At 38.0% G+C, this 288,358-nt stretch overlaps 1 protein-coding gene across 1 annotated transcript; it reads left to right on the top strand.

Annotated features, from left to right (window-relative positions):
• The first annotated feature begins 75,474 nt into the window (after positions 1-75,474).
• Positions 75,475-259,554, top strand: tmem132c (transmembrane protein 132C). Its single transcript, XM_018090977.2, has 8 exons — positions 75,475-76,415; positions 135,660-135,806; positions 180,392-180,575; positions 217,082-217,225; positions 240,179-240,384; positions 240,920-241,193; positions 244,902-245,093; positions 258,015-259,554. Exons 1-8 carry the CDS (start codon positions 75,475-75,477, stop codon positions 259,191-259,193), a joined length of 3,267 nt encoding a protein of 1,088 aa, XP_017946466.2. The 3' UTR covers positions 259,194-259,554.
• The last annotated feature ends 28,804 nt before the right edge of the window (positions 259,555-288,358 follow it).

Here is a 288,358-nt window from a genome sequence, read left to right as displayed (position 1 = left end):
TGATATCCCTACTTACGGGTGGGCAATATCGGGCCAAACAATAGAATAAGAACGACGGGTATTAGCATCTGTCGGTTCGGGGACCACATCAACAAGCCGATGCTGTCCCCGATCCGACTAATTTGTTAATGAGGGCCAGTGCTTAGGATTTCTACTTACAGTTCCCAAATTCAGGGGAAAGTTCCTGTCACTGACACAATTATGCAGGCATTAGATACAGGGCACCATTGCCCCATACTAATGGAGTATCTAAATTTTACTGGGACCGACAGCAAATTCCATTTTGCACCCCAAAACTTTAGTATGTTGACCTGTTATACCAATGTATATCGAAGTTGCTCATTAATTAGGACTTTACTGGGCCCCTTACAATCCTGGGCCCCCTTGCAACCGCATGGTCTGCTTCCTCTGCCCCTGCTGCAATAGCGCTGCAATTTGTATCTTGCACTGGATTTTTACTAATGTGCACCAGATTTCTATTCTGCTTATAATACAGATTTAAACAGGTTTATGTTACGTTTAACCCTATGCATAAGCCAGCAGGAGAGCAGAAAGTGCTGGTGGTTTATTCAGTAAGCGAAACATTAATTTGTAAACAAATCCTTAAATGTCTTTTTTCCCACTCTCTGACAGTTCTTATGGCACTGGCAACTGGTAGCTGGGACAGTTAAAATCACATTCTTATTCATAGACTGTAGCTGTATTATTCTAAACGTCAGTACAATTTAATAAAAAAAGGTCTAAAGTATAATGATAAAGTTCAAATTTGAATAAATCTTATAAGGCTACTTTGGAAAAACAGAAGTATGCCTATCAAAAAATGTCACTTTGATGTATGCAGGTATGTGATATTTAGCATTTTGTCCTTGCTTGCTACAGAAGTTGTGCTTTAACCATTTGCCTTGCAGGTTGCTCTGCCTGTGAAGAGTTTAAAACACAGAGGTTCTAGCAGTTGCTTAGTGATGCTGAGGCATAGACTGGAATATTATTAACTGCCATCAAACTTGGGCAAGTGGGTGGAATGTTATATAAAAATAAATAAATAAACAAATGGAAGTGTAAGTACAGGTTTTTAAAAGCATCACATGGCTATAACTATGGATTTGCAGTGCAGTGAGGTTGTAATGGTTTGCTCTCCACTGAAACTCACTAATGTCAGACTGAGATGCCATAAGTAGTTATTAGAGGAAAGCCTGATAGTGGCCAAAATAATAGTGTTCGTTTTATTCCACTCCACACATTTTTTCCCCATAAATCAAATTTCAAATATGCATTTATTAAAAATTATCCTTGGTTTGAATGCAAATTAAATCCGTATTTGCTTGTCTGGACTTCTGCACTGTTGCTTCTGACTCTCAAAATAATGTAGCTAGCTGATTAACAGGCTTATTAAGAATATGTATGTGGGGTAATATAATAAAAGTAGCAATGTCTGTAACCATGTCTTGTAACCCATAGCAATCATTCAGCAGGTTAAATTTACTAATCACATGAAAGTAAATATCTGATTGTTTGCTATGGGTTACTTAACCTGATGCAAACTTTCAACTTGTGTTACATTACCTTGATCCTTGGCCAAACGAGAGTCTGTGTGGCGACAACTCCATTGATTCCACAAGCTTACAGTAGCAAGCAATCCCATAGCGGTCAATTACATGTATAAGGTACTTAGCTGCTTAGTGCATTATGAACTTATGAGACTGGTAAGCCATCAGTTCATTAATAGATTTATACAACTCTATTGCACTACTCAATCATCAACCAATTCCACATTCATATAATGTACTAGTAATTCACATCTCAACATCTATTGAACGTAAAAGCTTTCTGCATTTCCATCCTATTACCATGCCAGTCCCTGTGACTATACTACGCTGCCTGTACTGAATCATAATGTATTTATAGATGCAAATGACTAATATTTCTTAGCAGAATAGGTGTTTCAATTTAATTTTCACTAGACCATTAAAAGCTAACTGGCCATTTTATATTATGGATGAAAGAACACAAACCACCTGTCTCTGCCTAACTACCTTTCCAAGGGGTATAGGGTGTAAACCCTTACCCATAATTGGAAGACTGAAAAGGTGTTGTTTCAGATTTTTCCCTCCAGTAGCCTCTGTAGAAAACAGTGAGTATCACAGGTCCTCTCTGTTTATAAGGATCACATATGTATTTGACAGTTACACAAATACAGTATAGCAACTTCCCTTACTAGAGGGAACTGGCTTAGATACTTGGATATGAATGTATCCATGCAAAGTAGCTTCAGTTTAGCAAATAAGAAGCCAAGTTGGATTTCACACACACTTTTCAAAGAGACCATGAAAACATCTGCCCTGGCCAACTACTTCTTTAACCCCTTACACATGAGCATTTCACCCTGCGTTCTCCTGCAGTACATTTCTCCTGCGCTCCATTGGAGCAGAGTGCAGGACGAAATAGAGACCATTCTTTTCCCCACAGGTGGGGAGCACAAATAAAAATGCCTTCCATTCTTTTTAATGTGGCTGTACTCACACAGGCGCATGCATTCCATCTACGTTCAGCATTTACATGCACCTGTGGGAGTACAGCCACATTAAGAAGAATGGGGTGTATTTTTTCTGCACTCCCCTATGGTTCAAAGCAGGAGAATGCCACCGCAAGAGAGTGCAAAAAGAAACGCTGTTGCATACAAGCCGATTTGGCAGTACTCGATTAAAGTAAGGCAGAAGGGAGGAGGCAAGAAGTACCTGGGGGCACAAATTAGCCCCCTGGGTCGCAAATCAACCATAAGATCAATGGACCACATGAACCCCTCAGCAACCGCCCTACAGTAGGCTGTGAGCACTTTTTAAAGTACAGGTATAGGACTCCTTAACTGGAAACCCATTATCCAGAAAGTTCTGAATTACGTAAAGGCCATCTCCAATAGACTCCATTTTAAAAATGATTTTCCTTTTCTCTATAATAATAAAACAGTAACTTCTACTTAATCCAAATCAAGATTATATGATTTTTAGTAGATTTAAGGTGTGGAGATCTAACCCCTTATCCAGAAAACCTCAGGTCCCGGGAATTCTGGATAACAGGTCCCATACCTGTAATAGTTCAACAACACTTGTTCTACACACAGACAAAATTCCTTAGATCAGTGAAAGAACTGGGCATCTGTAAATATTCTTCAATGTAGTGATGAATGTGTTCTGTTTGCACGGATAATGGGCATCTCCAGCAATTTCTAATTAGGGAAAATATGCTGGCTGGAATTTTACTAGTGTCGTCACCTGGGAGAATCTCATTCTTCAGAAACATTTAATCCTACAGTTTAACAGACAAAAGCCAGGGAGGGATTGTGAGCCAATTGAGGGGGGCAGAATCACTTAATTAAAGCTCTCTTGGAATTGAAGCCCACTGACATTGTGATAAGTTTGCACAGCATGCATAGCACCTGATTCGCACAGCAATCCCAGCTGGAAATTCATATTTTAGCTTGTTATGGGGAACTAAGACATTTTGTCCAAACTGAAACTGACTGTACCTAACCAGATTAGATTGGACAGTTTTGGGCATATCAAAGTGCTGTGAGAAAATGAGAGTTTTCAATTAGCAATATTTGAAGGGAAATTAAGGAGCAGAAAAAATGTTTTTAAAATTATATTCTTTAAATTATTTAGATAAGGACTAGTGATGGGTGAAATGTTTCGCCAGGCATGGATTCGCGGCGAATTTACGCGTTTCGCCATTGGCGGATTGTTTCGCGAAACGGATGAAAAAATTTGCCACGGAAAAATTCGCCGCACGTCCAAAAATTGTCACCGGCGTCAAAAAAGAATTGTCGCAGGCGTCAAAAGAATAGCCGTGCGACGAAATAATAGCCGCGCGACGAAATAATAGCCACATGCGACGAAACAATAGCCGGGCGATGAAACAATAGCCGCGCGACAAAATAATAGCCGCGGGCGACGAAACAATAGCCGCGCGACAAAATAATAGCCGCGGGCGACGAAACAATAGCCGTGCGACAAAATAATAGCCGCGGGCGACAAATTTTTTTTGTCGCACGACATTTTTGCCGTTTCGCGGATCTTTTTAAAGATTCGCGAATTTTTCGGCGAAGCGAAACGGAACAGATTCGCTCATCACTAATAAGGACATGATATTTCTGGTAAATGTAACAAGCCAATACACTGCCTTACTATTGACCATTGCTTAAAGAGAAACCATAACACAAGGCAAGTCACTGTTCTTTGTAATAGTGAATCCTTCCTACAACCTCATGGGGTTTATATGACATTTGTCCACTCTCAGCAGCCTAGTGTGTACTCTATGCAGAATGTAATTATCTCCATCACATACAGTATGTAGCTCTTGCATAAGACTTTGGCACATGAGACAATGTCAGTCACTTTGAATGCCATGTCTTTAAGAAGCCCAAGCATGAAGTGCCAAGTCACCCGAAACCATCCCCATTGACTTCTATTTGAATTGCATTCAAACCTTTGTGCAGGCATTTGTCAGCTAATTGTTGCAAGCCCCCAGCGTTTACTCCACCTTGCCTCCTTGCAGCCACAATGGAAAGGGAACACTGGTGCTTGCAGTCATTGATGGGTAGGAGCGGGCCTGGGTCGGCATGGGTCGTAGGGTCCACTGGGTTTTTACAGGTGCCCCCAAGCTCAGTACAACGTTGTGTGCCATTAAGGTAGCTTAATTTCAAAGACCACTGATTTTTTTTTCTAGCTGCAAATTCCTTTTAGGCTGATACCAGACAGGGATTATTCTCAGCCGAGCCGCAGGCCGAGAATCAAACCCCAATACTGGCATCAACTTTTCCCTGGTCCTGCACCCAGAAGCAGCTTGGGTGAATTTTCTTGATGAATTTTGGTGAAGTTGTTGAATTTTCTTCTGCAGTTCTTTAGTTTGGACAGCCCTAGCAATGTCAATGTATGGAGTGATCTCTGAGAGAGGATAATTATACCATTTATAGAAGTTATGGTCATGTCCACATTGATTAAAAAATTAACCTTACTTTTACAAAACTTACACACTCCCTAAGTAGTCGATACTGCTTATTGATTCACTGCTAAATAAGCCCCATAGATACCTACTGAATGGCAGTGGATTATTCTTTATAATCTGGATACAGCATATAAATGATGAAAGACAGATTGTTGTGTGAAAACATGTGGGCAGTTGATTCAACCTTAATAAGTGTGAATTTGTAAAACTTGAATGTGTGTTTTCTCATTGATTTCTGCATGTTTATTTATGTATATAATATTTCCTTCTGCAGTTGTTCAGTTTAATAAAGTGCCAATGCATGGAGTGATCTCTGGCAAAGTGTAATTATACCAGTTATAGATGTTATAATTTTAAAAATCAATCTATGTTTGAAAAAGTCGCCTACTCCCAACTTATCCCTTATTGAAGAACTTGGAAGGCAGGGAACCCTCTGTAGGAATTGGACAGGCTTCTCCTTGCAAAAGTGGAGTTACAGCTAGTAGCAGAACTTTGTGTAGATGCTCTAAACCTGTAAGATCTTTAAGGGAATCAGAAGTATATACTGGATATACGCTGGGTCTACAATAACATTGTATATGCACCACCTACTTCCTGTTGTTTCTTCGGTAAATACATTTGCAACTAGATTTATTGTTTTCCCCTTTTAGGAGGTGTCCTGAACAATGACTAGAAGCAAGAACTAAAGGGGAGCTTTATGACCATTAGTGCAGTGTGCAATATGTAATTTGGGACACATTTTATCATGTTCATGGTCTCTAGCTTTGTTCAAGTAGGATTGCATCCTGGGGACTGGGTGCTTGTGAGAAGTACTCAGTTGAGGGATAAGATGATTTTCCACTGGGAGCCTAACCCTAATCCTCTGTGGTGGCTGAGCAGTCACATGAAAATGTTCCATTATATGCAGGGGATGTGGCGCAAGACTAGGCCAAGTCTAGGAAGCTACAATGGGAAAGTATTTATACTTTCAATTTGAATTTGCTCTCTATTTTTTATTCATCAGTCAACCCTTCTCCTGATTAATTCATGAACTGAAAATCCCATCTTACTGTCACCCAGTTCTGCCAGTAAAGCAACCCTATATATATATATATATATATACACTGTACATGCCCCTCTGGCCCTGAATGAATTAACATAGTGATTTAACAACGTATGACTAGTTTAGTAGTTTTAAAGTTAAATAGAAATGGAAATGTTAGCAGTATCCCTCTGTCCTTTACTATTGTCAGTACTGTTGGTTCTGACACTCTGTCAGCTCTCATTGAGCCAGTATTGCTATTTCTGCAATGTTCTGCATGTCTGTTAATCAGTTGGCTTCTGCTACATTGTTTCCCGAGACCAGCAGTATACAGAATTCAAAGGGACAGACAAATACTGCTCTCAGCAGCAATTACATTTGCAAATTATGTTAAAGCTACTCCTCTGTCAACAAAAAAATGGAAGGATTTCCCAAGTTAGTCCATCATAACCCTTTTTACATTAGTATATAGAAATTATATCTTCAGTCTGTTTCTAATAAACATGTAAGGATCTCCAAAAACCATGGCAAGAAGACTTACAAATACAGTATATACCAATATGCAGCCTCAAATCTATTATCCCCCCGTGGTCACTAAAACCAATAGAAGCTTGCCAACAAGAGTGAATCCTTTAATAAATGCTTGTCTTGTGAGTTAGCTCTGATAAAGTTCATCATTTCCAACAGACGAATATATACACTTTTGCAATTGCATCCTAAGGCTGATGGCCCACGGGGAGATTAGTTGCCCTCGGTTAAATCTCAGCTACGGTGGGTGACTAATCTTCCAAAATTCCTACCTACAACAAAGTGGATCGCTGGTGGGAAGGCATACGTGTTGCATCACTTTTCTGAAGCGAAACTGCAGGAACTAGCAGAATCCAATACGGAGCAGCACTCCAAATCTTTGTTACAAATGTTTATTTTGCCAACAAAACAGGCAATGTTTCGGGCTCTAGCCCTGTCTCAAGCATGACGTGAGCAATGTCGGATCTTGACCCGCCTTTCTCCCAACCTTAACCCCTTTACCTCTTTTACTTACCAACCCCAATAAACACACGGACACCAATTCTTGGGATAAAAATGGCCGCAGAACATTTATTAATAATCAGAGTTTTAATTTAAAACATATCATAAGAACAAATAAGATACAAAACAACTCATGAACACAATACAAATGTTTGTATAACAAACAACCAACTTTGAATAAACATACACCATAACAAGCCAATAACTGCGCAGCGCAACTGGCGCAACTGGCGCTGCCAGCTGCCCTTCCAGCCCGGAACCCCCTACCCAACAAAACTCACCTCCTAATCCACTTACTTACCCCTGAGGTTCCAGGCATGCCATCCCCAAACAATTATCAAACTCCCTTCCTAACCCCAACCATTGTTTTCCCCCAACTCAATCACCCCGCCAACACCACTCGTTGCCTCCACCTCTATAGGGAGGGAGGGTGGGCGTTTTCCTATGCTGCCTAAAATAGATGAGGATCGGGAACGTTTTCTGCTATTTATACCCCTAATACAAAACAACCAATCAGATAAAAACTGGGAGTGGCTATGTCTGCCCTACTGCTACATCATGCCCCTGCTTCCCTACGTTTCCCTACGGGTCATTGGGCTACTGGAAACTTTGTGTGACTTCAAAAAATGATTTACTTTACTGCCGGTGGAAAGACATTTTGGGGGCATTAGTCACCCGTGGTAGCTGAGATTAACCGCGGGCAACTAATCTCCTGTGGACTATCAAACTTAAACTAAATATTCAGGAGATTTGACAAGTGTACAAAGTCCACCCCCCCCAACCCAATTACAACTCAGTAGTAGTCACTATACAGTATCTGCAACTTCCTTGGGCTTTTACATTTATTGGGCAGGGACCTCTTGTCTCATGTCACTTAGCTCAATGGAATCTTTAATGCAACTGCACTTTTCATTTATTTGTTCTCATTGTTGTACTGTGTATTTGTCTGTTATTGTAACGACCCCCTGTTTGTTTATTAATTCATTATTCTGCTGTACAGAGCAGCATATATAAGTAGTGCTATACAAATATACATACATACAAATATACAGTTACCTCTTACACCAGTATTGAGTGAAATTAGCCCTCTGGCAGCAGAGGGAGCTCTGCGTTGAGGAGATGATAGGTGTTACATGTTAGGTGCCCATAGAATGTTGTATGTTAGGTTGCTGTTAGCATGCACAATGGCTAAGAAAAAAGAGCACAGCAATTTATGTACAAAACCATGATATACACTAATTAATATCTGCACTGGGAATTCAAGAACACGCTTTAAAGGTGCCCATTTTAATGCCCATGTGCTGGGAGAAACATGTTATTGTGGGTAACACATAGCATAGCACATTTGACCCTGTTCAGTACCCATAGCTTCTCCTACCTGTGGGCTCAAATCCTGAGCAACACAGGTTTGTGACTACCTATTTTATCATGATTTATATTCTAAATAAGGCATTATTTTTTTTTCTTACAACTATGTGAGACATGAGACAAATGGGGATACAAGTACATTGCTTCACACAAAGTTGGCTATCACATTATCACAACAGGACCCGTTTTATCAGCAGTCAATTCAACTGCTTGTGTGTGTTTGCTGTGTGTCTTAGGAAACTGGAATAATCAGTGGAAACCCTTGCGGACATGAGGTGAACATGAACAAAATAGGATGGACTTCCCTTTTACTCTTTTTAAAAGGGAGTCTTTTGAGAGTATAACAAGGAGAGTTATAACAAGGATGGTTACAGGAGACAGGCAGATTTCTAACAAGTCTGCTGGGCACAACACATAATATCAGTAACATCACAATTTATGTAACTAGGTACAGCGAGACTCTCGTCAGCCAGCTGAGCCCACTTCACGAATGATAGATCCTGGGGGAAATATATAATCTGGGCATTCCCAACAGAACTTCAGCTTGTTTATCCTTGCAAAAATGTGCAGAAGTTGTGAACAGGCAGTCAGTGATAATAAGAGAAATGCCAGCTTGACTTACCTTGGCACAATAACACGCCAAGCAGCATTTTCAATGTCTCAAAATGCCCATTTCTGTGGTACTCCTCCACATGGGACCAGAACGGGAGAAAAACTGTTCAATGCAGAAACCTTGAGTCCCAGTTTACTTTATAAACAAATAGGTATAAAAGGCATATAAACAAATAGAAACTCTAAACTGGTACTGAAAATTATTTGTACACAGGTCACATGTGCATTCAGCCTATTGTGTAAAGTTCGGAGACACCATGAAACATGCCAGGATGTTTGTGGGTTTTTTGTCTTTCTAACAATAATATTATAACCTGCCTATCTTATATGTCATCAGAGGGGCAGAGCAGGCATGATACTATAAAATAGATAGTCAGATTATCATCATATGCTTTGGGGCACAGAGAAAAACCAGAGGGACTGGGTCAGGGGTTGTGAGGTAACTGGTTGGAAGGGACCTAGGCAGAGTTAGGATTGTGAACCACTGACTATTTGGTTCAACCCAACTGTTTTGGACTGGTTAACACAACACTAAGACCTCGTACAGATGGGCATTTCGCCCTGCATTCCCCTGCAGTGGCGTTCTTCTGCATTTCACCACAGGGGAGCACAGGAAGAAACACATCCCATTCTTCCTAATAGGGTTGTACTAACACAGATGCATGTAAGTGTCAAATGTAGGTGGAATGCAGCATGTTTTGTTACCCCTGTGTTAGGCGCTTACATGCGCCTTTGTCATTACAGCAGAAAAGGGAGAAATAAGCAGCGTTTGTTCCTGCGTTCCCCTGCGGTGTAACACAGGAAGGATCCACCACAGGAACAGATGTACAAGCCCTTATGAGAATTACTAGTCTAGGCACCCATAGTATACTAGTAGTATATTGGATAATTAGCCCACTATATGGAAACAATTAGGAATCTCTAACACAGACAAGCACTGCCAATGCGTGTATAGTAATACAAAGGGTCAGGGTTGCACACCTATAGCAAACAAGCCCCACTGTAGGGCCAATTTCTAAAGGGCTGGGTGCAAGATCATGGCTAAACTCTTAGAACTGGCCCTCTCAGGGCTGCATTGGCAAACAGCACCTTGTGACAGATTAAAAATAATAAAATAAACCCTGCACTGCATTAAAAATATTTATATCCCATCCACCCACAGAGAGTGCTACATACAGAGCGAGGCTTAAATGAGTTGCGCACCATGGTTCACAGTCGTATGTGGTTACTGATGTACAAAGGCACACATTTATGGACACACATAAGTGCAAATGTTGATTGAATATAGGCAACAAGAAGAACTTGTGTAAGGTTTTCAAAACATTTGAAGGCAAAAATTGTTTATAATTCATCAGCCATCACCGCTGCAAATTTTTCTTTTGCTCCCATGTTTACTAATGTGCGATGTACTGAATTTGTTGTGCTGTAGCTGGTGCTGTTTACATCTAATTTTAGCCTATTTATAGCCAATTTATATCAGTAAACAATATTTTTTATTTCATATACTGATCAATAAGTTCCCTAATAATACCTTTACAGGTATGGGACCTGTTATCCAGCATGCTGGGAACCTGTGGTTTTTGTAATTTGGTTTTCCATACATTAAGTCTACCAAAAAATCATTTAAACATTACGTAAACCCAATAGCATTGTTTTGCCTCCAATAAGGATTAATTATATCTTAGTTGGGATAAAGTACAATGTACTGTTTTATTATTACAAAGGAAAAGGAAATCACTTTAAAGAGTTTCAATTATTTTCTTAAAATGGAGTCTATGGGAGATCACCCTCTCGTAATTTGGAACTTTCTGGATTACAGGTTTCCGGATAACAGATCCCATACCTGTATAAGTAGCCTTTTTCCCCTATTGCTTTCTGTTGCCTAAATCTTTCTTCATGGTAAACATTGTAGCCATGTTTAATATAACAATAACGTAGCAAAATGTTCATTTTCTGACAAATATTATCATTGTAACAATGACTTTAAAGGACAAGGAAATCTTGATTCACTGGAGTGTTGACGATCTGTCGTCTAATGTACAGAAGAGGAAAATGAAAAGGACATTTCAGCAATTCCAAATGGTCACTGACAATTTTTTTTTCCTTTTTTTGATACTGAGTCCCCCCAGTATAGAAATACATAAAACTAAAATGTGCTTTTCTGTGGCTAACTTAAAACAGCACAAGCTCTTCATGTGGGTTTATTCCCTAGGCTTCTGTAACCTGAATATTTGTACCAGTCTGCAGTGGAATACCACAGGCTAAATATCGCAGCTGAGACGATCCTAGAAAGCTGAATTGGTAAGAAGGCTATTGAGTTATCTAGCAGCGCAGCTCCATACAGGATGCTTTTCAATAGATTTCACAGCAGTGAGGAGCAAAGCTTTGCCTGTGATCACTGAACTGTTTGAATGAACTCATCCCCAAGTATATGCTAGCTGACGAGCCCAGGGTAGGAGGGGCCAGTGCCAGTTCTGGGATTCTATTTGTTTACATGTCTGTCCATAAAGGGAGCCCCCGCCTCACATTCTTTTTTATGATGAAAGAGGGAGAGTTGTAGGGTTTGGAAAGGATAGATGAGGAGCAGGCAGGGGAGGGATGTGGTGCAGGGGCCACCAGCGTAGGAACAAAACAACTTCACCCTTCTTGTCCCTTTCCAGCTGAGCTCTGTACAAGCCTTTATTCTGCAGGAAAGTTGTGTGATCTGGGGCAGCAGGGAGATCTCAGCCACTCACTCACTGCTTTTACTCTGTGCTTCTGTAAGGCTGGGGGATAGCAAGACTCATGCTTGGAAGTAAGGAACACTTGCTTGCGGATAAGAAATACAGGGGGAAAATGAGAAGGAGCAGCTCTCAGCCCTGTACAGATTCCCTGTGTGACTCTGCTCTGGAGTGAACCCAAAAGTCAGCGCTCACTAGCAGCCCCGCACATACCAATGCCTGGGCACTGAGCTCTCCAGCCTGTGTCTGCTGGGTACCACCAGTGCCCCTTTATGCATCTGCCCCCCACTCTAGCAGCCTCATCGCCCATGTGAAGGAGTGCACACAGAAATGGGCACTTCAGGGCACTGGAAATGGACAACTTTCCTATATGTCCCTTGGGTGGTGTGTCTGCTTCTCAGCATGTTATTTTGCAAAGGTAAGTCAGAGGCAAACTAGCGCTTCTCTGATTAACTAATCCCTTGTGTTTGCAACTTTGCCTGTTTTGTTTTAAGAAAGGGAAAGAAAAAGTTTTTTTTCTGGGAATGTCCTGCTAATATATACCCCCCCCCCCTCCCAGCACACTATCTATCATTCATTAGGGCTTGGCTGATTGATGGGAGTCTTGTTGTGCCTTATTGCATAAATAGTGGATTAAATGTACCTGATACCATGTGCTGTGCCCAGTGGATTCAATAGGAGACGATAGGAACCTGCTTTGTCCAGTGTCCTTTTAGCCAACTCACTGTAACTGCATTAGTCTTGCAGTCAAAGGGCTCTCTTTTAAACAGTTAACTGTGATCTTGCCAGAGGGGTAATTTAATCCACCCTTCTGCAGCTTCATGGCTTTTCACTTATTAACTCCATTGCTTCCAGAGAGCTTATTTCATTAATGAACCCCTCTGCTGCTTGATGGCTTTTGACGTTATTAAAACTCCTGCTGCCAGCTAATTGTATTCATTAACCCATCTACTGCCATAAAGAATCATAGTATTCTTCCATTCAGTCCCTTCATACGTTCAGTAAGGGAATGCTGTAGTATACACTTATTGATCAGTGGGCAGTGGGTTCTTGCCAGTGGCACTACCCTGATCTCTGCCAGTGTAAAACCTTAAGGAAATTGCAGGTACTGTATAGTGGCTACCCTTGAGTTGTAACTGAGAGGGTATTTGTACACCTGCCAAGTCTCCTGAATGTTCAGTTTAATGATGTAGTTGCAATTTATATATTAAGCTGTTGGAAATGCTGAAGCTCATTATAGGTAGTGCGCAAGACAAGTGTTTATTAATGTTTTAGTGTGTGTTTGGCACCGCTCTTGTTGGCAGGCTTCGATGGGTTTCAGTGACCTCGGGGGATAACAGATAAGAGGCTGCTTATTGTTGCATATTTGTAAGTCTCCTGCCAGCCTTTTCCCATGGTACTTGGAGATACTCTCTTTACATGCTGATTTCTGTTAGACACTTGAAGATACCATTCCTACATGCCAATGTATGCCCAGGGAAACCAGTTGGCACATTAAAAGCCAGAATGAATGAATTGTGAAGCCAACTAATTGTAAAAGTCTCAAGAAACCAGTCAAAGTCAAAGAGAGTTAATTCACTATGTTAATCCATTCAGTGTCAGAGGGGCATGTATGGCATATACATTTAGGGCTGCTTCGGTGACCGAAATATGGGATGTGTAGTACTGCTCCAAAAAATAACCAAATTAAATAAAAATGTAGTTAAATCTGCCTTTAAAAGCACTTTCATACAGAATATAAGAAATAATGTTTGTGAAAGCCACATATATAATGCTTATCAGTTAACAAATATTATATTTCTAAGAAAGTCAATTTGCTTTAGTAATTTTGATTGAATATGTTAACCCTTGATAAGAGGCAGGTCAACCTAGGGCATATAAGATATTTAAAGTTCCCCAAAATCCACATCCCCCAGAAAGATATTTTAATTACTGCCAATGGCCAATGGCATTTGGATTGAAGAGCAGTTCACTGGTGTGTGAAGTTTTTCCAGTTTAATAACCACCATCCCCTGACAAAGATGCACACAGATCAACAATAAGATTCACTAGAAATACTAGGTCCCTTTAACTTTGTAGGAATCACTCCCCCTTTCTTGTATACTTAATATTACTTTAAACTGCCACCCACGGGCAGACCTCTCCAGATTAATACAATAAAAATTCACTTATCTCTTGGTATAATAAACAAACAAGGAGTTGTAACTGGTCCTTATGAGCACTGCTAGGCTCAGCGCAGAAGAATGCTTTAGAACAAGTTTCCCTTCATGCCTTAATACATTATTTGAGAAGATTCCCTGAGAAACAATTCTTCATTGTGAGTCCACGTTGCTGTGCAGGAATTAAGATCAGCTTGAGCTCAGCTATGCTGTTTGGAAGCCAGCGATTGTGTCACAATTCACCAACACCAACAGCAGCTGCCGGGAGCTCCTGAGATAAAAGGGTAAAATATTAATTTCCTGCAGTGAGCTGGGAATTCCGTGTGAATCGGGCGCTATGGATTTCATACCACATGCGTTGTTCTGAAAGGCTGTGCAAACTTATCACAATGTCAGTGGCCTTGAATTCCAAGAGAGCTTTAATTGAGTGATTCTGACCCCCTCGGTTGGCTCACAATCCCTCCCTGGCTTTTGTCTGTTGAACTGTAGGATTAAAGGTTTCTGAAGGATGAGATTCTCCCAAGCAATGACCCTAGCAGAATTCCAGCCAAACATTTTTTTCCCCTTTCATTACAAATTGCTGGAGATGCTCATTATCAGTGCAAACAGAAAACATGTTGTGTTTTTTTCTAATTGCACACCGCTACAATGCAGAATAGTCAGATTTACAGTTATTGTTATGACCCAGACATATCCAAGTCATTTGTTGTAGTTGTAGTTCAACAAGTGCAGGTAGGATAAGGGAATCATTTCTCCTGTGGGACTTAAAGCAAGCAAGACTGCCCATTATAGGTGCACTAAGTATGCTGGAACACCAGGAGATTAAGTGACTTGGCTCTCCTCCCAGTGCCATAGTATTAACACTCTGTGATGCTTGTGGCACTATATTATATTATTGCCAACACTGCAGCCTACTCAGGGGCAATTCTCTGAACTGCCCAAGCTGCGCAGTGCTGTTAATCATCAAACTGCCAAGTTGTGCCAATAGTGGATTAAAAATATGATAATTGTGGTGCCACCCACTAAAGAATACAAAATCCTCTGTGGACACAGCACACAACACCTTTAGTTGCAGCACTTAAGAGGCACTGTTTTACATATTTAAAAATATACTGAAAATGTCAGAATGATTGATTCATTTTTAGCTCTTTAAATTGACACATGTATTCTGTCGCAACAAAGTCCCCAGTTCCCTTCACCCTAGAATTTCCTCAGGTTGTATGCACAAAGGCATTATGGTTTGAGTGTGCTGTCTGCTGCCCAGTGTTGCATCTCTGTACACCTGTACAACTAGCTTTAACTGGGACCCCTTTTGCCATACAGAATAGTACTAAAAAGGGTTTTCCATGCTCCAGAAAAGACTGCCCCCATGCAACTGTGCTTCAGGTTTCTTACCCCAATTACTGTCTTGCAAACAACAGAAAACTTAATTTTCATGGCATATGGTAGTGAGGTCAGGGCGAGAAAATATCTGTGTCACCAATCAACCTGCAGTAAAAACCAAACCATACATAAAATTATACTTACTAGAGAGACTTTCTTACAAGTTGGTGTATTGGGCTCCTAAACTTCCCTTTCTGGCTTTTTTGTGAGCTTTGGTTTCTCTTTAAGCCGTATACAAGAACCACCCCCTGACCCCTGCAGAGACATCTTCCAGATTCCTTATTTATATTAACATTCGTTCACCCCAGCCTAGCATAGACGTTCTTCGCTTTCTTGAGAGAGTGAAATTGGGGCACGTTACATAAAAAAACACAAATGGAATAAGATGACACCTTTCATTATAATAATAAAGGGGATGTGGAAAAATGTTCTTCTTTTTCCATATTGTTATTTCGCCAAATCATAGATAATATGCCTGGCAGAAAGAAGGAATGAAGAGATGATGAATACCTCTCCTGCCTTGCGGGCATCTGAAATACCTCTTCTTTTTATTCACTTGTAGCTAGAAGTATTGCTTTTATGAGGCTTTCATCACTTTCTTATTCATTTGTCTAGTAGCAGTACTTGGATTTATTGACATGAGCTGCCCTCTTCCAGCTAATATTCAAGTGTGTTTAGAAATGCGAGAGCTCTTTTTCACTTCCATCTTGAAGGAAACCCTTAATTGGACAAGTGAAGCCTCCTGGATTGGCACTCTCGCTGCTGTCCTCTGGTTTAAATCTCTCCAGCGCTGTCACTTGCACAAGTCGTTGCAGATTTAGAGGTTTTCCCTATTATGATTAGTTTGCTTGTTTTCCACTAATATGGCATTTAGATTTATTTAAATCATCATTTGTAAATCTTCTCATTTTTCTATCTTGATCATGCACTTGTTCTTTAGACCTTTATCTTACTGATATTCTCCACTGAAATGTTTTACATTATCTGGCTAAGGCATGTGCTATTAATATTCCCAGGTGTAGCTATAAGAAATGCTCTAACATTTTAACTGTGCCAAATAAGGCATATGTGATGGAATTCTGAATGTTGTGTAGGACCCTTGGGGGAAAACAAGAAGCCATCAGATTGTGGATTCAGTGACCTTGTCCCAGTCAGATGAAAGGGCCACTTCCAGGTTGTTCCGCAGTGTAGAAACTCTTAACTCTTGGAAGGAGCAAAGTCAGCTCCTTTGCTGAGTATTTGCCTTGAACTTGCAGAATAAAATCAGCAGCAGTTACCCTCTACCTGACATCTTAAGTCAACAGCACTTAATGTTACAGAATTACATCAGTTTCTTCTAACTCTGACAAATACACCCACATGTACTTAAACCTGCCACTCGCGACTAATGCCTCTGTGAATCTTTCATAATTCAGGCCTTCAAGCTGAAATGGAAATAGCACAGAACCTGTGACATGTGTCTGCGTGTGACTCTCTCGATTCAATTTAATACAGATAAGCTTTATTGGCCTATAAGAAATATGTTATCAGTTCATGGCAAATGTGCAAATTCTATTTTCCATGGTATTTAATAACCATTCTTCTTTGCGTTTGCTTTTTCTCTGTAATAATAAGTAATTAAGAAAGAATTAAGGCATGGTGCACTACATCACAAAAATCGTATCCGATTAACCCCAGGACCCTAAGACTTCAGAATAGTGGATCCTTTACCCATAACAAAGCAATGTTTTTAGGAAAAAACATATTTAAGATTTCTTTAGATTTTATTCATTTACTATAAACCCTTACTAACTAGTCTTCCCATCACCACCCTATCATCCCCAAATGTTTCAGGAAAACTATCATGCTGCTAAGATTCTTGCAGTATCTGTTTTTTTCCTTTAAACTTGATACTTTTGCTATTTAAATTATTATTCTGCTCTTAGTGGTTTCTGCGATTCTGAGAAGTTTTAGACTGCTAATATCAGACTTTTGGTTCAGCAGCCCTCTTTGGAAGTCATTGTGTCAGGGACCCTAAGTGACAATGTACTGCTTGCATAGGCAGTTAACTAATGCAGTTGCAAGCTTTATATGCTCTAAGCTGGATATGCTATTGTCTTGACACCAAAAAAAGTGTTTTAAAGTAGTTAAAATATAATGTACTTTTGCCCTGCACTGGTAACACCGGTGCACTGGTGTTTGCTTCAGAAACTCTACTTTAGTTTATATAAACAAGCTGCTGTGAAGCAATAGAGGCACGTTAAATAAAAGTCACATGTTAAATAACAGATAAGCTCTGTAGAACACCATTATATTATACAAAGCTTATCTGCTATGTAACCTAATCTCTTTTGAATGACTGCCTTCATGGCTACACAGCCGCTGGTTTTTATACTACTATATAACTATAGCAAACACAACAGAGTGCAGAGCAGCAGTTTATTGTATTTTAATTACTTTAAAGGACAAGGAAAGGCAAAGTCACTTGGGGGGTGCCAAAATGTTAGGCACCCCCAAGTGACTTTAATCGCTTACCTTCTCCTAGCTGCAGCGCTTCCTCCTTCCTGACCGATCGCGCGCGCATGCGCAGTAGAGTGAATAGTGGAACTTTAACAGAGAAGTCGGCTTTTCACTCTACTGCGCATGCGCCTATCATTTAGTCGTTGCAAAACGAAGCAGGAAGAAGGAAGTGCTCGCTTCAGGTACCCCGGGCTGGTGCTGTTTTCTCCTAACAGGGGCACCAGGGGTACAAGGTAAGCGATTATAGTCACTTGGGGGTGCCTAACATTTTGGCACCCCCAAGTGACTTAGCCTTTCCTTGTCCTTTAAAACACATTTTTTGGTGTTACTGTTACTGTATTGTGGTTACATGAGAATGTAGAATTTAACTTTTAGCCAGGAAAAGGTTAATATCTACCTCATAGCCACTGTTCTACATCAATAAATATTACTCTGCTTATATTTTCTACTAACAAGGTGAAACTGTATTCCTGGTAATTGTTCTCCAATGGCAGAATCTAACAGCCTTATGTCTATTCCAAGGTAAAACAGTATTGGTCTTCCAAGCTCACGGAAATTTAGCTTGAGATACGTCACGGCCTTGAATTTAATCCCCCTGCCTTAGATTAGATTCGATGCTCTGCTTTACCGGCTTCGCTGCAAATTTTGTTTTGGAATCACGTTCACATTATACAAATTTAGCAGACTAAATAAACAACCACTGTGCTAGAGATAATATGATATTGACTTCTTGGGCTCTGTTAATTTCCATTGATCAGCACAGCATGGAAAATTCATGCAGAATCTTCTAGACCCCCTACTGACAGCAGAAATAGCACTGGCGAGTAATAAAAGTTTGTTAACACAGAAGGCATTCTCATTGGGACTAGATTTATCTAAATTCCTGGTCAGATTATTGTATTTACAATTTTGGAATACTCCTAAATAATTTAAGGTTGCCAGTGGGGCTTTGCAAGCTTTTAGATGTTTCACTTGAATAACAAATACTGGACTTTTTGCTCTGTGTTTTATCTGCTTCTTCATCCTGATCCTAGTGTGATAAGACGTAAGGCCTTCTCTAGCTGATCACTATCCATTCCTCAGTACCCCAGTCAGGATGGAACTTGTGTTTCGGTGCATAGACAATTCTTTTTGATTGCCAGTATTGTAGGGGATTTTAATTGGAATGTTGGTGAATTTTGCATCTGAGTGTAGCAATGAATTCCCAATTCTTAAAAAATATATTGCTTGCAGAAATATATATGCTTTGTATCAGCTCTTTCTTTTTGGTGATGTGAATTGGACAAACTGTCGTGTATCCTGCATTTATTGGGGCCTCCTAGAGAAGCAGTTGTAAGTAAAAAGTGTGGCAGCAGATAGAGAAGGGCAAAATAGTCACAGTAGGGCAAGAAGTCATTATAACTTAAAGGACAATGAAAGGTTAATATAAATTAAAAGTAAGTCTAAATGCATTCTTTTTAAGTACTTACTGCATATCTAAATTCCCAGATCCCTGCTTGCTTCTCTGAGATATGGTGCTGGCAGCCTACAGCAGTGTGAAGCCTACAGTGACATCACTGAAATCTCTCTCCCCTTCCTGTAGGTGCCAGCGGTAGCCTTCCTATTCTCTGAGCATGTGTGTAACTTGATTCTGTCTCCTGTTCTGAGCTACACATGCCCACCAGCCAATCAGAAGCGGATCTGGCAGAGGGGAGGGGGGGAGGGAATGAAACACATGTGCAGTATGAAGCAAGGAGGGAAAGGAAGGGAGAATACCTATTTAGAGATGGCTGCCTGTTCTAGAAAATGTGAAGTAAGTGTGCGTGAGTAAATATTTGATTAGGTGAGCCTACTGACATCAGTAGTAGGAAAACTTTTGGAAGGGGTAATAAGGGATAGGGTACTTGAATACATTGCAGTTCACAATACTATTAGTTTGTGCCAGCATGGTTTTATGCGTAACAGATCTTGCCAGACTAATTTAGTTGCCTTTTATGAGGAGGTGAGTAGGAACCTTGATGCTGGAATGGCAGTTGATGTCATCTACTTGGACTTTGCTAAAGCGTTTGATACAGTACCTCACAGAAGGTTAATGATCAAATTAAGGAATATTGGCCTAGAACATAATATTTGTAATTGGATAGAGAACTGGCTGAAGGATAGAGTACAAAGAGTGGTGGTAAATGGAACATTTTCTAATTGGACCAGTGTGGTTAGTGGAGTACCGCAGGGGTCAGTCCTTGGGCCTTTGCTGTTTAACTTGTTTATTAATGACCTGGAGGTGGGCATAGAGAGTAATGTTTCTATTTTTGCTGATGACACTAAATTGTGCAAAACTATAAGTTCCATGCAGGATGCTGCCGCTTTGCAGAGCGATTTGACAAAATTGGAAAACTGGGCAGCAAACTGGAAAATGAGGTTCAATGTTGATAAGTGCAAAGTTATGCACTTTGGTAGAAATAATATAAACGCAAACTATCTACTGAATGGTAGTGTGTTGGGGGTATCCTTAATGGAGAAGGATCTAGTTGATAACAAGTTGTCTAATTCCAGGCAGTGTCATTCTGTGGCTACTAAAGCAAATAAAGTGCTGTCTTGTATAAAAAAGGGCATTGACTCAAGGGATGAGAACATCATTTTGCCCCTTTATAGGTCCCTGGTAAGGCCTCACCTTGAGTATGCAGTGCAGTTTTGGGCTCCAGTCCTTAAGAAGGATATTAATGAGCTGGAGAGAGTGCAGCGACGTGCAACTAAACTGGTTAAGGGGATGGAAGATTTAAACTATGAGGTGAGACTGTCGAGGTTGGGGTTGTTTTCTCTGGAAAAGAGGCGCTTGCGAGGGGACATGATTACTCTGTACAAGTACATTAGAGGGGATTATAGGCAGTTGGGGGATGTTCTTTTTTCCCATAAAAACAATCAACGCACCAGAGGTCACCCCTTTAGATTAGAGGAAAGGAGTTTCCATTTGAAGCAGCGTAGGTGGTTTTTCACGGTGAGGGCAGTGAGGTTGTGGAATGTCCTTCCTAGTGATGTGGTAATGGCAGATTCTGTTAATGCCTTTAAGAGGGGCCTGGATGAGTTCTTGATCAATCAGAATATCCAAGGCTATTGTGATACTAATATCTACAGTTAGTACTAGTGGTTGTATATATAGTGTATGTATGTGAGTGTATAGATTGGTAGGTGTGGGTTAGGTGTGCTGGGTTTACTTGGATGGGTTGAACTTGATGGACACAGGTCTTTTTTCAACCCTATGTAACTATGTAACTAACTATGTAACTATGTTTTTACTAAACAATAGGAGGACTATTGGGCAGTATGCTTTTTAAATTTTGACTTGCATTCTCCTTTAAGGTAAACTGCAAAACACCATGTTTTACCCACAATCATGGTTGCTACCTAGTATATGCAATGACGATGTAAGGCATTGACCTAAAGGGGTGGTGCAGCGATGTTAATAGGTGGAGATTAGGTGCATTTCAATTGTTATGCTTGTAGGCAAATCACACAGAGGAAGCCTTAGAACTGACACTTCCTTAAAGGGATTCTGTCATGGGAAAACATGTTTTTCTCAATATGCATCAGTTAATAGTGCTCTTTCAACAGAATCCTGCATTAAAAATCAATTTTTCAAAAGAGCAAACATATTCTTTTGTATTTAATTTTGAAATGTAATGTGGGGCTAGACATATTCTTAGTTTCCTGTGTGCCCCCAGTCATGTGACTTTTGCTATGATAAACTTTAGTCACTCTTTACTGCTGCACTGCAAGGGAAGGTAGCAAGATAGCAGCTTCCTGACACCTGTATTGCTAAAAATGATCCCCCCACCCCATCTAGCATTCAATAGTAAAAATCCAAGTCTGGCTTCGGACTCCTCCAGTTACATAGGAGTAGGAGAAACAATAGCTTGATTCTAATGTGATTCTAAGCTTGATTCTAAAGCTCAGAATTGGGCACAATGCACTAAAATGGCTGATTACCACCAATATCACAACTAAAAAAAAAATAAATTTATTGTTTCAAGAATAAAATTTGAAATGGTAGAATAAATTGTTTGCAATGTGAACAGTGTAATAAAAGCTTTAACATGTGTTCCACGTACATTCTTACCATCGGATCTTCTTGTAGCACAGGTATGGGATCCGTTATTCAGAAACCTGATATCCAGAAAGCTTCAAATTACGGAAAGCCTGTCTCCCATAGACTCCATTTTAATCAAATAATTTTGTAATATTTCCTTTTTCTCTGTAAAAATAAAGCAGTGCTTTGTATTTGATCCCAACTATAAAATAAATCCTTACTGGATGTAAAATAATCCTATTGGGATTTAATTAATGTTTTATTGATTTCTTAGTAGACAAGTTATGAAGATCCAAATTACAGAAAGACCCCTTATCTGGAATACCATTGGTCCTGAGCATTCTGGATAATGGGTCCTATACCTGTACACTGGATGGCCACAGTGGGCCCTACTGGGGAGGTGGGAACAGGGTAGTCATACCTGGTAGTTATGCCACTGGAGCATGCATAGGTGCACTGCAGGTCCTTGCTATTTTATTGATACTGTATAGCAGTAAGAGCGCCCAGGATGTTTAGCTTTTGAAAATAAGGAGAAATCAAGTTTAAACTGGAATTACTGGGCACATTGATGCTCAATTTTTGCAAGAAATCAGATGCTCTACAGTATATTTCTAAACATATTGTATTTTCTGTGCAAAAATGGAGCAGATTCTGTACCCTGTACTGTAAAACAAGAAGTTGGGGGGAATTTTCAGATAGATGGCAAAAAGCTGTCCAGTTAAATTGCTGTCACTCAGATGAATATGTGTTGTCAGTCCCTGGAGGGGACATGCAAGTCATTGTCATTTTATTATTCTTGTATTTGGTTGTAAACTGCTGAGTCACTGCACATACAACAAACAGCACCTCATTTACAAAAAAAGGGGCAAGCTGCATAATGCCACTCACAGATGCAGAACAGATGCCCTGTTTTGCACTTTGGTCCTTGTTTAGTATGTTATGCCCTGAAAGACAATTCTTTCACTACTATAGGGAAACCCAGTACAGTCTATAATGCTAACTATTTTTATAAAATAAAACCAAAATAAGTATAAATAAAAATACTTTTTTTTAATAGGAACAACTCAAGTGGATCAGTCCACTAGGATGGAAAGCGTTCAAAGTGTACATTTGTACCCTAAAATATGAGTCTGTAAGATATGTATGCATATATACAGTATGTATTTGCAAATGAGAAGCAGAGATCACAAATGCTTTGGTTTTCAGTCTAATTGGGGACCTTGTAGTCAGCCCCATAGAGGGTTGGTATAAAAGGATTCACACATATTGCAAAGAGCCCAGTTTCCTTGCAAGTGAAATGCAGTAACGCTGGGAATAATTGGAAAGGATTCACTACTGAGCAGAATATAGGTCATCGCTTGCATGTCAGCACATAACAGAACAAGGTGTGAGCAGCGCAAGTGAAAACGTGCAGGTTTATTATCTCCTGCGCTATTTCCAAAAAGGGTGGCAAGACCGCCGGCATGAGAAAACTCTGGAAACCTTTTCAAAAAGCCTATCTGATTAACCCTTCAATGGAATGGTAACCTTAATAATAGTTTAATATTGTAATGATAAATGGTCATTTTATTAAACCTTGCCAGAAATGTGCATCAATGTGGCCTGGTGCTTACTCCTTGGGGGATTGGCACCCTATTAACTTCAATGTAGTTGCAAAATTGACTGGCTGGTCTTGTTGTATGGGTCAGTCTTGTGACTATATTCATTTAGAACCTGCACAGAGTTGGGCTTGGAGGATTGGAGGGTATGTAATGATCCGTGCTTGATGCTATACACCTGAACAGGTTCCATCATTTTAGACAAGACTGTTATGTTATGTTGCTGGATGTGGGATATATATGTAACCTCTATTTTGGCTCAACTACTGCAACAGCTGTTATATTTTAATATAGCAGCAAAACTGATGTTTTTCTCATTTTCATCATAATATTAATTTTTTAGCCCTACACCAACTATCTATACTGGTACAGGTATAAACAGCTGCACAGAAGCACCTGATAGGCAGCTGCATGTCCTCATTTCCACCAAGAATCCAACTTCTCCCTGTAAAAAAGTGATTCCCCATTCTCCTGTTTTTTTCCATATGAGTTACTATAGGGGGTATAAAAAGGCAAAATACTCACAACTACCATATGTTGGTTTACTAGGGCTTAACATTAAGGTTTCCTAATTCTTTTCCCTTTTAAGTGCCACAGTACTGGTTAGGATAATAAGAGTAGGTGTAGTTTTATCTATCTCACTATTGTGATTCATCTTTGATCTTTGCTTTTTATGGAAGTGTCTCCTATATGGATGTTCCTTGTGCAGGAACATTGACAGAGGGACTTTTGAGGCTTGTACAAGACCATTTACAAGACAAGAGACCTTTAAAGCTCCTATTGCCCAACAGTATACAGAATATGCATGTATTGTATGTATGTAACTTTACAAAAAGCCTTGTTCTGAACAGAGCAAGAGGTGCTTACAGAAGCAGAACACAAATTACATTACAAGAAGGTGATAAATGCTGCTTTCTTAAACTGAATATTAGCAAATAATTCCTTTCCTACCAAGAGCTTCTAATCAATTTGAAAGCAAAACAAACAATGGTGGAATATGCAGTAATGACCTCTTGGTGAGGCACTGAAGAATTGCAATAACTTTCAATGGTTTAACTTTAGAACATTTTTTGTTTCTAACAATCATGCAGTGCTTTGCATAACTCATATGCTTTATCCATTACTGATGTCTTTGGATTCAGTCCTTGATTATAAGAAGTAACAGATACATAATAAATCACGGGGCTTTGTAGCTTAATAATAGAGAGTCACTGAGAGTCACTGAGAGTCTGCTAGACTGTAAGACCTTTTTAACAATGTACGTTACATTGGGGTGCTGCTCCATCCCTTTATACCAAATGTAGAGACCTGACAGTGAGCCCTGTATATCAGCTTTTAGTATGCTCTGTATATTGGTGTAACTGACTAGGCCAGCCTACATAGTGGGGATAGGTTAGTTTAAGTAAAGCAAAGGGTACCATTTACAGCTGGTGGAGGAAATATAGGTGTTTGTTTGTTGTTTTGTTAGTTGTTGCATGGCAAGAAGTACATTAGTTCTAGTTAGTATACTTAGGGATTGGGTAAGTGGCAAAGCAACTGATCAGGTTGCTGATTTTAGATAGCCAAGTCACAAGTACCACATTGATGTGATGTCAAGCCAGGAAGGGCTCGGTCCCTGTGGGTCGCTTCCATTGGTTAACCCCTAAGGTGTCTCAAATCAACATTGTTTGCCATGTTCACTAAGCTAGGGCCTGCTGCAAGTAGACATTGCTTTACTAGAAGAGCAAACTGACAGGGGCAGGGTTGTTCATTATAAATGTCATGTTTAATTGTTGCAATGCAATGTTAAAGCTGTCCAATCTGTTTACAAAATACATGTAATACTGTATTTTGTTACTGATATATGACTAGTGTATTGTGAATTATTAAAACGGTGGCCAGTATCATTTGATTGCCATAGTAAGAGAAAGGGTTAGGCTGTGCCTAGGCCATTCATAAGGAAATCATCTAGAAAAACATCATTCTTACAGCAATCTTGAAAAGCTGCATTAACTTTTAGAGAATATAATGCTTTTAAAGTGTCTTTTTCATAAACACAGTTCGTTAAAAAAAATGAAATTGTAAAAGTGCTCAGGGGAGATCTTTCTGCATATTTAATTTTTCCATAAGCCTTTAGTTTCCTTTTAAATGGCTAAAACTATGCAACAGTTATATTATTTAAAATGATTTGTCATTCATGCAAAACAATTTTCATTGATTCACATTGTGTGATATAGAATGTATCCCAATTAGCTGGCTTTTCAGATCATAGCTGATTTGCTCAAATGGATGTTTTATGAGGTTCCTGATTACCATGACCCAGGCACAGTTCAACCTTTGCTCAATAACTTAACTACCTGTCAATAATAACATGTGTGACAGTATCACTTGATTATCATGGCCACATTTTCACAATTGGTTCAAAATATAATAGTCATACACAAATACAGCTTTATTCATAAAGCTGCAGATTTAAACTGCAGACGCCCCTAGGCCTGAGCCACTCGTGTAGGCCCTGTGTGTGCAGCACTATTTCTATTATATTTTTGTTTTTTGACCTGCACCAAGGGCATTTGGACTTGTATAGGGTGTGCTCCTCCCTGTATACTATATATATACATATATATATATATCAATCCAAATGGTGTCCGCACTCCAAGGCTCAATATTCTGCGGGGTGCTTAGCCAAAATTATGTATGTATAGAAAATAATCATCTGTGGCCAGTACACCCTTCAATGTTTCATCAAAAATTTTTTTATTGCAGATATATTGTTAAAACCAACGTTTATCCTTGAGAAAGGTCCTAACAAGGACCGAAACGTTGGTTTTAACAATATATCTGCAATAAAAAATTTTTTGATGAAACATTGAAGGGTGTGCTGGCCACAGATGATTATTTTCTATACATATATATATATATATATATATATATATATATATATATATATATCTTATAGAACTTTAAACTTGCACAGCAACGTAGCATTTTATACCAATTCTAACATTTAATGAACAAACGTGTGCTCCTGTTTGTCTTCCCTTCCAATAAACTGTCCATATGCTGCCAGTGTAATGGTATAGTCCATTCCTCCATAGGGACTTGCCCATTATAAATTATGTCACATTCATGAGTTTTTTCTGTGGTTACCCAACGTAGGGATTAACCATACATTTCCATATCTTCCATACAAGGAGAAGGCCGTTGAGTCAGACACCACTTGCCACGTACTCACCTCATAAATGCAAAAAAATACCTAAAAATTACTAGCATGAGACCTTTTGATTTTATATGTGAAGTACACTGTAACTTAAGTTCTCCTTACTGGATTTCAAGTCACATGGTAAAGCAGATTTCCAGCAAAAGGAATTTCCAGGTAAGGCTAATGTCCCATGGAGCAGTTAGTAGCCACCTATAGATCTCTACCAGGGGCGACTAACTGCTCCGAAATGCCTTTCCACCAGTAAAAAGGCCTATCGCTTTGGCTTTCCGCAGTTGCATAAAGTTGCTTCCAGTAGCAGAGATCCCTTGGACATAAGCCTAAAAGTTTCCCCGTGGGAAGCAACATTGTTATTCTGAAAATGATCCCATATGTGAAGGTGATAACATGCCCCATATGTGAAGCTAAATGGTTTCATTAATGTCAGGATGAAGTGAAACACCTTCCATGGCACAAGATTTCAACATCACTAAACCTTTAAGCGAAGTTCTGCAAATTAGATTTTCACCTATATCACCTCTCAGTGAACTTGATTATTCCCTTCTTAAAGAATGAACCCATGTCTCATTAGATACAGATTACTATATTTTATTTCCTAAATAAGGAATGTGCTTAATATTGGCCTTGTGGCATTGACCATGTTCAATAATGGCGTACAATAAAGGATAAGCTCACGTCATGCAGCCACATGCAATAATTCTAATGGTATTTTTATTGATCATGTGCTACTTTTGTAGATAACATGCCCAGCAATCATATGCTTATTTTGCAGACATTGTTAATCAAAAAGCACAGAAGTCCTTTTGAATCTAATTGTTCGGTAAATGAACTGCTAACATGGTAATTGATACCTGTGTATGTTTTCAAATGAGAGAAGATGATTGGAAATGGGCTGATTAAAGAAAAATGGACTAAGGTATTTGTATGCTGAATGCTTTCCCCACATATTTATACTCAAGGAGGTCACTTGAAAGGCTAAAGTAGCAGACAAGAGTCACATATTTTTTATATACCTTTTTGAGCTTTCTCACATATCACAACCGCTATGAAAGCATTTTATCTATATCCTGAAGCTGGAGAGATTTCAAGAGTCACAGTGTTTCAAACTAAGAGCTCTCTGGGGGATATAAAGCTCCAGGCAAACCGTGAACTCCTGAGCTTGAGCCCTTTATGGAATTTGTTAAAATCAGATTATTTGGACTGTCAAAAACCCCTTAGACTTCCAAGAATCATGACCTGACATTTCCATTTCAGATGAACTTCTGCCTACCTGCAGTATCAACCCAGTGCAAGTCAAAAATGCAGTGCACAAGCGCATACCGTGATTATTCATTAAATATGTAAATAATTAAACCTTCTCCACCTCCGCTAAACAGATTTCTTAAGCAATAAATCAGTGATTTACACTGACTGAATTTAGAACAGCTGCTATTGATTCCTATAGTAAAAATATACATGTAATATTGATGGATCCAAATAATCAATGGCTTTTTTTTTGCTGAATTTATGAACTGCGGCATCATAAGTGTCAACTATTATTTGCATAGAAAACGGGCCTTGATCAAACCTTCACAGCTGTACATTTGTCTTTATACAATGCTGTTTAAGTATTATCTACATTAAATTCTGTTACAGTGATAACTAATAAAGTTAAAGGGGACCTTGTCAAACAAATAGACATGAGAATTTGCTAAATGTAACCATTTCTTTCTTTCCTTTTCTCTTTTTGTCTTCCTTTCCTTTTCTTTTGCTGCCTTCAGTTAATGAGAAGTGAGAAAACTTCTGATCACAAACACAGTTTTATTGCTGTTAATAGGGATGAACTGAATCCAGGATCAATCGGATTATTACCTTTCTTCAAAACCAAATCTCAACCCTTAGGGGCAGATTTATCAAAATGTGAGTTTAGAGCTTAATACAAAAAAACTCAACCATGTTCTATGTATTCCTATGGGATTTTTAGAAGCATATTTATTTATAGGTAAAAATTATAGTTCACCATTTGATAAATGCATTTCTAAAAATCCCATAGTAATTAACAGAATGTGGGTGAGTCTTTATGTATTAAGCTTTGATAAATCTAGTCCTAAAAGTAACATGACTTTGAAGAACTGGATAACTGAAGGCAACACATTTTAAGCGCATTTCCTCAAACTTGGATCCAGATTCAGTTTGTTATCAAGCACTTCATCCAGTTAACTGATATCTAATTGGTATAGCGGGGGATAAAAGACCATAAATGTTAAATTGAAAAGATTATATTATGCCAAGGTGTTCCAAGGTGTTCCAATTAATTCATAATGTCTAGTACCAAAGTGAATGATGATGGTGACTGGGACTGTGGGAGAAGTTGGGCAGGAACAGTATTTGAGAAAATGTGCTTTTTAGTTGTACTGACTAGTGATGAGCGAATCTGTTCCGTTTCGCTTCGCCGAAAAATTTGCGAATCTTTGAAAAGATCCGCGAAACGGTGAAAAATTCGCGAAACGGCGAAAATGTCGTGCGACAAAAAAAATTGTCGCCCGCGGCTATTGTTTCGTCTCCCGCGGCTATTGTTTCGTCTCCCGCGGCTATTGTTTCGTCTCCCGCGGCTATTGTTTCGTAGCGCGGCTATTATTTCGTTGCGCGCGGCTCTTGTTTCGTCGCCCGCGGCTATTGTTTCGTCGCGCGGCTATTATTTCGTTGCGCGCGGCTATTATTTCGTCGCCCGCAGCTATTATTTTGTCGCACGGCTATTGTTTCGTCGCGCGCGGCTCTTGTTTCGTCGCGCGGCTCTTGTTTCATCGCCCACCACTCTTGTTTCGTCGCCCATGGCTATTATTTTGTCGCGCGCTATTGTTTCGTCGCCCGCCGCTATTATTTTGTCGCCCGCGACTATTCTTTTTTGACGCCGGCGACAATTTTTGGACGTGCGGCGAATTTTTCCGCGGCGAAATTTTTCATCCGTTTCGCGAAACTATCCGCCAATGGCGAAACGCGGAAATTCGCCGCGAATCCATGCCTGGCGAAACTTTTCGCCCATCACTAGTACTGACCAATAACATTATGGAAGGGGTTAATATTTAGGCTTGGGTAAGTTCCTTACTCATCACATTCTTCACTGGGGCACTGGTTGACTTTACTTGCCCGCCATGATTGTGGTGGTTGGTATTTGGGTATTTTTATGTTATGTTTTGTTATGGCATGGAAAGGGCACATTTTCCTGGTTTAACAAATATATCAATAAAGTTTCATTGTTGTCTTTTCACTGTAGCTCTAATTGGTACAACATTTTGGTTACTGTAAAATTCATCATTTGCATATTTCACGCCTGCCTCCCCACAGTCTTAATATGTTTTGACTCAAATTTTCATGAATTCCATAGGGAAAAAAACTAAGAGGGATAATAAAACAGAATTGATAGAATCATGGGTGTAACAAAGACTGTGTACCAAGGACTGTGTAACAAGGCACACAAAAAATAAAGAGAAAAACAGACCCTGAATTTCAGAAAAGCAAATTTTAACTAATGATATTAAATCAGGACTGTTCTCGACTTATTCCTTTAGGAAGTAAATGTAGAAACATTAAGAACCAACCTTTGTGGCTTAATTTGGAAGTAAAGAAGTTTGTAGGGTATAAAAAGGAAAGTCAGAGGGTACAGAAGCTGCATTTAATAAATATATAAACATTATAACCTGTTGTAAAAACAGCAATTCAGAAGGTAAAGATAGCAAATGAGGAGCGCATTGCAGCAGAGGCTAAAACTAACCACAAAAACTCCCAGGTTGAGAATTTGGCTCCATGGAATTATGGTAACAGTATGGTTATAATGGATACATAAAGGGAAATGTGCTAAACCAGTTCTTTTTTTCAGCGTATATATAGGAGTCAGAGTGCCAAGCTCAGCTCAGTCTAGTCATTGGTTTACTCAAAACAAGGTAAATAAAAGGTTTACACAAACTTAATGTGAACAAGGCACCAGGGCCAGATTGTAATACACCCACTGGTGGTACCTATGGATTGAAGGAAAGCTAAGGGATCACATTCAAAATTATGTTCTGGAGAATGGCATTATGAGCAGTAATAAGTATGGCTTTATGAAGGGCAGGTCATGTCAGACAAATGTCTGGACAGTGGGGTTGCAGTAAATGTGATCTATTTGGATTTTGCCAAAGCCTTTGATACCATGCCCCACAAATGACTGCTTTCTAAACTAAGGTCTGTTAGCCCTAGGGAAGTCATTGGCTCATGTATAGAAAACTGGCTACAGGATCGGGTACAGAGGGTGGTTGTTAATAGTATATTCTCTACTTGGAGTAGGGTTTTTAGTGGGGTCCCTCAGGGTTCTGTATTGGGTCCAATCTGGGCAACTTAGTGGCAGATGAGATTTAAGGGCATATTTATTATGCTGTGTAAAACTAATTCACCAAAAAAACGGAGTTTAAAGCTGTGTAAAATAAATGGAAAAGATCGCTGTCTGAACACCGCATATTACGCCGTTTTTTTCTGTAAGTTCCGTTTGAAGAAACAACACTTTAAAAATTATGCTGATTTTACGCCATTTTTACATGGCGCAGCCTGGCAATGTGTGGCGAATTTTCTCGCCGTTTTTTACACAGCATAATAAATATGCCCCTTTATGTCAATGAATGCAAGGTCATGCACCTGGGATGTAAAAATATGCAAGCCAAGTAAACCGATAATGGGACTGCACTAGGCAAATCCATACTGAAGAAGGACCTTGGAGTCCTTGTAGATAATAAACTTGGCTGTAGCAAGCAATGCCAGGCAGCAGCTGCAAGGGCAAACAAGGTTTTGAGCTTTATTAGGATGAAGACACACTGAGCTACTAGTAGCAGCTACTTTTTCATGGATACTAAACTCCAGAAAATACCCTGACAATACTGAGAATTGCCTCTGCTAAAACAGATATAGAGACAATTATCAATAGATGATCAGCATTGACTATTTTAGTAGCCACAACAAGTAGCTGCTACTGGTCGCTCTGTGTGCCTTCTCCCTTGAGCTTCAGAAGGGGTTGGATGGCTTTTTAGCAAGTGAGGGAATACAGATTTATGGAAGAAAGCTCATAGAAGAAGTTAATCCAGGGATTGATCCAATCGCCAACTTGGAGTAAGGAAGAAATTTTTTTCCCCTCTGTGCCAAATTAGAAGCAAATTAGAGAGGTTGAACTTGATGAACGTGTGTCTTTTTTTGATGGACGTGTGTCTTTTTTGGGAGCAAAAGAGATGAAGGAAAAGACAAAATGAAAGGAAGACAGGAAATTGAGAAAAATTTAAGTCAAGTAGTTTAAGGACTGATTATGAGAAGGATAAAGGGAAATGATGGAAAGGTGGGGAATGATTTGAAAATGTATTGATGTGCAGGAAATGTTGCCCACGACAGGGGCAGCTAGCAGTGGAGCAGAGAAATATAATTATAATGCAGGGTCATAATGAGGGGCAGGAAGAAGAGGCACTTACCTAGGATGCAATAGAGGGAGTGTGCCTTGGCACATAGCTCTTCTGCCAAGCCCAGTTTGGTTTTCTCTAAATTGAAGCTGGCCCAGCGGTGTGATGCACAATGTACAGTATATTATGCCCCCGCCCCCCCGTCGTCGTCATCATTGTGCATTGCATTCATTACAAAGCCCCTACCCTCTGCAAGGCACTGCATTGCACCCCACTCCTCAGCATCCCCCCAACCCACTTTCACTTCACTGGTGAGGGGCAATCAAGGGTAGGGTGCTTGCCTTGGATGCCACACACACACTGGGTGTGGCACTGTTATATTGTATAAACTTCTTCTGTATATAATGTTTTTGAGGAAACATTACTGATATAAAAATTGCATTCATAGTTACAGGAGACTGGGATTCTAGCTTTCATGAAAACCTTCTGAGGCCTAGGGGGTACATATGCTATACAGCTGCAATGCTGTTATAATCACTGTAATGTATTATATGATATGTTAGTATGAGTGAGTTTTAAAATGATTTGCCATTGTCATTTTCTGCAGAACACAGGAGGCATAACATAAATATTTAATAGCATGCAAGATTTATCGTCAGTAAGAAATTAGCATATTACCAAACGAACCAAATGATCGGGAATGCAATGAGTTTTAACAGCTATAACAGATTTTTTTTTCATTATATTCCTGAAAGACAAACAGATATTACAGAAATCTCATGCCGTTACACAGTAAAAGACCGAACTATACCCATATGTAGATTGTTTATACGCATAGTTAACCTGTTCTGTTTGAATCTCTAATCTGAAGGCTATCTTATTGCCTGCACATATTCTTATTCAAACAATTATTTAATAATTATAAATATACATAAGCTATACATTATATACCATTAAAATGCTTAAAAAGTCAGCAATACCAAAAAAATAAATAAATATATAGATTTAAATGAGTTCCTACAAATTAAGTCAGAAGCTGTTATATAGTTTATATAAAGTTCGTTTAGCCTTGATGGCTGAAGGGCTTAATTTGTATAACATATAATGATAAGCAATAAGTAATACAACAGGCCTCGGTTATAAAGAGCAGGCATTGCACTAGGTGCAAAAAGCCATAGAACTGCACCTATTCTATTAATCTACAGCACCTAGCTCCCTTCAAACATATAGCCACATAATAAAAAGCATAACATAATTGTACAGTCCTGCAGAAAATATTCATGATTTTTAAATAATAATTAATGATGATTTTTTTCACCAGGCATGGATTCGCTGTGAAATTCCACATTTCGCCATTGTCAATTTTTTTTGCAATAATGCACTGCGACTAAAATTTGCAGAGTGAGGAAAAAGTTGTGGTCGTGTAAAAGTTGCCCACGTCAAAAACACGGGACAGATTCACTCATAACTAATAATAATGGTTTGACAAGCTCTTTCAGAAGCCAGACATTCTCAATTGTTACTGTTCGTACATTCTAAAAAGAGTTTATATGTCTAGATATATGAATATCGCCCCATAATGAAGGAACTTCATACCCTTTATTTCTGCATAAGTGTGTTTGTGTAAATGCATGTGTGTGAATGGAAAATTATCAGCCACAATTATTCCTGCCTACCTCAGTCACACAGTATGGGGCATATTTATTAGTGTGTAAGCCAACATCACTGGTGATCAGCAATTACAATTGAACAGTCGCCTAAAAAGAAAAGTTAGAAAACAAATAATAATAATAATAATAATAAATATGCCCCAAATGGAGCAGTTGTAAAGCAGGCAACATACAACACATACAAGGACAATGGACAACAGACAGAGACAGGTTTATTTGTCCATGATGGGAAAAAATAATGGCTCAGAAAACAATAGCCATTGTACAGTAGATTCATGCATCATATAAGAGGCAATGGCAAAACGTTCAATACACCACAAAGTCAGCACAAGAAGTCACTGCAAACTTCTGCTGACAGTTCCAGAGACAATTTCCTGCGTAGCCTTTATATAAAACTAGAAAGCTCTGAGTTCAGGCCTAGGCAAATCACTATTCATAATTCCAGTGAGGAGAGGTGGAATATTTTTCATCTTTTAAGACTAACCAACTGTTTTCAAATGCTCTCTCCATAATAATATAAAATGTTAATTTAAAGCTTGATCATTATATTACATTCTAAAATGACTATAATTACTTGCCTTATTTAGAATCAAAGTAAGGCAAGGGAATTAAACATCTCTTTGTAATCCCCTATAATTTGACACGACCTGTCAAACTCCTGGACGGAAACATAATTACATGATGTGTTACAATTCAGTTATCAGGGAGATTGCTGGCAGCATTACACAAGGAGCCCCGGCTTGGCTGCTGCCAGTACTGTTCCCGGAAAGGTGTCACTTTCCTCAGATGTCATCGCCTTCACTCTGATTCACTGCTCTCTCTACCCTCTGCAGGCCCCCCACGTATCTCATAAAATTGTGCGAAATCATGTAAGAACTCATATAGTCCTCAGGCAAACGGAAAGCAGGACGCGTTTGGTGTGCTAGTGAGAATTCATTTTATTGATGAGAAAGGGGAGCTGTAGTGGTAATAATATTTTCTTTGAACTGGAAAACTAGTTTCTGTTGGCTATGATAAGTGACTTTGATGCAGGCAGAATTATATTATTTGTAATTTATTTGCACTGCAAGTTACCAGCATCAGAAACTGTTTTGTGCAATGAATAAAATTCTAGACAGAACATAAATGTGGCTTGTTTTGTCCACCGTTGTGCCATCCAGCCTGCTCTTATCTAATCTACATTCCGTTATTAGAATCTATTACTATACATTAGCTTTTTATTATGGAAAAATCTATGGACCTAGCAACAGTAAAAAAAGGTGGATTGCTTAGCAGCAAAAGAAGAGGTGTCAGAATTAATTCACATGCTGCTATAGATACAGGGTTGTCTTGTTTCAGTATAAACATAAACTTTAAAGATACTGTAGGTCAGAAAGACTGGTTTGGAAAACTTTTGCTTGTTTAGATTGCTTAGTTGCTCTGTATTGATCCTAATGGTTTTCTAGGACATTGTCCACCAGGACATAGGCTGGGTAGGCACCTGCCTTGGTGCCGTTGTGTTTGGGGATCTCCTGTGCTGATTGTATTGTAACTGCCCAGTGCTCCCTTTTCTGTTGAGAGAAAGAGCCTTAGGTCTGGAGTATGGGAGGATGGTGCGATTAAGTAAAACATGAGATTATACATCACTCACATCAGTTCCTGTTATTAATTAAATAATATATATGTGGTATTTAATTTCTTTTGAAGAAACTGATATCCAGTTGGGATAGATTCATATTTTGCAGCTTTTTGCAATACTTTGCCCCATTTGTGCATGTATTGGGTTTGAAGTTATATAGTATGTTTTTAACTTTGTACTGACCAAATATGCGGAGATGGGATAGATTCAAAGTCTGTTCCAGTCCAGTCCTGTTCCCATGGCAACTTATTAGATGCTTGAGTAATGATTTGTCTCTTCTAAATCAGTCAAAACTAATTACTGGTTATTTGCAGTGGGGAACTGGATTCGGGCAAACATTTTCCATTACTTCATAAGCCTAAAACATTTTAAAGTGGTAATCACTGTAAGGTATAGTTTGTTAAATGTACTGTAAGAAGGGGTGATTGCATATTGTTTTCGTATTGCATATTAAAAACAGCTGTATATATTTTCAGTAGAGTGTGTTCTCTTGGTAGTTTGGTTACTGTATGTTTGTATTGGAGTGAAGGCTTTTGTTTTTGAATTACTGGAATAACTGGTAAATGTCAGGTTCCATAAGGGCTAGTACTGATGTTTGGGGATCGGGGGAAATCCTATCCCGACCAGATATTCAACTTCTAGTACACAGCATGTATGGCCTGTTAAGTCATCTAATTTATTACTCTTTCTATAAAATACATTCATATACATATATTCTCACATCATTTATTTTCTATTTCCAATAACAATGCAAAACCTGGCTGCATATTTAAAGTAGTGCAATAAAACAGAGATTATGTTCTTGCAGTGTTGAGGCCCTCATGGTTCCATGGTAGATTGTTACAGGAAAGATGTGCAAGATTACTACCCTTTACTCAAGTGAATGCACACAGGAGGGCTGATTAACGAATGTAAATTTCTAATAGCACCTGATCTAATCTTAGTTTTCATTTTACAACTTGCAGTAGACTGTTTAATACTAAATTGGATTTTATTGGAAACGGTGCAGTTTAGCACCTATGTCTGTAAATCAGTCCCAAGATATTCTTACTGGTGTTAGAAAATAAATTGTAGTTCTATCTTGTTGAATCTCTGTAGTTACAAAATATACATGTGCACACGTATACACATAAACCCATTGCCAAATGCATTGTCTATCGTTCCAGGAAGCGCTGAAGTGAAATCCAGGGGCACAAACTTTTATCCCCAAGGGCTAATAATACTATAGCTGTGCCTTTTCCTAGCCTGTCTGTCTTAGACCTACGCAGCCATAGCCTGAGTTGGCCCTCGCCCAGCTCCACATCTTCTTTCCGTAAACCTCCCGGGATTATCTTACTCCGACTCACCAATTCGCTAATCCTAAATGCCCCAAAGAAGGCTAACACAAATGCTACGTGAAGCAACCGCACCTCATATTGGTCAAAACATACCTGGCCCAAGACCCCTAACAGGTCCCCCAGTAGCTGCGTGGATACCGGCCTCCGTTGGTCAGCCCCCCGATGTCCCTTCTTTAAACCCTTCACCGCCTGGCGTACCACAAATGATTTTGTCCAATCCTCCAGCCCTTGCAATTTGAACGAAAATGCGAGGGCTGCCATACCTTTTTCTATCTGCGCCACCGACTTCCCCCGCTCTGCTGACCAATACACCCACCATAACATAATATCTTTACCATCATCGGGTGACCTAATTCCCCCTGCCCACTCCACCAGTTGGTCCCAATCACACCAGACCTTACCGTATGCAGCCCAGGTTGATTCAGCCACTGAAGCTCTTACCAGGCCGCCAATCCTTTGACTTTGAGCTGCCACAAGATTGGCGGGCATGGATGGCCTATCCCATCCGCCCTCGGGGCCAGCTGCCTGAAACGTTCCCACTGAAAGCGAGATAAGGCGTCAGCAATCTCGTTCTTCACGCCTGGTAGGTGCCTTGCTCTAAACCCCAAATTGATGTTCAGACAGCGGAGAACCAATACTCTCAAAAGACGCACAACTTCGGCTGAAGTTGCAGTCTGCCTGTTGATTACCTGTACCACTCCCATGTTATCCGACACAAAAACCACCTGTTTGTTCCGGAGTTTGTCACCCCATATAAAAACAGACACCACAATGGGAAACAGTTCCAAAAAACATAAATTTTTGACCAAACCCAAGCTAAACCACTCATCGGGCCACCTATCTGCGCACCAGCTTCCTCCTAGATAGGCACCGAAGCCAAAGCTTCCCGCAGCGTCTGTAAACAATTGCAGTTCCGTGCTCGACACCTCCCTTTCTGGGAAAATCACCTTCCCGTTGAATGACTCCAGGAATCTCTGCCATACCTCCAAATCGTCCCGTACCCCTTGAGGAAGCCGTATGTGGTGATGAGGGGCCCTAGCTCCTGCCAGTAAACCGCCTAGCCTGCGACAGAACACCCTACCCATCACGATCACCCTGCATGCAAAGTTCAGTTTGCCCAGCATGGATTGTATCTCCCTTACAGTCATCTTGGCCTTTTCCCTAGCCCAAGCTACCGACTTTCTCAAATCGTGTAACTTGTCCTCTGGCAATCTACTTTCCCCCCTCACCGAGTCGATTTCGAGGCCGAGGAAACTAAGGCATGTAACTGGGCCCACTGTTTTATCCGGAGCAAGGGGGACCCCGAAATCCTCCGCTACCTCTTGCAGGGTGGTTAAGATATGGAAACATTCCTCCGATCCCGCAGGCCCTACGCATAAGAAGTCATCTAAATAGTGCACAATGCCTGTTGTATGGGCTCTCTGTCGTACCACCCACTCCATAAACGAACTGAAAGTCTCGAAATAGGAGCAGGAAATTGAGCACCCCATGGGCAGGCACAGGTCTACATAGATGCTTCCTTCAAAGGCGCACCCCAGCAGGTGGTGGCACTCGGGGTGGATGGGCAGGAGGCGAAATGCTGATTCAATATCGGCCTTAGCTAACAGGGCACCCTTCCCTGCCTTCCTAACGAGTGCCACCGCCTGGTCAAAGGAGATGTACGTGACCGAACACAGTTCTGGATTAATGTCATCATTTACCGACTCCCCATGGGGATACGATAAGTGGTGAATTAGACGGAATTTTCCCGGCTCTTTTTTGGGAACCACCCCCATTGGCGAAACCCGTAGGTCTGCCAGCGGGGAGGTTGTGAAGGGGCCCGCCATCCGGCCCATTTCAACCTCCTTCTGTAGCTTCAGCCGGACTACGTCCGGGTTCTGGAGTACTGATTTCAAATTACCATGAACCACCCCCCCTACCCTGGGTACAAATGGGATCCGGAACCCCAACTCAAACCCTGTCTGCAATAGCTCTGCTGCCTCCTTTCTACCGTAGCGCTCTAACCACGGTCGCATCGCGCCGAGCCTCACTGGCGTCTTCCCCTTTGGGAGTCTCGGCTGTCTTTGTTCCTGCCTTCCCTTTCTTAAAGCACCTGGCGTAAGAATGTGCCCCTCCGCACCCCAAGCACTCATGCTTGTATTTGCATGATGTGCTCCACTTACAGTGCCCTTCATTATACTGCCAGCAGTAACCTGGTTTGTTGACAGCCGGTGAAGATCCAGGTTGGGCTCCGCCGGCGCCCCTCTGAAAGGGCTGCGCTTTCTGTGCTGTCATGAGCCGTAACCAGAGGGGCATGTCCATCTGGTCCCACCTCATGCCCGGGTTGGCTGCCAGCCGCTGACGGAACTGTTCATCATAGCGCCACCATGCCAAACCCCCATACACCCTGAAAGCGTCCCATATGCCCTCTACATAACAGAATAGTGCGGAACACCGCTCAGGGTGTTTCTCGCCTATTATGCTCGCCAGGGTACAGAAGGCCCGTAGCCAATTACCAAAAGTTTTTGGTAGCCTTCTATATCGCTTGCTCCGCTCCGCCTCCTCTTTCTTGCTATCTTTTTTGTCCTCATCCTTCATCTCTAGCGCCTCCTCCAGTGGGAGGAGAGAAAATAGCTCCACATACTCCCCCTTCCAAATCTTCTCTTTGGTTTCCCCTTTCACGTGGGAGCCTAAAGGGCCCGCAAAGGAGACATACGCTCCCTGCCGCGCGGCATCCGGGATGCCCCCCGTAAGGGCCTGCTTTTCTGCATCCCTTGCCCCCTGCTCTGTTTCCCCTTTTTCTTGGGCTTTTTCCCCTGTCCCTAGTGCCACTGGCTGCTCCGCCGCTGCCACTCCTGCTGTCCTCCCAGCCGCGTGTGCACTGCCCCCGCTGGTAACTGGCCACGCAGCCGCCACCCCCTTTTGGCCGCCCTGCTTGTCCCACCTGCCCATTAGCTCCCTCAGCCCTTCCAATAGGCCTAGCTCCCCTTGCCTCCCAGTTAACCCACTGGGGCACTCACCGACAGAAGTCCCCGCTGGCCGATGGTCCTGAGGCAGGCTTCCTCACACTGCTCCCTCTCGCCCGGGTGGGTCTGGGCTTGCTGGTCCTGTGCGGTGCGTTAGGGCAGGTGGTCCCCCGTGGCTCTGCGCCGGGTCTGTTGCTCCTCCTGCCCTGGGGACAGACACATTGCGCGCGACAGTGGACCGCCTGGGGCTGCTGGTGCGCCTAGCCCTGCTATGCCGGGTTCCTCCCCTCTGGCCGTGTCCCCTTCCTCTCCTGCTGTCCCCGCTCGATGACCCGCTACTCCCCGACCTGCTGCGCCCCGAGGGTCTCCGGCTGCTGCCTCTCCTGCCTAGCCGGGCCCTCTCTCCTGCCCTGCTGCCTGAAGGAGATCTCTCCCAGCGCCTCCCCCTGCTGGGTGTCCGGTGTCTGGGTGTCCGGTGTCTGCTGAGTCCCCGGTCCCTGCTCCTCCTGCTCCCGGGTTGCTCTCCCCTGGTGGGCTCCTCGGGCTGCTGTCTTGCCCCCCTCCTCTGGGCTGTAAGCTCCGGTTCCCATTCCCTCCCACCTCTGCTTGTCGCGGGCTCCTCCCCCTCAGTGCCCTCGCCTCCCGGAGCGCTTCCCTGCGGGCCCCTCCTGTGCTCACCTGCCGGGTCCTGCCGTTCCCCGCTCCCTGAATGCCGTGGGCTGCCCGGGGTCCCCCTAGCCGCCTGGCTCCGCCCCCTTCCGCTTACTTCCGCCGGGGCGCTGCCTGCCGCGGCGCCTCGCACTCTCCTGGTAGGCCTCGGTGTGGCTGCATGTGTCCCGCTCCTCCTCACGTCGCGACCTCGTCCCTGGGGGTCCCTGGGCGGTGATGGGCTCCTCCTTCTCCTCCTGCCGCCCCCTGGACTAGGGCTGAGCCGATCCGGTGGCCTTGCGCGCCTCCTGGGACGTCCCTCCGGTTCGCCTGCAACCGCTGTCTCCTCTGCCGTGGAGCTCCCAGGTGCCAGGATCGCCAGTAGGTCCCTCCTGATCCTGTCGCCGTCCTGCCTTTCCAACGCCTGTCGGATTGTTCGCAGCACCTCTTCCACTGACTCTTCTGCCATCACTGGGAACGCTGTCCAACGCTGTCCTCACTCTTCAGCTGCCACGAGGTAGTGATCCCCCTTTCTTCCTGTCTCTTTTATTTGTGCTGCCTCTCTCTCCTCCCACTTGCTCTTTCTGCACTACAACTCCCATCATCCCATCCTATAACTTCCTGGGATCCTATTCACCCCCATTGTCATGGCCTCGTGCCGCTCTACCTGTCCCAGGCTCGCTTTTTCGGGCTACTTGAAGAATAATTTGCTTCTAGTATGGGTGGCCAGAAAAGCTGCCTGACCTTGTTTTATGGATGAAACACTCCTAATAAAGTATTATATTTGGCAAGTTGTATTTCTAAGATATGTCAATCATCCTTATTAAGTGTCTGCCAGGTTACTGGGTTAAATCCTTGCAATGCATTTTTGCCACAAAATGTTTTCCTTTTCTTATATGACTAAACATTATTTTGGCTTTAGTTTTACTTTTATTGATTTGTTCTGCCATAATTATATTTGGATACCAACACTGAACCCTTGCGGAAGTCATTATGTAAAGACAACTTCTTTTTCTGTATATAAATCAAAATGAGTAAAATTTCCCTAACGCTGCTCCAGTTTTACTGTACATGACAACACCATTCTTCTTTGTCTTTTTAACTTCTTGGAAATGCTGAAATAAGCTAATTTAACCTAAAAGTTGAGAAACTTGAGAAAAATAGGCAAATGTTTATTTGCTAATTTTGCACAAAGTTCCATGAAATCTTTTAGGTCTGATTGAATATGAATGAATAGAAATGTATTGTTTCTGTACCTTTATTGATGATTTTATCTATCTTTTAAAAGTGTTTTAGTTTTATTCTTAAACTTGTTGTGATTTCCAGAGTGAGCTATCTATTTATGTATCTATCTGTCTATCATCTATCTATATGGGTGCTTAGGCAAACAAGGCAATGGTTCTCTAACTAAATTTGTCAATAACTTTGAAATTATAACTATGTTGTTTCCTAAATAGCCCCGTGTATGCCCTCCATCACCAAGAATATTGTGGGTTTTAGAGAGCAGTATGTTCTATGTGCCATTGTTCATTTTAAAATATTTTACTAAAGCAGTGCTTTAGAATTCGTATAGTTATATAGAAAATCAGTTTTCTTTTTCTCAGCTAAGACTCCTTGGGGCATTTGAAAGTACAGTTCTAAAATGCTGAAGAACGTTCTCCTCTAGTGAACTGTGGTGAACTCCATTTTCACCTTTTAATAAATATTCCCCTTTATCTCTTTGATGGTCATTGTCACAAGCATTTGAAACAGCAGTGCAGTAAATGTTAATGAGTCATTCAGATAAAGGGTAATTGATTGTGTTTTTTCTTGTGGAACACTGGCTCTGATCATGAGTGTACGGTATATCTAGATTTCCTGCCATAAAGCGAGACTTTTGCTGTTTGGCAGAACGGAAACAGGAATTTGTTAGTACCAAGAAATATATTTTGTACCATGCAATCCTAACAAGTGCCAATAAAAAGCTTCCTTTGGTCAAGTTGAACATTTTACTTTACTTTAATGCTGAAAAAATATTTTTGTTGCAAAGCTATTTCACTATACACAGAATTGCACATTGTTTGTTGGCACAAACAAACATATTTCACTCTAATGACAATATCCCTTGTACAAACATAATTACAGCACAATTCTTTCTGTAAATATCACTATACCATTTAAATTGTCAGCGGTGGGTGTGACTGCACCCAGGCCTGTTGGAGTCATCAAGCATGACACAAGATGGTCCAATGGTAAGAGCATGCATGCGGTGTATGTCCCAGCGAGTGGGGGTCCTAGTAGTGGGGGGCAGACTGAAGGGGGTGGGAGCAGTTTTTGCACCAGGGACTGTGGTCCTCTAGTTACACCACTGTAAATTCTAATCAGTACCTTTTCACATTTTTACACATTAAACCATTTTCTTGTTGAGATTCACAAGGCAGCACAAGGGAAGGATTATATAGGCATTTTAGAGAATTATAATACTCTTTAAATCGTCAACATTAAAGTAAGTCCTTTCAGCTGGGAATTTGATATGTTATTAAAAAAAATTCATTGGCTTTAGGAATCTGTTGGAGGTAGGCAGAACAATAGTGTCTTATTGGATCCAGAATTTCTTAGATGTTAATACCACTTTTATTAGCTTCTCAAGGATCATGTCTTTCTATGCAAGAGAGTTTTGTTCTGGGGCATGGCTTAGCCGTGGGGCCTTTTTAGTTCTTTGACTTCAGTGACAGGTTCTAGCTGAAAATTATTGGAGTGCTGATGGATGCTTTTTGATATAGAGACACAGGCCTCCCTGTGATGGGAAAATCAAACTGTATTCTTATAGCTTCATACTGTTTCTGTAATAGCCCAGACAAAGCTGACATTTGTGCAAAAAAACCCTGTATGAACCTTAAATCTTGCTGAGCTGAGATCCAAAGGCCATTAAGCGATCCCACAGGGTGTCTTACATCTAATATTAACAAGAACAATATTTTCAAGCTTTGCTGAGCGCATATATTACTTGGTAAGTTATTTTTATGTTTTAAAGGCATATTGGTTTGTCTTGTCGAAAACAAAGATTCCCATTACATGAGCATCCTCATCCAAACAGGATATAAATTGTTGAAAAGTTAAAACCTAATATCCAGCACCAGGCGGTCAAATTTATGATATTCTATTTGTGTCATAAACGCCTACACATTACAATTGTGAACCTTTTTATTGCATGCTTGGTGCCTATAGACCAGAGGAGTGAGTTACAAGCTTTTAAAACTGAGTTATCGCAGGCACTTAATAACATCAAAGATGCTGGACAAAAAGAGTATAAAAATAATTGCTGCAGGTGAGATTATTGGGAAAAATATACACATAAGCTCAGCCTTTATTTATTCACTTGATAAAACATTAGTTTTTTTAGACAGAACAGTCTAATTGGTTTTATTTAATTTGTGAAACTCAAAGTTATACCATCAAGTTCTTGTCCACAATAAGTGTCACATCAACGTCACTAACTAATAAATGTAAGTTATTTTGGGGGCAGGGTCCTATTTACCTCTGGTATTGGTTGCATTGCATGTGAATCTGTATATTTAATGCATACACCATTTACTGCAGATTGCTGCAGAATATGTTGGTACTTTATAAATACATGTTATAATACATTACCAGGAATGGCATGTTGCTAGCTTAGTAACCTGATGGGCACTTCATGGCAGAAGCACCCAGAGTACAGTTGTAAACAGTGGTTTATGGGAGGGTCACACCCCACAGCCTAGCATGACAGATTTGTTTATCTATGGCCTGCACAATTAGGTTTGAACTGGGAGACAAAATAGATCCTGGCAACCCAAGTACAAAATGGCCCAAACAGCCCCCCACCAGCCCAATAAATAGTGTCTGCCTGTGGCACCTTACAGCAGCCCCTCTGGCATTTGCCAGAACCCACAGTTTGTCAGTCCAGCCTGTGCACAATCCATAGAGTTGCTACATCTCCCAACACATCATAGCAACCCATACATGAATGGGAGGGACAATAATGTCACATGGGTGGGGCTGGTGAATTGGTTTTGGATACTAAATGGCACAGGGGTGTAACTTAGTGGGCCAGGGGTGGAAGATGGTTAATTACTAAACATAGGCAAAAATTGCTTATTCTTTCTTATTAAATATTGTTTTGAGTAGTGATGAGCGAATCCCATTTCATTTCGCCATAAAATTTGTGAATCGGCAAGAAGATTTGCGAAATGGCGAAAAATTAACAAAACACATTTCTGGCGCAATTATTTTTTTGTTGCTCGTGTCTTTTTTTTTTTGGCGCCCGCGTCTTTTTTTGTTGCCTGTGCTTTTTTTACGCGACCGTGCCCTTTTTTATGCGACCGTGCCTAATTTGACACGACTGTGCCTAATTTGACGTGACTGTGCCCTTTTTTTACGTGCTGCGCCCAATTTGACGCGCAAAATTTTCACAGAAGTTTCGCAAAACAATTCGCCAGTGCCGAAATGCGGAAATTCGCTGCAAATCCATGCCTACCTAAAAAATTCGCTCATCACTAGTTTTGAGCATTTCTATTGTGACAAAAATATTAAATTTGAGATTGTTTTCAATTGGGACCATATGACTGAAAGTAATATGTTTGTATATGTTAGGCAAACCAGCAAAAATGAACATTTTTGATGTTTCGGTGCATGTAGAAACTGCATCAACACCTGCACAATGTGCATCACAAAAGGGGCATATTTAGCTCATGGAAGGTAATGCAAATACCATGTAATTATTAAATGCGTTACTCATGTTCTATACTAAATGACATTGTGAAATTGAACTTGTAATAGAAATTCTTCACAAAGCAAAAAGGACGCTGGAGCTCATTATAAAAACAATGTACAATGATTTCCAATATGGTCTAATCATTTTTTAGTTTTAATCTTAAATTTACTTTAAACCTTGCAAATTGAAAATAATTGACCCAGTGGAATTAATAGCAGCCCAGAAAGGCAAGCGCTGTCCATAAAATAAGAATCTGCCATGCTCATTCCTATGAAATTTAGTTGTACAGAAATATCAGCGTTCTTTGAGCTTGTGTAAATGGGTTTTCTCCTGCAGTTGTCTGAGCGTGAGAACAAAGTGCCTCATCATCCTTTCAGGTCTTGTGTTTGAAATAACAATGTGCTTTAAAAGAGATAGACTTATCAGATAAACCTTTGTATAGTGTAAGTGATATACTATTTAAATTTGCACATTATAGAATTAGATTATAGAATCGCACACACACACAGGAGCAGAACAAGACGAAAAAAACCACTAAAACACTATAAGCACCAGAAGACACCACAAAGGCCACTGGTATGAATAACAATTCTCCGTGGGTATATTTCAGCCAGATATCTCTTCATTCCTTCTTTAATTTAAATGAATGGTAACCTGCTGTCACTACTTGTTTTCCCAAAATGTGCACCTGCAGTGACAGGCTGATTCCATTTCTCTAAATAAAAGGCAGCACAGAGGGGTATGGAGCATTTGGCCTCAAGTTGCTGGGCCCTGGGGTTTTCCAGATAAGGAATCTTTCAAATACCTTAAGTCTACAAAAAAATATTCAAATGAATTAAACCCAATAGGATTGTTTTGCTTTTATAAGGATTAATTATACCTTAGTTGGGCTCAAGTACAAGCTACTGTTTTATTATTACAGAGAAAAAGGACATCTTTAAAAATTATAGTTATTTGTTTATAATGGAGTCTATGGGAAAACGCTTTCCCTAAATTTGGAACTTTCTGGATAGCGAATCCCATACCTGTATTGGAAATTTAAGCATATGAACCCATATATACTTAGCCACAAAATTAAATTTTGTACAGTTATACTGTAGCTAGTCTATGATATAAGTAGCAGGAATGGTACAGTCACTGTTTCCTCTATGATATAGGTACCTTTACATCAATAAACTTTTTTTATACTGGCATTAGCTCCTTTAAAAGTAGATCTTCTTAATTTAAATCAGAGGCTCAGTTCACTGCATTTCATGCTCTGGTCACAAATTGCAAGTCAAATCAGTTTTGTGTGATTCTCAGTGCAACCTGATTCAGAACTAAAGTGTACCTTTCCAATTGGCAAATTGGCCTGTACACCCAGTCAGTGTCTCAGTACTCAAAATCAACGCTGGACAGAGGGGTGAAGATGGAAGACTGACCCAGTCTCTATTACACTGTGCGTTTTTTATTCTGGAGAATAGTTTTGTGATTTGATTAACTTGCAGTGTTTAAAATTGACAATTACTGTATTTTAATGACTGTGTTTGGTAAAAAATAGTAAAGCCTGCAGAAAGAAGCATAGTTCTATTTTATTGGTGTTTGAACACAAGTTATTGAAACCTGAGCCAAAGGAAAGGAGACCGCTCTGTCTTCAAGCATCATCTCAAACAGTCTGTTATGGGCAAATAGTACAGGCCTAAAGAACATATACTATTCTGAGAGAAAAAAAGCAATTAAAGTTATTTCTAATACAGGTAATAGGTCTGTTATACAGAATGCTCAGGACATAAGGGTTTTCTAGATAAGGGATCTTTCAATAATTTGGATCACCAGGCCTTACATCTGCTAAAAATAATTTAAACATTAAATACACACAGTAACAATGTTTTGCTTAGTTAGAATCAAGTGAACGGCTCTGTTCTATTACAGATAAAAAGAAAATCATTTTTAAAAATTAGAACTATTTAACAGGTTAACAGGTTTACATAAAATGCATCCTTTACCTGTATATACAACATGGGGCTGTAGTAAAGAAAAGCAAAAGGTACATTATACAGCACAGCTACAGGAGAATCATCCCTAGTTGGAAGTGTCAATTGAATTATTTCTACCACTTTATTCAATGTTGAGATGTGGGTAATCAAAAGGCAATTGTAAGCCCCCCTCTGATATACTGTAGGTAGACTCTTTGTACTGAGTCTGAGCCCCCAAAACCTTGGTGATGGTGGGAAGGGATGAAGTGCATGGGGAAATCTCTCTACTTACACCAGTTACTCACACAATTTTAGCATGGCCTACATAATGTTGTGATTTTCTATTTCACAAAAACAAAAAAAGGGGCTCTGCTACCTTGACAGACCACTTCTTTACTCAAATTTTCCATATTCAAATTTATTTTAATATCTGCACCAGTGGTTTTCTGAAAAATAAATCAAACCCAAAGTGGTGATGTACAGTACATGTTGATAAATTTGCCCAAGTGTTACATTGACATTTGCTTATCCAGAGCAATTTCTGTAGAGCTTCACTGATATTCATTTGCTTCTGGATAGCCTCTTTGTCGCTCACAGTAGATGTTCCGACACATAGGCCTGTTGGATTATATAATACTGTATGAATAGGACTGTAAGATGTATATAAGAACAAGGGATGTGTATTCCATGCTGCCTGACAAAAAAGGCTTTGCTTAATTCTTTATCCTACTATGATGATCAGTCCGGCTTAGAAAATCAGTGGCAGGTCTTTGAAAGGAACTTAAATCCTGAATGAACGCTGCTTAGGACACGGACTGGAAGTATCTATGTTTCACACAGAGCTGTTTTCTTTGCAAGAGTTTCAATATCATATTGCAGACTTGTAATCCTCGTCTCTTTCTCTCATGCTAATACCTATAAAGACAGCAGACACATTTTATTTCTAGTTTCAAACAGTGCTTCTCGTTGAATATATCAGCATTTGGAGCCTGACAGTTTTTGTCTTATTCTTCTAATAGAAAAAGGTTTATGTTTTTGTTCTCTGTGTTTTTGGTTTACTGTATAATCATTGGAATAGGATTGATTTTTTTTTTTTTTTTGTTAGTTTACCATTATCTAGCGATTAATTGTTATAGATTTTTTTCCTAGCATCATTGAATGCTTAGCTCATTCAGCCTTGCCTCCATTATCCTTGAGACTATCCATATACCTCCCATAGTATTTTAATCTCTAGTGAAAGAAGCCAGTATGATGAGTACTGTAGTTGCTTGGATCTGATATGGTCCAGGGATGTAACCAGACAATAGTCAAAAACCCCAGGTGTAGAATTTCCCAGAACATGCATCTAAATGTAACAGAAACCTGGTATCCAACCATATGAAAAATATTAAAATACAATTCACAAAAACTCACAGGCATTATACCCCTCACTGACTAATGCATTTTGCGCATGACATTACAATATATCATGGGCTCTAAAGATATTTTTGGTGTATTACATGACAAAAACACCCATTGACACCAATGCATTTGACACAAGAAATAACACCTATACATGACATGAGAAAAACATGACCAAAAAAATGCCCATTGACTGTAATGCATTTGCCAAAATTTGACTCTTTCCCAAATTTTTTAGTGATTTTGTGAATTTTTTTTGGTGAAGTTAAATGGGCAGTTTTGTTCATCACCAGTGAACAATCAACTGTCTGACTCCAACTGCTGCAGATTGAGCATTTTCCACTGATTATATTTATAAAATTCCTTATATCTATGAGCTATATTGCATTTTCATTTTCATATTGCATTTTCATTTTTACTGTAGTTCCCCTTTCAGGTATATTGTTCAAATCTAGGAGCTGTTATCTAGAATGCTCGGGACCTGGGGTTTTATGGAAAGGAATCTTTCTGTAACTCAGAAACTATACTTTGTCTATTACAAATCATTTGAACATTAAATAAACCCAATAGTATTGTTTTGCCTCAAATAAGGTTTAAGTGTATCTTAGCTGGCATCAAGTACAAGGTACTGTTTTGTTATTACAGAGAAAAGGGAAATCATTTATTTTTAATTTAAATTATTTGATGAAAATAGAACCAAAGTGAGTTGGTCCTCCTGTAATTTGAAGCTTTCTGGATAATGTGTTTTCGAATAATGTATCCTGTACCAATACACGTTTCCTATTAATTGTATACAGTAGAAGCTGCTCCCTGTTCTAATTATATAACTATGCACACTACTGTGCACGGTTAAACATTGCTGGATCTTGTGATATTGATAGAAAGACAGAGTAATATATAAATAATACAACAGAGTAATACATAATAGAAACAATAATAAAGTTTATAAAAGGTTAGTACCAGAAGGTAAATACAAACAATAACAAGGATAAAGGTATAAAAATACCAAGCTTGCTTACAATGAATATGAATTCAATCTGTTTATAGAAAGAAATATGTCAGAAGGGGCTCTGGATTCAGTGTATTAGTGCTGGAGTGAAATAAAGCATTTTTGAAGAAGCTGGCATTGAATACATGGCTAGGTAACTAGTAGAGTGTGAAGATAACTGTGCCGATCATGTGTTTGAAGCAACCTGGTTAATTCTTGGTACTGATAGGGCATTAGGTAGGGACATGGAATGACTTGATAAGCAGTGAGTTAAGCAAAAGAACTGACCTTGAAGTGTAGGGATAGAAAAGCTATGGGACAAAAATGTGTCTTCATAAGGACATTTAAACAGAACAAAAATGCACTTTGTTGTAGATGATGTTTGAACAACAGGTCTATGCTGCCTGATTATTATGCAGATAGTCTTGTCAACAGAATTTATATCTGTGTTTTACCCCATCATACTCCATACTCTACCTTGCCAATTGAAAGCTTTGAACTTTGAGTTGCAGCCAACTCTATAGCTTTTCATTATTGACATTAATGTTTACAGATGTTTGACATTTAATCAAGTTCCATTTTGTTTCCTACAACTGTAATTTATGTTCTTTTACATTCACTGGAAAATGAGCTGAGCCTTAACCAGGCCTAATTTTAATAGAGAAAAGGGACAAGGGCTGGTTCTGATTAACTCAACCATGCTCTGATTCTAATTCTGCAGTCTTCAAACTCCTTAAGGTTTTGAGGACTGTGTCTGACTTTGTAATGAATCTCATAGTCATTTTGTTCACTCCACAGGGAGGCTTTTGTGATGGGAGAATTTTATAGGTCTGCAGGAAGAACTGGTGGACAACATTAGTTAAACTGAAGTCAGACATTTTCAGCTTGACTTGAACTCTGTTCGGTGACATTTAATGACAACAGGTGTCTAAAATACAATACAGCTACAGAGCACACTGGTCAACAAAAAATGTCTGTGTTTTTTCTACAAACAAGTTACAAAAAAAGTAAAGCAGAAGCTTTGTGATGGTGAATAGACACTGCACATAAAATAACATTGTGCTAGAATTGTACAGAAATGTTGCTGCACCTATTGACGCTGGGCGCAAAGGGTACCCTGGAACTAACACTTGGTCAGGAGGTGGTTCCAGGGTTCCTCTGCATGAATAAGTGCAGCTCAGTGCGCATGATTCAGAACAGAAGGCAGGGGGGACTGAGCAGCAGTGTGCACAAAATAAGGAGGAGTAAGGAGTACATTTTAACACAGGCAACTTTAATGCAAGTGGTTTGCACTTGGGGACATAGAGGAATCCTAACCTGTGTTGGCCAAATGCAATTGCTGAAAATATTACTACCATGTAATACTAAGTCATAAATATACTTTTTTTTGCACAAAAAGAAAATGAAAACTTATGACTGTGCAGTAGGAAAAGAAAAAAAGGGAACAAAATGGCATATTTTTAAACCCAAAATGCTAGTAGTGTCCCCCAAATTTGCATTTTACACATTGAGGTACAACTCTTTGTTCTCCTTCAATAGAGAGAAATGTGTTGCAGGACATGGTGGCACATGTTATTTAGTGCAGGCCAGAAGTGCAGAGGCAGTAAAGGCATTAGGTAGCCTGGTACTTACAGCCTATTTATGGCAGGCATTATTTAAAGTGTTCTGCTTCCACATACCAGCACTGCACTCTTGCCTTTGAATTTCAGTTGGGTGCTAGGTACAATCTGCTTTTAGCAGACTGCTCCATGCTTATTGGTTGTGATGTGTTACTGCCCAGGTGCAGATAATTAATTGAAATGAGTACAATCTTAAAGCAAACTGTTATTTTATTATCCATGAATTAAACATGATTTCATACATATTTTGCTGAGAGAATCAGCGTTACAGTTAGAAGAGTAAACCCTGTTAGACAAATGGTGCAATGCTTCTCCATATAATCTCTCTATGAGGTTGGTTACATTTCTGTTTTGTTGAGTACCAAGAAAATATGGAGCTGTGACATGCAGACAGCAAATTAACAAACGAAACCCCAAATTAGTTGCACATGTATTCTTTATCCATAAGACTTCTCATGATTAGCATAACGGTTGCTTTGGAGAGTATGTTTGCATTCCATGGCGCCCCAGTCAGAGAATTAATTACTCTGTGCAGGAATGGGGCTTCTTTTAAAGAGTTTCACAACTTTAGCTTTTAATGGATGTCTGTCCCCCACTGAGGCTGTGCACCAACTTGTCAAAGCATTTGCGCAGGGTGTATGGGTCACTGCTCTCAAATTGTCAGACAGAACTCCTAAAACCACAAATTATAAAGCCCCGATTTGCTTCAAGTTGGGGAACAAGAAATTGAACTATGTGCCCAGTCTCTTGGTTTTGTCATTGAAATGCAGAGAGAGAGAGAGAGAGAGAGGAATTCAGTTAAATTCTACATAGCTCTGAGGGCAGTGATCTAATAAATGTAGGATTAATTTATAACCATTGGGATGTGCGTTGCGGTCTAAACAACAGCATGAAACCTGTACATAACAGTTCCTATTTTATTAGACTAAATGCAGAAATATGATTCAGTATGATGATGATGATTCAGTTCAAATGTAACTATGTCTCTGAGGGGCAATCAAGTTTTTCCAATTTGTAAATATGCTAAAACCTGCCACACTTCTGTAGCAGTCAATAAAAGGTATAATTTCAAAATTCAAGCAATTTTATTTTTCTAGTTTTATTTTTTTTAACAGCTGCATTCATAAAAATTAATGGAACAATGTATTGTGATCAAGTCATTTTTCAGCAAATGAACCAAACTGAGTTTATTCCAACTCCAAATTTTTTGTGAAAGCAATGCCAGCAATCAGGTAATAAAGCAATTGCAAAACAACTCGAAATGTGTATAAAGAGTGTTTTTATGCCTTTTTATTTTATTCACTTTTTATATCTGTATTCATTTTTGTACATATGCTCTTGTCTTATTTGTCCTTCATTCTCTACACGAATCCATAGCCTCTGTGCAACTGTGCCTGAACTCTCTCTGTGCAGGAAGGAAAAGTTTTTCCATCAAAATGCTAACTAACCATTTGACTGCTGGCAGTGAGAAATTGTATATATGTAGATTAATCCTGTGCAGCTGGAGTTCTTGGTGGAGTGTTTGGCTCATTTGTGAAGAGTGACACTCTACCTGCTGTAAAAAGCAGAGAACTTTAGCTTTTTTTGAAAGTTAAATGGTGACAGCATGTCTAGTTGGGGCTGTTTTTGGGTTGCCTCTCCATAACACGTTTCTGCCCTATGTTGTGAATGTGGAGCGAGACAGTTTTCTTTTAGACATTATCAAATGAGCCTTAACAGATAAAAAGCTGACATTGTACATTTTTAAACATTACAAATTGCTTTTCTTGAAAGAATCTTACAAAGATATTCCTCACTGTCCTTTGCTGTTATCTATACCACCACCCATAATTCCCCATTCCCTTCCTATTTTCCATTTCTGATTTTATTTTGTATCCCTGTAGGGTTCTTACAAATAATGTTTCTGACCATGTTCCCCTGTGGCGCATCTTTCATGCAGGGGAATGCAGAAGGAAAATCAGCCCTTTTTTTCAAATTACTTTGGACTCATTGTGGCACAGCAAGTGCCAAATGCAGAAGGAACACACGCTGAATGCAGGAGTAATGCATCAAAATGTGTCCCCCTGTGTTTGGCGCTTGTCTATGCTCCAGTAAATACAAAGGGATTGTTTTCTTCCTGCGTTCCCTTGCTGTAGAATGCATAAAAGATCCACCACAGGGGGAACATAAGTTTGCCCAGGAGCAATAACCTATAGCAACCAATCAGAAGAAAGAATTTCCTGGTCACCTGTTTAAAATCTTATTGGTTGCTCTGGGTTACTGCTCCTGGGCACACTTAGTGCCTTTTATTACATATCAGCTAGTAGTAAGCACAAAATATGCTGCAATTTTTTAAATAAACTTACTATCAAAGCCTTTAGGCAATCATCTTTCAGACACAAAAAGATTGTGATCGGCATGCCCAATATTAGGCAAAAAATGAGTTGCACTGATACTGCTGATAACTGTATTAAACTGGCATTATATTGTGCCTGAGGGATATTTTAGGAGAACATTGCATATTGCAGATAAATAGTTGCATGTATGTTTATAAGTTTGTGGGGGACAAAACATTTACTTTATAGAATCTTAGGGAACTTTATCATTTATTTTCATTATTTTTCAAATTTGCTGTTGATATTACAGCAAGTTGAATAGCTTTCTACAGCCCTAAGTGCTTTTCTGGGCTCATTAGGCTTGCTGCACAGTGGAGTACTGTGATTTGCCCTTCAGGTGTTCTTCTAAATGGGTCTTCACAGGGGGGAATTTTTCTATTTTGTACCTATTGTTAGTTTTATGCTTCAACTGTTCAGTGCTTTTTCATATGCTACGGGTTGTTTATAAAGCAGCAATTGAGCTTCATTCACGTATATGAGGTGCTAGTCAGTGGCCTGTAAAGCAGAGGTTTGTCTCTAGATAAAGGAAAATATACTCCTTTTTTTGACATGAGCTCATTTAGTTGGGTTATGATGAAAAAGTACATTGATATTTTCTGCACTGCATTACATATATTTACAGACATGATTACATTAACTGAAAGGAAACCATGATAGTCTTAAACTCACATGGACCATTCCAACCCCCCTTAGGTTCAGAGTTACTATAACCCCTCCCTAATCTGGGCATATTTGCTTGAGTACTGTACAGTAAATTATCAGTTCACAGTAGGTAGAATAGTGAAGTACAACTACCTGACTGTTTAAAGGAGAACAAAAGCTTAACTATAGAAGTTATACATTATGTTTCTACCAGCCCAAGGCAAACACAGCCCTCAGTAGATTCAGTGCCCCCTTCAGTAAGATCTGTGCCTCAAAAGATGCCCCAGTAGCTCCCCATTTTCTTTTCTGCTGATTCACTGCACATGCTCTGTGCTGCTGTCACTTACTGAGCTTAGGGACCCACCCACAATATACTGTATATATAGAATATAAATGTCACAATATAAGGCTGATTAGTAAATAACTCATAACAGCTTTGAAACCAGTGCAATTAGCATCAGAATGTAATAATCAGACCTGTAGCATCAGTTTATATTACAGAGGAACCTCATTTTCTGCTTGATAATTTGCAAGGACCCCTAAGCTTAGCTTCTCAGCAGCTGCCCAAAGCACACTGAGCATGTGAGTGTCACTGACACTTCTAACAAAATCCAAGATGGAGAGCTCATGTAACAACTGTGAAGGCCTGGATCATTACTACTATATTGATGCTGAAACTTTTTAGTTTTGTACCGTAAGTTCAATATATAAGATTTAGCATTTCTAGCCATATTCATTTTTAAGGTTTAGTTCTCCTTTAACTGTGCCATGGCCAAGTTACCCTGCAGTGAGTCTTAAATAGTCAGAAGTGAGTTTACTTTAAGGGGTGAAACATTTCTGGAGAAGGTATATATCTCAAATCAATTTGAAGCTTCAAGTACAACGAGGACACTGAAGAACTGAAAGAGCTGGTCTGTAATGCCACTATAAATTATGTCACTCTTGTTTGATCAGTCTACATCTGTTTTATTCATCTCATTTCAATTACAATGAGACTGGGAAGAAGAATCATAAGCAGTGCAGCACACCGGCCTAAATAGGGTCCAGTTACAGTTTACATAAGGAACAAAAGACCTAGACCATTTAGGGCTGTACTATTGTTATGCACACATCATTTCCAGTTCCCTCACTGAGCTGTAATGAATGTAAATATTGAACTCAATGCAGCGCTCTGTATATATTACGTAGCTGGATTTTATTTTAAACTGTTGCCGTGCTGATTGCTTGTGTATCCATCCTTACTTGTATGACGGATAATTGGATACAAAATGTACTGTTTTATGCAGTAGTTTGTTGCTTCGTACATGCATTCTTATATGTGTTAACTTTGCAATTTAAAGAGACAATGTCACATTTATTTAAGCCATGTATGTTGTATCCTTCATTTAACATGTGAAAACTGTAGATCATTTTATAATTACAGATTCAAAAAAGATGTAATAAAATAAATTTTCATGAAAGAGATGGAGATCCCTTTTTCTTTATAGAGTTAACGTTGATATTGGGCAGTCTTTTCCTTTACAAGCTGCAAGTGGGGGAAGATTAAGCTTGCAGGACCAATGCTGTGGTCTTGGCAATCTCTCTCCTATAAAAGCTAATTGCATTGCGGTGGACTGAGCTCTGTGACTGGAACCAATGCCCTGGTGAGGAGACACCTGTCCCAAGAACTGCTATCATGCAGGGAGATGCCAGCCTTTAAAAAATATGTGAATAGTTAAGACCACCATATGGGGTTTAAATTGACGTGGTTACCAATTTTATGATCATCATTTTGTAACTAACCCCTCCCCCATTTTTTTTAAATACGCACACTTGCATAGATACAAGTAGGGCCAGAACTAGGGTTAGGCAGAAGAGGCACCTGCCTAGGGCGCAACAGTAGGTGGGCACCAGGCAGGTACCTCTTCTTTCACTTACCCGTATTTCCGTGCCATTTGCCCCCGCTGCCCCCCTCTCGTGTGCAGACATAAGTGCGCTCACTTGTGCATGCGTGTAAACCCACGGGTGGGGGGGGATGGATCAAGCCGGCTGGGTTGTCTAGGGCACCCAGCCGGCTTGGCCCAGCACTTATACTGAATTACCCATGAAACAGGGGACCAGGGAATATGCTTTGATCAATCCCACTCTCTCTTAACTTTGCTGTTGCTCTAAAGCTTAAACTACTTCCCAGACACACTGTAGCTTTCAGTGTATATTTCTCATGATGAACACATTTTTAAAAATAGATTTCTTACCCCTGGATAACAAATACTCTATGTAAAATTGTCCTGTAATAGGTTTTTTTGCAGCAGGCTTCTTATCAGTGTAGCTCTACTGGCTTTATAACAGAGGGACAAATTGGTTTTATACATCCCCTGGTGTAGTGCCATTTATAAAAGTGATACACAGAGTTTGCACTGAACTTTACCCACTTAGAGAATAAGGAAAATAATCCATGTGTAGATATAAAGGGCAAGTCAGTGCAAAATCTATATACAGTACTATACGTTATAATAAAGCTTAACATAAGCTAAGCTAAAATATATATATATATATATATATGTTGTTACTTAATTTGGAATGCTCTCTAGCATCCTTTACAAAGGGATTTGCAGTGCTGTGAGGAGAGTTTGTCATATAATAGTAATTGTCTAATATTGTTAAAAATAAGTTGTCATGCCTTTTAATCTAAATGGGACTGTATTGTGGCTTTTGACAGTCCTGTCTTTTCCCAATAAGTGCAAATACGCCCTGTAATGTTGTTCCATCCATCCCTGTATGAATGTTAACTATTCCTTTTAATATGCATTAGCAGCTTAGCACTGGGTGGAGGAATGAGAAAGGTTGTGACACAGGAAGGGGAAGCGAAGGGGAGGGGACACACTGTGTGGAGAGAGCAGCCATGAATAAAGCTGAATTCTACACTGCTATCTAAGATCTCCCTGTGGGTTTTCTAGTTCTGCTACACCCGTGTACCAGGTTATCACACGCCCTAAAACACAGACACATACATGCATGCAAATGTACAAGTAAAAGGGGTCAGTTGTTTCCCATTCATTAAAGGTACTTTAATTGCATTTCCGCATAGCTGTACTAGCAATGATGCTGCCTTCCTCCAGTCTCCTGGTTCAAATTAACAAAGGCCACTATGGAAACCATTAAGGGCTCTGGCACACGGGGAGATTAGTCGCCCGCAATTAGCCGCGGAAGTTTCCTCTCAAGGCAACTTCCGCGATTTCACTGAAATCGCGCCGCCACGTATGCCATCCCACCGGCGATTTATATTTTTGCCAGTGGGATGGCATTTCGGGGAGATTAGTTGCCTGCGAACAGGGAGATTTGTCGCGGGTGACTAATCTCCCCTTGTGCCAGAGCCCTAAGCTACCCCTACCTCTGAACCAGGTAGTAACTCAAGGAATCCCATGGCAGCCTGAGTCGGTCGCCAGAGCGCAGTTGCACCAAAAGGGTCAGAACATACATCATTCTCATGCCAAACTCTAGGAATAATGGCAACTGGATTTTCAGCACATTTGCATCTAATTCATATTAAAGTGCAAGTGCATTAATTTTAACACATCCACCACAATTGCATGAGGCTAATCTCCTCCATTCTGTGCTGTGCGAATTTAATAAATGAACCCCAATGTCTGATTGACTTCCAGAGCCAAAAATCGCTTTAATATTACTAGCAAGACAGTACTCACAGGGCTGCAAAAATAGCATCAAAAGTAGATAAACTTGGATTCAAATAGGTGTATAAGTAGAGCATTACAGCTCACTAAAACCTTATTTCTTAATGAAATCTTGCAGAATAAAATGAAATTTTGAAATCAGAAGGACAATTTCTATTTATAGTTTAGTGACTCAGGGCATTGCTTTTCCAAAAATGATGATTAAATCCAAAATTGCACTCTAAACACTGTGATGTGTTAAGTAAATGACCCTTTGTGTGTTTTAACGAACCATTATTGGTACATTTTTTTTAATTTCTGGAGGTTCAGATTGTATTTATGTATCTTTACTACATAAGCCCAACTGAATATGCACATGTCAAAAGGGGGTTATATTTTCCCATGTAACATGAGCACATATTTGTGAATTGTGTTCACCCTTGCCAGACCCTTATCTGCTAAGCATGTGTAACTCTGATGTGTCCAAGTGTGAATGATCTGAAGCAAGTGGTTATAGTCTTGTTATCCGCTGTTTGAGCATCTTCTGTTCTAGAAAAAAAGCTCTGCTGCGTGTGATTAATGGCCTTTCTCTGAGATTAGTACTCTGGCAAGTTTATCTTTGATCAGACTGCCTTTAGTAGTATTTCCAGAACTTTATTAGTTTGAACATTGTTTTTCCTAATATTTATTTAAAATGTACAAAGATTTACATTTGGGTAGGATACTCGGCAAGTTCTACTTAACTTAATATAGTGAACAAATGGCAAAAAACATAGGGATCGGTGTATAAATAAATTACAGCAATCGCAAACTTCCTCTATGCCAGGGGTGTCAAACTCAATCACAGGGGGAAATCTAAAACACGGGCTAAATCGTGGGATTCATTTCTTTATTAAGATACTTAGGGGCAGATTTACTAATCCACGAATACGAATCACGAATGGAAAAAATTCGGATTGGAAACGAAAATTTCTGAAGATCGCAAATATCCCGAAAATGCTTACGAAAAAATCGTATTACTCACGATAATATCGTATTGGCAATCCGAAAGTCACAAAATTTTCGTACTGACCATTGTAAACAGCGGCAGAGCCTTTCCGAATTTTTCGCGTGGGCGCGAAAAAAACGGCAAGAATACGCTCGGAGTGTTCGTATGAATGAAAGCTTTTTTCCCAGTCTTTTGTGATAACCACCAAACAGCCCCCATACCTTGTTGTATTGACTTGTGGCCACAAATATACCTGTATATATTCAAGGGATCCAGTAATATTATAAACCAAATTATATGGAAAACAGATTGTAATAGTACTGGTTCTTTTTACAGTAGTGTCAAATATCTGACACACAAGGCATGGGCCATTGTGGCCCTATAATGGCCTACTGGAAAGGACCTGCAGCCCAATAGCCTTACAATAATTATAACATTGTTTGATAGCTTAGGTTTAAACATTAGTGATGAGCTTTTGTTTTTGAACTTTTAAAAACAAAACTTTTGTTTTTGCCAGGTTTCACTGCAAAACCTTACCCATACACTCCAATAGCCACAAAAGACCCTGCACAGTATGGAAAAAGTCCCTATGAAAAAAGGCCCATTGACTCCAATGCATGTCACAAATTTTTACTGTTTTGCATATTCAGGACAGATTCACTCATTACTAATAAACATGTATAATTTCTAATTTACTAATGCAGAACTCAACCTTAAGTGATTATTGGGTTTAATTTATGAAAAGGGCACAATACACACACACACACATATATATATATATATATATATATATCTTCAAGGTTACCTCAATTTGGAGTTTCCTTAATTTACTCTTCATTGTTCCGAAAAGGATATATAATTTTTTTTGCCTTTGTTAATGTGCTGTACTGTACTGAACAACATCCAGGTGTTTATGCATTGTATTGCTGAGTTGTCAGCAGTAAAATAATGTAAAGATCCCTAACTATCCCATGTACTGTGTGCCGTGATGTATTGCACTTTTACAATAATTTCAAATCATATTAGATTATGCAAAATTACTTTCAGATGTTTAAGAAAAAAATGATCAGAAGTTGGAATATGTTTCTCTGTATTTTATGTTCAAGCAATTAAAAAAATAGTTTCCACCTTCCCTAGCTGCAGAAATTGAAATCATTCTTGTAGAAACTTCATCCACTAGCATAGTTTACAGTAAGCATAATTCAAAGTAGCAGTATACACCTATATCTGCTTTTTTAAAACATGAGAAACAAGATAGAACTTAGGGGTCAAAATACAAAAAAAAAAATGCGTATGTTGCGTATGTTTGTTTTGTTTTCACACTTACTATCTCTCATAATATAAACTGAGCTATGACGTGGCGGATTGTCGGCCTGTGGATAAATTCAGGTTGAGAATCCGCCACATGCACGGAGACATTGCATGGACCTGGGTTGAAGCACAGGGAGTGGTGCAAAACTGCTCGAGTATGTACTTTGTAATAATTTTTTGAATTATTCTGTAAAGGAACTCTTTTTATAATACCACTGTGCTTGACGATATTTGTGTTCAAGCCCATATTTATATAAAGTGTATAGATTTAGTTACCCTACATTGGGGTGCTTTTGGGCTTTTTGCACCCAACCTTGATCTATATATATTTTGATATTGCTAACTAGAATTGATGAATATTATTTGTACATTTTTATATTTTCCTATGAATTTTTATGGACTTACAAACAAAAAAACCCTGAAAATCTCCAAAGCCACAAATTAAATAAAGATTGTTAATTTGGCAAAGTTTTGTAGTGGTAATTTTTTTTGTGGTTTTGAGACATAATAAATGGTGAAAAAAGTTTGCTTTTTTTTTACACTAAAAAATAGATTACAAACCTTAGTAAATGACCCCCTTGGAGTTTGCATTTGCTTTGGATAAATGCTTAGAAGAAGTTACATCTTTCAAAAAATGTTGGAATTTGACTGTAGGTAGCAATTTATAATGCAATTCGGCATTGAACATGCTCCTCTAGCTACCTACATATTCCAGGTCACACAAGCCCTAAATCCAAGCAGAAGTCTTTTACAACTAGACTAAAAATGTTGGATTTCTGCATGGGAAGCCTTTTTCACATACCATTGTCTCCCAGTCTGTAGGTAAAGCACGTATCACTCTTTCTCTTCTTAATATTGCAACTAATATATTTCCCATTGAATTTGTTGGGAATTTCAAAATTTTTTGCTTAGTGTCTTGAGAAGCATATCTGCAGTAAATACTACAGTTAGCGCCATCTAAAAAAAATCAGATTTATTGTGTAGCTGCCAATCTTTGGTATATTATACAACTCATTTCAGCACAATGGAACAAATGGTCATATTGTTTCTACTTAATATTCATGCTGATCAATATATTGACAAATAAAATGTTATTTTTTTCTTATTTCCCCCAGAGATTACTTACATTAGTGTCATCTCTACACTAGACCCTCAGTTCATGAATAATTGCTAAATCAAGTAGGATTAGATTATGAATGCATATTATACCCTTGAGAAATGGCTTGCATTGAATATAGGAGGTACTGGCAACAATAATAACAAACAATCCTGTCTTAATTATGAGCAGTGGAATTCTGGGAATAACTACTTGGATAGATAGAAGGAATTAATAGAACAGCATGATGGTGTGAAAAAATTGTGAATAAAATAGTAGCAGCATAAAAAAAACCCAGTGTATAATAAAAAAAAAAAAATAAAAAAAATATTTATTGAAGATAAAGATAAAATATTTAACAGGCATACAGGAACACCTGCTTCTGTTTTCTGTTTTTTTGCAGAATTATCTTTTTAGATTTTTATAATAAAGCTTTCGTGTACACTAATACGTAATATACAGAGTGCCGTATGATGAAGTCTAAACCCCGGGTGCATAGAACCATATATTTACAATGCCACTTTAATATACAGAGCAGTAGGGAGTAGCTAGGGCTGCCACCTTACCGAATAATTTTTACCAACTGGTAGGGGTGGGAACAAAAGGGAATGGGCTGTGACATAAAAGGGTGGAGTTATGAAGTTGGACTGCCAAATGGTGGATAATGAATCAATCCAGCAAGGGAATAAAGGGTGGTCCAGGGGCTTATCCTGAAGGTATTAGAAATTTACTGGCAACTACATTGCCGGTAAATTTTTTAATACTGGCCCCGGCAGGTGTTCTACTGGCTAGCCCAGTAAAATACCAGCCGGGTGGCAACCTTAGATGTAGCCAAAACCCAGTGTGCACAGGATGGTATATTTACAACTGCCTCTATTTAGCAGTAAATACAGAACCATTAAACTCTTCTGCAGTGGCGTAACTAAATGTTATGGGGCCCCACAGCAAATTCAATGTAAGGCGCCAAAACCTTGGTAATTTGATTGATTCTACCAAGATATATTGAAATTGCTTATTAATTAGGGCCTTATTGGGCCCCTTATACTCCTGGAACTCCCTGCAACTGCAGGGTCTGCTTCCTCTGTAGTTGCACCCCAGCTCTCCTGTATCCCTTCCCATTCCACCCTCCTCTGTCCATTTGCTCTCAGTTCACACTTTAGTTCACCCTGCAAAACACAGCAAGTAGAGGCTTTGTTAAATTTATTTGTACAGCTTGTTCATAGCAAAGTGCAGTATGAGAAAAGAGTATGGGAATGAAAAAGACAGCAGTTAGTGTCCAAGGTTATGCTATTGCTCCTTTCTTTATCAGAAGTACATAAAGCAAATGATTTTTTTTGTTCACATTACAATCCCCCTCCACTTATTCATGTTCATGTTGTCAGTATAAAACATCTCATACTGTACATTCTAAAAGGAGAATTAAAGCTCCACAAAGAATTAGGCTAGAAATACAACATCTTACAGTATGTTTAAGGTTTCTGTGCCAGTCCTAGGCTACACCTCTTAAGATGCAGTCACACTCCTCTGTTTTTTAGCTGATTCACATCATAAGTTCAGGGCTGCTGTAAGTTTTATGAGTCTACAGACCAATATAAAATTCATCATAGAAGGCTGATTGAAAATGTATTCAGATTACATGGCATCATATACGTCACTGAATTATATGACAGATGCAACCTGACAATCCGCCAATATCTCCAACCAATCCAATGTGAAACTTCTCAGTTCAGTCTAAGCACGTACAGTGTCACTGCCACTAAGAAAATAGCTTAAAGGGGACCTGTCACCCACAAATAACATTTTCTTTTAAAAAGTCATTTACATGTTAAAGGTAAAAACTAAGTAAGCTTTATCAGAAAGGTCTATGTAAATACAGCCATAAGCACTCACAGAAACGCTGCACTCTATCAAAAGAAACACAGGATTTCTGGTCTCCTTTTTTGTAAACAGAAAAATCTTTCATTTCTGGGGCCAGAGTCTGGACAGCTCTCTCCCTTTTCCTGCTCCCCCCTCCCATAAAAATTCATAAAACTCACTCCCCCCACCCTTAGGAACATGTAATCTGAGCTATAACAGCAAAAGTTGTAGCAGGAAGCTATGAAGACCAAGCTAAAATGGCAGCTGCTATCTTAAAAAAACAGAGAATGCTTCTAGGGCTCTTTACTCAGGTATGGAAAAGCTTTCTGCAGAATAAATATAACTTTCTAGGTGGCAATAATGTGACAAATCCATTGGCAGTAAATTGACTATCCTTCTCCTTTAAGCATGAAACCCAAAAATAAATGTATTTAAAAATCTAAATTATTTACTTTAAAAACACATGATTTCTTGTCTCCTTTGTATGTTCTTAGGGTATCTGACTTCCTCTCCCAGAAAAATCCTTCATTACCAGGGTCTGTACAGGTCTCAGCTCTCTCTCTTCTCCCGCTCCCCCTTCCCATAAGAATTTAGAAGAATTCACCCCCCCTCCCATCAGAATGTGTGATCTATGCTACCAGCATCTAGAGCTGCAGCAGGAATCTACTGGAGAGCAAACTAAAATGGCAGCTGCTATATTAAACAAATGAAAGGAGCTCTTTAGTCAGGTGTGGTAAAGCTGTCTGCAGAATAAATATAGCGTTCTAGGTGGCACTAATGTGGCAAATCTACTGGCAGTAAAATGCCAAAATGACTTTCCTTCTCCTTTAACATAACCACTATCTTGGAGATATTATTATTTATAGAAAACATCAGTCATCAGTAAATCATGAGTTGGATTTTTGGTTGGAACTTCATCATGTGCAAAGGTTCTACCACTATTATTTCAAGATTGGCTAAATTCACAAGATATTGTCATATTAACCATGTGTCACTACCAAAATGTTCAAACCTGTTAGATTGCAGAAAGAATAGATATTTAAGGATACAATCTGCCCTAAAATTAATAATACAAATGTTTGGAATATATCTTGATTCTAAATATATTAAACATTTTGTTCTCTTTCCTTTAATGGAAGCATAAATAAAAATTAACATTCGTTTTAAAATTTCAAGAGGTATGTGTGTATTTACTGTATATATATATGGTTTCTCTGTAAGAACGAATATATTTTTCTTTGAAAGTAAATTAATGATGTCAATCTGATTCACAAAAAATGCTATAACTGATAAGAAAATTGTCTAATCTGCAGCCCTCCTTATTTCCAGCATCCTTCAGTTGCTAAAGTATTACAGCTAGATTTTCAATATATTGTATGAACAGTCGGAGATATGCTTTATCTAGACAACTATGCTACCATATGCCTACACAAGCCTATGGATATGATCTAAAGCAGACAATTAAAGTATTATACATTCGCACCTTTTCTTGCATGTTCAGCCTACATTATTGACTAAAGAAATTGCATATATTAACTTCTGAAATATTCATTACGTTCTTGCAAAATGCAGCAATCAACATTGATTTTATTATGTTCCATTTGTAAAGGTCTGAAATATATTCTTCACCACTGTGAATATGATTATATTGTAGAGTCTGTTGTATTATTATTATTCTACTAATTATATCACTGCATATGTGTATTTATTTCACGCTACCTTATGTTGCTAGACTGGTTAATAAAGCTGTATTATACTGAACAATAAATACAAATATGCAGACAAGAATCTCAGTGCAGAATAACCTAGTTGGAACCTGGTTAGGGGATTGAAAATCAAAAAATAAAAAATGACAGCTTCCCCTTTAAAAAAACACATTGAAATGTCATTACTATTTTTGAACTATTCAGTTCAGCAGTGATTGTTACTATTTATTTTGCAATTTTTCAAAATTACATGGTATTTTAAATAGTTTATACATTCTTTTTTTTGCCCAAATAGTCAGCCAATAATCAGCCAAGTTAATTGCGAATAATAAAGGCTTTGAAATTTGCATCCCTATACATCTCCACATATTTTGCTGCTGACCTCCTGGTTCCAAAAATTATTGTTTATGGTTTTGTTTATAACTGGACAATATTGGTATTGCCATAACGCCAATGGCCCCCCAGGACATCATAAAATGATGCTAGGATTTTTATTCCTTTTCTGTTTATTTAAATGAAATGAGCCGCATTCTTTTTAAAAATAAACTCTTTTGTAGACTACAGACATTGTTAGCATATCTTTATTTTAATCATCTGGAGTTTATTTAATTCCAAAGTCAATACATCTCTATGTATTCCCACATCAAACAAATGTTTATTTTTGACTCAATTGCATACATGCTGTTTAGTCTCTGCAATCAAGGCTTCCAGCCTGTCTTTTTTGGATCAAATGAATTATAATTTAAACAGGGCAAACCACTATACACTCTGCAAAGAAGTCACTCCTTCATACTGAGCTCAGCAATGGCCCCTTCCATAAAACTGGCTTTCTTATTTAGGAATCTAGTGAAAATCTTGACAGATCAGAAATTAAAATAGAAAATAATGCCCTTTATGGACAGAACACCAAACAACTTCCAATTTGTGCATGGAACGGAATGTTATTAAAGGGAAACTATCACAAAAATTAAAATGTAATATAAGCTTTGACTCATGAAAATATTAAACTTTCTAATTATGGTCAATTAAACATGCTGTACCTTTTTCACTATTCCACTTTCAGCAACCTGTCTTTCTTCATTTTCTCTTCATGCAGAAGTTGGGACGGATTTTGATAGGGAGGTCTAATATATCTTTTAGGGGGCTTTCTTTCTTAGATGATGTGTTAGATCTTATTCAGATAACCAACTCCAGCACAAATCCTATATGTAGAGAAACAGCCAAAGTCAGTTATTTTGAAAGAATGAGCTCTAATACCCCTTCCAGGCAAAGGGTGAAATCCAGCCCCCCAAAAGGATATAGTAGATCTAACTGTCAATCAAAACCCAACACTTACTGCACAAAGAGAGATAGATAATGAGAGGGGGAGGGTTAATTCAGAAATAGGAAAGAATTTTTAATTAATTATATATAGACAGTTTCTTATTTCATTTTCATTTAAAAAACACAAAAACGCAAAACTATAATTCTGACAAGCCACACCACCAAAATGCCAAAAACTGTACTAAATGCTCCAATAAAAAGCTGTGGAAGAGATTTATAAAATATAGAACTGGGAAAATGGTATTATATTGCTTAAGCAATGTGTAGCAGGTAAATGTATAACACAGTGAATCTAACATATTTATAGTTGATGATAACTGCTGCCTATATGTATTTTTAGGCAACTTTATAATTCTCTTGGGACAGGGCAGCCTTGTCCCCACTAGAGGCAAATGCCCTGTTATAATCCACCAAAGAGATGGGTTAGCTACAGTTAACCCATCTTCCAAACTTACCAATAGTTACCCATGGTTAAGCTGTCATGGCACTAAGTTCTCCCTTGGCATTTGGCTTGTTGCTGAGTTCCATAGTGTTCACCTATCCATAGTTGATGTGTCTGTAAAATTTGACAAAAGTGCTACCTGTTGACAAATGACATTAAATGCAACAAGAGGGCCACCATCAGGGGGGAGAGGGGGTACAGTTGAGCTGGACCCCTTGAAATCTTCTTCTGCAATGGGGTCCAGTCGCATCAGGATAGTTTCTAAATTGTATAAGTAAATTATTCCTAAATTGACACCATACGTCACTTGTGCAATTAATGTAACTGCAAAAACTGACTATAGAACGATGTAAGTCGCCTAGAAACGTAAGTAACTTATGTATCAAGCAAAATACAATGCAGAGATGTTTGCAGAGACAAACTTTACTGACCCCCAATGAATTAAAAATTTGAGGCAAATTCCCCTGCCTCCCAATGAACTAACTGACTTATTAGCACATTATTTATTCCTTTTAACTATTTTTATAAACTGCTTATTAAAGAGCAGGGGTCCCCAACCTTTCTTACCCGTGAGCCACAGTCAAATGTAAAAAGGCTTGGAGAGCAACACAAGCAGCATAAAAGTTCATGGAGGTGCCAAATAAGGGCTAAGATTGGCTATTAGGCAGTCTCTATGCACACTGTCAGCTTACCGGAGGCTTTATTTGGTAGTAAATCCTGTTTTTATTCAACCAAAACTTGCCCCCAGGTCAGGAATTCAAAAATAACTACTTGGTTTGGGGGCACTGAGAGCAACATCCAAGGGGTTGGTGAGCAACATGTTGCCCCCGAGCCACTGGTTGGGGATCACTGTTATAGAGTAATGTCAGTTTTTTATATTGGGATCTATTTACTGAATTATATCAGCGTCTTCTACATGAACTTTCCAACAGGAAAAGTTTCAAAGAAACTTATGTAACTTATGTGTAAACTCCACTGCCCCCCCCCCCCCCAAATTAAAATACTGACACATTCATTATTTTTTTGAACTACTACTGACTAGTTATTGAGCATCACAACAAGATTATTGGGGTCCCTAAGCTTACGCAGTTTACATAACTTGTGCAAAAACTTCAATATCAAGCAATGACAGCACAGAGCAGGGGCAGGTAGGTGGGAAAGGGTTAAACTTAGGGCAAACTCCACTGACCCTCAATAAACTGAATGATTTATTAGCACATTAATCAATTAAACTCTTTTTATGAACTTCTTGTTACTTCTTTTAACGTCAGCTTTTTATATTGCACACACAAGGGCAGTGGCCAAGATTTTGGTATTCGGTGCTTGTGTTCATGGGGGGCCCATATAAATAACTTGTGTGGGGCCCCAAAGTTTCTGATGGCAGCCTTGTCCAATATAATAGCTTTAAAGCTTGCAGACGTGCGATTACTTATCCATTCGCTCAGGTTTGTGCTTGGCTGTCCCACAAATGAAGTCCACAGGGACATTTAATTAGATAGATAACAAGGCAGCTCTGTCAGTTCACGTATTCTTTCACTTGTATTTCATAAAACACCTCATGGGTGGCTGAAATATGAATACAAGAGTATACAGCACATCACCTGGTTCATTGTTGGCACTAACAATGGATTCTAGTGAAAGACTGACATTTAGAAACAACATTTTTCAAATAAAATATTGCTTGAGAATGAAGACAATTATTAATGTTAAATTTCAGTACCAATGAGCTTATTATTTCCTAGGCCATGGTTTTTAGAAAAATAAATAAATAAAACCATGGATTAATTTACTATGGTAATTTGTGCCCCGAGTAATTTATGTTTTTATGCAGAAATAATTACACTTCTTCATTTAATGTTTGCAATGCAGTGAGCATATTATTTTCATTCAGTCTGACACTTCTAAAATGCCCTACTCACTGATAAAAAGGTTACTGGAAGATACATTAGGCAGCAAATCTGCATACATTTGCAGTTTCCCATAAAAATTAATTTAGATTTAGTTAGTTACACTGCAATGACCATAGCACAAAAAAAATCTTTTTACACTGCCCAATAATATTGACAGATACATTAATTAAGGCACATGAAGAATCAGATTAAAGGAACAAGAGGTGTAGGTGGAATTCTGGCTCAATGCATTTGTCTCTGCAAAAAAGATGTGACATTTCTCATTTTCACAGGTACTACAGCAGGTCAAAATGAGCAAATAAAATACAATATAGCATTTCCTATCTTTGTCATATAATAATCTCCTTTCTAGACATCTAACCAGTCAAGTAAAGCGAATATTGTTTCATTAAGCACTACAGTCAGGAGGAGCAACTACGTATGACAGGGCATGGGCTTTCTCCAGATGCAGAAAGATTTTAGCAATCCCAAGTATTGCTTTTTTACTTTGATTGACTTGGAAGTTGTTTAAAAAGGTCCAAGGTGAACCAACCTTCACAAAACAAGTTTGTAATACCTGTATGTTGCAGAATGTATGCAGCATACTTACAGTAAATAGAACAGGACAACAGAATACAAATTTGTTTTTTCAATGTATATTTTCTTCCCACACCCTGACTATAACGTCCCTTCTGTGGGGGGAAGTAGAGCAGATCTTAAAGTTGCAAGAAAACCTGGTAGGGAGCACTAACTTTAAAAATGCAGTAAAAATTACATTAAAATGGCTTTAGTGGCTGATTCCTCAACAGAGGTCTAAAATGCCTATTGGTACAACCTGCTGTTGTAACCCTGGAATCACTGCCATGTCCACAGTGATGGTATCATGAAGGGTTCTCCATTAATAGGCACATAATTTATTAGAAAAGGCAAGACAGATGCGGTGGAGTTCAGCAAAATTAGAGCCTGTTTGATGCAAGTACTATTAGATAAGGTTAAAGCCCACAGATTAAATTCTCTTAATTCTGTAGACCCGACATTGAGGAAAGAAAAGAGTAACCCACAAGTAACACTCACACCCCACATGTAACACTCACATCCTAAAGCAAAACACAGGTGCTGAGGCACTCTCAGATTGGCCATTTGGCCAATAAATGATATATATCTACTATTCCTCATCTAACCCTCAGGTCTCTCCATCTAGTGATGAACCCCATTGACATTACTTATGGGGCTGAAGGCCATCCAGCTTGCTAGCTCTTTTGGGCTTGACCATATACTTGGTCCTTTTCTACATACAAACCACCTTTACTTGCTTAGTGCTGAAAAATAAAGGTAAACCCTACATGAACCACCATGGACAGATTTGTCTTTAAGATCTCTTAGGAACAGTTTTATTAAGAGGTAAAGAGAAAGAAATAAACAAAAAATGGTATTGTGTTGTTCTTTAAAGAGATTAAAAGCCATGTAACAGATTTCACCAGTTTGTATACTTCGATGAGCAGGGCTGATCTTTTGCTTTGCATATACAGGAGGCCAACATAACATGTTATACCCCCTTCCCCTGTTAGCTTAGAAAATGTCTTCTCTGTGCACCCCTTCAAGTGATATCACGAGCATAGAGTGGCTAGCCAGGGTTCAGTTGAGTAGGTGGGCTATAACAAGACTACAGATTTATGATATCCTGTTTATTTTGCGAACACTAAATAGAGGTTTATTGCTCCTGTAAATGACTACCTTTCAGTAAGAATGCAGTGCCAATTATAGTGTAAAAACACACAGAGCAGTCACACAGTTGCAAGGATAAATTAACATAGAGCACAAAATGTTGTTCAACTTTGCTGTTTCAGCAATCAGATATAATCCCAGCAGCAGGGAAGATGAACAAAAAAGATGAGGGTGGCGAATGTTTCCTTGTAAGAAGAACCTGCAGAATAAATTGCACAGTTTATACAATTCTCTAGTTCCTGGGATGTGGCATGCCCTTTTTATTAAACAAAACAAAATCTTCCTGATTGATGCAATGCTACATAAAAAAACATTATTTGCCCTTATCTTTTAACCTCTTAATTTTTTAATATAATGCTCCTTTAGTCTGACCTGCTCCAAATGAAAGACAGGGGGTATTTGGTCATTTGGACACCAAATCTTTACTTGATATTATTACAATACAAACAGTATTATTGGATGAGCAGAAACCATGTTGTGATCTGTGTTATTTGTACCTTCACAAACTTTAAATCACACGCACATAATTCTTGCAGCATAACTATCTATAATGAGACGCTTACACTATAGGGGTCAAAAACTTCCTGCTCACAAATGAGCCCTTATGTCTAATGTAGGACATAGGGGAACAGTTCCCCAGGAACTTATCTGGACTTAACAGATCATCAACATTAGTCTAAAATTTGCACAATAGCAAACTATACAGCTCACGTGTGTCCACAAGTGCAGTTTTGATCCATGAACTTTTCCCTCAGTGAGTTGCATGTCCACTTTTATTAAAGATACTTGTATAAAAATGCGCTCCTTGCACTTCTGTATTGTTGCCCTCAGTACTACTACTACTACTTTCACTAGCTTCTCCTACCTATTGGGTGGTATTCTTGGGAGTGAGTTCCCTATAGGGGTTATTTTGCCTTCTATTTACTGCATCCGGTGACTAGATATTGTAGAAGTCAGTTTTTACTCTTTTATTACGGATTAGGACATTGGTACAGTCACCCATTTATATTGAACTCACCATTTGTATTTCTAATAAGAACAATATCCCTCGATTATCTATATCCCTCCTTTTATGAATTTTTAGATCCTTATTCACTCTAGGGTTTAAAACTGTATAATATATCTTTGATTATTTTTTATATATTGATGTACTTTGTTTTTAATGTTAAGATGTATTCCTATATATGAATGTTTTTTATTCCAATTAATTAATAAATAATCATTTGTTTTATTTATCACATTTATTTGATTTGAGTGCCGCCTCTGTGTTTTAACTTCTGTATTGTTGCGCTTGGTGCTGCTTAGTCCTTCCTGCCTTCCATTCCAAAGGGAACCTTTAGAGCTACTGCCACCCCTGACCAGAGAGTAGCTTCAGGGTTCCCTCAGTGTCCTACATCAGTTGCTGCAGTTTAGTTGCAACAAAAAAATAGATCCAACAGATCACTTGCACAATAAACACCAAAAATCCAGTAGAAAATATACAACGCAACTATACCCAATCTTGGCAAATTACACACAATTGCTGTGGGCTCAGCAGAATTGTGTTAAAATCATTGCTGCTTTGTGACTATAATTCCTCTGGAATTCTCACAAAAATGCAGCATTGTGGGGGAAGACATTTGCCATTGTCTTCAATAATGTACTTTGCTTACTGCACTTGGAGATGTACGTGCTCTTTTTTCTCTCAGCTCTTTTTTGTTGGGCAAAAGCACACATTGCCAAACTGAACATTTATCTCCATTTTATACAGTGATTCCCAAATGAAGACAACAGGCTCTTTTTTGAGGCATGTTGGTAATTGTAGAGAGGCACAGATGGAAGCCTCACTCTCCCTACATTGCAGTATCATAATTCATAAAACATACATGTATTTATAAAGGGCCAAAATATACTGTAGTTCTATTCTTTAGTATTTCTATGTGATGTATTCCTATATATGTATTTTCATTTAAGAAATAATTCCAATTTTACTACAGAAGTTTTAAATAAGAACTTTTTGGTGTTAAAAGTTAATGTGACCCTAAACTAAACCTATACTAGTAATTGTTCCCAAGAAAAGAAATGTGTAACTTCTAACCTACAGTATGTACTATGTACATTGTACATGCCTAAAAATGACATCAATTTCATAAATGAATACTTTATTACAAAAGAACCTTTTCTGTGTGACCTTGTAATATCTGCTCTCTATCCTGACATGACATTTGATGAAGCTGGGATGATTTTGCATCTCATTGCACTCACATGTCAGTCTGCTGAAGCTGAGTAAATCAGACACGTCTGCCCTGTCAGTATTGATAAGGTGAATGATTCCTATGACCTTCACAGACCTTTACCATTGCAATGCCAGTATACAGATTCTTAAGGTCATAAACTGGCTGAAGGAAACACCTGAGATTTGATGTGTGCCACGTGTAGACTTAAGTAACGCTGACAATTTTACAGTGGAAGTTGTATTAGTTGTATACTCAATTGCTTTAAAAGCTTTCCAGTATTTTTTGTTGTTGACCTTTTAGGTCCTATAGAATATTTGACTGAATACACTGTGGGTCATTGATGGACACCCTGGATACAAGTTCAAGAGCAACAGTGCTCCCCTTAGTGCTGATCTAAAAAACATTTGTGCCTGGGTTCCATCTGCAGCATCTCATGCCAGAAAAGAAATCTGGATTGGGGTGCAAAGCAGCACTGTACAGGGTTCTGTTGCAGTAGGAAATGTAGCCAAACAGTTGTGGCTGGGTGGTGACCCTAGAGGTTAAAAAGTAAGTGTAACTAGAAAACAATGTTTAAAAAATACTGTTCCACTGTGCAGTCTTTGGTGTCATGTCACTGACTTTTCTAACTGCCTGTCATTGTCAAAACCTCATCTTGCTACATATTTAGGCAGCTTTGTTGCAGAGGAGTTGTCACTTTTCTTTTTTACATCTTTAAATGATCTTCTGCCAGCACAGGAAATTCTTTTATTAATATTCAGTTTATAAATATGTATATAAATATATATATTATGGTATTTCTTGCACTAAAGGCTGCAAATAGAAAAAAAAAATAGACCTTTCGTTTCCCGGCTTCCTGGTTCTTGGGAGCTACTGTAAGTGATGGAAATGGCAGTTAATCAATTTACCCTTACTATTATGCTTTATAAACTACACCTCAGATCATTAATGAATTGTTAGTGCTTTATGATAAATTAAAAGAAACTGAATGCATTTTTAACACAAGTCCTGTTTATTTATGTTGCTACTGTTCCACAATGGCATATATAGAAGTATATTACCCCTTTGAAAATTAGCTGAATCAAATAGATTTTAATAACAAACCTTTAACCTCCATTTGAACCAGGATAATCCAAAATGCATTTAGTAACAGCCCCTCTTCTGTATTATAACAGTCCATGGTCAAATTGTTAGACGCTCCTGCCCTGGAGACATTTTATCTAGGGGAAATCAATTCAGCTTCTGTACATGCAGAATAATCTGAGCAGCTTGTCTGCTTAGCAGAACAGCAGGGGGCCCATGCTGATCAGCCGTTCATTCCCAGGAAAGTGCCCTGTAGTTCACAGTTATTAATTACTCCAGAGGGAATCGCCAAATGTAGAGATAATCGAGAGAGATGGCAAAGTATAAAGCGTGTGGGAGGAGAGGATGCAGATCTAATAAACAGTGCCTGATACACTGTTAATGAGCGCTAGTGCCAAAGAGAATTTCATCCCATTAGTATCTATAAATAAATCCTCAAGCACTATGAGGATTATTAAATCTGAAATAATAATAATGGTAACAACAATAACTGGCATAGTATTGCAGATGCAGACTATCCTATGTGAAATCAAAAATAGCTAAGATTTAATAAACTATCTATACAAATAGTAGAAAGAAGACCCTGGTTCAATTCCCTGTAGCAGCTCCTTGTGAACCTGGACAAGGCACTCAATCTCCCAGTATACTTAGTGAAACTATAATGGTTGCCTAGCTTGCTGTGAAGCCCCATGGGAAAAAGAAATACATAAAAATAGTTTTCCTTCTCCCAACAGTAGGAGTATGTGCTGGCTTCATTTTATGTGTAATAGATACTGCCAGGCAAATGGAATGGCTTTCTATGAGAAGGTGAATAGAAACTTAGACCTTTGGTTGAAGTGGATTTGATTAACTTAGATTTTGTTAAAGCATTTGACACAGTACCACACTAATGATTACTGATTAAATTAAAGAATATTAGCTCAGATAGCACTGCTTGGAGAACTGGCTGAAAAGTAGATTACAAGAGCAACACCTCTAGCATGTGCAATAAATAAAATCAAAACACAGTTAAACATGTTATTGTCACTATTTTCAATTTTCATTGTCTCCTATTATGCTATGTCAGCAAATCTATCACCAAAATCACTACAAGTGTAACTACAGAAACCATTGTCCTGGAGACAAAATATTGGTTTAATGAATATTCTTTACATTCTAGGTAACCTAAAAACAACTAAATTTAGCAATACTTGATATTTATTGTTGTATTAAAATCATCAACAGTATACAAATTTAATTTAAAGGAACAGTAACACCAAACAATAAAAGTGTATAAAAATAATTAATATATTATATACTATTGCCCTGCACTGGTAAAATTTGTGTGTTTGCTTATAAACACTACTAGAGTTTATATAAATACCCTGCTGTGTAGCCATGGGGGCAGCCATTTAAATTGAAAAAAGGAGAAAAGGCACAGGTTACTAAGCAGATAACAGATAAGTAGCATAGATTCCCATTGTATTCTACACAGTGTATCTGTTATCTTCTTATGTAACCTGTGCCTTTTCTCCTTTTTTCAATTTAAATGGCTGCCCCAGGGTCTACACAACAGCTATTTCTATTAACTACAATAGTCTTTTTCTGAAGCAAACACACAACTTTTACCAGTGCAGGGCAACAGTACATTATATTTTAATTATTTTACAACATTTTATATTTTTTAGTGTTACTGTTCCTTTAAATCAAATGAGTATCTGACTCTAGGGCTGTTTTAAGCATCTTTAGTTTGATATTGTTTCTGCTTTAAAGGAACAGTAACAGCATTAAAGTATTACAGTATTAAAAGATTCCTTTTAATACATTCCAGTATAATGTATTGCTGCCCAGCACTGGTACAAATTGGTGTGTTTGCCTCATAAACACTGCTATAGTTGATATAGACAAAGCTGCTGTGTAGCCACTGGGGCAGCCATTCAAAGGAGAAAAAGCACAGGCACATAGTAGATAACAGATAAAACACTATTGTATTCTACAGAGTTTATCTGTTATCTGCTATGTAACCTGTGCCATTTCTCCTTTTTTCCAGCTTGAATGGCTGCCCCCGTGGCTACACAGCCACTTATTTATATAAACTACAGTATAGTGTTACTGTAGCAAAAACAACTTTTTTTTTAGTGCAGAGCAACAATGCATTACATTTCATTTAAATGCATTTTTTTGTGTTACTGTTCCTTTAAGAAAATATGTAAATACATCTCTGTATCAATGTATCAATGTTTTATATTTCTCTACATTTACTTATTTTTTTAATTGTTTTTTTTTTCTTAGTGTCAAAATCAAGAGGCATCCCTGACAATTTTCAGAGATTTTCGGCATTACAGACGTATCTACCTGTCAATTATCGAATTCTCAGTGCAGAAACCGCCTTTCTTTTAAAGGAGAACAACCAGGATTTCATGAGGAACTCTAGTTTGCAATCTAGGGTAGAATCCTTCTTTATTCACAAAGCACTGAAATCCCCTGTATTAAATGCTAGCTATGGACCTTTTTCTGTAGAACAAGACATAACAGAGGACATTCTGTTGAATACCCATTCCTTTGGACCCAACAAATTTACTTTTAATTGGAAAATCAAAGCATACATTATTAATGAGAAGGTGTATCCCAACAAACCTAAAGTCCAGGTCTTATTTTACATTGCAGGTAGAGACTGGGATAATTATAGTGCCACTGAAAAGCTTCCATGTTTAAGACTGTTTGCATTTCGGGAAACTAGAGAGGTTAAAGGCAGTTGCAGACTGCAAGGGATTTTGGGACTCTGTGTAGCAGAACTGGAATTCCAGCCCTCCTGGTTCACTTCACCTCCTGTAATCACAAGTCGAAAAAGAAATCAAGAACTTCCTGAGGGAATACCTGTGGACCTTTACTACACCATCCAATCTGAAGAAGAGAAAACTGAGTGTACAGCTGAGGAAGCCAGGAAAGGGAATGCGATTCGGCCAGGGAAAGACCCAGCAGAAGATGCACTGTCACATATACAGAGGATTGGAAATATAAGTCTCTATCGAACGCCAGAAAGTTCTCAGTTAACTGAGCTGAGGTTGGATAGCCATGTTGCTCTTTGGTTACCATCAAAACCCGCAAAGCAAGGAGAAGTTTTAATTGTCTATGTTACAGTTGCCAGCAATGCTACACTGGATCAGTTCATACTCAGGTAAAGTATACTTTTATGATGTTAAATGGTGTCTCTCTTTCAAGGAACACACCTTAAATTAATGTCACATGTAGAAATTTCTGCTCAGAGAATGTTAAAATGATTTTGTAGGGTACATTTATTTTCAGTTTGTAGCTATAAGACAACTTAAGAAAGGTTTCTTGTTTGTTTTATTAATTAAAGGAGAACTAAAGCTTAGATAAAGAACTAGGCTAGAAATGTTGTACATTATGTTTTGGGCTTCTGTACCAGCCCAAGGCAACCACAGCCCTTTAGCAGGGAAGATCTGTGTCCCCAAACATGCCCCAGTAGCTCCCCATTTTCTTTTCTGCTGATTCACTGCACATGTTCTGTGCTGCTGTCAGTTACCGAGCTTAGGGACCCACCCACAATATACTGTATATATAGAATATAAATATCACAATATAAGGCTGATTAGTAATTAATTACTACAGATACAGTAATACTGCATAATTTCAATTACTATGCATCAGTTTTCATACCTCCCAACTGTCCCAATTTTCGCGGGACAGTACCTCTTTTGACAGCTCAGCCCTCAGTCCCGGATTCTTACTGAAAAGTTTCTCATTTTCCTTTGATCTCCTGCATTGAACGCTAAAACGTAGCTTTTGGCAGAGAGCCCAGAAAGTTAAACAAGCTTCACCTGCACTTAGATACAAATGTTTCTCAAACTTAATTAAAAAGTATCTTTTGGCAGAGAGCCCAGAAATCTTAATGAACTTCAACTGCACTGAGATACAATTGTAATTAATAAACTAAACAGGTCTCTTGGGGGAACTGAGACTTGCAGCTTAAAGGGCAATGTCAGCTTTTTTAACAAAACTGACCCCAAAGACCCCAAAACCCCCAGAAATGTGCCAAATTTAGTCAAATGGGAGTGGTAGTTAGGGGGTGTGGTCAAAAAAATTCCATTTTCAAAATGTTTGGAGGTTGAGTTTTAAAACCAGTGCAACTAGCATTACAATTTAATAATCAGACCTGTAGCATCAACTTATACGACAGTCCAACTTGTAGTAACCAAACAGCAGGTAGCCTTTACTGGTCTGTTGCATAAAACATTGGTGTGATTGTTACCGTATATCTCGAGTATAAGCCGAGTTTTTCAGCACCCAAAATGTGCTGAAAAAGTCACCCTCGGTTTTTAGGACACACAAGGCGGATGGTTCTCCTCGCTGGAAGAAGCCAGCCGCTCTGTGCAAAACCCATCCCCTACCCCTAGCCCGCTTCTCTCCTGGGAAAGGGGGTCCCGCCGCTGGTTCCTGCTCCGCAAAGCCTTGCCAACCCCCGCCAACCCCACAGCCTGTTCGCGCTCCTCTGCGCGCAGCAGTAGTGCCTTGGGCGATAGTGACGTCACGTGCCCCTGCAGATAAACCCAGGCCTCGACTTCCATGGTCCTAGTGCTACTGGTATGTATAGATATGTATATATCCTAATTATAGTTGATCATAATTGATTGAAGTTAAACACATATCATGTGTGTTTAACTTCAATGAATAATTACCTATAATTAGTACAGTACTAAGTACAGTATTTAAAATATGTCTTTATTGGGTTTTTAAGTACAGTATTTACCAGTATTAGTGAATACTGTTAATTATTATTAATTTCCATAATTTAAAGTTACACACCTAGGGGCAGATTTATCAAAACACGAGTTTGAATCCCGAATGGGAAAAATTCGGATTAGGAAACGAAAATTTCTGAAGATTGCAAATATCACGAAAATGTTTATGAAAAAATCGTATTAATCACGATAATATCGTATTGGCGATCCGAAAGTCATGGAATTTTCATACCGAACCATTGCAAACAGCGGCAGAGCCTTTCTGAATTTTTGCGCATGGATGCTCGGAAAAATCGTGCGGGCGTGAAAAAATCGATGAGAATACGCTCGGGTCTTTGTAAATCTCCCCCCTAAAGTACAGTACGATATAGAATTTAAAAAATACTCACTACCACAGGCTTATACTCAAGTCAATAAATTTTTTCCAGTTTTCTTAGGTAAAATTAGGTACCTCGGCTCTTATTCGGATCGGCTTATACTCGAGTATATATGGTATGTGTTGCTAGACTTGGAGCAAGTGTTTTGTCTTTTTCTTTATTATTATGGATGTCTCTTTTCATTCAAGAGTAAATGCTAGTTGTATGGCAGAGATAAGGCTCTTAGGGGGGAATGTAATAAAATTTGGTAACAAAAAAACTATTTGCAATGCAAAAATGTATGCCTCTGTGTGAACACATTTGCCTTTGTATGAATTTTATGTGCTTTGTGAATGCGGAAGCTGTTTAGCAACCACTTCCAACAAGTTTGCAAATTTTATTGGTTATTATTATCCCCCCACTCATTTTGAAGTGTGTTTTGCTATAAAAATCTTTTATTCCACAGAGATTCATTGTCACTTTAAGAAAAAACTGTGTTTTTTTAAAAGTTGCAGTATGACAATTTAAAACAAGATGAGTGCAGTAATATTCATTGTCTTATTACATCCAATAGTTTAGATGGAATAGCTAGGATTTGTTACCCCGTATGACATAAGCAATGAAGATCATTTGCTCCAAGAAATGGCAAGCTGTCTCAGTTTGTAATGCCTTAGATGTGATGCAGTCATTTTTCTCCTCCTCACTTTGAATATAATTTTCTTCTTATGCACAAGCTGTGTGCTATTTCCATCAATTTCCTTTCCATAGATTCTACAAGTTGCATTACTGGATGCAAAAATACAGTATCATTTGCTTAAGGTCTCGAGGTGCTGAATCAGATTTCCAACCCTTAAGGTCCCCATACACTATAAGATCTGCTCGCTTGGCGATGTCGCCAAGCGAGCGGATCTTCACCCGATATCCCCACCTACGGGTGGGCGATATCGGGTAGCAAGGGACTTAAAAAAAAAAATAACCCTGGGGCCAAACGATCGGATTACATTTGAGGTTATGGGGCAGTCGGTTCGGGGACCGCATCAACGAGCCGATGCGGTCCCCGATCCGACTGGATTTTCTAACCTGCCCGATTGAGATCTGGCCAATTTCAGGCCAGATATCGGTCGGCCAGGCCGCTCTGTTCTGCCCATACACAGGCCGATTAGCTGCCGAATCGGTCCAAGGGACCGATATCGGCAGCTATAGTCGGCCCGTGTATGGGGGCCTTAAGTCAGATTGTTAATCACTGAGGCAGTCCTTCTTCCTACATAATCAGCTATTACAGAAAACTATAACTATGCGCTAGGCCAAAGGTACTTTTACCCTCCAAGACATAGAAGTGACTGGACTGGCCTACTAAGTAATCTGTTCTTTTCCATTTTCCTTGTCACTGCCCGCATTCTGGTAATAGCCTGAACCATTTTGATAGGATGTAATTTGTAACCACTTCATAATTTATTAGAGAACTTATTCTAATTCTGAACACATCATATTCTCCTTCCTGAAGTTCTCAGGTTTGGCTATGCAAAAAGTTAAGTGCCTGCAGTTCCTTCTTTGTCAGGGATATCAAGAGACACCAGAAAATGATGCCTGGGGAGCAAAAAGACCAGTCTAATAGGATTTTTGCGGCAGGGAAAGTGGTTAAACTTTTAAAAGGGTGATAGCTAAAAGTTTCTGATTTTGGAAAGAATGTGTGTTGAAGTGTACTTAAAGTATTGCATCCCCCCAGTAAGTGAGGTAATCTTGTTGTAAATCGGGGCACAATATGTGAGGGCAGGGTCCTGCAATTTATAAATTAGGCGTCATATTTGTGATGTTTTTTATGTCCAAATAATTGCACACAGTTTAGAGTGCTGTATGTATATTACACTATATCTTAACTGTTTATTTTTCATTTACTATGAAGCAAAATGTACAAGGCAGTCCAGAATAGTGAACCTCAAAAATGGTAAGGCTTACTGGAATATGAATGAGGTTTTAGGTGGATCCATCCATAACTTTTGATAAACCCATCACCAGAATAGAAAACATGTACTGTATAAAAAGAAAATCTAAATCCTTAATTCTTGGACTGAGTCATATAATTAGTTCATTGTAACCCTTTCCTGTTAAAGAGTATATGTCCTGGGGATGGCACTTAATTCTGGCCAAACTGCTATATTTTAAGAGCTGGAGCACCATTATTTGAGTTTCTCCCACTGAGAATAACAAGCAACCTACTAACTTTTGGTGCAGAGAACAAAGCTTCATCCATGAGCCCTGGGGATGGCAATTATGCATTAGAAATAAATTCCATATTGCCTTGTTAGAATCTCATTATTAGCAGGATTACACTCCAATATAAAGGCACAATGCCTTCAACTAATGGGGTTGCTTGGGCTAAAACTCACAATCAATAGAAAGAATGACAACTATATATATGATGGCACCAGTAAACTTTTATAAGCGTGTGCAAACAGGGATTTAATAAAACAATACAACACCAACACATGAGGTCTACCAGCACAGGCTTACTTGCCACAGTAACACAGATACAAATTAACAGTCAATTTAATAATTCAGGATAAGGAATATATAGGCATAGTTCAATATATTTAGAACAAATATCTCTTCCCAGGAAACCTTATTAACCCACAGGCAACACCTTATCCAAAGTACTTTTTTTTGGAACAAATTTGCTGTTTCTTTGAAGAAAGTACAAAAACAAAACCAGTCCTAGTAGCATTAACATGCATGGCTCACATGCTTGAAGTTCTGATAATGTCCTTTCAGTGCTAGCTTACTTACTGGGACACTCTAAGTGGCCATCTCACTGAAGGCATTCAACAGTGGCAATAGTCACTCATGGAGAATTAGCAGCATGGTAGGCTATAGATTATTCCCTTAACATGTTGTTAGAGCTCCTAGCCTCTCCTTCTGTCCAAGATAAGCAGAGGTACCGTTTTCATTGCATCACTGGATGACCTGCCTCTCTCTTGGGTCTGTCTAAATACCAAACTCAGGCTTCCCCTGTGTCTCTGGCTGCTTAGAAGGCCCAGCTTACTCCAGGTTGTTCTGCCATCCTCAGAATAATTGTATGTCTACCCTGCTTTGTACAAACTGTTGACACGTAACCTGTAGTAAGGAGTGCTTAGGAGAGGGGACTAGTGATGTGCGAATCTGTCCCATTTTGCTTTGCTGATAAATTTGTGAATCTTTTTCAAGATTTGCAAAATGTCAAAACATTTGTGAAATGATATGTTTTGACAATTTTTTTGACATGTGCAAAATAGTTTTTTACGCGGGTGACAATTTTTTAGCGCAATAAGTTTTGTCACCCCTTTCACCGTGAATCCATCACTGAAAATGATGAAAATTTCGCCCATCACTAGAGCAGACTGCTAAAGTGCAGTTAAAATGCAGTCTGCCCCACTACATCACCAGAAAACATTTGGCTGAATACCAAGCTACACAAAAATTATCAAATGACATGAAATGAAGGGTTTGGACTAGATGAATAAAAGAGCAAACAAATCCAAATATTGCAAAATGGGATGAGATTCGTCCAAATCCTTTGAACCTAATTCAAATTCAATAACACTCAGTGTCTCATTAATAAAATTATCACAAACTAAATAGCAATAACAAAAGCAATACAATTAAAGATTATTATATTAAAATGTGCGTTATATAGTAACATGGCCGTTTCACTGAAATATTATAACCTAGGGCAACCAAGTGCTAGTTACTAAGGGATAGCTGCAATGGGTTACATAGGCCCAGGCAAAAGTTTGCCAGTAGTGCTAAATAATCCTATACATAACTAAAACATTGATCGATAATAGAAATGTTGATAGCCCTTTTAATTTAAAATCACTTGGCTGCCCTTACGTTCTGTAACATTCAGCGTGCTTCCTTTGTATCTCTAAATCATTTCATTTTCTCCTGCATGTGCTACTTTATTTTTTAAATGGCAATTGAGCTGCATATTTTCATTATGATGCTTCCTTCCTGTTCACTGCCAGCTACCTTGTTTAATTAGGTGATATTAATTTGACTTTTTCCTGTGAAAAGAGTATCTTGTTAATGTTTTAAATCCTTAATGAGATTTCTTCACATGACTTGTAAGTTCTGAGAAATGTAAATAGGGTTTATCCACCGTAGAGTATAAATCTAATGGGACAAGTGCATTAGTTAGAAGATTTTACTTTTCCTCTTAAGCAATGGCTTTTCCCATAGGATTAAAGCAGTTAAAGTGTTTAGAACTCAGGGTAGGAGAAATTAGACTAATGGGCAATGATTTTAAGCAATTTGGACCTAAGAGATTTAACACATTTACACATTCACCCACAATAAAAAGACCAATTAGGTCTATTTAATTTTATTTAAATAATGTGTAATTTCATCTTATATTATGCCACTATCATTAAGTTCATATCTAAATTGAAATACACAACAGGGAGAGATATAATTACATTTAAGGAATGCAAAGGGTCAAATGTGACCCTTTTTGCCATGCAAAGCACCACAGGATAGGTATAATAAGCTCGGTGCCAACTGCCCTTTACATCCACCGTCTGTGTTCCCAGCGCAATCAATGTGAACCAGAAGTTTCTCCACAGAGAAAGAGTATGATGCAGCACTAATTGCACTGTACATGGTGGTCTGTGTGCCTTTGTAACCAAAAGAATAGAAATTTCTCACTTATTCTAGAAGGCAAAATTAATAGAAATAGGAGGGGCTTTAAAAAAAATTATAAGAATAACGCTTTCTTAGGGTTACCCCCTGGCCAGTATGTGAATGGCCCAGCCAGTAAATCACCAGCTAGGCCGGGGGCCAGAATTACAAATTTACCAGCAATTTACCCTACTAATCCTTCTCGTCCCTGGCCTTCTCCGCTAAAGGATTACTACTTATAAGTACAGAGAAACCTATACTGTGCCCATTTCCCTGTCCAACCCATCCACTCCGCCCATTTCCCTGCCCTGTGACATCATTGCCCTGCCTCATTTTAGCCTCCCACTTCCCTGATCCAACGGCTAGTATTTCAAGAAAAGGTGGCAAGCCTAGTCCTTACCTCCCTTCACAGCAGAATGAAGGCCCAGCACCACAACTCCTAAACTCACTTGCATAGACAAAATAGCAAAGGTCATCATAATCAACCTAAAAAATATATATGATTTACAGGATGTACTTTTTCTCTAAGACATAAACATATATGGCATCATGAAATGCATTAACTAAGCTGAAATGAGGATATATACAACCTCAGTAAAGACTATAGGTTGGGGTATAAAATGTCCCTTATGAATGGCTAATTAACATAAATCCCCAAACCTGTTTGTGCAAAGCATATCCATGTTACCTGCAGCAATGACCTTTTTATTCCAGAATAAGAAAATGACTGCCTTCCAAGTGAGTTGGGCAGGGACCTATGTGAATGATGAACAATCTCTGTAAAGGACACGCGTAAATGTGTCGGCATTAAATAAATAGCAGATTTTATATACAGGTATGGGACCCGTTATCCAGAATTCTCGGGACCAAGAGTATTCCATATAAGGGGTCTTTCTGTAATTTGGATTTCCATACCTTAAGTCTACTAAAAAACAATAAAACATTATTTAAACCCAATAGGATTGTTTTACGTCCAATAAGGATTTTTTATACTGTATCTTAGTTGGGATCAATTACAAGGTACTGTTTTATTACTACAGAGAATCCGTTTTAAAATTCTGAATTATTTGATTAAAATGGAGTCTGTGGGGGACAGGCTTTCGGTAATTTAGAGCTTTCTGGATAACGAGTTTCCAGATAAGGGATCCCATACCTGTATAACATTTTTTTAAACATGGTCTACAATTGTAGTCTACATTCCCTTAGTTTTAAACCAAAATTTGTAGTGTAAAAATGTGCATATTTATAAAGCTGTAATAATAAAGTTCACTATGGTTTAGCTGCGATAAAGAGTAAAAACTAGAATAACATTTACCATTGTTGAAAAACTTATGAAGAACTTTTCTGCTTTTTAAATAAGTGGTTTTATTAAACCTTTTGTCCCATTGTTATAAATTCCATTAGTGTAAAAATTTGTTGATTTTGAATAGGTACATTTATATGGAAATACACAGATGATTTACAGTATGTGCAAAGGAAACTGTATTCTTTCTTTTGTTGCCTTCTTTTTGTAAATAATTTAGCGCAGATTTTTTGGGTGTAATATTAATGTCCAGTTACAGGTCTCTGTATGATAATGTATTCTTTTTTTCTTCTTTTATTTAGAAGAAAAAGCTAATATTTTATATTTCCAGTTAGAAAATTACTGTAATACAGTAGAGCAATTTTTAAAAAAAGTAGCAGACTATTGAGATGGTGAAGTGAATTTGTTAGAGATCATACTTCTCTGATTTGTTCTTTTGGATAACTGGCCCACTAACTGGAAAACTTACTGTAGGTAGCACTAAACTAGTGTAATTGAAAAAGTGTAGTGCCTATCTAATAGATAGGAACCCTTGTTTAACCAGAACCAGAGCAGTCAATATAAATATGAGCAGATGCATGCCCTAATCATATAAATGCAATTCTTATTGCAGCATATTGTTTGCAATACAAACAACCAAGGCAGTGCATCTGAGCGTTATTACATCAATGGGATTGAGCTTTTTAGAGATTTCTGTTCCCAGTTACCAATGTTATATGTGCACTACAGGACCTCAAATGTAGGGATGTAGCGAACCTCAAAAAAAAGTTCACGAACGCGTTCGCGAACTTACGCCAAAAAGTGTGAATATTCGCGAACTTTGCGAACCCCATAGACTTCAATGGGAAGGCAAACTTTAAAACCTAGAAAAGCCATTTCTGGCCAGAAAACTGATTTTAAAGTTGTTTAAAGGGTGCCACGACCTGGACAGTGGCATGCAGGAGGGGGATCAAGGGCAAAAATTTCTCTGAAAAATACTTTGTTGACACATCGTTGCGTAAAACCGCAAAGGCAGCTGGCAGACCTAGCGGAAATACGCAACGTTTTTTGCTATTTCGCACTCTTAGCACCATGGAAACGGGATTTGCTGAAAAACGCCATGTGTGGCTTGTGCAGCGTTTTTAGGCCGAGAAAAAACGCAGCGGAAAAATGCCACGCGAACCCAAATTGCGAACATACGCGAAAAGTTCGCAAACTTGCGAACTCGCGAACACCCAATGTTCGCGCAAATTAGTTCGCCGGCGAACAGTTCGCTATATCTCTACTCAAATGCAGCTCCATGTAATAAGTAGCTCTGCGCCAGACTGAAGGCAAGGGAAGGCAGTATACCTTACATGTTTTCTGGGTAAATTACATAGTTTGCAATCAGACTTTGCTACAAAGCTGCTTTATGACTGTTTTTATTCCTAATACCATTCACAATTAGACCAAGTAGTGAAATATTATGGGTCTAAATAAAGACTCGGTGGTATATAGAGACCTATTATATCACCAAGAAAAGCATAGATTATTTTATTTAATAAACCTTTTTTCACTTACATATTTATATGGTAATTTTCACCCTGCACCTTGTGCTTGATGGCTTGCTTTTTAATATGTAAATTACAGTATATATTCATCATTATATTGAAATTTTGCAACCTAGCAACCCCAGAGTTCTCAGAACTCTGAATGTACAGCAAAAGCGCACATCCAAATTAGCTTTTCAAGGAGCCATTTGTTTGTTTTGAGCTGTATGATTTTGAAAAAAAAGAAGAGAAAATTTGAAAAGTGCTTGAAAAAAAAAACCTAATGTGCTGGCTAAATTATGCATATAAATGTGCCATTTTATATTTAGTGTGCAAAGTAAAAGGAAATGAGCTTGCTGGATGGTCTTTAAAAAAAAAAAAGCTGAAAGAAAAGTGAAATAAATGGTATTTAGCAGCTTTCCTACTTAAATGCAAGAAAAACAACCTTTGTCTATTGCTTATTATATAATAAATTATCTAATTCTAGCACCTGTTGAGTAGTGCTCTCCTAACTTACATATTTTGGATAAATGTAATCAGTGGCATAACAATAGAGGAAGAAGGTCATGGGGGGAGGGCAGCCTGGGGGGTCCGGACCATGTGGTCTGCTTCCTCCATTTTATATATAAATACCCACTCCACACCAGCTCCGAGGTAGGAGAGCAGGCGAGTAACAGGGATTTATATGTGAGGGGCAGGGGGGATGTGTCAGGGCAGAGGGCCCTTTGGAGATTTTTTTTTTGCAGTGGTGCCCAGAGCAGAGTAGTTACGTCCAAATTGTTGGGTGGATATTGTGTTGGGCTACTTATGACAGGATTATATATGTACAACCCTATAGGAGATCATGTATGATAGCTAGCCATATCATATTCTGAAAAGAATAGTCCGTAGAAGAAAATTCAAATTATAACAGAATTTTTTCCATTGTATCTGTAAATGACCCCTGTAATCTTTCAGATTGTCCAAAAATGCCAAAATGTTAGGCACCTCAAGTGACTTTAATAGCTTACCCTCTACCCCAGGCTGGTGCCCCTGTTAGGAGAGAACTGTACCAGTACTGGGTAGCTCTATTCTACTCATTCTACTGTGCATGCGCCAGCCTAGGGATTTTGCCGGCAGAAGAACAAGGAAGAAGGCGCTTGCTGCAGCTACCCAAGGCTGGTGCGGTTTTCTCCTAACAGGGGCACCAGCCTGGGGTAAAAGGTAAGCGATTAAAGTCACTTGAGGGTGCCTAATATTTTGGCACCCCCAAGTGACTTAGCCTTTCCTTCTCCTTTAAGGAATGGAGCCCAAAACTGCACTGCATACTCAAGGTGAAGCCTTACCAGAGACCAAAAGAGGCAAAATTATGTTTTCATCCCTTGAGTCAATGCCCTTTTTTATACAAGACAGCACTTTATCTGCTTTAGTAGCCACTAAATGACACTGCCTGGAATTAGACAACTTGCTATCTACAAAACCCCCGATCCTTTTCAAGTAAGGAACCCCCAACACACTCTCAGGGTCATTCGTATTTGAATTTGGAAATGTTGTACAGCCAGCACAGGGTCTGTAACCTGTTGAGGAGTACCTATTGATGGCTTAAGGAGCTATGACAGGACTTCATATATTTTTGAGGATACCCCCAACACACTACCATTTAGTGTATACCTCACATTTCTACTAAAGTGCATAAATTTGCACTTTTCAACATTGAACCTCATTTTCCATTTTGCTGCCCAGTTTTCCAATTTTGTCAAATTGCTCTGCAAAGTGGCAGCATCCTGCATTGAATTTATAGTTTTGCACAATTTAGTAGCAAAAATAGAAACATTACTTTCTATGTCCCCCTCCAGGTCATTAATAAACAAACAAGTCTCAGATAACATCCTTTTATAATGAGTAGGAAACAGCTTACAACACAAAACATTCCCTTTGTAAAACCCTGTTTTCACCTTGTAATTTGCAGAACATCGGTTCACTAACCTTCCAGAGATGTGCAAAACACAGTCCTGCATCAGCAATTACATGTTGATATAGAGCCCACTTTTATAAAAACAACAATTTTCACTTTGATCCCTTTTCTCCAGAGCTGTGGGTGACTGCTCAGGAGCCTGCACATTGTGGGTCAGAGAAACAGTTAAACATGGGAATGGTGGCCTGGTGAACAATAACAATAAGTCATGCAGTCTTAGGTTGGAAGAGTATTCAAGTTAAGAACCCATAGCAAAGAATGCATTCAACCTGCATTGTGATCTGCACTGATAAATGTGTAATTATGTTGGGTTGAAAAACCCAACTTGCTGTTCTTCGATTTCAGGTTATTCTTCCACTTTTTCTTCTTGGGTACAACACCCAAACTCAACAACCCCCTCCAAAAAAATCGCATGGTCCGACCCCCCCTTAAACAAAATGGTATGGTCCAACCCCCCCTCCTACAAAATGGTATGGCCCGACCCCCCCTCCGACAAAATGGTACGGTCTGACCCCCAATCCCTCAAAATGGTATGGTCCGACCCCCCTCCAACAAAATGGTATGGTCCGACCCCCCCTCCAAAAAAGATTGGTACGGTCTGACCCCCCCCCCAAAAAATGGTACGGTCCGGCCCCCCCTCCAACTAAATGGTATGGTCCGCCCCCCCCTCCAAAAATATGGTATGGTCCGACCCCCCTCTTCAACAAAATGGTACGGTCCAACCCCATCTCCGACAAAATGGTACGGTCCGACCCCCCACCCCTCCAACAAAATGGTATGGTCCGACCCCACCCCCAAAGAAATTGTACGGTCCGATCCCCCCTCCGACTAAATGGTATGGTCTGTCCCCCACTCCGACTAAATGGTCTGCCCCCCCTCCAAAAATATGGTATGGTCCGACCCCTTTCTCCAAAAAAAGGTACGGTCCGACCCCCCCAAGACAAAATGGTATGGTCCGACCCCCCTACAACAAAATGGTACAGTCCACCCCCTATCCAACAAAATGGTATGGTCTGACCCCCCTCCAAAAAATTGGTACGGTCCGTCCCCCCTTTCGATAAAATGGTATGGTCCGACCCTCCTCCAAAAAAATTGGTACGGTCCGACCCCCCTTTCGATAAAATGGTATGGTCCAACCCCCCCTCCGACAAAATGGTATGGTCCGACCCCCCCTCCTACAAAATGGTATGGTCCGACACCCCCCTTAAAAAATGGTATGGTCCGACCCCCCCCCTCAAAAAATGGTATGGTCCAACCCCCCCTCCAAAAATGGTATGGTCCGCCCCCCCCCCCCAAAAAAAATGGTATGGGCCCCCCCTCCAAAAAAAGGTATGGTCCGACCCCCCCTCCAAATATGGTATGGTCCAACCCCCCCTCCGACAAAATGGTATGGTCCGACCCCCCCCCCTTAAAAAATGGTATGGTCCGACCCCCCCCCTCAAAAAATGGTATGGTCCAACCCCCCCCTCCAAAAATGGTATGGTCCGCCCCCCCCCCAAAAAAATGGTATGGGCCCCCCCTCCAAAAAAAGGTATGGTCCGACCCCCCCTCCAAATATGGTATGGTCCAAACCCCCCCTCCAAAAAATGGTACGGTCCGTCCCCCCTCAACAAATGGTACGGTCTGTCCCCCCTCAACAAAATGGTATGGTCCGACCCCCCCTTCAACAAAATGGTACAGTCTGCCCCCCATCCAACAAAATGGTACGGTCCGACCCCCCCTCTGACAAAGTGGTATGGTCCGACCCCCACTCTCCAACAAAATGATACGGTCCATACCCGCCCCTCCCCCGTCTGCCAAAATGCTACGTCTGATCTTTTGTTACAGAGGCTGTCATGAAACCATATCATTATGTTGGGTTGAAAAACCCAACCTACTGTTCTTCTTCTTAGCACCCCCCATATTCTAAATGCTACTCCTCCTACAGTTTTAGAGATACAACACCCAAACTCTCCACACTTCTTCGACCTATAGCGGAGCAGGTTGCTTGTGCTTTTCTAAGCGATCCCGCCCCCCGTCTTTTTTGTGGCGCCGCTCCAAACACCCCCTTTTTTCCATTGACAGGGAAGATTTTCAAACTGCTGCCATACTTACAGCTTTGAAGCTACATCCCCCAAACTTGACTAACATAATAATGAGGCCACTCCGAATGAAACAGCGACATTTGTTGGATGACCCCAAAATGGGAGGGCCCAACAACAGCCAATCAAATTTCACCCCTTGACCCCTTTTATGGGGAAATTAAAACTGCTGCCAATGTTACAGCTTTGAGGCTACACTCCCCAAACTTGAATCACATAGTCATGGGGTCAGCTTGAATGAAAATATGATGATTGTTGGATGCCCAAAAATGGGCGGAGCTGTGAACAGCCAATCAGATTTTACCTATTGACTTGGCAGAAATTCAACCTGCTGCCATTCTCACAGAAATAACATCAGGGTCCCCAAACTTTGCAGAGTTAGGCACCAGGTAACTGTGGTTCAAGGTTAGAAGAAGTGGGTGGAGCCACCAACAGCCAATCAGATTTTACATATTGACTTTCAATGGGGAAATTCAACCTGCTGCCATTCTCACAGTATTAACCCCAGGGTCCCCAAACTTTTCACAGTTGGTCAATAGGGAACTGCAGTTTTACTTTTGAAAAGTGAGCAGAGCCACCAACAGCCAATCATATTTCACCTATATTTTCACCTATAATTTTATTGGTTTGATGCCAAGGTGAGTCTGGAGGGGAAAGTAAAGTGAATGGTACGATCTGATCTTTAGTTACAGGAGGTCATGAAACTGAATCATTATCACCCGCCTGTCCCCCTAAAGTGGTACGGTCCAACCCACCCTCAAACAAAATGGTACGGTCCAACCCCCCCATCAAACTGGCATGGTCCAACTCCCCCCTACAAAATGGAACGGTCCAACCCCCCCTCCAACAAAAATGTCATTCAGTGACTTCACGTTTTTCAACCCAACATGAAGTTTGTTCTCTAACTTCCCTTTCTATTTTATTAAAATATTCCTTTATTTCTTTATAGATCTGAAAATATTATTATTATTTTTAGATATATCTTTTGTAGTTTGTGTGTGGCAAATATAATCTCACTGACAAATATATTTTGCTGCTTTATTTTAGTTGAGAAAAGAACCAAATAGCTTTGTGCCTTAGAATCCATGCTGCAGAAAGATCTGTAGCATGAAAATAAAAGTGGGGTCATAACTTGCCTTCTGTGCCCCTTTTCCTACATGCTTTGGATGTTTGCATTGAATTCATTGTTTAATTTCAGTCTATACACTGACACCGCACCAAGAGCCTGGATTAAATCACCCCAATGTTGTCTTATTGTTTTTATCTGTTTAAAGAGATGTTCTTAAGAAAGTCTCAAAGCTGCAATGATTGTGTTTTTGAAACAGTATTGTTTAAAGAGGAATGTACAAGTCTATTTTTTTGTTTAGGTACTAGTGGCTTTGTCTTTGTGTTTTGTTTTTACAAGCAACGGAGGACAGAAATGAGTGAGTTGATTCAAATGAAAATATTACTTGAAAATGTGCTTAACTGAATCGTTAGAAATCACTTTGTCATTTCTGATGTCATCTATTTAGGAGTTCCATGAACCCCCGCACTCCTTCTGTTAGAAAAATATATTGCCTTTTGCCTTTAATAGTATATTGTCATTCTGTTATTGATCACTTGATAACACATAAGTGCACCCTAAATCATTACTGTCAGACACTGTATCCTTATGTTTTACCAATCCATTTATTGACAACTAATTTTTTTTTGTGAAACTTTATTTCTGAGAATTTCGAATATTGGCATATTCAATTAACAGTTTCAAGGTTGCCTTTTCAAAAAAAAAAAAGAGAAAATGATGAGGTTACTGATGTTATATTTCATAGTACATTGATCCTGGGACTGGTACAAGTTCCTCATTGTCAAGGAAAAATGTTCTTTCCTTTTCTGTGGCAAATTGGAAATACCTACTATTTATGTATGTACAGTATGTATTTTTGTCTTGATCTGGATCAACTATAAGTTATGTGGGAATTATTAGTTACTATAGAACTATGTATAAGAGTTTTAAACATGGTTATCATCATTTTGTAACAAATTAATTCTTGCAGCAGGAATCTTAGCACATTATATTGCATTTATATTATATTGCATTTTCTATAGAGACCTAGGAGCCCTAGTGACACCTGTTTTAGCTGTGCTTGCAGTTTTTAGGTAATATTATAAGGCTTTAGAGGAAATTCAATGCCCTCTAAGACACTAACTTAAGGGGACAGATTTATCTTAGCAGCACAACCATGAATTTCACTTTAAGGTTGATGGATCTAGTATTGCTCCTGAGCCTGCAACTGAGAAATCTAAGGGGCACTGTCCCCTTAATCACAAACTAAATAACAGCCCAACCCTAATTAATATTGTAGGGCAGTGCTGTCCAACTTCTGTTGTACCGAGGGCCGGAATTTTTCTGACCTGCATGGTGGAGGGCCGATAATGGAAGACAGTTTTTACCACTCCCCTTTTTGAAACCGCACCCACTTGAAACCACACCCATGTTATCACATGACCATACCCATATTAATGGTTGTAGTACAGCAAAAACCTGCCATACTCTGCCTGCCTGTGTGCCATACTTGGCTGGTTTGCGCCATACTTGGCCTGTGTGTGCCATACTCTGCCTGCCCTACCCTGCCTGTGTGTTCCATACTCTGCCTTCCCTACCCTGCCTGCGTGTGCCATACTTTCACTGTGTTTGCCATTCTTGGCTGGTTTGTGCCATACTTGGCCTGTGTGTGCCATACTCTGCCTGCCCTACCCTGCCTGTGTGTTCCATACTCTGCCTTCCCTACCCTGCCTGCGTGTGCCATACTTTCACTGTGTTTGCCATTCTTGGCTGGTTTGTGCCATACTTGGCCTGTGTGTGCCATACTCTGCCTGTGTGTGCCATACTCTGCCTGTGTGTGCCATACTCTGCCTTCCCTACCCTGCCTCTGTGTGCCATACTCTGCTTGCCCTATGATGCCTGTGTGTATGGCACACACAGGCAGCCTACAGTGACACAATGCTGGCACTGCTCCTACAGTCTGCACAATAACTATATATTAAAAAACTTTATAATTGCAGTACCACCTCAGTATATGTTCTTTTTGTAGTGTGCAGGGATTATTTGTGGGTTTCTACTGCTCCTGAGGTGTGAACAGGGGAACAATGGGGGTGATTACAGCCTGAGCCTGAGGTGTGAACACTGCAGGGGGTGAACAGTGCAGAAACTAAAAGGTGTGAACAACACAGGGGATTACATTTTTAAACATTTTTAAATTACAGCCTGAATCTGAGGTGAGAACCATGCAGGGGGAGCAGTTAATCACAGTACTGATACCATTTAAAGCTTACACAAGAGTAAGCCATCAAAGCAGCCAGACAGGTGGTTGGCCACACAGAGGGGGGGGGGGGGCCGCCAGTTGGACAGCACTGTTGTAGGGGATCAGAGAACTCTTTCCCCTGTTTCTCTGTGACAGTCTGAGAAACCCGATTGGCTGGATGCCCCAGTGCATTGTTTGGAGAGAAAGGTGTGCCTAGGTTTGGAGCCAAAAATCAGGGGCAGGCCCAGCAGCTTATAAAGGAAGCCCCTGTTGTTTTTCCAGAGTTGATACAAAGACCATCTTGCAAGCAGTGACTGTGACGGCTGATGGGATCTCTACTGAGTGCCAGCCTGTAAAGAGAGATCTCCTAGACTGCGCTTACATTCTTTTTCCCCTGCAGATCCCCAGTGAGTGATCCATGTGAGGAAAAGGTATAGAGTCTCCTGTGTGTGTCCCCTGTGTGAGGACAGGTGTTTCTCGGGGGCCTGCTATATGGGAGCAACTGCCTATTACAAAGGGAGAGGTACTTTGGGGCAGGTAGCGCTACCTGGGGAAACTGAAAGAGCTCTGGGGAAGGGAATTTGCCAGGACTGAACTGGGAAAGGGTATTTCCTCCAGGAGTGGAGTGTGGGACTGTGTCCTCAGAGAGACTGAGCCAGTAGTGGCTAAACCCACACAGGTTTCCAAAGCAGGGTTCAATACTGTTGCATGTTATAACTATTTTATCTTTACACCCAGTTATATAAAGTTGATATTTGCTGCAAACGTTGTGTGATTATTTTCCTAGTGGAAAACCCCTTGAGGTGTGCTCCTCAGTGTCCACTACGTGGAGGAACTGCGCTTAAATCCCATTTCCCAGTAGCTTTTATCTGAAAAGGGGACCAAATTTCCTGTTTAACCAAGTATACAGCCCAAAATAAGTGAGACTGCCAAGAAAGGGTTACAATATGTTACTAAAACATGCAAACCATACTAGTTGGCAATTACTACATAAGGAAATAGAGCAATTTAATATTAATTGGGCATGGTAAAATCTACTTTTGCTGGCTGTAGCTTTTGGCTCCTGTAATGCTACAACATCCCTTTGACTGATTTCCAACTCATATAATGACCAACTATTGCTACTTGCACCAACTGCAGTTGATGAAACATTTGAGGATTGATTCAGTGGTAGGATTGTTATTTTGTAGCCTCTTTTCTTCCAACAGAACATGGAGCTGCTATGCATTAAAACATCTTCCCAGACAATAGGGGTCTTAATCAAATTTGTTTCTTATATAAACATACATAGTTTTTCTTCTAGGTACATCCACTTAGGAACCCTGTCAACCCCCTTTCTGCTACTCTACACTCCACATGAGATGCTTCTCTGTTGGCAGCAGGCAAACCTGAGTCACTCTGGGGTGGTGTGGGGAGAGACCTCATCTAGTGGCATCTGGGAATGCACCTATTGGGGTTCAACTAGGAACAATAATAACACAGATACAGTCTTTGATAAACTTAATAACTATTTTTTTTTTTTTAAAATAAAAGAAGAGACTAATACAGTAAACACTCCTAGCAAACTTTCAATAATGGACTCTCTGCCTGACTCCATCAGTGCAAAAAGAATGAAATTCTTTCATTCTGTCCAGGAATGCAGCCTCTGTAAATAGTCAAGCACTCCTTTAGCCCACTCTCAAAAGATAATACTCACTCCAATACTCACTCCAAAGTTAATATAGTTTAATAGTCTACAATGAATCATAGGGTGAGTTCAGCACTTGCAGAAATGCAGTGTTACAACCAGCCCCTTTATATACCATAGGGGGTTCTCCTGCAGGTGGTTGTTACTCCAGTCAGGATTCTCTTTTTCTCTCTAAGTACAGGATATTCCTTCCCTATACCAGCCTGTTCGAAAGGATTGCTTCTGGTAGGGACTGTTATCTCTCTAGGCCCATATTCACCTACCTGATCTGGAACCTACTTTCCTGGCATTCACTGCCAGGCTTTTCAGCTCTTACTTCCTTCTGGAGGCTCCCAAGCTGCTTTGCAGCTTCCTGCAGCCCTGAGATTGGTATTCAGCTGGTTGCTAGGCAGCTGCTGACAATAAACATGTTGGCTCCCATAAGAAGACAAAGTTCTGCCACTGCGGGAGGGTGGGATGTATGGGGACCCAGCCCTACCTCCATACGGTTACTATAGTTTTTCTCACATTGTATTAAAAATACTATTCTGTGTGAAAATTCAGGTCAGATAATCACTACTATATACATGAAATTGATATACCAAAAATTCTTAATTAATACCATCCATCCTGACCATTAACAATATATCACCATTAATTAAGTGCAATGTTCATACCATCATTTAATGCTGCTGGCTGCTGTCGTTCAAGTGTTCTTGAATGTTCACAAATTATCTTTACATTAGGGGAAAGATATTTTTTCAATAGATACAGAGATTGTATTAATTAAGAATACCATGCTTTATTAAATGTTCTGAATTGTTAAGGATGAACTTTATTTATTGAGATTGTGTGTATATAAATACCATGTATGTATTGTTATTTTCCTGTCTGAATTTTTGCATGTAATCATGATTTTAATGATACCTGACAGTACATAAAGTAACTTTTTTAAATGATTTGTCCCAGTGCAGTGTGTGGGGCTTTTTCAATGAATATTTCCCTCATTTATATTTTTTGTGAATAGTTTTTGTCTCATATACAAATATTTTATGGTCTTTTAATGACAACATTTTTTTATGGCATGATTTATATTCATCCTCAGTATTTGATTCCCCCTCGGTGATGATGAAATTCTCATTTTGCTTGATTGTGTTGTCTGTGGTGCCTCAGCCAAAGACAAGAATGTAACTGAAGGAATTTCTTATCTGAGGAAAATTTATCCAAGGAGTTCTCAATATTTCTTAGGACACTGTTTAACACTACATTAAATATTTTTTTTGTTCTTTTAAATAGCCAATATAATTGTAAAAAGCCCCCCTAAATACTGGGTTATTGACTCTAACTTGTCAGGCTTTCCTTGACCCTGAACAACTATATATATGTATGTATGTATATAAACCCCCTAAGTACCGAGTTAGCGACTTTAACCTGTCAGGCTTTGTTTAATAACACATATATTCTATCAACCTGTGGTAACATATCAATGACTATCTTGTGAATGTAGAAGTTTAATTACTACGATTGGTTAGTACAATCACACAATATTATTACAGTTACTATGAATCCTATAGTAAGAGAAGCATCCAGCATACAATGCTTCTAATAAATATATTCTAACTATACTATCCTACTGTCTTTGTGTGCATGTATAAGGTGTGATGTCTGTGCAGCTATTCTTAAAGGAGAAAGGAAAGGGTGTAAAGTTCAACCCCCTAAACAGAAAGGCCTCATGTCCCTGTAGCAGATCGCTTACTTTTTTTCCTGGATATCCTGTATTTTGCCTGCAGTCTAACGCTATATTTCTTCTATTGGGGCCGCCATGTTGGTTATTTAAATCATTCCAACATGGTGCCGCGAAAGTTACTGCACATGCACGAACCTTCTCCCTCCCCTAGACGTGAGCGCAACCTACTCTACCCAAGCTCTCCTGCTTTCTGAGATGGAAAGCATGCTCACAGTCTATGTTAAATGCGCTTGAGATTAACTTCTTCTTTAGAGTTGTTTCTTCCAGATACATCACATATTCCTTGCTTCTTTCTTTCTTCTTCTGCTGCTAATCCAAGTGGAAGGGCTTCAAGTTATATCCATTTGCCCTCCATGACAACCAGGCCCTAGCCCCTCAATGTTTGCTTGTAAACATCCCCTAACAAGGATGAAACACTATCCAGTAGTAGTCGCTGTAGACCAAGGGATATTTCCCTTTCCATAGGTCTCCATTCATTTCCAATCACCTGTTATACATAGCTGTCACTGTCCCAAGGGATTTCCAAGCTTACCATATTCTCATTAAACCAGTTTTCTGGGAGATGGTCAGTATTATTTACATGGATTCATTTGTTCATTTTCTTTGTTTATTGTTTGTGACAGTGACAGTTGGAAACTGATTTTCCAAAGATTGCTTGGTTAATTTATTTTTGACCAATATTATTCAATAAACATTTGCCAATATAACAATACTCATTTTATATCTTAATACAATACCATAGTATTAGCTTTGTAGTTCACATGCAGACCCTTCCAATGTGTGGTGACCCAGGGAATCAGGAGGCCTGCAAGAAGAGGCCAGAGGGGGTTCATGGGTCCCATGATTTCCTATAGGTTGTTTGCAAACATTGTTTTCTAGCTTTGACCAGTCAAAAACCATTTTATTCTAAAGACCACAAATTTGCAAGTCAGTCATTGTTTTCTAGATTTGTCACATGGTCTCTTTAATTCACTCTTTAAAATATTTTTCATAGCTCTGCTTTTTTATTTAGCTGGTATACTTGGTCAGTTCAATGTGTATCTTTTTTTCTGTTTGAAAATAAAAGGTCTTTTCGTAACCCAATAGCCACAATTTCTGTTTTTTAGAGGTTAATGATATCGTCAACTTTTCTGGAATCGTCATGTTTCTTTTGTATGAGGACAATATCAGCTTTAAAATGTGAAATGTCCATAAAAAGGAGTCCAAGTTTTTAAGGGCCAGTAACCACAAAATACAAAAGGGGCTTCACATATAGGGGCTGATTCACTAAAGGTCGATAAAACGAGCGATATTTATAGCTTGTGTTAAAAAATGTTATCGCTTCTTATTTTTTGCGACTTAACGCTCGATTCACTAAAAGGACACTTGCCGTAATTAAGAAGCGATTTTGCTTGCGTTATTTAACTCGTGATGAGCAATTTTCTTGCGTTATTTCCCGTCGCGTGTGTTATTTCCTGTCGCGTGCAATATATTTTGCCACATGTGATATTTAGCGCACGATATTACGCACGTAACCCTTACTTTCAGAAAACTACTGATCAGAAAATTACCATTTACCTGAAAACTGCAGGATGCATCACTCTAGAACCAACACAAACTTAAAAAAATCAGACTGCAAACTCCATGTTGTGTTGCCAAAAGCTCACGAACATTTATCACAATTTTCTTTAAGTACCGCCTACCCCAAGTGTGTTAATATTTGCACAGATTAATATGATATTTTGCACATTTAACGCTTCATATGCTTTTGTGAATCATGTGTTAGTACTATTTCTATTCACTAATTAACGCAATGCGTTAGAAATCACGCTTAGCGATGATGCGTTTGTTTTTGCGCATGCGATATGCGGATTAACGCATGTGAAATGATTTTGATGAATCGGTACTTATTTATTGCGTGCTTTTTAACGCAAAAAACCATGCAATAAGCGTTATCGACCTTTAGTGAATTGGCCCCTTATTTGCTATTAGCTAAGGTACATGGTGGATGTTGGAAATTTGATGTAACACCTCACCGCAGTTTTCAGTATGTTTTCAGTCATGCTGTGTTTGTGGACGTTAAGAACTTTAAGAACATAAAGCATTTCTTATGCACACTACATGCTCTGCTGCCACGAAATATTGTATTTTCAAATACAGAACAGATAATTTGTAAAAAAAATTATTTGCCATTCTTGCTATCAAATCAGATGATACACCAAGTATTTTAAGGAAAAACATATTATTTATTGACCTGGCTGGCCTTGACATTTTAGGGGCACCCACTATAAACTAATTAAAGGAAATTGACACTTGCTTTGACACAGAAAATCCTACATGTGAAATTTATTGGAGCCGAATTTTGAGCTCTAGTTTGAAATACAGCTCCAATAAGTAGTGCCTGTGGCACTTTGTGCGCCAGAGCAAGCTTTATGTACAGAATCCATTTGCTTTCTAGTCACTATCCAGTTGAACTTTTGGGGGGGAGGTGGAGGAATCCAGTAACGGTAACATCACTTCATTGGATGTCCATTACCTTTATCTTCATTATCTATTAATTCATAATGTCAAAGCTCTAGATCATGGGCTCAGATACAATAAGACTTTATTACACTAAGCAACAAGGGATTCACAACTGAAGCAAATGTTTGTTGTCTTTGCAGCTTTGTCACTGTTGTTGTTTCTATTTAATTTTCTGTTTTTTGACGTGCTCCTATTTGGGGATTTCTTGTTAGTTACTGTATGTAGGGAGGTTGTACTTTCTTGATAGCTATGTATCTGATCTTTGAAAACTGAGTGGGATAGAGGCCTCAGGTGTCGCTAGGCATATGAGCTGCAGCTATACTGTGTCTTCTCCAGCTTCATTTATATGTATATCATTTCATTATCCAACAACAGTATCATCTCTGACTTACATAGGATCCTTGCTATGGCCAGTAACAGGGGATAAATCGTTGTAAAGGTGAAACTTGACACTATAGAAATAGGAATATGAACTAACATTTTCCCTAACATTAAAAAAAAATGAAACCAATATTTCATTTCTTTGGGGAACATTTGGCTTTGTAATCTGAAGCCCAAGGCCAATCTCCTGTATCTTCCAAAGTTATGATTCTTTGATTTCATTCTATGTTCTATAATGTTGAATTCAGATCTGTTTTATGGGCAATTTGTATTATTTTCTTATGAATCTTATTTAGCTGTGTTTCCAGTTTTTTTTGGTGGCTTTTAGTGGAGTGCATAATGTACTTCTTTCACACAGCAGATTAATTTACTAGTGGTAATGACAACTCTCCATGTGTGTGTGTGTGTGTGTATTTGTATGTATGTATGTATGTGTGTGTGTGTGTGGGGGGGGGGGGTGTTTACACACACACTATCTTACCTGAAAATGGGGGTTCTAGAGTTGTAAATCTCAGTGTTGCCTGTAAAAGAAATAGCAATTTCTGCCTCAATATATGCAAGCTGGGCAGTAGTTTCATACTGCTAGTTATCTGTATATCCCCCCCAGATTCACTAACACACAGTTACCAATAAGATGTTTACTTGTAAACAGGTGACCAGTAAATACTTCTTGCTGGTTGGTTACTATTAATGATTAGACTAGCAGCAAATTTTAACATGTCAGTTTGGCTTCTCTGTGTGCTAGGCTTCAAATATGCCATGACTTCACTAAAAAAAAAAAAAGATGCTGAAGACATTTACTTCACTCTGTGCTCTGATTTAATAATTCTCCTCCGTTGACATTGATATTGGTTTTTCTTATGAAAAATTAAGGGAAAATGTGTAATAAATGCAAAACAATTGTTTTTTGTCTGCTAGGCTAATATTTAATAGCGCCCTATCTAATCATTAATTTTCAAATGTGACTGCTTAGCATGAATGCTTCAGAAATATGTATTTATAGTAGCATTAATGACTTAGTTGCCTTACTTTGTCAACAGAGTATTCAATTTATTCTCCCTTTCTGAAAAAATAGCTGTGATATAATGTGACAAGCTACCATTGCCTGCTTGCAGTGCTTGTGTTCTTAGAGGTATTCCAATACTAGTTATGGGCTCCGTTACTATCACTGGGCAAATTTGCACCTGGGTAACTTCCCCTGACCACCAATCGTTTAACATTTATAATGTTCAACGGAGGTTTGAAATGATAAAAATATATATATACATCTGATGGATAGATGGATATATAACATTGCTCCTACATCTTTTTCCAATCTTACAAATCTTTACAGAACTAAATGTTCTGTGTTTATATTGGTATCAGAAATAATCAATTGTGCATACTGTCATGTCTGGCAAGTAGGCTATGTTATTGTGGGTGGAATAAATAAGAAATGAAAGTTGCTGCATATTAATTATGTGTATACTTAATACTATCATTATTATCAATAAAATGAATTATATTATTACAAATAATATTTTAACTCACTAATAACAATGGACATTACAAATCTTGAGCATATAGTTTGTGCTGCTAGCATTGCTGCTGATAAACTACAAACTGGGTTGTTGAGGTTGAGGGAAAATTGAAGGTGGATTTAAAGTGGACCTGTCACCCAGACATAAAATATGTATAATAAAATTCCTTTTCAAATTAAACAAGAAACCCAAATTCATTTTTATATGAACACATCCAAACCCATTATAAAGGCATTTAAAAATCCCAGCTGTCAATCATATATTGTCTGCCCCACCTCTATGCCTTAAGCATAGACGCGGGGCAGACAAGTACTTTAACTTTCAATTCAGCGTTCACTTTCTGCTCCCTGCTCTCACTTTTCCTAACCATCTAATTGTGTAGCCAGTGCAAGGGCCTGGGCATCTGGTCCCCCATGCTGGCACATACACAAGATTTTGGGGTGATACAAAGCTTGCCTTCATAACAGTGCCCACAAAATGGCGCATGCCTATTTGATGTGTAATTCCAGGACTGAAGGAAACAAGATTTATATTATTTATATAGTGTATGTGAAGTATATTTTGCTTAACAAACACAATAGAAAAGAATTTCTAATTATTTCTTAGGGTGACAGGTCCTCTTTAAGCATAACTGGCCATGACATGGGTGGATAGGACCTTTGTCTTAAACGTACCTCAAAAAATTCCCTACTGGAAAATGGGTATATCTCTGTAAAGTACATCAATCAATCAAGAAGTTGCATTTGACTTGCTTTGAATCTATGCCTTTCAGTAGTAACATAATGTTGTTAGTATGTCTGAGTGTGTGGTGGTAATTTGGTTAAATGTCTCTAAGTTATTCTTTCTTTGTTCTATTCAGTCTTTCCACGTTTTTTTAGATTAGATTAAATTTAGATTTAAATTAGATTTAAATCTCAATTTAGATAGTTCTTAAAGTTATAGCCCTCAAAGTTAGTCATATGTAAGTATACAACCCTCCTAGAATGCACAAGCCCATGTTCTGTTGGCAGGAATCTTCACTTTGGACAATATCCTGTCATAATGAGTATAGTACAAGTTTACTGCCTAGGGGAAAGTTAAAAGGGCACTCCAGGAAACAAAAAGTAAAGCTTGATAATAAAAAAAAAACCCTGCCAAGTTTGGTCCAACAAATGAGAAACATATGTTCTTGAGAACACTGCTGACAAATTTTGAGTTGCTTTGTTCTCTGACCTTCCTTCTGTCATCTGTGTTTTTGACACCAGTGCAAAACAAGCCAGCCAAGCTTTTCATTAAGGAACAAGAACACAACACAGCTTGTCTCATGTCACAGCATAAGATAACAGTGATTTCAGATGATCATCACAATCATTAATGTGGAACCACTTACAAGTTGTATTGAGTTTGGACTTTTACAAAGCACATTCTAAAAACAAATGCTATCTCCTTATTGTTCTGTCCCTTGTTTTTCCCATATATCCTATAGACATTATAAATGTTAACATTTCTTGGTACATTTTGTGAAAATAGGTTTGTCTGCTGGATGAAAGATTTTGGTACAATTTAATTTTGTGTTCTCTTTGCATATTCCAAGCATTGTCTTAATTTATTCTTTTAAATAACATATCATTTGTGATCATTTATTTTTGGCACTTGCAATTCTAAAATCTCTCTAAAGCTATTAATTAGTTACACTTTTCATTTAATGGGTCAGAGTGCTGTCAAGAGTTGTACGAACGTTTAGTATATCATTTATACATGTCAGTGACTGAAATAGGCAGTCCATTAGTTTACTTTTGAATTATAGCATTTGGGTGACATTCTATTTAAACATTATGACCCTGTACGATGAAAGCCGTACCCTGTGTAACAGTTGGCATGAGATTAGTGCCTAAATAGCGCACCTCTATGAATATAAATTAAACAATAGTGATGAGCGAAATGGTAGAAAATCTGTGAAATGCACTTGTCGCACAACTATTTTGTGGAGCGCATCTTTTTTTGTTACGTGTGCCCATTTTGACGCGACCGTGTCCACTTTGCCACAACTGTGCCCAATTTGCAGCGACTGCAACATCCAAGGGGTTTGGGAGCAACATGTTGCCCCTGAGCCACTGGTTGGGGATCACTGCTTTACAAAGATCCTGTATCCTGGACAGAAGTACAGTACAAGAACTCAAAGTGTGCAAGTTAGGGGACAGGTGGGGGAGTCAGGATGTCTATGTGGCTCCCCTTATCCACCCTTCACGAATATGCTACTGTATTCATGGCCCAAAATGTAGGTGTCTGTGCTCTAAAACAGGGATAAGTGACACAGGAGCAAAGTACAAAATACATGGCTGAATGTGCCCATGTGTTGCACTTTTGCAGCCTACCCTGCAGAAAGTAAATGACCCCTATAATGTTTTGTTAGGGAAGTTTCAAATATTCTGACCCACAAAATATATTGATGTTACATTGTTACTTTTTCTGTGATATGATGATCTGATAATGGGATATATGGGTATGGGATCCATTATCAGGAAACCTATTATCCAGAAACTTGAGAAGGCCATCTGCCATAAACTCCATTATAATTTGTAAAACTGATTTCCTCTTTTTCTGTAATATAAAATATATTATTGTTATTTTCAGACTTAAAGAATAAGTAAACCTTTTTTTTTCTATCAGTAAAATTACTCTAAACAGCCTCCAGAATTGCCTACCTTTGTCCCAGCATTCTCTCTGACCTGGTTCCTCAGTTAGAAGTTAATTGTTTTTCTTTGCTTCCTTGTGCAGAGTGAAGCCCCGCCCCCACTTCCTGTTCAGGTCTCTCATTTAAAAAAAAACCCTGCTAATGCACAGACTGGCTCCTGCAGCCTCCAGGCATGCGCAGAAGGCTCTCCAGGTCGACTACAGGTAGTCGAATTGAAGAAAGGACTGAACAGGAAGTGGAGTTTACTTATTCTTTAAAGTATGGAGATCCAACTTGTGGAAAGATCCCTTATCTGGAAAACTCCAAGTCGTGAGCTTTCTGGATAACAGGTCCCATACCTGTAGAGGTTCTACTGCAGTATAGATACACTTTAGCACATGCCCATGTGAGATGCACCCAAGGAAGGAAAACAACCGAAAAACATAACATTGGAATAGGGTAACTGCACATTATTTAATCATTTTATAGCTGCTGCTATTCCTGAGCCTGTATATTAATAGTAAGATTCTGAACAACAGAACCTGTAAACGCTTATATGATCCAGCCTAAAAAACCCAAAATATTACAGAACGAATGTTCTTTTATAATTTGAAATTTGTGTTGAGGACATTTCGAAACAGGTTACTAAGACCTTGATTCCAGTAGGTGTCAAGATATTGCAAAATAAAGGGCACATCTAGTCAGCGTAATGGAAATTTGTCTTTAAGCACATGGTTATGGCATTTGACTGAAAGGCAAACCAAGAACAGAACAAATTGAATGTACTCTAAATATACTACTTTTTAAAAATGCTCCCCAATTACCTGATGTATTTGTGTTCAGCTCCTCTGTTTTGTGAAATTCGTTAAACGAATTCATTATGCATGAAGGAAATACACAAGCTTTCCAGTTTAGCAGTGTTAGGACAGTGCTAATTGGGTTCCAGTCACTTACCTTAAAAGCAGTGAGATTCATTTGCTGTTTCACCAAACTATTCTTTTATCATTTTATTTTAATAAGAATTAAGGTACCTTGACATTCTGTTAATGAATTCCTGCCCTTCATTTAGCTACACAGTCATTTACAGAAAGCTCATGTGTTTCCTGTATGTAGTATATTATGTTCATTTGGATACTTTACTGGGGTTGAAATAAAACAACTCTGCACATTGGATTGATGCTAAATAATTAGAGACTGGTGGCACTCCCAAGGGTTTTGTTAATTTCAGATAATGTGACACTTAGGGCACATTTACTAACCCACGAACGGGCCGAATGCATCCGATTGCGTTTTTTTCGTAATGATCGGTAATTTTGCGATTTTTTTTTGGCGTCTTTACGATTTTTGCGTAAAAACGCGAGTTTTTCGGCGTCTTTACGATTTTTGCGTAAAAACGCGAGTTTTTCGTAGCCATTACGAAAGTTGCGCAAAGTCGCGATTTTTTCGTAGCGTTAAAACTTGCGTGAAACGTTGCGCCTTTTAAGTTTTAACGCTACGAAAAAAGCGCGACTTTGCGCGCAAGTGTTAACGCTACGAAAAAATTGCGACTTTGCGCAACTTTCGTAAAGACGCCGAAAAACTTGCGTTTTTACGCAAAAATCGTAAAGACGCCGAAAAAATCGCAAAAAATACGAAAAAGTCGCAAAATGTTCGTTTCCAATCGGAATTTTTCCAATTCGGATTCGAAATCGTGTCTTAGTAAATCAGCCCCTTACTGTACTGTTGGCCTTGTGTACACTGGAGAGAAAAACTGTAACCATTTTAAATACCTGTATTTATTTAATCTGCTTGATGTGAGGGACAAGATCAGATAGGGCAGAGGTGTTACAGTGGCAATATTACTAAAGTGGTTAGCAATATCTCCATGTTCGTGTTAAAGCAAAACACCAGTAAGAAAATGCAAAACACACAGTACAAAGCAACAGTACATTGTATTCAAATTACTTTGATACATTTTCATTTGGTGTTACTGTTCCTTGAATAGAGTATAAGCCTCATTAAAAAAATGCACAAATGGATGGAAAACTGAGTATCACATTGATACTATTCCTAAAGCAGTAACCACCAATGCATCAATAGCGACAACTAACTTGCACCAAGATAATCCGATGCAAATGTCATGCAGAAAGTTATATCATGCCAAATAAAGTAAAAGATCGGGAAATAGCTTGTGCCACACACTTGTGTGCAATTCTCCAAAACTGACACTAATTTACATTGTTGGTAATTATTGGTCATTTACATTGCTATTTATTATTTGTGCATTGGTTTATTGTGTGCTGTGTTATGGGTAAAAAATGGGTTTCATATGTGAATATACATAAAGCCAAACTGTTGATTTGAATCATTTTAGTGAAAAGTAGCAAATAGCTACAACTCATCACCAGCCAATCACCTGTGTGAACTTCCCCATAAAATATCATGTAATGTAATCCTCTTGGTTTGTCACTGAAATAAGTCTTAAATGTGATTTTGTATGGAGAAGTGTCTTCCTCGAGCTTTCATAAGGGATATTTTTTCTTTTTTAACATGTCTATGTGTACAAATGTCCTGGATAAATGTCTGCTTATCTGCCTACATAAGGACAGTCTGTACTAGTAATGGAAAATGGAAGTAATTATGGAGTATGAAAGTATCTGAGTAAAGGGAATATGGGAGCAACATACATGAGTATGGCAGGAAACAAGTCGGTAAGTATAGGTAAAAATTTATTGGTAGTAAACCAGTAATTAGGTATGGGAGCAACCCAAAATAATTTATCACCTTAACATTTATCTACTTGCTGCTTTTCTTTGGACTTTCTCTATATTACTAGTACCCTTTTTAAGCACTGGGCAATAGCTTTCTGGCCCTTCCTAATGCTTTACTATATAACTGAATACCAAATGCATAACCTTTAATACATCATGGTTGAATCTCATTTGCTACTTAGCTGCAGTGTGTCTAGATCCCCCCTGCAAGGATAACACATTCTGGATGGACTTAATTGGTCTGCACAGTCGTGTCATCAGCAAACACACATATATATTGCTTACAATGCAGTCCTTCCAATTTTTAATGAACAAATTGAATAAAAAATAGAGCTAAAACAGAACCCTGGGGCACTCCACTAAAACCCCCACTCCAAGTAAAGAATGAAACATTGACAAGCACCCTTTGTCCATGAGCCTTTAGCCTGTTTCCTATCCATGTACAAACAACCTTACCAAGACCAGCAGAACTTTGTTTAAAAAGCTGAATCAAAAGCTTTGGCAAACTCCAAGTAGATCACTGCTGATCTACTTCAGCTCCACTGTCGAGGTTGCTGCTTGCTTTATCATAAAAAGCAAATCTATTTATTTGACATGGTCTATTCTTCATAAAATCATGCTGATTCCTACTAATTTTGTCATTTTCTCCAATATGCTATTAAATCTGATCCCTGCCAAACCTACAGCCATATAATTGCCAGTGTTGTTACTACATGACCATCCCTCCAATCGAAAGGTACAATACCAATAAGGGAGTCTAAGAAAAACAAAAATGACTGCTAAAAGTGTACTGAGCTCTCCTAGTACTCAAGGGTCTATTGCAGCAAGTCCCTTGTTCACATTTGCCTAAACATTTAAGAATCCTGTGTCATCAATTGACAGCTTGTTGAGCAATTTTTGTCCCTTAGCTCTCTTACATTTGTGTTAAGGGCCTTAGTAAATGACCCCTGAATGCATATTTAAATGCAACAAAGACTGTACCAAATAGCACTACATTCTAAATATGTACATGACATAAAGGTGAGTGTCAACATAGGCACTGGCTGAAAAAATACAGGCAGTGTTTCCCAAACACCTGTAGGGATCCATAGGGTTGACTAGTCCCTATGGCTGTAAGTCCTTTCATTTAATTAGTCTGTGCCGTTACTGGGCAAACACCCATGTATAAGGTTAGAGTTTGCCTTATGCTTATTGGTTATATGGGTTGACCACACCTCTTGCAAACTCATATAGTGTTTAGCCGGAGGGTGTGGCTTCCACTTTGGCTGCATCTGCTGACCCAGGTGGGAGTTCCACTGAGCCTGAGATCAACAGAGCCCCAGTAAAACCTTTTACCCTAGAGTCTGCATCTACTCTAGAGAAGTCGGGGACAGGGACCCCGTAAACAAGAACCAATTAGATAGTAAGTTGTGTCAAGCGCTTTCTAGAAAAGTGAGATAATGAGGGAAGGAAGCAAGAGCAGTTCGGCGTCACCAAGGAAAGTAGTTGGAAGTACCCTTCCAGACAGGCACTGTTGCCTTAGCGTAGGGCCACGGTTTAGACATATTTAGCAGTTTAGCATTCCCATATGGGAAAATGCCTATGCCAAGTCCTGTGCACCTAAAAGAAGAATATATGGTTGAACCTTAATATTGACTTTGCAGCCGATACGTTTATAGCTCGCAGAGGTTCTAATTTTGTCATTATATTTTTTTCTGTACTACACATAATCTTTATCAGTGATTTAAAGTCTTTGCCTACTGTTCCTAATGAATTACCATGAGTTAAGCTATCAGTATTTCAACGCAGTAAGTAACAAAAATGAGAAAGTTAGAGGCTGCTATAGTTTATTTTACTAGTATCAGTATTTTATATAATGTGTTTTGGCAGTATCATTGTTGATGTATTAAATTCCTAGGAGCAAAGAGAAGAGAAATGCTATGGAGTGACTGGTTTCCTTTTTAAAAACTCAAGTTGTTTGTAATCATGGGCACACAGAGCTGTCTCTTTTGATTAAAGAAGATGCCATATTTTCCAGTTTGAATGACAAATCCAGTCACCTAAATCTCCATGGTCCCATTACCCACAAATGGCATTTCTGATAATGTTCAGCGACAGGTCTCCGCTTAAAAGCGAAACAAAAGGTTTCCTGTCCTGCCTACAATCTATAAAAATGCCAAAGTGCATTTTAATGATGTTTACATAAGCAGGCATTCTTCATTAAATAAATACTTAGCTTGGATGCATATACCTGTTGGGTTTCATTTTTGCTGTCTGTATTTATAGATTAACATCTATGTTGCTGGAGGGCTTGTAGCTGAAGTGACAATTATACTAAGTATGCAAGCATGGCAGTTCTTTAAGAAACTTCCGCCTCATCTCTCTGCCTTATTTGGGATTCACTGAACTGTTTAGAAGACACAGTTTTCCTATCTTCTTGGTAATAAGAGATTTGAAGAACACACTTCTCAACTTGAAATAACTTGTGTTTTTTTCATGACATATAATTCCCCCTAAAATGATGATCTTCAGTCTTCACTGCTACTTAATTCATGTCCTCCATTGTGTGAAATTGCTTTTCCTCCAAGCCTGCCTCCATTCCGCTATGAAGCATGATCTGTGGTAGAGCTTTCCTGTGTGTTACTATAGGAAATGTTGCACTGTTTATTTATGTGGCTCCACCAGTGTATGAAACACATTTAATATAAGACAACCTAAACAAAATGGAACATTCTAGAAAAGCAACAAGAGAACAAATAATAGTTGAAAATCTCTCAGTCCCATTGTTCATTAAATTATTGTGTTTGGTTAAGGCCACATATAAGGATGCTATCCCATTTAAAATATTTTAACAACAAAATAGGGTTCAAGTACTGTATATCCTATTAATCTCAGGATTTATGAAGATAAAACAACATGAAGATTAAATAAGAAAAAATCTAGCACCTCTGTTTTGTGCCATGCAATCTGAGCTATGGTCTTATTGGCACGGCAACACATTGCACTAGACAATATACAGTATATAATTCAATTCACTGCAGTGCAAGCTGCGGTCCTGTTGCTTATTACGATCTAGATACATTTTTAAAAAAGCATAATGTATGCTTGCTATTAATAATGTATGTATATAAATATGTACAGTTTTATTTATTTAGCAATATTTGTAAAGACAGTGCTGTATGTTAAAAAAGATACAACAAAACAACAGACAGAGATCAGTACAATTATAGACTATAAATAAATACAAGCTACAATTACATTCAATATTATAAGTCATAAGCGTTAAGAAACAAGAGGAAGGAGGTCCCAGCACCTTAGGTATCTATGTATGTAGCTGTACACTTTGCATCCTTTACAACAATAAGGGAGTTGACTCTAAAGGGATAAGGGTAACTGAGTATGGTCCTACAAAACTATTGTAGGTATGTCTTGAAGAGTCCAGGACCAACAATACTCTTTATCCATCTCTAAGGCAAGTTGTTAGTAATTGATAAGTCAGTTAAATAGACGTTTCCCATCCTATGTCTAAAAATTATTATAAGTTTGTTTAGAAATATTAGCAAAAGTGCCTGCCAAATTATATGCATTTTAACAATGCATATAGTTGTAAGCAATATTCTTAACATTGCTTACAACTATGCATTGTTGCAACTTGTGCACATATACCAGTTTAGTCTGCTTTAATGGGGTGCAAAGTCTAGGGTGCCCGGGTGCAAGAGATGAAATGAATGGTAATGCAGTTTCTGGCACTGCACATTTGATCTTTAGGCCTGTATCTTGGCAAAGGTTAACACGTTGAACCCTTCATGTGCTTATGTTGGGTACTTAAGGTTCCTGCACTACTCACTTTTTCAGCAGTTCTCTGCTTTGCAGCAATCTGAGAGTGCTACAAATATTCATTCTACCAATCAAAACAAAACACAAAGCAAGAAAAAGAAGTGTGTGTTCAAATGTCTAGACAAGTCCTAACATCTGTGTAGCTATTAGGATATCTATCCTATACTATACAAGCACGCTGTGCAGCAAATTAGTTGGTTAGCTCCTAGTGAGACTCTGATCCACTCCTCCTGCGTCTAATCACATATGGTAACACGACAACCTACACCCTGCATATTGTATGCATTTACACACTGAACATTTTTTATTTGTATAATTCATTCTAACAGACTCCAACAGCTTTTCACAGTGAGCAATTGCTCTAGGTCGGCATAAATTTCCCATCAGACAGTTTATTTGATAAGGCATCTTAATATTTCAAAGAGAAACTGGAAGGGTTGACTTTTCATTTAATTTAATTTATGTCCCTCTAGAAGAAAACACATATCACAGAGCTTAGCTGTCAAAGCTTGTGTCCAGCAAGTGCAATGTGAAACAGTAACCAAAGTCTTTAACTCTTTGAATGACAGGGGGGTGCTTGAGAAGAGTATTTCCCCAAGCACTTTTAGAAAGGATGTCACCTTACGTGTACATTTAAAAGCAGCGACTAGGTACATTTGGTCAGATTACAACATCCCCCAGCAGCTTTTGACTCCTGTATGTGAAATATCATTGTATTTACTTTATTGGTGTAGTTTTTCTCAGTGACTTCATTTTTCCTCAAGTGATATTGTAATTTTATAAGGATATACCTTTGTTGCACTTTACCATCCTAGATATCCTTTAGATCAAGGTATCTCAATGATGGACACATATACACAAGCCACAGATATCCCTGATAGAGTGGCTCGTCAGTCAGGGTTTGTGACCCAGTAATTAACTCATTTATGTTTAACCACTGCAAAGCAGATCAGACTGTGTATTCAATACCTGTTCAAAAGCTCTTTTTAATACTTTACCAGCCCATGTTAAACATAAACAATAGCAGAATACGCAGGACAGTGTAAAATGGGATTGTCCTTGAGGAGCAGGAGTTGCAATATATACATGGAATTGCAGAAAAGGAATGACTATATGGAATAAAAAATGAGATTGTAAGTGAATTCCAAACAAAAGAAAAAAAAGTTGAGCATTGGTATATCCTTAGGGGAGTGGAGACCCAGTGAAACTTAAGGCGTATCTAGTGACTGGAAACCTGTCATTAAAGAAAGCTTGGAAACAGGGTGTCAGGAGTAGGGATGTAGCGAACTGTTCGCCGGAGAACTAATTCGCACGAAAATCGGGTGTTCGCAAGTTCACAAGTTCGCGAACTTTTAGCGAAGTTCGCAATTTTGGGTTCGCCTTAGCTGGAGCCAAATTTTGACCTCTCACCCCAGAGCCAGCAGATACATGGCAGCCAATCAGGCAGCTCTCCCTCCTGGACCACCCCCGGACCACTCCCTTCCATATATAAACCGAAGCCCAGCAGCCATTTTACATTCTGCCTGTGTGTGCTTGATGAGTTAGCATAGGGAGAGAGCTGTGCAGGGGTTTGAGGGACAGTTTAGGTAGCTTTGCTGACTAGTAATCTACTTTCTACTGCTCTGTATGTAGCTGCTGTGGGCAGCTGTCCTGCTGATCTCATCTGCTGTAACCCAATAGTCCTTGTAAGGACTGCTTTTATTTTCTGATTACTGTTACTCTTCTTTTCATTGTGTACTGCAGCTCCGTCTGTGTGTGTTGGAGACAGGTGTGCTGCTCATAGTAGTGCACTAAGCACCAACCACACATTCACATCATTTTTTTTTATTTGTGTTTTTTTTTTTGCTACTGTAATTTATAGAGCCCAGTGCTATTAGTCTAGCTGTGTTGGGGACTGGTGTGCTGCTCCTAGTAGTTCACCCCCAGCACCAACCAGAGATCACTTTTTTATTATTAATTTTTTTTTCCATTTAACTTACTGTTCTTTAATGTGTACAGTGCTGTTTGCTGTTGTTCATAGTAGTGCACCAAACACGTTACACATAGTAGTGCACCAAACACGTTACACATAGTAGCGCCCCAAACACGTTACACATAGTAGTGCTCCAAACACGTTACACATAGTAGTGCACCAAACACGTTACACATAGTAGTGCACCAAACACGTTACACATAGTAGTGCACCAAACATGTTACACATAGTAGTGACATTACATTGCAATAAAATCACCTGAGCGATGTTTTTCCACCAGCAATAATATATTCCGTATCCACTACTGCGGCGTTTTGTCTTTGCGTGGGAACCGGCTGTAACCTTTACACGACTTGATTGGCATGTAGGCGCCGGACATTTTAAAGCAGTTTATTACACAAGTTTAGAAATGTAGTGTGATTTCTGCCCTTTACAGCACAAAACGCAACGCTGTGTCAACAACGTATTTTTCAGAGAAATTTTTGCCCTTGATCCCCCTCCTGCATGCCACTGTCCAGGTCGTGGCACCCTTTAAACAACTTTAAAATCAGTTTTCTGGCCAGAAATGGCTTTTCTAGGTTTTAAAGTTCGCCTTCCCATTGAAGTCTATGGGGTTCGCAAAGTTCGCAAAAGTTCGCACTTTTTGGCGGAAGTTCGCGAACGGGTTCGCGAACTTTTTTTGTGAGGTTCGCTACATCTCTAGTCAGGAGCTGTGTGAATTAAACTCTGAACTGTGCAATAAGAAGATCCTGCCAGCAACGGACTGGGGGGGTGCACCGTGGCCTCCACATCCCCCACAGGGTACCCCGTGGTTTATTAAATCTCTTCATCACACAATGGCCTCCAGTCATTATCCAGCCATAATAGGGCATATTCTGGATTACTCAGCTAACCGGCTTCAACCTGCTAGTCACTCACCAGTGGTCAGACCTGACACGACTACACCATTTCCTATTTAAACAAACAGTTCTTAAAGGAACAGTAACACCAAAAAATGAAAGTGTATAAAAGTAACTAAAATGTAATGTGCTGCTGCCCTGCACTGGTAAAAGTTGTGTGTTTACTTCAGAAAGTCTACTATAATTTATATAAATAAGCTGCTATGTAGCCATGGAGGCAGCCATTCAAAGGAGAAAAGGCACAGGCACATAGCAGATAACAGATAAAACACTATTGTATTCTACAGAACTGTTATCTGCTATGTAACCTGTGCCTTTTCTCCTTTTTTTCCAGCTTGAATGGCTGCCCCTGTGGCTACACAGCAGCTTATTATATAAATTATAGTAGTGTTACTGTAGCAAACACACCAGTTTTACCAGTGCAGGGCAACAGTGCATTATATTGTTATTACTTTAAAGCTCTTTCATTTTTTGGAGTTACTGTTCCTTTAATGTCTCACTGATTCGACCTTCTCTCTATAATAATTGTAAAATAATATACATTTGTGTTGATTGCAAAACAGACTAATGGGTTTTAAAATGGTTAACGGTTTTATTAGTATAGGCATCCACATTAATATAATCTCCCATATCCAGAAAACCTGGGTCCCATATAATAATATAATATAATAAATCCCAAAACAGTTCTACATGTGTGTGGCTGAGATGAAAAGCAAGTTTTTATTTTAATTTGCCAATGAATATTTTCATTAATATTGCACAGTTCTATTTATTCAGTATCTGTATTATAAGAAATGCTAAGTTAATTTGCTGAAGGCATATTTTGTGCCCAGCGTATGCAGAGATTGTGTGTGCACTCTCAAAAATTGATTACTGACTTCAAAGGGTGGAAATATTTCATAGTGAAAGGGATGCAACAAAATATTCCCCTCTAGTTTGAATGTTAAAATTGAAGTGGTAGAAAAACTATTGACTTGGAAGCTAGAGAAAACAATGTTTTTGTTGCATTTAGATCCTTTATTTAATAGGAAAGGGGTTGATCATTTTGAAGTGCATAGTATCTTAAACATTAGAAGTCTTATGCTACAGTAGTTAATGGAGGACTACAGTTTCTAGCCTCCATCACCATTTCTGGTAAAGGATGGTGGAAGAAGTAGTTCAGCCACCATCCCTGAGGCAATCTGAGACCTGGAGACTCAGCCTTATCATTTTGGTGTAAGAGGGAAAACATATATTCCAAATAATAATAATATTATTTTATACAGAGACCTCATATATTCTAAATCTCTTTAGAGATGCATCATTCACATAAGTCAGAGCCTCACTGGTGCTTACAGTTTCAGGTCCATATCATATTCACACATTAGAGATAATTTTATCAAGATGCACCATGCATTTAATATGGGCTATAAAACATGTAACTACATGAGTTTATATTAACCCATACAAGTTTCTTAACATATACAAGTAAACATTTAAAATGTGCATCTATACTGTAACCAAGCTACACTGGCTTACTATATTTATATATAGGCAACTGAGGGCCTGTGCCTAGGGAGGCAGCCTTATGGGGGTGGCCCTTGGGTGCCGCCAGACCTACCATTGGAAATCCAGCGGCGGACATGGGGGGGGGTGGGTTAAGGGGTCTGGTGCATTCTTTCCCCCTCACCAGAAATGACATCATGGGAATGGAAGTAATGCCACACTTGCCCATGTACGTGACAACACTTCCACCATCTGGGGCGGTTTACTTAGGCCCTAGGGTGGCACTAGAAGTAAATACTTCCCTGCCTTTCCTTTATTTTCTATATCACCAATTCTGCAGTTTGCATGGAGTCAGACAAAGTAAAGCAACTTTTCATCAACTACTTGTTGGTGTTCAAGACCTGGTCTTTTAGCAGCTTTGGATTTAATAAACACAGAGGATAAGAGCTTATTTCCAGCAGGAATATAATATTATTACAAAAATGGCATCCCATTGTTACAAATGCCGCAGTGACTATGTTGATTTCTTGTGGATAGATTTGGAATCTGGGTATCAAGTGTGGCTTCCAGACTCGTTATATTCCTACACAGGCAGAATAAGAACCAAATTCTTACTTTCTGTCCTTTTCTGTAGTAATAAAAATGGAATCCTTGCATAGCCAATTTTCCATTTTCTCAAGCAATTGAAAAAGAATCAGTGACCTCACCAGCTGACCTCATACCGTCACACTATCAGTTTCCAATCCATACTGCTATAAATAAGGAAAGGCTTATTTTTCTCTGCTGTGAAGCCAATTATTGTTCTACTTTTTATGTAATCTTTTTGATATTCCCCTTAATCTTTTATTTATTTCTGAGATTTTAAATGGGATTTTATTTTTAGATTTTATTCTTTACTACAAAACAATAACATACAGTTTATAAAGTGAGATATACAGAAGGACAAAGGGAGCATGAGGAATATATGCCAGCAAAATACCAATGAAGATGAATCATAAACATATACCATAAAGAAAATGAATTTCCTTGCACTTACACTACCACATAGTGAAAAAGATTTGTTTGTTTTCTGTTAGAACACTGAGCACAATTACTAACTCAGCAGTAGTGATGCCCTCCTTCTGAATATAGATTTCTCACACTGAGAGTCACTGGGCCAGCAGGACACCAGGGGAAAACCTAGTGGACCTCAGCCCACATGGGCAAACCTTGCCCACTTACTTAGGATGCTGCAGATGATTCCCCAGTCTGAAGCCGCCCCCTCTCGCCCAATGGAAGCCACAGGTTAAAGAAGAGGAAGTTGGCAAGTGGTAAAATACGGATGGGGGGGTGAACCCGGCAGGGTGAGTGGCAAGGAGGGCCCTTGGGGGCACAGCCCCGATGGGCCTTGGACACCCAGTCCAACTCTGTTTACAAATGACTTGATTGCAAAACAATAGTCTCTTTATTTAGTGTACAAGTAATTGAATAAGCTACTGCTCCTGTACTTTCCTGTTAAATGGACATGCCAGGCTTAGTTGTTGGTTCAGATGCATGTTGACTGTGTCCTGTACATCTAAAAACAATGGAATACAGTATGTGTGTGTTATAAGTGCCCATTTAAAAAGAAGTCTGACAACCCCATCCTTTTATAACCAATAATCTATAAAACATTGCAGTCCCACCTTCCTTCTAGAAATGCTATAATTGAGAGCAGTAATGTTCATTTCATACGAAAGGCTGTGCCCCGTACTCTGCTTTACTATCGAATTGATACACCCTTGTTATAAACCTTGTGTATGTTCTACAGTATCTAAATTACTAATGGGCTAGACAAATGTGCATATTAAAATGATGATGATCATTTTAAATTCATAGTTCATAGATGCCATACAATAGTAACCTGACAGAATTGGTAAACATTGCTGCAGTTTACATATCTGAAGGAGGGCTGAGGTGGTACCCTTAATTATTTATATTTTATATTGTGTTGTCTTGTGGTCATAAAAAGTACTTTGCATTAACCAAATGCATTTATGAAATTTGAAAAACAAGTTAATTATTTACTGTGATACCAGATTATGCAAACCATATAATATACATTTTAGATCATTTGGCAACCTTTTTTTGGTGACCATAGGGCAGAATTCCTACAGTGTTTCTACATTTTTCCAAAAGAGAAGAACATGACATTACTAATCTATATAAATACTTGTCAATAAATTTTCATCTATATAATTAAGAACTTTCCAAATGGTATGGGCACTTTGCTATGAACCCTAACCCCCATATGTAATAAAAGGAACTAAGTTTGGCCAGCAGCAGTAACACATAGCAGCCAAAATGGTGACCAGGAAATTAATTTGGTTCAGTTTTGATGAACCGATGCATTGATTAACATCGATTAATGTGTCAAAATGCTAAACACTTTCCTATCTGTCAGGAAATTTCTCCGACTGCTGGAAATCCTTTAGAGCTCCCCTGCTGATATTGATAAACTCTGTCCCTAAATGTATGTGCTCTAAGAAATAATGGTATAAATCTCTACTTTTAATGAAATCCAAATGGCAATGCAAAGTTAAAACAGTTATAATTGATACAATTATTTATGTACATTGATGGTAACTTTAAAGCTCTGGCATGTGGATGGTTAAGCCGTCACTGAAATCCTTTAGATGGCAAAGAGGAAAGACCTCTTGGAAACTTGTTGGGTGTACAGAGAATTCATTTTCCTGCCATAACCACTTGTAACCTTGTTAGCATTATCGTTTAGTGAGCACAGGAGCAGGATTTAATTAATTTCCCAGCCAGATGTCACTTCTTCCCTGTCTCAGGCTCACCTTCGAGGGACACCTCAGATTGGAGGGTAAAAGGCAGATGAGCTGTACTGTTTAACTCCGTGTGTGTGTGTATTTAATCTGACTGAAATCTTGCCATGTGAGGAGCTGTAATTGTCCTCTTCGCTGTCCCTCTGATACAATTTGTTACAACAACGTAAAGCCAATAACGTCCTTTAAAGTGTGTACATTATAAATATTATTAGTTTTAGAAATCTTTTATATAAAGTTTTTAATGCTGAAACATTATAGAAATCAATGGAAAATCTACTCTGTGCTTTCTAACACTTTAACATGCTGATATCTAATTTAGGACATTCAGTAACTCCATGTTCTAATGGTAGGGACATATGGGACTTCTCATTTCCTCTAGTCTTTATTAATTGTGTTGAGTTTTAGCTTCTGCTAAATTAAGGAGATAAGTGCCAAGTCCAGTTAGTCTTTGGAGGGTGTGCCTAATGGCTGCTTATAAGGTGCAGGGAATGTTAGCTTCCCCTGCCTTGGTCGTGTTGCAACACATCATAACCAGCAGCGGAAATAGATTCTAAAATAGCCAGAAACTGACAGCAGTAGAATGGCAAGATCATAACATGTAAGAAGGAATTGTACCCTGCATTAAGAGCATAGTGGGGCTCATTCATAAAGTTTGTGCAGTGCAGAATTATTCGCACTGTGAACATATCTGCCCTGCCTGATAGGTACAGTTAATGTGCAAACAGAATTGCAAATTTTTACTCACAGTGAGATTTTTACATATGGCATAATCGCAAATATTCATGTGCACACTCTGCGTCTGGATTACGTCACAATTTTGGCTATATTCGGCAGGCATGGATTTGCGGCAAATTTCCGTGTTTCACCATTAGCCGATTGTTTCGTGAAAGGGGCGTCATGTCAAAAAAATTACGCTTTTCACAATTTTTTTTGACACGCAACATTTTCACTGTTTTGTGAATATTTCATGGATGAGGCACAGATTTTCTCGTCACTAGTAAAAAATATTTGCTAAACAGATTTTTCAATTTGCAAATTTATATTCGCAAAGTGAAAATTGTTGCTACATTCACACAAAACAAGCATGCATAGTGGGCATGCTCATGCAAACTTCAATTTAATTTGTGAGCTATTTGTGAATTTTTATGTGCAATGTGCATTTTACAGCGATTCACAAAGAAAGGAAAGATGGGTATAGCAGTGCAAAATGTTACCGTTTAATAAAATATGCACAAATAAAATATGTGCAAACTTTATAAATAACCCCCAGGATTTACTCACAGCACCCTTATATTTATTAACAGCTTCTGCAGCTGTTAATGCAGTAGGAGCATGCAGCAAAATCTAAGCAGCCAAAGTTAAAATAATTGACAAGGGACATTGTTGTAAAGGCTGCAGACACCATCTTTATTCTTATAGAATTGGAGTAGGTTCCCTCCACACACTTCTTGTTATCTCAGAAAAAGGATATCAGAGACCTAACTGCTGTGTTATCAGAGAGCTAGACTACTGGCTAGATAAGTCAACCCCTGCCTACTCCACCCTGCAGGTAAAAAACATACAGAAAATACTTTTTATTTTAAATACTGTATATGAATATACAGCTAGGGGATCCATTAAACCACTTATTCAGAATGAAAACCAGCACCGCCAGCATAGCTAATGATAATGAATCTATTTTTACACACACAAAAAAATGAGCCCCTAAACTGAAAAGATTTAAGTTTCATTCTACATAATAGTTGCAGTTATTTACAGCATTTGAAAGGTACAATTGTCAGCATGTAAATAAAAAGTGGAAGTGTTGCTTTAAGGTTATTGCATTATATTTCGGGGACAGACAGAAATATATTGCTGATTGGGAATTGCATATAAGGAATCTGAGTTCATTTGCTGATAGAAGGAATTGCTTTAGTACAGCTTGCGGCCTTTTCGTTACATCCTTGCTAGCTCCATTTCAGTTTCTGTTTCCTATTATAGAAAGAGGAGTATGCTCAATAAAGTGGTTTGAAGAGACTCTCAGCCACTCACGTACAGACCATAATTCTTCGATCAGCACTTACCAGCTGATCCAGGCTAAATAGCACCCAAGTGACAGATTCCGTGACTATTATGAGTGTGTAATGTTTATCTATGCTCCAGGCACAATGTTAACAGGTTGTAAATCCAGACAGATTAAATATACTCATCTGAGTTATTCTGGGCAAGGAAAGACATCAGTATCACTCTATATATATCATCATAGCCCTTTTCTTTCTTTCTTTCTTTCTTTCTTTCTTTCTTTCTTTCTTTCTTTCTTTCTTTCTTTCTTTCTTTCTTTCTTTCTTTCTTTCTTTCTTTCTTTCTTTCTTTCTCTTTCCTATTCTACTTCTGTTCTTTTAAAAACACATTCTCCATCAGCTATGTTATAGCAAGACTTGCCTTTGATGTAAGTTAAGTCCTTATTTAGTAAACAACATATATGCGGTTGCTAGTTAAGTCATGTTGTAGTTACACTATGTATTTGCTTTTGGCACAATCTAATTGGTTGCTACATGAAACAGCACTTGAGCAATTCAACCACTACACCCTGTATGTAAATCATGAGGGGCACCCCCCCCCCGGGTTAAATTGTGAGACACTGGGTAGGAGTTATCATGCCCTCTGAACATTTTTTTGTGGGGCATATATAGTTAGCACTGATGGACATACATTAAATGTCATATTGTCATATCTATATACATAGCCTGGGCAGATATCTTTGGTTCATCAAAATCAATTTATAAATGAACAGCTTTTATACATTAAGAATTTGATCTGACAATGATTGCATCAGAGATTATCAACAGATTAGCATACCTCCCCAAATTTTGAAAATGGAGGGACAAAAACAAATGCAGTGCGAAGCACGCCAATTTTTTTTTGACCACGACCATTTTTGCCACCACACCCCCTAAATACCACTCCCATTTGACTAAATTTAGCAGGTTGTTTAAAGTTTAAAAACACTTCTGGGGGTTTTTGGGTCCTGTTTTCTGTGTTATTTTAGTTTTGTTGAAAAAAGGTGAAATTGCCTTTTAAGTTGTGAGTCTCAGTTCCCCTAAAAGACATGTTTAGCTTATTACCTTTCTGGTCTCTTTGCCAAAAGCCCACTTATTTAAATAAATGTGAGAAACAATGTATCTAAGTGCAGGTGATGCTCATTAAGATTTCTGGGCTCTCTGCCAAAAGCTACTTTTAATTAAATTTGTATTTAGCTTTTTAGCTTTAGTGCAGGAGATCAAAGGGAAATGAGGGACTTTTCAGTAAGAATCCAGGACTGCGGGTTAAGCTGTCAAAAGAGGGACTGTCCCACGAAAATCAGGACAGTTGGGAGGTATGGATTAGTGTACAATAATTGGCTTACAGCTGGCTGCCTATAAGTCTTGTATTTATCTGCTAGATTGGCCTATACTGTATGTTACCATAATGGACACTGATCTGGCCATTTGTCCTTCATTCAGTATTTTAATCACAAGTACATTTAGCATCACTGAAAGTCTCATAGGCCTAAATGAAATGCATGCTAATGTTTTTTTACATACAGGGTAGCTTACTACAGGCATAAGATCTGTTTTATTGGTATAAGACCTACAGTGTCATAAGATTTTTGATACTTGTGGAGGTTGCAGGATATATGTTGTGGCTAATATTTTTTCTATTTAGTGACTGGTGTTGCTTTTTTATTATACAGTGCTGGTATTTGATATTATTTTATACAGCATGCCTGAATCTATAGCTGTAGGTTCATCTGTGCTGAAGCAGTGGAAATGGTGCTTCTCCAGTTCTAGTGCTATGCTGCATTAGATGTTCCTTAATGGGACCTTTATGTTGACATTTGCTTAATCTTTTGCATAAACTCTACATGTAGCAGGAGATAAGGTCTGGGGAGAGAAAGAAATATTTACCACTAACAAATCATAAAATGAAACAGGCAAAGCAATAATTAAAAACAGATTTTCATGCATACAGTATCTAGCTGGATGTACATTTATGAAAACCATAATATAGAAGAGACATTCCCAATAACAAAAAAATAATTTTCAATTCATATTTATATCTATGCTTCTTTATTACTGTGTTCAGATAAGCAGATTATTCTTTTCAATAATTCATGGTTTAATACTCGGTCAGTAAGTTAGCCTAGGCTTCCGGACATGATATACTGATGACAATGGGATATTTTTGCATGCATAAAACAATCAATATTTACATGTTAAATCTTCTTTTATTATTAATGCTGTTTTGGAGTGCATGAGATTATAAACAAATAAACTGAGAGAGGAATTGTTTGAATATTCAGCTGCACCTCAAAGAAGGTGTCAGAACAGGTAAATTCTTTCTTATACAGGTATGGGACCTGTTATCCTGAATGCTCAGGACCTTTTTTTTCCAGATAAGGGGTCCTTCTGTAATTTGGATCTCAATACTCTACTAAAAAATGATTTAAACCTAATGGGATTTTTTGCCTCCAATAAGGATTAATGATATCTTAGTTGGAATCAAGTACAAGGTTCTGTTTTATTATTACAGAGAAAAAGGATTTTTTTAAATTTTTTTGCGTACAATGAATTCTATGGGAGATTACCCTTCTGTAATTTGGAACTCTCTGCATAATTGGTCTCCGGATAACAGATCCCATACCTATATAACTTTTCATTGCAATTGTCTGCATTTACCAATTTTCTTAATTAATATTATATAGATCAACACTGGGTAAAATGTTACATTTCTTTTATACAGTTTGGCTCAGCATTTTTGGCAACAGGTCACAAAATCAATGAGCCCAACTTCTGGTGCAGGTAGTCATCACAGAGTTTGCATATAAAAATCACAATGGGCCTTTATATAAATAGTACAAATATAATATTTAATGTACTAGACAGTTTTAGACAGTAACCGCTATATGTATTTAAAAGCACCCATCATAATTAATAAGATGTTTGCTTTCAAACAGGTGAACAGTAAATGCTGCATGCTGCTTGGTTGCTATGGGTGATTAGATCAGAAGCAAACTTAGCACCTTTTATTACATTTGTCTATATAAATATAGCTTATTGTGTGCACATAATTTCTCCCTACTGCATAACAGCACTTACAGTACAACTGAGAAAGCACTTCTACATCATGTGCCTCAGGTGAGAACATTTTACAGAGAGAATTATCAGTTTATGACCACTAGTGCTATCTTGGAACATGTACTGCCACGGCAATCTTGCAGTTACAGTATATGAATATGCCACAAACGGATGATAAGAGCACTCAGTAAACAAGGCAATCTATTTTTTTTTAAATTTCTCTGTAAAGGTGGCCACACACGTTGCAATATTTCGTGCGACCACCGTTCAGGGCTGAAATGGCAGATAAGGAGGTAGAAACAATAGGATTTCTACCTCCTTCTGTCGATTCAGCACTGAAGGCAGATTTTGGTCAGGCGCCTTCTATGGCGCCCGATCAAAATCTTTTAACCCGCCCGATGGGCGAGTCGACCAATATCAGCAGCTTCCTGCGATATCTGTCGACTCGCCGACATACCATACACGCACCGAAAATTGTACGAAATGAGGTTTCATACGATATTATCGGTGTGTGTATGGCCAGCTTAAGAGTCATGGAAGGCAAATTTCCGGAAGCCCAATGACCCGAGTGAAGCAAAAGGGAAGAAGGGCATGACTATGCTAGGAAGCAACCCCACCCCCCTTTGCTTCCCCTCCATCTCTCCAGATATCCTAGTGTTACAGGCCAGGGCAAGAATATAAGAAAGTCCCTCCCCGTATGTGAACTCACCACAATCTTTGGCGGGCAAGAGGAGCAGGAGCTGGCAGCATCCCGCCCTCTCATTAGTCGCAGTGTGGGGGGTGGGGTCGACCTTGAGCCCCAGAGGATATTAAAAAGGTGCAGTGAGCGGGTAACCGGGTAGGCCTGGGGTCACCAGGGAGGTGGATAATTCCAGAATGGGACTTGGGTAGTAGGCATGACACAGGCTCTGGGCCTGAGCTCAGGGTCAGACCTCCTTGGAGGACATAAGTTAGTTGACTGCTGTTTAATGTTTGGTTTACAAATGGTTCAATACTAGTTATGGTTGTTTATGTATATGATTGCTGATTTATATTAAATAAATTACAATAAACAACTGGGGCCTTCTCTCCCCAACTAAGTGTCCGTTGTTTTATTGTGGAACTGGGGGAGGAAAAGGGGGGGCAGCTGGCTTGACGCTGCATTAGTCATGAAAATACCTTCCCCTTGACTTACATGTAAAACATATTACTCATGGTGACCTGGGTTAAAAGTGGGAAATTGCTTTCTTTCACATTTTCCTGTGATAAAGCCAGAACACAGAGAGCAATGTGTTTCACATACATGGCGATTCAAATGTTAGTCAAGGGGAATTTATTTTCAGGAGATAAGTCAACCACGGTGGGCTGCCATGGCCCTAAAAAAAAAGTAAAGCACCTAATCATGTATGGGCTATTTTTTATTTAGTTGTGTTGAAAAAAGTCCATCAAGTTTAACCCCTACAAACGAAACCCAATGCACTTATATACACATAAATATACAGACCTATCTATACATTTGCAGATATAAGTATACCTATACTAACTAGTAATGATGATCTTTGATAAAGATTCTGGAAACAGCAAAAATGTTGCGCATAAAAAGAACTGTTGCATGCGTCATTTTTTTGATGTACGTGATTTTCTTTTGATGTGGGCAACAATTTTTTCATGCAGGTGACAATTTTGTGACACGGGTGACAATTTTTTGACCCAGAGAAAATTTTTTCGCCCATTTCGCAAAAAATATGCCAATGACAAAACGCGGAATCGCCTTGATTCCATGCCTGCTGAATAATTTTGCCAAACACTACTGACTAGCGGTAGTTCACTATAGTCTTGGATATTATACTTGTTTAAGAAATCATCCAAGCCCCACTTTAAGGCATTAATAGAATCTGCCATTACAACATCTCTAGGAAGGGCATTCCCCAACCTCACTGCCCTCACTGTGAAGAACCACCTGTGCTGCTTACACCTACAAACTATTAGTTTGAATAACCTAGTACCAAGTACCAGTAGTGTCCCACACAGTCATCTAAGTCTGAGCACAAGATGTGGTAGCATGTATATTGTGCCCTGATACCATTCCTCTACCTCGTAAAATGCATGGTTGCAAAAGTTTAGTGAGGGGGCACAGTAAAGGGTTTCCAGTACAACATCTACTGTGCACATAGTGCAGGTTCAATTAATTTAAGCTTTATGTTTTTTTATATTTTCAAAGAGTCTTCTAAATAATATAATGGCAATGACACAAAACAGTACAGTTTCTACTGACAAAACATTTCACTGGTATGAATAATGAGTTCCTTATTAGAGCAGTGCGATTCCTGTCTCTTTGTGTTGGCTGACACATCCTATTTTTTAAGATAACCCGAAAGAAAAAACAAACTTTTTTGATTTAAGCATTGTAGCCTTGTTTAAAGCAAGGTTTCAAACACAACCAGGCAGCTACAGCCCATAAATCTGAGACAAAATCCAAACGGTCTGTAGTGGAGCAGATGGAAAATACCAGCTGTGACATATCCAGAGTTATTCTTCCAGTATAAGAATTCTATCTCTCGCAGCTTAACTGCAAACTCAAGCAGTTTGTGTTTAAAGAGCAAAACCTCATCGGCCCTTGAAAATAAACATTCTGTCATCTATAACTTTTATAGTGTCTCCTCTTCGAGAGTATTTCAGTAATTGTGGAATTGTAGTGCATGAAAGTGTAGCTACAGAATCAAATAAAGCGTGCTGAATAATGTACATGTACTGTCATTTTCTGCTGGCTTTAGGTTATTTCAGCAAACAGAGAAATACTTGCTAGATATAATTACCTTTTTTCTATTGCCCAAAAACATAATTACTATAAGGCTTATGATCTGTTTTCCTGACCTAAAACCACATGTATTATGGGCAATAATATTTTAATTACTTTGGCAATAATAGGAGAGAATATGTTCTCCTTTACATTGTATTTACATTTGCAATTATTACTCGGCATTGTTCAGAGGTTTCTTTATCATTATACGCAGTTCTATGGTGATTTTATTACTGTAGTGAAGTAATATTATTGCCAGCATTGGTTTAAGGTTCAAGATTAAGGGGCTGATTTATCAACGTTTGAGTGCAAATATTTACCAGAATCTATTTATTTATTTTGCGCTAGAACTCATAAATTCAAATTATGGTTTCCAAAACTTAAATAGTTGATATTTATGAAGTGCAAAATAATAAAAAAAATGTAAAACTAAAAGCATCTAAAAGCTTGTGAGTTCATGTAGAAGCCAGAGGGAGTTGTCCTAAGCAAGTTTTTGAAGAGTAGAATCCAAATTTGATGTAGTGATGAGCGAATCTGTCCTGTTTCGCTTTGCAGAAAAATCCACAAAACAACAGAAAAGTTAGCGAAACACGTTTGACACACAACTTTTTTGTTGTGGGTGACTTTTTTTTATGCAATTGCGCCCATTTTGATGCAACTACTCCTATTTTGCCGCGACCGTGACTTTTTTTGGCGCATGACAATTTACCAATGGCGAATGGTGAAATTAGCTGCAAATCCATGCCTGCCGAAAAAATTGCTCATCACTAATTTGATGGATTCAAGTTTTTCTCATGGTTTTATTAAATCAAGATTTTTAGATTCAAATTTTGATAATAAATAAAACATGTTTTTAATAAAAATAGTAACAGCTAGTGATGAGTGAATCTGTCCTGTTTCACCAAAAAAATTGTGAAACTATTGACTGAAAAATTAGCGAAACAGCATAAAATTTGTGAAACACGGGTGTTGCATGACCACTTTGACGCACACAACCTTTTGTGACATGACCTCCCCCATTTTTCCGCACCCAATTTGATGCGACTACGCCCAATTTAACACAACCGCGCCTATTTTGACGTGCCTATTTTTTGGTGGCAAATGTTTGTGGTTTTTCAGAACAGTTTGCCAATGGTGAAAGCAGAAATTTGCTGCAAGTCCATGCCTGTCGAAAAAAAATAGCTATTACTAATAGCAGCCCTATCTACTGGGTAGGAGAGTAGGGAGAGACTATCCCACCCACCATGCCTAATTTTCTTGCTGCCCAGGTCACAACTTTGCAGTAGAAATGCTTGCCAAGGGGTTGATGGTTTATCTTTCTTTACCTTGTGAAAAAGGTAGAGGTAATGTTTGTTTCTATAATGCCTGCACATTGATGCTGCTCTAGGCATTGACTTCCACGTTTGCTGGTTTTTAGTGGTTTTCGAGGTTTTTTTAAGCTATGACTAAACTCATTTCCATGTATGTTAGTTATTTATCAAATATCCGAACTGAAAAAGTAGAGGAAAAAAAACACGAAAAACATGTGCAATATAAAGACCATAACTATTTCATATTGTCACACAAATGACAGCATCCAAAAAAACCCAAAAACCTCTAAAAACCATGAACCATTGGCTTTAGTTGGTGTACTTTTGCTTTTGGATTTGTTGCGGTTTTGTTGCATAATAAATTGCGAAAAAACATCTCCTTTTCTTCTGTAACAAAATTGTATTTTGGTAAAAAAAAAAATCGAGATAAGAAAAAAAAATGAAAATTAGATTAGGCGTGTGCTATTGTAGAAATAAACTCCTCATTTTGGTTGGGCAGTTTTAGGGTAATACATGAACTCCTCTCAGAGGTGGTTTTGTGGATATAAAATACTCTTTTGGACAGATTACATACAATTACCTGCATTGGGTAACACATTTTACTATTCACATCAAGAATATCCTATCTGCAGCACTTTAACTATTGTTATATGTCAATGAAGATGCCTTTCTGTGTTGTCCTGTGCTCCTCTACCCTTCACACAATCACTATGGTTCCTTGTAATTAGGATGTTGTATTCTGGACACAGTATTATAAAAGAGGCTCACAGCAGCTGGTAGTGGAACAAACTTTACTTAGAACAAAACATGGCTGAACTGCCAACAAGTTGGGAGGAAGGCAAGGATAGAGAGGCAATGCTAGGGAAAACAATTATTAGCAGAACCGGATGACACATATCAGTTTTGTACATGTAACAGCGCCATCTAGTGATCACACATTAACAGTCAATACACAACACCCCTCCCCTCCTAGATAACATAATCCTCTAGGTAGCGGGGCTTTTGAATGGCCCTTCGGGGCCGCTCCAGTGGGACACTGATAACCTCTCCTTGTAGATTGGCCTCAGTGTTATCGGGTACCCTCTCAGGTACATCTGCTGTTTGTTCAGCTGCAGGAATCTCTTCCTCTGGAAAAGCTAGAGGAGTTAAGTCACTTTGCAATCCAGACTGGCCATGGTTACCCTCAGTGTTAGGACAAGCATTGTCCCCTAGTCTGCTCCGCAGCTGATCAACATGTCTTCGAATAACACGGCCATCCGCAATCTTAACCTTGTATGAGACAGGGCCCGTGGCTTCAACAATGACTGCTGGTATCCATTTTGGTCCCATTGCATAATTTCTGGCATACACACTATTACCTGCTTCAAACATCCTCACTGTGGAGGTCTGTGCATTCTTATGGAATTGATCTTCTTGTTTATTTTGTAAATCAGAAGCCAGGTCAGGATGCAGTCTGTCCAAACAGGTTTTAAGACGTCGGTTCATCAAAAGTTCTGCAGGGCTGCAGCCAGTGCTAGTAGAAGGAGTTATATGCTGCTGCAACAGAAATTTTGCCAGTCTATAATTCCAGTCACCATCAATTATCCTTTTTAATGCATCCTTTGTAGTCTGGACCATTCGCTCAGCTTGCCCATTTGAGGATGGATGGAATGGTGCTGTTGTAACATGACGAATAAGATTACTTTCCATAAATGCTCTAAAGTCTGCAGATGTAAACTGTGCTCCATTATCTGATACAATTGTGTCTGGGAGTCCATGTGTGGCAAACAACTTCCGCAACACTTGAATGACTGCATGGGTGGTTGCAGATGCAACTGAAACAACTTCCAACCATTTGGAAAAGGAGTCCACTACAAGGAAGAATGTTTGACCTTGAAATGGGCCTGCAAAATCTATATGTAGCCGAGACCATGGGCTCCGAGTCACCTCCCATGGATGTACCCCGGCCTTAGCAGGGGCATGGCGGGTGGATTGGCAAGGAACACAACTTTTTACCCATTTTTCAATGCATTCATCCATTTTAGGCCACCAGACATAACTTCTTGCAAGGGCTTTCATATTTACAATACCTGGGTGACTCTCATGCAGGGCTTTGAGAACATGGGTTTGCCCAGCTTTGGGAATTACCACTCTATTTCCCCACAAAAGGCACCCTTTGTATGCAGAGAGTTCATGCTGGCGTTTCTCAAAAGGTGTGAACTCTTCTTTTAAACTTATTTTTGGCCACCCCCTCCATACCCAGTTCAACACTCGAGACAATACTGGGTCGGTAGCTGTCATGCGAGCAATATCTGATGCCTGTAGAGGGGGACTAGGTAAGGACTCTAGCATGAGGACCTCGGACAAGGCCGGTACTTGAAAATCAGGAGTGTTTAGAGGCAAACGGCTTAACGCATCTGCATTACTTATGTCTTTCCCTGGACGGTACTGCAACTCATAGTCATAAGCATTCAGCAATAAACACCATCTTAGCATGCGTGGAGAAATTATCTGTGCAGTAGGCCCATTATTCTTTAAAAGTCCCAACAACGGCTTATGGTCAGTAATAATGGCAAAACCTCTGCCATACAAGTACTCATGGAATTTTTTTACACCTGCCACAATGGCTAGAGCTTCCTTATCAATCTGAGCATAATTCCTTTCTGTGGTACTCATGGTCCGTGAATAGAATGCAATTGGAGCCTCACGACCACCACTTACGGTATGACTTAAAACCGCTCCTATTCCATAGGGAGAAGCATCACATGTCAGGGTAAGAGGTTTATTCAAATCATAATGTACTAACACACTGTCTGATGATAAAAGTCTCTTGGCATCACTAAATGCCTGCTCATGCAGGGCTGACCACTTCCAGGTAGCATTTTTATCCAGTAGTCTGTGCAGTGGCTCAGCCACAGTAGCTTTGTCTTTCAAGAAGGAATGGTAGAAATTTAATAGGCCAAGAAATGCTTGCAGCTCCTGTTTATTTTTGGGAATTGGAGCTTCATGAATGGCTTTCACTTTTGTATCTGTTGGATGTATTCCATGTGCATCAACTTTGTATCCAAGGAAATCAACACTTGGTACCCCAAAAACACATTTTTCTTTCTTAAGTTTTAATCCAGCATCTGAAAATCGCTTTAATACTGCTCTCACCCTTTCAGTTAATGATTCCACAGAGTCTGCTCCAATGAGGACATCGTCAAAATATGGCACCACCCCTGGCAGGCTGGAAAGGAGGTCATCCATCAATTTCTGGAATACGCCTGGTGCAATGCAAACGCCAAACTGCAATCTAGTAGCTTTAAATGCTCCTTTGTGTGTGATAATTGTTTGTGCATCCGCAGCTGCATCATCCACCGGCAACTGCTGGTATGCTTGCGCTAAATCAAGTTTGGCAAATAACTTCCCCTTAGCCAAGGTGCTGAGAATTTGATTGATAGCAGGAATTTGATATGGATGTTCTTGTAATGCCTTGTTGATTGTGCATTTATAGTCAGCACATATCCTCACTTCTCCATTTGGCTTCAGTACAGGCACTATTGGGGTGGCCCAAGTTGGGTGGGTTACTGGAATTAGTGCTCCTTGTTGCACTAAGCGATCTATTTCGTCATCTATTTTTGAACGGAGAGCAAATGGTACAGGCCGGGGCTTCATGCGTATTGGGACAACTTTGGGATCCAGTAGGAATGATATTGGTGAGCCCTTAAATTTACCCAGGCCTTCTTCAAATACACTGCTAAAGTCTTTGATGACTGCTTGCAAAGAGTCTGCTGTTGCATAATTTACTCCGGTTAACTGAATGCCCAGGGGTTCAAACCACTCTACTCCTAATAAACTTGCTCTTTGTCCTTTAGTAATGATGAGGCGTAGTTTTCCTCTGTCTTTTTCATAGAGGACTTTAACAAAACATGCACCCACAACATCCACAGGCTTTTTATTGTAATCCACAAGTCTAACGTCACATGGTAAAATAGGTGGGCAATTAGTGGGCCATAGTGCATGGAAGGTTTCCTCTGAAATTAAGGAATAGTCACAGCCTGTATCTACCTCCATTCTACACTTAGATCCTTGTAGTATTACATCAGTGTATTTCTTTTTGCACATTGGCTGATTTTCAACACTATTTATTATTTCAGAGACATAGATACCTGTATCTGCCTCTTTCTCAGTGGTGTCATTTTGGATTTTCACTATATGGGTTGCATTCCCAGATAGATTTGCCCTGGCTTGCTTGGGTCTCTGTAGATTATCAGCTTGGCGGCAGACTCTCTGTATGTGGCCACGACGCTTGCATTTGTGACACACAGCATTTTGGAAACGACAGTTGCCACGCAGGTGACCTCCCCCACAACTATGGCACATTACTTTTGCTTGATCTGATACTTGTGCTAATGCAGGCTGCAGTTTAACATCAGGCTTGTTATACACTTGATGCAGCTCCGGTGCAATAACTGAACTGGGTGAGGCCTGTATTTCCTTGGAATGCACAGATGCAGCCTCATAAGCAAGTGCTTCCTCCTGGGCCAAAGCGAAGGTTAGGTTGTGCTTTGCTAGCAGCCTTCTTTGTAGTGCTGCATCCCTGACCCCACACACAAGACGGTCCCTTAGCAAGGATTCCAAACTGCTGCCAAAATTACAACTTTCTGCCAATCTGCGCAGCTCTGCTATGTAAGCAGCAATACTCTCATCCAGCTGCTGGCTGCGTCTGTTAAAGTGGAACCTCTTAACAGTCTCAGATATGGTGGGTGCAAAATGATTTTTAAGTTGCTTAATAATTTCCTCAAATGAGCAGTCACTGGGTTTAGTGGGGGACACCAGAGAGCGCACAATCTCATAAGTCTTTGAGCCTATGACACTCAGCAGCACTGCACGTCTCTGCATAGGGTCTGTCACATTATTTGCTTCTAGAAAGAAATGCAATCTCTCTGCATAGGAATCCCAGGAGGATGGCCTGGCAATGTCAAACTCTTCTATGTGGCCCAGGGACACCATTATGGAGCAATAAGGTCTTAAGGTTTCTGTTTACTCACTGACTCTTGTAGATTTTTTTTTCATGCGTTAATCCCAATCCTCGTCGCCAGTGTTGTATTCTGGACACAGTATTATAAAAGAGGCTCACTGCAGCTGGTAGTGGAACAAACTTTACTTAGAACAAAACATGGCTGAACTGCCAACAAGTTGGGAGGAAGGCAAGGATAGAGAGGCAATGCTAGGGAAAACAATTATTAGCAGAACCGGATGACACATATCAGTTTTGTACATGTAACAGCGCCATCTAGTGATCACACATTAACAGTCAATACACAACATAGGATATCCTGGGTGTAGGTTGCAGACTTCTGGAGAATAACATCTAAATACAGGGATATGCTATAGAATGCTTCTGTTTCTGTAGCAGTGACTAATTGCCAGCAGTGATAAACCCTAAGGGCTCTGTCATACAATGAAGTGCCTTATATATTTACTAGCTCTGTCACTTTTATGTATGTTAAATAATTAGTAGTGCAACATACTTCATCTGTAATGGACAACACTCAGCTTGGAATCATTTTAAGCATGCTGCTTATAAGTAATTGAAGTGCTGAGATGCAAAACACGTTTGATGTATGTACATCAAAATCTGGTGTAAAATACTGCGTAAAAGGCTTTGCAAATATTGCTGTTTTCTTACAGGACTTTTTTAGACTTCATTTTAAGACTTTACACTCACAAAACAATTGCAGAGTGCACTGTAATGTCAAAGTAGTAATTGTAAATTGTATTTTTACTCTGCGTTTTTACACAGCTTTTTAAATATACACCCAGTAGGAGTTGCTCCTTGATGGGCAGCACTTGACCCTCTAACAATTGCGACTAGTGGGCCTTTTCTTTAGAGCGTTAATCCTTCTTCCTTTGTTCCCCCATATCTCTATTAATCCTCCTTCCTTCCCACATCACAGGTGCTTTATCTCTAGTAATGTTAAGTCATTTAAGGAAGTCATACCAGGTCAAATGTGTTGGAGGAACATTTTGATTTTTATCTGAATTTTTCTCTCTGTACTCAACATATTTCTTTACTCAACAAAACAAGATGTTTTTTTAAGGAGAAAAAAACAATATTTTTTAATGATTGTGTTCTTATTAGGTCAAGACTTTTTTAGTGTAATAGATATTGCAGAAGGGCTTTTCATGATTGTTATAAAACAGATCAGCTTGTTTACAAGAATTTGGCGCATGTTGGGGACTGAGTAGGTCAAGTCACTTTAAGCTGCTTTTTGCTTCCATCAACTTTCTTCCTATAGAAAACAGAAAGTTAATCTTAGATATGTAATTTACAGCCATGGAATCATATCATTTGTGCAGCTTAGAAAGCTTATACAGCAGAGCTATTTTGGTTCCTTGTGAAAGTATCACAGTCTGCACATTCTTCCTTTTTCATCTATGCAATATAAAATAAGTATTAGACATTTTCTTAAGCTTCTTTTTAGCATTTGTGCTTGCTTTATAAACTGCACTCACTCTGATTGTGATTCTTAACATTTAAATGAGCGATATACCATCATTTTTATTTCCCCATATGAATTTTGTTATTTTACTTATTTTTATTTTGTTTTTTGTCCTACGCTTCTGCAAAAATATGACTGGCTTAGCTTGTAATTGTAGACTTTATTAAGTAACATTCACTTTGGTTGGCTGACCACATTTTAATTAATAGTATTATTATGGTTACGGTATATACAATGTACACATTGCATATAAATACTGATAAATTTAGTAAGTAAAGAGGTCCATGTTCCTCAGGGTTTGCAATCTAAAAGGGGCTGGACTAGATCAAGAGTTAGAAAAAAAACGACTGTACGTATTTCACTATGTGGATGGCAATAAATGTTAGTGGCTATGAAGAACAGCTCAGCTAGATGTGGGTAAGTGTCTAAAAAAACGGGATAAAGTCTTGTGTAATGTGAATGGAAAATCTAGATAGGTAGTAAGTGAGGTGTGTAATGTGAATGGAAAATCTAGAGATGTAGTGATCCTATTGAGTTTATGTAATGTAATGAAAATATTTTTTAGGTATGGTCATCCAAAAATCCTTATCTGTAAAACCCCAGGTCCCAAACATTCTGAATAATAGATAACATGCCTGTATAAACTGTATTTTATCCAGAACAGCAGACTAGCTTTGTGTTAGGTGGCATGATCTAGCATCTTGGGTGTAGTTTGAAATCATTAGGGGGAGGTCATGCTAAAAGGGTCAGTGATTCTGTACTGCAGGAATATCTCCCAACATTCTGACATTTGGTAAGCACAATTCTGCTAGAAATTTTGAGGATACAATAGCCCAACATTGTATTGACTGCAAGACTGAAAATGATCTGCAAGGATTGTGTATATTCTATATCTTTGATGATTTTTTTCTGCATTTAATTGAGTCCTAATGAAAATGACCGAAGTATGTTAGCACTACAACAGCAAGGACCTAACAATATCACCCCCTACAAACCATCTTTCAGGGCAGCAACAATTACCTTATCATCATCCCCAGAACCTACTGACCCACTGGTACGCAAGGTTTTAGCTTTATTGCTCTCTGCCAGAGAGTAGCACTTTGATTGGATACCACTATAATAATGTTAAATATATATCAATTTAGAGCATGCAAATTTGTACTTTTTCCAAATCTGTCACTATATTCAAATCCCACCAATGATGCATTTTTTAAAAAAGGCACAAGACCCCCAGGTGCTAAAACAGCAAATAAAAACATTTACAAAAATCTTTTATTTATTAAAACACTGCTCACCAGCATCATTTTATAAAAACATATAGGCAAGTAGCCTTTTCCCAGCGTGCAGGTAATCAGGTTTGAACAGACTGTTACCCACACACTGGGAAAAGGCTACTTGCCTATATGTTTTTAGAAAATTATTCTGGCGAGAAGTGTTTTATCGAACCATAAAATGTTTTTATAAACCATACTATTGGCAATCGTCACTTGTTTTTTATACATCAATTTACACCTGCTGTGAAAAAATTGGTTGTCCTCTTGGTGTTCTGATAAACTAATATATAAAAAATATATAAAAGGTATGTTGTTTCTGGAAGAAAAGACATTAAGCCTAAATACCATTCTTACTAGTCATGTAAGAGCCAGTTATTAGCATTGCTAAGCATAGAAGGCCACTGTACTGTATTCAATGTGCTTCCAGCAAATAGTAAATATGTATGTAGTTGTTAATGTTTACAACAACATGGAGTTTGCACATGTCTAGAGACAAAACATATACACATAGGATATTTTTCCTATGCATTTTTAAATTCACATTTATGATTGCCAGGTTATATAAAAACCTGCTTAACCAATAGATTTGAATTTAAATGACAGCAGAATCTATTACTATGTAACAGAACTGCTACTTAAAAAAGGCTTGTTCATACTTTTTATATATCTTTTGTATGGAATGATATTCCCATACATAACTTTTTTTTTCTTTCATTTATAATGTAACTGAGAAGAGATGCTTATCCATTTGTTCTGTATGAATTTCATAAAACTGCCTTTGAGAGGAGTTCATTAATGCCTTAACAAGTGCTGCTTTCCTGCTAACTAAATTCATAGGAAAACCATGTCATATTTGTAGTGATTTGCTTCATTTATATTAACCAAAAATGAGTATGTAAAAAAATAATTTGTATCCCCCTTGCCAGTTACTTGTATTATGTGCCTGCAATATGTTTTCTATGGAGCTGGAAGGTTTTCTTTTGTTTTGTACTTTCTCATTATTTCTTGGTTTCAAAATAATTATTCTGTTGTATACATCCCTTTCCTGCTTTATACAGCCTTTTATACCCCATGGTTCAAACTGGGTAATGCAATACCAGTATCAGTTTAGAAGTTCATATCAAAGTACAGTGCTTAAATGGTGTTTCAGTATGGAATTATCCAATGTAACCAACAGTTTTTTAAATATGGACTGTTTTATGTTTTTTAAAAGAGACCAGCAATGGTTAGGGGTATAGTTTCCCTTTACAGGAAACCTGCACTATATCTAATTCAAGAGTATCTGATCAGTGCAGATTGTGCCCTTGTTACCTTTTAATATCTACTGCATCACCAGCAGCACCTACAGAGGCTATACACTCACTTTAACAGATGTTGTTATTTTTATACACAGGGCCAAAGTGAAAAAAGGGGTGAACATTCTGAATGTGAAGATCAGTGATCCACTGCAGTGGGATATTCAGCAAGAGCTTGGAAATGGAGGCAAACACTCCACCACGTCTGTCACCTGCCAGAGAACAGGAGCCAGCCAGAGAAGCAGGTAACACACATTTGGTGGTAAATCATATCTGTTAGTGTAGTTATTTGGAGTAATAGCGACACTTTGTCTAATGACACTTCTATCTGTTATAGATAACAGCACATTTATTTCTATAGCTGGTAGCAAAAGCAACTAAATTGCTCAGTACAGTATATCTGTTAATATTGTAGCCTTATTTGTGAGCCATCTGTTAAGATTAGAGCCTGGATTTATTTGTTTTTTTTTGTTTGTTTTTTTTAAGCATGTTATTAATATAAAAGCAGAATATACCTAAGAGACTGTAAATAGTTTCTTCCTACCTTCCATATACCTTTGTTTAGACAGAAGTTCTCAAATCTGCTGATAAGCTTGGGCCATATTTATTAAAATGTGAAATTTCACCTCCTTAATCTTCACCGAACCAGATGTATCATAACTGAATTGATGTGTGCATAGTACGACTGTACACTGGGAAAAAAATGTTATGTTATAATGCCAGTGTATTGTTCCAATACCTAAAATGCTTACAGAGAAAGGAAAACACCGCTGTATCAGCTAGTGAGCAATATATGAATATAGCACGTACATGGTAATGTGTAATAACTGGCAAATAAACACAATAAAGCAATGTATGTGGTACATTGGGGAATATGGCCTAGAAAATGGGATGCTAGCGGTACAACCTGCACCTACAGTATATAATGGTGGTTCCCCAGTCTGGACCTGATGAAATTTACTTTGGGCAAAAATGGTGGTGAAACAGAAATGAAACTCCTGATAAAATCCTTTATTTGCAAGGTAGTGAAGTAATTCTGCTCATGAAATGAGATATGTTTCTCATTGCAAAGTTAATACTTTAATGTACTTGGAGATTAGTGGTGCTGTGATTTTAGCAAATGTTTATTAAATTTGATATTAATCTATAGTGGGGGTATTTAGAAAAATATTTTGCAGAGGGTATGGTACAAAACAATGGAATGGGTCACACTGGAATAAAAGACTCATTTTAAATGAAGCAGGTGTACAGTATATGGAGAAGGGAGTTCTGAACATATTATGATCTGTAGGAATAACATGTTCCAAAAACAACTGATCTGTGGGTCCCAGTGCACTTACCAGACACATATCATAAATACATATACGTGAGTTGAGACAAAGTGAATTAGTCATTCCTGAACCTGTGGTCCATGGCTGCAGTCAGTTGTGTGCATGTAATTCATTAATCCCATCCATGCACCCTTTTCATTTCCTCCTTGCCTTCTCTTGCCTCCTGTTGCAGAATTTTGCACAATTGCACAAACTGACACAGGGTAACCCTGGAACTACTGCCACCTCCGAACCAGGTGGTATATCCAGGGCTCCCACAGTGCCTTGGCAATCACCGCAGCAACACTGGAAACTACATTGACTGGACTAAAAACATTTTTAGCACACTCGTGCCTGATTTGTGTCAAAGTGCAAGTGCAATTTTGACACAGCAGATTTAAGCTGAATTCTCTGCACTTTTGGTTCTGACTTATGAAACAATGTACTGTAATAGAGGACAGCTTATCAGCAACTAATTCTCCTGGAGGAGAAATGGCTAAATTGTTTCAAGTATCAAAACCAAAAAACACTTTTTTAATTAATATGTTGGACATTTGCTTATTATTGCATTTTCCTTCATTATGAAAAAATAAAATAGAATATTTTTTGTGTTCTAAAATGCTTACAGAGAAAGGAAAACACCGCTGTATCAGCTAGTGAGCAATATATGAATATAGCCCGTACATGGTAATATGTACTTACACTGGCAAATAAACACAATAAAGCAATGTTTGTGGGACATTGGGGAATATGGCCTACAAAATGGGATGCTAGCGGTTCAACTGCACCTACAGTATATAATGGTGGTTCCCCAGTCTGAACCTGATGAAATTTACTTTGGGCAAAAATGGTGGTGAAACAGAAATGGAACTCCTGATAAAATGCTGTATTTGCAAGGTAGTAAAGTAATTCTGCTCATGAAATGAGATGTGTTCTGCTGTAATATTTGTTCATACAAATAGTAAAAAATGTGTTCTGGGTATTTTTTTTTCTAGTATGATACCAATTTGAAGCTTTTCCATTTACTGAAGTGGCTAAATGGATGCATTAAATAGAACAATCATAGTGCTGAGCTCTGGTAAGCAGATAGTGAGATGTGATATAATATTGCACCCTCCATGTCTGTATATGTATATTGTACATGTACTTTATTCTGCTTATGGCATGAGCTGAGCTATGGCCGGAAGGGCACTGTGTTATGAGCAGACTCCCTTCTCTGGCAGTAACGGCCCTACATACAAACGTTAGAATATACAGCATTTTTCTCCAACTTTCTCTGAACCAAAACAGCACAGTACAATCTCTGTTGTATTTGCATAATGTCTAATTAACCCATGAAAAGTAGTAAGCACTGATTATGCAAATGAAAGCTAATGGCCAATTACCATAAGCTGAATTGGCCTATGCAAATGGTTAGCTCATTTTCATTAAGCAGCATCGTGTTGGTATATTAGCATGCTTTATTTTATATGACTGGGGGGATCAGAAAACAGAAACACGGTGTCCTACTCCTACGCACTAAATTAAATATGTTTATCTATAAGGCCACTTAACTTACATTAATGTAATTTGACTTTATTTTGGAACCATAACATGATTTATTAGTTGTGCGCATTAACTTCAAGACTTTATTCATTTAGTGGTTTGATAATGAGACCTATATGTATCATTCATAACCACATACACCCACTATACATTGTATATTTGAATAATTAGATTTTGTACTTGGAACTTATCACTTCTTATAGCAGCACAAAAACTATGCTCATCGGTACTAAGTGCAAAACTGAATTGAACTGAAGTTGTCAATAGCATCCAATCAGCATTTAGCTATGGACAATATAATGTAAGCAACTTGTGGTCAGTATCAATGTGTCCCTTCAGCCTGATCTGATGCAATGCATGCATTGATGCTTTCGTGCAAGAGAACCCTGGAATTTTTTTCAGCCCAGACATGCTGGTAATTGCAGGGCCGCATTGCATTGTGTTCTTCTCCCTTCCTCTCCTATTCTCTTTTACCTGCTTGTCTGCCACCCTCCTATTTTACTTATTTATGTATTAATGAATTGACTGTGCAGATGTCCCAGTCAATTAAACCTCAGAGAAAAGGGTTCTGAATGGTGCTATAAAAATGTAGTCATCTTATGGCAGTAATAGCATCTGCAATAGACTTATACAGGCATTGGACCTGTTATCCAGAATGTTCGTGACATGGGGTTTTCTGGATAAGGGATCTTTCTGTAAACTGGATCACCGGTCCACTAGAAAATCATTTCAACTTTAAATAAACCCAACAGGATTCTTTTGCCACCAGTAAGTATTAAGTATGTCTTAGTAGGGCTCAAGTACTTGGTGCTGGTTTATTATTACAGAGAAAAAGGAAACCATTTTAAAAATATTTCATTATTTGATTAAAATGAACACAATGGCAGATGGCCTTCCCATAATTTGGAGCTTTCTTGATGACGGGTTTCCAGATAATGAATCTCGTACCTGTTCTTACAGAGTAAAATAAGGCACTGAATACTAACTCATACGGTTGCTCATTTAAATGACTCCAAAGCACAAATGCATTCATTAAAGTCTACCCCTATATTTAATAGCACAGTATGCCCAGGTGCAGTAACTTATAGCAACCAATATGATTTTGTTTTTAAACAGGTGACCAGCAAATACTACATGCTAATTGGTTAATATAGGTATAACATATGTGACAAACTTTGCACTATTAATCACAAAGCTCCATTTGTCCATTCTTTTTCATCAAAGGAAAAGAAAGCATTGTCAGATAGCAAACAAGGAGACAGAAGGGGAGGAAGAAATTAAGGTGGCTTTACACTGTAAGATCCACTCATTTGACAATTTCACCAAAGTTGGGTGATATTGGGCTAATTCTAACGACAGGTAAAGGAGCTGTCAGACCGAGGACTGCATTAATGAGCTGGTGCAGTCCCCAATCCATTGGTAAAGTCAAAGCTGCTTGATCAATACCTGGGCAATTTTTGGCCAGATATGGATAGGGGAGACCTTCAGGGGGCCCCATAAATAGGCAGATACGCTGCCAAATCAATCTAAAGGACTTGAATCGGCAGCTTAAATCTGCTCTTGTATAGTCACCTTAAGAGTGAGGAATATTGGGGCAGATAAGGGAGGCAAGCAAAGAACTGTCAGAATTAATAAAGAATGGAATCTGGCTTGAAACAGAATGGGCATACAAAAATACAGCAATAAATGATTTATTAGTTATTAACTGGTGGATATAAAAAAGAGAAGACAGTAGATAACATTTATGCCCAGTTAGAAAGGGTTAAGTAGAACAAACTTTCACATGCAAAACTGAATACTGGCAGCACATGCAAGGTAAATGTTATAAAATCTCTGTAATAACGGGGAATTAATACAGATCTGTAATCTTATTCTGTGCTAGGGTTGCTACCTTGCTGCTTTAAAACCACATATAGCTTCCACATGCTTAACGGCTAATTAGCCATTTGTTTAGATCCATATTATAAGGTTCTATGGAAACCATCATATTTAACATTCAGCTAAATTAATTGCTAATTAGTTCTGCATGCAATATAAAATTATAATAATAATACACAAGAACCATTAAAATAAATAAAATAAAGTAAATCCTGTTGAAAAATAATAAGGATATTATTAGTCACAGAGGAGCTCCATACCTGTGTAAAAGCACTTGGCCTTTGGACTTAAATTCCTCGGTGACTTATAATATCCTTACATTTTACAAAAGGGGGTTACTTTATTCACTATATAAACAACAAGATGTGGTGTCCAATTTTAAAGGGATGAAAGGAAAGCCATATTCAAAACGAAGATACTAATGTACCCCATTAAAGCTGGACACATAATAAATCCTGAATGGCTAATACACTAGAGGTATGTTTAAAACTGTATGGATTCCCTTCTAGCCATGTAGTATACAGAAAGGTTAACTTCTTAGCCATTCATAAATATATGTGTTCTGTTTTTAAAGAGTGAGGTACCTTTATTTAGCCAAATTAGTTTTCACACAGCATGTACCTCTTAGGCTAGATTGCTTGAGGTAAAAATATGTGTATTATATTCTGTATAGGTATCTTTTAATGATTTACTTGAGCTAGTGCTTCCCCTGTCTGCATTATTAATGTACTGGAACATGTGGAATGCTGATACACAAGCAACACTGCATAAATACAATTCATACATACAGAATTTATCTTCTAAAATCTCAGTTAAAGACTAGCATTGTGGTGAAAGGGAAAATGAGCCATCTTGGTAAGTGTTATTAACCACTACATTTGCTGTTAAATACTTAGTATATATGAAGTGAATAGCTTGTCACCTGCATTGAACCTCCCCTTACAGCTATACATATGACAAAGTGGCCTGTGTTTTCTTGGTAATTTTTCTCAGGCGCATAACAGAAATTAGAGCTCACTGACTCCCGCAAACACAGTGCGCAACTTGCGATTTCCCCTCATTTGCACATAAAACCACTTTAATTAATTATACTCACATTAAAATGTGCCCTTTGCACTTTTGTATAGTTTCACTTGGCACCGCTCAGTCCTTCCTGCCTTCTGTTCCAAATCAGGAGCTGCTGCACCCATTGACGCAAGGGAAACCTATAGCTACTGCCACTTCCTGACCAGGCGGTAGTTTCAAGGTTCTCTCAGCACCGTGTGTCAATAGGCACAGCATAATTCAGCAGAAAGAATAGGCTGCATGCGTTACTCACACAAAACACCAGAAATTACACCAGGCAGACAGAATATATTGTGCTTGATTTTCAATGAAGTGCGAGTATAGTTGCATTTTGGTGAATCGGTTGCAACTGTGGTAGACTTAGTGCAATTGCATCAAGAGGATTTGTTTGCAAAAACACCAGATTTCAGGGAAAAACTGTGGAGAAAAAGACATAGTGAAACACAGGAGGTTATGGCACATGCAGTTTGAAGTTATTAGAGATTCACCTAGACTTCTTTGTTTTTGGTTTTGCAATAGGAAAAGCCAAGAGAAAGTCAGAAGATGCAGAGTGTGCCTTTATCCTTATATATAAGAGTGCTATTTGGGGCTTCTATATGATATTTTCATCTTGAATAAATGGTTGAGGTTTTTGTTATTGAGTTATAGAGAAACCATCAGGTAAGGTAATATGGAAGATCCCACGCATTAGAATAATATGTATCATATATATAGAGAGTAAATTACCTACATGCTCAGTAAAACTGTGCCCTTAGCTGCCTTTATAAGGATACTGATCCGGAGATAAAGACTACTTATAAAAAGTGTATATTTTTACCCTTTCCAAACTGCAGTTGGTTTGGATAATTAAGGAAGATTCCTTTAGCATGGCATCATAAGGGATTGGCTCTAGTTAAGCACTTTGGTTATAACAAATTCAAGACAAACTCTGTTTTTTAACATTTAATTAAAACCATGCTTTATTAAGGAAATCTGCTTTGCGTCTTTTCCTTTTATTGCTATTGAATCAAAGGGCTTAATGTAAGCTCCAGCATGTGCTTTTAGTTGCATTTATCTTACTTTTTTTCCCTTCGCATCAGCATATTTTTATTGTGAGTTTGGTAAAGAACGTAGTCATATAATCTCCCCAGCTTGTTTCAAGAATGTCATGAAAAGTTTTCATTTCCTTTGCAATATGTGGAGATTCAATCCACATGCCTTTATATCTGACTGAGCAAATGCTGATTATTGGCTTATGGAGTGCTGACCTTCCTCATCCGGGTACCACGAGTCCTAGGCGCATTATGCCTAGCACCACACCTACTAAATAAATTGCATAGTGTTGTTTCTGTCTCTAAACAATGAAATATTCTCTAGCTTTCCCAATCTAACACTCCTGAAACATGCAGCAAAGGTAAACTAAACTGTTTCATTTATTTTTAATATTCTGTGTAAATTGTTCTGTTGCTGAAAAGTTACTTTTTCTGAGCAGACTTCCATTTTGTACTTAGGATAAAAAAAAAAACTATTTCAAAGTCTATACCCCACTCTATATGGCATCTAGGCCAGCCTACCGGTTCAGTCTCTCGTGTCAGTTTTATAGAACTGCATTTGTAAATTGCCCAAATATGGTCACATAATGTATAATGCCAAAATCAAAGGAATTGGCAGGCAGACAGAAATGCTTGTTTGGGCAGAAATGACTAGGGTGTAATAATACTGCATGTGCATTCATATGTAAAACCATGTAGCATGCATCTGGCCACAAACAGACACAGACACACTATAACACACACACTATAACACAAGGTAAACATAAATAAAAAGGCAAATTATAAATGTCAGATTTTGCCTCACAGGAGGGCAGTAATGCAGAAAAAATAAGCCAAACCCTGAGCTTGGCCAGGGACTTTCTCATGTCACAAATACTTTTGATTTGTGCTCTATATTAAATGCAATAAATAACACACTCTGTTCTGATTGTTGGAGCCTTTTTGCAGTCCTATAATTAGGAGATTGTGGCTGTAGCAATCACTGCTCTTAAAATTGGACAGTGGGAGATTGAGCATCTGGACAAAGTACACACTCGACACAAACACAAGTACACAGCTAAAGACACAAACATTATTGTATTAAAAAATTAAAATGCACATTAAAACATATGCAAATACACACACACTAATATAAACAAATACCCATTCAATACACACATTGCTCCGCAACTTCACACAACTTTGGAAAACCGAAGCGATGCAAAGACCTTTCCACCGGTGACTCCTATTGTTACCAGAGGAAATTAATTTCAGAGGGGTTAGTTGCCCTTGATGGCAGAGATCTGTCCTGGGCGACTAACACGTTTTTTGCCAGCCCTGGTAACTTTGGGGGCACTGTCGCCTCATGGCAGCACCCCTGGTTAGTAATACCTACAAACATTTAGGGTGAAGACACACGGAGCTACTAGCAGCACCTACTTGTCACAGCTACTAAAATAGACAGTGCTGATGTTTTACTGATAATTGCCTCTACATGTGTTTTACCAGTGACAGTTCAGTATTGTCTGTATTGTCTGTTGCAGGGGATTTCTGGCTTTTAGTAGTCAAGACAAGTAGCTGCTACTAAGTAGCTCCCTGTATATACATATAGTACAACCAAGGGAGAAAGCATTGGTGAGTTCTGATAGAGTCAGCTGCTGTTCAACTGCAAATAAAAATATCTATTGGAAAATATACCAGAACCAGGAATTGGTAAGACTTTCAGTGAAAAAGTAGATCTAGAATGCAAGTGGCGACAGATGGATTGGCTACAGGTCTGGAGAACTGTTACTGATCAGCCCTGTTCCAAGCCATGAAAACATAAACATTATTCAGCATTGGCAGCCGTCCATCATAGTTCGGAGATGAGATAAGAAGACAGGCACAGAGCAGAGCCAAGTCTGAAAGCTGAGTTAATCTTAGTCAGTGTGGTGGAATCAGCACCTTGGGAAAGGACAGTTCCCTACTGGAACATAATACCAGCAGTAAGGGAGAGATACTTGCTGTTGTTACAAATACAGCACTGATAACACTAGTACCATTATATAAATAAAGCTGTACATTCATCTATAAAAATGTAGAAATGTATTCTACTTTTATTCTTCAAAATAAAAAGCACTGCATTGTAGTATATTTTAGCCATTTAGCTGTTAAATTGGTAGTTCACCTCTAAGTTAACTTCCAATATGTTATAGAATAGCTAATTTTAGGCAACTTTTCAATTGGTCTTTATTCATTATCTTTTAGAGTTTTGGAATTGTTTGCCTTCTTCTTCTGTCACTTTCCAACTTGTTAAATGGGGGCACTGACCCCAGCAGCCAATAAGCTATTGCTCTGTGAGGCTGCAATTTTATCGATATTGTTATATTCCTTATCTTTCTATTCAGCACCTCTCCTATTTATATATTAGTCACTCTTGCAAATCACTCCCTGGTTACTAAGGTAAATTAGACCCTGCCAACCAGATAACTGCTGAAATTCCAAACTGGAGAGCTGTGGAACAAAATGTAAAATAATTAAAAAACTATCAGTAATAAAAAATGAAGACCAATTGCAGATTTTCTCAGAATAGCACTTTCTACATCAGTGATCCTCAGCCAGTGACTCGGGGGTAACATGTTGCTCACCTGCCTCTTGGATGCTGTTCCCAGTGGCCTCTGCAGGTGCTTATTTTTGAATTCCTGGCTTTTGGGCAAGTTTTGGTTGCATAAAAAACAGTTGTACTGCCAAACAGAGCCTCATGTATGCTACCAGTCTGCATAAGGGCTGCCAAATCACCAATCAGAGCCCCTGTTTGTAACCCCATGTATTTTTCATGCTTGTGTCACTCTCCAACTCTTTTTACATTTGAATATGGCTCACAGGTATAAAAGGCTTTAACTAGTTATTTGTTTAACTGGTCAGTTAAACAAGTCAAATAAAAGCACAACTATCATTGAATGTCACATTAAAGTTCAACAACAGCTAGAGACTCTTACATATAGTGATGAGCAAATTTTTTTGCCAGGCATGGATTCACAGCGAATTTCTGCATTTCGCCATTGGTGAATTGTTCCACGAAAATTTGCTGCGGAAAATTCGTCACAAGTCAAAAAAAGCCACGGTCATGTTGAATTGGGCACGGTCGCGTCAAATTGGGCGCGGTCACATCAAAATAGGTGTGGTCCTGTAAAAAAAAACGTGTGTTTCACAGATTTTTCGTTGTTTCATGAATTTTTACGGGAAGCGAAACGGAACAGATTCGCTCAGCACTACTTACAGACTGTGCATTTTTTAGGGACAGGTAAGTTCAATCTGTGGTTCTAACCTGCTGAGCTATAATAGCAGGTATCCTCTTCTTCTTCTCAAATATTGAGATATACTTGGACAACATCAGTTCCAACAGCAAGGATGATAGGAATCATTGTTCAGCAACTGCTGGAGGCCACAGGTTCATGCACTGTGCACCAATTAGTTCAGGCATGTAACATCTCAAGCTTTGGAACAATATACTACAAAAAAAAAAAATTGAACAACCCTTTCTTGCACACAATAAGTACCTAATAATTTAGCAAACTGACAGCAACCTACCTAGTCCTGGCAAGTCATGGAACCTTCCTGTATAAAGAAACACAAACACTTTGCCACCAACAAGGATTTTTACGGGTTTAGGTAACATTTGTTACGAAGCACTGTAACAGAGAATTAGCGGCATTTAAAGCATTCAAATTTTCAAATAATAGATGCCAAATGTGCTCAGTTTTCCCGACATTTTCCGTGGCAAATTCTTTTTTTTTTTTCTTCTTTTCAAGGCGTATGCTTTCAAGTACCACTTGTGTTGTATTAACTGGAAAGGCTTGGTTGTTATACTTGGCAATGAAAATCAGTATATGGTTTTGATTATTTACACAAAGCAGTGTTGGAAGCCAATCTTCTCTGGGCCTCATCTCAATACATTTCCCATGGTGACCCTTACTATGAACATTGGGCTTCCTGGGTTTCTTGGCTTATATAATGTTCTTAATGTGACATTGCAGAGTTCATATTTTATGACATTTTTGTGACATTATTGTGTTTTTTATCAAATGCATTTGATGTTTGTCACTGTTATATCTGACACAGACTGCCTACCAGGTGATTTGTAAGTAGAATGCAGAGAATATTACATGTTCTTTTATACTGGCAATGATTTTTGTGTATTGTGTTTGACACCTGTTTAATAACACCCTGCAAAGAAAACCTTTGTAATTACTTTATATCGGGCTTTGTAATACACTGTGTTATGGATATAGCAAGTGGGTATGGAAGCTTCGGAAGCAAAACAGTTCATGCTGATTTCCTTCATAGACAGTATCATGGGGTTTTGTTGTGTTTTAGAAATATCTGTCAATATTAAAAATGAGTGCTTCTATAAACAATAAACTACTTTATTCCCTGTGAGATTGTGTTAAATTGCAGTCTGAATAGGATAAATCCATGCTTGATTCCATGTGGAGCAGGCATTTGATTTAGCTAACAGACTTAATGATTGCTAAAGAAAGTTAATTATTTAATAGTTTGCATTAATGAAGCATGGCATATTATTGACTTAGATCCAACCCTGTTTCAACGTGATTACAATTGTGGTAGAGACATAACGAGAGAGTGAACTTCATTACCAGAGCATAGACATGATGTTCTCAGTAAAGCTATAAATGGCAATGACTATGCATGAATTTTTATGGCATTAGTACTATTACAGCAATGCGTGCAACTGTTACATGAATAAACAGTAAGAAATACAGTAGAAAGATTATTCTTAAAAAAAAAAGTTCATTTTCATTAATTACATAAGACAGAATCATTTTCCATGACTTAGATACGCATTGTACCCTAGCTTATGTCTACTGGACAGATGGTCTACAGACAGGAGCCTTTGGGCATCTTTCTCTATAGAAGCTGAAGGGATGAAACTGCCAAACCCAAATACGGGACTCCATCTGTCACCATCCTTGTAATGTCAACATTTCACTAACTAACAATCTTTAATGTTCAATACATCCTACTTCAAGGGCACCACATTACAGTTTGTTCATACTTAGATGATGATATTATGAGGCTGTAGACACACATAATAGCTTGTTTAACCTATTTCTTTATCAACACCATATGCCAATGAATTTAACCTGTCATCCCACACCCTATAAAAAGCTGGTATTCATATGTTCCATGTGTCTAGATAATTAAGAATCAAAACATTGAAATAAAATGGCTCATGAGGCAGCACAGTGGCACAGAGATTGGAATTGCTGCCTTGCAGCACTGGGGATCTTGGTTTAATTCCAGCCAGGGCTCTTTTTGATAGGTGTCTGTTCCTCCGATGAATTGAGAAATGTACAGGTATGTTAACTGGCTCCTGATAAACTTGCTGAGTGTAAATGTTTCAATGCACCTTCAGCTATAAGCTCCCCTGGGGTAGAAACTAAAGTCAGTGATAACTAATAATTGCATAATATACAAATAAAATATAATAACCATTTCCAAATTGCAAAAATGGATGCAAATTACCATTTTTATTTTACCAACTATGCAGTGTTTCCCCAAAATTCGATGGTCAGTGCAGGCACCCAATATAGATGGAAAGTCGTTGTTCTCATTATTGTTAGTGTATCTTTTGTGCCTTTATCTGGTGTGCTTTTGTGCATTACCTCAATAACCACAGTAGTGGTGATTCAGTGGATACAAGTATGCTGAGTGTGCAGGCGCAGCTCACAAAGGTAACCTTGCAGTAATTTGCTTCTTAAGGAAGTATTCGCACTTGCACAATTGTGAACAGTTTATCGAGGGGGCTGATTATATGCACCGTGTTAAGGAGTGTGTATAGGTGCAAGTGCCTTTGTTCATAAAATGCACATTTTGACATTTAAGCTCTTTGCAACTATGTTCTGAATCCTAAAATGTATTTTTTATGAGTATTTTTTAAAAAGCTCCAGCATTTGGTCAGTCCCCCTTAGCATATAACAGGATTAGAAGTACATAAAAACAATTTCTAGGTTATTTTTCCCCATTTGTTTTCTCTATTCAGTGTTTTGATGTTTTGGAAAGGACTAGGCAGGGTGACCTCACAGCTGTGGACAAAATGTCAACTCCAAATAAAATAATGAATCTGAATTAATTTCTCCACCCTTATAAAATTCTACTGTGATTAAAAATAAAATGAAACAGTATTCATTGACTGAATTTTCCATTTAAAAAGCATATATATATATATATATATTACACATGCCAACACGGAGGAGCAGTCCCAAATCATATATTCATAATTCACATCACAGATTACAGCAGCATCACACTTAACACTGTGAACATTCCCTGACTTTCCCTTAGCATCCAGTTTTTTGACCTGTTCAGTGTTGCAACTGTTTTTATATATTGATACTGTTGTGTTTTCTATATTTATTTCTTTTCCACAATACACTGTAGAATAGATTTCTGTAGAGTGTGGTACCTATATATAGATCTGTTTTTCCAAACAATACATTTCAATCTACTAAAAGCATCAAGTACATTATAAATGAGGCCTAAAACCCTGTTATAAACACAATGCTTACTTTAGAACAAGGTACTCAGCTCCACATTCAGCCAACACGCTCTATAATAAAAAGAAATGCGGCAACATCTAACAGTTAAACACTCTTTTATGGATGAAAGAGATTCTTACAGATTTTTATGCAGAAGATAAGATTGATAGTCTCTATAACACAAAGGTTTGCTTTTCCTTTTAGCAGGTTTTGGGGTTTTTTTGGACAGTCTTTGTTAGCACTGATTTATTACTGTAGAAGTTTATTTCCTCTTAGAAAGCCATGGCAGATTCAGACACAATTGTAGAGGCAATGCACCGCTACAATTGTAGCACGGCAGCTAAATAATAAAGCAGTAGCTATCATTTTGCATTTCCCCCATACCTTTCCCTGTTAATGATCATACCTACTCCAGAAGCAGTAAAGTTTAAATGGAGTAAAGATTTTTGTGGCCATGGGAAAAATAAAGCACTTGGAAGCGCCATAGGCAAGTACAAGTGCCTGTTTGTATATCACAATAAACAGCTCCCTTAACAGCAATAAGAGGCCTGTTGTGTTAATGACCAAACCGGATATTTGAGAAATGCAGTTTCCCATGATGGTAGAGCACAACCTTTCTTGCAGGGCTTCAGAAGGCTAACCATTCTGTGTGCATCTGCATGTCACATACAGCTGGCCTGGAAAGCTTTTACTGTTAAAGTAACATTAGATCAAACCTTTTATTTTCAATGCAAAATATATGCTGAATGACATTAAAACAAACAGTTAGCAAGGGACAAGATGTTTGGTTTCAGCCTTACTGATAATTTTGCATAAAGGCCCTTCAAAGAATGTGGCAGCTTAGGAAAGCAAAGCCGTTTTTGTTCTTGGAACATCATGGATATAAACATAAATAAATAAAAAAGTCAAAGTTTAATAGAGTTCCAGCGAGAGAATTCTCCACTCTACAGAGCAACCGGTATGTTAGCTTCCACTTGTGTCTATACCTTCAATGCAATACAAAATAATTATCAATCCTTTTTCAGTAAGTTAGAACTTTTAGGAGATTGTGATTGCAATATTGTATGAAACCTGGGAAAATAGGGCTTTTTTGTATGATGCTTTATGGCTAAAATAAGCCAAAAGTCCTGGTGTCACAAGTTACATAGTTACACCCCTTCAAAAGAACCCCTGTACATATATACACACATACCTATACAGTCCTATAAGTATACTCACATATATAAAAATAAATATATATATATATATGATGACGATCCTGTGGTGATCGAAACGCGTAGATGGTATGCTGAAATAAATCACTGACCTGATTGACGCTATAGCTGTGAGTGCTTTCTACTGTTGAGTTTGATGCATTATTTTTGTCAGCACCCAGCCTGTGCCCGATACTGGTGAGTGCCGATTCTTTACAAGACTATATATATATATATATATATATATATATATACACATACTAAGCTAACTGTATAAAAAGCATTTATGTTACGTCTGTCAAAGTGCATTTATCAACATTTAACCTCATTTGCCAGTCTACTGGCCAGTTCTCCAATTTAGTCAAAGTCCTCTGCAACTTTTAGTTTAGTTATAGTTTTAGTTTAGATATAGTTTTGCACAATTTAGCTTCATCAGGAAAGATAGAGACAGTCCTTACAATGCCAAACTCCAAGTCAAGTTAAAAAGCAAAGGGTCAAGGACAGACCCTATGGTACTCAATTGACTGATTAATAACACTGGTCCAATTACAAAATGCTCCACTTACCACTACTCTTCGTAATCTATACTTCAGCCATTATCTCTGTACAAATATTATGTTTCAGGCCAATATTCCTAGATTTAATCAGTTACCTTTTGTGTGGTACTGTAGCAAAATGCTTTAGCAAAATTTAGATCACATTCACTGCCCCCCCAGTATCTAGATTTCTGCTCAACTCCTCATAGGAGTTTATTAATATAGCAGCAGTAGTTCACAGATTGCTTTAAAGGAAATAACCAGCATACTCAATATATTTACTGAGAATTTTACATTACCATGAAATGTCATGTGGACTGCCATTCTATTCACCATGAAATATATTAAGTATAAAAACAAACAAACAAAATAATACTGCAAGGCCAGTATAAAGGACATCAGTTTGTGTTGATAATTGAAGGACAGGAGGTATTGCATCACTAAAGGGAAAGGTTTGTGGAGAGGAAAGAAAAAATACAGAACTCAATGCCATCACGGGTTGTGGCGCTTCATGACATAAGTCAAGCCTGATACATGTACTTCAGTTTTATGTTTAACATTTGTACTGATTATTGGTCAAATTAATGCAGTAATCAAGTTAATAGTTGTGGTGTGCACACAGCTGTTATAATCAGCTTAGTGACTCTTTGAACTTGCTAAAATATTTATGACTTTTTACAAGGGAAAGAATTACTTGTGTTAGCAAGACATCATCAGCAGCATCACATGCAAATGCTTGACCTCTACCTTGATCTGTTAATGACATTCACATCAGAAAAAATACTTTTATTCCCCTTGATACTTTGACCATGGGAAAATATGTGCAGTATATATTTTATCTGAAAGTTGGATCAGTGTACAAAGACCAAGGAGCAGATCTATTATGCGGTGTAAAAACCGGTAACAGAAGTCACTGGACATTGTCAGACTTTGGCACTTAAGAAAGGCATCATTTTTATGCAGTTTTTCTTAGACCGACTTCCACCGGAAATAACAGAGTCAAATCTGATGTTTGGATGGAGTATAATAAAACACATCTTGATTTCACACAGCTTTTTACATTGTTTTTTGGGGGGAATTTTGTTTTATACAGCATAATAAATAGGCCCAAAACAAATACACTTCTTCATCTGTAGACTAAGCAAGTGCTAAACATTAAAACATATGAGGTTATGTAATATAAGGAGAAAAAATTGCAACACTCACCTATAGCAACCAATGAGTAGGTAGAATCTACTGGTCACCTGTTTAAATGAAAGTATCTTACTGGTTGCTAAGGGTTACTGCCCCTGGGCAAAGTTTGTGCCTTTTATTACATATGGGGGTTTATGTTTTAAAACATTGTTGTATTCAAGTCAAAGTACGTGTGAACTGTAGAAGGGAATCCACCCCCCCCCCCCAAGATAAAGTCTATGTTACCTATACGATTGATACCTGTCTTGTAGGCATTTACTGTATATTATTGTCAAATGAACAAAATGGTGCATAGACTGACTCTCTTCTGCTGAAAGCAGAAACATCTGCTCGACTCATGAACTGCTGAGTTCAGCACCGGGGCAACAAGCAGCTGGGAAATTCCATGTCACCGGTCATTGACGCTCTAGCGAATGGGACTGCATAAGCCAGACAAAATAGGGCACTAACAGAGATATGCATACAATAAAAAGAGCTGGTGAATTGCCATGTTTTATGCAGAGGCGCAGAACACTCATTTTTTTTAGTCAGACAGATTGTATACAGCAAAAGAAGACAAGAAACTGCAAGGACTGAAATCCCCGAGTCAGAGCTTTGGAAATTGCTAGTTATAAATACGTTGTGTTTGTAGCATGAAATGAAGCCGAGCATAGCAGCAGGGAGAGAACAATGTCAGTCCAAGGCATAATTGCATATCATGCAATTGTGGCATCTGTATTTTTGCATCTGCCTTCTGCCACACAGGCATAAAATTGGTTAAAAACTGTATATTGTATATTTTCATGTTGTGTAATTCTTATTTTTAAGGCTAATGGCACATACAGCATTTATCAACTGGTATATTTCATTTGATGGAGAAACACTTGATACCCCCACCCTGTACCTCCTGTCATTGACATAAATAGAAAGCACCAGCTCAAGAGAGATGATGTGTGGGGAAAAAAAATAAATATTTTTTTCTCAATATGCTGGAGAATAAATGGTACATGTGCCAGTAGCCTAAAAACATAACATTTCTGTACCATAAATTTAAGTTATTGAGAGACATCTGAAGAGTTTAGTTCGGAATGTCTATGAATTAGACTAAACTGCCTTTGGGTTGGTTTTGATGATATCAGCCAACTCCTTATTTATTCAAATTCACACACAAAATACACAAAAACCATTATGTGCATTAGGTTTAGTCCACATATGGACACAGATTCAGAAGATTTCTGTTGCTGTACATTAAATGTTGAAAATATGCACTTCAAATACCTTAATCTCAACACAGAATGTTTTAGGTTTTTAATAGTAATAATTATCCATTTACATTTTTTAAAAGTTTTTGATTCAAATTCATTTCTTTTTGGCCTTTCTCTGAAAACCTAATCATCGTCTTTCATGATAATGTGACAACCACACTTGTCGTCAGTCCACCAATAAATTAACGATGCTCTTTGGAAAGGCAGCATAGAATAAGAGATTAAGAGATTAAATTAAAGGACATGTAAACCCCACACACAAAAATGTAATCAGTGAACAGCCTCTTTGAAATCTCCTTAATCACTTAGATTTCCTTCTCCTCCTGTAACCCACTCGGCCCCCTTCCTCAGGAATTTGCTTTGGCTGTTGGCTTGTGGGCATGCTCAGTTGTTCTAAACTCAGATTACTAAACACCCCCCCCCCCCCCCCAGTCTAGCAGCCAGTAATGAGATGGCATTGCTGGTTCCCGTAGAAACTCAGCTCTAGCTGTCTGCTTCAATTTTTTTCTCCTAACCTCCTCTTCTGAGCTCAGCTCAAACAAAGCAGAACTTTAATCAAAGACAGTTCTGCCTGTGTGATCCTGTATTCTTGATGAAATGTATGCTGAATAAGGGTCTGTGTGTGTGTGTATGCTGTTTGCAGATTTAAATGTAACTGATTATGTATCAGAGGAAAAATGGCCACCAGGTGAAAGCTGCTATTTGCTTTAGGAAAATGTGATGGTGCTGGCAAACAGAGGGGATATATGCAGTACAAATTATGCTATTTGGGAGGGGGAGACGTGCCCAACTGATATACATTGTAGGCAAATGTAGGCTTTACATGGCCTTTAAGGCACATTTAAAGAAGCATACAATCCTGAATCATCCTCATACTGTTTGATTAATCAAAAGTGAATAAACTGTCCATGAGAGAAAATAAAAATGTGGCTCAATCAACACCAAGTTGCGTTCCACATTAAAAATAAACATGATGCGCTGATGCTGATGATTAAAATCCTGAAAAAAATATTCCAGTGTTGTAGGCAATGAAGAATTATAATCTTTAAATGCCAGGAGCTGAAATCAGTTTTTCCCTGTTGCATCTCTTGAGCTAATGGCATTAATTTCACTTTTTTATAAGTCAAAACGTTGCTGTAAATGACTCATTCCTTCCCTATCCTATATTTGAGAAAAAGGATAACATTATTTCGATTTTTTTATTTTGATTATTTTCCCCAGTATTTCACGTTACCCTTTATGTTTTATTAATCTCTTGCTGATGGCAGTCTGCAATCTAAGATGAATATGTTCCGTTCTACATTCTGGCTAATTTTGATGGGCATGTACAAACAATAGAATATGCCTTAAGCCTCAGTCTGTCTGTCTATCTATCGATCTATCTGTCATGTCAACACAGTAAAGGCACCTAACATCAAAGGTTCACTATTCATTTGGCCAAAATCTTCCTCTTAATCACAATCCTTTTGAAAATAAAAAATCTGGATGCATCTGGAACTAAAACCTAGTTCTCTTTCTACTTACTTATTAGTCTTTTTTTCCGATGGTCAACAATCTGATTCAGTTTCAGATCAATTCTGTTTTGAAAAGTTGAGAATAAATGTACGGATCACTTTTGGTTAAATTGCTATGTATTTAGAGAAAGTCACGTTAACAACATAAAGGAAAAACAATCCAGTATGCTATATTAATATTCTATTGGTTAATAGGAGACTATCTACTGCTTAAGTACTATTCCCAGATTGCACAATGTGCAAGGTGTGTTTACTCTGGTGCCTTAGGTACAGGCTGTCCGTTTCTGATGTGCAGTGCGTTAAGTTTTCAAGTGACATGTCACAGGTAAGCCCAACCAAAGTGATACATCTGGATTCACAGAGGCATTATTATACTGTACACACCTCACATTAGAGATTACTGTTTCATTTGTAATGGGCAAGAAGGCAGGGGTGTATTTTTTAAATAGTTCCTGGGTAAAAAGACAAGAGGCTATTGTTTCATATTTACTCCATAGAGACATTGCATATAGGCTTCTGATGTAGTGATCACAGATGGCCTTTCAAGGCTGAGATATTGAGCTACAGTGCCTATACTAATGATAAAAGCCAATTGTGGAGTTCCAAAAACAAGGCATAATAAAGAAGAAATTCATAAATAAGGGTAATGTGAAGATGCCATGCCATGCCAAACCTGGGGTGTTTACGGGGGCATACACTATAATTAATGTTTATTTACTCTATTTTGCCACAGTAGCTTAAACAAGAAATGCTAACCAAATTAGCAGGCTCAAATAGACTTCTGCAAGATATAAATGATTAAAACACCAGGTAAGTCAATAGTTTCCATCATGGAAAAGGACAGGATTATCACCAAAGAAGAGCACCACTAACAGCACTTACAGCCATCTTGAAAAAATATGCAGATACAAGCAAAGATACAACAGTGACATCAAGTGGAGAGACATTAAACTGCTGTAATATCTGAACAGAGAATGAGGTGTACATACACCTAGAGGTGCATGAGAGTATAGATCTGACATTTTAAAGCATATTTAAATGTTTGTGCCATTTTCTAACCTAATTCACCCCTTAATACAAAATTCATGACATTTAACCTATTCATCATTTTGGAGGGGCTCCACTCTACTGCACTCTATAAGAGGACATGGAAGTTCAATTACATTCCGTGGCATTGGGTGTAAAGTGCAAAAAATAGGAGCATGCTGGCATGTCTTTCACACTTTGCCCCCTGCCTGCCATTAGTACCAGTGGGTGCATGGGTGCTTCCTCTAAAGGGCAATGAAACCTGCCATTAAAAAACAGGGCTGACTTGTACCTGGTGCACAGCGCTCTGTACCTTATTCTGTAGTTTTTGTCTGGCATGTGTGGAGTGCACAAGTGTGCCCTGGGGCATAAGTGCTCTCTGAATGAGCAAAAAGGGGTATAGTTTTGCCAATGTCTTTTATATCTTAGTGCTGTCTTACAATGCAGCTGGAATACTAAGATCACACATATACTACAGTTTAGAAGTTTGTATAGCTCTGTTTTTGAGCAGATAAATATAAAACTTTGAGGGGAAAAAAATGATGGTTCTTTAAAAGAAATAACACAATCTCCAGCTCTATGAATTCCTGAAGCGGAAGATTTTCGATACCGGAAAGACTATTCAGATCAGTGAAACAGCAATCCGTAACAACTGGAGAAGAATTTTGATCATACACTTTCTTATGGCGTGTACAACCATTGCTTCAGTGCGAATGGGGAAATCAGTGACCCGTTGATGTAATATAAATTTTATGGATTAATTCACCAAGCATTCTATCTTGCTATTTCAGCATCCCAGGGGCTCTGCAAATTATTGAGGTGAGTCCAAGCCTACATTAACCACAACAATTAAAGTGTCTGGATTAGTTTGAAAAAGCCCTTGCCAAAAATGGGGGAGCATGGCCCATCAAAAATAAATAAATTAAAAATCATCATTTCTCTGTATGTTTCATGCTGAATATGCATTAAGTATATGAGTTTAGACTTCTGTATTCAGTGCATCAACTCCAAGCTAAAATCACATTTCTCGGATTAAACTCTGTACATCTGCGGCTTTAGCTTTTCAGGATTAGTTCACTTGAAAATTCTCCAGTTTTTGACCTTTTTAACCTTTTCCTTACTGATGATGTGAAATAGCAGTAAAATGGCTTTAATAATTAGATATAGTTTAAATTCTCAAATTTAAATGCGAAGACATGCGTTGTTTGTAAGCAGTATGCAACATTTTGTAGGCCTTACCAATTTAGCATCTAAAGAATACATTGTTTAAGATCCATGAAATGTTATAAAATTACACATTTCAATTTAACATTTATTATATTACATTACCACTAGTGAAGGGCGAAATGTTTCGGCAGGCATGGATTCGCAGCGAATTTCCGTGTTTCGCCATTGGTGGATTGTTTTGCGAAACGGATGAAAAAATTTGCAGCGGAAACATTTGCAGCGCGTCCAAAAAGAATAGTCGCGGCTGTCAAAATAAAAGTTGCGCGACAAAAGAATAGCCGCGGGCAACAAAAGAATAGCAGTGGGCGACAAAAGAATAGCCGCATGACAAAAGAATAGCCGCGGGCGACAAAAGAATAGCCGTGGGTGACAAAAGAATAGCCACGCGACAAAAGAATCATCGCGGGTGACAATTTTTTTTGATGCGCAACATTTTTGTTGTTTCGCAAATCTTTTGAAAGATTCGCAAATTTTTCGGCAAAGCGAATCGGGTCAGATTCGCTCATCACTAATTACCACTATGGTTTAGTGGAAATACTGGGAGCAGTAAGAGTAGGGCCACATGGTAAAAGAGTGGACATCTCGTGATTCCAGTAAAGTAAAAACGAGTTACTAACATGTATTACTGTTATTATTGAAAAGGATCATTTTAAATTATGTACAGCACTTCGAAAAGAGCAGTCACAATATGTATGTAGCTCCTACATATAATAGTGTTTTGATTTTAAAATACAGGTATGGGACCTGTTACACAATATGCTCCAGACCTGGGATTTTCCAGATAAGGGATCTTCCTGTAATGTGGAATCACCATACTTTAAGTCTACTAAAACATTATTCAGTAAACCCAGTAGGATTGTTTTTCCTCCAATAAGGGTTCATTATGTCTTAGTTGGAATCAACTACAAGCTATTGCATTGTAATTACAGATAAAAAGGCAACATGTTTTAAGATTTTGAATTACTTGATTAAAATGAGATTTCTGCAAGTTGGATTCCATGCCTATACTTCCATAGTTATACAGACCAGCTATATAGCTATTTTTGCGGGCATAATACTTCACACCCCTTCTCTTGATTTTTTTTTATTTCTATCCTTTCATTTTGCCTTGACATTTCATGGGTAAGCTAGTACTTTGGTTGGCTTCTACAACAACATAAATATGAGCACTTCACTTAAATAGATACAAATACAGGCATGTCTTTACTAAATGTCTTGCTGTGAAAAGTTGGGGAGCTTGCTACTTGCCACCCTCCTGCCATATTTTTGCCATAATTATCATATTCCCTTGTAACTGGTAGTATAGGATGTTCTATATAATATAGGTGTAGCATCCTTGTAGCAAATGTTAGTTCGGTCATGTCTAAAAATGTCTGTCTGTAGCATCAGTGCCTACTTGAGTGTTTTTCAGTGCACACTGCCTTTTTTACCCTATCCACAGTTACTTACCCCTTTATGTAATTAAAGACCCTAAATTTGCCCAGTAGCAGAACTTCATAGCAACCAATAAAATGTTTGCTTTTAAACAGGTGACAAGTAAATGCTACCTGCTGATTGGGTTACTGCTCCTGGGCATACTTAGTGTCTTTTATTACATAACCCCCATAGTGTGTTAGGCAGGATGCTATGGGTGTGACAGCAGAGGCTCTGGACTGCTTTAGAAGAAAGGAACATTAATATCTTATATGGATAATTATATCTAATGAAAGATGGCCCTAAAGAGGGACAACTAACAACAAAAAAGGTTTAAGGTTAGGTATGTTTTATATGCATCTTATTATAAACTTATCTTATTACCTTAACTACCTGGCGTACTGGGTAACAGGATACCTATTCCTAATGTGAAGTATAGTAAGTTGCTCTTGCTAATAACACATTTTATCGTTGAGCAAAGACTGTAAAGATTGTAAAAGCAATGTACAGTAATATACCTTTTAGAAGATGATGTACATAAAAAGAAAAGATTAAATCAAGCAGTTAAAGTAGGAAACAATTATCAGTGTTGGGTCACTAAGGGCACATAATGACCCATTATTATAGGTTGCCGCAGAGATGAACCCTTCCATCTTTGCGTACCTAATAAATGCCTTTGGTCATAACTATTTGCATGCTAAATAAACCCTTTTACTCACCAGTGAAAAGGTTTATTTAGCATGGAGATAGTTAGGCAGTAGTTTCTGTAGCTACTAACATAAATGAGTCATTACTTGCCCTTTCCAATAACCCACCAATGTTCAGTCCAATTTTCTTTTTCTGCTGTGCTTGCAGACACTAAATGCATACTGTTATAGAATACCTGCAGCTTCAAATTTTAGCAGAATGCAGGGCCTCTTGGATCAATCCTATTTCTTTAACCCTTATCATGCCCTACTACTAAGGTTTTAGCACCAATGTGTCATCTCAACATTTTAAGAGCAGTTTCTGTGTCTGTTATGGCAGTATTACATTAATAAAGCCTGAGAATACCACCATGTACTGTATATATTGAAAGGAAAGCTGTACAAGTAAGTACCCTTGCTCTTATTTGAACTTCTTATAGACTTGGAACAGCTTTTATACCTGTAGAGCAGTTATCCCCAACCAGTGACTCATGAGCAACATGTTGCTTACCAGCCCTATTGATGTTGCTCCCAGTGGCTTTAATGTTGGTGCCCATTTTGAAATTTATGACCTGGAGGCAAGTTTTGAAAGCACAGAGACTCAGTCCAAGCAGAGCCCTCTGCAGGCTAGAAGTTCACTTGGTGCTACCAAATAGCAAATCACAGTTCTAATTTGACACCCCCCCAAATAACTTTTTTAATGCTTGTGTGGTTCACCAACAATTTTTGCATCTGAGTGTGGCTCACAACTAAGAAAGATTGGGGATCCCTGCCGTAGAGGATCATTGGAATGATAATCACTCCTGTGTAAAAGAAACCCTATGATTTCCATAATATATTAAAGGGAACTTTAGCAATTTGCCATATGAAAATTGTGCTGATCAAACATTTCCTTTGCATAAATATAGGCAACAGTTTCATTTTATTAATTTAACTTTTTTAATAGGTCCACAATGCTATTCTGTCTTTATTTTTTTTTAATCTGAAAAAGGTACAGTATTATGTTGAAAATGCTGGCCTATAAAAAAATATACTTTTTAATGTATTTATTGCATTTTGCTTCTTGAAGACCAGGTACCATAAAGAAATGTTATTTATTCTGTATTGAGAAATTGCTGACATATCTGTCAACACAGATACAATTCATCCATCAACAGTGTAATTTAATAAAATGATTTCTTTCCTTTATGTTTGTGACATGGTATTCGCTCTTCTTGGACAATGCTCATTACACCTTCCTTGTTTTAGCCAGACCTCAATATTTCCTCTCTGCCACATTATGAAACACAGCCAAATAAATAGAAGAACCACCTCATCCATCATTGCTCTAATTCCATGCCTTAGAGGGAATAGAAGTCAGCATGCACTGCAAATTTAACAAGCCCTTCTAAACTTTGGTGGGAAAGGGTAAGCTTTTACGAGGAACTGGAAACACAAGCTGTCATGTTCTCCTCTTGGCAACCACTTCTCTTTGTCGTCCCCTAAGTCTTCACACTCTTGTGTGTGTTATGAATTGGTCATACGGAAATCTTCCTCTTCAGCAGTCTGACACATATATTTATAGTCAGTACTGTATTTTCTGACTATCCCTGAATGTATAAGTAGTATTCTTTAGCTTAATAATCAAGTCAATGCTAATCAGTCTGCAAGCTATACAAAAGCACTTGTTAATCAGTAGTGCTGAGTAGAGTATCTGCCAGATTATTTTTCCATAGATTTAAAGTTACAGCTACAAATAAGATACAGTTTAAAAAAGGCATTAACTAGTATATCTTATTATCTAGTCGGTAACTCCCTTGACATAACAACTTATTTATCTTATCTGCCACTAATTTTATTAGATTCTACAACTAATGTGTCCATCTTCTTTAAATCTGAATATACAAAAAACTGCATTTTTTACTCTACTTGTTTTCTTTTCTCTTTCTTCTCTCCCACACACTCCGCATTCATTTTTGAAAAGCTCAGCTGGATGCAAAATCCCTCCTGTATGTAGCTTATCTAGTGGGGCTTGAATTTCCTGACTCCTGCAGTCAATATAAAATGCAATATGTTGTGTATGGGGCACTTGCTAGTCTGGAGCCACCTCAGGGTATAGCTGTAACCCTGCTGCCATTGGAGCTTGAAGCAGAAGGCAATTACAGAGCTCAAATTAGATCTATGTGCACTTTGCAGGTAAGTTACCATGCTGTGTCAGATTAAGAGCAGCAGTTGGTATCTTGCCTAAGAATGCTTAAGTTGGTATCTATTTTAAACATGTTATAGGAAAACTGTACCTTCAGAATAAATACTTAACCAACAGGTACTTTAAATCATATCATATAAGTGGACTATTAAAGGATCTTACCTAATTAGAATGTACGTATTAGTAAATATTGCCTTTTTATATTTTTTACCTTGACCTGCCATTTTGTAATGGAAATAATGCAGCTCTAACTGTAACAGAAAGAAGTGTGGGATTAAAAGACAGAACTTTGACTATTAATTGGCTGATGTGACTTAGCATGTATGTGTGCCCTTGGTTTATTTGTGTGCACCGTGAATCATATGATCCCAGGGGATGGCCCTTAGTACCTAAAATGGTAACTTTCTATTTAGGATTACCTAAAGGCACATACTACCAAAAAGTATATTTTTATATAAATAGTTTATTTAGATGACACAAGGTTTTTCATATGGGCTGTTTTATGCAATATATTTTTAGAGACCAACATTGTTGGGGCCACTCTGTTAGTTCTTACAGAGCCCAAGGCTTCTTTCCCTGCCCTTGAAGTTCACTTCTTATTCCTAAAGTTCACTTCTTACTTCTTTGGTTCTTCTTTGGTTTTTCTTTAGAGCTAGGTTTAAAAAAGGACACCATAAAAATCCACAATATCTATAGGGCTCAAATGCATAGACTGTACAGATATGTTCAATAAATAACATTTATTAGTACAAGACAAGTACATGCATTCATCAAATGAGTAGGTCTTTGAAAGACTGCCTACTGGAGCTTGAAAATTCCATATACTGCCATTATACTAAGTCACTATACATACATCAGTGAATACATTTTTGCAGCAGTTGTTTTTACTACAAGTCATCTGCCTGTTTTTACAGCTTTGTACCTCATGCCATATAGAAAAAAACACTGGGAAATGTAATTTATTTGATTACGGCTCTAAAAAAATTATAATCATAAAGAGTTTTATGAGCACATCAAACAGCATGCTTAGAATTTCTTTTCTACATGCTAGTCGAGGGCTAATTATGGCAATGAAGATAAGCCAGCAAACATCTGTTGAGGATGATAGTACTGGAGTGCTTATGTTGTTACACTTTGTATGGAAATGCAGCTGAGTCATTTGTTGATGAATTTTCCATTGTTGTCGTGGATTAGGACTGTTTCTACCCAAGTACAAATATGGCTGCTTATTTATTTTGCATCAAATACGTTTCATACAGCTTATTCAGTCAGAACTGGAATAATGTCATTTTAACCCATGGAGACAAAGTTGTTCTCAATGTTGGCACCAATTTGATATACTGCGCATATTATCTGTTGATATTCACTTGGTCGGCTTATTATCAGTTCTTGGCAAAAAGTATTTGTGTGTGTGTATTTATACAATATATAATTATGCAAATGTAACATTTTTTAAGAAACATGAAGGAGATATGAACAATGTAAAGAGGTCTCCACCGGGAAGAATACAAAGACACGGGGCATGATCCTATGAGGGGAGGTGCGGTCACCATGAAAGCTTAATAAATTATTTCTTGGCTAGCAAGTAGTAGCAAAATATTCATTGTTAAACATGTTGTCATCATGAATAAAAAGCAATAAAATAATCAGCTTCATATAGCATTGTTGCATCACAGATCACAGATCAGTTCAGTACAGGTACGGGATCTTTTCTTCAGAATACTTGGAACCTGGGGTTTTCCAGATAATTTGGATCACAATATTTTAGTCTGCTAAAATCATGTAAACATTAAATAACCCAATATGGTTGTTTTGCCACCAATATAGACCCATGCATATTAGTTACCATCAAGTACAATGTACTGTTTTATTACTAGAGAGAGAGATAGGAAATATTTTTTTTATTTGAATTATTTGGACTTTATGGAAAATTTGCTTCCTGTAATTCAGAGATTTCTATACATTGGGTTTCCTGATACGGGATCTCATACCTGTACTTGTCACTATGATTTTATAGGTATCCCATAAATGCCAACATTTTTGGAGTAGCCATCCATAAATTAAAGTTAGAAAAATCTTTTTTAAATGGATGCTATCTGGAGGAAAAATGTATTTGAATGTGATATAAACTTTACTCAATACAGCATGCTGGACCCAAATTTTGTAAATACTGTTACTAAAGCAGGTTTTGTATGACCCCAAAATCTTGTGTATGTGTCAGAATGGGGACCTAAGGCCCATGCACAGGATTATAGACAATGAGGGGGAATGTGAGGATGCAGTGCATCTAAGAAGTGGGGAATGGGAAAAGTAATTGTCATTGTGAGGGGACATTAGAGGGGATTATAGACAGATAGGGGATGTTCATTTTTCCCATAAAAATTATCTGCGCACCAGAGGCCACCCCTTTAGATTAGGGGAACAGAGTTTCCATTTGAAGCAGCGTAGGTGGTTTTTCCCGGTGAGGGCAGTGAGGTTGGGGAATGCCCTTCCTAGTGATGTTGCGATGGCAGATTCTGTTAATGCCTAATGCATAATATCCAAGGCTATTGTGATACTAATATCTACAGTTAGTATTGATGTTGGTATATATGGTTTATTTATGTGAGTTAGGTTAGTACAGGTTTGTGTATGCTTGGAAGGGTTGAACGTTATGGACTCTGGTCTTTTCTCAAGCCTATGTAACTATATATATCCTCCCAGGAACAGTTGTCCTGTTAGTGGTGGAGGGGGTACTGTCGTATCCATTAATGGTAGATAGACAGCTGATTAATTTAACTTTATTAGAATCAGGAAGTAAAACAATAGACCAATGTACCAATGTATGTTCAGTACAAGCTCTATTAATTGAACTAATGTTGAACAAAGGGGGGTATAAAATCTGTTTAAATTTCTGCTCCTATCACTTTCTCGTTACCTCCGTGTTTTTCAGTGAATATTTATGTTTTAGCAGCCAGTAAAATGTGTGTAAAGATTGTGAATGTAATGCAATATTAAAACTCAGCATATTAAAATAGCTGAAAAGTTCAGTAACTGTCAAAACAGTCAAAGTTAAAAGTTGAAAGGAGACTTTGTGCTCCATTTAAATGAATCTGACCCTGTATGTCAATACATGAAAGTACTTTGTGTTGGATAAGAAAACCAATTTGGGATGTGATTGTAAAAGCAGGTAATGACATTGAGTAGCTGAAGACAGTTAAGCGACACAATAATTGGATGCCTTGTTGCGCCTAAATCAATGTGTAAATGTATTTTGCATGGTGTCTATAGGCTGTGTGCTGCTTGTTATTAAAGACTGTTGTTTTACCCATACTTCAATTCTGGAAAGTATAGAGGGGTCTGTTGAAATGCTCTGCTTTGTGGATTATATAATGTGTCAATATTTTATTCAGTAGAATGTTTTTGAATGATTCTAGGGTTCTAGGATTCACCCCTTTGGTTATGACATCTGTCTAATGCACTATTGTCAGAGCCACAGCCATTCAAATGTTGCTAAATGTCAAATGTTGAAGGGAAGCCATCAGTTCTCTCAGAAAAACACTTTATAAAAAATCCTGTTTATAAAATCATACAGATTTGGTATTTTGTTCTCAATATTTTTGGACCTGCCATAATAAGGAGGCAAAATAGGTTTCATCTAACTGGCAATTGACAATCAATCAGCCTTTAAATCCTTTTGCGGGTAAAATCTGGGGTAATTGCTTTTGGTGCTACACTGATCCTCGGGTTGTATGAGTGCTATGACATTTTTTTTAATATATCAGATGGTAAAATGAAAGGTCTTCTGTATGCGTGTGTGTATATGTGTATATGTCTAGTGAGGCCTGGAGATGGGCGCAGCGTAGGGGGAGGGCCTACATGACAGGGCAGGCAGGGTGAGAGGGGATTGGGCAGTCCAGGTCATGGGTCAGCTGGGTACAAAAGAAGGGGGCAGGGGGATGGGGAGCCATCCAGTGTGGGAAAGCAGTCACCCATCTTGTTGGGCAGCAGCCGCATAAGTCCCACCCACCCTCCCTGTGTGTTAAAATTGGAGTAATAAAGCTAATATCATTGGTGGGGGCAGAAGACAGAGTGGTAAGTAAACAAGGGGATCCCATTGGGCAAGTTATGGGATAAAGCATTTACTTAGCAGTCACAGCGTTGGTGAGTCCTTTGCCAGCCTGCCGGGCATGGTGGTGTGGTATTGGTCAGTACTGGACCGTTGTGGCAACCCATAAGCTGGGTACCCAAGGAGATGTTTATTATGGTCAGTTACTTACCCAGGGGCATGGTCCCTTGTGGATGGTTTGTTTAAGAATAATGGTGTGGATATTATAATGCATACTCACTGAGCTAGGTACAAGCGGCTAGTAGGTATTGCTGGCATTTGGAAGGGCAGACTGGCAGAGGGCCTTACAAAGCAATTGTTATCAACTGTTACAATGTTACTATGTTAATAATGGTACTAACAAGCAATGCTTATGTACATTTCCGTTTATACATATATATACAATGTCCAGTGCTTACTTATGACTGTTTCAAGTAATAAAGCTGTGGCCATATCATCCAATCAAGGTGACGTCACGCATGTTATTTTAGGCGGTGCACCTTGGTCATGTATTCTGCATAGAAAATGAAGAAATATTTTCATTTATTTGCAAATTTTTGCATATGAAAAACTTTTGCCAAATTAAAAAGACATTATCTTGTGTGAAGCCTATATCTGAATATGTGCTATAACAAATAACCACAATTATATACAGATATTAACACATATTCATTCAAAAATAACTTTGGCTACTTTTGGTATCTTTAAACCCAGCATTTAATTAGGGGTTATTTATGCCTGCAAGCACAGTGAACAAAGAGCAATGTGTTTTTTCCATAATACAGTATTGTCACAAAGGGGTGTTGTGGCTGGTGCAATATTACACAATTCCACTAGCACTTCACTGTAAATCAGATGCAATTACACTGAAATCTTCCATGTCTGGCTGATAATTTCTAGTGTTCAGCGTGAGAGCATGAGAGTGGTGCAAACAGTAGCTCCAGGGTTCCCCTGCGCTAGTAGGTGCAACTGAGTGTGATTCAGAATGGGAGGCAGGAAGGAGTGCACAACGCTGAGCTTAACTATACGAAAGTGCAAGAAGCACATTTTGATGCAAATATTTTTAATAAATGGGGTATTATGTGCACCTGACAGCAGGAAAATTTGTGTAAGCACAATTGCTCTTTCAGACCTAAATGACCCCTATTATCTTCTATATAGTGATTCATTTTTAGTTCCACTATCCCACCTCCTATTTATAGTCTGTGATGAGATAAACACAATGGCTTTTTTATTTTGACATGTCTAAAAGTTGTTAATTGTTGTTCCAAAAGAGCAACACTGCCTTCAATTAGGTCTTAAAATTGGACTATATGCAATTAAAATTTGTAATAACTGGAATAACTGTCTAACTAGGAATATTACATTGCGAAAGGCTTATATTTGTCCTTATTTGTGCATTTTTTTCCATTTATGACTTTTATTGTATTTCTTACTCAGGGGCAACATTATAAACATGTGTTAAAAAGTGGAGTTAAAAATACACCGTACGTCAGCTGGGGCTCATTTACTGCATAAACTTAGTGCAGTGCTTAATAATTTGCTCAGAGAACAAATTAGCCTTAGCCATGTTTATATGTAAAAATCTGGGCAAGATTGGTGTATTTAATGTGCAAATATAACTGCGTATTTGTATTGGTGCTGCGATTGCCCTCAAGAGAGCTTTTAAATAAAGCATAATCGCAAACTGGGAATATTCACACACTCACAGGCAAAACAAATATGCTGTTTGTGGAGACTGTTATTTTATATTCACAAAATTGCCATCAGTGCTTTATTCATGCACAACAACCACACACAAGGACCATCCTCATGCGCGAACTTCAATAAGTTTTGTGTTTTTTTTGGCTAATTACTATGCATTTCATTTTCGAGCCATTTGTGAATAATCGTGTGCAACTTGCAGCTCACTGCAATTAACCAAAAAAGGAAAGACGGCCACAGCAATGCAATATTTAAGCATCTAGGGAAAAACATGCACGAAACAACCATATGTGAATAAATGTGTGCTGCTCTGAATATATAAATGAGCCACACTGTGTACAATGCTGCATATTTATAAAGCTGTGCAATGAATGTGCAGCAGAGGGAAAACATCTTGAGTAAAAAAGCAGTGTAAACCATAATACCTTTATAAATGACACATTGGACTCATTTATTAACACTGGGCAAATTTGTACCTGGGCAGTAACCATAGCAACTAATGAGTGATTAGCTTGTTTCAGCCATCTGCAGGCAGAACAATGAGCACAGAAATATTATTGGTTGCTATAGGATACTGCCCAGATGCAAATTTGCCCAGTGTTGATAAATGAGCCCAATGTGTCATTTATAAAGGTAAATAGTTTCCAGGTGAGATGATACCTTATCTCCAGTGCATAATTCAGTCACGATATAGTGCCAGTAGCTGCCTTATCAGAACTTGGAAAGAAGTTTTCTTTTCCTGGAAATCACTTAATATTTACCTCACGTCTTCCCCATTTGTCTTGTTGAGCTATTGAGGACATATCACTCGACCATGGCCTGACAACAAGATGGGGGAGCCCAAGCTCACACTTTCCAAACTGATGACCAGCAGGACAAGATGAGCAGCACTGTATCTGTAAGCACAAACACAGGATATTTACAGGTTTCCCTGTGAAGTTACAAAGTTTAACTTCTTACAAGCTGAAAGGAGGACTAAGAAAAGTGCTTGCTGGAAATGTATCTTTTTATCTGCAAGAGAATGCCTGGCCACCTTGAAGTTTTGGAGTCTATCTCTCTCATAGAAAAAGTGAGTTAAAGACTATAAATCAGCCAACAGGCAGAATATTGGAGAGCCGGTAAATGTTCATTATTTGACATTGATTATGCGCTGTGAGCTGCCTGATTAAAAAGCAGTCATTAATAATGTTAATAAAAAGGGGGGTTCAGCAGCCAGACACTATATTTCAACAGTGCATCCCAATAGTGATAGCGTCTGTCAGTGAACATGATGCTGATTCTGTGATATTTGCAACTATTGTTATACAGTACATTTTCTGTCTTTGACTTTTTCAAACAGCTTGGGGACCCAGCACTGAGTTCTGGGTATTAAACTGATTTCTCACATGATCCAGTTAATTTTGAAAGCTTAGCGTGATGTCCAGACGACTTCAGCAAAGACGACTTTATATTGGCAGTCCCAAAAGATATCCCAAGCGTTGCAATCATACCATCAGTACTTATATGAAGAATCTCTTTAGCTCCATTGTGCTCTCTTTGTTGAAAGCCTGAAAGAAATGAAGTCACTTTAGATACATCTTGAAGAAAGAGTGAAGCTGTCATTCGGAACATTATACTCTGTCTCACAGTCAGAACAGAAATATATTTTACTAGAAAAAAAAAACACAAGGTAATGGAAATGTATCCCTTTGGTCTGAATTATTTCCCCTGATGTTCTTTCTTTTCTGATATTTAAATAACTTAACACAGATTATTGCTGTAGGATGCAAAGTCAAGCTTCTGCAACTGCAGCTTATTTTCTCCCATTGGGGAAAAAAATGAAGGGAAAACAGTAAGATACTAATTTAATTTTTGGGAGGTTAATCTTAGGTCAGTTATGATAGGGGCATTTAGTAATACAGGTATGAGATCCATTATCAAGAAAGCTCCAAATTACAGGAAGGCCATCTCCCATAGACTCTATTTTAATCATATTACAAGTACATTAGAGGGGATTATAGGCAGATGGGGGATGTTCTTTTTTCCCATAAAAACGATCAGCGCACCAGAGGTCACCCCTTTAGATTAGAGGAACGGAGCTTCCATTTGAAGCAGCGTACGTGGTTTTTCATGGTGAGGGCAGTGAGGTTATGGAATGCCCTTCCTAGAGATGTGGTAATGGCAGATTCTATTAATGCCTTTAAGAGGGGCCTGGATGAGTTCTTGAACAATCAGAATATCCAAGGCTATTGTGATACTAATATCTACAGTTAGTACTAGTGGTTGTATTTATAGTTTACAGTATGTATGTGAGTGTATAGATTGGTAAGTGTGGGTTAGGTGTGCTGGGTTTACTTGGATGGGTTGAACTTGATGGACACTGGTCTTTTTTCAACCCTATGTAACTATGTAACTATATAATTAAGATTTTTAAAAATGATTTCCTTTTTCTCTGTAAAAACAAAACAATGTCTTGAATTTAATGGAAACTAAGCTGAATGAATCCATATTGGTGGCAAAACAATCCTATTGGGTTTTACTTTGGTATGGAGATCCAAATTATGTAAAGACCCCTTACGGAAAACCTCAGGACCCAACCATTGTGAACAACAGGTCCTATACCTGTATGTTAAAGTTTGCTCCAGCAGGCCATGGGGATTGGAAAGGGGGGCTTTGGATATCTGCCTTGATACCCTAAAAATTGTAAATAGGTTCTGGCTGTGTGGTGACTATACCAGTTTGCACCCCAGCATGCTTAACACTCACCCCCAGTCCTGCCTAAATTTAGATTTAGTTGTACAATATGTACAAAGTCACTTTGTTGTTCGGAGTCAAAAGATTATTAATTAGGAGTATTGCTTTGTCCAATCGCTCTCCAAATAAAAATGAGCAGTATTGAAATGCCTGGCTTGCATTTAGTTTCCCTCATATTCTAAAGCTTTGTGACTTCACCCTAGAACAGCTCCAGGAACCCAAGTGAACAGAAAGCATTTAAAGTCATTTTAACCGTTTTTCTTGTCTCCTTTTGCAGACATGTGATGGACATTGGCTTTTAAAACAAGAGAACACACTGTAACTTTGCTTTTCAGCTTGTTGTACTGAAAAGCCCTCTCCTCGGCATGCTCCAGGTGCACGTCTTTTTCAGTAGAAGCAATCTGTCCCCAAATGTAAAGTTTCCAACAACTCACTCTTATGAAAAAGAGAAGTGCACAAAGCACATACTGAGGAGTGGTGCTGATCAAGAAACTAAAAGACCTTACTACTGAGTATGTTCAGATAGAGGGGTTGGCTTGGACACAGCCAAGAAAGAGAAAAGTAGGTTATAAGATTATGAGGGTAGTTTCCCTTGAAATTAACATTAAAAGGGTCATTTAATACAGAGTGGGGAAGCAAGTGCAGAACACTAAGGGGCCCATTCATTAAAGTCCGAATTTCGGATTGTTCTAAGTACGATTAAAAAAAAATTGTACTAACCACGATAATTTCTGATGTTCGAAAATGTTACAAAAATAATTTTCTTGGATGTACGAAAAATCGCGGTAGCAATCCAAAAGTTACAAACGAACGATCGTAAATAGCGTGAAAACCTTTCTGACTTTGAAACTTCAATGCATGATTTTGGAAGCCTCCCATAGGACTCAGTGGCACTCTGCAGCTCCAACCCGGCCCAAGGAAAGTCTCCCATAGGGCTCAATGGCACTCTGCAGCTCCAACCCGGCCCAAGGAAAGTCTCCCATAGGGCTCAATGGCACTCTGCAGCTTCAACCTGACCCAAGGAAAGTCATGATACCAAAGCTTGAATGAATTACAAAACTTTTGTTGTCGTTGCGCAAAGTACAAAAAGTATGACTTTTTTGTGGAATAAGAAATGTTACTTTTTTAACAATATTATCGTTAACAGTATGAACAGTTCTAAAGTTTAGAAAATATACAATTTTTTTGTAATCGTGCCCATGCTTTGATAAATGTGCCCCTAAGCGTGCACCATTAATACTCATTCAACAAGCACTTCTTCCCTCAGTTTGGTTGTGGTGTTTGAGGGGCAGACTGCAGAATCAGGGGTCCCTGACCAGTCCTGTCCTTATGCCTGCTATAGGGTAATGGCCCGCATCCTCAGCTGCCCCATAACTTGAATGTCTGTATTTTGAACAAGTCTAGTATCCTACTGCAGTCAAACAACAGGGAGCATTTAGTGGTCATATTTCAAACTTCAAAATTTTATAGTTCAAAATGCGTAACTTTATTGCATTACCCCATGTATTTACTAAGTCATAAACATAGGCAGAGCATTCGTTAAGTTTATAGATTTGCACAGATTATTGGGATTTGCTTTGTTGTGACTTCTATTTTTTTTTACCTCATTTGTATACATATAAAAATAATTCAACAGAGTTCCAAAATAATCTTCATAGATCTGCATTTAATTTATTGTTTTAAAATGCAATTTGAAGGTTATACACTTTTATCTAATTTTAATAGTGGTGCCACCTTATGATAAAGGGTAGCAGGATGGGGGGGGGGGGGATATACTAATATGCAGTATTTTATGTTTAAACTTTTGCTTAGTTTTCAACATTATTACAGAGAAAAAGCAAATAAGTTAAAATGTAGGTATTATTTAAACCAAATGGAGCTTGTAGGAAATGGCATTAAAGGATTTGGGGCTTTTTGGATGATGTGTTTCTGGATAATAGATTATATGCCCAACCCCCCTTCGACTGTGGCCTTGTCCAGCAATTGCAATGTAAGTCTGTTAAGGGCTGTTTTGGGCTCTTTCTCATGTTTCTGGGCTACAGGTATGGGACCTATTATACAGAATGTTTAGGACCTGAGGTTTTCTAGATAAGAAGTCTACTAAAACGTCACTTATACATTAAATAAACCCAATAGGATGGTTTGGCCTCCAAGAAGGATTTATTATATCTTATCAAGTACAAGCTACTGTTTTATTATTACAGAGAAAATGTTAAATATGTTTCAAAAAATTTTAAATATATCATAAAAATAAAGTCTATATTCGGAGCTTTTGGATAATGGGTTTCCGGACAACGGAAGGTATATGTACTGTTTGCATATAGTAACTGGTTAGCTAAAATAATTTGTTTTTGCATTTTGTTTAATTTGTTCTATCTACCCACTTTGGCCTTATTGTTGATAAATCACTGAGCATTCTGGCCTGTAGTAAAGAAGGTAGGTACTTATATCTGGGACCATAAAACCCAACAAAGCAATAAAATGTTTGATTATAATAATCCCATTTTGGAAACTTTATTTACAGATTTACATTGGAATCAAAAGAGCTGAAGATTTTGTCAAAAAAGTGGAAATTAATTTTATAGATTAAAGTGGATGCAAGAAATAATTGCCAAAAATGTGTGCAAGCTTGTGCGTGTTGAAACCAGTTGCTCGTGAGATTTTTACAGATCCAATGAACCTGTTGCAACTGGTAATGTGAATAAGACACATGTCATACACAATGGATCAAGGGAAAGCAGTATAATGCACGTCATTGACCAGGCATTAGATACACCATATCTTTGTCATTGCACTCATATTCATAAGTTTGTTGTACTTTATAAATTGTAGTTAAGGGAGCATGAAAATATACACCCATGGTCTGCCATAATGCCAGTCTTTTAGACAATATATTGCAACGGGGAACAATTACACTGGAATAGGGGTGCCAACAATAATGCTATTTTTTGGCACTTTACACACTAACTGATATTACCTAATATTCATAGTAGTACTGTTATTTACAAAAATCCAAAATCAAACTCAGCTAAAATTTCCAAAACATGTCCATTTCATTGTTTAATAGAATGCTAGATGTTTTGGGACAAGTATACAACCTTACATTTATCAATATTGAACTTCATTTGCCATTTTACAGCCCAATCAATTCACTCTATAAAATGGAAATGTCATGCATGGATTTACTCTGCAGAACTCTGTATCAGCACAGAGACATTACTTTCACTGCATATATCAAAGTCATTTATGAATAAGTTAAGAAGTGGTTAAGAACAGCAACAATGGTCTAGACCGCAAAATTTACATTTATCCTGACTCTCTGCACTTTGTAATTTACTCAGATTTCTTTGCTTTTTGCACAGTGCATGGTGTATTATAAATGAGGCTTGTGGTCTGCAACATCTGGTCTACTTTGAAGTTAAAAAATAGGGTTTAAAAGTGACACAAGTATGTATGGGCTAATGTCACCTGTTAATTCTCCTCTGGAGTTTTTACCCACCAGTGGAGGACATCCTGACTGCCTCTGCCTCCCACAGCTCCCACTGACTTTAGTGGCAGCATGCAGAAGTGTAGGTTCACTCAGAAATACACTTGTATCGAGGTTGCGCTTGTGACTCACCTTCTAGCCCTCACATAATGCAGCCTCCCACTTGGTCTGGCTCTGTGGCCTCTTGTTCTGTTTTGTAGATGTTCTTGGGCTAAAGAGAAAGTCTCCAGCTCCTGCAATTTCTCGTATAGGTTCCTGAAGGTGGAATCCCCTGCAGGCCACCCTTAATGGTTGGTGCCACCTGCTTGCTGACCTGAATATTGCCTATTTACATTTCCAAAGATATAAAATAATAAAATATATATCACCTCCTTACAAACCAGTGAACTTCAGTGGAAGGGGCAGAAAATCATGGGACGAAAGAGAAAACTTTTTTACCCACATTGTACCTTAAAGGAGAAGGAAAGGCTAGTAAAGAGTTAATCTCAAGCTGCAGGCATACCTTCAGTTGTCTCAATAGTGCCCTTAAGTTTCCCCATATTTCTCCCGTTCAGATGATCAGAAGCCAAACAGGAAGAAAAAACGCTGAGCTGTGTAAAGAAAGTTCCCATAATGCCTCACTCCTGCACAGACACCCAGACCAAGTGAACATGCTCAGTTAGTAAGACTATGGGGCAGATTTACTAATCCACGAACGGACTGAAAGAGTCCGAACGCGTTTTTTCGTAATGATCGGTATTTTTGCGACTTTTTCGTATGTCCCGCGATTTTTTCGTCACCCTTACGACTTTATCGCATATTTTCCGCGACTTTTTCGTCGGTGTCGCGGAAAAATCGGATTGGTTTTTCCGCCGTTTACAATTGCTCAATACGAAAAAATATTGACAGCGATGAAAAAGTCGTGCAAAATACGATAAAGACGGCGCCGAAAATATCGCGCAAAATACGAAAAAACCGTGACGGCGACGAAAAAGTCGCAAAATTTTCGTTTCAAATCCGATTTTTTCCCATTCGGGATTCGGATTCGTGGATTAGTAAATGTGCCCCTATGAGTCAGCTTCCTGCTGATTGGCTCAGATCCACATTCCTAAGGGGGGGAGTGAGTTCTTAGCATTCTTGAGGGAGGGGGGAGCAGGAGAGAGCAGAGAGCAGAAAGCTGCGTGTCTCTGGCACAGGAATTACTGACACAACAAATCTTTTGACAGAGAAGTCAGTGCAGCATTTCTGTGAGTGCTTATGGCTGTATTTACATAGACCTTTCTGATAAAGCTTACTTAGTTTTTACCTTTCCTTCTCCTTTAATCCTTTCTCTGTATGCAAATACCATAAAATATTTTTTTTTCTTTAAAAAAGTAAAAATGCCAAACAAACAACAATATTCCCCACTTCATTAAAACCATCAATTTATATCTGAATGAGGAGATCATTTATGCATGTTTATTGTATTTACATTGTATGGTTGCATTTTTATTATAGTAATATATTTAAGTAGTTTCAGCCAAGTGATTTACGTTTTATAAACTATTCATAGCTTATTTCATCTGTTATGAAAAATTGTTCCTCCTGAGAACATTATTTTAACCCAATGTAATGACTCTTACATTTAAATGGTGTATCCGTCGTTCTACATGCAGCCTCGCTGCCCCTTTAAAATGTTTTATTCATTTTTAAGCCCTCGAACATAATTGTATGATGTGCTATGCTTAACAATGAAGTTGAGATGTGGAATGGATGCATGTTTTTCCTGTCTGTGAGTTCACTTCCATTCCATATGCAGGCAATCTGTGGATTCCGGCAAATGCCAAAGGGGCTGCTGTAAGATGCCATAGACAGTCACTATTTATTGGGCTGCTGGGGGGCTGTATGGGCCTCTGTGTACTTGAAATGCCAGGGCCTATTATGAACCCCAGTCCAGACCTAGCTGGCAGATAAAGGGTCAATGACCACATAGAATTTCAGACCAGAAAAGTGTTTACTAAAATATATAAATCTGATTAAAAATGCGATGATTAAAGTACTGTACCCGGCTCTGTTCTACAGTCACAGATTAAAGACTAGCAATGAATCTCAGCTTGGCACGCAGAGTAAGTGATAATGATTTGAATGTTTTTTGCCTGGCTATATGAGAGAGGGCCCTCGAGGGAGAAACAAATCTCCTAAGCTGAGATCTACAACTCTCTGGACGATGTTCAACATATAAAATGCGAGGGATGGCTACGGAATTCATTAAGCATATGCCACTGGATGTAGTATTGGACTTAAAATGTTTTAATAGAAGAGGACCTCACATGAGTACATTTAATCAGCGCAAGCATATCTGGAAATGGAGTTCATCTTTATTATTAGAAACGGACAATAACTGGGTTTATAAGATATACCTGTCTCATTGATGCATGTAATAAAGGAATATATGGATATTGAGAATTATTTGTGAAACTGTGGCTACTCAATTGAAGAGCTAAAAGGAATAGATTTAAAGGTGATTTTCTGATTGTCTACTAGCTTTCATACACTTTGCAGGTGATGGATGTGCAGGAATAACATCCAAACAGTAGTGAAAGAGAATTGAACTCTTTGTCTCCTAGAAGCCTAGATAAATCTAAATGCCTGATCTGTGCAATCTACCACTTGCCCTTTATTTTTGTAGGCCTAGTTATACAAAGGCTGCACAACATTGCTGTGTGCAGAAGGAAAGGCAAGTTGTTGGCTATTGTTGGTTACAAGAGAAATGCAGATGATATCACTATACATATACCTTATACCTTATACCTTATACCTTATGACTGTTCATCATTTATGTAGTCTGCATAATTTGGATGAAAATATTATATATGAATATAAATGTTAATACAGGTATAAGACCTGTTATCCAGAATGCCCAGGACCTGGGGTTTAGATAAGCAGTCTTTCTATAATTTGGCTCTCCATACCTTAGGTCTTCTAAAAAGTGATTTAAACACTAAATAAACCCAATAGGATTGTTTTACCTCCAATAAGGATTAATTATATCTTAGTTGGGATCAAGTACAAGGTACTGTTTTATAATTACAGAGAGAAAGAAAATGATTTTTAAATCATGTAAATTATTATTATTATTATTTGATTTCAATGGAGTTTATGGAAGATGGTCTTCCTGTTATTCTGAACTTTTGGGATAATGGATTTCTAGATAAAGGATCCTACATTTGTACTTAAAAAGATATCCCCCATAACCTAAAAAATGAATGTTTGCAGGTACTCACATAAGCGATGCATGTATTTTTCCCCGTATGCAATTCTGCACCATGCTTGAAGGACGTTTTTCATCGGAGAGATGAGTTGATTATTCTCTCATTTGTTTTCACAACAGGGTAACATAGCGTAGTATTCCTCTTCCATATTTAACACCTGTAGAAATGTAAGTATTTCATCATGGGCAGAATGCATGCATCACGCTCTTTATGGCAGGCTGAGAAAATATCTGCTTTTCCTCAAACTGTGAATCAAGGAAATGGCACTGTTTTGAAAGCCAAAAAGCACATTGCTAGGAACTCAGATGCCAAGGGTAACATCAATCGTCTGATGTCCGTTGGAGATTATAGAATTTGGAGTGATTTGTATTAACTTCTGCCTCAATCCAGCTTGCTTTTTAGTTACAGAACAGGAAGGTTCTCTTTTTATTTTTTAAAGGCTGTGTATAACAACTAGACCTTAAGTTTTATTGACTAGAAAACAATCAGCGTGCAAGAGAAGGGGAGGGTCTGGATTGATAAATCTTACTGTTTAATGCAATGTTTTACATTTTTGAATCAGACTTTATTGCTGAAAATGCTGTTAAATCAGGAGTGCCCATTTTAATCAAATGTGTTGCCTTTCAATGGAAAAACCAGAAAGAAATGGAACAATAAGGAAAACAATTCTGTGAGCACTTGGCTCTAGTAACAAAGACAAACAGTCTGGATTCAAGGGTACAAGGCACCCTAAGTGCTAGCATCTCTATTATTATTGTGGTTTATTTATTTCTTCCTGTTGCATTCAGTACACACATTTATTTATATAGCGGTTTAGGTGTGAACTAAGGACCAAAAGAGTGATTTAGTATAAAAAAGCCCAGAAGTTCAATAATACAAAGGCGTCTTTTCTCCAGCATTCGGTGTTTATTGTATTGCAAACAAAATCCTTTGTGGCAGCTCCATAGGTATGAAAAGTTTATTGATTCTCATAGCCATGAAGAATTGCTTAAAAACACATAGTTTAAATTTAGCTGTAAAATATGTTTTAGATTAATTTGTGGACCATTGTTTAGCACTGGGAGACGGTAGAAAGTTTGATCATTTAATCCATAACACATTGATGAAATTCATTTTATACGTGCAACAAAAACAGGTCTTAGCTCACCCTTATTAGCATTATGTGCTTTCCTTCAGCAGCAGGGCAAGGATTAAAAAAAGAGGGGGCTCAGGCAATTTAAGAAGGCTGGCCCTGGACCGGAAAAAGTAACTCTCTATAAATCAGCATTAAACTACATGAACAACAAGGTTTGGATACTGGAAGTCATTTTTTAATAACAGCTGGAAGCATGCAGATTGAATATCCCTGACATAAATACAAATGGAAAACAATTATAGCATCAATGAATAATGTCATTTATACTTATGTGAAGAGCATTTTCTGGGCAGGACCCCTCTTTTAATAGCAACACAGCCAAATGCTTCTTGCTCATGTCTCAAACAGTGCAGTTTGGCTAATTTGGTCTTGTCCCATATTCAGATTCCGTGCTGTTGAAGAGAACATTCATAACTTTACATACAGTAGGAGGTTTCAAACCTGTGACACACCAACACTAGTTGTCAACTGCAAACAAAATTATCGGCTGCTCTTGTTATTTTTGTATTATTTTGTTATACTGTTTTCAGGCTTCATTATCTTGGGAAACACTATGGGGCCCATTTACTAAACAATTTTGAGATCATTTCGTATTTTTTCTAACTTATAGAACATTTTGGAATGTATGCAAAATGTTTGTTAACATTCCACAATGGACCTATACCTGCCATTTTAATTCAGTCATTTGGCTCTAGGGCCAATCGACTGAATTAGCCCAATATTGAACACCCATAGGTGGGCATATCAGAAGAATATCCACTTGCTTGGCGATCTTCCCAAACGAGTGGATCTTACTGTGTATGGCCACCTTAACGCAAATGAAAGGATGGTGCTCAGCACAACTTTGTAGAATTGCAAGGAGCATCTTTTGATGGATGTAATTTTTATAATAATTGCTTACATTTTGTGTGACTGCAACTGCACTTATTGGTGGTTGTGCAGTAAGCGACCCCTCACTTTACCCTTTAGTATGTTCTTCCAAGGTGAAAAGAAAACATATAAAGCACTTCTTTGCTGCAGGGCTATTTATTTTATATACACACAACATGTTCCAGGCCATTGGCTCTTGTTCAAGTGATGTCTGTAGTTTCCCCAGCATGGAAGATGGTAGTTCCGTAGATTTGTGGTCCCTTTTAATCCAGCTTGAAAAGGCAGTTAAGTCTTATCATAATTGTTTTGGCATTAGGTAGGCTTTGAAAAATATTGACACATTTATTTCAAAAATTGCCTCATATTGCTTTCAGTTATTTTATTTTCCTTGGATACGTTAAAGGATCTGATGCAAAACGTAATGGCAACTCTTTAAGTGGCATGAATAAAACATAAAGGTGGTAAACAACTCACTTATCCGATTTACTGGTGTAGTTTAAATGAGAGATCTTTCTAGCTTTTTTTTAAGCTTAATATAATTGGAACCAAATTGTTCCCTAGAGCTTAACAATGCTTAAAAAATGTCAGATCAAAGATTTTCTCCAATATCAGGAACAGGAAGGAGCCGTTTTCTACTTTGGCAACATGGTAAATTCGTATTGATTTGTGAGGGTTAACTTTGCGTATCAGTCACCAAGGGAGTACTTCTATCAAGTACTGAAATAAAGAGAGTTTTTAGCAAGTATGCGGGAATAATCTGTATAACATATTCATTCTTGTCAAAGTCTACACAAAAAAAGCATTATAATGGCTTCTCTAAACTTATTTACTGATGTGTATTTCAGCAAAATGAATACATGAATATAACGGCACCATATATGATGGATCACAGTGGATCTCATTCACTAATAACATACAAACTAACTGGGTGACAGCATTGCAAAGTGCTTTAATGGCATCTTACAGAGCTATAAGAGACGATAGAGGTAATTTACAAACACAAGTTCAGAGTGCAAAGTACAATGCAATGTCAAAATTCCAGCGCAACTCTCCAAGATGTTTCCAGTGCAGTTGTACCCAGTGTGTCAAAATGTATGCAATTGTGCTTGTGTTTTGAAGCAGCTCGCTGCAAGTTGTGTCTAGCATTTTCTCAGTAGGGGTTTGCTTTATTTGTGGAGCAAGTGTTCAAAATTGTGCTTTCATCAGGAGTGTGTTTAGACATGTATTTAAGATGACCTTTAGGAACTGTGTCTATTATCTTTGTATGTATGTATGTATATGTATGTATGTATATCTTTATTTATAAAGCGCTACTTATGTACGCAGCGCTGTACAGTAGAATACATTAATACAAACAGGGTGTTAATAAGATAATAGATAAATACAAAGTATAATAATAAATACAGATAAATACAGCAGCAATAAGTTAAGAGTCGAGGACACAAGAGGAAGGAGGTCCCTGCCCCGTAGAGCTTACAATCTATATGGGAGGGTAACTAACAGACACAAATAGGCAAATATAAGTGCTGTAGGTCACAGTGGTGGACACTACAATATAAGTGCCAGATTTGTAGATTAATGTATTGTATTGCCTCTGAAATAAACACAGACATTTTAGAAAGTAACAGAACTTACCCCCATATGTAATATAAGGCCATAACCTATAGCAACCAATAAGATGCTTGCTTACAGGTGACCATTAAATTCTTCCTGCTGATTGGTATGGATTACTGCACCTGGGCAAAATAAATGCCTTTTATTGCATAACCACCATTATATTTAAATGCATGGAAACCTGTTATTTTGATTTTTGTGTCTCATTAAATTGATCTTTCTAGTGCTTTGCATGTTTATAAAGAAACATTTGACCCAGGCCCAGGCTAAAATAAAAGTATTCTATAGTCAGGAGTTCTAGTCAGTAAACTGGTAAAAAGCTAATGAAAATAAACTTCTGATAGGTTGTTATGGGTTATATACAGTGACATGCATTAATCATTCTTTTCTCTCTCTTTTCAACAGGACTAACAATCAGTTTAATGAAGTAGTACAGATGAACTTTGAGATCACCAGCTTCAGCAGCCTCTCGGGAACTCAGCCAATCTCATGGCAGGTGGAATATCCTGGAAAAGGCTCAAGTGATATCATTCTGTCTGAAATATTCATAAGTCAGAAGGACCTTGTTGGCATTGTCCCTCTCTCTATGGTAAGAAGAGTTCTATTTTACTTAAATGCATTACCATGTGAACCAGCGAACCCATGGGCTTACTAAACTGTGCCAACAGACATGAAGTTGTTATTCTGCATGATTATTAGCAACTCTTAACTATAGGTAGAGCAAACAACAGTTACTGGAACATATCTTTGTAAAGGAAATTCACTTGGCCCAGATTATTGGCTTATTGTAAGATATTTTTCAATGCTTTGTGCTAAACATTCTTTCATCTTGGTACATGGCCCTTAGAATGAGCACGCAATGTTCAAAAGGTTTATATCATATGGCTTACATTTTTATTGTGCCTGGTTTAGTATTTCATTTCAGTCAGGCTTGATGCTATTATAAAACAGCTCTTGTTTAACTGTAAAAATAAGTAAATCAAATCAAAGAACTCTTAATTCACTATAACTCTTCATGTTTTATAAAACTCAGCATCCAACGTGAGTATTTATTGTCACTATTCATAGCTGAATTCCTCGGAATTGTACAAACTGAGGCTGATATGTGCATCTTTACTTTACTCTATGACAGCTTGCTGGGAGTCTTGTTCTGGAACAGTTGGAGAACCACAGGATGCTTTGGCAATTTACAAACAAATAAACAGAGACATTTATGAGTGTGTGTGTCTTGACATACAATTATGTATCCAAGTGACAACTTGTTGGCCTCCGTACAATTTACATCTAGATTAGTATTTACATTTTGTATTTCACTTTGCATTGAAAATAGTGTATTTACAGGCCACAAGAAAAAGTGAATTTAACCAATCTTTGGGTTAAAGGGGAATTGTACCCAATTTGTTTTGCATAATGAAAGAAAGAAAAGCCTTGGAGCCACAAGCACAGGGGCTGCATGACCATGGACCTGAATGACCAGCCACCAGAATACACTGGTTTATGTTTAGAGATTGGCAGAACCAGGTGCAACTGTGATTAGGTGAGAAGGAAAGAGTTAAGGCAGGAGTAAGCTGGGCTGGGGGCGGAGAAACAGAAGGATGTGTCACTTCCTTATCTTCTGAGCAGGTAGAAACATCCCACTCTCCCCCTTTTTGTATATTTGTCAAAATATCAGGAGCTTCTCTTCTTCTTGTTCTCATATTATCTATTAATAACTGAATGTGGATGTTTTCCTGAATGCATTGTTATATTGTGCTTTCTGTATCTTTATACAGAATAAATTTGAGAGTCAGCATTGTATTAATTCATGTTAACTATGATTGCTTGATCCATAGTAGTGTTCTCTTATGGAGCTTTATAATATTGCCTTGGGTTAGGCTGGCAAGGTCATATTTATTTGATTAAATATAAGTAATAAGTGTCATTCTAACTAACTTTCCATTACAAATTAAAAGACAAGGAAAGGAAAATTGCTAAGTTTTTTTCCCCAGGTCTGGGCACAAAAATGGGAAGAAGTTTCTAGGAAAAAGTTATTGGGTGATTGAAGTCACTGGTGGGTACCCAACATATTAGCACCAGTGAATCCAGGTTTACTTGTCCATTAATTAAGGAAGCTCAATGATTTTATAATTATTTGTTAATGTGCAAATTGAAAGTAGTATTTTCTTGTCCCTTCCTGCATTGCCGGTTTTGGTAGTATCCTGTTCCAGAAATGCCTTGCTAGCTTCTTCACTGGCCTGTTATCATCTGGTTTCTTCTACACTGTTTCAAGAGTCAGCTCAAGCAATGACAAGAATAGAAAGGAATAGTTAAATACTGCTTTAAATACCAAATATATTTTCAAATACCTTTAAGGCCATTGTAAGTTTTTAATTTTAAATTTGTTTTATTATGGTAAATGGGCAGAGTTCCTCTTTAATGGCTCTTTTTAAATTTTACCAAGGGAGTGCTGAGTAACCTATATTTTCAGAAGCAGAATACATGCAGTACCAAGTACAGAATTGAATCCAAAACTTACAGCTAGGATATTGATCACCGAAACTTAATCCCAATGCAGGATTGTTCCATAGCTTAGGAAAAGAAACAATGGTGCAGGTTTTCTACTGTTTCATTCATTCTACAGCTATCATCTAGAAATCAGAATGCCTCTTGATAGGAGATATCATGCAGAACCATATTAAGGTGGAACTAGTTTTAGCAAAAATATCTCATTGGTTTCCATTAAATGTTTCTTTCTTCCTATTTAGAGCTTTACAACTCATCACTTTTCTCCCTCCTTCTAGCAAATTATGATTCTTAGATTCTCTTGAAAACCAGCCTTGTGTCCTGCAGTATTTGACGTTGCTCTCCTGTAGCCAGTATCTTCAACTACTGATAAATGTAGTCCATTTGTATCCATTAGCTGTAGTATGACATGCCTCAGCTATCCTTTGCCGCACATAACAAAATACAAGAGATTCAATTATTTGCTTGTACATTACAGTTGGTTGCAGATTCATATCTGAGGGGTGGTTTGGGTGTTATATGGTTTATGGTATATAGAGCCTTAGAAAACAATATAACAGGATAAAATAGCCCTGTACACAAATCCCCCATGTTGAATTTTCATTTTATTAGCAGCAAAAACTGATGCACCTAATAACATCCTGCTCATGCTACACACTGTTTATTTATTGGAAAAAGAATTGAATTCATTATTTTTTCCCCTCCACAACAAACCAGTTGCTGCTGCTTATCATATCAGTAGCGCTGACTCTATACTGAACTCTTAGAATATTTTATTTTGAGTTTTGTATATATATATATATATATATATATATATATATATATATATATATATATATATATATATATATATTCTGTTCATATACATTGCCAATGAGCATACCTATAATGTTTCTTGAAATATATTAATATGAAAGGCATACAAAAGAGATAAAGTGCTTATTCAGTAAAGTTATACCATCCTTAGTTTATTGTTTTTTGTGTCTGTTTATATTTTGCTATCAAAATGGTGACATTGATGACATAGCCCTGGCGACCATTAAATTGGGTACATTACATTCTGGTGAAGGAAAGGAATACAGAAGGTATTTCACATTCTTTTATAGCAAGTATAAAGAAATGATTGCATTTCATACATCAGTATATTTTCTTCGGTATTTAGTGGTGCAAGACCTTTGGCTAGCTTATAAAGAGGAATAATTATACTCCTAAATAGCCAGATGCTACAACAATAAATGCTCAAATGTCCAAGGAAGACTCTGGTATGCAGGTTTCATAACAGCTGCTTGTACAGTAATGAGGCCATTACCAATGAAAGAAGCACAAAACAACATAACAGAAAAATTCCTAATACAGTTATGGGATGCACTATCCGGAAACCCATTATCCTGAAAGCTCCGAATTACATAAAGGCCATATCCTATAGACTCCATTTTAATTAAATTATTAAACTTTTTAACACTGATTTTTTTTCTGTAAAATAAAACATTACCTTGTACTTGATGAAATAATTTTTTAGTAGACAAAGTATGGAGATCCAAATAACAGAAAGACCCCTTATCCCCAGGTCCCCAGGATTCTGGATACCTGTTTAAAACTTGGGGGCATATACTTGGGGGCCGATATATCAAAATGTGAGAGCTTAATACATAATAACTGGCCAACGTTCTATTCATTCCTATGGGATTTTTAGAAACGTATTTATCAACTTCTAACTTTCACCCACTGATAAATATGCTTCTTAAATTCATATAGGAATGTATAGAACATGGGGTGAGTTTTTATGTATTAAGCTCTAAATTCCCATTTTGATAAATGCCCCTTGGTGTGCGGCCATTATGCAAATATGCCCAATAAGGTAAACTGTGTAGGTGAGGAGATCTGCCAAACATGCATTTCTTAATTGTATCCATCAGCAAAGTATGTTTTGTTGGGTTATTTGCTGATATTATGTGGATACAAACAGAAAAAACTGAGCAGCAGATTAATTGGTGCTTTCTGCCCTATGATGTTGTTCATTTCTGGAACCTATTTGTCTACATAGGTGAAACAATTATTATGTGGAATTTTGATCTGAAGCTTTTTAAAACTTGAGTGCTTTATGTATGTAGGTGTATGTTGACTACTCAGTGAGTGCACCACATGTCCCTCTGAGAACACTTTACAGGAGAGTGGGTTGGTACCATGACCTGGAAAAGGCAAAGTAATAGTTGCACAGACATTAGAACTGTTTACAAGGGCCATAAATCAGTTACCGTACTCTTGGTTCTCTGTATTAAAGGGTAATCAATTGAAATTATCATAAGAAGACAGATCACACATCATTATACATCTACTAAAGATCCATCAATAATGCAGTGTATTCCAGCAAGGTACTTTTTTCTGTGTCTAGAATACCACCAACATAGTGCATAAATCCACCTTAAGTAGTATAGTATATAGTAAAATATACTGCTGCTACAAAAATACGTCATTATCCCTGCCAATACTATGATATTATACTGTATACACATGGATAAGGTCCATTCTACTCTAAAATCAAAAGTTAGAACCTGTGCCTGCACCTGTCCAGGGTCCCACGTTACATTTGCTTCCTGGTGTATTGCCTCATCATGTTCAATACTTTCCTTGTTTTTTTCATTATGAGGACTTTAATATGAGGTCAGTGTTGGCTGTTGGATGGTTTCATAAGTGTTTTCAAATACAACCGCCCCCCACACACACTTTTTTTGTTTTGATTATCACTCAAAATAGTCAATAATTTTAAATGGAAAGAATAGCATTTAGCAGTCAACTTTTTAGAATGATCTCAAAGCCTGAAGTAAACCAGTAGCTTGTGTCACGGCTCTCTACAGCAGTAAAGATAATGAGAACAAGATTTAGCAATGTGCAAAATCAGGATTATGCTGAATCCTAGCACTTCAGCTTTTGGATTCAACCAAAAATTAGGGATTTTTTGCATTCCTAATTTATATTTATATTAGGTGTCATTTACAAACTTGAAGGCATGGTGTAAAGTGCAGAGAACCGGCACAATCCATCATTTATTTCCACTTTTCACCATGCCGTTAAGCTTAAAGGAGAAATGTTAAAATCACTGGGAAAAATGTTAGTAACCCCCCAGTGATTGTAATGACTTACTTGGTAGCCCAGGCTGGTGCTCCTGTTAGCAGAAAACTGCACCAGCCCATGGCACCAGGTAAGTCATTACAATCACTGGGGGTGCCTAACATTTGACACCCCACAGTGACTGTACCTTTCCTTTGCTGCTAATCAGTGCATTCCATTTAAAATGTAGAGAGCTGTGGTCAGCCCCATGAATACCATGACACCTACATTTGGTAATGCTGAATTTATGGGGGGAGGGGTAGAACCTAGGTGTCTCCTGTCCTGCCCCCTTACTTGCACATCATTCAGAGGTGCAAGGAAAAAAGTAGCAGTGGATGCAAGCCAATGGCAGGCAGTAAGAACATGGTTGGTCGGATTCACCTGATGCTCTGGGCTCTGCACCTTGCAAATTTTTTTATCCAGCCTAAGGTGTCAAGTGCAGCCAGAACCCAGGCAGAAGTGATCTCTTCATAAGCACTAAGGGACACAATTTTGTTACCCTTGATGCTCTTGCATGAGCTAAATTACCCCTATTTAATTAATATATTTGTTGTTTGTATATGCATTTCATTGTAATATGATACATAAATTATTTCCTTTAGTGGTAGATTTATTCATGGAATTACCTAGATAATTCTATCCTGTTTTGCTTTTCCCACATCACAGTTGCTGTATTTCATAATAATAGCGATTTGTCTAAATTCCATTCATTGTTAAATCTGCTGTGGATTCATTAAGAACCTCTTCCCTCTATACCATATGGAGCGTGCTGTCTGCAAAAGAAGTCAGTCGCAACTTAGTAGTGAAGCATATTGCTTTAATGAATACACAGATTCTGCAAATTATTATTCCCTTTAAAGGTGCATTTATTCTGACAACAACAGATGTTGTACATTTCTTCATTAGCACCAAGAAATACTGAATCTTTCATTTCATCTGAATTTTTTTTGGCAAGTTGTTTGAAAAGTATTTATCTGGGATTTCTGATCTGCAGTTGCTGAGATACATCTCTGAGACTTGCCTGTGGGATATCAACAACAACTGGAATGATTCCAAATCTAAAGATTGCTACTGCAACTTCTGTAAATACTGCTTTATTAAGAAAGCCATTAACAATAAAAATGGCATTTAAAAAAAAGTACCTATTTTAAAACAAAGATTTCCTTTATGTGTTACACAATGCAATTAACAACCAATGCACTTGAATGGAAAGATGGCCAAGACGTTTGAGAGGAAAGTTTGGCCTTATTACCTTATTATAAGCTTTAATCTGTGTGGGGATCCCTTAAGAGACACGCTGTCTTGTGAACACAACAGATTGCAACAGGTGGGACAGAACATAAAATCCAGTATACTGATGGCTCTCACCAATACCTGTGGGCATCTTTAGACTGATATAAAGTGACAAACTTTGTACAGCACTTCCACTTCCCTTGAGAAGTTTTTTGAGTCATTTTTTTTAACACACAAAAGGGGGGGGTTTGATCAATGCACATTCATTGGTTCCCGTTTCACTAGTAATTTGTATCTATGTGTGTAAGTGTGTATACTATCAAAAATAGGGTATTTTAGTTATGTTTTACGTAAGTTACGTTTAGTTAAGTTATGATGATAAAATTGACAAGCCACCATACCACATCAAGGTTAATACCATATGGTGGTCATAACTATTTACCTCAGGTTACTAATAAAATATATTAGTACAATGGAAGTGCAACTGATCTGGCCAAGTTAGCTACAAGACCATACCCTCATAGACACATGGAGGATCCTAAACCACACTTCAAAAGATTAAACATTTCATTCCCACACTCATAACACTTATAGCAGATTAGATTACATTATTCTCAAACATGCAGATATCTCAATATTGCAAAAAGCAAAGATAGATATATTCTGGCTAGACCACACTGCGGTACTATGCTCACTAATTCTCCCCCAAGAGACTAGAAAGGGGCAGACCTGGTAACTCAATGACTCCCTCATACCAGATCCAGAGTTAAAAAAAGGAAACTGTTACATCCTTATACAGCTATTTCACAGAAAATAACACAACATATATGGATCCATGAACCATCTTGCACACCCACAAATGTGTTATTAGAGGAGAACTTAAGCTAGGAGCTAAAAGGAAAGTGGAAAAGACACACTCTTTAAATCAACTAATAAATAAAATGTGCCATTTAGAATCCCAACACAAATGCATCAGTCTTCAGACAGATTCCCTATGAGATACATACACATAATATATGGAAAAAGCCATAGATCTTAGCAGGAGAATGTTCTTTGAACATGGAAATACATGCAGTAATCTTCTTCTTCCTCTTCTAGCTTCCTTCTTTAAATGATACCAGAGACAAAACTATATCACAGCTATAATATATATAACAGGCCACAAAACAGTACACAAAACTTTAGCAGAAACCTTTTTATGACTATTACATGATGCTATATCACTTACCAAATACAAGCTCTACCCCTCAAAATAACTCACACTTAACTGATAAAGTACAATTTAATTCCAGCTGGCTTACACCAAATCACACAGAACCAACAACAGGCTCCTAACTCTCCACTGACTAAAGAAGAATTTCTGCTAGTTATTAATGAGACAAACACAGGTAAAGCTCCCAGAGCAGATGGATTTACCACTATAAGGAATTAGGTGAAATCTTAGTCCTGCACTTAACAGAAGCAACCAATTCTATTCTGTCTGGGAAACCTATTCCCAAAGTAGCCTTAGAAGCTCATATCACTCTCATTCAAAAAAATGGCAAAGGCCCTCAGAATCCTGGAGGATATAGACCCATTTCCTTATTAAATGTAGATCTCAAATTATATGCTAAAGTATTTGTGCAAAGGCTACAAAGCATTCTTCCTGCCTTAATCAACCCAGGACAGGTTGGTTTTGTCCCTGGCCAAGAAGCCAGAGACAACACAAACAAACTCTTTGGCCTAATGTACTACTGCAACAAAGAGAAAACCTGCTTTGTTTGACACTGAAAAGGCAAATATTTGAAAGAGTTATGCCATTTCAAAATTAATCTAGCAAAATTAGAAGCTATAAATCTAGCAATTCCTCAAAATAAATGACACAATCATAAGCAACTTTACCTTTAAGCTTGTATGTTCACACATTACATACTTAGGCCTAAAGATTTCTCCATCACTACACAGCACCTTGAGGCTGAATTATCAAGGTCTATTAAACCAAATCCAACAAGATCTGAAAGAATGGGAAAAATCAACCTTCTCCTGGCTTGGCCGAATAAACATTGTCAAGATGAATATTCTTCTCAGATTCCTTTACATTTTCCAAACCATTTCATACCCACCTCTTAAACATATCCACCCTAAATTAAAAAGCTACATCACTCAATTTATATGAGCACATAAAAACCCAGGAAAGCTAATTTGAAATTGATACCAACAAAAGCTACAGTAGGCCTAGGTCTCCCAGACTGGGGTCAATTCAGATATGATCAAATTAAATATTTTATATTTACATAGCATCCCAACCTTTCAACTAAGGCACCACCCCATATCAATAGAACTTCTCTGGGAACGTGATGACCCCCCCACAAAAAAAAATAAAAAAAATTCATACATATATATATAAGCACTAAGCATCAAAGATACGACAGACATTCTGTTTAAAACTAAATGGAAAGAAGAAATAGGATTTACAATAGAAAACAAGGATAGGACTAGTACATGAACTGGTGAATGTGCATTGAGAATGTGCATTAATCAAACCCCACTCGTGTACTTTTACTTAGCCTTGGAGTCTTTTGAAGTGCAACCCCTTTATTGCAAATGGTCCATCCAAATGAGATTAATACCAGAACTGTCATTGATTGCCTCAACCAGTGGATTTGTGTAGAATACCATCTCACTCATGGATTAGCATAGGAAACCCCTACTAATAGATTTGTATACAACACCCTCATCAAATTTATATGTATAGGATACCCCTAACCAATATTTTTGTATGAAATGCCTCCCACCATTGGACAATGTTTCCAAAATATAGTATAGCCTATAATAATATCATCATCAGAATTCACTATAAAATGTAACAGATTTCCTACATTTAATAGGTATCTTAATGCTTATTATTTTATTATTCATTTCATTAAATTTTCATTGCTCTCGTATATGCCATGTTGGTAAACAGCACACCCAGGTATCTAGGAATAATATTTCAGCTAAGTAACTGCATGTTTAAATAAGAAACACACAATGTGTTCCAGAAATACACCTAGCATTTTTCAAATGTGCCAGAATTACTTGTCGAAGTGACACAATGCAGTCTAGTGGGAATATCCTAGCTCCTGGGAAGGCACTGAGAACAACACTACACAGCAGCATCCCACAAAAGCTCTGCAATTATTGGAGCCTGTCATTGGAATACATGCCATTAATTGTTCAGAATCCAACAGAGTCACTAATTGTTGGAAGTCCATATATCAACTCAGTGAGATCTTATTTTAAGTTGGGCGCATCTTTAGGAATAGGTTCCAGTCATTAATTCGAGAGTAAATGCATTGATATACTCTGGTTCCAAACGTGGTTAAAAGGTATTGACAAGCCTTCAAGTATTTTTAGTTTCCTGCTGTTACCAGCTAATTGTTTGATATCACTGCACATTCACATGTTCTTCCTTGGTCTAGAAGAAGAGCCAATAATTAAAAAGAAAATAAAAAACAGATTTTCATTTACTTTAAAGAGTTGCCTGAGAGGAATCCCAATTCCACATCATCTTGTTGAGTTAATAATGATTATATGTGATGTAAAGGTAGAAACCTTATACCTCATTTATAGCTTTTTCATTTCCTTTAGTACTTCTATATATCCAATTGTTGCAGAATATTGCCATGTGTATTTCCACGTCAAAGATGAACCTTTTTTCCTTTAAATTAACCGTTTTAACAAGTTAACCAAACTCAAAATTATGGCTTGCTTATTGCCAACCTGAAGGTTTTTGTAGATATGAGTATTTTCCTTCTTAATCCCTTTATCATCAGCAACAGTGTGAATACTTAGCAGCTTATGCACATAAAATTCATGGTATGTAACTTTACAGAGTAGTGATAACCTTAATAATTGCAGAATTATTAATGACATCACAATGTGCCTCTCCTGATGCTCAGTATCTTCTCCTACAAGGGGCTACTGGTACGGCCAGAAGCAATGATGATTGATGAGCAAATCTTTACTAGAATTTAGTCACAGCAGGGTCAATGCTATTTACTTTTAAAATGTGATTTTTTTTTTTCTTTTGTTGTGCAGGAAAAGCCTCAATGTGTTAGCACTTTTCTCAGAAAAGGAATGAAGGGTGCCTGCTCTGTCCATTTCTCAAACTTTGGTTTAGTATGCATAAAGAGCAATGCCAGCATAGTCAGGCAGTCTGTCTTTATAGATGCTGACAGATGTACATTAAACACAAAAAGAGTATTTAAATAGACATCTCTGTTGAGGGTAAAAAAGGATATCCTTCTTATAAGATGGGAATAATGAGTGCACATGAATTGGCATGGTGTAAGGTAGTTGTCTGCGGTAACAAGAGTTGACAAGATAATGTGGCACTTTGGCAAATAGCAGCAATAGACTATAAAAGCTAATCATTTCCTTGGTAAACTAAAAGGTGTCATTTTGGTCCAAAAGCTTTCAGTGTGAGTGATAATTGGTTACTGTAATTTCTATAACCCCTTCATGCATAAAAGGGACATTTCATTTGTGAAAAAAAGAGAGAAAAAGCTGTTGTCCAGAACCATGACATATGGTCACACTTGGTTTAATATATTTGATGTGTTTGGACATGTAAATAATTAATTAGTTAAGTCGAAATATTTATTAGTACAAGTAAAACCTTGATTAAACAACAAATTGTCTTTAAATGGTAAACAAAATTGTCAAACAGAAAGCAGTGTTCAAAGATATCACCTATGCCCCAATAAGTTTTATACATGCTTTTGCTCAGCAGGGTGTGTATATGTGTTTATCCTCTTCCTCTCACCACCAGTGTTGTATCAGCAGAGACACCTGTCCTACTCCAACTAATTTGACTCCTGTTTCTATAATTGAAAGTTTTTCATCCCAACCAGTTTCTCAATTCCATGCTCTTTATGTATAATTGTATTTAATATCTGTGTATGATTATAGTCTGCTCCTTAATCACTTCAGTTTTCTTTTGTCAGGAAAGATATTATTTTAAAAACCTTTGGGTTCAATGGCCATGGGTTCAAAGTATTGTCTGGGACTCGTAACAAGTAAAATTCTTTTTTGTGGACAAATTTGCAAAAGGCAAAATTTTACCAAATGCATTGGAGTCAACTGAATGGTGCAATTACATTACAGTTAAGTCATTTTTAGCCCTGCAATAGCACATACATTGCCCTGCCTTGTTAGTGTAGCTCCTTTTCCTTTATGCTACAACTGTTCTTGGTTCCTATGTTGCCAGTTTCTTCCAAGCATTGTGGCCAGATACCTCCTTGGATAGACACAGAAGGAAGAGTTAGTTCTAGCTCCTTTTCCTTTATGCTACAACTGATCTTGGTTCCAATGTTGCCAGTTTCTTCCAAGCATTGTGGCCAGATACCTCCTTGGATAGACACAGAAGGAAGAGTTAGTTCTAGCTCCTTTTCCTTTATGCTACAACTGTTCTTGGTTCCAATGTTGCCAGTTTCTTCCAAGCATTGTGGCCAGATACCTCCTTGGATAGGCACAGAAGGAAGAGTTAGTTCTAGCTCCTTTTTTGGATAGACACAGAAGGAAGAGTTAGTTCTAGCTCCTTTTTTGGATAGACACAGAAGGAAGAGTTAGTTCTAGCTCCTTTTCCTTTATGCTACAACTGTTCTTGGTTCCCATGTTGCCAGTTTCTTCCAAGCATTGTGGCCAGATACCTCCTTGGATAGGCACAGAAAGAAGAGTTAGTTCTAGTTAAACAAGTCAGGCAGGCATGGATTCGCAGTAAAATTCTGCATTTCAGCATCAGCAAATTTGACACCCATTGACTTTAACGTATTTGGAGTAAAAAAAACTCACACAGTGGGAGTGAGAAAAAACACCCATTGACTTTAATGTATTTTGAGTGAAACAAAGTCACACGCGTAAAAAAAAGTCACATGCATAAAAAAAAGTTGTGGGTGCAAAAAAAAGTCACAAAGTAGCCACTAAAGTGCATTTTGAAAATGTTTTGCTGTTTCACAAATTCTGCAGTTTTGCAAATTTTTTGGGGGGACAGCTTTGCTCATCACTAGTGGACAAAGATGAATCCCGGAGGATAAATGCAGTGTATACGTTGGAGGTGTACAGTAGCTCAGGAAACCTTGGAGGGCTTGCCAGGGGGATGTCCCTGCCCTAGGAAACATCCAACAAGCAATATGGAAATCTTTAGGGCTTGTGCTCACTAGAGGGCATTGTTGAATCAATTGGAATCGCCTATCATGCTTTAAGATGCATCACTTAGAACTTTGTTGAGTTAACAAGGTCTTCTCTTTTAAAATGTTATCTACAGTAATTGATAGTGTATTATGCCAGGGATATGTCACCTGCAAATGTTTTAAAATAAGAAAACATACATGGCCAAGCAATACAAGTGTTAGTTTTTAACGTTTTAACAATCTCCCCGTTACCTTTACATTGATTATCTCCCCACCTTCCTTCTGATATCTTTAACCTTTGAAAATAATACAACAGGATGCGTCTGCTTCTTCTGACTTTTAATATTGCCAGTAATAAAGGAGATATGGAAATGTGACTGTAGGAGGGAGCCGTTAAAATCCATTACTGGTCAGATATTCCACTTCTGGGCAGCCTATTCTTTTTTTGTAAATTAAATGTCACAACTTTAAATAATAAAATGTAATGTTTTATTTCACTCAATAAAGTTTCCACCTAAAAATCATTCTTAAAAAATGTTCACTTCCTGACATTAGAAGCAAATTAGAAAGCTGTTAAATCCCCCAATAATGAAACAGCTTTTCTTTTTACTGCTGGCCAGAACAAGAGCCAAAAACGGCAATACTGTTGTCATTAGAATAAAAGGCCAATGATAACTAAAAGCATATGTCCTCCCAGAATCCTTTGTGACTGTTGACTGCATAGAGGTACACACATAAAAATACTTATTTAGATTTATAGTAACAAATGAAACATACATTTGTAGATCTATATGTTTACCAGCATAAATGAGAACTCGTCACGTAGCCCAGAGCCGCTCTTTAAGCCACAGTTCACAATGTTACAGTTCCCTGTTCAACTGAATGGGATTTTTAGGGGTATATTTCTCATTGGATGATCGTGTGAATTCACCCTTTGATAAATATGCCTCTAAAAATCTCATACAAGTAAACAGAGAGCTGTGAACATTCCCACTGGGAACTGTAGCTACCTCTGTTTCACCCTTTGATAATATTAATATTTCCCTAAATATGTAATTCAAGGACATAGGTCTGTGAGCAGTACTTTCAACCCTGTGTTGAGCAACAATTCCCTATTGGCAGGTGCAACTGCACCTTGTATTTATTTGTATTTATTGTTGTACTTTGTATTTATCCATTATCTTTAACCCCCTGTTTGTATTAATGAATTCTACTGTACAGCGCTGCGTACATAAGTAGCGCTTTATAAATAAAGATATACATACATACATACATAAGGAAGGGAATAGGGCAGATTACCAACCCCCACTCCCCCGGGGATCCTTTAACATGGGCTTAGTTATTACATTCTCTCTTCTAAAACCAGATAATGAGAACCATATTAAACAAATGAGCCATAATGCTTTTTTATATATTTGTTGAGGAAAATTATCCAAATACTAAAACATTGGGGATACACGATGATTCTTTGAGCTATATTGACTAGCTTTATAATTGTAAATAATTAACATGTTCAGGAGGGGATCCCCCAACCCTTTTCAAGCCAATTTTTCAAAAATAAGGGATTACAAAGGGATTGAAATTTCAAGGTATGAAAAAACAAAAGGTGTATGACTTTATATAAAAAATCAGCTTAACAACAGAATGCAATATATTTGCTTTAGTACTGAAGTGACTTAAAGGACATATAAAGCCTACATTTTCCTACAATGTATATCAGTTGAGCAGGTCTCCCTCACCCAAATGGCATCATTTGTACTGCATATATCCCTTTCGTTTGCCAGCACCATCACATTTTCATAAAACAAATAGCAGCTTTCATCCAGCAGCCATTTTACCTCTGACACATCATCAGTTACATTTAAATCTGCAAACAGCATACACACACAGAGACTCTTATTCAGCATACATTTCAAGGTGAGGATCAAGGCTCACACAGGCAGAGCTGTCTTTGATAAAAGTTCTACTTTGTTTGAGCACTGTAATGGTTAAGCTAAGCTCAGGAGAGGAGGTTAGGAGCTGAGTTACTATGGGAACCAGCAATGCCATCTCTACATTGGCTGCTAGACTAAAGGGTGTGTTTAGTAATCTGAGCTGAGAAAAACAGAGCATGCCCAGAAGCCAACAGCAAAAGCCAATTCCTGAGGGAGGGGCCAAGTGGGTTTCAGGAGGAGAAGGAAATCCAAGTGATTAAGGGGATGCAGCAGCCTTACAACTCCCTCCCTACCCCTATTATAATGCTTCCTGTGGCTTTGTCAGGCAATCTGTCAGCAACCTGTTGCCCCTGTTTCTCTGCTACATAATTAAACTTAAAAATACAGCTAATTATATATGTCTTTTTACCTACCTACCCCACAAGCTGACATTAAAGCAATGGTCTTGTGTAAATCAGCAGCCCATAATACATTGACTTTACTGGTGGATATCTGAATGGGTCCAACATTGTTTAAGGACCACTTTGGGCCTGCATGGTTTTCATGGGCTCTCCCCATTGTCAAACATTCTGTTACCTATATAACCAGTTGTAATGTAATGTACCAGGCCGGACATATTGAAATTCTTTTGGCCATAAACATGTCTGTGAAGAAATCTAGTATTATACTGGAGTCAATAAGGACTTAAAATTACATACAATAATTGCTATCTAAAAGGGTATTGTAAACTATGGTCATTTTTGCAAGCCTTTTCTAAAAAAAGATTGCAGCACATTCTAGTGTGCCATATGGACTGTAAAAGCAATTTCACGAGTAACTTGTAAAACCAAATAACCATTCTTTCTGTCTCTTTCTCAGTTCTAGCCAGTAGTTAAATATGTGGGACATTTTGCATTGGCTTATTGCTGTTTATTTTTCCTACTTAACACATAAATTAAAAAGCTGTGTTTCTATAAATCCTACAAACTATCCTATTAAGGCAATTTTTTTCTGTCTTAATCTTCTCAATGAGGTTCTTTGAGGTTTACTAATGTTATTAAATAGAAGCACTTAGCATCGAGAATAAATAGTTGTAGGCTGTTTTGAAGGAATAAACAATATATTCTGATGAAGGGTGGTAAACACTGCATAAAAACCTAGACAAAAGCTTCTAGCTTGGATGGGCTTATTTCTAGCAGTCCTGAAAATACGAGATTGCTCCAATGCAGTAAACTGGCTTTGACTGATGTTATAAAATTAGACTAATTAAAACAAATATATGATTAGTTGTAGTTGGTTACTGTAATGGCAAATTTTATCACCACCTAATATTTAAAGAGAGATGAATATGAAATATATGCTAAAATAAAATGGCATTAAACAACACTTTTTTGCATTAAAATTGACGCGAAAAAATCGCGATTCGCTAAAGTATTATGGCATGCGTTAAGCCGCATATCGAGTGTGTTAAATAGCGCGCAACCACATGCGTTAATTTTACCGCATTGCGTTAATTCTCTCCCAGAAATAACACTAACGCATGGTTCACAAACACTTAGACGCGCTAAATATCGCATTAGTTTGTGTGAAAATTAACACCTACTTGGGGCAGGCGGTAATTATAGAAAAGCTTTTGGCAACACAATATGGACTTTGCAGTGAGATTTATTCAAGTATGTGTCACCCCTAGAGTGATGCAGCCTCCAGTTTGCAGGGAAATGGTCATTTTCAAAAAAAGTAGTTTTACGAACTTAATGGTGTGTATGACTAAAATGGCGTGCGTGTGATAAGTAGCACGTTGCGTCGAATACCGCACGAAAATAGTCTTCGTTTTATCGCTCTTTAGTGAATCAACCCTCATGTTTTTACTTCATAGTTCTGGATTTATTTCCTAGAATCCGTTCTTTGTACCTACAGAAAACGAAGCATGTAGAAAGTAAAGTAAAAGAGAATGCTAGGCAATAGGGGTTAGTAAGTCTATGGGGCCCATTTACTTACTCACGAACGGGCCGAATGCGTCCGATTGCGTTTTTTTCGTAATGATCGGTATTTTGTGATTTTTTCGGAAAATTATCGCGACTTTTTCGTTACCAATACGATTTTTGCGGAAAAACGGGAGTTTTTCGTAGCCATTCCGAAAGTTGCGATTTTTTCGTAGCGTTAAAACTTGCGCAAAAAGTTGCGATTTTTTCATAGTGTTAAAACTTACGCAAAACGTCGCGCCTCTTAAGTTTTAATGCTACGAAAAAAGTGCAACTTTTCGCGCAAGTTTTAACGCTACAAAAAAATCGCAACTTTCGGAATGGCTACGAAAAACTCGCGTTTTTTCGCGCAAATCGTATTGGTAACGAAAAAGTTGCGATAATTTCCGAAAAGTCGTAAAGGTGCCGAAAAAATCGCAAAAAATACGAAAAAGTCGCAAAATGTTTGTTTTCCAATCGGAATTTTTCCAATTCGGATTCAAATTCGTGGGTTAGTAAATCAGCCCCTATGGGTGGAGCAGGGTGTGTAGGATGCACATAGAGAGAATCCTTTGCCCTCTGCCAGCTCTAAACAGCAGTTAGGAAGAGTAACCTTTTCTAGGCACCGGACCTAAGTACACCGCCCCCTCCCAGATGGTGGAAGTTATGTCACATGAACAGGTTCCCGTGACTTCACTTCTGTGTGTGTGATGTCACTTCTGTTGATGTAACGGGGGAAAATGCACCGGACCCCTCATTACCCCATCTCCCATCTTCATTTTTTAAACTTACCGTAATTGATTAAATGGCACCTGAGGGCCACCTTCCTAAGGCACCATAAAAATGGTTCTGCCCATATCAGTGGCTGGTGACCATAAAACTATTCACATTTTATATTCATTTCTGCCTTTTTAAAATTTTGATCTGTGCTTTGTTTATTTCAAAAACAGTAATTAGAAAATCTGAAAAAAAACCAAAGAAAAACATTTTTTTGCATCTTTTAAGCACCTTGCAAAAAACAACTTGGGTTGTTAAGAAGCTGGAATTAAACATCCTGATAACAGCCAGTTTTGAAATTTCAAGGGCAATTTGAGTTTTTGGCAAATGGCCCAGCTTTGCAAATCATTTGACCCTTTGCTCTTCTGGTATTAACATCTCACCATTTTGTAATGAATGAACATTAAGACAATCACCTGGCAAATCAGCTTGGCCACCACTAAATCTCTCGACATCCCAAACCACATCATCTTGAGGATCGACTTTTGTTTTGTCTGCTCTCTGCTATCTATTACCTAAACAAATACATTCCTGGCATCATTCATTTTGTGTCTGTCACACACATTATTATAGCCTCATACCTTAATTAGTACATTACATTTAACATTTTCCTTTTGGAAACAGTCTGGCTCTTTGCTGTAAAATGAGCACTTCAATTACCTTACTTGTAATGGGAGAAGTGTAATTAACATTGTCTTGAGGCTAATTTTTATTTATGCTGCAATCCTTCAAAGATTATACGGCTTTTCCTTCCTTGTCATCATATTTAGGTTGTTTGCACTTTCAAACACAGATAATTAATTCAGCCTGCGCTGTAGTGGTTAGCTGGGAGTAAATATGAATTATGAAATCATTTCAGATTGTCTGCTCTACATGTTCCTTAGCAATCCTTCAGGATAGTTCTTAAGTTTATACAGCGAAAATAAAAAGGAAATAGCTCCATAAAATAATAAGAAAATATTCCTAGAGTTAAAGTTGGAGGAGTAGCTTTCTATAACAAGACCACAATAACAATTCCAAGGTAACCGCTGTATCACAAAGTTGACTCGACACATTGAGGCCTATTTATCATACAGTAATGTTAAACAATTAATGCCAAAAAGCGGTGTAAAAAGCGGTGTAAAATAGATGTTGAGATTTAAAGCTATTATTTTACCCCACTTCAGACCTCACATCATCCATTAAAGTCAGTTGGAAAAATTTAAGCACCAAGTTCTGGTTGAAAAAAAAAAACACAGAAAAAACATAATGGAAAATTGATCTATTTCTTCATAGCATTTTCAAACGGCTGCTTCCATTTACATCAGATTGGCATAGTAAGGGACATAATCATACAGAAATATGCAATATATTTAATAGCATCATCTTGCAAACATGCTAACATTCCCCAGTACATACAAGCCCCATCCTTTCTTTTTCAGTCTGTGAGAAAATAGATGGAAAGAGTCTAAATGATAAATGAAAGCTTCTTGTTGCCCATTGAGAAATTAATTTTACTCTTAGATCCTTTAAAGAGTAATTAAACACATTCATTTCAGTGTTCCATTTGTTCAGGACCAATGGTGTGCTATAGGAATTCATCATGGAATGGATATCACAAAAACAATATCATCCTTGTAATCATCTGACCACACCATAGGGTACAAGATAGATGGCAACTTCTTCAACTTATCTATTACATTATCTGAATTTACAAGCTTTGGAATTTTGTTGGCTTCTCTGTTTAAATGTGGACTAATCTACACTCAGCAAAATCTACACAACAATTAGTACACAGAAATTTTCAGTGTGTAAGGGGGTGGAAAAGGGTATTAGTTTAATTTTAGGGTAATTTCTAACTGTGGGTCATGTAAAAAGGTTCAAGTTGTAATTACAATATAGGGGCCTCTAGAGGGAGCTAGAGGGAGTTAGTGAGTGTTGGGAAAGTCCCAGAGGGAGGAGTTGAAAAGGGTATAAAAGGAGGGGAGTGGCAGAGCAAGGGGAATGCCTCATGGGAAACAGGCACACGCAGGAAGTCATCTGACTGGCAGAAGGGACTAAAACAGGAAGAGGTAGGCAAACTAGCTAGTGAGGGCCTAGCTTGTGTTATAGCACACTGTAACAGTGTGAGGAAGCCCAGGTTAGTGAGAATGGGAAGCTAAAAAGCCCCACCAAGGAGTGAGTGGGAGTAGCTTCCCAGCGTGTACCCCGTCAGTCAGGGTTGAAGTGGATAGTGAAGGTGTAGGAAGGCCTTCTGGGATTCGGCAAGTAGTGGCGAACAATGTTGGACTTCCACTGCAGAGCACCCAGCAAGGCTGGTGTTTTGGGCTAAGCCCTGTAAAGGGGGGAGTGTTGACTGGACCCCTAAGAAGGCACTGGAGGCTGATGGTGAGAGTGGAAGGGAACACTGGAGGGACCAGGAAGTGAACTTGCCTGGGGAAAAGATTTTGCAACCTGACTGTTACACTAATCTGGCATGGGTAACTGTAAACTGTATCCTGTTGTGTTATGATCTGTGTGCCTGTGGTTGAAAAACAAGGGCTCTATTGGTGTGCACTTTGTGTTTCCTGGTGTACTGTAGGTGACGTGATTAAAGGTTAATTACTGCTTACAAGTGTAGCACACTGAATTAACTGGGTCACCCACTGGTACATAAATAAAGTTATGTGCTATCATAATAAAACCAATACCAATCAATATACAATGCAGAGGTTACTTTTAATTATAAATACATTTATTAAACTACTATACTATATATAGCACAAAAAACAGTGAGCCCTACATACACAACAAAATGCATATTGCTTTTTGTGGTTTTTGTTTCCCTAATGCTAGCTTATTCAGGATAAAACTTGAACCAAATAGTCAAATTCATATTTTGAGACAGAAAAATAGTTACACACCAGAGAAAATCACACTGTTCTATGTATTTCCAATAAGGCTGAAAGCTTAAATGCTTGAAAATAAATAAATAAAATTGCTTGAGGCTATTCCCATTTGCTTCTATAGAACCTTACCAGCTTTCACTTGCCAACATTTTTCTGGCAAGTTTTTCTGTTTTTTTTTTTACTTAATAAATCACTAATATTTTGGGTTTCAGAAAATTCTAACGCAGCTGTTTTTTTTTTTTTTTTGCGCTACGTTACGTTTCTCAAATGAATAAAAACCCACACTTGATTTATAATAAATCTGTCCCCGAGGATGCCTAAAAAATGTATATGTACTTCAAAATCCAGATGCATCCTTATAATAGATCACATAGGTACATGTAGGAATGAAAGCAGCTTGTACACTTACACCGCCTTGTGGGTATTAATAGTGAGCAATGATCTATTAATCACAAGAGCAGCAACTCTGTAAGCTAGCACCAGTGGCAATATAACTATGGGTTGCCCCCCTCTGCACTATATCCGCACCCACTATCAACATTCCAATGTATCACAACAAAGTAATAATAATGAAGGGAGCACCACATAGATCATAAGAAGGTGTGCATGGTCAAAATTATATAGAAAACTAGTCAATTCAACTATTTAATTGAATTCAGGTTCAATTCATTTGGTTATACTTTTCTTTTTAATTGAATAGTATCACAACAAAGTTAGCTCTCACTGGCTTAGGCGCATTAATATTTTATTATCAATGTTGTCATTGACTCATCCAGCTGCTTCACACACCGGCCTTGTCCGCTCCATTGGATTTTTCATGAAACTCAAAATAAGTCACTCAATTTCCTCTTACCTCCAACTACTCTTTTGTCCTTCCTCATTAAATCAAACATGGCCTCTTCTTAATTTTCATCTTCCTTTTCATAGTGCATTCGCCTTTGAAAGCCATCTGTGTACAGTGAAACACATAGCAAATATAGTCCTCCAGGTCATTTTATTATCAAGATATCAAATGTATTAAATACTAAGCTATTCCAATAATATTTAATGTTTATAGAAGTCATATTAGTTGGGCCAAAAAATAGATTCTGTTAATAGTACAGTACATGGGAAATGTTCATTAAAGATATAAAAACAATAATGAACTAAAACCCAGTTTAAAGTTTACAAATTCTGATTAACTTTAATAGAGAAGGAAAGGCATTTTGGCATTTTATTGTCAATAGATTGGTTACAATAGTGCAAGCTAGAACATTATATTATATATGATTTTGTAGAAAGCTTTACCATACCTCAGTAAACAGCCCTAGAAACTCCATCTGTTTGTTTAAGATAGCAGCTGCTATTTTAGCTTGGGCTCAGTAGCTTCCATGCTGCAGAGATAGGAGGTGGAGTGAGCAGAGATGGGAGGGGGAGAGAGAGAGATGATGGGAGGGGGACATAGGAAAAAGGAGAAAGCTACGCAGACTTGTGCTAGTGCCCATGCCCTGAAAAAAATTTCTGAGCGAAGGAATTCTGACACAGAAGAATGTGTATAGATGAAAGCAGAAAATAAATCCTGTGTTTTTTTTGGGGTTTTTTTTGATAGAGCTCAGTGCAGTGTTTCTGCGAGTGTTTATGGCTGTATTTACATAGACGTAATTATAAAACTTACTTAAAACTTATTTATTTTTTACCTTTCCTTCTCCTTTAATGCTGGTAGTGATGTTATATCTGTGAATGTAATAGATAGAAAAAAGTCCTGCTGGGTTAAAGGTAGCTACTGCAACAATACATTCATATAGGCACATTTTGAATAGTAGGAATACTCAAGCTTTTAGAAAATATAAAGATAAAACAAATAGAGTATATGTCCTTCCACTGAACTAGATTTAATATTAGTTAGCATCACAGATCTTTCAGAGCAAAAAAAAAAGAGGCCGAGGCTGGAGGGTATTTCACTGCTAATACACACTGATAATGAGAGACAATTTGAAGAAAAAAATGTACATTTTAAACTTAAAAGTGGGCCAGGATCCAAAATAATTGTAGAAATATATTCTGATCAAATGTTATTATATATATTTGTATACACATACTGCTATGTACATTTGTCTGAATACTTCAGACTCTTAAAAAACATTCTTGCATATTTTGCGAAACAGTCCAGTCTCAGTGTACTGTCTGACATAGTGATAGCCAGCACATTTTTGTTTGCATATATGTATGTATGTATGTATATCTTTATTTATAAAGTGCTACTTATGTACACAGCGCTGTACAGTACAATAGATTAATACAAACGGGGGGTTATTAAGATAATAATAGATAAATACAAATAAATACAAGGTACAGTTGCAATAAGTTAAGAGTCAAAGACACAAGAGGATGGAGGTCCCTGCCCCGTAGATGCAGTCAAAATATCATGCAACCCTCACAAGACATTGTTAATCATTTAGATCAGTGTCACTAGTGTCAATTTTATCACTGTCAAAAAATCTATGTAGAAATATGTTTCAGTGCTCTGAGAAGAATCCAGAGCAAGTGAATATAAAGTCACGTAGATCGTGCCCTGTATGGGACTCTATACCTTACATAGTTACATAGTTACATAGGGTTGAAAAAAGACCAGAGTCCATCAAGTTCAACCCATCCAAGTAAACCCAGCATACACAACCCACACCTACCAATCTATACACTCACATACATAAACTATATATACAACCACTAATACTAACTGTAGATATTAGTATCACAATAGCCTTGGATATTCTGATTGTTCAAGAACTCATCCAGGCCCCTCTTAAAGGCATTAACAGAATCTGCCTTGACCTTGACCCAGTCTTGTTCATGGCATGCTGAGGGTCTTGCATATTTAAAGGCCAAGTATTGGTCCTTCCTGTCTTCCTGTTCCAGTGCACTTCCCAGAGTCTCCAGACACCTGTTCAGCCTGCCCTATTCCTTGGCCAACCTACCTGTTTCTGAATACAGTCTTGTTTAGTGATGAGCAAAAATTTTGCTAGGTATGGCTTTGAGGTGACATTTCGCATTCTGCTATCAGCAAATATTTTTGCAAAACTGTCACAACATTTGGTGACAAAATGCCCATAGACTCCAATATCACTATGGAACAAGTCACTACATTTTATGGACACAATCGGTAGTCTTGTTTGTTTGCTTGTTTCCAACTATATCGGACCTTGTTCCCTATGGGTCATATGGTTATCCCTGTAGTATATTTGTATATGTGTCTTTTTCTGCATTGTACCAAAGTTAACTGCACTGCAGCCATTTACCAGTCAATATTCCATAACTTTCATTGTTCTTACCTGCAGCCTGCCCCAATCCACATCCTTTGTCTTTTCATGACTTTGCGGATAGGAGGTCTAAAAACTTACCTTCAAGCCCCTGTCACTATTGCAGCCTGCTTGGCCCTGTTTTTTATTATCCCAAGGGAATTACTAGCCCCATTGTCATGGCAGAATCTGTGTGCTGCTTAAGCACAGGGGGAATCACATGTTAAAGAACTAAGAGCATGCCAAAACTAGGGCATTATTTCTGGTTGTTTCATGAAGCTTCCCCGAAAATTAGCAGCAAAAATATTAGTTGCACATCAAAAAAAAGTCACAATTGCCTCCAATTGGGCGTCGTTGCATCAATATGGGAGTGGTCAGTCAAAAAAAGACAAGTGTATACTGGACAATTTAAATGTAGGTGGCATTTCTCTTTTCTAAGGAAACATTCTCTCTCGAAAATAGGGAGATGAACAATAATTTAGGATCTTGAAAAATAAAATGGAAATAAATACATTTCTGTAAGAAAATCGGTTTTCCCTCTTGTTCATTTAAGGTAACTGTGTGAGCTATGATTGTCTTTGCTTGACAGTTTGGGTTGCTGGATAAATCACAAGAGTTTTAAGCTGAAAAAAACATCAAAACATTTGAAAATGATAGAACGACCATTTACACACTGGCAAGGGTACTTCAAAAATTAATAAATTCATCTTCACCTTGAAGCCTCATCTTTTGCTGTTGCTTGTCTGTGGCATTCATTTATATGACCACTGAGACTTTCTTAACCCTTTAAATTTAAAATCGTAAAGCTGCGGTAGGTAATGCGTTTACAAAATGGAACGCTGTTGTGTGTAATTTACTTTTTAAAAACCATGTTATTCACTGACATCACAAAGCAACATTTATAACTGATGACAAACATAAGCACTCGTTATTCACAGCTTTTGATACAAATGACCAGAAAAACAAGGTAGTGGCTGATGGTGGAAATTGTAGTTTTGGTGAGAGGGAGGGAAGTACAGTAGGAGAAGCAATGGAAGAATAAATGCTGAGGGAAGAAGTGAGGTCATTATATTACAGACAGGCAAATTTCTGCCCATATGCCCTTGCGGCAACTAAAGATTTGGGTTAGATTGAGGGAATTAAGTTTTTGCAGCTCTTGGTGCAGTGGGGCTGCCCTGTGAGTATCCAGAACAGGGGGGGAATGAAGAGTTGCAGGTGTCTTTGGTAGGGGCCTGAGGCTGCGATTGGGGAGCAAACAGGCTCAGTGGGCGGAAGTTACAAGGAGGAAGCACAGTCAGACTTTGTACAGTTTTCTTTTCAAATGGTTAATATTAATGTACTTTAAGTTTTTCTAACCTGTTACGCAGCCTTCAGTGGCTAATGGCTTTATGTGCATGTTTAGCTATGCTTTTGTGTAAAAGATGCAGTGTGTAGTGAGGAGCAATCTGTCCTGTTTCAGTTTGCTGCAAAACATTTGCAAAACTGCTGAAAATGTTTTACATGACCACACCCTTTTGATGTGACTGTGCCATTCTTTACATGCCTGCACCCTTTTTTATGGGCCCGCTCCCTTTTTTGATGCAATTGCAAATTTTTGTTGCTGCGAAACAATTTGCCAATGACAAAATACAGAATTTCACTGCAAATCCATGCCTGCCGAAAAATGTGCTCATCACTAGCTGTGTGTATTGCTAATAAAGTAAGTGGTGTCCTTTTTACCCAGAAAAATTGAGCATGTGGTATCTGTGGTAAAAATGCTAGAGGACTGTAATGTGCCCTAGTCTTGTATGGATAAACTATTTTATGTATTATTATTTATATAGTGTTAGAAAGATGCACAGCAATGTACAATTTTGCAGTGTGGAAAACTACACACAGAGAGGACAAGCACTGTGGTGCAATGCTTAGTGCTTTAGCCTTGCAGAACTCCTGTGTCAGGTTTAATACCAACCAGAATCTTATCTGCAAGGTGTTTGTATACAGGGCCGGATTTGTCTTCTGGGAGCCCCGAGGCCGCCCCCGTTGACCCCCCTCCCCGTGTGCGCATGCGCAAACGCGCGACCCCTCCTGCGCATGGAGCCGCGAGTGCGCTTGCGCAAACATTTAAACTCCCGTACGGAGCAGTGGGAAGAAGTCCCGAATGCTCCGTTTGGGAGCCAAATTTAAACATTTTGTGGCAGCGGGGCAGCATGCCGCCCCCTAAACATTTGCCGCCCTAGACCCGGGCCTTTGTGGCCTCACCAGAAATTCGGGCCTGTTTGTATGTTTTCCTTGCACTTGCAAGGGTTTACTTCAGGTACTCTGGTTTCCTTACACTCTCCAAGAACATACAGGAAGGTTAATTTGCCCCCAATAGATTTTACCATAATTTGTGTGTATGTTAATAACTGAAGATTATAAACTCTTCTGGGGCAGGGACTGATATGAATGAAGTTAAGTGCTGTGGAATAAGTCAGTGCTACAGAAATAAAACATAATAGGAGTGTAAGTGAACTAAGCTCCACAGGATAATAAATGGAGAAATCAATGTTCATGACTCTTGATTGTGAAAGATCATTAAAAAGAAATGAAAATAAATTGTTTTTTACAGATTTAAAAATCTTATTTATATTTTGATGTAACAAACATTTTTCCATTGCTGAGAGAAGCAAATCCGCTTCCCTACACTGCCCATGTGCCTATGCTGAAAACTACAGTATCAGCCTCAGTGCAGCCACCTGCAGCGGAGCGTATGTCAGCCTGTAATACGCAAAAGCAGGCATTTTTGGACAGACCTACACCACCTGCAGGGGCGGATACTATAGTTTTCAGTGCAGGTACATGGAAGGGAAGCGGATCCGCTTCTATCAGACTGATGGAAAAAAAGCAGGGCTGAGAGAAGTGAATCTACGCTACATGTGTCCTTGACATTTCCCATGTTTTACTCAGTGTAAATAAAACAAAATGGAGATCTCATAAGCCCCCAACTGGTATTAAGATTATTTTTCATTGGTGCAGCTTTGCTTTAAAAGAACCACTTCTCTGTAATAATTTGTTGGGCTAATATTTATACTGTAACTGGTTTGGGTAAAAAAAAGTTGTTTTCAAACTATTGTGAAGGCTGCCAAGAGTTCATTTTAAACTGCAAAGAAGAAAGGGCTTGAGAAATAGCTTTTTTCTTTTCGATAACACTTTCAGACTGTAGAAGCAAGAGTTTTAATATTAACTGATAATGTAATTGAATTTTAGTAATACAGGCAATTCTAATGCTCAACATCAAAGCAGCGGTTAGTTGGAATATATTTTGCTCTATGCATTTATATTAACTGTGTGTACTTCAAAGACGCCATGTCATGAGCCTGACATCTTCTGAAATTCTAGACAGCTTTAGGCCACAAAGGCTCTTGATTTCATTTTTATTTGGTTCTGTTTCAGCTGTAAAGTGAAGTTAGTGCATAAATTAGTGGGCTGGAAAGATATTATTGTGTTTTCTATAAGAGAAAAGATATGGTATCCATTATCTGGAATCTCATTATCCAAAAAGCTCCAAAATAACCGGAAGATTTCCTTTTTCTCTTTAATAATAAACCAGTACCTGTACTTGATCCTAACTGAGATATAATTAATCCATATTGGAGGCAAACAATAATATTGGGTTCATTTAATGTTTCAGTTCTTTAATTCTTTGTACATGCCATAGGGTTCTATTCAGGATCATCAACTTAGAGGACAAGAAAACACAAATCCACTTGGAGGTGCAAAAAGTTATGTACCTCCAAGTTTTCTTCCTCGGGCCAAGAATTTGCCCCATGTGGCAGGGACCTTACTTTAAAGGAACAGTAACACCAAAAAATGAAAGTGTATAAAAGTAACTAAAATATAATGTGCTGCTGCCCTGCACTGGTAAAAGTTGTGTGTTTACTTCAGAAAGTCTAATATAATTTATATAAATAAGCTGCTATGTAGCCATGGAGGCAGCCATTCAAAGGAGAAAAGGCACAGGCACATAGCAGATAACAGATAAAACACTATTGTATTCTACAGAACTTATCTGTTATCTGCTATGTAACCTGTGCCTTTTCTCCTTTTTTCCAGCTTGAATGGCTGCCCCCATGGCTACACAGCAGCTTATTATATAAATTATAGTGTTACTGTAGCAAACACACCAGTTTTACCAGTGCAGGGCAACAGTGCATTATATTTTTATTACTTTAAAGTTCTCTCATTTTTAAGTGTTACTGTTCCTTTAATTTACCTAGCTGAGAAGATTGCCCAGGAGTCAACTTTGAGACCTCTCATTCAAAAATCTTGACTATTTCATCAGTTTCACAATTGCAGAATATATTTCTCAGTCACAAAATGCTCTTACCCTGGCTTTTATATCACATTTAAAGTGATACTGACACGAAAAAACAACTTTTTAAAATATAAATCTACATAAAAAGTTGCCTATAGGTCGTGTTGATCATTTTTTACTGACAGGGCTGCTTTTGTTAGTAATTGTTACTTTAAATCCCAAAACCTGACTGTTTTGCCAGCCTGACTGTCCCTTCTCAGCCTGACCGTTACAGCTTCTAATGGTAACGGCCCCCTGCTGGACAAATATGGCAGCCCCCTCATAGAGGAACATGGGGGATCAGATAGGGAATGTAAAAGCTTGGACAAATACTTGTATGGCAAAATTATAAATAGCATGCAGAGACAATGTTATGACAGATGTAAAAATAATTTCATTTCTGGTGTCAGTATCTCTTTAAATTCTACTCATTACCATTTAGAACATCCTTATCTTTATCAGCAATACAATTCTGTAACTTAAATACTTAAGTCACATGGTATAGCCAGCAGTGAGGAGAGCCGGGGAGGTGTGCAGACTGCTGTGTTTGAAATAGATTCATCTGTAACCATTGTTTGTAAATGTTACGTTTCAAATGTGTTTAATTATTCTATATTAATGGTGTTTTATTGAATCATAATATGAATAAGTACATGAAGTTGACTATACCTGTGCAATATAAACATATAGGGGCTGATTCACTAACGGTCGATAAAAAATAGCTTCTTATTTTTTGCGACTTAACGCTCGATTCACTAAAAGGACACTTGTCATAATTAAGAAGTGATGTTCTTTGCGTATTTTAACTCGCAATGACCGATTTAGTGTAATATTTTAACGCATGTGCAATAATTTCCGCCACGTGCGAAAAATCGCAAGCCATATTAGCCATATGTGCCATATTAGCGCACGCTATTACGCATGTAGCAGTTACTTTCTGAAAACTACTGTTCTGAAAATTTCCCTGCAAACTGGAGGCTGCATCACTCTAGGGCCAACACAGACTTGAAAAAGCCCACTGCAAAGTCCATGTTGTGTTGCCAAAAGCTCACGGACCGCAATTTTCTTAAAGTACCACCTACCCCAAGTAGGTGTTAATATTTGCACAGATTAATGCAATATTTAGCGCATTTAACACTTCATATGTGTTTGTGAATCATGCGTTAGTATTATTTTTATTTGCTAATTTACGCAATGTGTTAGAAATAACGCTTTGCAATAAGGTTTTTTTTTCTGCATGCGGTATTTGGATTAATGCATGCAAAATGACTTTGATGAATCTGTACTTATTAATTGCGTGCTTTTAAGCGCAAAAAAACATGCGATAAGCGTTATCAACCTTTAGTGAATCGGCCCCATAGTAACTAGCAGTTTATGATACATTTGAAAAATGTTTTATCTCTGTGTTAAAATGCTCTAGCTTTTCCTGTTTCTGTTCATGGGTCTGGATATATATTGTCATGCATATTTTATTTGCATAAGCCGTGTAATGTTTTATACAGTTATATGCTTAACAGTCCTCTCTCTATATAAAAATGTATAGAAAAATGCAAAAAAACAACTGGCAAACTGATGGAAGCGATATAAAGTGTATGTATGTATATTTATATAGCGCTGCTTATGTACACAGTGCTGTACAGCAGAACAATAAATTAATACAAACATGGAGTTATTACAATAATAGATCAATACAATAATGAGTACAAATAAATAAAAAGCACAGTTATATTAAAGATTCCACAGAGCTAAGTGATAAAGAGGATGGAGGTTCCTGTCCCATAGAGCTTTAAATTTAAATGGAAGGGGAATTTTCAGACACAAATAGGAGGATATTAGGTGCTGCAGGTTACAGTTGGTGACACTGCAATATATAGATGCAGCCAGCAAGTTTTAACATTTTGTCTCACTATGTCCAGACACCATTTGAGTGTTAAATCCTGCCTCTCGATGGCGCTAGTGTTCAAAGGCACAATAGAAAATGTCATAGACCATGCACCGCCTGGTGGCAAATTTTGGTATCCCGCCCCCATGTTAACTGAAAGAGACATAAGACAACAGCATTGTAGAGGAATTTGGCTTCATCTGTGCATCTGTAAGTGCCAGTTCCCAGTTCAGGTGCTATGTGAGTGCTCCAAGGGTAGCATTTGAGTAATAAAATAAATCTATATTGGCATGCAGTAAACAAATTATTGTGATTGCTGTTACTTAACTTTCTTATTCTGCCCAAGTTAATGTTAAATTAGTACTTAAACTAGTCCCACTTAAATGCTTATCAGTCTGCCACTGAAGTGGTAGGAATGAATTGGCCTATTTCTTAGAGCAGTAGGGTGAGCAGTCTGAAGAGTATTCTCATTGTGTTCAGCAAAATGTAATTTAACAACACAGTAAATCCTCCTAAGTAATCATACAAAGACTAAGGGGCACATTTACTAATCCACGAAAGTCCGAAAAGCGCCCGAATGCGTTTTTTTCGTCATGACTTGTTGTGAATTTTTTGAGCGCTCAATACGAAAAAGTCGCGACAATTCGCAAAAGTTGTAATGGCTATGAAAAAGTCGCGACAATTCACGAAAGTCATAATGACTATGAAAAAGTCACGACAATTCACAAAAGTCATAATGGCTATGAAAAACTCGCGACAATTCACGAAATTTGTAATGGCTAAGAAAAAGTTGCGACAATTCGCGCAAGTCGTAACGGTTCCGAAAAAGTCGCGACAATTTACGAAAAAGTCGTAACGGCGACGGAAAAATCGAAAAAAAATCCGAAAAAGTCACAAAATGTTCGTTTTCCAATCCGAATTTTTCTCATTCGAATTTGGATTCGTGGATTAGTAAATCAGCCCCTAAGTCATTATAGGTGTTCTAGGAAATGTTTATTTAGAATATGATGTTGCAGTCATTAAAAACTTGTTGAACCTATTGGATTGGGGTTTATACTAGAACCATAAGGGATTGTTTTCATGAACATGTTCTGTGAGATGAAAAAAGCAAGTTCAGAAGTTCTGAAATCTGGCGGCTTGTTCCATTCAAAATAGAAGTTTCAATTGTTTGTAAAAAAAACAACCATCCCCCAGCTGCAGCCTGTTAGGCTGTAAGATAGAAAGGGCAATTAGTGCAGCATGCAATGTGCAATCTTAGGCCAAGTCTCTGTTTTTAGCCCAGAATCCAATTTTTTATTTTTTTTTGCATACCAATGTAATTGCTGACCCAAGGGGCATTGTAGCTGACATAATTACACTTGCGTGTAGTGATTATGTTATTTCTGGGACTCTGAATCAAAATGGCATCTGTGTAGGGTTCTCTAGGTGCTAGTACATTTTGTATAGTGGCACAGCCCATTATTTCAAAACACACAACTCACATCTGCCTACAGTATCATCACCCAAATGCTTGTGTTTTTCAGTTTGATATGTATTATGTATGAATCTAAAAAAATTGTTTAAAAACCCTTATAATAACATTGCCTAACTAAGGAATTCTTCCCCACAGATGTGACCTTCTAATAACTTTCCTGTTATGCACATTGTCTGAGGTGGCATTAGTATTACAGGCACAACATTTCTAATTATATAATTTTCTTTGTGTCATCTCAAATGGACAGGCCCTAAAATGTGATTTCTACTTGTAATTAATACTTGTAAGTGTCCAGAGAATTTACAATAACTTCTAGTAAATGTAAGTATTTCGGGTATTTTTATAGCAGATTATTTTAAACGTTGAGACTTTTTTGACCTATGAAAATCATCTTTAGAAGATTTAGGAATGCAACACATTTCAGGTTTTAGAGCTGTATGAAAGAGACCTATTTCATGTTACAGAGAGAGAAGTGCACCAAGTTCAGGAACAGCTTTGGGCTAAAAAAAATCATTTCACTAGGTTTCACTAGGTTCTGCTTCAACTGAATATAAATGTTGACCATGGCACTGGCTAAGCTAAAGGCAAGGATGCTGTACTGTATAAGTATTTTGCACTGATTATGATATTTATATGGAGCCAAAATACATATACAGTACCATGTATTGAAAAATATTTTTTTCTTTTTTTTGCAAGTGTAGGGGACTTATGGTTTGGTTTCCATTTATTGCAGGCAATCCCCAAAGATTTTGCTAAATGTGGTTGTAATTTACAGTTGGAAGATGGTGATGTTTCCCTTTAATGTTTCCTAGGTTCAAAGCATTTTCTTACAGTTCAGTAAATGGCCAAGCTATGTCACAGTCCTACTCTTTAAAAGGGGAAGCCAACTCGGCTCAGCCTCTTTATATCACCCGTTGGAGGAGGTGGATGGAACTGGGCAGAGGTAGGCATAAGTTAGTGTAAGTAGGTAGAAAAGTAACCTGGAGAGTACAGTGTATCTTTTCGCTTCATCATAGTGTTTTTAATAGTGCAACAATGTCTCCACGTATAAAAACACTATGATAAAGAGAATATATGTAGTGATGAGCAAATCTGTCCCATTTTGCCACACCGTAAAATTCACGAAACTTTGAAACAAACTGCAAAACATCGAAAAATTAACAAAATGCGGAAAATGGTGTACATGTCCGCAACAATTTTTTTGATGCATTTTTCCCACAACAAATTTTTGCCCGTTTCACAAAAAAATCTGCCAATGGGGAAAAGTGGAATTGTGCCACAAATCCATGCCTGGTGAAAACTTATGTTCATCACTAAAGATATGTTGTGCTCTCCGGGTTACTTTACTAAATATTTGCAACTGCAGCTGGCATGGGGTTTGCAGCCTGTGAAGAAGTATTCATCACTAAGGAACACAAAATATAAGGACTTATTTGCATTTTTTGGAAGATAGTGAAAGCATAGTTTAGTAATAACTCACTCCAGGACTGAGAGTTCAGAGTAGCCAATGAGCAACCTGATGCACCATTGAGGAAAATAGGATTAGCAATCCTGGGTCACCTGGTGGTGTAGGGACTGAAAAGTACAGACCTAGGGATAGAGGTATTGCCACAGAGGTTCCACTTGGAAGGTCTGTATTCAGGGATGGACACTTTCAAGTGAGATTTGTCAATGGTACCTGATTTGAGCAAGAACTGTTAGAAGCTAAATTCATGCGTAATTGCTGAATAATGTATTGCTATACCTATTGTCTATGTGACTGTCCCCCAATAGATTGTTCTACATCCCTTATAAAGGACACCCCCAAAATAATTTTTTGCCTAACAAAAGAAAAAATAATTCTAAGCAACTTTTCAACATCAATTTATTAAAAAATTGTTAGTGCTTTAAAAGTTATTATGATAATGAGTGTATATTGCAAAATTGCTTAAGTTTTGTTTTATTTGGCAAAAAATTAGTTTTGGGGTTCACGTGTCCTTTAATGAATAGTTATAATATGTTTCAAGGACCACTGGTGCCCAACTGATTATTAACTGTGAATGATATACAAAATCCTTCCTCCACCAAGTCCCCAAGGGCAGATCCTGATATCAGTAGTTACAATGTATGTATGGGGCTCAGGGACTTCTAGGTATACCTGTGAATATTAAAAATGCAGAGGTTGCTTAAGGAAATATAATTAAAGTGGCAATTTAACTTTAACAAAGAATCATATTAGTTTATTTAATGTGATTTCATCAAATAACTATACCAATAAATGTGTTACAGATGTATACATAGCTTGTACAGTTTAATTCATAGTGGAGTTACGTAATACTGATAGGTTGTTATTACCTATAGCAATGCATCAGCAGGTAGCATAAAAATTATTTGATTTATATAAGTCAGTGGGTAAACAAGTTAATGACTAATGGCTATTGTAATAACAGCATAGGGTAGAATCCAAAGTTGACAGTTAGTAACCAATTTTTGATGTAAATGGAAAAAAATGTTGGTTTAGAGCCCACTGGTAACATCTCTTTCCTAACTTTGAACCAAGCTGTTACCAAATTGTGTAGGATATTCTCATCTTAGCATTAAATTTTATATCAAAAAACTTTTATTTGGCACCCCAAAACTAACAGGGCAGATTCCCATTCTGTAAAAAGCATTAAAAATCGTACTTAGTAGAGTAGTGGTGTAACTGTAGTGATTCCAAGTAGGTATTGTGTCCTTGATTTTTCCTTGATTTTTCTAGGAAAAACTTGGGGTTTTTTTGTTTGGAATACCAGAAATATGAAACCATTAATTCACAGACTTATTTTTCAAATATATTTTATGCACAGGTCAGTACTCAGCGTATTACAGCAATTTTAAAATAAGTCTGTGGGCATTTGTTTTGATCCTTTAACACTTTTGGGTTACTTATAGCATCTGAAGCAGCCACTTCTGCCATAAACCTTAGGGCCATGGCCTACGGGGGACATTAGTTGCCTGTGGTTAAATCTCGGCTACTGCAGGCAACTTATCTCCCCGAAATGTCTTCCAACTGGCAATAATAAAAAATAGCAAAGATTAACGATTTATCTAAGCTTGGTATAATCAGGCTGTACTGACCATAATTATTTAGTATTCATTGGCATTATATCCATGTTTTAACTTACTTATTATTAACGGCACTAATTAAGTACAGGCTACTTTGTACATCATGCTGGATTGTAATTAGATGTAACTGCTGGAAAAATAAGCATTACAGGCATGATTTTGAACCCCATAGTTCTCTTGCACTTGCATCATAGGCATAAGTGCTAAAATCCATTAATTTGCTTTGGTCAGCTAGCATCTTTTTTATATACTTCAGATGTAATTAGGACATCTTAAGAAGAAAAAAAAAATTAAAGCATTTCATTTATTATGAATAATTCAGAAAAAAAAACTAAGCAGGATATATTATATAGAGATGGTTAGATCTGAACTGACCTTATTGGTTTTAATACTCCATCTTCACACCACCAATAGAAATACTCACCTTTGTTATTAACAATACATATGTTCTGCATATTAATAGAATTGATTGAATATATGTGGGAAACCAGTGTCTCTGGCACATTGATTGATTTACTCACATTGCTGCATATTCAACATTTGAATTGTGTCTCTTCCCAACACTTTCCCACCTTTCTTTTCTCTCTTGCTGACTGTATCTCCTATTTAATTAAACTATTTATCAGTATGACATACAAGCCTGGCTTATTTTTTAATTCGTCTCTAAGAGGAAATTAGTGCAATAAAATAGGAGTTCTTCATAAAAGCTTTCATGTCATTATCCCATTGCAGAACTGGAGAATGATGTCTTGTATGTCTTACAATTTCCTGAACTGCACCTTTGTGCTGCATACTCTTCAGTTCTATGACATATTTATTGCATTCATGCTCTTGGAAATACATTATCAATGCTCATTAGTTATTAAGATAGTATTTGCCATTTTTGTGAACAATTTACATTTTTATTAAAATGCCAACTCTTTAAGATTATCCCATGCTAAAAACAATGATCACACTTTCCTACCAACATTTTGTAGTTCTCTCCTGTATGTGAGACTGAAGAACATGATTTTGGAAATGTAAGTTACAGACTACTGTATTTGAAAATACCCACCACTCCAAAGTATAATGGATCCTTTATCTGGCAACCCAGAATATGCTCTAGAATTATTCACCCAAAGCTGGCAACCTAAATGTTTTCAAATAACTTAAATTAATAGCCAAGCACAATGAAAACACCCCTTGTATTATTACATAGTATTATGTATTAAAACACCCCTTGTATTATTATTATAGTATGGGCTGGCTTTCCGATAAACTTATTCCAGTCACTCACTGCACAGTCTCCTTGCTGCACAGAGGGTAAATGTAAAGTATAACATGGAATACGTGGATAATGTGGTTCCAATCCAGAAATTGACCTCCTCTGTATTGAACTGTCCAGAAATATTGTAAATAGAAAACTATATTGTAAAAAAATAATAAAGTAATGCTCATTTATGAATTGGTTTTATCTCATTTCAATTTCACTTTCTTCATGAAACTTTGGAGAAACTGTAATTTGAGAAAATATAGCATTTTTATAAGGAAACTGATGTACAGTAGAATAATACATTCATCATAACAATCTCATTAAGGAAGCCCCTCCATAGATGGTATATAACATTGACTGAAGCCTTCTTTATATCACTAGTATATTCTGATCAAACCCCCCACTGCCTGCCATGGTATCTATTTAGGTGCATTAGCTGCCCTTTATTTTGATTCCACATGCAGAATATTGAACTTTTTGAAAAAGACCACAACCAGGCAGTAGTAGACACTTACCCCTATATAAAATAAAAGTACATTTTCACAGTAGCACTAACCCATAGTAGCCAATAAGATTTTTTCTAACAGGTGACCAGTAAATTCTACCTGCTGATTGGTTGGTGTGATTACTTCTGGGCCTTTTTATTACACAACCCCCTAAAACTGCAAGGATCATATCTGTCCATAACCCCACAATTATTTCCTTTTTCAGCCATTATAACCATTGTTCTTCACTGTGTTTATTCCTAAACCTAAATGGTGTTCCAGTTTAAGGTTCCTGCTAAATATAGCAATATAACTTGAATGTTATTATAGGATACACAAGTATTGGCAACCAGTGCTAACTTTAGTGTATGGAGTGACATCTGTGAATGGATGACCAGTTGTTGGTTCTTGCTTGTTATATCTGACCAGGATGTTCAGGCTCTACTAATAAGCCTTTGCAGCATGATAAATGATGTTGCAGTTGGCTGGTGATTTTGTTACCCTGGTAGTACAATTATCTGCCACTGAAATACACACACACACACACAACTTTAATTCGTATACCTTACCTATACATCTTTTTATGTGCATGACCAAGATTTCATTAACCAAATATACTGATTTCTGGTATGATGTACAGTATATTTAATGGTAAATAAAGAGCCGAGTAGTACATTTACAGATGATATCCTGCAAATAACATAATTTCAGGCAAACAGGTATAGCTGTAAAATTAAAAAAATACATATCATTAAAAAAAAAATGGAGTCATATGTGTTAATGTATTAATATGTTAATTTCTCTTTTCCTCGCAGGACACAGAGATTCTGAATACAGCCATCCTAACTGGAAAGACAGTGGCAGTACCAGTTAAAATAGTTTCCGTTGAGGAGAATGGTTATGTGACTGATATTTCCGAGCAGGTGGAATGTAAATCCTCAGATGAGGATGTTGTCAAAGTAAGTAATGTTATTGAACCTGGCCTGAACATACATCCCATTATCCAGAAAGTTTCGATTTTGAAAGGTAATCTACCATAGACTCCATTATAAGCTTTTTTATTTTTTTTCTTCTCTGTAATAATAAAACAGTACCTTGTCCTTGATCCCAGCTAAGAAATAATTAATCCTTATTGGAAGCAAAACAATCCTATTGGGTTTATTTCATGTTTAAATGATTTTTCAGAAGACTTAAGGTATGGAAATCCAAAATATGGAAGGTCCCCTTATCTGAAAAACCCCTAATCCCAAGCATTCTGGATAACAGGTCCTATACCTGTATGTATTGGGCAAAAAATTGATTGCCTGGGTTTAAAAATTTAAGTCATTCAGCGATAAAATCTGGCAGTTGGTGTGAGTGTCGGACATTTGTTGTTGAACAATTGTTCCCTGCGCATGTCATGATTGCCAGCGAAAGTCAACAAATGATATTGGATCATACGTAGATGTATCATCTTTCTGTATTTTACATCTACAATACGATTACATCTTTTCAAATAATCATTGTCCGTGGATGGCATATCGTATGGCAAACCGATCGTCAAACGATCATGTACCGATTAGATCGTTCATTGTAGAACAAGTGAAATCGGCTTGTGTATGGCCACCTTTACGGTTAGTCAGGGGGTGAACTATATTTAATGGTTTGACATCTAAAACATTCTAAACTACAAATAGGGGAGGAATTAATTAATCCTGTTTGGCTACTAATGTAATTTAAATTTACAATCCAATTTCCTGTCATTCTTGCTAAGATAGACCATAGTGCCGAGCAATTAGGACAACCAATGGTCCAATAACAATACATGCTAGAAAAAACATTGTATTTCAAGGGAATCCACTGTGGAACAGCACAGCCTTATTTCTTTATTTTGGTGTAAATAAAGCCCACACTTCCATGGGTTGCTTTCTTCCTTTGGTACAAAATTATTTAACTCAAGAATGTGATTATCTGCAAAAGGGACAAACTTCCACATTTAAAATTTACAATGGATTTGGCATTAACAGTAGCAAGTCTGAGTTTAAGGCTAGGAGGGGGCCTTTCTTAGTCCTGTATTTCTTTTAATAAAGGACATATGTAAAGGAATGTTAAGGATCCAGTGGTAGACTGGTGGCCATACACGTTACAGTTATGATCTTTCCTGTGGCCAAAGATCGTTTGTAGACTACACTAATGATCAGAGATGAATTGTCAGATATGCAGGTAGAAACGCCTTGAAAGGTGCCCAATCAATATTTGCCAACCTGTCTGATTGACAAGACAACCAATTATTGTAGGAAACTTAATATCAGTGCATGTATGGCCGCCTTAAGATTGCACTTTAGCATGGGCAATCTATATAGCCTTAAAAAGATTCTATAATGATGTTTATGCTGCAGTACAGTGCAAATAATTTAACCATTTAAAATGTTATTCTTGAATAATGTATATTTATAGTTGTAATATTGCTGTGAATGCAGCCATTGTCCTTTCAAAAACAGCCTGCACCTCACAATGCAACTGCTTCCAGATAAGTTATAGTTTCTTCTACTCAATGTAACTAGAGAACTTGGGTGATATTATTATATCTACCACTAGGGGGGGCATGGGAGCATTTTTAGCAATACAGGCATTAGGGAGCTCCTATCTTGCTTCTTTTCCATTGTTCTGCTGATCAGCTGCTGAGGGGGAAATGGAGGGGGGTGATATCACTCCAACTTGCAGTTTCAGTGCAGTAAAGTGTGACTGAAGTTTATCAGAGCACAAGTCACATGGCATATTGCCAGTAATAAAAGTAATAAAAAAACAAAAACACACCCTAACAACATGATTGATATGGTGCAGCATGATTATTAAACAGTATAAAACTAAGATCCTTAGTAACAATTTGTTATTATATTTCTCCTAGAAATGCTTGTCTCTAAAATTAAATGTTCCAGTCTCTTTAAACAGCTAACTAACCTGACTTCTGTACTAGACTGTAAGTAATAACGAGTCATCTTGTCATATTACTTCCTGGGACCCTTTAGATTTCAGCCCAGTAACATGTGAATTCAATTGTTTTTTAATAAATGAGAAAATTCTGTATTTGCAGGAGACAAAAGTTTTGAGATTTGACATAAAGGATTAGGAAGCATGTGATCAAATCCTGACCGCTTCCCAGTACGCAGGGCAGAAAGGTTATTTGTAATAAACTGAATACTTTTGATGCATCTTCAGCCTTTCAACTGTTTGATTAAAATAGTGTGGCAATATACCTATGTCCTACCTCCTACATCAAATGATACAGTGAAGGTCGGGCAGAAAGGTGAAATATTGTTTAATAACTATTGTGCATTAAAATAGTTTAGCCATAAAAGTTCAGTCTTTTGTACTGTATAGCAGTGAAAGTCAGGTTATACAGATATGGGATACATTATCCAGAAACCCGTTATCCAGAAAGCTCCGAATTATGGAAAGCCTGTCTCCCATAGACTCAATTTTAATCAAATAATTCAGATTTTTAAATCTGTAAAAATAAAACAGTACCTTGTAATTGATCTCAACTAAGGTATAAGTTTCAAGTTTAAGTTTCAAGTTTATTGTCATATACAAATAACAATGAAGCATCATTACTGTAATGAAATTTTTTTTTTTGACCCGTGTTCCTCCTAACTTTACATAGACAAACAAAACAAAAAACAAAAAAAAAAAAAAAATACAAATATTAAATATAATAAAAGTGTGCAATAAAGGTACAAGTATTTACAATAATAAAATGCAATGCAATATTTGAAATTGTGCAGTGAGGATTTAAAGTGGCTTTGCTTAAAGTGACACTGGGAAGAGTCCAGTAGTTATGGGGAGTGTATGTTGGTTTGGGTAGAATGTCAGCAGTTCAGAAGCCTGATGGCTTGTGGGTAGAAACTGTTCTCTGTATCTGCTGGTGCGGGTCTGGATGCTCCTGTACCGCCTGCCTGATGGTAGGAGCGTGAAAAGTCTGTGGCTGGGGTGGCTGGGGTCAGAGAGGATCCGCTGCAACTTCCTCCTACAGGAGTAAAATTACTCCTTATTGGAGGCAAAACAATCCTTTGGGTTTAATGAATGTTTTATTGTTTTTTTTAGTAGACTTAAGGTATGAAGATGCAAATTACGGGAAGACCCCTTATCTAGAATACCCTTGGTCCCAAGCATTCTGGATAACGGGTCTTATACCTGTAGCTGCTAAACATCTGAACCTCACAGGCAGCAGTGTTATGCTTAGTTGTTCCTAGTGATGAGCTGAATTTCTCCAGTGCAGGTACTCATATAAACCAATCAGAGCTTTGATTTAATTTTATATCTTCTAAAAGACACTTAAAAGCTAATAACTGATTGGCCAATACTGGTACTCAATTGACATTGATATCCGCCACATACAGGCTTCTTTGAAATGATTTATAAAAGCCTTTGGTGTGGGCCAGTTGAAATTAGAACTGCACTAGCCACTAACTGACTCAAACAGGCTCCTAATTTAAGGATGAGCACATTGTTTTAGTTACTATTAATTACTAATACTTTTGGTGGAATTGTCACATATCTGTGCTAGAATTTTGTTATCTGTTTCGTTTAACAGGGACAAAATGGGTTTCCCTGTGCAGAAAAGTGTGTGTGTGGGGGGGGGGGTCGGGGGCTGGAGGGGGGATGTTAATCACAGCATTAGAGTTTTGCCATGCATATTGTCTTGCCAGAAAAAGTTATTAGTGCCATAAAAATGAGCAGCAGCATTATTAGAATTTTCTCTGTGCATTTTTATTCTCCAGGAAAATAATGCTTTTTTGTGCTGAGAAAAACTTCATCTGCATAAATTTCATAACTTTTTCCATGATTTGGTGAATTTTCCAAGTGAAACAGGGCAGTTTCACATGTCACTACTGATTACCTTTACTTTAACCTAGTTCTCCACATTTTGCATACATACATCAAACCTTCACATGATGACAGTGTTCACTGTACAACAGAGACTGAATGCTTTTAAAAGTGCTTTATTGGCTCCAATTAAACAGCCAGGTGGGCCGGATTCGAATGGAAGCCTTGTGTTTGACATATGTGGTCTACACTGTCTCTGTTATACACAATAACCTGCAGCAGGCTGGTTATGCAGGAGTCATTTGTCCAGGCTGAGCACTCCATTCTTGAGTGGAATTATTATATCTTCACATAACACATCCCCACACCATGCATTACATGAAATAAAGTACCCTCCAAAATATAACAATAATAAAATTCACTTTGGAGGTCTGCTCCTTGGTGACCTCTAATACCCATATTTCATTATCGCCTGAAATTGTAAAAACTGTTCTTCACAAATTCAGTTCAAAAGTTTTCATAAGGTAAATTACATTTCTGTGTCACAAGAGTTGCATCTGTTCCAGAAACACAGTTTCTGCCATTCCTTCTTACAGCAAAACTAGATGGTAATATGAACTGAACTGTGTGATCAAACAGCTGTCTCCTGCATAGAGGGTTACAGGGCAGAAATGATATACTGTAACAAAAAGGGAGCCACTCAGAGACAAAGGAATTTCATGACAAATGTCAAAACAATAGGAACACAAAGTACTGCTTGTATCAAAGAAGATATTATCCGTCAAGTACAGCCTGTTCCTAATTACTCGATTGTTGATTCAGATTAAGAAAAGCAGTCATCGTCATTTTCTCATATATTTGAGTAAGGACAAATGGAAAGATATAAGGTATAAGCACATAATTCTAATTGTTAAAAATGATTTCCTTTTTCTCTGTGATAATAAAACAGTACATTGCACTTGATTTCAACTAAGATATAATGAATCTTTATTGAAGCCAAAACAAGCCTAATGGTTTGTCTTTAGAAAATTAGGTTAATTTCTTTGCTAAAAGTGCAAAGAGCAAAAATGCCTATTCAAGTGCACCAAGGTACTTGTGTCAGTTGGCACTTGGTCAGCAGCAATGGGAACATCCATACTTCCAAGGGTACATTACACAGTTTAGAGAAGAGCAAGTAAGTTAATATACATAATATATGTGGACTGGTAGAAATACAACAAAATGATTTTAAATTGTGTTTTCTTTCGAATTGTAAAATCTACAAATTATCAGTACAGGTAGGGCACCTGTTATTCAAAATGCTCAGGACCTGGGGTTTTTCAGATAAGGGATCTTTCTGTAATTTAGATTTTCATAACTTAAGTCTGTTAAAAATCATTTAAGTATTGAATAAACCCAATAGGCTTGTTTTGGCTTCAATAAAGATTCATTATATCTTAGTTGAAATCAAGGAGCTTCATTTTATGGTAATGTGGCTAATTCAGAATACTATGAATGGTGAGCACTGTCCATGTTCTCAGCTTGGTAGGAAAGCCTAACCTTGGTAGCTATAGTACAGGTATCTTATTTAATGGCCGCACATTATACAGTTAACTCATCTTTATTGCATTGTAGTTGATCAGGCATTCCATTTTGGCTACACCATGATCCACCTGATGTAATCACTGTCACACCCAGCCACTCCCACAATACCATCAAAATTTACACAATATCCTTAAACCCAATTCTTTCCCTTTAACATGTTATTTGTTACAAGCAGCCTCTACAATAAGTTTTAATGAAAAAGGGGCACATTCATCAATGTACGATTTAGTACGAATACAAAAAATGTGTATTTTTTCTAAGTTTTACAACTGTGCGTATTTTCTGCAATTTTTTTGTTAATTTGTAAGAATTTTTTGTACTTCGTGACAATTTGTGTGACAAAATTGTATTTGTCGCAACGAGTACAAAACTTTCAAATTCATTTAAGCTTCGGTATCGTGACTTTCCTCTGGCCAGGTTGGAGCTGCAGAGTGCCCTTGAGCCCTATGGGAGACTTTCCTTGGGCCAGGTTGGAGCTGCAGAGTGCCCTTGAGCCCTATGGGAGACTTTCCTTGGGCCAGGTTGGAGCTGCAGAGTGCCATTGAGCCCTATGGGAGACTTTCCTTGGGCCAGGTTGGAGCTGCAGAGTGCCATTGAGCCCTATGGGAGACTTTCCTTGGGCCAGGTTGGAGCTGCAGAGTGCCATTGAGCCCTATGGGAGACTTTCCTTGGGCCGGGTTGGAGCTGCAGAGTGCCATTGAGCCCTATGGGAGACTTTCCTTGGGCCAGGTTGGAGCTGCAGAGTGCCATTGAGCCCTATGGGAGACTTTCCTTGGGCCAGGTTGGAGCTGCAGAGTGCCATTGAGCCCTATGGGAGACTTTCCTTGGGCCGGGTTGGAGCTGCAGAGTGCCATTGAGTCCTATGGAGGATTCAAGAACCAGCACAGAAGTTTCAAAGTCAGAAAGTTTTTTGCACCTTTTACGATCATTCGGATACAAAAATTTAGTAACTTTCGGATCGTACCACGATATGAAATTTTCGTACTTTAAGTGCACATCAGAAAATATCGTATTTAATCTGAATTTTTGGTATCGTGCTTTTTAATGTCCGAAATTTGTACTTTGATAAATGTGCCCCTATGTGTTGAACTTCGGGTCAGTGTGAAGGTTCAGTACTTCTTATTCCTCCAATAACCTCCACCCACAGGTGCAGCATCCATCATTACAAACAATTACAAACTAGGGGGCAAATTTAGGAAGCTTTGTCTGGCCAGCTCCAGGCAAACAAGTGTAGGAACTGTGAATGAGTTCCTGAATTAACCCATGTTTCTACAATCATTTTCCCAAAGCCAAGTGAAGACAGAGCGCTGCAAATGCTGTTTGACCTCATGATATTCTACCTACACAGTAATTTTATTATTGTTATTTAGTATAGAGGGGTTGAGATATGATGAACTCTTTTTGGATACCTATCCTAAATTAAGCCTCAACTATCTAACCCCTTGGGATACAGCTATAGGGAATCAGACCCTATGGGGCTGATTTACTAACCCACGAATCCGACCCGAATTGGAAAAGTTCCGACTTGAAAACGAATATTTTGCGACTTTTTCGTATGTTTTGCGATTTTTTCGGATTCTGTACGAATTTTTCGGATCCAATACGATTTTTGCGTAAAAACGCGAGTTTTTCGTATCCATTACGAAAGTTGCGTAAAAAGTTGCGCATTTTGCGTAGCGTTAAAACTTACGCGAAAAGTTGCGCATTTTTCGCGTAAGTTTTAACGCTACGCAAAATGCGCAACTTTTTACGCAACTTTCGTAATGGATAGGAAAACTCGCGTTTTTACGCAAAAATCGTATTGGATCCGAAAAATTCGTAAAGAATCCGAAAAAATCGCAAAGTACCGATCATTACGAAAAAAACGCAATCGGACTCCATTCGACCCGTTCGTGGGTAAGTAAATCAGCCCCTATGACTGCCAGGGAGCAAGAAGTTGGGAGTCCATAGGGGCACTAAGTGGCCTTGTTGACCAACTAAAAAAAAATAATCTAGAGAAAACCCTTAAAGAGCACCATCTGTTTTTAAAGCAGACACATTTTCTAGTGTTTGAAACGGCTCTTGTAAAGCCACATCTCTGTGACAGCCTAAAACAGATAAATCAAATGCATGAGGCATTTTGCAAACAAAACCCAATCTCCTTTGAAACGGGCTTTAAATCTGCCACTACCAACAAAATACATGAGAGCAGTGTTTTGTAAAATGTATGTAATTTCTTGGCATGACTTTTATTCTTTATATATTTTAACTGTCGTGTATGACAAATTGGTTTCCCACAGTGACATTTTTTTATTGCCTGTAGGACACGCGGTGAAATGCCTTTACTATAAAAACGACAAATATTTTACAAAAGCAGATGAATGATTTTTTTTATTCTTATCGCAGTGATTATCTATTTATGATTAAGCCTAAGGGAAATATATGTATATTCCAATGACCTTTCTATGCTTGTCTGTTCCTTTTGGCTGGGGATATGAGGAAACTGCAATACAATGCTCAGACAGAGGCTTGTAACATTTCACCCTGTGTCTCACTCAAAGAATGCAGCCTAGGAATAATAGATACCATCATTATAAGTGTGTATTCTTTCTGAGCTATAGAAAAAAATAAATGATTGAAGATATGCATTAGAACATGAAGTAAAACTGGAGATGTTTTAATTGAACAGGCACTTGACCCTTGGCTATGGCAAGTCGGCGCATACAGCAACTCTGACAATCTGCAATTACAATAGTTCAATATGTCTGCGGCAAAAACACCCTTCAATATAATTTCAGAACAAACACATTTTTTTTCTATAAAAAGTCACTAATGATATAATTGTGTCTATACTAGCCAAACATGAAATGCATTGGAGTTTAAAAGGGCACCCCACTCAAAAGCTGCTTTTTACATAGTGAAAGAAAATATAATTACTATAAATTGACCTTGATGCTGAGGCAGAATTTTTGAGATAACATATTAATGCTTTAATGATAAGAGGTAGACCTGTTTTCACCCATTTAAAAAAGTGAATCATGGAGAGATCAGGGTGGGAGGGGATAAACTTGACTTAAAATTTCTTTTAAGGATGGATTTTAGGGCTATGTCACACAATGTGTTTGAGGTTTTTGAAAGAGATCCAGCAGTCAAAATTCTTTTTCCCATCCGATCAACATTCATTTGAATGGTAAAATGTACTGCCTGCGAGATTTAGTATAAGCTAAGAGCTGGCTCTAACAAGGGGACCTCTTGGGAAATCAGATATAAGCCAGTGCCAGCATCAAAAATGTACTGTGTGCCATAACCCCTAGAGCTCTGATTACATGTATGACATAATTTTTGTAGCATTTAAATCACTAATATTCACCCTGAAGTCCTTTATGACTTTGGGAGGTGTCATTTGCTACAGTGATACAATTTAGCACAGGGATGTCCAACCTGTAGATCTCTACTTGTGTTTCCAGCAATAATAGTTGTTGTTCAATTCTCAACACAATCTATGCTTCTGTCAGACCCAAAATATGATTGCTGTCAGCAATTAGTTTGACGCATCACATTTCTGTCTGTCATTTCAGTCTGTACTTTATTCAGCCAATCCTGATGGTTAGAGACATTCATGGTTACAAGTGGGAGTTAATTGGCTGCAATCCCACTGGCATAGTGCACTTCCTTCTGCATTGTAGCTGCTGCTGAAGGAAGATAGCACAAAGATCTGATCAAGTAGTCAACTGCTCAGAAACTCTCTGAAATCAATTCTATAGTGCATTTCTTTTGACTTGTGGTCATTATGTTGACTCTTTGGCACTGGATATTTCCTAGCATGGTAGGGTGCACCCTAATCAACCACTCTGCCCCTTCTAAGCACCAATCACTTGTGAGCTGGGTGTTAGGCAGAACGTGACACTGCCAACACATCAGGTGGGATTTCATGGGTGGAAGACACACACTTTCTGGCCTTGTATTTTTGCATAATATTTTAGGCCTACTTACTGCTAACACAGGGAGCAATCAGTAGAACTGGACTTACCATCTGCTCCAGTGCAGTAATAATTTTCACTTTCAAATGTAAAGAGGAGATAAGTTGCTTGCTGTTTTTTCACACCCCCCACCCCTTATTATATACATATTTCACAAAACATTTTTTTCCTTGTGTTCTTTCATCTTCTAAATATAACATTTAATTTAAATCAGCCAGTAAAGTAATGGATGAATTCCTTTTTTACTTGTGGCTAGATGGGAACAAATGAACCATGTGAAACTCTGAATGACAATGATGGATAAAGCTTTGAGAGTGTAAGACATTGTGACATTTTGACAAAACTCTGTGTTTAATGGTGACACAGGCAAACTGTAAGGCAGTCAAAGAATAGTCAGAAATAACATCTTGTTAGCTACAGTACATATCCCAATTTATTCTGTCAAGCAGAACATACTGTGCGTTGATAAGCTTGACTGCTGGTTAATCTAACTTGTGTTGTGTACAACTCCTTGCTTGAGAATATAACCCTCGAGACAACAAAGTAAATTACCATCTTATAATGTTTTGTTCTCTTCTAAGTAATTGAATTTCTGTGCAGTAAAAAAGTAAAAAACTTTAAATTTTATAGGGCAGGGAAATGAGCAAAAGAGAGTGGTCAGCCACCAGTGAGGTCCCATAAGTGTACAGAGGCCAGTGAGTTCATTATCAGTGTGCAAGTTCAATATGTTTTCCTACTGCTGAATAGTTTTAGACCCTGAAAATGTTATCCTGCCATAAATTTACAAAATAGTGCAGAATTTGCTGGTGTGTTTTCCATGAAGGCAAAACCAGACACACCCACTGGTAATGGTACCATAGTTAGTTATCCATTCTGTAGGTTCATATGAAGTTAACTGTTTTAATCCTTTGAATTACAGCTATAACCAGTCATAATATCTGTGTACATATTGTAAGTCTCGCAGAATGTAGGCAATAGCCACATTTTTAAATAATGTTAATCTGCTGAATTTGCACAAGAATTATTTAGCTAAATTGGTTTTCAATTTTTGCTTTTCTTTGCAGCTTTTCAAATGCACCTTTCATACCCCGATCTGTCTCTTTTTCTACTGTCACAAGGCATCTTATAATTTTGTGTGCCATTACTCATGAATGATATATCTGTACCTAAATATGGCATCAGCAAGCAGCAGTGTATCCACACATGGCATGTTATAGGTGTACACATGGCAAGGGAATACACCTCTTGACTCCAATGCATTTGGAGTGAGAAATTTCCTGAGGAAAAAATGTTTTTTTATTTCAGTGCATTTGGAGTGAGAAAAAACCCAATGCATTTGGCATAAGAAAAGATATCCCAAAAATACCCACTGATGCATTTTGTGAAAGAAAAAAAATGTGGCAACTAAATGCTCATTGAATGCAGTGCATTTGTTGAAATTTTGCTAATTTGCAGTTTTCTGCAGAATTTTTTTTGCTGAAACAGGGGAATTGACTTTTACATTGACATGTAGAAGTCAGTAGCTTGGGGCTCCCATAACAGCAGTAAGCAAATTTTTCCCTAGTGCATTAACCGATATCAATGTAGTAGATGTTTACTTTCATTATTATACTATCAGACTGATCCAAGTTAATTGCTATTCGGTTGCTATGAGTTACTTTACTGTTGCAAATGTGCCTACTTCTTTTAAACTTAACACCCCTTTGGGCACTCCTCTGTTTGTCTTTTTATAGTATGCAATACCATGGAAATCATTATGACTGTTTTTGACTTAAGTCTTTCCCTTTATTTATTGATATAATTGCTTTCTTCATAGAGTTGTTAATGAGAAATGCAGGAGCTAGCAGATAATGAAAAAGTGCCTAAAAACCTTAAACATGTCTCAGATGCTCCGATTACCAGCTGAATATCTACTCTCAGCCATAGACATTTAGCATTTCATAATTCAAACTAGAGCTTCAGATGAACATTTAAGTAATATTTCTGATGGATTGAGCATCAGATCTCAGAGCACTGCAATGGCTTACGGGCTGAGGGAGACAGATTGTAGGGTTTAAAATTAGCAAGGCGCTAATTAAGTCTGTGGTATTACTTACATGGGCTGTTATCATAAACATACCCATCTGCAGCATCTAACTGTTGATGTTTTTGTGATATCAGAGAGGAGTAAAATATGTTGGATGAGTATTTCAACAAATATATATCTGGTTAAAAGACATTTCATATTCTTGCACAAATAAACACCCTTTAAAACTGACAGAGATAGGGGCAGATGTATTAAAATGTAAGATTAATATTTACCACAGAAAAATCCACCCACTTTCAGTTCATTCCTATGGGATTTTTAGATGCGTACTTATCAAAGGGTGAAAGTTAGGGGGCCATTTACTAACTATTGGATTTGTTTTTCTTTTCTGATTCGCATTTTTAGCACTAAAAGTCATGGGAGAAAAAGTTGTAACTTTTTCGAGCTAAACTATGCATCTAAATGGCTAACAAATCCGAATCCAACAATTCTCCAGCTAAAATGTGCCGAGATCATGTAGAAGTCAATGGCAGATGTCCCTTTCCTTTCCTAAAAGATCCTCCTTTTGTTTTGAAAGTTGCATCAAGTTAACAAATTCGGTATCTTTGTGACTTTTCTGAGACTTTTCTCGCGCTGAATTTTAAGTTACCTAAGTTTAGTAAACGTAAGAAATTCATGGAAGTGAGTTTATTCGAATTGTAAAAAATAAAATAATGCCAAATGTTAAGGTTTTAGTAAATGTGCCCCTTAGTGTTCACTATTTGGTAAATAAACTTCTAAAAACTCCATAGGAATCAATAGACGTGGGTGAGTTTTGCAATGCTGAGCTCTAATCTCACATTTTGCTAAATCTACCCCTAATAGAGTTACAGTTGTCAAATATACATTTACACAAGGGGTTTTGTGAGATGCAGTCTGTAGAAACATGGTACAGGCAGGGCCGCCATCAAAAACTCTGGGGCCCTGCACAGGTTAATTATATGGGGCCCCTATTAACACAAGTGCAGTACCAAAATTTTGGCCTCGCCCTTGTGTTTGTGCAATATAAACAACTGATGTTACTCTATAATAAGCAGTTCATATAATGCTAATGCCAGATGTAGCATATGGCGCATATTTTCGGCAAGCTGAAAAACGCTTACCGAGAATACGCTCTATATGCTCTATATGCACTACCTGTGCCTGCACCCGAATGAATTGAATTGTGCCTGCACCCGAATGAATTGAATATGCTCGGGTGCAGGACGATGTAGACGATATCCACCTACAAACGTGAGACTTTGCATTTTCTCGCTTTTTTAGGCGGATATCGGCAACATGTACCTGCACCTGAGCAGGGTGCAGGCACAGGTAGGGGGTGTTTTAAGGGTATGGAGTGTATTCTCAGCAAGTGTTCTTCGGCTGGGCAAAAATATACACCATACACTACCTGTGGCATTAGCCTAAAGAGTTCTATTGATTAATGTGCTAATAAGTCATTTAGTTTATTGGGGGTAAGTGGAGTTTGCCCAAAACTTAACCCCTATCCACCTACCTGCCCCTGCTCTGTGCTGTCATTGCTTGATATGGAAGTTTTTGCATACGTTACATAAACTGTGTAAGTTTAGGGACCCCAATGATCTTGCTGTGGGGCCCAATAACTATTTAGTAGTAGTTAATAAAAACAGTAAAAATTATGAATGTGCTAATAAGTCAGTATTTTAATTGGGGGGTCAGTGAAGTTGCTTAGGGCGCCCAGTCAGCTTGGCCCACCCCTGATCTTCTCTATATACATGTCTCTCCCTTTCTCTTTCTCTTCACTCTCCCCATTCACACTATTATTCTCCCCTCTTTTTCTTACCTGTGCCTTGTTTTTTCCATTCTGTTCTCTATGGGGGAGGACTGGGGCAATCCAGGTTGGGGGCAGGCTGGGCCAATCTAGGCTGGAGGAAGCATGCAGGCCAATCTGGGCTGGGCACAGGCTGGGCCAATCCGGGCTGGGGCTGGCTGAGCCAATTAGGTTGGTGGAAGGCTGCGCCAATGGGGTTGGGCTGGACCAATCCAGGCTGGGGGCGGGCTTGCCATTCCAGGCTTGGCCAATCGGGTTGGGGGTGGACTGGGCCAATTGGATTGGGGGTGTGCTGGGCCACTCGGGAATGAGAGTAATGTAAAAGCTCTCCACTTTAGGTGCTGGCAGCAGGGGGGGCCCAGCTAATATAAGTAAGGGCAGCATGCTGGGCCCCCCTTAAGAGACAAAAATCACCGGGCCGGGACTTGATCCTAACTAAGATATAATGAATCCTTATTGAAGGCAAAACAATCCTATTGGGTTTATTCAATATTTTATTTTTTCTTAGCAGACTCAGCGCCGGATTTCTAAACAACGCGCCCCGAGGCCGCCCCAATTCGGCGCCCCCTACCGCCCCCACCCGCCGTGCGAGCGCGCATGCGCAAACCACCTCCTCCTTCCCTGCCGCCGCGCTAACGCGCATGCGCATGCGCCAAAGTTAAAACTCATATACGGAGCAGTGGGGAGAGGTCCCCATTGCTCCGTATGGGAGCAAAATTTTAAAAATTTGCGTGCGGCGGGGCGGCATGCCGCCCCTATGTTTATGCCGCCCTAGGCCCGGGCCTTTGTGGCCTCGCCACAAATCCGGGCCTGAGCAGACTTAAGGTATGGGGATGGTATTGTTGAGAACCAATACTTATCACATATTCCTGCAATCAGCATTGGATAATAAGGTATGCCTCAGTCAGCTCTTAATTCTAACAAAAAGGGCAAAGTGGGCTGTTACTTTATAAAGAACTATTGATGATGAAGCTCCAGTATAAAGACCCTGGAACAAATATGGGAAACAAATGTAAAAAAGGTAATGTTCTAAGGGTATACTGTCTAAGTTTAAGGCTATAGCACACATGGCATATTGATCACCAATAGTTGCAGCCACTACCAGTCAAGGATCAATTCTCTTTCACTCATGAGGCCTGGTAACTCGTAATGCCCTTATGACACCATCTAATAAAGCTTCAGTTAGGAGTTAGTGGCACTAGGAGTAAGGGTTCGTAAAAAAAGCAACTTCTACATTGCCTAGCAAGTTTTTCAAATGAAACTGCAGGGGTCCCTGTTTATACCAACTGGGGTATTAACACTGGCAGGCATGTTATACCGTAACATTCATTTTTCTAGCATTCTACTAATAGGGACTGCTACATCAAAAACCTTTCTAAACTTGATGAAAATAACCTAGACATGTCTAAACTGGCTAAAATCATAGCACTAATGTCCAGTGGAGCCAATATTGGTGCAACAATATCTGTATATCCTAAAAAAAGGCTCCCAGCTTCCTCCAGCAGCTCATGGGATCCTTGTTCACCTCTAAAACTGCATATTGAATGTAGACAAGAAAAGCAGCCAAGGTTATTTTGTATAAGTACTCCAGTCACATATTAAGATATTTTTTTCCCGGAAAGTTCTTTTGTGCTTGTTCTTTACTAAAATGCATTATGGCTGTTCTTCTTAAAGTAATTGTCTAAAATAATCAGGGGATTTTATTGTTAACCAATGACTTTGCAAAGCTTTTTTTTTCTGATCAGCTTGTATATTTATATTACTTGGTCTTTCATTTTTAATGAAGGCCACAGCCGGGAAAGTACAAGGGTTTTGAAATATGCCAATTCGTCTGCTTTATGGTATTGTCCCTCTTTGTAGAAGCATTTATAAAACAGATTTAATGCTTCATAAAAAAACAAGAGAGAATATTAATGGTCGATCGATTCTAAGTAAAGGCAAAGAAGCAGCTTAAGCTAATCTAGAGCAATTTGTTTACAGCCTTGCATAAAGCACCAAGCTTGTTTCATGTCTTTTGGAAAATGGAGGTGTATGCAGAATTATGTAGACATGTCATTTGAACACAGAGCTTACTGTCTGGGTCATTGAAGTGCTTGAAGATCAAGGAGGGTAGCTAGTGGCCACCAAAATGGCTGCTTCCTGTTACAAAGAACTGTACAAAGCACTTGGTTGTTAGGGTCCATGGCTATGGAAACAAGTTGAATGGCTAACAGAAGCCAGAGTTATACCTGTATGTTAAATGGAAACATACTTTAAAATAAATAATATTTATTGTGTATTTACTAAATTAATCAAAATGGGCCATTTTTGTCTGTTTTTCAGTTTGCTAAACTGATTTTATAAATATATTTTTTATTTACACTAAAGGCTTAGAACTGATTGACCATTCATTTTCTCTCTGTTTAGAGGTATTGATAGCACTATCCCTGACACCCTAGATCAGTGCTGTCCAACTTCTGCAGTGCCGAGGGCCGGAATTTCTCGCGCATACATGGTGGAGGGCCGCTAATGGAAGCCACTCCCCCTTTTAAACCACACCCACTTCAAACCACACCCATTTTATCACAATGGTGGTAGTGCAGCAAAAACCCAAAAGCTTGGTCCTCACTGCAGGGATATCAACCATCATTCATATGTGAAAGAATTATATTATGTCATATTAAGACACACCCTAAAATCCATATGACTCTTCCCCTGTGGATAGCACAGCAGCCCCCAGTACATAATTACACACCTTAGGGACCCTTTACTGGCTATTTCCAACTGCTAACAAACTCCTGCCAGGTTCACCTCCCACAGGCAGCATAGGGTAGCACTCTGCCTGCCCTACGCTACCTGTGTGTGCCATACTCTGCCTGCCCCATGATGCCTGTGTCTGCCATATGCTGCCTGTGTGTGCCATACTCTGCCTGCCCTATGATGCCTGTGTCTGCCATATGCTGCCTGTGTGTGCCATACTCTGCCCTACCCTGCCTGTGTGCCATACTCTACCTGCCATATGCTGCCTGTGTGTGCCATACTCTGCCCTACCCTGCCTGTGTGTGCCATACTCTGCCCTACCCTGCCTGTGTGTTCAATACCTTCCCTGTCCTATGCTGCCTGTTTGTGCCATACCCTCCCTGCCCCATGCTGCCTAAGTGCCATACTCTGCCTACCCTATGCTGCCTACACACAGCCCTGAGGTGTGAACAGTTGAACAATGTGGGTGATTACAGCCTGAGCCTGAGGTGTGAACACTGCAGGGGGTAAACAATGCATAGATTAAAAAGTGTGAACAGTACAGGGGATTACATGTTTAAACAATACAGAGGGATTACAGCCTGAATCTGAGGTGAGAACCATGCAGGGGGGCTGTTAATCTCAGTACAGATACCATTTAAAGTTTATACAAGGGTAAACCATCAAAGCAGCCAGACAGGTGGGGGGCCACACAGAGGGGGGTTGCGGGCCGCCAGTTGGACAGCACTGCCCTAGATGGTTATAATGGAGAAATAAAAGAGGGTAAAAAATAAAAAAGTTGCAATGTTTGCTCTGGGCAAGTCACCCACAGCCACCAATCAGTAGACAGTAACAAACATCTAATTAGTTTCTTAGGGCTACCAGAAATATCTCTAAAGCTTAGTGGCATGAGGAGGGTAACTTTGTAAACATAGCACACATTATAAGCCAAAAGAATGATCTGATACAGTACTTTCCATAGTACAAACCTACAAGCATTAAATAATCCATAACATTGGTTCTATTATTCGAATTAGATGAAAATTGTGTTAAACTAATAATATAAAAATGGTTTAATATAACACACTTTCTTGCTTCCAAAAGTAATGTGATATTTTTATACAGTATAAAAAACCCCTACCTATTTATTATAGCTTCTTGTTACTGAGGTGCAGGAAGAGGCTCATTATCTCCTTTTGCGCTAACATTGTAGATTCAAGGATTCTCAACAATACCTCTCTCAATAAATGTTATTCTCTTATAATGTCATTTTTTTTCCCAAAATGAACCTTATAAATTGATCATGTTTGTTATTCATTCCCATTTAAATTGCATGAATAACTAAATTAACCTCCAGCTGCACTTAATTCACTGCATATGTTTGTCTGCTCTTCATATACATTCTGCCCCTGCATTCATACTTCTGAAAAAGGATTTCTGGTATTGTAATCTCCTCTTATCCATGGTCCCGGAACTGAGGCAGTCAAATTGCACTCAGTACCCTGGGTATTTTTGTATCCTTACAAATAACCTTGTGACCATAACTTTTAACAGAAATATCTATAAAGCTTAGTGGTGTGGGGGGGGGGGGGGTAATTTAGTAAACACAGCAAACATTGTTTGATCTGATATAGTACTCTCTTGATCTGATATAGTACTCTCCACAGTACAAACCTACAAGCGTTAAATAATCCATAACATGAGTTTGCTTATCTGTGTTTGTTCAGGGGAGAGAAATGCTTATTTCCACAATGCATTAATGTTATTTGTTTAGAGTAAAAAAAAAACTAAACTAAACAAAACTAATAGCTAGTTCAATGGGAAGACATGCCTGCAGGCTTAATATGTTGGCGGTAATGGAAATGAGATAGTATCAGTGTTTAGTGACAGAGCGGGAACAACATTCTAGCAGTTCTAGGAATTTCAAGAACTTTCACTTCTCTATGAGTCTGGACAGTGTCCTGGAAGAACAGGTGACTTGTCATTTTCAGGCACATTGAGACAAGTATTCTTTCTCTCCTAGATAAGAATGTTGTTTGCTGCTTGTTTTGGCTGGGGGGAAGGGGGATATAACAGTTACATCTACTCTGTTTTAGAAGAAACAATAAAATAAAGAAAAAAATGGCTGCATATTTTTTTTAATAAAACCTGTATCTGGCTTTTCTATCGGCTGATAAATTCAAACAGTTATATTTGCTTAAAATGTCACATTTAGAACTTAAGTAGCTGTCTGCACCAGTTTTATTCTGTTTATTTCAAGCACCAGCTGCCTTATTTAAATCATCTCCATTTCTTTTCATTTCACTCAACCATGCACCGTGTTATAACTTAGGACTGTAAACAGGGAAAGTAGCTTTAATATTATTAACAATAAATATATATATATCTATATATGATCTTATCAAATGCTTTCTTCATGCCGTATAATAATGTAATCATGAAGAATTATGAGCCAAATATCCTTATCTGAGTACAGTTACATATTTTTTATAAAAGAGCAAATAAAATGTCTGAAGGCAAAGCCTTGCTTTAAGAGATTGAAAACAGTAAGTTATTCCCATTAAGAGCGACAGATTATATTTGCTTTTGTTTTCTCAAGTGCTAATATATTGAGCAATAATGTCTTTCTTATTACTGTGTATTATTCTTACAGTTTATAATTCTTATTCTATTGTGCCACATAAAGCTCAGGAATAAACAATGTAAAATATAGAAGTACATTTTCTGAGAGCCCTGTGTCGTGCCTAAGGTGCCTGCACCTCTTATCAGAACTGTGTTGGGCCGGCATGTCCATACTGTATGTAGCCACGAAAAGGCATCAGTCAAAAGGAAGGGATGTGACACGTCTAGTTCAACAGACAGGCTGAATGAGGAAGCATATTCATATACAAAATATGTGATGGATTACAAGCCAGAATTGTTTATAAACAAGAAGCCCTAGAGCACTGATTTGCAGTGCATCAATAATAAATGATTATTATTTGTTTACAGAAAATCATCCTATGTCTTACAACATATGCATAAGGAGAATAATCTCTAATAGAAACATGTTAATGATCCAAATACCATTCACATAGTCATGTCACAGTCTATGAAGGTTATCCGGTTTGCTGAGGGTCATAATAATCCTTAGAAATCTATCAGAACAGCCCCTATACTATAGGAATATAATATAGATTCCTGATTCAATGTACAATGCATGCAAAATAGTCTTGATCTGCCCCTGGTAAGATTACTAGATTTTCAAATTAAAATCTAGGTACAATAAAAGGAGTGACAATGACATTACAGCCACATATTTTAATTGTAGTATATTTCCCTAGAAAACCTCCAAAATAATTTTATACGTATGCCTTCCTTTAGTAACAGAAAAGCTGTGTGGGAAATTTGGAGAATGTGGGAGTAGGGAAGGGGGTCAGGTGATGGAAGATCACTCCTTTTCTGGAATAGGAACAATTGGCTTGGGGTGGCACTGTTCACACGGCAACACCCTGGGACAGCTTTCAGAGGCAGTGATGCTTGTTTGGGTCAACTTTCCCAGGGGACAGAGAATCTGAAATGGGGACAGTCCCCTTGGAATGGGGACTGAAGGCAACCTTAGTCCTTGGGGACTTCATAACAGGCAAACATATAGGCGCAGCCATATTTGCACCCAGTAGGTAACGTTAGTAAAAGCACTGATTATAAAGAGGATAAAAATAATCTTCACTTTACCACTTTCATTCAATATTGATAAAACGCACATTTGGAAGAATAATCATTTTTCACTTATGAGTGCTGTTTAATGCTTCTTGTTTCCTATTATTATGATTATTATGATGATGATGATGATTATTATTATTATTATTATTATTATTATTATTATTATTATTATTATTATTATTATTATTTAATAATAATAATAATAATAATAATAATAATAATAATAATAATAATAATAATAATAATAATAATATGAATAATAATATGAATAATAATATAATTAATAATAATAAATATTAATAGTAATTAACCTTGTTTTAGGTGCAACCCACTAGTAAGGAAAATACAAGGCTTAGAGGAGAAACACAGAGCTTGCATTACTGTCAGCTAGTATGCTGTAAATACATCAAATAAACAGTAAACTCAATTTCAGTAGATAATATAGTCCAGAATATGTTCAGACAGCGGTATTTGTCATTTAGGGAATATATATATTTTTTACTTACGCATTCTGCTCAGCACTTTTTACACTACATTAACTGACAGATACATGTTTTTAATGGTTTCAGTTATTTTTCCTATTACTATACATGCATTTGTTTCTGCACAGTTGTCATTTTTGCTTTCCATTAAAGATAGGTAGGTTAACGGAGCTAAAATGCCATAAATGGATATTGTATAAGATAGTTTAAACTAGTAATGCATGACTCTATATCATTTTTTCTATTACTGGTTTTACCATACACAGTTTCTTTTTAGTTGCTTTCTTAACCAAAAGAAATCCTGAATTCAGTTGTAGCCCTTTTTTATATGCTTATAATACACCATTTCTAGTTCAAAATTATGCTTATAATATAGCATCGTTTTGACTGTTTATTGCCTATATCTAAATGGTGGTGGTAGGAATAATACTTTCTAAACAATTTACCTACTGTACAGCAAATTATACACATATACAGTCTGCAATAATCCATAAATTGTATGAGCGGCATGCAGTCCATTGTCCTATTCAGAATACTATGGGCAAAAATATAGGCATAGACCCTAGAGTGCTCTATATAGCTAAATCTGTCGTGCATCTTCAGTATGATATATGATATGCGGCTCTGAATTAAAAAATAAATCCCCTGGGCAAGGAGTATTGGCTCGATGGGGAAAAAAGGGTTTATATTGTTTCAATATTCCAAATAATTCTGAGCAAAGCAGACATCTTCCTTATCTTGCTGCAATGTTTTGCTGTGGAAGTACAGCTCTTGTCAGAAACTTGTGTTGATTGGTCTGTCCACCTTTAACTAATGCTGTTTTTCTGCTTGGCTGGAAACTAGATCTCATTATACATTCAGCAGAGAAGAGATACAAGGGCTTCAGTTTGCGTAACATACCAAGTACCCCATAAATAATGTGTAGGATAAGAGGTAACACCTCGACACCAGCCTGCTGACACCGAATTGCATTACTACAGCCTCTTCTTTTTAATTGCAACCTTGGAAAGGCAACTTATATTGTAATGCTGTTTATGAAAATACTACATAATCTCCAGGTTTTTGTGATAAATTCAAACCCATGGCTTTTGTCAGAGGCATCATGTGCAAAGCCGCAGCGTGACAGATTTGCATTACATGATCCGGTTCCCACAGACAAGGAACAACAACATATTCGTATAGTTTCCAATATTCCAATATTTTTTTTTACTCTTCTCCAGAGAAAATTAATTTGCAGAAAATATGTCACTGTGTGACCATTTCTTTCACTGAATAAACTGTGAAACACATTCTCCTCGATTCTGTCATGACACGGAAATCAAAAACCTGGTTTGAAACCAGCTGTTGACTTGAATTACTCCAAGTAACAATATTAATTGGATCTCAAATGATTTGCACTGTAACAAGGAGTTTTCAGTGTTTCAATAGAGCACCTGTTTATTACATATGTAGTACATTATCACATGATTATATTAGCAATAAGCCTATTTTAGCACTTCTTATCACTAGTGAGCCTTTACATACAATATATACATTAGGGCTCATTTACCTCCATAAGCACAGTTGCAGTCCCCACAATTATCCTGCAGTCAGTTACACATAATGAGCCAAACAACAAAATAATGATAGAGAAAAAGCCATCTAATGCATGTAATTCACCACTAAGGTCCAGAATATAAATAAAATAGCAGTGAAACATACACTAACATTTATTGGTTACAATGCTTAGCACCCAATGGTGCAAAATGTATAAGGAGGGCAGAACATGGGGACCATGTGGCACTGAGATGTACCCTTATATTGTTTGGTATGGCATCGTTTGTTTAATTTTTTGATCATGGTATTATTTGTAACCAATAAATATTATAGTATATCTCACTGACAAATTGTTTCAGTTACACGTAACAGCACTTTCATTAAAGGAACTCCTTGCACTTCCGCATAGTTATTTTTGGCACCACTTAGCTCCTTCTGCCTTCTGTTCCAAAACAAACTGTACTATGTCTATTGACTTAGGGAAAACCCGTAGCTACTGCCCCTCCTTACAAGGTGGTAGCTCTAGGATTACCTTTGCGTCCAGCGTCAGTAGGGGCAGTACACATGTGCCTAAAGAATCAGACACACACATAACTTATGCGCCAAACACCAGGAATTACACCAGCCAGGCTTCCAGAAGTTTGTGTCCAATTTGTGGCAAAATGCTTGCGCAGTTGCTGTCATTTTTCCAAATCAGGTGCAATTGCAGTAGGCACAGCGCAATTCTGACAAGCATATCACTTCTTTGCCACCACAATGACGCTTGAATTCTGGGAAAACGCTGCACTATGGGGGAAAAATATGGCGTTTGCTCTCAAAACTGCACTTTGCTCACTGCACTTGCAGATGTTCATGTGCCCTATTGTTTTGTTCTCTAAATTCTCACCCAGCCAATATACAGCCGGAGTGATACATGCTGGATATCCTTTCCTTCTAGGTCACAACAGTGAGCATTAGAGATAACAAACACCATCTGGTTTTTTTATAGGACTGAAAAGTCCTGAATAATTTATACTTCAGCTTTTTGCTTGAACAACTTCTATTGCTAAAAAAATCTAATATATTGTATTAATACTGACATAGCTCTCATAGCCTTATGACTGTATAAGCTGTGCGCCAGGTAAGTTTATTATTATACAACAGACTCTGAAACATACAAAAAACATAAAATCTATATTCTTTTTATATAGAGTAGATGGATGGTATCTACTCTTTCATGGATACATCCAAGTGCTTATTATTGTCACTTATGTCATTATTCCTTCCTCCAGGTTTCTGAGAGATGTGACTATGTGTTTGTCAATGGCAAGGAAATGAAAGGCAAGACTGGGGTGACTGTGAACTTCACCTACCAGTATCTGACTGCCCCTCTGCACATTACCATCTGGGTTCCAAGACTCCCACTCCAGATAGATATATCTGACACTGAGCTCAGCCAAATCAAAGGATGGAGAGTGCCTATCATTGCAAATAGAAGGTGGGTGTATTGCATTGAATGAGACTAAATTATTAGTGTAGGATTTCTGAAAAGGCTGCAATTTTGTTGGATGTGAAGTAATACAAAGAAAGATATATTTGGAATTTGTTTTTTTTCTAGTAACATGATCACTCAAATAGTCACTCTAGAGCCACAACACAGATCAATAGTGACGGTGACAGGATATTTGAATGGGAGCCATAACTATAGAAATAAAAGTTCTTATATAATTTCCTGCTTAAATGAAAAAATATTCATAATTATCTTTACAGGCAAAAAAAAAAAGCATTGTACATTACCTAACATTTGCTTTTAATACATAAACATAATGTAAGAAAGCACACAAAGGTTGCCCAAAGTCTAATTACCAATAGCAACCAGATGTTTGTGTTCAAACAAATGACCATTAAACCTTACCTCTCGATTGGTTGTTAAAGATAACTAAACCGGTACCAAATGGTGCACCTTTTATTACATTACACCAACATGTATTCATCTTAGCATAATATTTACAGTTAATTTTTAATTTGTTAAGACCAACCAGAGACAGTGATGATGAAGATGAAGATGAACGCAGAGGAAGGGGATGTTCCCTTCAGTACCAACATGCAACAGTTCGGGTTCTCACACAATTTGTGGCTGAAGATTCTGACCCCCTAGGGCAGCTCATATTTCTGTTAGGATCTGATTGGCAGTTTGATGTCACAGACCTGGTGACAGACTTCATGAAACTAGAGGAGCCACATGTTGCCAAACTACAAGATGGAAGGCTGCTGATTGGCCGGGAGGTTGGCATGACTACTATACAGGTATGTGACTGAATTATTTAAATGATAAGGCTTTTACAATGGAAACATTTTACAGGACATGTATATTTACAGTATGTCTATGTATAATTATTAGCATTACTTTTGTTCTGTATTACAGTGTATATCATACAATTTTACCCCACAAATATACACCTCCATGGCTGACAGGGACCCTGCTTGAGCAGGCACAGTTGAAGCTGATTTCCTGCTCAAGCAGGGTCTCTGTCGGCGGTGAGACCCGAAGCTTCTACGATTGAACATAAGATGGCACCCAGGTAAGCAGCTGTGCTGCTCTGTATTTTTAGGTTGGGGTTTACAACAGGGGCAGTTTTTTAAGTTACAGAATATGCGAAACGGGAGAGGTGAGGGGGGTCGAGGCAGGCCAGTTATATAGCTGGGGGGGTGTAGTTCTCCTTTAACTAACCTTAACCCAGGGTACCTGGTAGTAGAGGACAAACATTAAAAGATTGATGGACAACCTTGGGGTGCTCCATTTTTTATCATCTACAGATTAACAAGTGCCAGGATTTCCTTATTGTCTTCTCTTCAAAATTTTAATTGTCTAATATTTTGGCTCCAAAATAAGCCTTTTACAATAAATGTCTCATAATAGCTAATTTGTGAACCAAGTTCAAGCAATTAAATGGTAAATAATAAATGAAAGTTTTTTATAGTAATTTTCCATTAGGGACTGCATAGCATATGAATCAGGCATATGCTGGTGCACTCTCCAGGCATTGTAAATGAATATCCCAAGTATTATCTCGTATACACATTCTAATCATTCACAAGTGGAGTGGAGCAGTAGTATATGGTATATATATATTAGAAATAGTCCAAAGGGTGCACACCATTTGCAGCAACAAAACCTGGGTGCTAGTACCAAAAAAATACACTAGAACAAGGACAGCACTTCTAGGAATTAAAGAATTGTGAGCAAAATGTAAATGCAAAAATAGAAAAGTTTCTTTCTTGACATTTTAGTCTCACACAGAAACCTTCACCTGGAGCAAAAAACAAAATAAAACAGATGAAGGTTTCTGTGTGAGACTGAAACGTCGAGTAATAAACCTTTCTATTTTTGCATTTACATTTTGTTCACAATTCTTTAAATCTTAGAAGTGCTGTCCTTGTTCCAGTATATTGTATATTAGTATATATTGCATAATCCTTTTCAAAAAGCTTGTGAAAGTTCACTGAAAATATAAGGCGAATGACACACCAGACAAAATTCTGAAACCCCCTCCCATAGACTTTTGTTAAGCAAGAGGGGGTAATGGGAAGGTTTAGCTGAGGCAAAATCTTAAGCCAAAAACCAGCTACAGTACACCAGCGGTGACAGGCAGTTTCCAGTCTGTGGGATGTAATCTAGGTTGTTTCAGGTGTTTGAATTCTAATGCTAGCATTAGGGGGCCATTTATCAAAGTACGATTGCCTCCGAATACATACTTTCATTGGGTCAGGTTGGAGCTGCAGAGTGCCATTGAGTCCTATGGGAGGCTTTCCTTGGGCCAGGTTGGAGCTGCAGAGTGCCATTGAGCCCTATGGGAGACTTTCCTTGGGCCAGGTTGGAGCTGCAGAGTGCCATTGAGCCCTATGGGAGACTTTCCTTGGGCCGGGTTGGAGCTGCAGAGTGCCATTGAGCCCTATGGGAGACTTTCCTTGGGCCGGGTTGGAGCTGCAGAGTGCCATTGAGCCCTATGGGAGACTTTCCTTGGGCCGGGTTGGAGCTGCAGAGTGCCATTGAGCCCTATGGGAGACTTTCCTTGGGCCAGGTTGGAGCTGCAGAGTGCCATTGAGTCCTATGGGAGACTTTCCTTGGGCCGGGTTGGAGCTGCAGAGTGCCATTGAGCCCTATGGGAGACTTTCCTTGGGCCGGGTTGGAGCTGCAGAGTGCCATTGAGCCCTATGGGAGACTTTCCTTGGGCCAGGTTGGAGCTGCAGAGTGCCATTGAGCCCTATGGGAGACTTTCCTTGGGCCAGGTTGGAGCTGCAGAGTGCCATTGAGTCCTATGGGAGACTTTCCTTGGGCCAGGTTGGAGCTGCAGAGTGCCATTGAGCCCTATGGGAGACTTTCCTTGGGCCAGGTTGGAGCTGCAGAGTGCCATTGAGTCCTATGGGAGGCTTTCCTTGGGCCAGGTTGGAGCTGCAGAGTGCCATTGAGCCCTATGGGAGACTTTCCTTGGGCCAGGTTGGAGCTGCAGAGTGCCATTGAGTCCTATGGGAGGCTTTCCTTGGGCCAGGTTGGAGCTGCAGAGTGCCATTGAGCCCTATGGGAGACTTTCATTGGGTCAGGTTGGAGCTGCAGAGTGCCATTGAGTCCTATGGGAGGCTTTCCTTGGGCCAGGTTGGAGCTGCAGAGTGCCATTGAGTCCTATGGGAGGCTTCCAAAAACATGCACAGAAGGATCAAAGTCAGAAAGGTTTTCCCGCCATTTGCGATCATTCGGATACAAAAATACGATTTTTTCGTAAGCCTTTTAGTGTTGACGAGACCTATGTATAAGACACATATGTATGTGTGTATATATATCATATGCATTCCTTACCTTGCACCTTAAGATAGCTTCCTTTCTTCGTATCCCAAAGAATAAGCTTGGGGCCTATTGATGGTTTACTAGAGAGAGTTTAGAGAAAGTTTATTCTAAAAATCCTTATATATTTAACCGAGGTTCAGGTCACTCGTGATCCTTGCTTGTGAGTGATATTAAAACATATTATGCGAGACATTTCAGTAAACTGCTCTAGTAAGAACAAAGGGGCTCTCTAGATTCTGTGCAGGCCTAAACTTTTTTTTTCTAAATTGCATAAGCAATACAAGCATGCTGAGAATTACAGATTTTAAGCAATGTTGTATTTAATGCTGGGCAATGGCAATGGCAATGGCGATGGTCAGCTATTTTGTCAGGATAGATTTTATGTCCCCTCCCAAGTAAATAGAAGATGTCATATTCATATTCATTATCAACATTTATCTAATGGTTTATTATCTAAATGATATAAAGAACAACTGTTTTTTTTTAGCCTTGGGCAATTATGTTTATTAGTTACCCTTATTTATACTAACAAGCGCATTAGAAACTTGCAAGTACATTGAAAAGTAAACTTTCTTCTGATGACTGTGGGAAGAAGTAGAAGATAACAAGAGGAGCCTTTGCCAGTCTTTTACTTACCCATATGAATCACACAGGTTACAGGATGGGTAAAGTTACCTACCCCTCAAGAATACTGTATTGTCCTGCTGAATGCAGGCAGCACTATATTCATCAAGGCAGATGCAGGTCATTGTGTTCCACATTGCACCTGTTTCCACTTTGCACATTGTCTCAAAATGACCCCTTATGTTGTGGGTACAGAACAGAGATTATACAGACACGTTTTACCATAAATAAATAGGCTTTATGTGGACTGTGGGATCAGCATAGCATAATTACACATATCTAAATTCTTTTTATTTCACTTTATGCTGTATGGATTCTTATTTTTGTACTTACTGAAAGGGTGCCGTAAACTGTTAAATTGACTGAAAATTATTAAATCATTAATAGGATTGTGGCATGACCCAGCAATGTTAATGCTTCTTCAGATATATACAGTATGTATATATATGAAATGCATTTCTAGTGTAACTAGGTTGCTCAGCAGAAAACAGTGTATAAATTATGGATATGGTTTCTTATTATTAAATCAGTCTCTTTGTTTGTTGAAGGTGATGTCCCCTCTTTCGGATTCCATCCTGGCAGAAAAGACAGTGACAGTCCTGGATGACAAAGTGACAATAACAGACCTGGGAGTGCAGCTTGTCTCCGGACTGTCACTCTTCCTTCAGCCCAGCACAGCAAATAACAAGGCATTTGTTGCAACCTCTACGGCTCAGGAACTTCTTCATACTCCCAAACAGGTAGAGTGGTGGAGACCAAGCAAAGGTCTTTTACTTGTTTCTCTGTCCTCATTAAGAATAAAACAAGTCTGGAATTTGACTTTCTCTGCTTCACTGGATCTACATAGAGAATTTTCTTAACAGATTTTTTCAATTCACTGACTCTACTGTGTCCTTGCATGACTCCCTAACCATTCTAGCTTTCATTAGCCCTGATAGATTTAGGCAGTTGTTTCTAGTAAGTGCAGAAACAGTCACCAATGGACTACACTCCATAAATAAGAACTTTAAAATACAACAGAACAAATCATATAATTTTACGTCACGTTTGAAATTAAAACTACTCTTTAGTGAAAGAATTCATTGTGATTTTCTTCTGAATGGATCTATAAAACCAACATGGCGGTGTTGTTTGTAGGCCCTTAAGGGACACAGGGTCCACAATCTGTACTTGCATTGGAACAGTGCTCTGAACCCTGACAGTAAAGTATGTGTGAATGTAGTGTTAAATGTACTCAGTAGGCTAATTTCTATTGAAAATACTCCTTAACAGAAGCAGTAATAGTTTATTTGCACACTTAGGGCAGAGCTAGATTGGAGTTGCTGTTGGATGTCCTTAGAAAAACAGATCACACCCTGCAAGCTAAATACAGTTGTACAAGTCTAAAAATAATGAAACTGATAATTAAAATCATACCTGTAAAGTTTAGTGTAAGACTTTTGGATGGGATTGCTGTTTTCATCCAACTGTCTGATAGACAGATTCTTATTAAATACACTGACTGCCAGATGTAGATGCAAACAAAAACACATTATCTAATCAGGTTTTATACTACAGTATGAATGATCAGACTGACATTATCTGATCAGATTTTATAACACAGATTAAGGCAATGGTTAAATGGAAGTAAGTATCCTCCAGGGGCTTTCCGCTTTACCAATAAATTATGCATGTGACTCTTAACTTTCAGATGTGAGCCCTCGCTTACGTTGGAAGTAAGGTGTTCTTCATAAAGGATCTACCCATCAGGGGTCAATAACCGCACAGTGTATGTAGTCACTCAAAAGTATTACTCCAAGCTTGCAGAACCTAACAGAACCTAGGCAGGGCAGTTCTACTCCTAGGTCTGTCCACTTGGTCCTAATCTTGGGCAGTGCACCCAGAACTTTAGTCCTCTTCAGTCGAGTGTAGGCTACTCGCTAGCTACTCTACTCCTATCTATGTGCAAGTAGAGATGTAGCGAACTGTTCGCCGGCGAACTAATTTGCGCGAACATCGGGTGTTCGCGTTCGCGAAAATTCGCGGACTTTTGCCGATGTTCGCCACTTTGGGTTCGCCGCGTTTTTTTTTGGCGCCGCGTTTTTTCGCCTTGGTTTTCCCGCCGCGTATTTTCGCCTATGCATATACATAGGAATAGCTTGCGGTTTTTTTTGGCATTATTTTTTGGTATTTTTTTTTGGCGTTTTTTTTTTTTGGCGTTTTTTTTTGCGTTTTTTTTACAAAGTATTTTTCAGAGAAATTTTTGCTTGATCCCCCTCCTGCATGCCACTGTCCAGGTCGTGGCACCCTTTAAACAACTTTAAAATCAGTTTTCTGGCCAGAAATGGCTTTTCTAGGTTTTAAAGTTCGCCTTCCCATTGAAGTCTATGGGGTTCGCAAAGTTCGCGAATATTCGCGAGTTTTGGCGAAAGTCCGCGAACGGGTTCGCGAACATTTTCGGCGATGTTCGCTACATCTCTATGTGCAAGCTATGACAGTGAATATCCTGCCACTGGCTTTCCTAGGAGGTCTAATCTTCTATTTGATCCCACCTGTCTGTCCATATAGAAGGGAAAAGTCCAGAGCAGTATACTTTAACTTATATACTTTAGAACATTCACCCCTTCTGGTCATTATAGAACTGCCAGGATCATACTTTGAAACAGGAACATGAAACTATTTCCCATTTATAACTAAGGACCAACTTAGCCGTCTAATCTTTAGGGGACTGCCTGAACAGAAGGGCAGCTATTTTATCAGTCCTCCTATAACATCATTGAAGATCAGTTTGTTCAGCAGGATTTTGTTGGTGAAACCTAAAGTTTCCTTTCCTTCCTAGTAGAGTTACCCATGGTAACCTATCTTTTGCTTTTATTACTCTTCTGGATGAACATAGCTAAGCAATGATTGGTCGCTATGGGATCATGGGTGAGTAAAAAAAATGGAATATCTTAACTGGCACTTGCTTATGTCACATGACTTGTCACACAAACAACTATTGGTTTGATTTTTAGAATCTATGCCACAGAATACCTTCAAAATAAATTTCACCCACCTGACCCTGACCCCAAGAATGTGTATGGGTGTTTAGGGGATTGTATTTAGTGCTTATTTATGCTTAATGGGACAAAACAAATTCCTTTCTGTGATGTTGTAAATCAAATAAGGGGAAAAAAACCCACCAGTAATATTTAGCTTTAAATAAACATTTAACTTGTGCTTCAAAGAAAAAGTTTGCCACATTGAAATGTTCCATCTTTTTTAATATTGCTTTTTAAAAAAAAAGATTATGTTTTTCATTTAAACAAAATTACTTTTTTATGCTTTATTGTAAACATTTCTTTCACAACACTCGCTGAAAAGATTGTTATGCACTTTATGTTCCAGAACCTCTACTTCTTATCTTTGCATAGGAATTTAAAGCTAATCATTTAATCAGGCAAAAGCTCTGTGAATTGTATTTTTGTAGAACACTTGCCGTTGTCAGTTCTTTAAGTGAGCGACTATAGCCAGTAGTGATATAATAAGTCTTTGCTGCTGGCAGAGCTGTATCATCATGAGTTTTCATGTATTTATTTTATAGCTGAGTTACTACTCAGCCCCGGGTGTGAAAGTAATTGCACAGCCCCGCACACATTTGTATTAATATTTGAGGTTCATCTGCCAGAAATATAATTTACTGTCTTTTCCATGTCATTCCCAATTTACATATGTATGCAGAGAACAGGTGGGCTGCCCATATTTTTCTTTGGCTATAACAGTGAATACAATTTTAATGCTTTATGCATTTTCGTTTGTTTTTGGATCATTGCATATGATTATGTGCGCTATTTATTTTGCATATATCACTATTTTTGTTCGATGATACTAGGGCTCATTTATTAGCCCCCAGGTACAAGTGCTAAAGCACCAAGGGGCATAATATCACAACCCTTAGTGCTCAGTTACAGAACACTTCTGTCTGTGGCATAAGGTACAAAGTGCAAAGTGCAATGCTATAGGTTAACAAAGTCCTATACTTAGGTAAGTTAAGGGCTCTGTTAGTTCCCTAGCTTTTGTATCTGAATGACACTTAAGTATGGGGTGTTTAGGGGGATACCCAAGTGCTACCCCAGTTCTGCCCTCATGAATGTATTACTGTCAATAAGAAACTGTACATCTGAAAGTGCATATATAAGTGCAAGTGCTGCCTGCTGTTTGTTTGTAATAGAATACTAGACCTTGGGGCCCATTTACTTACTCACGAACCGGCCGAATGCGTCCGATTGCGTTTTTTTTTCGTAATGATCGGTATTTGGCGATTTTTTCGGAAAATTATCGCGACTTTTTCGTTGCCATCCGAATGTTGCGTAAAATCTGGCAATTTTTTCGTAGCGTTAAAACTTGCGCGAAAAGTCGCGCCTTTTTCATAGCCATTCCAAAAGTTACGCAAAATGTTGCGATTTTTTCGTAGCGTTCGGATTCATTCAAGACTTTTCTTGGGCCAGGTTGGAGCTGCAGGGTGCCATTGAGTCCTATGGGAGGCTTCCAAAATCATGCTAAGTCTGAAAGTTTCAGCCGCCGCTTACGAGCGCTCAATACGAAAAAGTCGCGACAAGATACGAGCGAATCGTAATGGCTACGAAAAACTCGCGTTTTTTCGCGAAAATCGTATTGGTAACGAAAAAGTCGCGACAATTTCCGAAAAGTCGTAAAGGCGCCGAAAAAAAATCGCAAAAAATACGAAAAAGACGCAAAATGTTCGTTTTCCAATCGGAATTTTTCCAATTCAGATTCGAATTCGTGTCTTAGTAAATCAGCCCCCTTGTGTTAACTTTGTACTTTAATTACATTGACTCACTAGACTGACTTTGATCTAGGGTTGTACTGAAGACAATATCCTGTTCCACGATTAACCAGTCCACTTCATTTATTTATCTGTTTACCAAGCTTCTGTAGAGGACTGATGTTTTAATTACCCTTTATTTATACAGTCTCCTAAAGTTTAAGAAATCTAAGCAGGTGCTAATTTGTAGCTGGGAGGGGGTAACATATTGACAAACAGTTCAGGAACTGGCCAGTAGATGTCATTGTTCTATTCCATAAAAGGAAAACCAACATGTGCTCAGCCTCTTTGGATCCCACCAGTTAGAGAGGGTGGATGGTATTCAGAGGCTTGACGGAGGTAGGCCCAGTAGATAAAGCTAGTGTTGGGTTAGTTTTGTAGTAACTCACTCCAGAATTGTGAGATAGGCTCAGGGTAGCTAGTGAGCAGCCTAAAGGTGCCCATACACCTTAAGATTCGCTCGCTTGGCGATGTCACCAAGCAAGCGGATCTTCTCCCGATATCCCCCACCTACGGGTGGGCGATATCGGGAGAATCCAGGCTAATTTGATCGTTTATGATCCGGGGACCGCATCAACAAGCCGATATGGTCCCTGATCCGACTAGATTTTCTAACCTGCCCGATCGAGATCTGTGCGATTTCAGGTAGTCCCCATACACTAGCCGATTAGCTGCCGAATCGGTCTAAGGGACCGATATTGGCAGCTAGAATCGGCCCGTGTATGGGGACCTTAAGACTCACCCGAGGAGAATTAGAAGGATTGGAGTCCTGGATGTACCTCTCTCAGGATAATGACACAAGTGTACAGACTTAGGGACTACTGTAGCTCATCTAGGTTCCACTTGGGGGGCTTGATACCAAGGATTGGACACAAATTAACCAACTCTACTGTTCAGTTATTGACCCCTGATGGGTAAAGCACTGGCAAGAATCTTTGTACGTGAGTAATTGCTGAATATGAATACTGCATCTATATGTGATTGTCCTCCATAAGATTGTTTTCACATTCCTGTGAATAGTTATTTGTTTTTAAGAACCACTGGAACCAAACTGATTTAAACAACCCGAGGATTAAAGTTCAGTAACATCCTTTCTATAAGGGCCAATTCCCGTTTCTGGAGCACACTGCACCTCCATTTTACTATAGCCTCACACTTATATCATCTATGTACAATGCAAAGGTGAAACTGAGCAAGAATGATCACTCTTAGAAAAATAAATTGACATTGAAAGTGTTCTAACTAAGGTGACTTCAGGTATATGCTTATGCCCTGCACTTTTGCTGCCCATTACATGGTAGTCACAACTGGTACTCTAATAAACTCTATTTGCTATCCAATAGAGATCTCTGAAACTCGGCATAAAGATTTTCTCTGGGTCCCAGCTGGAGCAAATACACTTAAAGAATACTGTGGATAAAAGGAATATGCTCCAGTTTGTTGGACTTTCCACCATTTTAATAAATGAGCCATATTGTCTGATCATTTATACACAACATGAAATCTTTATGTCTCCCCGATGCTTTGCATTGATTTACATGTCATCTGAAGAGAATATGCAAGTGTAAATGAGACCTTGGTGAGATGAATTAATTGATGGATAAGCTCTAGTTGCCGGGACCAATACTACTGTGAATTTCCACCGAGCTTTCTTTGCAATGTGCCTGAAAATAAAAAACGGCTGTAATTTAGCATATTTATAGTGCAAGACAGAATTACTTCTCAGCTTCATTGACTAATTCTTGTTCAATTCAGTGCAATCATTTTCAGGCAGCTTTTCAGTGCTGGATTAATATTTATAGTTAATGTGCAAAAGTGTGATGGATTTAATGGTTTAACTATTCTTTTTGTGTAGAACTGTTGTTTTGTTTTTGACGTATTCATATGTAACCCCTTTTTGGCTGCAATAGACAAATTCCAGCTAGTGATAGAGCATGGGGTACATTGGAGTCCTCTCCCACAAGATGGGCCTTCGCTAAGGGAAAGGAGTATGTCAGGAATGGTGGGTTAAACTACACCTCCCTCTGCCAGATATACGTGTATGGGTAAAATAAAAAATAATAAGGATGCCAGGAACTCTTTGCAGCAAAACCAAAGCAACATTCAATTAGTCCACAACAACTGATCAGATTACAGGGTTAATAATACTCACAATTCTATATATGTATAGCAAGTAATCAGCAGGTGCAAAGGATAATATTGCTAGAGCACTGATGCACGACCATTAGGAGTAGCAAGGGCAGCACAAAAATATCCTCAGGGTTGCCCACCTTAAGGTCTGTATTCCCTACAGCAGATGTGGATATAAAATATAGCCTGACACCCTTGTCACTACTGCGGTCCACTAAGGCAGCAGAGTCCTTTACTATCCTCTCATGGTTGGAGTCAAGAAACTGCTCTTCCTCACTGACTCACTTTCCTAGAAAGTTCTATGAAATAGATAACCGTGCTCAGTAACCTCTTTCACGAGGTCCCTGCTTCCCGACTACTCTAAGGGTGATGATTTCCCTTTGGGCTGAACACTTCTGGGCCGTGTAGATCCCAGGCTTCCTGGAGCACATCCACACAGGTCAACTGCTGCAGGCCAAGAATAAAGATCCACCCCTTCTCAAACACTATATTAAAGTGTAGTAGGGAGTGCTCTAAGCTATGGGCCAATAATGCAAACCATGTAAATATGAAAAGTAGATACAATGGCTTTTGCCTGTTAACAGGGAAGTAAGAAAGTGTAGGGTTTAAAGCCATGGGGGCATATTAACCCTATGAGTCCCTACACATAGCTGGATAAACATGCTCATTGCTCCAGGTTATGAGCAATGCATCACAGGAACACATGAACAGTGACCTTCACACATCCATGATGACTTTCACACTCGTGAACACTACTCACTCAGCCCTGCTGTCTCTCCCCTCCTGGGATACCAGCTCACCAGCCTCTGGCACACTTTGGCTTCTCACTAAACCCTGACACCTGGCACTCATACTCATTCTTGCTCTGTGCCCTGCTCTGAGAGACATTTCGCTCTGAGTGACCCCCTGCTGTGTAATCCCACAGCTCTTTTATTAGCTACTCACCTGCAGCCTAAACAGGCAGCTCCCTACAGGTAGGCAGCTGAAAACACTAAATGGAAGGTTTATCCCACTCTTCCTGCATTTACTCAAGGGACACATTTATCTGGCTTTTCCTATGCCAGCAAAAAACAAAACAGCATTACCTGCTGCAAAACCAGGTATTTTTCCTAGTGCTAATTCTATACCGCCTTTAACACCGGTGGAAAATGCACAAAACAACAATCATACCCAGCACATCTCTCACAGCCCTCTTACACACAGACGTCTGTTTATGCATTTACAAATGCATTCTAAGTGCCTAAGAATTCATATATTGCTTTTTGTAAACAAACTGAAAAGCATTTTTGTGAGTTCCAAATGCAACCCTATATTCTATTGTATTTTGAACACACGTCAAGTGCATGAAAATGCGGCATGTTGCATCTAAAATACTGCAATGAAATGTAACTGCGATAAAACACAACTATGCATTCAAACCTAAGTCTTAAATATGTGTTAAAGGAGAAGGAAAGGTAAAAACTAAGTGAGCTTTATCAGAAAGGTCTATGTAAATACAGCCATAAGCGCTTTGATAGAGAGTCCTCTATCAAAAGAAACAAAGGATTTAGTTTCCTTTTTTGTAAACATGTTCTTCGCATCTGACTTCCTCTCTCAAAAAAATCCTTCATTCCCGGGGCCAGAGGCTGCGCAGCTCTCTCCTCTCTTCCCGCTCCTGCTCCCCCCTCCCATAAGAATTTATAAAACTCACTCCCCCCACCCTTAGGAATGTGTAATCTGAGCTATAACTAGACTGCAAACATGAAGCTATGAACACCAAGCTAAAATGGCAGCTACAATCAGAGAAAGCTTCTAGGGCTATTAACTCAGGTATGATAAAGTTTTCTGCAGAGTGTTCTAGGTGGCACTAATGTGGCAAATCTTTTGGCAGTAAAATGCCAAAATGACCTTTCTTCTCCTTTAAATGTGTAAGAGCCCTAAGTCAGGGTGTCATAGGCTGTTACAATTTCCAGAGAGCTTTATCTTTTTAGCCCCTCCACAAATCCTCCCTGCCACCCCCATGAATACATCAATGCTAAACACTACTACTCTGTTAAAATATCATTTGGATATCAGGAAGATCCCAACAACAGCAATTATAAAGAATGTACTTTAATTTAGGTATGGAAACTAGACTAGATCAATCAGGTTTGATTTTCCCCATCAGATTGGGGACTGCATCGGCTTATTGATGCAGTCCTCGGACTGATGATCAATGTGCCCACCTTTTTAATTCAAGTAAATTAGCCCAATATCACCCAACTTAGGTGGGCATATCAGGAACATCTGCTCATTTGTTGAGCTTTCCAAACAAGCGGATCTTGGCGAGTATGGCCACCTTAACCTGGGATCAGTAATTAACTAGGACATGTAGTGGTACAATAATAAACTATTTAGGAAGATGCTTTATACACTAGATTTGGTGTGGCCATGCTATCCTGTTGAAAGCCCTTCCTGAACTTTTTATTTTACAAAATTATCTAAACCGTTAACAGGTCTGTAATTAGCATACACTAGGGTCTTTTATTAGATTATATAAACAGTTTGTATGCTATTGATCCTAGATCCTAGTCGGCACAGTCCTACCTCTGTTATCACCTGAATAATAGATATTCCATGTGTAACGTGGTAGTTATTTTGTTTTTTGGGGGGTTTGTTTTGCCTGTCTTGGCAATTCTTTATGTCGCATCAGCCTTGAAATTTAAAATAACAGTGTTTACATCTCTAACTGCATAAAAACTGGATATGTTATGTAGGAAAACTAAACATCATTATGTACTTAAGCCTTTTAAAATGTTACACGCGCTATTATTTAATCGTAAACTAATATATCTTTTTGGCCTTTGTGTTTCTGAACTTGTATCCTTTAAGCAATAAAATGCAAATGTGTTTTAGGCATCTAAATATGTAGCACATTCTAGGAGACCTTTTATACTCTATGAAATCGGAATATAAATATTCATTCTAAGGTCAATGCTACCAATGTTGTTTGTATTTATAGGTTTGTCTCTGTTCATAACAGGAATATTTTTTATGTTTCTATTTTTTTTAAATTCCATTTTGTATGTTAAGCTTATAAGCTATTGACAATGTAATCAGATGAGCATTTTGCAGTATCTTTTTACACTGTTGGGACTCATTTATAAACACTGGGCAAATCTGCACCTGAGCAGTTCAACCTATAGTAACCAATCAGAGCTTTTTTTTGCAGCCAATTCTAGGTAGAACAATTAAAGCCAACATGTGGCTGGATGTCATGGGTTAATGTCCAGGTGCAAATTTACCCAGTGATTATACTGACCCCCAGTAAAAGTAATCATAATAAAGACTCTAACATCATTCTTTTTAGTTTGAAACCTATGTGAGCTGGAAAAATCTGCAAATGGCAATCTTGTATTAATTTATTAATTGCATTTCTGGAGACAAATATAGAAGTAGAGTAGAATGCCGAATTATTTCAGTTGGGATAGCGAGTATAGCTTTCATTGGCAGCAACAAAGTAAATAAAGACTAGAAGACTGCTTAAGTACTGTAAACAGTGCAGTTATGTAGGAATATGGGCAAGGGTTGTCTTTTCTCATTAGGCAGAAGTGTGTCTTTATTATACTAATTTATACTAATTGTACTAGACCAGCAAAAGCTTCTTATGGGTTGCTAAGGTTACTACTGTACAAAGCTTGCCAAGTTATTTCTACGTTTCAGCATACTGCACTTTCTGCTGCAAGGAAAATAAAATATTAGCCCTCGATATTATACTTTTAATTTTACCTTAATTTTAACTTTTACCCAGTTAATGTTATAGTCTCTCTCTGTAGGAGCATGTTCAAAAATCCATTGAAAAGCTGAATTTATCAAGTGATTAGATATTCTACATGAATAAAGCTAAACAGAGAGAAAAAAAAAAGATGGTAATGATTTAGTGTTGTGTCCTTCAGAAAGCTGTTTCTGCAAGTCCTATGAACCACATCAATAAATCCTCTGCAATTCCTGACAAGGCTCTCCAATTACTATCAACTGATCAAGATGGATTGGAGGCTACTTATCTGTAGAAAATGCCTGCCCTGATTGTGATCACTAATAGACACGGATGACATTATTCGTGTTTGTTAATTACCAAACTGTTACATTTGATTTTACTTCAGTGTTAATTGTGCATATGTTAGCCTTTCTAATAGGCAGTTGACTTTATTAGCAACCTGCTTATTGCAGTGTTTTTCATAGACCTAGAAACAAATGCCTTTTTAGTTTAGAGAATTCTAGGGGCATATACAGTCTTCTGATACACAGGGGCAGATTTACTAATGCACGAATGGACCGAAAGCGTCCGAACGTGTTTTTTTGTAATCATCAGTATTTTTGCGACTTTTTCGTCGACGTCGCGACTTTTTCGTATGTCCCGTGATTTTTTCGTCGCCGTTACAACTTGATTGTATATTTTCCACGACTTTTTCGTTGCTGTCGCGAAAAAATCGGATTGGTTTTTCCGCCATTTACAATTGCTCAATACGAAAAAATTGCGACCGCGACGAACAAGTCGCGCAAAATACGATAAAGTCGTGACGGCGATGAAAAAATCGGCCAAAATACGAAAAAAAAAATTTTGTTTACAATCCGATTTTTTCCCATTCGGGATTTGGATTCGTGGATTACTGTTTATTAGAAATACATCAGTAATAGGTCTTAATCAATAGTTGCCAAGCTATCAACCAATATCTGCCTATGTATAAGTTTTGTCTTAAACAAAAACTATACCCCCAGAATTAATACTTAACCAACAGATAGTTTATATTATGTTAAGTGGCCTATTAAAGAATCTCGCCAAACTGGAATATAAATCAGTAAATATTGCCCTTTTGCATCCTTTCCCTTAAGCCGTCATTTAGTGATGGGCTGTGTGCTCCGTCAGAGATCACATGACCAGAAATAATGCAGCTCTAACTGTAACAGGAAGTAGTGTGGGAGCAAAAGGCAGAACTCTTGTTGGTGTGCACTGTGAATCCTATGATCCCTGGAGGAGGCACTTAATTCTTACAATGGCAGTTTTCTATTTAGGAGTACCCAATAGCTCATACTACTAACAAAATATATTTTTATGAAAATGGTTTATTTAGATGAAGCAGGGTTTAACATATGAGCTTGTTTATGCAATATATTTTTATAGAGACCTACATTGTTTGGAGTATAGTTTTCCTTTAAAAGTGCCTTTCATAGCCCATTGTGTCATCATAGTTCAGAATAGTATGAAATAATCCTTACTGCCTCCTCATAACTCACATTAAGGGCCAGATTCAATGTTAGGTGAAAATATAATTCAAATATATATTTCCCTCTAGACTTCAGTTTTCATATGATAAATCATATTAAGTTTTTCTCATCTAGTTGAATCTGGGTCTAAGTGTCTCATTAGCCAGCTGTTTCTGAGTAAAGTGCAGGATCAAGTCTTAGACATAGTTCATTGCTCAAATTTACATGTGTTTGAGGTTTGTCCCAACCTATTTTGATCATAGAATGGAGCGGAAAGAGTTGGGCCTTACATTGTGTGAAGTTCTACCTGCATTCAAGATGGAGGCAACTGGGCATCTACTGGAATGTTCCTAGATTGTGCAAGCTAGGAAGGGCTCTGGTGAGCCCTGTATTTGTCCAAAGAAGACATTAAGTATAGTACTTCCTTCTGCCACTCTACTCTACCCATGGAAGAAAGTAAATATAAAGAGCCTATTATCTTGGTACACGTTGCATTAGTAAGGGGGGCTTGAAGGGGTTGTACACCTATTTCAAAGTCTTACCAAAGTGGTAGAATTATGCAAAAGAAGCCCTTTTACCAATATAAAATATGAATAATAATTTAACAAAAATGTTGCCGTATGTTCCATAAGTGATTAAAACAAGTGCCTAACCAAAGCTCCTGCACACACCCTATCACATCCTCATTGATTTGCTTACATTTTCAATCAATTGGATACGCGCTATGCAAATGAATGAGGAAGCTCAAACATGTGCAGTAACCACTCCATCCTCATTTCCTGTCTCTCTTCCCATTGCTGATCCCTGCAACCTCTCTGATAGGACTTTGCAAAGAGGTGGACAACCCGTTTAAAGTGGCTGTACATTAATTGAAAGATCTGCTCAGTTGTGGGAGTCACAAGATTGTGGGCAAAATCAAGCTGGTCTAATCGTTCAGCTCCAAGCTAATGGTGAATTCCCAATATGATTTTCCAGTTAACCCAATCAACTTCCAAGCCCTGACCAGATATCAGGAATGTCAAATGGAATGTGATGAATGCCTCTATACTTGCTTATAGAATACATTTGAAATATTAGCCTTTATTGGTACTCCTTGAGTAGGTGTTGAATAAAAGTTTATCATGGCTGCACTATTATTGTAGTTCTACTAATATTGAATAGTTTTGTAATTTAAAGTACTGTATATTATATAGATAATTTTTAAATTGCTGAAGAGATTGCTACAGTGTGCAGTTATTTTGGTCCAGATGATAAATTGATTTATTAAATACTTCCTTTTAAACATACTATATTATTGTTATATATCATCAGAAAAAGATTTTAACACTCAAAATTTGCTTTGGATTTCATAATTATTTATTATGATCATTGTCCTACTAAAAACCCAGCACTAGTTATATATACAAGTAACATATAAGCCTTTAAAAAGTTTGTAGTCTAGTTATAGGAAAACTATTGTATTTGGTACTTACTCTGCTATTTACACACCTTTCTTATTTTACAGGAAGCAGTTCTCAGTACATGGATACAGTTTAGTGATGGCATGGTAACCCCTCTTGACATCTATGATTATAAAGACTTTTCCCTCTCTGCTACATCATTAGATGACTCCATTGTGTCCACATACCAAAGGAGTTTATATAAATTGCCCGTTGTGGTAGCAGAAGGTGATGGACAAGGTCCAGTGATCAAAGTAGACATGATGATATCAGAGGCTTGCCAAAAATCAAAGAGAAAAAGTGTTCTTGCTATTGGATATGGTTTCATCAAAGTCAAAATTGGTCAAAAAGACACAAGTCCTCAAACTGGGAATGATTACGGTGGAGATGAAATTGAAAATCACACCAGTGACCGTAAGCAAAAAGCCCCAGATGTGGAACAATATGGTAATGAAGGTAGATACAATGGGTCTCCCTTGGAACGCGATAAAAGTGCTATAAGAAAGAGCAGCACTACAGCTAGATCATTTCTTAACAGTAGAGTGGATGGTAATAGACTTTCTGAAGACAGCCCACTGCAAAATATCCCAATAGATTTTACAAATTTTCCTGCTCAAATTGACTTGCCAAAAAGCAATGGAGAAATGGAAGAAAATGACCTTGTACATGCACCTAAAGGGTTAAGTGATCTTGAAATTGGAATGTATGCTTTGTTAGGGGTATTCTGCCTTGCTATATTAGTCTTTCTAATTAATTGTGCAACATTTGCCCTTAAATACAGGCATAAGCAAATACCAATTGAAGGACAGACTAGCATGGCACACTCCCATGACTGGGTTTGGCTTGGTAATGAGACAGAGTTATTGGAAAATACTCCAGATGTTTCCCCCCAGCAGGATGAACATACTACCATCATAGACAGAGGAACAATATTGGATGAGAGTAGCCATCTTTTCAATGGCAATACCCAGAAGAGCGTGCAGAGTCAGATACATAGGCAAGCAGAAGAAACAGAGAACCCTTCAAAAGACAAAAAAAATGATCCTGTACATTCACCAACTTCAAAGAGGAAGCGAGTAAAGTTCACTACCTTTACCACTATACCAGCCGATGATGGTTGCCCAACTGTCAACGCACTTATAACAGCTAATGAGGATGACATTAAATGGGTGTGCCAGGATATGGACCTGGGAGAATCCAAGGAACTCAGAAACTATATAGAGAAGTACAAAGACAAAATATAACTCTTCATGGTTGAAATTATTTAACCACAACATTTGATGCCTTCAGTTTTATAGGTCATGTGGGGATGTTATTAGTCACTGAGATTCTGAAACTTGAAAACACTGAGATTCTCTAATTAAAAATGTATTCAAGGATTTATGAATACCAAATTTGCAGCATTTTGGATCACACAAGTGAACAAGATGAAAGACAATATCTTAATATGTCACAATATACAGAATATGTCATCTATTTTGTGTATGGGAAAAACGTAACGTTAATAAAAAGCGCACAACAAAGCTACCAAAAATAATGTCTACAATAAGGTAACAATGTGGTAAAATGTGATTTACATTTCTAATAAAATGTAACAAAACAACAGAATGTAAAACCAATACTTTCATCCAAGAAACTCGCACTGTGTGGACATACCTGTATCTCTGATTATGTCAGTTCTTATATAGTATTCACCCTTTACTTGTAATGAAATATACAGAGTTTTAAGAACATGACAAAAAATGGTGTAAAGGTGATACCTTTATAGACTATCAAAGATGATAATCCCAGCCAGCTTCAAACATTTCAATTCCTTTACCTAGATAACTGCCTTATGTATAAGGAAATGTATAAAGCCTACAAGCTAGGTTAGAATTATTGTCCAACCTAAATTGTACAGAAAATTTTAACATGTTTCGCTGAGTGATGTTCTAAAACTTTTTTAGGTAATTTCTATCTTCCAGGTAAAAGCATTGTTAACCAGTAGTGATGAGCGAACCTGACCCATTGCGCTTTGACTGAAAATTTGCAAAACTTTGGAAAGATTCACGAAACACCCCAAAATCAACACAACGCCAAAAATGCAGTGCGTCCCAAAAAATTGTTGTGCACAACATTTTTTTTACGTGCTCCTCATCGTTTGACGCATGCGATAATATTTTGTCGTGCAGCAAATTTTACCATGAAAATTTTTTAAACCCATTTTGTGAAACAATCCGCCAATAGTGAAATGTGGAAATTTGCCGCAAATCCATGCCTAGCAAAATAGTTCACTCATCACTATTAACCAGTCAAAATATTACAGGGTTGTAATTAATAATAACAAAAAGATGTAAAAGGGATATGTTTAATGACTAATAATTGGACAGGCATTCAAGTTCTGACCATTGATTTTTTTGTAAAGGTTTATTTAAAAAGGACATACTATGAATTCATGTTTCAAAACTAAGCCTTTTTGAATATTTATTTGATTCAAATGTTGTACCATTTTTAGGCAAATATTCATTTTTGGCAGAGTGTGCTTCTCGCCAGCAAAGATGCCCTGGATTCAGAACTTGAAAAGAATAAGTGGTGCTGTGAGTTTTGGATCACATCAAAGTGTCGCTCGATGACAGAAAAGAATTATGTGTGTTTTATGCGCATGATGCTTCCCTGTGGTTCGAAATTCTGATCATTGCTAATTTTTTAGTCTTGCAGCCGCTGGAGAATAGTGATCTGTCAAAGAGTGAGGGAAAGGCGAAAAGAAAGAGAGGAAAGAAAATCTTATAAAAAGTGATATTTTACCAATGATATAAAAAAAAGTCCAGACTCAGTTTCTTATGTCATCTTAATTTCCATTTTTTAAAATCAAAAGGTTTTATTTGTTTAAAGCTATGGGCATTTTCTGCTTAAAAAGAATAGTGTGTTTCTTATTAGTGATGTGGCAAAAAAACAAATCATAAGCTTCCAGCCATGCACCATGAGTAATTATCTAGATATTATTATCACCATGCCTATAGAACACACATCACAATACAGTCATATTAAGCTGATCAGAATTCATTTATATGAGAGCCTTGTATTTCCATTGTTTACACAAACATGGCAGTTTCAAAAAAGTTAATAGTTTTCAGACATGTCACAAAAGAAAAATACACATCAACATTTGAAAATAAAATCAACATTTCAAATAAAATTGAAAGGATATTGTACAACAGGAAATTGATGTGGTTTGATGATGCATCTAACAGTCAGGGGTCTTTTCCTGAAGTACTTTTGTCATAATTTAGTCAGTAGTTCAGTTATTTTGGTTTCCTGATTTGGCAAATGCCCTTGAGTTGGACATCCCAGATATATGCAGTGCATCAGTTTTGCCTTGAAATAAATGGATCAGATTCTCTATTAAATACATCTGACAAGTTGCTGCTACAGCATCGTTATGACATCCCAAAACAGCAGTGGTCGCTATCTCAAATGTTGGCTTTCTCTAACACTTAGGGGCACATTTACTAATCCACGAATCCGAATCACGAATGGGAAAAAATCGCATTGGAAACGAAAATTTCGGAAGATCGCAAATATCACGAAAATGCTTACGAAAAAATCGTATTAGTCACGATAATATCGTATTGGCGATCCGAAAGTCACGAAATTTTCGTAACGAACAATTGTAAACAGCGGTAAAACCTTTCCGATTTTTTCGTGCAAACGTCCGAAAAAGTCGTGCGCTGTACGAAAAAGTCGTGCGCCGTACGAAAAAGTTGTGCGGACGCCCGAAAAAATCGGCGAAAATACGCTCGGAGCGTTCGCATGAACGCTCGAGCATTCGTGCTTTTGTAAATGTGCCCCTTAGGCTCCTGTCAATATTTTAGTGTAATTCAGGGGTGCAAGCAATGCTGTTCAAGTAGGAATAACACTATGGTTCCAATTACTTCTGGTCCTATCATCCCAAAGGAAGTGCAAGGTAATTAATTATTATCATTATCTGTTATTTATACAATGATGACATATTCCACAGTAAGTGACAAAGATTATACAGAACATCACTTGCATCAGTTCCTGCCCCAGTGGAGCTCGCAATCATTATGTATTTGATGTTTCTTTTCTCTTTTATTTGCTAGATAACCTAGCGATTTCCAAACAGACAAAGGAATCCTTAGAAAAACACATCTAACAAAGACAAAACTTCTTTTGCGATATGCATTCATCACTGAGAAAAATCTCTATGAGGAACATTAATCATGAATATTAAGAAGAGTATATGTTGGCTTGCTGCAATGTTCTGTCATTCCCTATGTGCCAGTTACACAGAGCTTTGCATTGTAGTTCCTGTATTCTTACACTAATTACTGGGAATCTCAGATGCTTGGTGGCTTTGGTGTCAGATGTGTCCATAAATATACACAGTGATGAAGTGTGCGATTGTCCTGCTGCAACATTATCAGCTCCTGACATCTTGCAAATCTGGTTCTGATAAAGAGTAAAACTGAATTCTTCTCGACAGTAATGTCTGTAGATGTATAGAAGGATTGTCAGCTGAATTTAAAGAAGTATTCTTGAAATATCCATGCAGTGGTTTCGCCTAATGTTGTGTTCTTTAAATACTTTTGAACCCTGTGTATAGAATGGGATTGGCCATAGTTCTGTTATGCTATTTCAAAATAATGTTTAAAATAAGTACAGGTATGGGATCCCTTATCCAGAAACCCATTATCCAGAAAGCACAGAACTACAGGAAAGCTATCTCCCATAGAGTCAATTTAATGCTATTAATTTTAATTTTTGTACTTGATGGTAACTAAGCTCCATGGATCTATATTGTTGGCAAAAAAAATCCTATTGGGTTAATCTAATGTTTAAATGATTTTTAGAAGACTTAAGGCATAGGGATGCCAATTACAGAAAGACCCCTTATCCAGAAAGCCGCAGGTCCCAAGCATTCTGGGTAATTCTTAAGCCGATACAAAGAAAAACAATTCTGGATCTTAATTACATGGGGTGTCAAGAGACCATAATATATTCATATGCTGCGGAATATGTTGGCACTTTATAAATAAATGTTAATAATAATAATAATAATGTTATAAAAGGAATAGGAACATAAATACTCATTTCTACATAACATGTGACATTTGGGCTTATACAGATGATAATTGGTAATTATTTAGAAGAGGTATTTATTTTTTTTTTTTTTTCTCTCCTCTTTTCTCTCTACAATCCCGGTTTAGACCTTAATTAATACACTTCTTTTTTAACCTTTGGAGCACAGATAAGGTTCATTTCTATCTTCGGGCTTATACAGATGCACAGGGTAACTTTGCCCAGTCCAATAATCCTTAGCAGCCAGTTAGAGGATTCCTTCATTAGTCTGATGGCAAGACTGGTATATTTAAATTCTTAATTTAAACCACCGTGCAGAAATGTATGACTGCTTTCATTTAACACAAGTTTTGGAGGTCTGATGTCAGAAAACACTTAATATAATACAGACAGGTAAAATTAGTGTTTCCTTCACAATACAACTAAAATCTTGGTTACTACAGGTAAAACTGTACCATTTAGGCTCACCACCTTGTGTGTTTCTATGCATGACTCAAATTGTAAGTTAAACTTATTTTTGTCCTGTATATTTGAATGGATTTATGGCAGCCAAAGTCACGCAGAAAACTTCCATGACTTGTTACTATCCTTTATTGGATATTTGGGGGAAACACTTGCACACTCAAACAGCACTTTTTTGTTCAGGAATATTTCATGTATGAAACAGGTGAGGGGCATTTGCGACGACTGTCGATGCAAGTGGTAGATCTTGGGGTCTTGCCATGATCAGACTCTATCAGTGATGCACAAATGATGGGATAGGCAAGGAGCAGGAGGGGGATACCTACCTGTTATCTCAGCTCAACATGTATACAATGCAACAATATTTGCACAAGGACTTATTACCAGAGGTGCTAGTGCTGGGTTTGGGTGCCAAGGATGAAAAGATAGCTTTGTGGGTGTGGGTGGAGGTACTTTGTACACCACTGTCAATAAATGCTTCCTTTGTTGTACATCTACCTTAAATTGAATGACCAAGCTCACCACTATTTGGGTTAGATCTGACAATCTATTGCTGAGATTTTGATGTAGAGAATTGCTACTGGCAGTTAAAATTACTTTGATTGTTATCCAGAACAATTATGGGACATCCATGTTCTGTTCATGTACCCCTACTCCAGTATTATGCAGCAACATCGGGCACTGCCAGCTCCAGAGGCATAAATAATGTAACTCCATTCTGCCAGTGCAAAGAGTCAAGCCTATTCTTTTGCACTTTGTATCTTGTCCCCTCCTGTTGTAAATGAATCCTTGTATATGAAACCCAAATGTGTTGTACTTTGAGTTAAATTCCAGGAAGTCCACTGGTGAGTAGCACAATCATACATCTAGTTCTGATTCATAAAAGATTTGACTCCCCTGCAAAAATGATCATGTAACTATGCCTTGTTTATAATTATGGAATGGACCCAGTGCCAGCTAGTATCAATGAGAATAAAATCATGACTCATCGCATTGTTGACTAAAAGAATGTCATATTTATTTATATATAAATATATATTATACAAATTGTGATTAAATGCTTCATGTCATATACAGCTATTTCTGTTTATGTTCTCTGTGTCTCATGGTTTAATTACTCATCTGAAATGCATACAGTCAACTCAAGTAAAGTATGCCCTGTAGCGATGTGATCTTAAGAGGTAAAAACTAAATGACAAAAGACTTTCATAAACCATTAGGCACATTTTGATAGGGTACAGATGGCATTCACTTCTTTCCCTGCACTAAGGTATCTGGCTTACAATAAGTGGAGTCTGGAGAGGACATCTGCTGAAGGATGCTGATGTTCAGCACTGCTCAAATTATCACTGCTATAAACAAGATGTGATTGTTAATATGTAATTACTAAATCATTGTTAAGTTTAGCAATGTGTAAATACTGTAGGTATAAATTAATGGGCAAAGGTGGTATTTGTCCTGGGCCCACTAGGGTAGCAGGCCTATCAGGAGACATTTCATCTTTTGATGGACAAATCCCAAGGGATGGCAGACCCCCCCCCCCCCCCAGAAGAGCTTTACAGCATGGGTATTTTAATTCCTTTTTATTCTTCATTTTCTCAAATCTTCTTCCACAGCGGCACATGGGGATCATATCTACTTCAGTAAGTGAAGACCATTTTTTGCTTATCTGACATATTATAATATAATTAAGGTGATTGAGGGTTTTGGGGCAGTCAGTGAAAAATAAAGATTATTAATATCAACATTTATTTACAAAGCGCCAACATATTCCGCAGCGCAGTACAATAAGTGGGTTTTATACATTGGACATACAGAGTAACATATAAAGCAACCAATAACCGATACAAGAGGTGAAGAGAGATTTTAAAAAAAATGCGCCTCCTCCACTTCTCCCACCCTAAAAAAAGTACCTTTCACAAAAGGCAATAGGACTAAATTATAATGTACAGTTTTTTTAAGAAAAATTCTACAGGAGGGAGGGAGTGGAGTGGAGCCAGGCATCAGAGAAAACTGTTTGGCCATGCAAGGCGGAATAAGGATCTGGGGAAAACACAGGAAAGTGGGGGATCGCCATTAAATATTATTATATTTTCTTGGGCTCACTGGTACCTTAAACTGGCCCTGTGTAGGGGAGACAACAAATTAAAATATGTAAAGAAAAATGGAGACATTATTACTGTGTATTACAGCCAGTGTTTATTTCTTAAACTATTTATTTAGTAAAAATCAACAAATACAGTAAAATTACAAAAATATCTTTTTGCTTACCCTAGCATAATAAAATGCATTTATATACACAACCAGGGCCGAAACTAGGGGCAGGCAAACACCTGCCTAGGGCTTAACAGTGAGGGGGCCCCAGGAAATAATTTCATTTATCCCTATTTCCATGCCCCCCATGAGCGTGCATAAGTGTGCTCACTTGCACATGTGCGTACACCTAGGGCAGGGGGGGGGGGGGCCAAACTGGCTGGGTTGCCTAGGGCGCCCAGCCAGCTTGGCCTGGCACTGTACACTCAACATTCACTGTATGAACCACATTGTCTCTATATAAACTCTACTTTTTGGATTTAGAAAAAAGATACTCATAAGGCACATTTATTAATGGCAGCTAAAAAATGCATGGGCAAAGTGCAATCTTTTGCTACCGTGTTCATTAAAAGGACAAGAAAAGTACTATTCAATGAGGGGCACAAGAATTTTAGGTGCCCCCCAGTGAAAAGAATTACTAGGTTTGTTCCATGGTCCTCCTATTAGGAAATTAGAAGCACAGCGTCACAGCACCATCTTCCTATTGTATACTTTCCCAGTCGTCCCTCAGCTTTAGGGTTGCCCATGCACAGTAGAGTAACATTTTATGACTTTACAGTATTGTGCAGGGACACATCTAAGTCTAAAGGGGAAGCTCTGTTTAGTTTTTTCAAATAGGATCACTGGCCCAGGGAATGAACCAAGATATTGCCTAGAGAGAATTGCCAAGATAATGCCTAACAATGTGTCACCCCTGAGTGAATAGGGCTTTCCTTGTACTTAAACAAGCATTATACATGCTCATTAAAACTTGCACCTAATGCCACTGGGCTCATTCTGTCTCCTTTTCTGAACAATGAAAAAGGTAAAAAGTACAAGCAGGACCCTCAGGCACAGAGGTTACCTTTTCGTGTTGCTCTAACGCACACAACTAAATTGAACCCAGTAAACTGACGTGCATCGGTGCAAGGTGTGCTACATGCTATGTTTCTGGAGTTCTGGAAATAGATGGTATGTAAAAAACATGGCGATTTACATGCATTCTTGCACCATAGGCTTGCACTTGAGTTCATATATGAAGCCTGTTGTGTGTGATATTTCTTGTTTATTAAAACTATGACATCTTTGTCTGTGAGAAACTTATGAGCTTATTTATCAGTTTTTGAGTTTGCAAATTCAAGTTTGCTTTTCTACATCAAATAAACTTGAATGCTTGCCTATTTATTAATGTGGTAAATGTGTGCAGTTAAAAAAACTCAAATACCTCAAATTTAATTTAAATCATGAAAAAAATTAAACTCAAACATTGGTAAATCTCCCCCCCAGTTTAGAGTTTGTTTTTTTGGTAATACTATTCCCGTCTTTAACATTTTTCAAACCAATATAACCAGTGTAATATCTCATTAGAGTGTTTGTGGGTAATGTAATGAAAAGTCGATAATAGCACCTAAACAACAGGTAGAATCTTCTGGCTATCTGTTTGAAAGCAAACATCTGATTGGTTGCTGAGAGCTGCTACACCTGGGCGAAGGTTGCACCTTTTATTACATTATCCAATATGAATAGGGTTTAGCAACCATAGCTGCTCATACTTATATGAATAAAGACTTAATTTTAAACAACTACATAGAAAGTTAAACATTTTTTAATATTGTAACTTTTTTTGTTGCAGAATAAGAGAAAATTAATTCTTATCCACTTTCTAATAAATATTAAAATGTTTTATCATTCTAAATTAATTTGTAAATTAAATTACAATTTATAACAAATTATATGAAAATAATTATCTTGCAGTCAAGACACCAGTTTCCACAATGCCTTGTATAATTCTGTTTTTCTACTTCTTTACAGGTCTGTTAATCACAGACTAATGGAAGGCATTGTGGGGACTGAAGTCTTGGTTTAAAGAATGCTGACCAATACAATGTTGCTATGGGATGAGTAGTCAGGAAAAGGACAGAGACAGATAGAAATTGCTTTCAGTTACATTATATTACATAACTTTAATAACATTCAAAAATGTACTTTATGTATGAGTTGCTTAGAAGTGCACATTTTTATTTTGCAAAAACATGTTTGGGTGCATATCCCCTTTAAAAAAACAACATGAACACAATTCTTTAGTGTAAAAATATTTTTCTTTTAATGCAAAACACCAAGCCAAGCTATAGAATAAAGACATACAGGAAAGTGACAGGCTTTCATTATGCCTCAATAACTCTCATTGAATTCTATTCTTATTACTCTGGTTCACAATGCTCTGACCTTGGCAGGAAGCTGTTCTGTTCTTTTCTTCTATTTACTGTAATGCTTCCCATTGAACATGGGATTTCATGCAGATAAATAAATGTGAATAATTATGGAGTTTAGTTGGTTGGAATAGTCAAGCACATCTAATGAGCAATGCAAGGTGTGATAAAAGTTCCAGTGCTAATATCTGCAACAAAGATCCTCGTTTTGTAGGTTTTAGTGCCCATTTGTTATTGGTTTATCATGTAAGCTCTATAAACCATTTGTTACCATTTATGGCCATTACATGTATGTATATGTATGTATATCTTTATTTATAAAGCGCTACTTATGTACGCAGCGCTGTACAGTAGAATACATTAATACAAACAGGGGGTTAAGATAATAGATAAATACAAAGTATAATAATAAATACAGATAAATACAGCAGCAATAAGTTAAGAGTCGAGGACTCAAGAGGAAGGAGGTCCCTGCCCCGTAGAGCTTACAATCTATATGGGAGGGTAACTAACAGACACAGATAGGCAAATATAAGTGCTGTAGGTCACAGTGGGTGACACTACAATATAAGTGCCAGTTCCCAGATCAGGTGCTGGGCGAGTGCTCCAAAAGGTAGTCTTTAACCTTAGTTTTAAAAAGACTGGGGGAGGATTCTCTCCGGAGGAAATCAGGGAGGGCATTCCAAATGTAGGGGGCAGCCAGGCAGAAAGGTTTAAGACGGGAAACCGCAGTAGTAGTGGGGGGCGCAACCAAACTATTGCTCTGCGAGGAACGAAGGAGTCGGCCGAGAACATACGGAGACACAAGGGACGAGATGTAGTGAGGAGCAGAGGAATGGAGGGCTTTAAAGGTTAGGAGAAGAAGTTTGTAAGAAATTCTTTGTTTGATAGGAAGCCACGATAAGGCCTTTAGCAGGGGAAGGGCCTGAACTCTCCTGGATGAGAGGAGGAGAATTCTGGCAGCAGTGTTTAATATAGGCTGTAGGGGGGAAAGATGGGAGTTAGGGAGGCCGGTTAATAGCAGGTTGCAGTAATCCAGTCGTGACAGGATGAGAGCATGCATGAGCAGCTTAGCTGTTGCAGTAGAAAGAAAGGGACGGATTTTGGCAATATTGTGTAAGAAAAAGTGACAGGTTTTGACAGTGGAGTTAATGTGGTTAGAAAAGGAGAGACTGGAGTCAAAGATCAACCCCAAACAATGCGCCGAATCGACGGGGTTGACGAGGGTGCCATCAATAGAGATAGAAAAGGGGGGGTAGGACCAGGCTTAGGCGGAAAAATCATTAGTTCAGTTTTTGTTAGGTTGAGTTTGAGGTGGCGTTGGTTCATCCAGTTAGAGATGGCCAGGAGGCAGTTAGAGATTTGAGTCTCAGTTTCAGCTGTTAATGAAGGGGTCGACAGATAAATTTGGATATCATCAGCATACAGATGGTATTTGAAGCCAAATGAACGGATGAGATCTCCCAAAGACAGCGTGTAGAGGGAGAACAACAACGGCCCAAGTACAGAGCCTTGAGGTACCCCCACATTAAGAGGAACTGGAGATGAGGTTTTATTAGCGTAGGAGACAGTGAATGACCGGTTAGAGAGATAAGAAGAGATCCAGGATGCAGCCTGACTGCGGAGACCAATCAAATGCAGAATTTGCATCAGGAGGGAGTGGTCAACCGTATCAAATGCAGCCAATAGATCTAGGAGGATTAGTACGGAAAAGTGACCTTTGGCTTTGGCAACCTGAAGATCGGTTGTAACTCTGCACAACGCTGTCTCAGTAGAGTGCGCAGGCCGAAAACCAGATTGCAGAGGGTCTAATAAATTATGGTCATTGAGAAAGTTAGTAATACGGGAGAAGACAATACGCTCTAAGATTTTGGAGGCAAGTGGTAGAAGTGAGACAGGGCGGTAGTTACATGCTATGGTTTTTTCCTAGTTTTATCAAAATAAGGATGAGTTAGTGATTAGGTATCAGAAGCTAGATGCTAGTTTAATGATAGCAACAGCCACTCTAGTTAGAGGTCCAAAGGTTTCAGCTACTAGCAGAACAAGATACCAAAGACATTAGTTGCAGACAATAGGCATTAATTACAGAGCGTGAGAATTAAGGGAGCTAACATGTTAATAGGGTGGATGATATTGTAGGCAGTAAATTAATGGAATATTGTTAATTAAAGAAGGAAAGGTAAAAACTAAGAAAGCTTTATCAGAAAAGTATATGTAAAAACAGCAATAAGCACTCACAGAAATTCTGCACTGAGTCCTCTATCAAAAGAAACACAGAATTTCTTGTCTCCTTTTTTGTAAACATGTTCTTAGGGTATATGACTTCCTCACTTGTAAAAATCCTTTATTCCTGGGGCCAGAGTCTGCACAGCTCTCTCCTCTCTCCCACAAGAATGCTAAGAACTCTCTCCCCCCTCCCTTAGGAAATGTGTAATTTGAGCTATAACGGCTAGAGCTACAGCAGGAAGCTATGAAGACCAAGCTAAAATGGCAGCTGCAATCTTATTCAAACAGAGAAAGCTTCTAGGGCACTTTACTCAGGTATGATAAAGCTTTCTGCAGAATAAATATAGTGTTCTAGGTGGCACTAATGTGGTGAATCTATTGGCAGTAAAATGCCAAAATGACTTTCCTTCTCCTTTAAAGGCCAGATACCAGCTGATAACGACATGGCGCCGTGATTTTGTTGCCTTCAGAGGAAACTTTGTCGACTTCGGCAAATCGCGGCGCCGCGTATGCCATCCCACCGACAATTAACATTCTAGCCGGTGGGATGGCATTGCGGGGAGATTAGCCGTCCACGACTAATCTCCCTGTGTGTCACAGCCCTAAATGTTCAATGTAGTGGAAAGCTAAGAGGCATATTTATTACAATTCACATTTGTGTAATTTTTTGGGGTTTTTTTTCTACCACAACTAAACTTTTTTTTTAATGTATCTTTATTTATTAAAAAAAAACTTTATTTACTTTCCTGGAATTACATGTGAAAAACTCTAAAACCTCTAAGTAAATACATATCTTACAATTTTCAAAGGACAGCTCCCATTAATTTCTACATGACCTCACCAGCTTTTAGATGGTGTAGTTTTGTATTAGTTTTTTCATGGTTTCCACACTTAATACATTCCAAAAATGTGTGGCTTTAGAGTAATAATTTAAATACAAAATTTTTTGTGCTAAAAAGTTTGATTTTTGGAAAAGAAAGAATGCAAATGTTAAAAAATCTGGCCTTAAGGGTTAAGTGGAATATTTAGTCAACTACATCGTTCAGTATGTTGAGCAAAACAGAAAATGAAGGTAAACATAATGTTTAGGGGGAATGGTTAGCTACATAGAATGTTTAGTGAAATGAAGAACAGGGTCACTGCACTAATGGAAAACTAATGGAGTTATGTAATAACAGGAGCAGTAACCCATAGCAACCAATCAGCAGGAAGTATTTACTGGTCACCTGTTTAAAGCAACCATCCTATTGGGTTACTGCTCCTGGACAAACATAGTGCTTTTTATCACCTATGGGGTTTAGTGCCTTTTATTACATATAGAGGTTAGTGTTTAGTGAAATGAATCATTCAAGTAGACTGAATGTTGAGTGAAATGGAATGTTTATGTAGAAAAAAACTTCCAGGTAAATGGAATGCTCAAGTAAACATAATCTTTAGTACAATTAAATATTGAAGTAGGCATAATGCTAATACAATGAAATGTTTAGGTGCATTGTTTTTTATCACATTTATTGTAATGTTACAGTTTATTAATATGGTTTCTGTTTACAGAAAGAATGTACTGGAAATCAACTCTTCTTCAGCCCAGTGTCCAGTTCCCATAATGACTTGCACACCTTCTGCTAAAGTTTGGTAATTACATGCAAAGGATTGAGTGCCCTGTCTGGGACTTGTCTGTGGAACGTTTGAGTGTCCAACACATACATTTTCCTGCTTTGGAGCACTTTAGTGCACTAATTAATTTTTAACTTTAATGTGTGCCTTTGGTTCTCTCCTTTTCCTTGTACAGGTATAGGACCCATTATCCAGAATGCTCGGGACCAAGGGTATTCCGGATAAGGGGTCTTTCCGTAATTTGGATCTCAACACCTTAAGTCTGCTAAAAAATCAATAAAACATGAATTAAATCCAATAGGATTGTTTTGCATCCAATAAGGATTATTTACTGTATATCTTAGTTGGGATCAATTCCAAGGTACCGTTTTATTTCTACATAGAAAAAGGAAATCAGTTTTAAAATTCTGAATTATTTGATTATAATGGAGTCTATAGGAGACGGGCTTTCCGTAATTCGGAGCTTTCTGGATAACGGGTTTCTGGATAAGGGGTCCGATACCTGTATTATGGAAACTGCAGTGTTGACTGGTAGAGAGTTAAATAGCGACACAATTGTGCTATAGTATGAGTGGTCAAGGAAAGGAAAGGAAGGAAACACATGCTACTTTCAGTTGTGACTACATTTATATATAATTACATTTTTAAAATAAATGTGTATTGGAAAGCTGCTTATAATTGAATTTTCTTTCCCTCCAGTTTTGGGTGGGCATGACCTTTAAATAAATGTACAGCTAAATGATTTAATAAGAGAAACTAAATAGTCAAGTATTTAAAAACTAATGTAAAACTGAATGTTGAGTTAAAAACATGCTCAGTGAAACTGAATGATAAGGAATGGAATCATTTGCTCGACAGAATATTTAGATAAACAGATGTTTACTGAAATGAAATGTTCAGGTAAAAATTACTAAAAAAGTTTAGTAAATTAAAGTGTTAGGGAAAAGAAAATAAGGTAAGTCAAATAAAATGAAAAAAATATGACAAGACTTCAGGGACTTAGCAAAAGAAATACAATCAAATGTGTTTAATTCAGAGCTAGTTGTTAATCCCTTATTAGAACACTTATTATGTTCATTGTCTCAGACAACAAGTCTCTGAAGACTCAGACAATAATAAATTACAATTTTGTCAATAAAAATGGGCAATTAAATCAATAGGCCATTTGGATACATTTTTTTCAAAAATCTTTTCAAATATGTAATGTCAGGGAAGCCTAAAGGAAACCTGCAGAATTTACAGTTTGAGCTTTAATATTTAATGGAAAATGTTCAAGTAAATCAAATGGTTAGCGAATGGAATTAAACAGAATGTTCAGTTGGTTAAACTGAAGGAAATGAAACAACCAATGCAAAAAAATAGATATATATTTTATGATTGGTGACATATGATGGCATTAACGGTAGATTAATTAAAGGTAGAGAGTATGCTTTTAAGACATGTCAACTTTCAAAAAAATCCTCACTCGTGCTGATAGAAAAGCCATCCATTAACAAGAGTATATCATTTTTACACAAATATTACATATTGTTTGGTACAGGTTTCATCTGTCATGCATTATTGTTTCTTTACGTGTCTCCTTATTAAATATTTTACATTTCAGTTAAATAGTTTCAATTTCATACTAATACCCTTTCTGGGGCTTTCTGGGGTAGTCATTGCTAAATATTGGCTAGACAGGCAGGTGTTTGCAAAGAAATTAGAACGTTTATTTATAAATTATTACACAACTTAAGATACATAACAAGTACATACATTTCAAGCAATATTGAATAAACATACATAATACATAAAATGGTCATAGATAGTGATGAGCCAATCTGTCCCGTTTTGCTTCGCCGAAAAATTCTCGAATCTTTCAAAAGATTTGTGAAACGGCGAAAATGTCACGCGTCAAAAAAAATTGCCACCCGCGGCTATTCTTTTGTCGCGAGGCTATTCTTTTGTCGCCCCCGGCTATTCTTTTGTCGCACGCGGCTATTATTTTGTCGCCCGCGGCTATACTTTTGTCGGTCGGCTATTCTTTTGTCGCCCGTGGCTATTATTTTGTCGCCCGCGGCTATTTTTTTGTCGCAGGCGACAATTTTTGGATGGGCTGTGAATTTTTCTGCAGGGAATTTTTTCATCCGTTTCGCGAAACAATCCACCAATGGCGAAATGCGGAAATTCGCTGCGAATCCATGCCTGGCGAAACATTTCGACCATCACTAGTCATAGACAAGTAATACTCCAACTTAGAAAGAAGTGAAGGATACCTCTTGAATAGTTGGGCATAGTAATAACACAATGCAGGTCATACCTGCTATCAACACTTTAAAATTATAGGTTTTCCTAGACCATTAATCTGGGGTGCAGTGATGGTGTGAGCATAAAATACATACAAAGACAAGAGATCATCAGCACATTCTGTGCATTAAGCTACTAAAATATGCCCCTTTAAACAAAACAAGGATTGTTTGTCCATATATTGTAGTATATTCAAGATGACCAACTACCTCAATGGCATTAGATGGCTGAACAATTATCAAGGTGAAAGGGTGGCCCATCAGGTGGTGGTCAAAGAAGTCATGCCAGATGACTTGTGTGCTCCTAAATCAACATACTGGAATTTTTGGTGAGGAAGGAAAGTGGACTATGGAAGTGGAAAACAGGAGCATACCAACAGGCCCCTACAGTATTAAGATACATATGTAGCTGTACACCAAGGCCCACCAGTCTGAAGTGTTCTCTTTGGTTGAAGCCATGTGAATAGATAACAGAGACAAATTCTAGTGAACACAATTTGCTGCTTTTCCTCATCCCCAGTGATACTTACTTTTTATTGAGGGGAATAATCATTTTCCAGAGTCTGCCAAATACTAACAATTGACTGGACAGCATATAGGTAACACCATACCTGACAAACTGAACTGCTAACCACCAGCACATCTACACTCACTCCTTGCCTGATCTACGTCTGTAACAATTTACCTCTATGTCTATGAACTAGAATTTTAAAAACAAAAAGATGACAATAAAACAGCTGGTAGTACCACTGCTTTGGGCTTGGAAAATGTTTATTATGAGTTACAGGGTCACATATTAGTGAAGTTTTGAACTAATCATAAGGGTGGCAGCAGGTATGCATTTTTGTTAAGGACATGTAAGCTTTCTGCCACTGCAGAACTTTGTAACAGCCACAGCTAGTAGTACTTTTAACTTTGCACTCTCAGTGCAAAATACATATTGCCTTCATGGCTTGGTAAGCAGCAAAAACTGTGATGTAAGTCATAAATATCTGAGTTAAACTCTGTAGTTTAGTAAGAATACCTCTGCATGTGGGGCTGTCATATACTTTAACCACAGGGGCCATTTTACTGCTGATAAGTTTTTTCTCAAAACAAAATGTAAAGGGTCATTAGAAGGTAAATAGGAATACAATATTCACAGCTTAAATAGTCTTTTTTGTCTAGTAAAATATTACAAGAAAGATGTGCTACAGATACATGAATAGAAAGTAATTTGTCTCCTGCTGGTTAGAACACTAGCGAAAACCCTTTTTCTATCAAAATACCCTAAATAGTTATCACTGTGGGAAAACCAGCAAACAGTGTAACATTCCTAAATAATTCATATCAGGTCATGTGTCAGGATTTGCATTTTTGTTTTTTCTTTGTTTGTGATTAAAGCAGCGGGAATATAATCTTTAACAACTATTGTCAGTTCGGCTTGCGATGGAAGGGTAGCAAATGAGATGTTCATAAAGGATTAGAGAATGGTAATAAATGTGTTTTGAATATTCCCAATTATCCTGCCCACACAATTACCTGGTATGCACAGCTTCAACTACAGAAAGTCAGCTTTTGCAAAGTAGACCCTAGATGTGCTGGGCTTTTTGGTCTCAGTTAATTGTGCATTCAACAAATGTTACTTGCAGAACTTAATAGAAGTCCGGTTTTGGCCAAGATTTACAATATGAAAGGCCACTCTCATCTCTCTGTACCAAGCTCCATATAACACCGCATTGTGGGGAAAAAAATATGGCGATTGTGCTTGACATTGCACTTTACTCACTGCACTTGCAGATATACATGTGCTCTTTATCCTTTTGTCCATCAACCTAAATATCAAAATGCCCTGTATTTATAGGGGATAGTGTTGTGATGCTGAGAAATTATAAAGCAGTTACAGTACATGTTATAGTTGAATCATGGAAACTATAGTGTTAGTGTGAGGGTCCACGTATTTAGACTGAATAGTGAGTCTCGGCATTTGATTTGTGTAAAAAAACCTTCCTACAACTTTTTAATCAAATAAAAATTAAGACACAATGAATTTCACTGTAGAACTTATTTAAATTCAAAGGCTCTTATTAAAGTTCAATTTCAATAGTCTTAGAACATATCCAGCAAGTAATAATCATTATGTATAATCTAGCATTTCAAAATGTGTAAAATTATCTTTGGTGGTGCTCCTTTACTTCATATTCTGCCTCTGCAGCAGCCTTCGTGAAATGCTATTTGGTATGAATCAAATGTGATTTTATTTTCAAGCAGCATACACTTTGAGCATGAACTGGCATATAAATAATTCTATCCTTTGTCCATATCAGTGCCAACCATGACTAAGAAATGGTAGTTTCCTCATTTCCAGAACTGGTACAAAACACATTTTGCATTAGTCGCTATGCTCAATTATACATACAAAGAGATATGAGAGGTAGTGCTAAAGTACTATTTTCCACATCCCAAAAGTTACTGAACTCCATTATTAAATGGTGGGTGCAAGAAAAGGAGGGACATTGGTGGGCTATTGCCTGCTCTGTAATATTAAATGAATCAGGGATGACAAAGCAATGACATTATAATATGTTCTTAAAATATATCCTCTTCTTTAATTGACAGCCCCCTTCCAATACCTCAATGTATAATGTGTATTATGTGTGTATACTAAAATATTGTGTAGACTCCATAAAATGTGCATAAGCAGCAAACAAAGGCGTCTTTATAAGTCCCTCAGCATTTTACTGTACAGTGTTGTGTACATGAGCTGTTGTATATAAATATAAATAAAATATACATAATAACTGATGTACATGTGGTCCGCAGCTGAGTATAGATGAACAAAATGATTCCCCTATAGATATATGTTGGGAATCATTGCTCTGGATGATAGTTAAAACCATTTTAAGGTTTCCTGACCATTTGGACCATCGTGAAATAGTTTCTTGAGCTTTATTCAGACTATACTCAATAAGTGAGCTCATTAAATCATTTGACCCAATAGTGTCATCTCATGTCAGTCACCCACTTGGGACATTCGAGTGGAAGGACATCTGGGATTTTATATTTTCAGTGGTTGCTGGGTTTTTGGATTTCTATTGTATTCATTTTTTGTGTCACTTTAAAACCCTAACCCCATGTCTTTCGATGGTTCTGACTGTCTTTTTGGTACCAAGAGAGCTAAATCATTTAATGAATATGGGTACAAAAGTTTGCCCAGTATGTGACTCATGCTGTGTATTAAGGATACCAAGCCAAGCTAAAATCAATGGCAGCAAGGTGAGAGGGCAAGAACAGCCTGAGGTGAAGATACCTGATTTATTATGAAAAGGGGGTTCGGGTGAAAAAACAAATTGATGTAAATGATAATGACAGGATTATTGGGGAACTGCTTATGCCAGAGTATAGTGAGAGAATGTTCATGTGGCATCCTGGCAATTAAAACTGGGAAATTAAATAAAATAATAGGATAATAAACAGTTAACATGAAGTACCTTGGTGCTTTATAAATATGTGAGAGAGTTTGTGATATTTGGGGGCGGGGGGAGTTGTTAAAACAATATGAAATATTCCACCAGAACAGAGACATCTGGGGCATGTAAGCACTGACAGGGGCCGTAACAATACAGTAGCAAGCTTTCTGTGGAAGGTAACTGATCATAGCAGTTCCAACTTTAGGAGGGGCACCCAAATGAGCAATAGGGATGAATGTCACTCTGGAGTCCGTTTGGACTGTCTTTATGAAAATTCTATTTGCAAGGTACTGTTGCCATATTCTGCAGGCTTGTATTTTTATATTGTGTAGATAAACCCTTATCCATGCAGGTATATTTATCAAAGAATGAATATTGCCACAGTCTGCTATAGTGAAATTCCACCACTCTCCATTCATTTATATGGCATGTTTAAAAGACTTATTTATCAAAGCATGAATTTGCACTTTCCCTCATTGATAAATACTCTTTTAAAAATGCCATAGAAATGAATGGGGGGGTGGCAGAATTTCACACTGGTGGACTGTGGGGAGCTCTAACTTCACTCTTTGATAAGTAAACCCCATAATGTTATTTTCTTGCATGAGTTGAGTTCTTTTTGGGATAATTCTGCATAGCCAATGGATATGCACAGGTTTGAGAAAATGCGCCAAAGCTGAATTTTAAAAGTAAATCTGTATAGCTACAGTATAACTGTATGTGTTATGTGCACAAGCTATAACCTATAGGGTATAAGTGCCAAATAGGTGCAGCTCATAAATGTACAGCCCTATTTAATTATGGGAATAAGTTTTTTTTTAATAAACCTATATTGACCCTACTGATCTGTGAGTGTCCCTTAATGAGCAGTCCCAGGGTATGTTACTTCCCAGGCAAAGGAATGCCTATGCTAAAATAGTTTTAATGTAACTATTTACAAAAGTTGCAGAAAATATAGTGTATATTTACTGCTAGTGCTATGTCTCTTGTATTACCTTGTTTAGCAAGCAATGAGGCTTCTTCTAAAGCAAATATAACACATCAAAAGGTTATGGGAGGCAGAGGCATACAAGCATGAAACAGCAGTATAATCAATACTAAAACAGTGCCAGAAAGCCCTTCAAAAAGGCTAGGGGAAACAAAGGAAAATCATGTATTTAAAGAGAACCAAATTAAGGGAAAGTTTTCCATTTAAATCCAGTATCCTTTATTGTACTGGAAGGTGCGGCACTGGGCTTCCTGAAGATAACTTATCTGCGCAAAATCAGGTCATCAGTTTTTTTCATTAGTGCTGATGGGTGTACACAATTGGAAATAGTTTTCAATAGTTCAATTGGAAACTGACTGAATAGCATGGAAATTTGCCATGTACCCAGATTAAGAAAGCTAAATTAACCCCAATTTTTCAAGTTTTACTTCTATAGAATCCTGAATATTGGTGTATGTAATACAGGTATGGGATCCGTTATCCATACAGATAGGCCATCTTCCATTTTAAGCAAATAATGCCTTTTCTCTGTAATAATAAAATAGTTCTTTGTACTTGATGGTAACTAAGCTGCACAAATCTATATTGGTGGCTAAACAATCCTGTGTTTAAATGTTTAAATTATTTTTAGAAGAGATATGGTGATCCAAATTATGGAAAGACCTTTTATCCAGAAAACCCCATGTCCCAGGCACTTCAGATAATTGGTCCTATACCTGTACTGTTAAGAGTAGTGATGAGCGAATCTGTCGTGTTTAGCATTTCCATAAATTTGGCAAAACAGCAAAAAATTTGCGACACACATTTGTCGCGCAATTTTTTGTCAACCGATCCCAATTTTGACGCAACCGCGACTTTTTTTGACACACAACAAATTTTTCCGCTGCGAATTTTCACTGAAGTTTTGTGAAATTCGCTGCAAATCTATGCCTGCCAAAAAAATTCGCTCATCACTAGTAAAGAGGTAACATTACTACAGCATATATTAACACACAGATAAAAAAAAAATCTGGCAGAATGTCTATAAATGTACTTTGAGAATATTTAAAAGATGTCCATAGTTACTCAATGTACTATATAGGTTATAGATGTACAGTATATACAGGTATGGGATCTGTTATTTGGAAAGCTGGAGTTTTCTGCAATATATAGCATCATACCATAGGGTTACTATGATACTATGTTTGTTTTATCATCAACATACATTATGCTACAGTATGTTATTATCACAGAGAAAAAGCTAATATGTTTTTTGGATAAGAAGTTTCTGAAAAAATGCACTCTATACCTGTAATTGAAAAAGCCCTTCAAACTTTGGCTTTATGTGAAGCCAGAACTAAAAGCAAGGTTAAAAAGTAAATTATAATTTCTATAAACCTACCCAGTATAAGTGAGGAGAATGAGGCTGAGCTATAATTACAAAAGGAAGAGGCTACACGGCCAGGTCAAGTTATTATTATGGGTGACTTCAATTATCCAGACATTGGCAGGAGTAATGGGGTGGCCAAGTCAGAAAACACTAGCAGTTTTGTAAATATGCTAAATGACAACTTTTCATTTTACGTAGCGCAATACAATGAGTGTGTGACTAATTGAATTACCTTGTATGAGGAGGTGAGCAGGAACAAACTCTGGGATGGCAGTGGATGCCATCTACTTAGACATTGATAGGGTATTACTTAGAGGGATGATAACATCATTTTGCAGATCCCTGGTAAGGCCTCACCTTGAGTATGCAGTGCAGTTTTGGGCTCCAGTCCTTAAGAAGGATATTAATGAGCTGGAGAGAGTGCAGAGACGTGCAACTAAACTGGTAAAGGGGATGGAAGATTTAAACTATGAGGTTAGACTGTCGAGGTTGGGTTGCTTTCTCTAGAGAAGAGGAGATTGCAAGGGCACATGATTACTCTTTAAACATTATTGGACATTATAGATAGATAGTGGGAGATCGTTTTCCCCATAAAAACAATCAGCGCACCAGAGGCCCCCCTTTGAAGCAGTGTAGGTGGTTTTTCATTGTGAGGGCAGTGAGGTTGGGGAATGCCCTTCCTAGTGATGTTGTAATGGCAGATTCTGGTAATGCCTATAAGAGGGCTTGGATGAGTTCTTGAACAAGTACAGTATCCAAGGCTATTGTGATTAGTAGTAGATATACGTAATGGTATATATAGTTCATATTTGTGAGTGTATAGATAGGTCTGTATAAGTAGTGTACTGTATATGGACACTAGGGTTGAACTTAAGTATGTTGCTATATCTGTATCCATATATTCCAATATGCTGAGTACATTTTTTTACACGTATATGAAAAATATTGAGATTCGACTAAGTATTAGAAATGCTCTGGTGGGTCTTACATTAGCAGGCAATGGCACTTTATAGATAAAAATGGCCCATTCTGAAAATAATTTTCTTTTTTGAACTGATAAAAATGATTTACAATTTTATTCCTCATTGCTTCTCTATTTGAACAAAAGCATTTGTTTAAAATGTATGTTTTGCCTCAGTGATAATTTCTCTATAATCTGCAGTTGATGCAGTACCCACAACCAATATCACAGACCCAACAACATTGCTCCGCTGTTCTCTCAGGACCAATATTACTCTTAACAGGGTGATAGAGTAAGAAACAAATGTTCTTTAAATAAAGTCCAGTGGAATCTTAAAATGTTTTCATCGCTGAATTGCATGTGTCATGCTTACAGGAGGGTTCCAGTGATGGAAGGACAACTCATACAGAGAAAGGTAATTCACAAGAGCCTCACACAACACAGAGCCACCCTAGGGTGAGAACAAGAGGCTGGTAAAGTGAAGAGTAGCTGGTGAGGCAAACCAGAGCACAGTACCAGGGATTCAGACATTATTGAGGTCAGCAGATCAAGGTCAGAGGCGGGCAGCACAGATTTGTAGTTAATGGTCAGGCCGCAGGTCTGGGCAGGCAAAAACACAGCAAAGTCAATACAACATGCAAAGATCTTAACAGGGAATCAAGTCAGTGTAGGGGGCTAGGCTTCTGGAACACACCAAGACAACCAGGCAATAAACTAGACTAACAGCTTCCTTTAAATAGGCAGAAGATTTGGTGCCAGTGGGGGTGCATCAGGCACGGTTGCTTCACAAAAAGTTGCGCGCACCAAAAAAGATGCATGGCACCTCTGTTTTGCAAATAATTCCATAATTTTGCAACTTTTTCAGTGAATCGAAACAGGACAGATTCGCCCATCACTAGTCAGGATATATGCTTCTCCGCCTGCATGTATTCTGATGCGGTATGTGTGTCAAAATATTTTTGCATCAAAACAGTCACGCGCACAGGGGCACCTTAGTGCACTGATTCGTGCACCTGGGCATGCGTGGAAGGGATGCAAGAGCATGCTTCTAGTGGTGAGAGCAAGCCTCAGGTGAGTAGCCCTATAACATGCTCCAATAAATAACCATATATGATTCATTCAATTGTTCATTCAATTATTTTTTGGCTAGCCTAATCTGGTTGTGTATATATATTAGAGATTCTGGCTAGCGCAGACCTAGCATTCTGAAAAACTTCTGTTTGATATTGTTATGTTCTTTCATTGCTACACTCTTCCTACACAGCTTTAGTGTCTGCCTATTCTATATCAGACAAATCAAATCTACCTCAATATTGTGAGAAGTCATAAAACTCCAGATGCAAAATTAGCCTAATGTGCTCTGGCACACGGGGCGATTAGTCGCCGGTGGGATGGTACACGCTGCACAGGCGATTTCGGCAAATCACCGAAGTTGCCTCGCGAGGCATTTTCAACGATTTGCCGCTGCATGTGCCATCCCACCGGCAACTTACATGTTCGCTGGTGGGATGGCAACTGACGGCTCTCTGATGGCAACTCGGGAAGATTAGTCGCCCGCGAACAGGGAGATTTTTCGCAGGCGACTAATCTCCCCGTGTGCCAGAGCCCTAAGGGTCACTTCCACAATTGCACTTAAAGAGATACAGACACCAGAAATTAAACTGTTTGTACATATGTCAGAACATTGTCTTTGCATTACTTATCAGATCCCCCATTATCCTCTATTTGTACTGCTATAGTATGTTAGTGTTAGAAATACTGACAGGCTGAGAAGGGACAGTCAAGATAACAAAACAGTCAGATTTAGGAACTTAAACTCACAATTACTTACAAAAGCAGCCCTATCAGTGAAAAACAATCATCATACCCTATAGGTAACATTTAGGGGCAGATTCCACTTTCTATTCATTCCCATGGGATTTTTAAAAGCTTATTTATCAATTGGTGAATTAAAACTTTCCATCATTGATAAATATACTTCTAAAAATCCCATAGGAATAAATAGAAAGTAGGTGAATGTTTCTGTGGCAAACTCTAATAATGTACATTGATATGTTGACTAGTTTTTAAGCGTCAGTATGACTTTGGATAGTTTATTTTCATTGTGGTGCTCATAAAGGAGCTTCTCAACCCTTCTTAAATCTCTGGTGTAATTGCATTTCCTTCTATTAACTGACCCAACACTGTTCAATTGTATTTCTTCAGAAGTCTTTGTAGTGTGGTCCTAGCTCTTCCTGCACTCATCATTTGGCACCTAGTTGCATATGTACTGTATGTAACTCCAAACATCTAGGGCCTTGGTGTTTATCTACCCTTCTCCTGCACAGAGGATCCAGGAAGTTGGTTAGAGACATAGCACAAGGAGAATAAATAGACAAGGGAACCCCATTCAACTTCCAAAATATGTATCTCAAAGTAAATTAAACATGAAATATATCCAAAGGTAGTGACAAATATCTCCTCTATGTTAATCTCATTCTATAAAAGCATGGAACAAGTATAATAAAACCAATGGGTTGTCTATTGAACTGTTAGTAAACTTAGGGAGTATATATACATGTCAGGCTTAGAAGGATGTTGGGTTATATACAGCTTTTAAATGAATCTTTTCATTATTTACAAGTGCAAACAGCAGGTTTGTTCAAACAGCAGTAATCTTTAAGGCAATTGCATACATTGCAATTTGTCTCCCACCAGAATTCTTTTCCATTGTGGGTGCTGAGAATCACTGCAGGTAAAATTCTCAAATTCCGTAATCACATGTATGTACAAAAGCATATGATTATTACCATGACATAAAGCTGGAGACATAACAACATGTGTTATTGCAGTTAACTATGGCTTTAAGGTTCCATCTCATCTATTGTGTTTAAAGAACAAATATGCACATTCCTAGTCTAAAAGGCCTTACCATAGAGACGCTTAGCTTTAAAGGGATATGATGATTATTTTCATTTGTGCTGTGTTTCTATAAAGTTATGCCCCCAGTATAAATGCCCACACATACACATAGATTGCTGCCCCTAAAGTAAAATAAATAGCAATATTACAAAAACTGACTCGGTTTAATTACAGGAAGGTTAAAGCTGGATTTGCTTATAGCAGAAACAACACAAAAATAAAAAATTGTAATACTATTTATACATTGATTAGCAGGTGTGAGTGTTTTGCTGGCAAATTTACTTTAAAGCTTTATTAAATTCATCTAAGCAACAAATCCCTAAGAGCTGCATTTGAGTTGTAATCATGTTGTTGACTTTCATTCTGCATACCTGAAAATGCACATAATCTTAAGGTTAAAACATAAATATAAGGCTTGCAGTCAACCATTGGAAAGGAATCGTTTTTTTCTGACTTAAATAAATGTATTTTTTGTTTATGTTTCCATACTATATGTTATTCATAAACAAGATTAAATAGCTTTACTGTTCTCTTCATGCCAAACTGTAGTTGTATGTTTCAAAGTACAAAGTTTGCTGCAATATTAATATTTCCAATAATTCTGAATTCTCTCTATATCCTTTTATATCAACAGATCTGTTCTGCATCGCAGACTAATATGTACAGCCAACAATAACAGTACAATAGGTCTAGTAACCCATGCCGACCGGCATGACTAGTAATGCCGGTCTGATGATTGACTGCTGTGGGTTACTAGACTTGTAGGAAGATACGCTTCTTTTACTACATTACCCACCTAAAGGGTTAAAAAAATAGACTGTTCTGGGTGGTTTTGAAATGTACTTTGCCACAATCACTTTCAGTTCCAGTGCAGTAACCATATAATCACCATCAGCAGTTAGCATTTATTTTCTAATTGCAATTAGCCTGATAAAAGCAAATAGCTATTGGTTGCTATGGGATACATCACTGATGCTACTTAACATTGGGTTGCCAAATCCCTTCAGGGAAAGGCTGCAGGGCTGCACCGATTGCATTAACGGTAAATTGCAATCAGTGCAGCCTTTCTGGTTACATTTTCTTGATGTATCCCTACATTTTCAAGTAATCTGGTAAGTTGTGATCCATAATATATACATTAGGAGTCGGTTAATAACTCTCATTAAAGATACACTGTAGTGTGTTGACAGTATTCTACATAGGGTATGATTTGCCCAAAATTGGCTTTTATAACCTATTATATGGAACCTCGACTCTGGGATGGTAGTGTATATCATCCATTGGACTTTGCTAAAGCATTTGATACAGTACCACACAGAAAGCTAATGATAAGATTGAGGATTATTGGCCTGGAACATAATATTTATATGTAGTTATATAATAGTTAATTGGCTGAAGGATAGATTACAGGGAGTGGTGGTAAATGAAAAAATTTTTTAATTGGGCCAATGTTGTTAGTGAAATACTTTTTAAGTGGAGGTGGGCATAGCAAGTACTGTTTCTATATTTGCTGATGAAGTTCCATGCAGGATGCTGCCGCTTTGCAGAGCGATTTAACAAAATTAGAAAACTGGGCAACAAAATGTATTTTTTAGGGGGTATCCCTGATTTACAAGGATCTGGGGATTTTTGTAGAAAACAAGTGTCAAGGCAAGTGCTGTCTTGTATAAAAAGGGCATTAACTCAAGGGATCAAAACATAATTTTGGTTCTTTATAGGCCCCTGGTAAGGCCTCACCTTGAGTACGCAGTGCAGTTTTGGGCTCCAGTCCTTAAGAAGGATATTAATGAGCTGGAGAGAGTGCAGAGACTGCAACTAAACTGGTAAAGGAGATGGAAGATTTAAACTATGAGGTTAGACTGTCAGGGTTGGGGTTGTTTTCTCTGAAAAAAAAGGCACTTGCACCCCTTAGAGGAACAAAATTTTCATTTAAGCAGCGTAGGTGGTTTTTCACGGTGAGGGCAGTGAGGTTGTGGAATGCCCTTCCTAGTGATGTTGTAATGGCAGATTCTGTTAATGCCTTTAAGAGGGGCCTGGATGAGTTCTTGAACAAGCATAATGTCCAAGGCTATTGTGATACTAAAATCTACAGTTAGTATTAATGTTGGTATATAAGGTTTATGTATGTGAATGTATAGATAGATCAGTATAGGTTTATGTGTATGCACTGGGGTTCACTTGGAGGGGTTGACCTTGATGGACTTTGGTCTTTTTTCAACTCAGCTTAACTATTTAACTATGTAATGAGCATATGTGGAAATATTCTTTGCAAACAGTTGATTAAATTGCCATTCTTTAGTACTTTATCAGTAGGGATGCAACAAACCCTTGTGTTCAATATTCGGACGAATCCCCAAAGCAGATTTGGCCAGACCAAATCTGAACCCTCGCTAGGGGTGGAAATTGCTGGCATACAGGTAACAGTAGCCATTGTGTACAGGTATCAATTTTTTCCTTTTATATAAGGTTCGGATTCAGTTCAACCAGGCTCTTGGATTTGCCTGAATCCTTCTTAAAAAGGCTTTGATTTGGCCAAATCCTGAACCAAATCCAGGATTTGGTGCATCGCTACTTATCACTAGTAAGGAAAGCAGTTTAAAACTGTTGTCCAATATAAAAGTCCAAGACCTTACCTGAACCATCCAGTAAAGGAAATTCAATTTTATTATTTCCCCAAACCTTTGCCAGCTATCTTAAATATGCATCATGCACAGACAGACTGGGAAAGAGTGAAATAAAATCCCACAAAATCCAAGGAGAGGCAATGTGTAATACTCAGTAGCCTGTAGTGAAGCATTTACCAATGGGCAGGATGGATGTACGTCTCACTAAAATAATCTGAATGCACTATAAAGCAGGTAGCACACTGTACTGTATTCCTTTCTTGGCACTTTGTTTAATATACCTTGAGATGAGTACCATTCATATTAGTTCTTGTAAGTGACTAGTTGTGCGTAGGCCATGAAATCACTCATATTACAGTTTACACGGCTGGCATTTCCATCAGTTGTACTTCAAGAGATTAAAGCTATGGGGTTGGTTGGTTTCTTTATTACTTAGCAGTGTTACATGCTAATCATTATACTAGCAACATGGCTACCTATAAAAACCGAGAGCATTATGCATTTAATTTTCCTTTTCCTCATCTATTCCCTCCAGCTCTTATGGAATCAAAGAGATTAGAAAGCAGAGAAAAGTATTACTGCAGGTAGATTTGCTGGTTTTCCTCTCTATCTACTGTAGTTGTCCACTGTACAATTTCTATCCCATTATATATGTATTATCTTGCCATGTGCTATGCTAACCTCTGTCAGCATGTCATAGTTATGCATTTCTTATGGAGAAATGAGAACTTGAAACTCCATTACAATCCTTGCATTGCTTTATGTAAGCTCTGTGGCTTCTATGGAAAAGAATTGTAAAGTAGAAAAGATGAGAATCCTTTGAATCGACACTTGAATATTTTGAGGATGCATAGGAAGAGCTGAAAGCTACCCCAGCGATCAACAACACAAGCAAAAGCTGGGAAATGGACAACAGTATAGTATGTGTGGTACCTTTTAATGGCTTATAGAATGGAAATAAAACAGAACAAGCTTTGTTTTAGCATTCTGAGCATTCCCTTTTACAACATGAAGCTGAAAGTGAAGGGCATAAATAGAGGAGAAGATAGAGGAGACGGTGCTGCTTCTGCTCTGCTCTTAGTGAGATGCATATGGCCCGTTTCTCCTATATCCTAACTCTTTATTAAACTAGATCAGGTTTATTTGTCCTTTTAAACTTAGTTTAAAACTAGTTAAAATTAGCTTTTATTGTTTAAAGAGTGGTTAAATAGGAGGACAGCACTGACCCATTACCTACCGTACACTTTCACATTGCTATTTTAATTGGTTTGAAGAGTAAAGATCCCTTGCTTCTGGTATTGTCCCAGAGTGATTCTACAAGAGAAACAAAACAGGAGGTCAGGGAAAAGAATACTGGACATAAATCATTTTGTGAGATCTGAATTCCAGTCCTTAGAGAAATAATACACAGTAGGGAAATCAGCTAGAGTAAAAGGGGGGTTGAAAAAGGAAACATAACACAAGAGAGCAGTTTTTCACTTAAAGAACAATAAATACATGTTATAGCCTCATTGCAGATGTGGTTGGAGATAATTTGGTCACACGTGCATGGGTTAGATAAGAAGCAAATGTAATAACTTAAAAGAAATATGCAATTAAGCATTTGGTGGACAGGTCAACTGGCTCTTTTCTACCATTCAGTTCTAAGGTATTGATTTATCAACCCTCTGTAATTTTTACTGGGGGGCTTTAATGTACCTATTTGTGTTCCACACCGGGGCGGTTTAATTCCAGAATGAAGCAGAATGAAACATTATTGTCCAGATGATTGAAACATAATTGTCCCCACATGAAACATTATTCCCATAGGTGATAGCGCTCAGGGCAAAATAGATTGCTCAAAGCACTTTTACACATTCTATATATAAAGATGTCAGCTGATATAAATGTGCATGTGTGTGGGAATGTCTTCTCATTTCCCAATTTTATTATCTGTTTCTAATGAACAT

This window comes from Xenopus tropicalis, chromosome 1, assembly GCF_000004195.4.
Source record: "Xenopus tropicalis strain Nigerian chromosome 1, UCB_Xtro_10.0, whole genome shotgun sequence".
Lineage (NCBI taxonomy): Eukaryota > Metazoa > Chordata > Amphibia > Anura > Pipidae > Xenopus > Xenopus tropicalis.
This window is presented reverse-complemented; position numbering and strand designations above follow the sequence as displayed.

Coding starts and splice junctions, on each gene's coding strand:
- tmem132c (XM_018090977.2), top strand. CDS start 75,475: ATGTTTTATATTTCTCTACATTTACTTATTTTTTTAATTGTTTTTTTT. Junction 135,807..180,391: donor GGAGCCAGCCAGAGAAGCAG/GTAACACACATT, acceptor TCTTTTCAACAG/GACTAACAATCAGTTTAATG. Junction 240,385..240,919: donor CCTATCATTGCAAATAGAAG/GTGGGTGTATTG, acceptor TAATTTGTTAAG/ACCAACCAGAGACAGTGATG.